General features: G+C 53.1%; 13 protein-coding genes across 52 annotated transcripts; 8 read left to right on the top strand and 5 right to left on the bottom strand.

Annotated features, from left to right (window-relative positions):
* Nucleotides 1-23,659: 23,659 nt before the first annotated feature.
* On the top strand, nucleotides 23,660-76,607 carry SMARCA4 (SWI/SNF related, matrix associated, actin dependent regulator of chromatin, subfamily a, member 4). 8 transcript variants are annotated; one of them, XM_019486179.2, is made up of 36 exons: nucleotides 23,660-23,823; nucleotides 30,263-30,358; nucleotides 35,569-35,818; nucleotides 36,356-36,488; nucleotides 37,336-37,734; nucleotides 38,593-38,691; nucleotides 39,432-39,690; nucleotides 40,264-40,390; nucleotides 41,165-41,338; nucleotides 42,269-42,442; nucleotides 42,596-42,763; nucleotides 43,854-43,904; nucleotides 44,819-44,949; nucleotides 46,633-46,690; nucleotides 47,439-47,560; nucleotides 49,654-49,804; nucleotides 51,058-51,221; nucleotides 53,778-53,844; nucleotides 54,752-54,862; nucleotides 57,312-57,554; nucleotides 58,245-58,358; nucleotides 59,827-59,934; nucleotides 61,355-61,441; nucleotides 62,324-62,370; nucleotides 62,569-62,735; nucleotides 64,600-64,763; nucleotides 66,261-66,488; nucleotides 66,716-66,814; nucleotides 67,087-67,164; nucleotides 69,260-69,487; nucleotides 70,672-70,925; nucleotides 72,115-72,220; nucleotides 74,520-74,621; nucleotides 74,985-75,117; nucleotides 75,751-75,890; nucleotides 76,110-76,607. In XM_019486179.2, the coding sequence occupies exons 3-36, from the start codon at nucleotides 35,597-35,599 to the stop codon at nucleotides 76,140-76,142; spliced, it is 4,941 nt and encodes a 1,646-aa protein (XP_019341724.1). In that variant the 5' UTR covers nucleotides 23,660-23,823; nucleotides 30,263-30,358; nucleotides 35,569-35,596; the 3' UTR covers nucleotides 76,143-76,607. The 8 variants fall into 8 exon arrangements, with proteins under 8 accessions (XP_019341724.1, XP_014461762.1, XP_014461761.1 ...); XM_014606276.3 differs by having other exon boundaries at nucleotides 72,112-72,220; nucleotides 74,985-75,063; XM_014606275.3 differs by having other exon boundaries at nucleotides 72,112-72,220.
* A 16,856-nt stretch (nucleotides 76,608-93,463) lies between these two features.
* LDLR (low density lipoprotein receptor) lies at nucleotides 93,464-114,922 on the top strand. Its single transcript, XM_006265569.4, has 18 exons — nucleotides 93,464-93,727; nucleotides 102,488-102,610; nucleotides 102,743-102,865; nucleotides 103,322-103,699; nucleotides 104,267-104,389; nucleotides 104,686-104,808; nucleotides 105,831-105,950; nucleotides 106,453-106,578; nucleotides 107,491-107,662; nucleotides 107,986-108,213; nucleotides 108,362-108,480; nucleotides 109,123-109,262; nucleotides 110,234-110,375; nucleotides 110,522-110,674; nucleotides 111,002-111,205; nucleotides 111,405-111,479; nucleotides 112,153-112,310; nucleotides 112,803-114,922. Exons 1-18 carry the CDS (start codon nucleotides 93,649-93,651, stop codon nucleotides 112,836-112,838), a joined length of 2,622 nt encoding a protein of 873 aa, XP_006265631.2. The 5' UTR covers nucleotides 93,464-93,648; the 3' UTR covers nucleotides 112,839-114,922.
* A 4,043-nt stretch (nucleotides 114,923-118,965) lies between these two features.
* Nucleotides 118,966-153,589, top strand: DOCK6 (dedicator of cytokinesis 6). Of its 15 annotated transcripts, none has more exons than XM_059732332.1 (49): nucleotides 118,966-119,099; nucleotides 123,031-123,121; nucleotides 123,977-124,152; nucleotides 124,872-124,940; nucleotides 125,527-125,641; nucleotides 126,388-126,600; nucleotides 127,805-127,890; nucleotides 128,189-128,255; nucleotides 128,654-128,803; nucleotides 129,028-129,108; nucleotides 129,673-129,829; nucleotides 130,171-130,286; nucleotides 130,655-130,748; nucleotides 131,103-131,265; nucleotides 131,749-131,866; nucleotides 132,034-132,104; nucleotides 132,870-133,008; nucleotides 133,572-133,673; nucleotides 134,124-134,210; nucleotides 134,498-134,711; nucleotides 135,000-135,149; nucleotides 135,599-135,744; nucleotides 136,121-136,225; nucleotides 136,575-136,670; nucleotides 137,296-137,436; nucleotides 138,010-138,123; nucleotides 138,582-138,743; nucleotides 139,607-139,746; nucleotides 140,007-140,176; nucleotides 141,022-141,176; nucleotides 141,875-142,057; nucleotides 142,683-142,809; nucleotides 143,045-143,129; nucleotides 143,304-143,400; nucleotides 143,823-143,957; nucleotides 144,451-144,603; nucleotides 145,055-145,213; nucleotides 145,902-146,002; nucleotides 146,351-146,543; nucleotides 148,147-148,290; nucleotides 148,677-148,808; nucleotides 149,267-149,281; nucleotides 150,132-150,257; nucleotides 150,498-150,587; nucleotides 150,939-151,175; nucleotides 151,471-151,614; nucleotides 151,771-151,877; nucleotides 152,425-152,573; nucleotides 153,292-153,589. In XM_059732332.1, the coding sequence occupies exons 1-49, from the start codon at nucleotides 119,056-119,058 to the stop codon at nucleotides 153,300-153,302; spliced, it is 6,120 nt and encodes a 2,039-aa protein (XP_059588315.1). In that variant the 5' UTR covers nucleotides 118,966-119,055; the 3' UTR covers nucleotides 153,303-153,589. The 15 variants fall into 15 exon arrangements, 13 of the variants coding, with proteins under 13 accessions (XP_059588315.1, XP_059588312.1, XP_059588311.1 ...); XM_059732329.1 differs by having other exon boundaries at nucleotides 129,673-129,841; XM_059732328.1 differs by having other exon boundaries at nucleotides 123,028-123,121; nucleotides 129,673-129,841.
* Nucleotides 153,590-154,664: 1,075 nt separating this feature from the next.
* KANK2 (KN motif and ankyrin repeat domains 2) lies at nucleotides 154,665-172,242 on the top strand. Of its 8 annotated transcripts, none has more exons than XM_019486184.2 (14): nucleotides 154,665-154,871; nucleotides 158,187-158,297; nucleotides 158,852-160,132; nucleotides 160,347-160,446; nucleotides 160,900-161,079; nucleotides 161,412-161,499; nucleotides 162,645-162,864; nucleotides 163,344-163,486; nucleotides 163,560-163,760; nucleotides 164,763-164,852; nucleotides 165,292-165,857; nucleotides 166,749-166,863; nucleotides 169,752-169,859; nucleotides 170,399-172,242. In XM_019486184.2, exons 2-11 carry the CDS (start codon nucleotides 158,261-158,263, stop codon nucleotides 165,355-165,357), a joined length of 2,406 nt encoding a protein of 801 aa, XP_019341729.1. In that variant the 5' UTR covers nucleotides 154,665-154,871; nucleotides 158,187-158,260; the 3' UTR covers nucleotides 165,358-165,857; nucleotides 166,749-166,863; nucleotides 169,752-169,859; nucleotides 170,399-172,242. The 8 variants fall into 8 exon arrangements, with proteins under 8 accessions (XP_019341729.1, XP_019341730.1, XP_019341731.1 ...); XM_019486185.2 differs by lacking the exon at nucleotides 154,665-154,871 and adding an exon at nucleotides 154,881-155,153; XM_019486186.2 differs by lacking the exon at nucleotides 154,665-154,871 and adding an exon at nucleotides 156,115-156,652.
* Nucleotides 172,243-178,978: 6,736 nt separating this feature from the next.
* On the top strand, nucleotides 178,979-183,078 carry TSPAN16 (tetraspanin 16). The gene is made up of 8 exons (XM_019486164.2): nucleotides 178,979-179,059; nucleotides 179,324-179,408; nucleotides 179,662-179,859; nucleotides 180,361-180,435; nucleotides 180,873-180,980; nucleotides 181,526-181,678; nucleotides 182,435-182,518; nucleotides 182,792-183,078. The coding sequence occupies exons 2-8, from the start codon at nucleotides 179,343-179,345 to the stop codon at nucleotides 182,837-182,839; spliced, it is 732 nt and encodes a 243-aa protein (XP_019341709.1). The 5' UTR covers nucleotides 178,979-179,059; nucleotides 179,324-179,342; the 3' UTR covers nucleotides 182,840-183,078.
* A 2,216-nt stretch (nucleotides 183,079-185,294) lies between these two features.
* Nucleotides 185,295-203,268, top strand: KHSRP (KH-type splicing regulatory protein). 2 transcript variants are annotated; one of them, XM_019486161.2, is made up of 20 exons: nucleotides 185,295-185,579; nucleotides 189,198-189,294; nucleotides 189,802-189,840; nucleotides 190,145-190,184; nucleotides 190,621-190,670; nucleotides 192,574-192,645; nucleotides 193,887-193,944; nucleotides 194,572-194,743; nucleotides 195,568-195,666; nucleotides 196,162-196,260; nucleotides 197,396-197,498; nucleotides 198,303-198,403; nucleotides 199,326-199,467; nucleotides 199,559-199,719; nucleotides 199,827-199,945; nucleotides 200,681-200,769; nucleotides 200,850-201,050; nucleotides 201,843-201,920; nucleotides 202,018-202,178; nucleotides 202,550-203,268. In XM_019486161.2, exons 1-20 carry the CDS (start codon nucleotides 185,388-185,390, stop codon nucleotides 202,556-202,558), a joined length of 2,082 nt encoding a protein of 693 aa, XP_019341706.2. In that variant the 5' UTR covers nucleotides 185,295-185,387; the 3' UTR covers nucleotides 202,559-203,268. The 2 variants fall into 2 exon arrangements, with proteins under 2 accessions (XP_019341706.2, XP_059588296.1); XM_059732313.1 differs by having other exon boundaries at nucleotides 185,296-185,579; nucleotides 201,813-201,920.
* On the bottom strand, nucleotides 202,894-206,960 carry LOC102563736 (adenylate kinase isoenzyme 1). 4 transcript variants are annotated; one of them, XM_059732324.1, is made up of 5 exons: nucleotides 206,249-206,960; nucleotides 205,533-205,732; nucleotides 205,174-205,287; nucleotides 204,844-205,038; nucleotides 203,308-204,453 (listed from the first exon to the last, which is right to left on the bottom strand). In XM_059732324.1, the coding sequence occupies exons 1-5, from the start codon at nucleotides 206,307-206,309 to the stop codon at nucleotides 204,385-204,387; spliced, it is 639 nt and encodes a 212-aa protein (XP_059588307.1). In that variant the 5' UTR covers nucleotides 206,310-206,960; the 3' UTR covers nucleotides 203,308-204,384. The 4 variants fall into 4 exon arrangements, with proteins under 4 accessions (XP_059588306.1, XP_059588304.1, XP_059588307.1 ...); XM_059732323.1 differs by having other exon boundaries at nucleotides 202,894-203,397; nucleotides 205,533-206,960; XM_059732321.1 differs by having other exon boundaries at nucleotides 202,894-203,397; nucleotides 204,844-205,287; nucleotides 205,533-206,960.
* Nucleotides 206,961-207,263: 303 nt separating this feature from the next.
* GTF2F1 (general transcription factor IIF subunit 1) lies at nucleotides 207,264-215,235 on the top strand. Of its 5 annotated transcripts, none has more exons than XM_059732318.1 (14): nucleotides 207,264-207,342; nucleotides 208,007-208,071; nucleotides 208,547-208,593; nucleotides 209,144-209,258; nucleotides 209,926-210,119; nucleotides 210,614-210,784; nucleotides 211,200-211,378; nucleotides 212,050-212,194; nucleotides 212,306-212,367; nucleotides 212,832-212,951; nucleotides 213,126-213,199; nucleotides 213,771-213,909; nucleotides 214,093-214,222; nucleotides 214,566-215,235. In XM_059732318.1, the coding sequence occupies exons 2-14, from the start codon at nucleotides 208,060-208,062 to the stop codon at nucleotides 214,768-214,770; spliced, it is 1,593 nt and encodes a 530-aa protein (XP_059588301.1). In that variant the 5' UTR covers nucleotides 207,264-207,342; nucleotides 208,007-208,059; the 3' UTR covers nucleotides 214,771-215,235. The 5 variants fall into 5 exon arrangements, with proteins under 5 accessions (XP_059588301.1, XP_006265629.2, XP_059588300.1 ...); XM_006265567.4 differs by having other exon boundaries at nucleotides 207,272-207,379; nucleotides 209,186-209,258; XM_059732317.1 differs by having other exon boundaries at nucleotides 207,272-207,379.
* Nucleotides 215,236-215,334: 99 nt separating this feature from the next.
* PSPN (persephin) lies at nucleotides 215,335-219,048 on the top strand. Its single transcript, XM_059732325.1, has 2 exons — nucleotides 215,335-218,742; nucleotides 218,941-219,048. Exons 1-2 carry the CDS (start codon nucleotides 218,308-218,310, stop codon nucleotides 219,013-219,015), a joined length of 510 nt encoding a protein of 169 aa, XP_059588308.1. The 5' UTR covers nucleotides 215,335-218,307; the 3' UTR covers nucleotides 219,016-219,048.
* A 390-nt stretch (nucleotides 219,049-219,438) lies between these two features.
* On the bottom strand, nucleotides 219,439-221,193 carry ALKBH7 (alkB homolog 7). The gene is made up of 4 exons (XM_006265608.4): nucleotides 220,925-221,193; nucleotides 220,178-220,351; nucleotides 219,893-220,017; nucleotides 219,439-219,759 (listed from the first exon to the last, which is right to left on the bottom strand). The coding sequence occupies exons 1-4, from the start codon at nucleotides 221,099-221,101 to the stop codon at nucleotides 219,633-219,635; spliced, it is 603 nt and encodes a 200-aa protein (XP_006265670.1). The 5' UTR covers nucleotides 221,102-221,193; the 3' UTR covers nucleotides 219,439-219,632.
* Nucleotides 221,194-222,314: 1,121 nt separating this feature from the next.
* LOC102573641 (afadin- and alpha-actinin-binding protein) lies at nucleotides 222,315-230,561 on the bottom strand. 4 transcript variants are annotated; one of them, XM_059732314.1, is made up of 13 exons: nucleotides 228,912-230,561; nucleotides 228,361-228,506; nucleotides 228,047-228,148; nucleotides 227,816-227,926; nucleotides 227,246-227,381; nucleotides 226,524-226,599; nucleotides 226,200-226,338; nucleotides 226,015-226,111; nucleotides 225,419-225,567; nucleotides 224,696-224,869; nucleotides 223,938-224,055; nucleotides 223,668-223,845; nucleotides 222,315-222,993 (listed from the first exon to the last, which is right to left on the bottom strand). In XM_059732314.1, the coding sequence occupies exons 1-13, from the start codon at nucleotides 228,958-228,960 to the stop codon at nucleotides 222,852-222,854; spliced, it is 1,617 nt and encodes a 538-aa protein (XP_059588297.1). In that variant the 5' UTR covers nucleotides 228,961-230,561; the 3' UTR covers nucleotides 222,315-222,851. The 4 variants fall into 4 exon arrangements, with proteins under 4 accessions (XP_059588297.1, XP_059588298.1, XP_019341736.1 ...); XM_059732315.1 differs by having other exon boundaries at nucleotides 228,382-228,506; XM_019486191.2 differs by having other exon boundaries at nucleotides 228,361-228,503.
* Nucleotides 230,562-230,647: 86 nt separating this feature from the next.
* CLPP (caseinolytic mitochondrial matrix peptidase proteolytic subunit) lies at nucleotides 230,648-236,508 on the bottom strand. The gene is made up of 8 exons (XM_019486194.2): nucleotides 236,438-236,508; nucleotides 235,954-236,037; nucleotides 235,663-235,734; nucleotides 235,430-235,468; nucleotides 235,228-235,324; nucleotides 233,337-233,524; nucleotides 231,757-231,862; nucleotides 230,648-231,108 (listed from the first exon to the last, which is right to left on the bottom strand). The coding sequence occupies exons 1-8, from the start codon at nucleotides 236,453-236,455 to the stop codon at nucleotides 230,939-230,941; spliced, it is 774 nt and encodes a 257-aa protein (XP_019341739.1). The 5' UTR covers nucleotides 236,456-236,508; the 3' UTR covers nucleotides 230,648-230,938.
* An 8,304-nt stretch (nucleotides 236,509-244,812) lies between these two features.
* MISP3 (MISP family member 3) lies at nucleotides 244,813-250,607 on the bottom strand. Its single transcript, XM_014600973.3, has 4 exons — nucleotides 250,507-250,607; nucleotides 247,430-249,757; nucleotides 246,200-246,282; nucleotides 244,813-245,510 (listed from the first exon to the last, which is right to left on the bottom strand). The coding sequence occupies exons 2-4, from the start codon at nucleotides 249,711-249,713 to the stop codon at nucleotides 245,418-245,420; spliced, it is 2,460 nt and encodes an 819-aa protein (XP_014456459.1). The 5' UTR covers nucleotides 249,714-249,757; nucleotides 250,507-250,607; the 3' UTR covers nucleotides 244,813-245,417.
* Nucleotides 250,608-251,326: the final 719 nt, after the last annotated feature.

Here is a 251,326-nt window from a genome sequence, read left to right as displayed (position 1 = left end):
TTCTGCAACAGAAAAACTGCTCCGTGATTTTTGTGTAAGAAAAATCAAGTGGAAGCTAAGAGCTGACCTCTTCCAAGGTTCTATCAAGGTGTGCCTTGAATTGAAGAAGGTTGAGAACCACTGGCTTAGAGGTGTTCCAGGGTAATGTCGCTCCATAGGGCTTCTGTCTCTTCTAGATGAGTTCAGATCCAGTGCTCAGAGGGGAGACTGGTAACAGGGACCCATGTGCTCTTGAAAATGGTACAGGTGGCATGTACAGGCACGCTCCTTTCTGAGCTGCTGCTGCTGCCCCCAGTGCCCAGCCCAGTTTTGGGGGGCAGGGCAGGTGAGTCATAAAGGGAAGCCTTTGCTTTTGGGTGGATAATCCGCTAGGGCCCACGTGACTTTTGCAGCTCTGTGATAGTTGGAATGAGGTGAAACCAAAGCCCCTGGTCACTGGGGAGTATTTGAGGCTCCAGGGCATCTGGGGCAACATCAGCCAAAACGTCTGTTTGGGGTGGAGGTGGCCCAAGCAGCATCACTTCCAAGGGGGCTGGTCTTGTTTGCCTTCTATCCTCTGCATAGAGCCTCAGCTGTATTGTAGCCCCCAACCCAAGTCTGAGCCTTCTGTCAGCTCCTCAGGGAACAGCAGAGGGTGCTAAAGAGCTAAGGAAAACTCCTTGGTACTGCTGCTCTCAGACAAAGGTGCAGAGATTCCCACTGCAGTTCTCCCTGAACCTGGAGGCAGCCCAGGGGCATGGACCTGCTATGACTTGGCGGGCAGTGCACAGTTCACAGGCATTTAGAGAAGCCCCTTATGGAGCTGCTAAGACTGAAAAAGGTGTCTCTTGCTAGCCCAGAGTACAACAGAAGTGGGTCGGGAAAGAAACAGGCACTTACCTCTTTTGGTGAAGGGGTGGCAGAGAAAGCAAAAGATAAACTGAGTTCCCCAAGACAGGATGGCTGTTCTGCACCTGAGCTGGAACAAGAAGGCAACATTCAGGAGCTGGTTGGGCTCTTAAAATATCCTGTTCTAATGATTTATTAACCTATTGAATAATTGATTGAGCAACTGCAGGAGCTGGGGTCTTAGAGGCATCTGCTGCCTAGGGATTTCTGTTTGATTCTCTTTGATTGTGATGGCTCAGCCTACGCTCCAGCTCTTTTAAAGATGAATGAGAGACACTGACAGTGGGGGGAGGGGTTGAGCCCATGCACACAGCTTGGTGTTCTGGGCTCTGTGAAGTGCCCTCTTCAGCCAACATAACAATGCAGTGGGGGTAGAAATGGCCCCTTGAGAACTCTGCTGTGCTGGGGCTTCCCCAGCTGGTACAAGAGCCCCATACCCAAGCCCAGAGGTAGGGGGTAAACCATAGGTGTGGTCTGTTGTCACTGTTCTCTGTTCCCCAGGAAGTAGAGTGAGAGTGAGCAGCTTTTGGACTGCCCTTGAGTTTGGGTGGGAGGGGGGGGCAAAGAGAGAGCTTCATGCTGCCTTCCTCCACCCACTTCTTGCTTCCCCAGCCAGGGGGCAGGGAGTCAAGACCTGGATCTACAATGCATGCAGCATGTGTGTGAGAGAGAGGATTAGGGCTCATCTGCCCAGAAAAGTTATTCCAATTCAAGTGGGCCATGAATTTAAAGCAGAAGAGCTTGTCTAGAAAAGACACAAATGGAATAGTAAAAGCAGAAGTGTTGCATGCATGACATACCTAGAGATAAATGCAGTGTGTGCATAGTGACAAAGCACAAGGTAAATATTACCCAGGAACTTTCCTTTCTGTCCTCTCAATCTCTGCATGGCATTCCAGCACTGGGACATCTTGACTTGCTGCTGCTGCTGCCGCCAGTTCACTAGTAAATCCATCTGCAGCTCTGGCTTGTGTAAAAAAGTGGGGGGAACAAACATTAGCACTGCAGTCCTGGTTTGCGCACACACTCAGTCCTTTCAGTACCAAAGTGCTTTCAAAAGGCCAAAATACTGCCTAGCCCTCAGCTTGGAGGTAACTGCCCATAAACAGAGAAGGGAAATTGGTGCTTTAGTAGCCAAGGGTTCCCATCTTGGTTTTTTTGCTGTTCTCATTTGGTTATGGCTCCTGGCTGCTTAATTTCATGCTGTTTGACTGGTTTCTCAAGCAGGCCTTTCACTTACTAGCTTCCCTTTCTACTTTGGGGAGCTTGGTTCCTTTATTAAAAACCTGGTTCTCTTTAGCAAAGTTGGACCTTACACAGCTTGTAATAGGCCTTGTTCTAGTCTCCCCAGTTTTCTGTCCTCTGGAGAAATGGAGGACCCAGGTGAGCAAAAGCAAGATAAATGACAAGTGTGTATAGTAGTCACATCAGGCTGTGGCCAGGGAAAAGATTGATTTGTGCACCCTCAGCCTTTTTTTTTTTTTTTTTTATTTAAAGGAGTCTGTCAGGTGCTCTGGAAATAGAGGTTCCCAGATAGAACAACAAAAAACAAAGCAAGGAGGGTGTTAAAATACTTCTAGTGTCTAAAGCCCCCAACATGTAAGGGAGGGAAGCATTTATTCATGAGTAGCTCTGAGGTCACACTTCAGGAGGGGGCTTCTAGGTATCACTGGCTTTGCAGATGCAGGTCCTGGTGTTAGTTGTGACCCAAATAACTTGCTGCGTAGCAGTACTATGTGACATGGGGACAAATCTGGCATGGTAGAGCACTCCATTATAAGCATTTCTAGTCTCATCCCCAGACTGGATAAACTCCATGCTCCTATTGGAGCCAAATTTGCATCCAATTCAGAATTGAGTCAGAGGCTTGAGCTCAGCCACAGTAATTTTGATCATGTCTTTCCATTGCGTGTTTTAGTAAGAGTTATAGGCCCATCTGTTTAAAAGTAAATTGATTTGTTAGGAATACGTTCACAGGTTTTTAAAATAGTTTTATGCAAGGCATGCAAATATGAAATGTCTCCTCAAACAGTTCTTGAATAATTAATTCAGGTTACATGATCAGATAGTGAATCCTACGCATACACCTATAACAGAGTTAGCAAAGAAACTCCTCTAAGCTTTGAAATCCCTTCCTTAAAGGGGTGATTCCTGCTAACAAAATCACATCCTCTGTGGATCCTTCCTTCCACTGTATCGACAGAGAAATGATCTGGAAAATTAAAACATTTTCAGCACAAAATAATGTGTGTGCGCTCTCTAAAATGTAAGGGGGGGGAGGGGGATTGTTAGAGTCCTTGGATTTAATCCTGATATTCTGAAAGGATGTGGGAGGTAATGGTTGAAGCAGCATTTCTCATTGCTTTTGGGTTAGCAGCCCCTTGCTTAAAGTAAAAAAAAATGTTCATGATCTCTCTGCATCTACTGAAAAAACATTAAAAACATATAGGCTTTGTGATAATGTGTGAGGGGGTGCATGTGTGCGTGGAGGTGGATATGGAACCTTTTGACCTTGGAAGGTGAGGGGGCAAGATTTTCTTTGCTTTGGAACATGATAAAATAGTCAGCCTTTCCTAAACATCTCAGGATAGTCTGTAAGGACCCACCTGCCCCAGGGGTCACTGTTGGCCTGGGAGAAACACCAGCATAGAGTGACAATATGAAACTCAGGACTGAGGAGCAGGATGGTTCACCTCCCATGTAAAGCTTTGTTAACTAGAAGCTTTTCTAAAGCATTACTTAATTATCAAGGACTGAGTAGAGGTGGAGAGGGTTTCCAGGCTGGGGATATAACCAGAATGGAAAGGTCTGGAGGTTTTTGGTTTGTTGTTTTTTGTTTGTTTTTTTTAATGAAAGGTCTTAATTTTCTCTTTATCTCCTTTCCCAAGCCTTCTAATAATTTTTTTCCCCTTCTGGCACGACTGTGACAAAGCAAAGAAAGGCCAGTGAGAGATGGACTTCAAAAGCCCCTGCTAAGAGGGAGCTTTTGACAAAGATGAAACTGCTTAGCGATGGAATCATTAAAGAGAGCAACTGTTGGAAACAAGCACAGCAGGGACTCAAGGGCACATGCTGCCTTCCAGGTGTGAGGTAGGATTTCCTGATCCCATTACTATGGGGAAAGCAGGAAGGCCTTTACTGCCACTGGCAGAGTTGCTGCTATGGGTTATGAGACTGAGATTTAGAAGGATCCACGTAGAAGGTCAGAAGCTGGAGGAGCATGAGCTGTCTGGTAAAATAGGATGAGTGGCAGGCTAGCAATTAGGACTCCTGGGTTCTGTGGCCCTGACTTTTTGGTGAGTCTTGCTGGCTGTGCTTCCTCATCCTCCCAACTCTGCCTGGATCCATCAGTCCCCTCTGGTTGTATGCTGTGCATGCTGTATTTGGGAGGGTGACTGCAGCCCAGGTAGATGCACCTCAGGTAGCATTAATCTGGCTTGGGTACTAATGGCTGCAAAGCTGTGACAGCCCTGGCTTCATCATAAGGTGTAAGAACCCCAAGAACTGTACTAAAATCTGAGATGAGGTGACTTCTCTACTGTTGGTATCTGAGCCAACCATATTACAGCTAGCTTGGTGCTGGGACAGGCAACATTCATGCTTCTGACTACAGTGTAAAAACAGCCCCAAAGGCTTTTGGGGCAAGGACCATCTCATTCTGTTTGCAGTATGTTGCCCATAACAGCGCCCTGGTTCATGGCTGGGGAAAGCCTAGAATCTAGATGCTACCGTAATTCACATAAGAATGTGCAGTAATGGAATTGTAGCCCACGCTGCCATGCCGCACCTAATACATAACTACAGTGCCCAGTACGCTGGGCTGTGACAGGCTCCCAGGCACTGCTGTAATACAAATGCTGCATAATAAATCCAGTTCCTCTCCCAGGACTGCAAACTACCCCCTTTCATGGGGTGAGTGCATTCCTGCCTCATCCCCTCATGGCTGCTTGAGGAACCGCATGAGCTGTCTGCTCTGACTGGAATGCAGATCTCTATAAATTTGTTTTAGGGCAGTTAATGTTTCACAGGGAACCTCTGTTTTTTTCCACCCCATCAGGGTGGGGATAAGAGTGAAAGAACTGTAGCAGTGTTTATACTTCTGAGGGCACCATCTGGGGCTGATTCTTCCTTCTTGTTCTTTATGCAATCGATCTGGTGCCACAGCTTGTGGTCTAATGGGGCATTTGGGACTCAGCTGATTAACCAGAATGACAAAGACCTGTTTGCATGGTGCTTTTAGAAAGCTCAAGCTCACAGTGTCTGGTGTACTGAAGAAGTAGCGTGGGAAAGGGAATGCAGAGGGTTATGCGGATGGGGGTGATTTGAGAATACTGTGGGTAAGGGTGGAGGCACAACAGCAGAGTTGGGGCCAGGGAAAGCACAGGACTGAGAATAGTGGGGAAGCAGGTAAAAGGAGGTTGTAAGATGGTGGACAGAAGCCTGGAATGGCTGGAAGAGGCAAGTTGAGATTGAGGGTGTCAGGCACACTGGGAGGAATTGTGGTGGGAGGCCTACAGGTCATGATTGAGGGGATCCGGCAGAGCTGGGGAGTCCTGGGTTGTGGTAGCAGAGGGCTGTTTGATGGTTATGGGCAGAGATGTGCTTCAGAGCCCAGGCCTGGGAGAGCAGAAAGTGCCACAGGTTGCCACGGAGATGTCTCTTTCCCCAGTAACATGCAGATGTTTAGCAGTCAAATACTTTTCACTGGAGGGCCAATTCCCTCATCAATCCAGTTATTAAGCCAAACTCCCATCACCCCTTTGATACTCAACTTCACAGAGTTTAAGGCCAGAAGGGACTGTGGGATCAGTTAATCTGACTTTCTATATAGCTCAGGCCATTCAACTTTAGCACCCGGTTCACTCTGTATTGAGGTTCTCAGCTGTTTTCTTTTGACAGTTGGGAGGACTCTGCGTTCCTCTGAGTACGGTACATTAATGCGCCATTGAAAAATAACTGCTCAGCCCGGATTTCTACCAGTCCTTCCTGGATTTCACATAACTAAAATGCTAGAGCTGCCACTCCTAAGAAGCAAAACTCAGTGAGGTGTAAAGGCTTAGGGAACAAATTTACGTGATTTTGTGCTGTGACAAAGCAGCAGTGAATTTATTCTTTACATTCTTGTAGCTTACAGGGCATATGGTAGAAACCACTGCCTCTCTGTCTTTAAACTCCAGTATGCTCCAATAAGATTCAATAGTATACAACTTATTTTTGAGTGGTTTGGACTGCTTGCCCTGTGGTAGGTAAGGGGTCACTGGATTTGCAACTGGGGGGACTGGCAGTTACCTTCCCTAAGACCTCTTCTCAGCTCTGGGAGGGATGAGTTGGCTCATGGGTGGAGAACAGGGCTGGGAAATCTGACTGCTGGGTTTTGCTCAAAGCTGTGGGATGGGAGTGACTACTGGTAACAGCAGGACTTGGGAGCTAGGACTGTTCCCAGCTTTCTCCTGTTTAGTTGCATGACCAGGGTATGTAACGTCCATTCAGAGCTCGGCTGAGCTAAACCCTGGAGAATACTGCTCCTTAGCAATGGTAGTGTTGTTTATTGAGTGGCTGCTTCACATTGCATGAGCAATCTCCTTGCTTGCAACTGGTGCAAATCCTAGTTGAATGGGGCCTAACGTACCTCAATCAACCCCCCGGATGAGGAGAAGCAACAGCCAGAACAGGCAATACTCAACATGGAAGGCAAATTGTGAACAAACCACATCTGAAATTGCCACTGAAGGATCACATGCCAGGCAACAGATGCATTAAGGTATTTGTTTCAGGACAATGAGTGGTTCTGACTTGTGGTTGTGACTAGGCTACTGTCACTTATCTGCAGGGCACAATCAGAGTCACGGCTGCTTTATGGCTTTGGCTTGATTTTTTTTTTTTTTGTAGATAATGCACCAACTCTGTGAGCGGAACTCAGTGGTTTTAGGTCACAGAGAGGTTTCTGCAACTCTGAGGTTTTGATTGGTGTGGCTTGACACTTCCTGGGATTTGCCTCAATTTCAGAGTATAAAGGAACCAAAAAAAACCTCATAAAATTCAGCTGAACCTCTTGTTTTACTTGGTTTGGATCATAACTCATTAATTGTCCCCATGTGTGGTCATCAAAGCTGAATGAAGTTTGGCCCTAAAAGGTCATGAAGTCAGTTACTTATCAAGTCCTGTTTCTTCACCTTTGGTGGCAATGTCCTGCTGTTCTCCTCAGCTGCTCCTGCTAAATTGATGACAACCTGCAAACTGTAAAATAAATAATGTTATTACATCTCTGGTGAGATCAGAAGCTCAAAGGTTATCATAGGAAAGTCAGGCTGGAAGGGACCTCATAAATTCTTCTAGTCGAGCCCTGTGCTTGAAGCAAGACAGTCCCTGACTAAACCATCCCAGCCAAGTGTCTGTCCAGCCTGCTCTTGAAAACTTGAAGGGATAGAGACTCCACCACAGCTCTGAGCCTGAGCAGCCTGCTCCAATGCTCAACCACCCAAAAATCAGAATGTTTCTCCTCAGTCTCCAACCTCAGCTTCCTCTATTGGAGCTTGAAGCCACTGCTCCCAGTCCTGTCTCCTGCAGCCACAAAGAATAGTGTATTTCTGTCTTCTCTATAATTGCCTTCCTTTCAGGTATTTGAGGACCGTGATCAAATCCCACCTCAGTCTTCTCTATAAAACAAAGGATTTATTTGCCCCTCTGCTTTCCCTGCTTAGAGGCACTCTGTCACGGTTTTACTGCCATAGTTGAGATTGCAAAAGACTTTCTGAAATCTGCTGTTTAGTGTATCCCTGATATGAACTGGCTCTTGCAATTTTAGCAAGAGGCTCATGACACATGGTGTGGCATGAGAATCTCTTCTTTTGTTTTCAAGTGAGCCCTCCTGGACATGGAGAGAAACGAGACTCAAGGACCCTGACAGCTCCAAATCAAGCCTTGAATGCCTGGTTTGTTTTACAGCCTCATGTCTTTTGCACAGCTCTCATGGCTTTCGTGACCCAACTCTCAGTTTCTGAGCACTTGAATTTGGTGGTGCTGATTTCCTTTGGTCATCCTCTAGGTTCCATTTTTAGTTTAGAAAAGGGGTGACACAGGATGAGTTGAGGGACCATCTTTTAACCCCTGGCACCATAGGGCAATAGCTCATACCAGGGGCTCCTAGGTGCAATATACAAAGCAACAGTGAGTTAATCATATTGCATGTGATTAGTACACATTACAGAAGGCTATAAGGAGCCTGCCATGCTCTCCATCAATTAACCATTTATTAAAACATCTATTATTTATGGGTTAACCCTTTATGAATTATTTAGCAGTGGAATCTTAATACAAAGCATGGGCCTAGATTTTCCACATAAACAATGGCTGTGTTTGCCATGGGGATGTTATATCTGACTACAAATGGGTGAGGAGATGCCCACAATGATAAGTCTGTTGGTGTGAAGAGAGTTTAAAGGCCACTAGATTTCTGGTAATGTTTAAAAGAATCTTTTTGAGTTTCAGGAAAAAGCTGTCCTGTAACTGTAGGTTCTAGAGCTTGGCCTATCTATGATTGGTGCATTGGATGCCTTGGTACCACCAGATGAGATGAGGGCCGGGTGATGGCATGGCTCTAGCACTGAACTGGAAGGTAAGAGATCTGGCTTTGATTCCCAAATCAGCCACAGGCTTTTGGGGGGAAGGAGACCTTGGGCAAGTCACTCAAACTCTTCACACCTCACTTTTTCCTTCTTGAACAATCAAGAGGATGCCTTTCTTTGCCTGTCAGCAGCAGTCCTCACTGTGTGTCTGATGGAGACCCCAATCTTGGGGCCTCTAGGTCTAGAGCTATTATTAATTGTACTTGGTATTGCTCCTGAGGGTCTGTTAAACTTGAAAGGGCATTTGGACAATGTACCGCTTTGTTCGTGAATGAAGTGTGATTAATGCAGAGAGTAGCCAGGGAATCTTCCTCCAAGGGAACTCGAAGCACTTTGCAGAGAGGAGTGAGCGTCCTCAACCCCCAAAGAGATGATGGGCCCTGTTTTAGGTCACCCAGAGGACTCAACAGTAGAGAGGTTTAATTGCAGTTTGGGGCTCACACTGCTGCCAGAGCTCAATGCCACTTTTTCAACAGGAGGTTTTCTGCTGCCAGAGTCGCACTGGCTCCCCTCAACAGCAATGCTGCATCTACATTAAAGTTTTGCTGGCCTGGCTATGGGGTGCGATCTTTCTATCCTGCTGGCTGCTGCAGCTATGCTAAGGGAAATCTGCAACGTAGATGAGCTCCAGGGAGTAGAGCTCAGCAGACATTATTGTTGGACAGCAGGTTACAAATGATGTAGATCCTCTTGACCTCCTTACTCTGACCACTAGGTACATGCATGTGTTGCTAATATAAAATTACTTACAGCAATTGCTACCTTTTTCAGCTTGTGTTACTATAATAAACCTTTGATTACAGAGCATCTTTCATAATGATGAATCATGGGCTGCTCTGGAGGTCTGATACATTGCAGACTTAAACATTAGCCAAGCAAAATGATGAAGTGACAGAATTATGTAATGTGGTTATAAAGCCAGCACATTTCAATGCAGCAGAGAAAATTACTTGAGCAGCAGGATCCAAAGAGAAGAGGGTTACAAAGAAACAGAGATGGGAGGCAGAGAACTAGAGGATTGTTCCTGCTAGAAAAAGTTGCAGAGAAGGTCTTTCTCATGCTTAGAGCTGACAGAGGAAGAAAAACCAGGTCTGCCAAGTAAATGCAAGAAGCAGAGAAGGGAACCAGGCACATAGGCTAGAGCAGCAGTGTGCTAACTGGGGCTGTAAGGCTAGAGGAAGCAGCCTGCAGTTAAGCTATGGATGACTTTTGCCCCCCTACCTTTCCCCTCAAAAGACCGATAAGGTAGCATGGTGGTCTGTGAGAAATGTTGATCAATATCATTGTTGACCCTAAAAGTTTAGGAATCATTGGGTTAGAGCAGAACTGTGTGTGATTATTCTCTCCAGGTGCTATCCCTGCTACCATTCCATACAGTATTATTCACCCCCCTGACTAGCAGCTTTGAAGGGTCTCTGACATAAGTTTGAAGCTGCAGTTGGCACAAGCCAAAGCAATCAAGGTACATTGTAGTGTTGTCAGCAGTGTGTTCCCCCCAAACCCTATCCCATTTTTTGTAAAGCCTAGAGGCCCCAATCCTGTGGTGTGCCTATGTGTGATGGACTCACATGGGATTAGGGGCTGCTTGCCATGAAGGTGTCTGAGGGACTTGTAGGAGTTAGATGGTGTTAATGACAATCCCATGTAATGGACCTAAAGGAAGATAAGGCATTCTTTTCAGCCTCTTCAGCACCATGTGCTTTGATCTTGTTCAGACTGAGGCCCCTTCTGTGCTGCTCTGCCATTGCAAAGGGTCAGTTCTTGACAACCATCAATCCTCTGGATCATGGTGTACATAGAAGAGGTCTGTGTGACCATCACGCCAAGACCTTCAGTCTATTTATATAGGGACAATGTGTACCTCCTCGTAGAGGGGAGGGGCTGAGCAGTGGAGGCATGGGATTGTTCAGGCCAAGGCAAGCCTGAAACCATTTTTATTTACTTGGCTTATCTCCTCACATTTTGCTTGTCTTCTCATGCCTCACCAGTGGGTCTGGTGGCACCCCAGGGTGCCCTAGCACCCTGGTTGAGAATCACTGCCTTAGACTAAGTGAGTGTCAGGCCCTACGCATCTATTGCTGTAACTATAAAATTGCCCATCAAGAATGACGGGTTCAGCCCCACTCCCCTCCCTGCCCCCCCCCCCACTTGGGTCCCAGCTCTGCTCTCCCCCTGCCCCCCATCATCGTTTGGGGTCCAGCTGCAAACCCCCCCAGTCATCACTTGGGGTCTGGATCCGCGCCTCCTGCCCTCTGCGTCCACCTGCCTCCCCTCCCCTCCCCTCCCTCCCTGCCAGCTGTTCTAGGGGGTGTCTGACGGCGGGGGGGCACTGCCAGCATGATCCCACCCTTTGCCCACAGGCAGGGGTAGTAGCCCTACTGCTTGAGGGAGGAGGCAGAGGTGGGCAGGGGGGAGGGAGCTGCCACGACATCAAGCAAGGAGGCATGGGGCAGCCCCGCTGCTCAGGCGGCCAAGACATGCTCCCCACCACCAAACTTCCACAGCAGTGGTGTAAACGAGCCTGTGCAGCCAATCGCCACCCACCCTCTCGATGGCGCACGCACAATTGACCAAAAGTGTTACAGACAGACAAAAGGTTTTATTATATTAGAGTTCTTCTTAGATGCATTACTTTGAAATAGACCAAACTCTATGCAAAGGTGCTTTCAAACTAAGATATACAAGAGAAATGGGAAACATTAAAGCACGAGAAATTAACCAACAAACAAACCCCTGGTATCATATTTTTCCTTTCCCTCCAGTTCCTATTGTCCCTAGGAGATGGCTCTCTCAGAAAGATAAAGGTGATTTTAATAGGGTCTAATGTTGCCATGGAGACAGCTGCTCCCATGGCTATTAACTGCAATCATGCCAGCCATTATCTTCATAAAAAGAGTGTGAAGAAATTAATTTATCAGACACACCCAGGGATTGCAGAGGCTTTTGGGGGGAAGAGGAAAGGAAGTCCATGTAATATTGTCTTACTTTAATGGATTGGTGGGTGCTTGAGGCAGCAAACATCTGGCAACTCAGGGTGAAAAGTCCCAAATAGGTATTTAAAGGGAGTCCTCCTCTATGTTGCTTTATTTGAACCTACCTCTGAAATCAATAGGAAAATGAAGCTCTTGAGCTGGTAGAAAACTGTTAGTAGGAAGTAATGCATCATGGAAATGATTCACACTTTTCTGATAGAAAAAGGAGGGGTGATATTTGCCTGGCAGCTGGGACAGGGTAACTAGAGTCTGGATACCTGGGTTCTGTTTCCAGTTTAGGGAGGGAACAACTGTCAAGACCTTCCTAAGTGCCTATTATATTTTGGTGTATCCACAGAATTTTTAACTTGTATGAGTACGTTAGTTAAGGGTATGATTTTTTTTTTAAACCACAAAATTAATGTTTTATCAAATGTCACACACAAGCAATCATGAAAAACAGCTAAGAAGTGTTGGCAAAATGCAGAGCCTGTTCATAAGTGGGTTGTATTTTAATTTTTCTGGTTTGCATATACTTTCTGTGGTATCAGTGCATGTTCTTTGAGAGCTACTGATGCATTTTATCAACTCAAAATAACTTAAAATGGATTGAAAAATTCCCAGTGTAAAAAAGCATGGGGGGAGGAGGGGAGTTAGGGAGTTTGAGCATAATTACCCAAACTTAAATTGGACTAGGGTGCTGGGGTTTCATTCCAGCAGCAGAAAGACGATGCTTCTGCTAGCACCATGTTGGGGGATGTAAGTTATATCCCTTTTCCCTGCTTGTTATTAGTCATCTGTTCAGATTGTATGCTCTTTGTGGCAGAGGCTGTCTGCTTTTTATATGGTACCTAGCACCACCAGGACCCATTCGTGGCTGGTCCACAGGCACTGCTGTAACAAGCACAAGTAATACTAATTCAGAGTAGAGTGTCACCCCTACCGAGTCACTTACAGCACAGTGTCCCTTATCGCTGATCTAGTGTGTCTCAGTCAGCACCAGCTTGAGGAGGAAAGCACCCCTGGCTGCATCAATGTAGTCTTTGAAGACTTCCTGACCATGTGCTGATGTATCCAGATCCTGGTAGTTTGCACAAGCTGTTGTGGATGCAGGTAAAAAGAAATTAAAGCCCTGGCTGGCAATGAGAGAGTGTCTGGGGAGGTAGGGCTGCAAGATTTGAGATCAACTGCATCATCCCACTAAGTTTTTAGATGCCACGCTCCTGTTGGCATTTGTTCCATGGGCAAGTGACAGAGCAGCTGTGGGCTTTTTCACCTTGCTGCTGCCGCCACAAAGTCTTCTCAAAGTAAACAGATCTGCTTGGGGGGTTGAGAGCTTGCCAGCAAAATTCAGCAGTGAGAAAAGTTGTTTGCACAGAGCTCAGCAACAGCCTCCCTCCAGTTGGTTCGGCCACGCTTCGCCACTCACCAATACTGCAGGGTCGCAGCCAACACCCGAGCTTGACAACTCCCGTAATGAAGCTTCACAGATGACAGGAGCTGGAGCACGTGCCCCCGGCTGCAGCTGCTGATGGATAACCAGAGAAACACTTCTCACTGAAACAATTGGTTTCTGTCTAGTTCTCAAAACGTAAATGCTTGCAGGGGGCTTTATATGCACAAGGGCAGCACACTGAACATGCAAGAAGTAGTATCCATGCAGCACAATGATAATCTGGCTTGCTCCATCCAGTAATTCCCTTTTACAAATGCCAAGAGCGTGTTTCCTCTCACCTTTGCCAGCACTGTGCCATCATCTTTGCTTTATTGGTATAATTCATGTTATAATGAGATTTTTATAATTATTTTATAATTAATTATTTGGGCCCTAACTACCACCTACACATTGGAATAGAGCCCTTGGCTACCTGCTCTTGTTGCCTTATCTGCAGTCTGGTACTAACAGCAGGTCGATGCAAGGAAACCACAAAATATAACCCCACCCCCACAATTGGCAGGTGGCTATCATTATCTTCACTGGAGGAAAATATGGTAAGTGGATCCTTGGCATGATTAATCAATGACCAGCCAAGGATAAACGTTATTAGTATGTACTAGGTCAGGAATTGTAACTAAGCTATACCAAAAGACTGGAAGCAGCTCCATGTTTGTCTCAGTCAATGGGATACACTTCCTTATGAACACCAGTTAAACATGGATCCTCACTGGCAGAAATCATCAAAAGCCTGAAGACTGGCTCAGGGTAAAACTTAATGAAAGATTGGTTCACTGAAAAATGCTGTTTTAGGCAGTTCATCTTCAGGGCTGAATTTTGGTGAATAGCTGTGCCCCAAAAATGGTAGTGGGTGGGGATTTGGAAAAGTCTAAATGTTTTGACTCTTCATTTCAAAGCAGTTTCTATTTTTTCCCTCCTGTGTTCTTAGGACAGACTGGTGGGAGAGAGGCAAGGAGATCATATTTAAATAGAAACATGCGCTGATCTGCCCACTTCTTCAGGAAATGAATAGGATAAGCCAACCCCTCCAAGCCATCTCCTAAAAATGTGTGGACTGGGGGGAGGGAGGGTTTGACTTAATAACATCACCAGGAAATACTAATTATAGCTGGATCAGGGTCTTATGCCAAAGAATTATAGTCCTCAGCATTCAATTTTCTACTTGGTTTAATAATTTCTCTCTCTCAGCAGATTATGAACCTTTTGAGAAATTATAGTGAAGAACTGAAGTAAAAGCAAAACCAAGATGCAAACAAGATAGTGGGATTTTTTTCCTGTTTCCCTTACAAGCTGTTAAAATGGGCAAGGGATGGTGGTGAACAAACTAGTTCCTCATACAGAGCTAAGGCCTGCATCCTCAAGGCATTCTGGCACCTAAAGCCCAGTGACTGGGGATTGAGTGCCTAAAAACCTGTGCAAATCTAGGCCGTTGTGACCAGCATTTTAAATTTGGATCCCCCGCTGTTTCTCAAACCATTATAATCGGAGAGGTGAGGGAAGATGTTTCTGTTGGTCTCATCTGATTTGGGAGAGTCTATGAAAAGAAGTATATAAATAATTGTGTGATTTACTGTAGAACAGACATGAACTAAAATTTCTGAGCACCCAAGTTATTGACACTGTTGACTCTATTTTTTTTATGTGATCAGATACCCAAGCCCAGATCCTTCTAGATACGTAGATGTTTAATACCCATTGGTGCTTAAACACCTCTGAATATCAGAGACCTGTGAGCCTGCAATATGAGGATAATCAAATTTAACCACCTCACAGGCAGCTGTGGGGAAGTTTGTAAGTTGTGAAGAGGAAAACCACTGATTCCTGAAGTGCCAGCAAAAATGTTTGCAATATTGGTTCTTTTCTTTTCATTATGAATTAAATCTTGGTTTTCCCAAAGGTTCATAATACCTCAGGCTTTCTTCTACAAACAATACTTTGTATTTGAGCATCAGAACAAAGAAGGATATGGTCACAACACATGGGGAAGTGACAGAACAAGACCGTGTAGTAAACGTGGGTGCCTAAACAGTTATCTTGACGGTTGGATTTGGATGTTTTATTAAAACACGCACTTTGTGCTGCACAGAGGAACCTTTTGCTTGTAAACCGAGGAAATTGTTTCATTTTTTTTCTCTCCTTACAAACAGCTGTGACCTCTCAGCTGACAGCAAAGTGGCTAGACACAGGATTCCTTCTTTTCCCACATGCTTTGCCCCAACTCATTCTACGTCCCTTCCTAAAACTTGTCTCGCCTGCATCCTGTTCTAGTGTCACTTTGCAGTCAAGTAAGGATCTCCCTTTTTGTTCCCCAGCTCCTCTATCCATGATATCATTAAACTCTAATGGCAAGTCTGTTAGCCTTTCTTTCTACTCCACCTGTGTTGGAAGTGTCTTTCAGCATAAGCAATTGCTGTCTACGCCAGTACAATATGCTGTGAACTCCTGAAGCTCTTACAGCAAGCATGTCTTTGATTTATTTCATCCTCTATATTATAGTCTTAAGTATCCAAGACTTAGTTGTTCGTCTGCCACCAGGAAGAAAGTGTGAACCCCAAACAGGCAAACAGAAAAACCCCAAATGTCTTAATTTTTTTCCAAGACTGTGATTTGGGGGTGACATTAATTCTGAATGTTTGGAGCTGGCAGTGCTGCTAAGCTGTATGTAGGACAAGTTGGCCACTTCTTTCCCAAAAGAGCATTTTAGTAATGTCTTGTTAACCCTACCAAACAGATTCTCTCAGTGACATTAGCAAATGAAATCCACCCTGTGTATAATTCCATTGACTTTACACCAGGGGCCACTTGGCCCCAGATGTTATAAACCCAAACCATTTCAATGGGCCATAGAGTTTGTGTTTTAAATTCTTCTTCAGAGGCCCCAGTGTGAGAGAGATTCTCTCTTCTCATTTGATTTAGCTCTCTATGTGCAGAACTATTGTCATGGAAATGGTATAAACACCACCCCCCGCCGCCTTTATTCCCAACAGAATTTGGAATTATTCATAAGAAATTGAGGTTTCCACTCTTTATGCCTTAAAGTTCTTTTTTTATCTTAGTAAATTCCTGTTCCTAACTTTGCACTGATGGGCTTAGCCCCAGGAGAGTGGGATAGGATTTACAAGTTCTCAAATGTATGGTCCTGTTTAAACCCAAATTCTGTAAGAATTGGCCTGCCATCCTGCATATCAAAGCACACTGCTGGCTCGCCTAAATTTGAAAACTTGGTATGTGCAGGCTTGGAAAGGCATCAGCAGTATTTTCCACAGCTATGGCTCATCCTGCTTGTTATGCTTTAGTAAGTTTCCATGGAACAGCTTGATGAACTCTATTCCAGAATCCTCCTTTTGACTGTTATTTTACTAAAATGGATTTGTATAGAATGGTTTGGATAAGAATGATCCTGCCTCAGGCAGGAGTTGGACTAGATGTGACCTCTGGAGGTCCCTTCCAGCCCTACTTCTCAATGATTCTGTGACTCCCTTCAAAACCTAGATAGTTTTGACTGCAATATACTGCACTTGATGTTTTTTGGGGAAAAATTTATCTTTCATTTTTGTAAGACTATTCTTCAAAGTCTCCAAACTCTCTCTCTCATCTAAGGCACTCACTTTTACCTTTGAAAGATCCTTTCGCAAAATTCTGCGTGCTTTTCAGTTATTATTGTGAGCCACAGACTCTCTGAATACTTCACTGGTCGAAAGTTTGCACATGAGGCCTTGGAGTGTCACAAGATGCTGGGAGCTGTATCCTCAAAGGTCATGGGCTGTTTCTAAAGTCAGTTTTCCTTCCTTTGAAACTTAGTTTTGTTCTTTATGCTGTAAATTAGCATTTTAAGAGAGACAAGAAACTTATCCTCACTCATCTATGGTTTGCTCTCATTTAATGGATCTCTATAAACATGTGGCTGATTTAAGAACATCCACTGTGCAACAAAGCTGGCCTAAATGTGCCTCTATCTCCCTGCCACCCCCACTCCTGCATCAGCATTTCTACTACAGACCTATTATTTATATTTCAGCGTGCCTAGAGATCCTAGCCAAAATCAGTGTCCCAGTCTATCCTGTCCTGAACAGCTTACAATCTAAACAGACAAAGGCCAGAGGAAAGGAAGTAATATTGTTTAAATGGAGATCGGCGAGACATATTAAATGACTTGTCCAAGACTGCATGGAAAGTCTGTGGCAGAGCCAAGAAATGAATTTAGATCCTACTCCCTCAACCACAAGTTTGTCCAGCTGCCCCAGTGCCAACCCCCTTGCTCCAGGCCTTTAGGACTTGGCTATGATAGCTCAGATTCTGGACTGAGTCTTTGCTAGTTGTACTCCCTTTTGTGTGTTCCAATAAACTAAAAAATGGTTTTGATTTTAATAAAAAAAAAAAACAGGCCAGAAAAATATTTGGCAAATCATCAATCCCTGATGTGTTCTTCTCTTTGGGCATTTAAAAAAAACAAACAAAATACAACGGAGATATTTAACTTTGAAATGTAGCAGCTGTGTGAGGCACAGGAACTATTTTTGAACACAATGTCATGAGGAGAGATTTTTATAGTACATTCCCTAGTCAGAACAATTGCAATCTGTCTGCTAAATAATAATGTTACTTAGCATGTACAGCATTTTCCCATCTTGCAAACATTAATTAATTAAATCTCCCCACCCCCGCCAGTATAAAAACAGGGATAATAAAAAAGAAAGATCAAGACCCAAGTCTTCAAAAGAGTCCACTAACATCAGGTACCTCTGCTGGTGGTACCTAACTCAATACACCAGAGGCTTGTTTTAATGAACATAGGAACTCCCAGACAGGCTTATACCTGAGGTCCATCTTGTATCCTGTCTGCAGCAGCAACAGCCAGATGCTTCTGAGGAAGACATATATGAATGTTGCTACTGACAGTCATAGGATACTGTACACCTTACATTTGGTCTCATCTTAATTGTCAACAGTGAAGCTACCTTAAACCTAGAATTTGGGGTATACAAAATTTCTAGCAGTAACACCTCTGGGTATTTCTATTGTGTGCGTCCAATCCCATTTTTGGAACACAATAAATTCTTGGCCTCACTGACTTCCTGTGGCAATAAATTCCATACCCTGGTTCCCTGTTGTGTAAGGAAGTGTTTACTTTTGCTGGCTTGCTACTTTTGAGTTAAATCAGTGCGAGCAACAAGCATTTCAGCAACTTTGAAAAGCAGACTAGTTTGAGGGGAACAACCCCAAAATGAGGCATATTTAAGTCAGACCCCAATCCTGCTATATTGCTTCCTCATTACAGTCATAGATAGATAGAGGGATCATGTAGTCTGATCTTCATAACACAGATTAATGCGCTTCATTTAGTTTCTACGTTAAGTCTACACCTTACTCTTAAGCTATGACATATTTAAAAAAGTCAGCCACTCTTGCTTTATGCTTCAGCAAGATAAAGAATATGCTGCATTTCTAGGAAAGCTGTTCAACTGCTTAATTACCCTCACCATTTAAAAACCTTCACCCAATCTGAATTTCTCTAACCAGCAAATTTCATTATGGCTTTTTCTGATAAAGAAGATGACCCCTATCTGATTGTGATCAAATCTTTTCCTAATCTTCCCTTGGCTATGTTCCACAGAGTACATCAGTACATCCAAGAATCTGCCATCATGAGAGATTTTCCATATCTTGGATTATTCTTGTAACTCTCTTCAGAACCTTTTCCAGTTTTTCAATGGTCTTCTTAAAGCATGGGCACCGGGTCTGGACATAGTATTCCATGGTCTTATGCCATATAAATAATTATTTTATATTTGCTTGCTTCTGCATCAAAGGATCATGTTCACCTTCTGTAGCTATAGCATTGCACTAGGAATTAAAATTCAACTGGCTATGTACCCTGAACCCTAACTTTTTTCCTGAGTCACTGTTTTCCAGGATATATTCTCCTGGAGTATAATTTTAACCTTTGTTCATTGTTCTTAAATGTATGACCTTGGCTGTGTTAAAATACTTAAGACTCAAATGGTCTAAGTTGGTTTGTGTAACTGACCAATCATTACTTATTATGCTTGTATCATCTCCAAATTTTCTATTTGCTTCTGAATGGGTGATAAAAGATACCAAATGTCATTTGGGTAAAGAAGAGATCCCTGCAGGACCCCACTTGAAATAGCCTTAACAGACAATGACTTCCCATTTACAATTATATTTTACAATCTTTCAGTTAAGTAGTTTTCGATCCATTTAAGTATAGTCTGATTTTTGTATACTACCAATTTTTTTAAAAGTCAGAATGTCATGCAGGACTAAGTCAAATGCCTTATGGAAGTCTAAGTAGATTATGTCAGCACAGTTACCTTTATCAACCGAACTTGTGATCTCATCAAAAACAATAATAGGTTTGACAAACCCTATTTTCCATATAACCAATGTTCACTGGCATTAATTATGCTGCCATCTTTTAATTCTGTATGGATTGCATAGTCTCAGCTTTTCTATGATTTTACCTGGAATCAGTGTCAGAATAAATGGCCTGTAATTTCCTGTGTCCAACCTATAACCCTTTTTAGAATATTTGTATTGTGTTAGTTTAGAATTAATAATGTTGTGGGGAAGGATAGCGCACACATTTGATAACAGAATTGAGGGCTCAGTAAATCCTAGAAAATACATTACTTCCTTGTAGAGGCAGGATCACAGTACAGGAGTTTATGAGGCCCTGTATTCCAGTATCATATGTGCTATATATGTATATATATGTGTGTGTATGTGTGTGTGTGTATATATATATATGGATTGTTGTGCTTGAGACGTATGGATTGTTGGGGGGGAGCTGTTATATAGTGCTAGGGTGTTTAGATCTATAAGAGAATGGTTTTTTGGTTATATAAAAACTGAATATTTATGTACCAAGAAACCATGTGAAAAACAGACCGAAAGAGTCACTATGACCAGAATAAAGACAGGAAGTTATGGATTACACACCTAGGGAACAAGCACAGCCCAGAAAATCAAATATTTAGTCCACCCACCAAAAACAAATCCTCAGTGAAATCACCCTGTCCCATTCACACACTACACCTTCCCTTTGCTTTCGATTAGAATGTGCCACTGGACAGCAGAAAGTAACTGAGACTCAGGACCATTTTTTTTTTTTTTTTGGTGTATCTTCAGCTCTCCCAACAAGTAGCAGTTTGGTCAGTGGAATTAGTGCCTCAGTTTACACACCTGTAAAATGGAGATTGCCAACCTAAGCATTTTGAAGATGTAAAGCTACATAAGGGCTTACTGTGATGTATTAATGCTGTTTTGCTCCTGTGAAAGGCGACTGTAATTTATATGCATTCAGACTACATAGTGGTCATGAAAGGCAAAGGAGGGGGAAAAATCAATAGGCAATAAACATGTTGGGCTGACTCTCCCTTCACATAAATTTCATACCAACAGCAGCTCTCTGGCACCAGCAACTAGCATTCTTAAAGACATCTGAGGAAATGCAAATCTTCCACCTCAAGAGTCAGCAGTTGATTTATGCTCATTTAATAAGGGTAGGATTTTCAGATTTTTCTATTTTTTTTTTAATCTGGAGCAAGCACTGATGTTCTCTTTGTAAAAAGAGGGGGGGGGGAACAATATTACGCGACAGCAGAATCAATAGTCTTCCTCACTGCAGTGAAAATTAATTTTTGAGGGGGAAAAAAAAAGAAGAGAATAAGGCATTCTGGGCATGTTTTTCTGTAAAGCTCAATTTATAACGTGCATGTTAATTGAAGCTTAATATCAGTGCTTCTCCAAGAATGAACTTGGTGAGGAAAGATTTGAATAACTCAATGCCAGCATGTCTGCAACCTCTTAAGCTTTTTCATGCTAGCTGAAATGATCAGGTTATTGGCTTCTGTCAGGCTCGGCTTTAAGGAAGACAACTTTTAAACTAATTGGCATAGAATAAATAATGTAATTTCATGTTTATATAGGCATTCTTTATATCTAGCGCCTGTCATTCAAGGAGGATTCCAGCAGGCGTTCAGATGGGAACACTACATCCACTGCAGAAACGTGGCCCCCTGTGGGATTGAAAGGAAAGCAGTTCCCGTTCTAATTATTCGGCTTTTCAGTGGTGCTGGGAACTTCTGAAAATGGATAGACAAATTGAACAGACACTTCCCAGGGAGGGTCTGGGAAAAATGCTTCCACTGGAAATGCTGGTGAGGGGTTTTTTTTAATGGAAATTACAGTACCATCTGGGTTCATTTTAGCTACAATACAAACTTGAGCTCATCTTAACCGTTCTTTGTATGTTTCTACAGGACAAATTGAAGGGGCCTGGCACAAGGGAGTTATAAGTCTGGCATATAACCACATTTCAAGCCCCTTGAGAGAGAGAGAGAGAAGGATGTAGAGAAAGGAAACAAAAAGAAGAAACCTCAGAAAACCAGAATCAGCAGCTGGTGAGAGACGTCCAGTTACATATGTCCCCTTCCCAAATAATTCTCCTTTACAATATTTTGTCTGATTTCTCCTTTTATACTGGCTTTTTTCCTTCTCTCAAGGCCTCCCTTTCTCGTCTGCCTAGTTAGATCACTGCAGTGTTTCTTCTTTAATTTTCTTTCTGTTCTCTCCTTTTTCCAGCTGGCTTACCCTAAACACAGCAATGGGATGTGAGTAGTAGGAAAAGATGCACATACTCATTCCAGGGACTGTATCTGATCAGGCCACTATCCAGAATTAGCCCATGAGCTGCAGCAAAGCTATGGTCTTAGCTGTGTCCTCCCCTGCTACAGTCTGCCCCCCCCATTTCCCAGTCCTTATGCCATGACTAGAAAGGGGTTCTATTTATCCCCTCCCCACCTGTTAACCATCCTTCTGAAGCATCCAAGAACTCCAGAACCAGATTACATTCCAGAAGCCTTTGCTGTGGAAAGAACTAAGTGTTTCCCTCCCATCCTTAAGCAAAAACCGAGCTGATTTCTAACCTAGGCACCAAATCTTCATGATTTAGAACTATTTTTATTAAGCCTTGAAGATGAGAGAAAATTAGGAAAGCAGATTAGAAAAAATATGAATTATTTCCAACTGAATCCCACCTCCCAAAGAACCCTGCTTTCTTTAGTTAGCTACAGGGATACTTTGTCCATTTGCTGCCTTCTGCATTGATCAGTTAGCAGATTCCAGTTGGTGTAGACTACAATACTATGGACTAGGCTGGGAATAAGAGACGTGTCAGTGACTGGTTTTTTTTCCTATTTGAAGGATAAATAAAGTAGAGCATGTGCGTCTAGAGCTTTGTGGGAGGAAAACTGTGGCTGTTTTTGGGTGGGATCCAAAAGGTTGCAGCTTGAAGTCAGGTGGTGACACTCCTGGGAAATACATTCACAAGCATGTGAGAACCTCAAGTAACTATTCCACATGTGCATACATCATCCTCCTGCCCTGAACCTTGTGGGCCTTGGCTGGAACCGGCAATGTGAGCTAATGCCTTTGGCAATCCCTGACCCTATCTGCTCTCACAAGTCAAACAGTGTCATGGTGAGTCAATGGAGTGCTTTTCCTGTTGAATCAATGCCCAAATGTGGTGCGAGGGGGTGTTGTCTTGCAGCAGAGATTATCTTTCAGCCAAGGCTGAAAACCCCCAACAAACTTAGAAGCTAGTCACCACACAGTGGCACTTCTTGTTAAGGGCTGGTTTATTAAGATGCCCTAACTTGCTCTGCCATTTCAATTAGGTGCAGAGCTGTGTCCCATCCTTCACTCTAATTTATGTAGCATTTTTCCACGCTGTTAAACAAGTGGTAGTTCTACCCAAAGGTGGAAGTTGTCCCTGGGTATCCCTTACCTGCCTCTCAGAAGAGCCAAGATGCTTAATTAGCACATGTTCATCAAGCCTTTTGGGAAGGCCAGGATTACCTAGGCACATCAGCACCATCCCCTTCGGGCTGCCAGGGCAATGTAGGGCAGCCCTGTCTCAAACAATGGGCTTTCTCCTGAGACTAGACCAAGCTGCAGCCTGGTGCCTCTCAGCCTGGGACCCCGCCTAGGTGAGAGGGTTGGCAGAGAAGCCGTTAGCCCTGGATGGCTGTGGGGTGTCAAGAGAATAAGCCCCCAGTCTCTGGCTCTCCAGCCCCCTCTTTCCTTTCCCCCTCATAGTACTCCCCTTTCACCCCTTCCTCTCCCTTCTTCCCACTCCGTTTTTCTCCCAGTCGCCCCTCCCCCACCCCTTTCTCCCTCAGCCACCAGCCCCTTCTCCAACACTCCCCTCCCCCTCCCCTTCGCCGCAGTGGCGCTAGCATTAAGCATGCGCGGCGACAGCAGTTTTTCCCTCCTCCCCCAGCGGAACAGGGGGGAAGGGCATTCGCTCCGCCCTAGAGGAGCGAGCCCGGCTCGAAGCCGGCCTGACACCGCCCCCCCCACCCCCATTGGCTGGAGCTGCATGGGGTCAGCGCGAAGCGGAAGGGAGCGAAGGGAGGTGGGAGAGAGTGGCAGCCCCCGCAGCGCACCCCGATTGGCCGCCGAGCCACGAGGGGGAGGGTCCGCTGCCCCCGATTGGTGGAGGTGCGGCGGGGGGCGAAAAAAAAGCTCGGTCAAAGGAGAGCGAAAATGTTGTCTTCGCCCTCCTGATTGGCTCGGTTCTCCCCCGCCCCCTGGGCGCACGCGACTGCTGCCGGCCGGCTGGCAAAGAGGCCCCTCCCATTAGCCGAGGCGGGGGCGCGCGCGCGCGGCGCTGGTCGAGGACGCGCTGCGGCGGGAGCGCGCGCAGAGGAGGGGGGAGGGGGAACGCGTGCGCGCGCGCCTCCCTCGCACACGGCGGCGGTGGCTCCTTTGTTCCCCCCCGGCACGAGCCCGCGCGCTGCCCCCGTTGCCCCGGCAGGGATGCACCGTGCGAGCGGCTCCTGCGGCGCCGGGCGCGGTAAGGCCCGTGGGCGGGGGGGCCGCGGCGGGGGGCGGGGGCCGCGGAGCCGGCCCCCCCCATGGAATGGGACCGGGCCAGGCACTGAGGGGGGCTACGGTGGCCCGGGCGGGTCAAGACACCTCGGCGCGCGCGACAGGAGCGGCCGGGACCATTGTTCGCCGGGCGGGGGGGGGGCATCGCCGCAGCGTCGCCTCACGCGGGCTCGGCCCCCGCCCCTCCTCCCTCGGGGCCCTATCCTCGCGGGCACGTGCCGCCTCGTCCCGGGAGGGGTCTCCTGCCCCCCATTGAGAGCTCAGACCCTGTCAGCATCTCTTCCCCTCCTTGTCACAGCCCGTGGGGGGGATCCCCGTGTCTGTGCAGCCCCCTTCCCCCCCTCCGTCCCCCCCCCGACTGCCCTGGTAGCATCAGTCCTTGTGCCCGCGTGGGGGGCTTCGTGGCTCCCCAGGCTCTATGGGGCTCAGGCCTCTTTTCCCTATTGGGGGTTCAGACTGTCCTGACCAGACAGAGGCATCTCTTTCCCCTTCACACTGTGTCGGGGTCTTCCTTCCCCCCGAGGGGATCCCCCCACACCCCTATCAGGGGGTTTTCTGGCCCCTCCCCAGGCATCCCAACTTCCTTGCAGGTGCCTGGCACTCTGCACCCCCCCCCCCCCAGCCCCTCCCTCCCTTCTGCACCATTGCTGCCCTGTCCCCTCCTGGGGGCTTTGCAACCTTTTCCCCCCTCCTTGCACTTACAGGGCTCAGTCTCCATCCTGCCACCACTGCATGATCCACTGTGGGATCCCCTCCCATGCACCTCATAGGGAGACTTTGCTTGCTTCTTCCTTGGCATTTCCATTTCCTTCTCCCCCCAGATCCCCTCTCTCTGCCCCCCCCAGTCCTTCTTCCCTAGCAGTATCTGCTCTTGGGGCCTTTGGTAACCCTCTCTGCCCTCGTAGGGCTCAGAGCCCTCCCTCCTTCATCAGCATCTCTGTCTTTCCCACCTCACACCCTATAGGGGCCCTCTCCCCCTCCATGCCTCACTGAATGATCTCCCTCCTCTTTCACCCCATGGGGGGCTCTGCTTGCCTCTCCCTTGGCATCTCCCATCTTCTTCCCTCCGCCCAGATCCCCTGGGTCTCTGCATACAGCACCCCAACACAGCTCCTCCCTGCTTCTGCCCCCCTCCCAGCAGCATCTGCCTCTGTCAATCTTGAAGACTTTGCTGTCTCCCTCCCCAGCCCTTGTGGGGCTCATTCCCCTTCCCCAGATCCCTCCCCACCATTGAGGGTTCAGACCACCCCACCTCGTCTAGCACCATCTCTCACCCTCTCATACCCTACAGGGTGGGGGAGTCTCTCCTCCCTCATACCCCATGGAGGGGCAGCTCAGCTCATCCCCTCCTTTTGGCATCCTCATCCCTTCCCCCCCCCCCAGCACACTGACCTGTGGCCCCCACTTATTAGTGGGATTCTTCTCCATCCTTCCCAGAATACCAGTGTGTTCCCCCTCAACAATATCTTCTTCATCCTTCCCCCAAGGGAGCTGCCCTTTTAAGATCCCCCCCCCCTTGAAGTACCTACCTTCTTCCTGCTCTTCAGCATCACCATCTGCCCCCCATCCCCTCCAAGGGAACTGCTCCTTTGTCAACATCTTTTCCCCATCCTAGGTGAGTGGGCTTTCCCATCAGCATCTCTACCCTCATCCCCTTCTGTCCTCCCCCAGCATAACAGAGGACCTTCCTGGGTTTAGCATCACCACCAGCCCTAGGGGGGTTCTGCCCCCATTCAGCCTTTCCCCATCTCATTTCTGGGAGACTACCCTGACAATGAGCACCTCCCCATAGTCATCACTTTCCCCCACCCAACCCTTGTGTTTGCACTGGTCCCTTACTCCTCCTGTTCCCTGGGGAATGGGTGACATGAGGGTCACCATTGAGGCCAGGCCCCTAACTCGCAGCCCTTTTTGCATTCAGTTTCTACCAGTAAAAATAATGCCAAAGCCTGCGGAAGAAACCCATGGGAGCCAAGTCAGTTCACCTCTGCTCTTGGAGGGACCAGGAACCCCTTCCTCCAAGCTGTTGCCCATTGCCCAGGCTTGCTATCTCGTGGGGGAGGGTGCTCCCCTACATGCACATATATGTGCACCCATGCACACACAGGCACACAAAGCCCATTCTCGTGTTGGGGGAGGGGGCTGAGAAGAACACCATTCACAGTAGCAGCTGCACAGACTAGGCACAGAAACACATGCGACCCCACACACAAAGCCCATTGTCACACAGTCATCCCCCCTTCCTCCCACCTCATCTGCATGAATTTGGGGCTGCAGGTTTACAGTGCATCTTCTCCCAGGGTTCAGTTAAAACAAAAAAACAAAAAACCCTCCCCCCCACTTTTAATGATATGCACAAAGCACATTTGAATGCAAATTAATTTCCTTCTTCAGCAGGACCAACTATTACAAATCAATTGACAATTGACAGGATGCTCCCTGTTCCCTGGTGCCCTGATATCAGGAGTGGATTTTAACTGTCTTCCCTTCATCTCCTGCTTCAGCGTGGGTTGCTCTTCCTTCTTGGTTAGGCTGCCACTAACAATGTAGTCTATTGTTTTAAAGCAGGGTCTTTGTTGTTGTTTGTGGCGCTTGTCTTTAACTGTCCTTGTAAATTAATTGAATAATATGCTTTTTTTTCAAGGCATATACCTCAGGACAGCTCATGGAAGGAGGTGCCTCTCAATTGAACATTTACAAAATGCCCTTGGCTTTCCAGATACTACAATTTTCTATGTAAAACTGTGGAAAATCTTGACCCAAATATTACAGTGTTAAAATCTTTGAGATCTCTGACTGCATGTAATAAATAATACCATGTTCTAAATCAGCGTTTCCCAACATTTTCCAACCCAAGGCACACTTGCAGTAATAAAAATTTTCTGCAGCACACCTGTTAAGGCATTCCCCATCCTCATATCTATTGTAGCTCATTGGCATGGCAAAATTCCGTGGCGCACCTGTTAACTTCTGACAGTACACTTTTGTGCTGCAGCACACTGGTTGGGAAACACTGTTCTAAATGTTAAGGCCAAATGTTTTCCTTTAATCCCTTCCTTGAGAGAGAAATTACTTGAAATGTCCAAATTGCTCTTTCATGAAAATGGTTTTGGTGCACTAATAGCAGCTCTCAGACTTTTTTTCTTGTTTTTCTTTAAAACACATCCTGATTTTCTGTGCCTCTGCTTCAGAGAAGAAGGAGAGTGACAGCATTAGACACGTGCTGGGAGTTTTTCTCCAGGTTTCTTACTTCTTTCTGATTGGCGGATCATTCATGTATCTTAGTGTGTTTTGAGTTTATCTTTGCTTTGGTCCCTCAGTGCAGTGGCAGATAAATGGTGTGCAGCTAACTCAGAGTGCTGGGACTGTGCTCTTCTAAGCTTCCTACCATTCAAATATGCAAAAGGGTTAGGCAAGTTTAACTGAGAGAATCTGTTAATTTTCTGTGTTAAAATAATTTATATTTTCCTCCTTCAAAGATCAGAATCTAAAGAGACGCAGAAGTGGGGATATAATTAAAGGATTTGTGCAGCTGTTTTTTAAAATTCATGAGTTGCATTAAGATCCTCTAAGAAATGAGTGGCTTTTAAGTTTCTGGTGGCATATTTGATTACCTTTCTATGCAGGTTGAGCTTTCAGATGTGGAATGTGCATATTGCAGCCTAGGAATTTTAAACCAGAGGTCACAGAAATCTCATCTGGGGTTGTACCTGTAGTGTTCGCAGTTGGGATTTTCAGAGGAGTCTTGGGAAGTCAGGCACCGAGATCCCTCACATGCCTTTAAAAATCCCACCCAACCTGTAATTCCGTGTGGCTATCAGCAAGAGGAAAATGCCTCTTTATTCCAGATTTTTAATACTCAAAATGGTTTTCAAGGCTTTTAAGCCCACCCAGGGCTCTTACTCTGGTGTGATGAGAATGTTCTCTGTCAAAGGCAATGCATGAATACAGCCCCCAGGCATGCAAACTGGAAAAGGGGCTTATCCAACAATGTGAATTTGCCAAGCTTCATTTATGAACAAAAGAGAGGCAGAATGTTTTGGACCAAACGTATTTTCCTTCCCAGTAGATGTTCCCAGTGATTCCTTCTGGCCTTATAACCTGTGAATCTAAAATGCACCAAAAACTTTGGAACGTGACAAATACCAATGTGCTAAAGGAATAAAACTGTAACGCATGTCTTTCCTGCTATTGAGGCTCACTAACAATTCACCACCACACAGCTATTATTTCATAACCATGTTTTGATTAAAATATGTACTTAGTGTGCTGAGAGAGAATTGAGATCCCTGCTGTTAAAATAGATACATTTGCCCCAGAATCACTGTTTTTAAATCTCACAGAGGCCATGAGTAGTCTAATTTGTTAGTTCACCTTTGGGATGTCCCTGTATCACTCAGGTGACTTTTAAGCCACTAAGTCACCAAGTACATTTTGTGCCACATTACATGGCAGCTGCAAACCCTCCTGGGCACCCAGATTCCCAATGAGTCTCCATTTTGGCATGAAATAACCTACCTAGGCATCTAGCTTTGTGCTACTGCACGTGCTCAGAAGCAATACAGGATGGGCACCCAAGTAGCTACTTCACCGTCTGGGAAAGGATGTGAACTCTGCAGGAGTCCCGAGACTTTTAGCCCGAGACAAACCACTTGCAGCAACTGTTTGAACAATGGGGTGGTGGCACCAGTCTTTGGCCCAAGAGCTTCGCATTGGCGCGTTTGCCTAGGAAGTGGGAGACCTGGATTGCAGGTCCCGCATAGTGTTGGGATAGGAACCCACACCCCTTGCCACTCAAAAGAGGACAGGTGCCTCCTCTTTGAGGAAATGGGTTCTGGTAGACATCCCCCCACTTTTAGCTCATTGGAGGTGCTGTAGGCGGGGTTGGGAATGGAGTGCTAGATGCCTCTAGTGGCAGATCCTGTTTCCCTGGGGACAGGGAATGGAGTCCTGGGCCAACCACATTCTGGGATGTGCAGCAGCAGTGGTCCTTAGACATCAAGTAGATGGCATAGGATGCATGCCTATATATTGAAAATGCATTAGCACAGGAGGCCTAGATGGTGGTCAGGACTCCATTGTCCTAGGGCCTGTCCAAGTGGTGGACTGCCTGTCACCCTTGAAGAAATCAATGTGCTGGGGAGGGGGTGGGGGCAGAAAATGGCCACACCTGTCAGATGGACTAAACAAGCACTGCTGTCCTGTGGACATATCACACATGGAATTTCATCAGCTGCTCTTCATTAACCCTTTTGTTATAAAAGGAATAAGCATCCCCGTTTCAGATTCAGACAAATCGTGGGTCATGTTAAGCTTTTGGGAGCCACTAGACTTTTTGGCAGACATGCTACAAACTACTGTAACCTAATGACCACTCTGAACCTCTTCCACTGCCTGGTCTGCTGTTTTGCTTTCTGCTCCCTCCTCAATCTCACGTGTACCACTGGTTGGCCGCCCCTGAGCTAAGGAAATACTTAATGCTGCACCAGGTGTGCAATTATTATTATCTTCACTAACAACGTGTCACTTTTTTTGCCTGTAGATTTCCGAGTGCTTTACAGGGGAGCCCAAGATTGTTTATCTCCATTTCACAGATGGGGAAACAGAGGCACAAGGAGGGAGTAATTTGCCCAAGGTCACCCAGCAGTACCAGAGCTGGGAATCAAATCCAGGCCTCCTGAATCCTAACGCACAGCCTAATCTATTAGGTCACCATACCTTCAGGCTGCCCTCCCTGAAGGGTTTCAGTTACCTTGACTTAATCTACAACTACCCTCTCTTAGGTTGGGATTATAGCAGGGGTATAAAAATAATCTTTCCCTAGTGGAGACGCAATCAAGAAGGACAAAAGGCAGCAGCTGGGTTTGGTTCTGTGTGGGCTGGTCCCATATGCATGTTGTGGAGCTGCCTAAGAGCTCCATGGTCCAGAACCCTCTTGTGTGTGTTGCTGTACAACTGCAGCCCAAAAAGATAGTTCCTTTCCCACATAGTTTATAGTCTGAGGGAGGTAGATACATCCAAATGAGGGGCATGGTGAGGCAGTATTATCTCTACTGCTGGAGGTTTGATATGAACACTAATTTATGCCAGAGAGTAAATAAGTGACAAAAGATCTCAAGATCCTGTATTTCTTTTAAGATTTTTTTTTTTTTTAAGCCTAGAAAGGCAAATGAGCCAAAGCCCATGAAGTGCAGCCACATTTGCAGAGGAATACCATGATCAGTGCTGTCATGAATACACCAGCATGTCTGGTGTCAACAGCCAGTACTTTTGTGGAGTAAAACATGACCATTCTCCCCATGTTGGTCTGAAAGAGGGAGACCCAGTTGTTCTGTGCCATGACATAGAATGTTTATTGGCTAGATCCAGTTGATGAGTGGTAATTGCCAATTTTCTTCCTACAGCACTGGATTAAAACTGGTAATCCTGAAACCTCAGTCGCCCCCTTCTCACCACACTGACACTGTGCTGTGAGCTAGTGGAGACCTCAATGTGCATAGGTAAGTTCTGGACTGGCAGGCCACTGACTAGTCCACCTTCGTTACAGTATTAGTCTGTCACAAGCTGTATGAGATCTTTTTTTAATATAATGGCTCATGGCATAGGGAAGTCAGTCTGGAAGTGACCAGACATCCTGAGATCATCTAATCCAGCCTCCTGCTCAAGGCAGGACTGTCCAACCTCTTCTTGAATGTTTCTAGGGATGAAGATTTCACCACTTTTCTAGGCAGCCTGTTTCAAAGCTCGACTACCCTCATAGTCAGAAAGTTCCTCCTCATCTCCAACCTACATTGCCTCTGCTTCAGCTTGAGGCCATTGCTCCTAGTTCTGTCCCCTACAGCCAGAGAGAAAACCACAGACTCTTTTGAAATATTGCTTAGCTGACATTAGGAAGTAGAGTATATTCATCTCCAACATTGAGAAATGTGTTGAAAGGGTATAGGTGGGTCAATAGATAACTTTTTGTATTGACACTTTCTCAGATCTAGGTGTCATTTGAGAAGAAGGTAGGTATAGAATCATCCAAGGCCCTTTTGAATTCTTTTGTTGGTTCCAAGAGCCTGTTTCCTTTCTAGTGAGAGACCACTTCAGACAACATCCAGGTTCCTCGAAGTGCAGTGTAAATTCATTTGAGTTTAGTCCTTGAGAGCGGTTGGAATCCTAGTGTCCTGCCCCTGACAGATAATATTTTCTGTTGCCAGCATGGGCATGAAATGCATAATTTGTAGCCAGACCAATGAAAAATCAGCTACTTCATAAATTTCTGTGACCAGCTGTAAGTTGCAGGTTTGTGGGTCATGCTGGGAATCTCCTGTGCTGAATAGGGTTCAGGTTTTATAGGCAAGTGTGTGATGTCCTCCACATTCTTGTCAAAGTAAGTTCTTCAGTTGTTCTTCATTTGGCCATTAGCTGTTGGAAGGCAGAGGCAGGGGAACAAATGGTAGCTTGAAAGGGAAGGGGAAAAAGAAAACGCTGGTGCATTGTCTTGCTAGAATTGTGAAGGCGGGAGAAAGGCAAAAAGCCGGTAGCCTGGATGCCTGTGCCCAAAAATCAGTCAGCAGATGAACGAAAACTGTGGGCTAGGGGCTGTACTTGCACTTCACTGTAACTTTACAGACTCAGTTAAGAATGCGTAGCAATGGACCCTAGTTATTTTAAAGATCAAGGGGTAGAGATACAGCTCTGAGCCTTGTCTGGAGCAGACACTGCAACTTGCCTTATCCCTTTAAATATAATTGCATGTGTGAAAGGAAGTGGCATTGCCAAATTAAAATATGCGTACAAACTCCCCGTGTGGTTAATGACAGGGTTCTTGAACGCTATAACACTCCTTCAAAGTTTAAGTGACATTGTGGAGGATTGTCTGATATTGTTCTTGTCCTGAATGAGGAAATGCTAATCAGTAAGGATCCAAATCCTGTTTAAAAAGGACTGTGGCATGCCTTTATGTTGTTTGGTAACTGATCCAGGAGTGGAATCCCTGACCAAAGACATCCTTAGAAGGGAGAAAAGTCCATAATACTCTTTAAGGCAGTGGTTCTAAACCCTTTAAGCCCCAACTTCTCTTCCTCCTCCCCCCCATGCGCGATCGCGGCAGCTTTTTAGCTTTCACTCATTTGACCGTGGAAAAACGTAGAGTAATTCTTCTGTTGCAAAGAGTTCAGAAAGGTCACAAGACATCAGAATGCTTTTCACATTATGAATTCCTATTTAAAATATCTAGATTTATCACGTGAATCATGTATAGGTGCTTGCACCATGCAGCACCCTTAAAACAAACCTCATAGCTCCCAAGAAAAATCTTACTAAGGAGAGAATCTGTAGTTGGTTCCTCTGAGTTCTGTACATTCATGTGTGAGGGCATTTCCAATCTCACTGAAACCCAGATTGCATGAGTAAGGGAATGGCCTGGACAGAGTAACTGTGTCTCATGCCTTCATCAGGAGATTGGCTCCCAGTGACTGAAGTGACTATAAATTGTGCTGCTGTTTAAATTACAGATCATGTTTGTGCTCAGATGCACATTTTTTAATTAGATTGATGGGGTGGAAGTTTCCAAAACCTGGAATCCACTTACCTTTCTATTATTTTTTCTGCATTTTATTAAATTGTTTAAGAATAAGAATTGCCAGACTGGATCCAAAATGATCTAGCCCAGTCTCTACTGTCCGATAATGTAGACAGCGGTATGCAGGTATTTCAGAGGGGGAGGGTAAAAATGCCAGAATACTGACAATTTGCCGCTCCTGCATGTTGGGTCTCACTGCTACATCCTGGTTACAGGCTGGCTTGTGAACCGTCAGGACTCACTGAGGTTGTTAACATCTCTTCCTAATTTTTCAGTATCAATTGCAGTCACTCTGGCTGTTCTTGCTAATCACAGAAATGTCCAATCTCTTCCTTTGACTCTTGCTGCTTTCTTAAAAGGATGGAGGGACAGAAAATACCATATTTTTTCGCATGCAACCAACCCTCCCCCCTCCACACACACACACACACCCCACTGCTGCCAAAAAAACTCCAGCTGCTGGAAATTTTAGTGCACATTATATGTGAGAAACATGGTAAAAAGAGTTTCTGGATATGATGGGCAAAAGTGAAAGTAAAAACTGCAAGGGACAGAACAAAGAGTAGGCTCAGCTCCCAGCTGCTGCTATCCAGTTACTTACTACAAGGAAAGATTTTTTTTTTCCTTTCCTTTTACCTTTGAAAAACAAGGTTTATACTATACTCCATATAGGCCCAGGTGTGTTGTATATGAGAAAATATAGTAATAAAGAAAGGTTCGCTACTGGATTATTATCTCACAGTGTTATAATGTTGTCTAGTCCTGAAAAATTGGAGAGGTTGGTTATGGAAGCAGTGGCAGCAGCATCCCAACTTCCTGCCAGTCTGCTGATTCTAAGAGACAAACTTGCCTGGCATCTTTCTCTCCTCAAGAGTTAGACTCCTCAAGGCTTCTCAAATATTTAACCCTGAGAGGTAATAAAAAATAGAAAATATCTGGATTCTTTTCATGAGAGAGTTTTAGGCATAAATTCCAATCAGTTCCTTTCTAGCTTCCTTTAAACCCTGAGATACTTTCCCCTTTGTGATATATTAGAAAACAGTTTTGCATTTGGTTCCTTCAGCTCCCACTTCTGGTACCTTTTTTGCTCTCACAGCTGCAATATGTGTCAGAGCATGAAATCCAGAAATGGATTTGGGTTCCCGTGTGACAGGCGGTTGTAAACATTTACCTGCTCTGATGTAGCTTGACAGTTTTAGAGAGCACATTCTGGCTGAGTTGCATAATTTTTTTTCCCTAGACTCCTTGTTCTGAGAATTTCTGTAACTTTAGAATTGGTAATACCGCATCCCTATTTTTTTGCCACCTGAAGTTTAGTTTATATTACCTGCCTCACGGGCAACTGAATCTTTTCTTGCATAATCTATTAGACACTAATTTGATTCAGACAGTGAATAGGGATTTTATGTCTGGTGAAAGCTTTGGTGTAGTTACTTCTATGAGTGAAAATGCAGCTATGTTACAGATTTTTGTCTCCGTTTACTCATTCTGAGACCGGGGGCAAGGAAGTATGATCAAAACTGAATATAATAAATGTTCTTTTCTTCTTGGCTTATTTTACCTGGGCATTGTGTTCCCTTTCACCATCTGGAATCTTCAAAAATACGGATGTTCAAATCTCTTGCCACGTTGGAAATGAAAGGAATCTCGATTGCTGCAGCCCTGCAGCTTGTATCTTAGCTTTAATTTGGTGGAAACATGCAGATGAATAATTAGAAATTTTTATTCCAAAGTGCATTTCCAAACAACTGTTTCCATCGACATTTGCAGACTTTCATGTACGAATGGGCTGCATTCGTTATTTAAACAGCATCTCGTCAGTGGAGTTTGATGCAGCAAAATCTATTGCATCCATTTCTTTAAAAAACAAACAAACACCCAACATTTAAATGGAAAGGCAAATCAAACCTGAAATAGCAGGTCAGCCAACTGGGTTGTTTTTAGTTTTGTTCCTGCTGTCAAGTCATCATTGCAGGCTGTAGTTTGCTACCACGAGAATGCTGTTTTGCTGTAAACACTATCTATACTAGCCAGGCCCACTCACACAACACTCTTCCCTTGGTTTGGTCACTCTGAACCACTGTCTGGTGGACTGATCCTCATATTTTCATGGTTTGGGTTTGACTGGGCGTGAAGTTGTCTTGTACTGTTGAAGCTAGAGGTCATTTTTTTTAGTATGCATTAGTGATTTAACATTTTACAACTACCAGCCAGTGCTAAAGGCATGTATGTGTATAGTCAGAGAAGATTAAAGGGCTACAGAAGGCTGTTTGCTATAATTATACTGAACTGATGTTGTTCTGGACTGGCCATCAGTCCCAGTTTCTCATTTGAAATAAGTAATCTAGAAATACAGAAGAGGTGTGGAACTTGCCTACACACAGGAATTGAAAATGAGTTTTAAAACAATAAACAATAATGAGTTTTAAATAGTAGACCTGATTAAGTTAGCCCAATACAAAATATCACTGTAAAAAATCCTTTCCTCTTTTAAAAAACCTTCATACACCTGCTTAGGTGCTCTTGTCAGTTAAAAAAAAAAAAAAAATGTAGTCCTTTTTGGTTTAAATTATTGGCCCTCTACAGTTACTGGTACAAGAGAAGCTAACATAAGCCCAGTTTAAAACTGTCAGCATCTGCACAGTGAATTGTACCAGTTTAACAAACTTGATGTAAAATCTACACTTTCAGGTGAACTCCTATAGCTTTGCATAAGGATGGCCTGCTTGTCATAGTTTTATCCATATAATATAGAGAGCAGATAAGCCCCTCAAATAGATCTCCTTGGAGAAGGCATGGCAGTTACGTAAGCTGAGATGTGTAGAAGCAGCCTGGACCAGGTGCTGGAGAACAGGCTATAGGGAACCAGTGGCTTTCTGAAGTTCCCAGTGTGCCTTTTTATCCTGGTACCATGTACAAAGTGTTCCTACCAAGTCCATATTCTGGTGCATGGAGTTAGTTCCCCTTTTCCCCTACTGCCTAATGTTCTGTCTGGTTCTGTCTTTTGACAACCCAATGTTTTCAAGGACTTGGTAGGGTCTAGTCGATTCTGGTACGTTTGCCTCCCCACCACCTCTCCAGCCATCCTGTGGCAACATGGCTGTCTTAAGAGATCCCTGACCACAGATTCTCTTGCACTAGGACCTTCCTTTGAGTAGCTCCATTGAAGATGTCTACTCCAGATCCTCCAATGGGAGGGACGCCTCGCCCTGGCCCTTCTCCTGGGCCTGGGCCATCACCTGGTGCAATGTTAGGCCCCAGTCCTGGACCTTCACCTGGCTCTGCACATAGTATGATGGGACCGAGCCCTGGACCCCCTTCTGCAGGACACCCTATGCCACCTCAGGGCCCTGGGGGCTATGCTCAGGACAACATGCATCAGATGCACAAGGTAAGAGGTGGTACTGGCGTGTGGTAGGGATGTGGGGGGTTGTAACCGCTGGGGTGCGGTTTGAATGTGTAACTTCCAAACTATTGAGGAATTGATCTTGGAACTTGGAAGACTGATGGGTCTAGTATTGGCGAGAGCTATCCAAAATGGGCTACCTGGGTGTTCACAACATGGCCCCTGAGACCTTGTATGTACTTATTGATGCCTCCAGAAGATTTTGTAGCCTGCAGGGGAATTCCAGCTTCTGTCCTACCTAGTTAACGTGGGTTTCAACTAAATCGTGCATGTGTGAGAAGTGAGAAATCCTTTAATATTTCTCTTTTGTGGTGATTTTTTCTGCCCCATTGCATGCCAGCTGTTTAGGCCATATCCACATATGGCAGATGATTAATGTCCCCAGAACACTGCTAACCTAAATCAAGACTGCCCCACACCACACTCCATCACCATTGGCTCTCTTGCTGAGACTAGCTCAGCAGTTTCTTTGATGGTGGTTGCTTTTAAATAAGTTTTAGATCACTGCTCTTTCTCTTTCAGCCAATGGATTCCATGCATGAGAAGGGGCTGTCGGACGATCCTCGTTACAGCCAAATGAAGGGGATGGGAATGAGGCCTGGTGGACACGCAGGAATGGGCCCTCCTCCAAGCCCAATGGATCAGCACTCCCAAGGTCTCTTGGTGGGGAGAGCAGAGGGTTTGGGAGGCTGTTGTGGGACCTTTCAGAACACGAGTCAACCGTGCAGTTCCTTTTATTGATTATTGCTTCCCCTGGGATGCTGCATTAGCTCAATGAGGTGCAGAATCTGGCTACAAGCTGCAAACTTCTGTGAAAGGCCACCTGTTCCTCTGTACAGTGTAGCACTGGGAACAGATGTCACACAGAATGGTGCCATTCTGGGCTCCTGGCACACAATTCCAGATAGGAAGCTGACTTATATCAGTGCAACCACTGAGTATCCTTAGAATCATAGAGAAGTCAGGCTGGAAGGGACCTCCAGAGGCTATCTTGTCCAACCTCATGCCTGAGACAGGATCTCCTGTGCTGCTGCTTCCTGTGCCAGGATCTCCCTCCTTCATCTCCTGTGCCTCCTTCATGGTAGTCAGGTCAAGGGACTCTAGGGCAGGGTGGTTTTGTGGCCAGGAAGGCTTCCAATCTAATATAGTTGCAAAAAACAATTCTACAAGGAGGACATAGATGGAAAAGGCAGCACTGGAGGCACCTTGGAGCCATTTGTAGCCACCAACACACCTGTGTCTCTATCTGGGCAGACTCTGATGTCCATTCAGGATAAAAAAAATCCCTTAACAGTGTTTTTGTTGTGTTTTAAGTCCTTGATTCTAGACCTGTCCTGGTGCACTCCTAGAAATGTGACCTGCACTAAATGCTTTTTTTATTTTTTCCCTGGAGTCTTTTTTAAAACAACTCTCCTGTCTAGGTTACAGGGAGCAGACAGCATGCTCTGGCATTGCTGGAAGTGTATGCTGTGCTCTTGCCTAGCTGCCTGTCTCCTTTCCAGGTTACCCTTCTCCCCTGGGTGGTTCGGAGCACGCGTCGAGCCCAGTCCCAGCGAACGGTCCATCCTCTGGCCCACAGATGTCCTCCGGTCCTGGAGGAGTCCCATTGGATGGTACTGACCCACAAGCATTAGGGCAACAAAATCGGGGCCCAACCCCTTTTAACCAGAACCAGCTGCACCAGTTAAGAGCTCAGATTATGGCCTACAAGATGCTGGCTAGAGGACAGCCCCTACCCGATCACCTCCAAATGGCAGTGCAGGGAAAAAGACCAATGCCTGGAATGCAGCAGCAAATGCCGACACTACCTCCACCCTCTGTATCTGGGACAGGACCAGTGCAAGGACCAGGACCTGGGCCTGGACCCGGACCAACACCTCCCAACTATAACAGACCTCATGGTAAGCATTGGCATGCTTGTTCCTTTGCCTGGATTCCAGGAAGGCTCTATAAACTTGTCCCACAGAGGTAGTGATGGGTCACACCTTTTCTCTGTTGTCATGATGCCTTCTTTTTGGCCAGGAGGGTCCAACCTATGGGACAAGTGCCACAATTTGCATGGACAGCCTCCAGGTGTGGCTTGTAGCGGATCTGGGAAGGGGCAGGCAACACAATGGCAGATAGGTAAGGGAGCAGAGTGTAGAGCATCAGATCAGGCAGAGGTCACAGGGCAGGGAGCAGAACAATAGATGGGGCTCAGGGAACAGAAAGCAGAGCAGCAAATCAAGCAGGAGAAGGGCATTGGAGTGGAAATTGGGGAGGATGGAGGGCTAATTTGCAGCACTGAGGTTGGCCCACATTGTGTTATGCCACAGTAACATATTGCCCTGTGTAACATCTATTCAGTCCCCAGCCTGTGTCTTCACCAACTCTTTTAGGGCTCTTCCTCATCCTCTCTTCATTGTTCCATATTCTCTGCTCTGTCAGACCTTCTTTGACAAACCCTTTCAGTCCAGCCCTTGCACATGCTTTTCTCTGCCACCTTTGCAGCCTGTCTCTTTCCTTCCCCTCAATCTGTGCTGCTGTTACCCCCTCTCTGTCTTGTTTATGCATATTTTAGCTTGCCTGAACCAGAATTGTGTGTTCATCAGGGAAGGGACCTTGTCAGTGGACATGGGCACACAGGCTGAGCACTCAATAGCTACAAAGATTGGAAGGAGCCTCACTTGGGTTCCTGTAATCAGCGTGCAAGGAATGGGCTAGCGTGTTACTCTGTACATGGTCTTACAGCTGCTGTCCCCTCTCTGTCCCTTCCGCAGGTATAGGAGGGCCTAACATGCCCCCTCCTGGACCCTCAGGAGTGCCCCCGGGAATGCCTGGGCAACCGCCTGGTGGGCCCCCAAAGCCCTGGCCTGAAGGTAAGACTGGCCTGGAGCCAGAAAGCAGTGCAGGTCCCTGGTGCTATTTAGGCTCCTAACCTCCCATTGACATTGGTGCCTTAGTTGGGCATCTCATTCCCTTTCGTATCCTGCTCTCGCTGTTCCCACTGGTTCACCTCCCCTCCTCATGGCGTGCAGTAGGGTATCATCACATGAGCTTTGACAGATCTCAGTAGACCTCACGCTTAGCTTGTGCATCACTGCCAGGTGGGGAGCTTCACCAGGTATGGCAGTCTTCCGGCTTCCAAAGAGCCTCAGAATTGCCTCATGGCTTTATTACCTCCTACTGGCCTCCCCTGCAGACAGGCCAGGGCTTGAAAGAGGCTTTGCAGGTTGGCCTCTGGTGCCTTTGAGGGGATTAGAAATACATAGATTCTGAATGATCTTTCCAAAGTGCCAGCCTCAGAACTTTAGCAAGGCTGCCTTTGGGTTCTCCAGGTCCAAATAATCAGTTGAAGTTAGGCAGTGAAACATGTCCAGACACCCATAAGCTTTGAAGCCAGCTGAGGCTTCAGGTGCCCAGTTCTTCTTGCTCATCTTAACAGTAGCACCCTCTCACCTGCTCTGTCCCCCATTAAAGAACCTCCAGCCCATCCTTTTGATATAAGCTCCTTGCTGAAGAGCAGTCCTAGCAGCTTGCCCACCTTGAAATTCTGACCAGTCTTAAGGGAAGAAAAAGAAACATGCCCCAGTATTGTTCTGCTTTGGTTTTCACACAGGACCAATGGCAAATGCTGCAGCCCCCACTAGCACACCTCAGAAACTGATTCCTCCTCAACCAACCGGCCGTCCCTCACCAGCACCCCCAGCAGTACCTCCGGCAGCATCTCCTGTCATGCCTCCCCAGACTCAGTCCCCCGGGCAGCCGGCCCAACCTGCCCCCATGGTACAGCTACATCAGAAGCAGAACCGGATCACTCCCATCCAGAAACCTAGAGGACTCGACCCCGTGGAAATCTTACAGGAGCGAGAGTACAGGTAACAGCTCTGGCTTCTGTCTGGGACATGGGATGCTGATGTGAAAGGGACTGGCTGTGTTTCCTCTTTCATTCTCTTGTCGGTGCCTCCTTTGTCAGGAATACTGTGGTTTCCCCTGCATTTTAGTCTGGTTTCAAGTAAACATGTTTTTCCCTCTTTATAGTCCCAGTTGACTTGTGCTGTGCAGACCCTCTTAGGGAACTGGACATAAATTGTTTCCCTTGCCTGTCAGTACAGCTCCAGAAACCTTCTGTTTTGCTGTGCTGACATTCGTCTGCATGTCTCTTCAGGGGCTGACACCTGCCCAACACTGCATTAGCAAGTGTCTCTTTCATGCCAGAGAAGAGAGCTGCTGGTATATCATTTTATTAAACCATGTCTAAAACATCGTTTTAGAAACAGATGTACAGCACTGCCACATGTCCCCATAATAGTTGAGATCCAGTGCTTTAAGGACCTGATAGAGCACAGGTGTATTTGAGACCCTCTTTTCAGCTGAAGAGGAAAGGGGCACATACATAGCAAACTCAGTCTTGTCTTCATCTGCCATGAATTTCTGTGTGATCTCTGCAGATTGCAGGCTCGGATTGCTCACAGGATCCAAGAATTGGAAAACCTTCCTGGGTCCCTGGCTGGTGACCTGAGAACCAAAGCTACCATTGAACTTAAAGCACTAAGGCTGCTCAACTTCCAGAGACAGGTAGGTGGTGACATTCCAGCAGCTGGTTTTGCCCAGTGTCCGATTCAGAAGAAGAAATCAGCCAAATATGGTGGGTTTTTCTAATCTCATGCGAATGCTGGATGTACAGAACCAGGTTAATCGGAGGCCTTGTGTCTGTGCGTGGCTGGAAATTAACCAACGACTGGCAGGGACACCCTGGCCCTGCCTCATGGTATCTGCTTATCGCCTGAGAAGGAGGAATGGTAGCTTGCTTTAATATTGGTCTGAGAACATGGGCCCATCCCCATTTTCTGCTCATCTAATCTAAAATGGCATGAGGCAAAGACGCCTGATGAGAGGGGCTGTTGTCCTAGTTGGTCTAGGGGTGCAATGGGATGCCAGGCTGGGAGAACCATAGTTCTGCTGTGTTGTGGCAGCCTCTTATGATTCATTATTCTGAGATCTGACAGCTGACTTCTGCTTTTTCTCCCTCTGAGGGTGCAATTGGCCTGTATGCATAGATAAGTGTTTCAGGGTCAGTCATCATGCTGAGTCCCACTTAAACTCCAGAAGGCTGAAGTGAAGTGGCAGGAAAGGGATTTTAATAGTGAACATTGCTTTGAGTGGCCATGAGAGAGCGTTTATGGAGTCACCACTTATTTCTGTGCATGTTTTAGACTTGACATTCTTGCCTTGGCCATCTCCAGAAGCATGGTTGCTCCTTTAATAGTGCAGAGATGGTATAATATTGGGCATCACTTTGGCCCAACAGAATTGTGCCCACAGCTAAAATGCAGTGACTTTCTCCCCAAGCTGCGTCAGGAAGTGGTGGTGTGCATGAGGCGGGACACTGCTTTGGAAACTGCCCTCAATGCCAAGGCCTACAAGCGCAGCAAGCGACAGTCGCTGCGGGAGGCGCGCATCACGGAGAAACTGGAGAAGCAGCAGAAGATCGAGCAGGAGCGGAAACGCAGGCAAAAGCACCAGGCAAGTTATACTGTTCCAGAGACCAGGACATTGGGGTTGAGATTTGTAAGGGCCATAACTTGCTCCTGCATGGAGAGCTGAAATGCAGACACCATCAAATTGTGGGTTCTTTCTGAGGTATTAAAATTAAATGTTCTCTCATGTAAAGTATGGTAATGGAAAATAAGAGTTTTCTGTGTTCAGTGTGAAGGTGAATTAATCCTTGAACCAAATGGTTCAAGGCAGGGAAAGGTGATACTGTATTACTGTGAATTACCATACTTGCTCATATACAATATACTGTTTCCCCCCCCCCTCCCCTCCCCAGTATCAGCCCCCCAGAATTGGGGTGTATGTATTGAGCAGGGAAACTGTTTCTGCCTGGGATAGAAGCACCCTGCTTTGAATTCTGCTTTGCAGTGCATCAGTTGTGGCATTACAAGTTGGGCAGCTGAGGCAGTCATTTGACTTCATGGCTCATTGTTCTTCACTCTGTAGGGGTTAACAATTCTCTCTCCTTTTTAATGGTCTTCATGTTCTACTAATGAAGCTAACTCTTTTGGGGGGCAGTTTTGCTGTCTGCTTGCTGGTTCTGGTCTCTGTCCTCCTGTTTTTCAGGCCTGGAGACTCTTTAGCTCTTTTCAACATCATTGATCCACCAACATCATTGATCCATCCAGTGTTTAGCAGCAGCTAGGGTTTCAGTTTTAGTTTAACAGGAAAAGGGAAGCGAGTGAGCTGAAGATTAGCTTCTGTCCCTGCTCTATACAGGCATACATCTGGAAATCTTTTTCTTTATTTTCATTGTTCTGCTTTTCAGAAACAAGGTGTGTATTATATCTTGGGGTATGTTGTATGTGAGAATATACTGTAGTTCAGCGCTGATCAATAGGGTGCCCATTTCCAGTATCCTGACATCTCTGTTCATTTGCTCTCCCTTTGTCCCTTCAGGAATACCTCAACAGCATTCTCCAGCATGCAAAGGATTTCAAAGAATACCACCGCTCTGTCACAGGCAAGATTCAGAAACTTACCAAGGCCGTGGCTACTTACCATGCCAACACAGAGCGTGAGCAGAAGAAAGAGAATGAGAGGATTGAGAAGGAGAGAATGCGCCGCCTCATGGTGAGGTTTCCCACAGGGTAGATGGGATGTTATACACTTGAGTGATGTCAACTGTCTTCAGCCTGCCTGGGAGCATGAGCTGGCTTGTTCTAGATGATCTTTCAGCAGCAAGGAAGACCTCTCTTTTTCTCTCCTCTCTCTCTTGCTATCTAGGCTGAAGATGAGGAAGGGTACCGCAAGCTGATTGACCAGAAGAAGGACAAGCGCCTGGCCTACCTGCTTCAACAGACAGACGAGTACGTAGCAAACCTGACGGAACTGGTACGTCAACACAAGGCTGCGCAGGTTGCCAAGGAGAAAAAAAAGAAAAAGAAAAAGAAGGTGAGTTTAGGAGGATGCAAAGGAGGATGGCACAGGCAGGGCATGAACCTGAGCAGGCCATGAGCTTGGAAATCTCAGAATTCTTTCCATGGTCTTGTCTCATTTCATTTTTATTTCTACCTTCACAGCTCAGGCCTCTACTGAGCAAACTGTCACTCACACTAATACTAAATGGATGAACTAAGATAAGATAAGCCAGCCTATTTCCCCTCTAATCCAATGCCAAGCTTGGCTTGGGAACTCCAGAAATGGATGCTGAATGCATCATCAGAACCTGTGGTCTCCCCACGTGCTCTACCCTATTTGGGGTTACATCTCAAAAAACAGTATCTTGCATTTTTCTTCTGTTAGGTTTTTCAGCCTAAGGCAGATCTCTTGGGTTATTGCTTTACTTACAAACTGCAATGCAGTTTTCTTACATAGTAACATAGCAAAAGAAACCCAAAACAGCCCTATGTTGTCGCTGCTTGTAACTAGTGGAAATTTGCTAGTGAATATTTACTGTACATGCTCTAAATCACAAACCGTTTTGGTGCAAGTCACCGGGTCATACAGCTTTTTCGGGAAACTCCTCCTAAATTGTCACAGATTAGACTAAAACTGGTAAAACCAAACAGAGTTCAGTTTCTTTCTTTGTTACAATGGAACAAAACCAAGCTCTGGTTTGGGAATACAAGATTGAGTTGGCACAGTGAGAAACAGGTGAGAAATATCTTTTTCAGACAGCAGGATTTCTATTCCAGGAGATTTTAAATGCCATTCTGTTGCTCTCTTAGCGCTATGAGGCATAGAATTCACTAGCAAGAGCTGGCTTTGCATGCTGTGGTAATGGGTAAATCTGTGGGGGAAACCGCCTGTATAGGAGGCAGCAATAAAACCATAATTCCTGGTCGAATACTTTTGTGGCTATGCTAAGCCAGAACTTCATTTACAAATCTGTTGCAGCCTCAACAGTTTCTGTCCTCCTAGCCCTATCATCTTTTGAGCTTATTTGCCTAAAAAGCCCTATGCTAGAGTAACATTGATCATGGCTTTAGTTTCTGTTTCCTTCAGTGTTGAGTTGCTAACCATGGTCTTCTCTCTCTTTCAGAAGGCAGAGAATGCAGAGGGACAAACGCCGGCAATTGGACCAGATGGGGAAGTAAGTACAAAGATCTTTTTCATGTTATGCCAAGTAGGATAGAAAACACTTGTTCACTGCTGCCAAAGGGAAAACAGCAATATGCTCTAATGAAGTGCACAGGGCAGCCAGTTCCATAGAAACTGGATGTGGAGAAAATCTCTGTCTCAACGATTTCCCCCAGTAAAAATGGAGATGTTGGGCTCTGCAAAACTTCTCATTCCAGGAGAGAATCCAACTGGACCCATAGGGTCCAGTCTTGCCTGAGAAAGGATGGTCCAGTGATTGGGACAGTAGCCCAAAAAGTGGGAGACCAGGGTTCTATTCCTTGCTCTGACATGGGCTTCCTATATGACCCTCAGCAAGCTCCTTAGCCCCTCGGCGTCCATGAAGTGGGAGTGATAGAGCCTCCTTGTATACGTGAGTGACGTGGACAAATACAGCAAAGAAAGATATTTGGCCACCACAGAGATGGGGGTCATATAATTGCCAGCCTTAAAAGTAGCTCTTCGTGTACAAAACTAGCCTGGGGATCTCAGCGTGGTAATCCATGGTCTCAGTTACAAACGTGCTGACAACTTTGCAGAGATGTTTACAACAAGGGAAATACTGAGTGGGAAATGAATTTGTGAGAGATGCTAGGTGTATTTCAGATGAAGCACTTCTGTTTGTGCACTCTTGTGCCAGCTGGTGCTTCCTTTGGTCTAGGCGCTTGGTAAAGACATTGGCTTCCTGTTTCTTGCGGTGGTCTTTTAGAAACAAAACCTTTGACCTGCCCCATCGGTCTGGCTGTGGCCACCATTTGGTGAACCTCTTACATAGCAGTTTCCCCATTTTTTTTATTTTTTATTTTTTTACTTCAGTCACACTCAGTTGATGAGGAGTTTGGGGGTGGAAGATTCCCAAATGCCTCATAAATATTTTTGCTTTCTCAGCCTCTGGATGAAACCAGCCAGATGAGTGACCTCCCTGTTAAAGTGATCCACGTTGAAAGCGGGAAGATCCTTACTGGCACAGATGCTCCAAAGGCTGGACAACTGGATGCATGGTTAGAGATGAATCCAGGGTAAGCCAGATCCCAGCTGGTCTCCCAGTATAATTCCAGAAGGCAGATGGACTAGCGTTTGATCTAGTACACTCTATAGCTTTGCTTCTGCAGCCTGTCCCAGGGGTTGGAAATCATCGCCATTCAAGAGCTGGGTCATGGAACGGATTCATCTTGTGCAGGGTGTCTGTCTTGGGGTTCATGGCAAGATTGTGGTCTATGCTCAGCTCTAAACCAGTGCTCAAAAAAGCTCTCATAGCCCAGAGCACTGACAAGGTCCTGGTCTAAAACCTTGTGAATGACAAGAGGTGGCCCAAAGACACTTCTGAAAGCCAAGATTCTGCTGATCTCAGTATAGAGCATGAGCTGCCAAACAATGATTCTGTTTCAATGTGTTGAGGGGGGGACATATCCTGTATGAGAACATGCCAGGTGATCTGCTGTAACTGCTTAGTCTCTCTGCTCATTTTGTGCAGTAAATGAAGCTAAACCGCGGTAACTTAACCCTGTTGTATTTAGGGCCAAGCTGCCCTGGTTTAACTTGCACTTACCATGGGATAAGAGCAGACGGATGAAATAGTTACCTCAGCTGAACCATGGTAAATCCTTTTCTTTACAACTGTATTGGTATCCCTGTTCATTTGTCTGTCTAGGCCCTAACAGACAGCTACTAAAATAACATGGTGGTAATATTGTAGTGGAAGTGTAGCCACAATGATCCAGGGGCATACACGAGAAGTAAGATTTGTCCGGTAATGTGAAGGGTGGCCATAAGAATTTGCGGGAAATCTGGCATGGGGAGGGGAGGTTAAGGTGCCAGTGTATGTGTGCGGGAATGCACGCACACATGCCCCTGGCCTCTACACATGTCTACACATGCATACACACGTAACCCTGACCCTGTGACTCCCAGGAGAAGGGCTGGGCAGGCCATTGTGCGCATGCACACACACGCATATGCACGCACACATGCACACAGCCTCAACCACACAGCTCCATGCGTGCACCCCAACCCTACTTCACAAACAACTCTGCTCTCAGCGCGGTGGGGTCAACACCAGGAACCAGTGGCTGGGCTCCCTGGAGAAAATTGAAGTAAAAGTCCCAGATTAGTGCAAACCCCCCTGTACATGCCCAGCTCCTGACTCAGGAACCACACATAGAGGCCAATTTGTGCCAATCTGGACTCTTGCTTTTATTTTCTCCTACAGCCAGGATGCTGAGGCAGCCTCCAAAATCTAGGACTGACCCTGGCCAATCCACTGTGCACTCACACACATACACGTGCACACACACATTTTATTGGACTGTGTAGCTGTGGGGGAAAGAAGTTAACTAAGTTTTTAGGCCCCTGAGGAAAGGCAGTTTGTGCCTGAGAACTTGTCAAGCTTTTCTTCTAGTCGTACATGGTCCAATGAAACTTGAGTAAACAAACCTTGGTTCTCACAAAATAGTAGAAACCCTGTTGCAGAGGTGTTTGAGACATCCATGTATACATGATCCCAAATACCAGGCATTCATCCAAGTGCTCATCCAGCAACTTGAGAGCAGAAGGAAGAAGAGGTGATTTGTATTATAAAAATAGTACTAAAAATATAATTATGGTTCTGCATTCAAAGCTTCTAGAACCCAAGTTAATCTGTTTGTATGTAGAGCTGTCAAGAGCTGAACTGATACTTAATACTAATATTTATGTTCAATTAGATATGAAGTAGCTCCAAGATCTGACAGTGAAGAAAGTGGGTCAGAGGAGGAGGAGGAGGTAAGAGGAAATGCTTTGAATCACTCTTATCCTTTTGTATTTTATGATATCACGGGGAGACTGGGAAACACCTTTCCCCCACCCATGTTTGTGTCCACTAAGCAGGTTAGATTGGTTACAATCACCGAGTGGAAGGTCCTGATTTAATTGATTGATTTTTAATTAACTTCCATTTGCATTCCATCCATCTTTTTTTTTTTTTTTTTTTTTTTTTTTTTTTTTAAAGAAAGCAACATTCTCGGTTGATACATAACCCAATGGTTCTCAGCCTTTTTACGCTCAAGGTGCTCCTCAATAGGCTTGAGGCACCCCTCAGAAAATGCCAGCTCCTAGGTTTTTTTTTCACTGCAGAAAATACTAGAGCAATTCACCTATTGCAAAGAACTCAGAAAAGACCACAACAGGACAGAATGTTTTTAACATGATGGATTCCTATTGGAATCTCCTGGGATCTTGTAGATTACGTTTGCATACCTAATAGTGCTAACATTGCCCATATCACCCGTAACAGGATCTCAAGGCAACCCAGGGTGCCATTGCATCTTGGTTGAGAATCACTGATATATAACCATTGAAAAATGGAGACTTATAGCTACAGAGAGCCCTTCTGCTAGATTCAGTACATCTCCAGTAAGTGTCTTAGACTTGATCTGCTCCAGGTTACTGGGAACATGCAGGTAACTCTTCTAGTGTAAAGAGGAGCAAACAGCTGATTATTCAGTACAGCGTGGCCTTTCCTTTCTGGCAGGAGGAAGAAGAGGAGCAACCGCAGCCTGCTCAGCCTGCCTTGCCTGTGGTAGAGGAGAAAAAGAAGATCCCAGATCCAGACAGCGACGACGTCTCAGAAGTGGATGCCAGGCACATTATCGAGTAAGCCCTATGCAGTCCCTCTGGCTGGCAGTTGTTACATCTCCTGATACCCTTTTCACTTTACCCTTTTGGGGGAGGGAGAAAAAGCCCAGAGTGGCTGCAGGTGGAATTCTCGTGTTCCAGATGGCTTTGTGGGAGGCATTATTGACATGCCCTAATAGCTAGCAAGAGGAGGCTTGTGTAGTGCTCTCTCTGAGTCCAGTTAAAGCAAATATTATTCTGTTCAGCTTCTGTCACCTGACTGTCAAGTGACACTGTCATATTTCACCATGTGTGGAGGTGTCTGGGAGGGCACTTCCAGTAGCATGCAACTTTCACCAGTGTCCACCTCAAACAAAACATTTTGAGCTGTGATTCTTCTCTTGGTCTGTACCCAGAGCTGAAGGTTGAGATGTGCCTCTAAATCTAAGCTGTTTTGAACAGCTCATTCTATTATTATTATTATTATTCTCATGATGGATTATGCATGTAAATCCTTCAACAAACATTGAAAATGTCTGCTCAGTTTTTCTGCAACTGATGAGAAATCAATATTTTATATCGGAACAAGGGAATGACACAAGTATTGAACACCAAGAGAATGATTTGAGTGATGGTGATGGTTGTTGTTATGCTTGAACAGATGAGTTTGAATTGAAAACTCCCAGTTTCATGTACCATTCTCTTCGCTGAGAAATGCTCTTTGTTACACTAGGAGAAGGAAGAACAGGTGTATATGAAAATAGCATAATGAAAAAGGGTTGCAAACATCAGTCCCCATTTGGATTCGAACCACAAACCTCTTGTTTCATAAGCCTGAGTTCCTGCAGCTTGAGCTAAAGGGAAATGTAGGTGTCAAGTACTTAAGTAGCAAGCTATTGTGTTTGCTGGGTGCCAGTCTGTACAGAGATGCAATCTTCGGCATTAAGTTGGTGTATTACCACAGCATAAAGTACATGCTTTTCTATAGGAACGTAGTACACTGTGTGCTGTTCTATCGAAGTAACCATGGAAATGGAGATTATCCTATCAATATGAATGCACCTACCTGAGCTATTTTAAACTAAGGAAATTCACTGGAGAGGGAAAAACAAATTGAATGTGGTATTGACTATTTTACATCACTAAAAGTCAGAGAATGCCAAGTTCAGGTTCTGTCTTTGGGTAACGTGTGTTTCCATGGGGAAAAGTTATGACTGCGTGTGGAAATGGCAGAGTATTTCAAAGCAAGTTCACATTATGCTCCTGCACAAAACATGGCTTGAATGTCTGATTCTCCTGCATGCAAAAGCTGAACTTTAATGCTGAAGTAGTTTAGTTTCCTTTTAATATTGATAAGACCTTGGATATGCCTTGGTCACACATCTTCCCTGTCTTTCCTTTGCTCTTAGACAAGCTAGAAAAGGCACATACACCTCTGGAACAATTCTAGTCAGGCAGTAGCGATACCAGCTCTCTTTCCAGATCTTCCCAGGGGAGCACTGCATTTTGCTTTTTCAGTGCAGCTTCCCAGTTTCCTTTGTGAAACCCAGAAAATGCATCTGGGCCTTAAATTGCACGTACGGAATTTCCTCAGGTGATCAGTTTAAGCATTGTGAGATCAGTAATTTCTGGTGCACCAATGGAACAGAATTGCCATCAATTCAGAAGAATACTCATTTAAATCTTCCTTTTAATTGTATTGGAAGTGACTTGCAGGAGAAACTAGTGTGGTTTAAATATAACTGCACTGATACATGCCCTGTGCATATAATCTTTTTAAGAAAAATAAAAAAAGAAAGCTAACAAAAAACAGATACTGCTGGATGTAGAGGCAGTAACAGCTTTTGCTACGAACTGGCAAGTTCCTTGCAGTCTCAAAAGCAAATGGCCATTTGGGCAGGATAGGATCTCAGATACTGGGAGGGCAAGGTTTATTAGTTTCCAAAGCATTGAGCATGTGGGTACTTACTTTCTACTCCCTGGTCCTTGCAAGAGATGAGAAATGAAAGCAGTCTTTCAGTGTTGATGCAACTCGCTGGATCCTAGGGGCCAAAAGGCAGCTTGGGGGCCCTGGAGTGCAGCTTCTTAGAGAAGTAAAAAGGATTTTTCTCCTCACGTCTTTCCTTTCATAGGAATGCAAAGCAAGATGTTGACGATGAATATGGGGTCTCTCAGGCACTGGCGAGGGGATTGCAGTCTTACTATGCTGTGGCCCACGCAGTCACCGAACGGGTGGACAAGCAGTCCACGCTTATGGTCAACGGTGTACTCAAACAGTACCAGGTGAGAAACCAAGGCAGGAATCTCATTGATTATGGGTGGTTGAATGGAGATGGCCAGTGGTGCTGTGTGTGTGCACGCACACACGCACGGGACTCAACACACCAGCTCTGCCTGTTGGGCATTGCCAGGTACCTAGAGGGGATGTTGGACAGGACAGATGTGTGCAGAAAGGCACAGCTTGAATGGGGGGGGGGGGGGTGTTCTCTCATTATTCCCTTTGCTGCACACTTTAATTGTGAGCTGTTAGTTGGATGGAGCTTGTGTAGAACCACGTGGTGACTTTGTTAAGCAGCCTGAGAGTGTCCAAAACCAGAAAGCACAAGCTGGCTTCTGTTATGTGCCAAGTGCATGCAGAGCTTCACTGAGATCATAAGACTTGCCAGGCTTGGGTCAGACCACAGGCTGGTCCACACGGTTTTGCCCTCCTCAGTGCTGGCTCTGTTAGCCTGCCCAGCTTTTTCTTTTTGCTTAAGGATTTCAGCTGCCTCTGTGAGCTGGCTTAATCTGCTCCCCTTAGAGGAAGGAGGTCGGTATTTCCTGTTTGAAACGTGCTGAACTGAATTAATTCCAAGAGCCTCTTAAAGAAAAATCACGGGATAATAAGGTTAACAAGCAAGTTTTAAACACGTGCGTGGATTCTCTAAATAGCACAATGCAAATCCCTGTTGGGGCTCAAGGCAGCAGCCAGCTGCACAATGTTTGAACACAGCAAAACACAAAGCAGGCAAGGTCTTAGGGGAAACAGGTGGGAACTAACAGAAGTGATGTCCCTCATTTATAATATGGTGTCACGCTGACCAATGCAGTTCCAGGAACCTTGGTCATATCTAATACCTTTCCCGCCATGGAAAGCGGAGGATTTTCTCGTTAGCATATGCCACTAGCCAGCAAGATGTTAAAATCCTACGTGTGCTGAAGAGACCAAAACCACTATGTTCTCAGACAGGGGCATTCCTTGTAAAATAACAGATGAGCCAGACACTAACTTAAAACACATAGCTTGGAAGGGAACTCTGAGATGCACATGGTCCAGATGGGAATGGGATGGATCGATGCCAAATGACCTGTTTGAGATAATTGCCTCTCAAACAAGAGCCTTAATAATAACATACTAGTCATTCATTTTGAATGTTTGCCAGAGTGAATGACTACAGCTTGTTAATGAATCCTGGGGAGCAGGGTCTAGGGCCTGTGTTTCACAGGGTGTAATTTGCATTCTGCAAATCCCACTCCCTTCTTCTCTCCCTGTTCAGATCAAAGGTTTGGAGTGGCTCGTGTCCCTGTACAACAACAACCTGAATGGCATCCTGGCTGACGAAATGGGTCTGGGCAAGACGATTCAGACCATCGCTTTAATTACATACCTCATGGAACACAAACGGATCAATGGACCCTTCCTCATTATAGTACCTCTCTCGTAAGTGCAGCACCCAGATTCTCCCAGCAGTATTGGGAGGTTGGACAGAAGTCTGTAGTAACCACGGGGCTGATCCCATCTATGCCAGGAAAGGAAGCAAGATGTAGTGTTTAGACCAAGGGGGCTGGGACTTGCAGATTCAGGCAACAACAAGGGGAATCTGTTGATTTCACAGTTCATTATCATTTACCTGATTCCTGCTAAACTTAACTCCACAGGTGTTAATGACCTTCTCCTATTTTAATGGTCTTTGTGCACCAGTTAAGCTATCCCTTCTGTAATTCCCCTTTCTTGATAGCTGATCCTGGTTACCTAGTTCCTATTTCAGAGCCTTACAGACTCATTCCAAAAAAATTATATTTGTTTTTGCATCAATCTTAAACTGAGGAATCCAGCCCTAGGCCCCTAGCGTGTTAATAAAGCTTCTAGTTTCTTTTTACCTGGAGAAAAATGTGTTGTGTTGTATGAAGCAATCAGGGCTCACCAAGATGTTTGCAAAAAAATGTCTTTAATTGCAAGCTTTCAAGCACAAATACCCTTCATCATAAGGTATTGGAGAAAAGATTATAAAAGTTCTGCTGGGTGGAAATGAAAGTTCATATTTCATGGGATTTCACAAAGGAGTCAATAGATGTAATACTCCTGGACAGGCAGTTCTTAGCTGGTAAGGTATCTCTCAGCTCTCTTATGAGGCTCTGTGATGATGCAAATTGCCTTGAACAAAGGCAGGAGCAGTATCTTGGGTTTCAGGTGGTCAAAGTTGCTTCCTCCTAGGGAAATTACAAAGATTTCATTAAAAAAATTAGCTAAAATTTGATATCTTCCATGTGTCAGATACTCAGGTTGTATCCCTATTGATTTAGAGGAAAAAGCAATCAGGGTTAATGGTCGAAGTGATATCTTTTATTAGACCAACACGATTTTTGAAAAAAAAAATTATTTAATTGCAAGCTTTTGGGCACAAACACCTTTCATCAGGCATCATTGTGTTGTATGGGATGGTGCACCTCACTATTGTACATCCCCCTTTTCAAAATCCTAGATTCTCCCTTGTTCCTGACCCTCCCATGGGTTCACTCTCTGACCCTGCTGCTTTGCCTTAGTTTACTCATCTGTCATGCTGTTGACCTGACAGCAGTGTTGGGGGGAGCTTTTGTAAAGTGCCTCAATGTCTTTTAGTTAAAAGGGGCCATAGAAATAGAAGCATTGAGGCTGCTGTGGAAATGATGTATTTAAAAAAAGGAGAATGGTGCAGGCCACTTTCTGTGCCTCTGTCATAGACCCATAGTTCATAACTTCTTAGTCAAGCATTATCTGTGTGGACATGATGATGCTTCTGCAGCTTTCTCTGCACATCCGTATGAATCTGCGTCAAGAATATGACATTTCTGTCACAGATTCGTTAGGGGCAGTTTGGAAAGTGAATAAATAGCTGACAAACTGGAAGTCAAGCAATTGGATTTCTTGCACCCTGTAGCAATGGGAGGTTGAGCAGACACCAGTTTGTAGCTGCAATCCTCTTGCCTTTATCTATTATACCTCATGTACCTTTCCTGATCAAATAGACTATCAGTCACACCCATAGCCAGGTAGGTCCCATTCGTGGGGTCACTGGTCTGAAAAGGGGTAGTTCTCTTGAGAGGCCATCCACACAGGTTCCCCTCCGGGTGCCCATGTTCTTCATGCAGACAAGATCCCACAGGAGGTGTTGGCAGTGTCTGGGGTTGTTCTTGTGCCTTGAGGCCCTTCTGCCTGGTGCCCCAAGCACAGTGGGTAGAGCAGATCCACAGCCCCTCAATTCCTGCTTTACAGCTGTGACAACATGACATCTTGCTCTCTAAGTGACTGACTCATCATTGTTGACTTCCGTGATTCTTCATCAGGGTGTTGTAGCACTCTGGGGTGCCATGAGATCCTTTTACGGATGCCACATAATACTAACACCTTTAGATGAGCCACGGCCTACAAATAATCCACAAGATAAACCACATGAGGTTTCAAACAGGAATCCAGAGCATCATAAATATTTCTACCCTGTCACAGGTTTTCAGAGTTCTTTGCAACAGAAGAATTGGTCTAAGGATTTATTTTTCTGTAGTCAAAACAGTGAAAGCGAAGAGCTGAGATTTTTTTTAAGGAAGTGCCTTAAGTTAAAGGTTGAGAACTACTGGTCTAGAGCATGCTTCTGTGTTCAGGATAGCTACAGGGTAGTTCTATCTTATTTCACACTCGCTGGCCTAGTAGAACAACTTAAGCCTCCCCTACCAAGGACAAAACATGGTAGAAGTCTTCAAGTTTTAGGATCTAGCCTTTTGCTTTCTGCTTTGTGCCCCCCAGCCCTGTCCAGCATGTGGGTGTGGTGCACCAAGTAGCAGCTTTGTGAAGTAGGAATGGTGATCTGGGCATGAAGCGTGGTTTCTCATTAAGGATTTTAGCATTTTTAAAGCAACAGGAGCTGCTTTGTTGGTGTATTAGTTCTTTTTCTGGGGCAGCCGCAGAATGTTTGGACTCTTCATTAGGCTGGATCAGGTTTGACTGAACTCTTTTGTCTCCTAGAACTCTGTCAAATTGGGCGTACGAATTTGATAAATGGGCTCCTTCGGTGGTGAAGGTCTCATACAAGGCAAGTGTTGGGGACCAGCCCCACCCTTATCTCTTGTTCTTGTGTATTTCCTTGTGGGCTAGTAGAACAAACCCAGATAGACACATAGTGTTCCCATTACCAAAAACAGTACAGCTGCTCTTTGGCTGTTTTACCATCATTTGATAAGAATCCTTTAACAGGAGAAAACCTACACCTGCCTGTACAAATGCCCCAGCTGCATTGCTTTTTCTAAATAAGAATGTAAGAATTGCCATTTTCTGGGTTAGATCCTAGGTCTGTCTTGCCTAGTCTCCTGTTTCACACAGTGGCAAAGAGCAGATGCTGAAAAGGAGAGTGAACTGAGTATGACCAGGGTTTTTTTTTCCCGGCACTGTTCCTCTCTCCCACTTGCAGCCTCCAGCATTTAAGGTCCAGGAAGTTCTAATTTGGGGGCCATGCCCTTCGCTGCCGTAGTCAATAGCTACTGATGTCCCTTCCTCCAAGAATGTATCCAGTCCCTTTTTGAATATAGCTAAAAACTCCGCTTCCACCACATCTGGTGGCAACGAGTTTCACACTTTTTAATGACACTGGGTGAAAAAGAACTGTTTTGTGTTAGCTTTAACCTTATGACCTACTAGTTTCATTTTGTGACCCCTTTATTCTAAATCCCTGTTCATTTTATCTCCACTGTTTAGTATTCTGTAAAGCCCGATCATGTGGGGGGGGGGGTCCCAAGCATCTCTTCTCCAAACTGAACAGGCCTGGCCTCAGTCTCTCCTCCTATGGAAGTCCCCCCGTATTATTAATCATCCTTGCTGCCCATCTCTGTACCTTCCATAGCTGGAATGATGGTTGCATTGTTGCTAATTGCTAGCCCTGTCTCTGGTGCAAGTTAGAGCTTGAATTGATACAGGTTTTTTCTCCCCACCCTGTTCTTTACCAGGGCTCTCCCGCAGCAAGACGAGCATTTGTACCTCAGCTTCGAAGCGGAAAATTTAACGTCTTGCTCACTACGTACGAATACATCATCAAAGATAAGCACATTCTTGCCAAGGTGAGACCTCCCTGCCAAGTGGGTTAATAAAAGCTTTCTCTTAAGTCTCATTCATATTGCCGTGGAGTGATGCTCCAGGCTAGATGCTGTAACAGATGTGGCTGTGCCATACCCAAAAGAACTTGCAATGGTCCAGCTATAAAAAGAGCTAAGCAGCTATAAAGTTAGTGCTTGAAAATGCATAACAACCTTATAACTGGTTTCCATCCAGCTTTAATTTGAATATGTGGAAGGCCTGAGGAGGGATTTCTCTGTATTGGCAAGGAAAAAGAGTCCTATGTTTTAGGCTTCATCTATGCACAGAAAGTTGAACTGTTTTTAAATCTGTCTCAGCTTCATCTGGATGCTCTGAAATGGTTTTAGCTGTTGCCCAAACCAACAAAGGTGGTGCAGCTTAACTTGGTAATTTACTGGTGCAAGGTTTTAAGCAAGGGTTAAACTAGTTTAAATGCATTTGCATGAGTAGGGTTGTACTGGTTTTAACTATTTCAGTGTAAACATGCATTTTTTCCGCACCTAAAGATCCCAGAAGTGAAGTTTTACCTTTTTACTTATGGAGAGCAACTGACATGTTTGGTTGTGGTCAGGGCATTAAGGAGCTACTAATGATGCTATTTCAGGGTCTGTGTGTGATGCTGCAGTGATGGAATGGTGTAGAAATAACTAAACAGATCATGATATGGTTATTTTTCAGCATTACTGCCCTTCCGTTCCCTCCTCCCTCCATTTGCTGTCTCAGGTCTATGAGAAAGCAGGGTACATTTGCACCTTATAGACTAATTAAAGTAGATATATAACACTAGCTTTTGTGAGCTAAGGCTTGTGGCGGGCCAGTAGGGGGCGCTTCTGCGCTGAGCCACCTGACTCACTGTACCTGACCAAAAGCCAACACTTCGGGTGTCTTCCTCTGAGGTGCCTCCGTCCAGCTTGGGGTAACCACCACCACCACCCAGGCCTGGGTCTTTGTTAGGGCTCTGTGCAGCCCAGGGTACACTGACCCTGTAGACCTTGGGGGTGGTTACCCCACCATGGTACTTTGGGATGCTTCCTTAGCTTGAAGCATTCACAAGTAGCCTCCTGTGCTGGAGAAAAGTAAAAAGCCACACCCACCTTAGCCAGCCAAGCAAAAGGCAAAAGACTTGCCTCACCCCTCTCAAGCACACACACAGTGAGGCGTGCTATAACAGATAGTTTTATTGATCAGAGAGGGAGAGAGTGAGGAAGGAATACAAAACAACAGAAAATTGATAGAAAACCCACTTGAGCAAATCTCGATGAGCTTGTTGGTGCTTTGGTACACATCTAGTTCACTGACTCTTAAGTTACTGGCTAAATTTCAGGTAAGCTACTTAGGTGTTCATCCAGAGACCAATAGAGCTTGGGAGGCTGATTGCTTGTTTCAGTGTCCCAAAATGTCTGACCTCTCCTAAAAAGGGCTTGACCCTCTCTAAAACTTTTGTGACCTCGTCGCTACATCCCAACCAGAAACAGGGGCTATGTGATGCAGACCAATCCTCAGGTAGAGAGACCCAGATCACCAGGCTGTTCAGTGGAAAAAACAAAATAAGGGAAGAGCGAGCTCCCCCCTCCCTCAGGAATGTCTCCTGCCCAGGTCACGGGTCAGGTAGATGTCCAGGTGAACTTAAATCATGCAGCTAGAGTAAACAAGTTGGGGGGGCAGGGCAGGGGGGAACTGGGCTGAGGCTGTCTTAGACCAGGAGACACAGAGAAAGAGGATATTTTTTTCACAAGGCTCACTTCATGAGATGCTGCAAAAAGACATGAAGAAAGCAGAGTTTAAGAACGAGAGAGAAGTCCGAATACAGAAGAGAAGGGATTATATATTAATTATGTGCATTATATATATTGCATGTATTAAGTATATTGCATATATTATATGCATGAGGAGGCAAGCACTGTAATATATAAATTAATTTTTTAAATTGGGTGCCACTCAATTCACAAAAGTTCTGGAGGGGGCCTCAAGGCCAGTGTGGGGTGTGTAGAATCCTTAAAAGATTGAGAACCACTGCAGTAGACTGCTTTCTAAGTTTGCATTAGAAGCATTTGATCTTTCTGCAGCAGCTTTCCCCATGCCTTTGCTATCTGAAACCAACCAGTTTCAGGACACTACCTGCTTATGATGGTGTGTTTTTTGTAGTTTTTGGCTAGTATATTAATTTTCAGTCAAAAATAAGTATACTGTTTGTTTATATGATTAAAAAGATAGAATCTCTGCTTTCTCACCTGCTTGGTTCTATGAGCTAAAGGTAGAAGGTTTCCTGGATGGGAGCACTCTCCCAGCAGCCACTCAAGGGAGGTTTGATTAGGTTTCTGCAATCCCAGTCTGTTCTGAACCACCTCTTACAATGGGCACAGTTGTGTTGAAGGTACTGTAAAACAGTACAGCCTTCCCTGACCCACACGTTCTCTTCCCCTATCTTTTCAGATCCGTTGGAAATACATGATTGTGGATGAAGGCCACAGAATGAAGAACCACCACTGTAAGCTAACCCAGGTCCTGAACACACACTACGTGGCACCCCGGCGCTTGCTCCTCACCGGAACTCCACTGCAAAATAAGCTGCCAGAGCTGTGGGCTCTGCTCAATTTCCTGCTTCCCACCATCTTCAAGAGCTGCAGCACATTTGAGCAGTGGTTTAATGCTCCCTTTGCCATGACGGGAGAAAAGGTACATGTGGAACCAGCAGTGTAACAGGCATTTGGGTTGAGATGGCTTTCACTGCTTTTATGGTAGCAGGTCGGGGTGGGGGGGGGACAGGTGGTTTTGTGTATAATTAATCTCCTCTGAAGTGCAGTTGTAGCTGAGTAGGCTCAAAAATCTTGCCTTGCCTGCTAGTTAAGCACGGAGCACTGGCTTTTTAAAGAGTTGAACTTCTGGAGTTGGATAATCCCAGACAAAGTGGGTTTTATCCATACAACATAAAACACAGCATGGCAATCAATGCACAGTGAAAATATCCATCCCTTAGATCTGATGACATCAAATTGAGGCTTGATTTTAGTTGTTACCAAAGTGGATTCTCAAGGCATGCAGGGATTACGGGTTCTAGTCATTCAAAACAGCACCCTGGAAACTCAGTGACTGGGGCTACAGATAATGAGTGATCAAACAGCCAAAGGAAAGATAAGAGTGTTGGAACATTAACATTTTCAGTACAGAAATCCCAGATGAAGATCACTGCGCCAGAGTTTGCAATTTTAAGACCCACACAGCTAATTAGAGTGGCTGTCATCTGTACCTTTTATGGAAAGAATCTGTATTGACCTCCTTTCTTAGGCATTTTAGAGCTTTTAATGAGGGATGTAGAGGGCAAAGACACTCCAGTCATTGCAACTCTTTATTTATTTCCTGGGTTAGGTGGATTTGAACGAAGAAGAAACCATCCTGATTATCCGTCGCTTACACAAAGTGCTGCGTCCCTTCCTGCTGAGAAGGCTGAAGAAGGAAGTAGAAGCACAGCTGCCAGAGAAGGTAAAGTTAGGGAGGGGGATTCTGCCCTATTCCATTTACCAATTGATCCACACACACTTGTCCTGCTTCCTGGATGCTTAAGTCAGGCACAAGACACTGGGCTCAGGTCAGGGGTGATGGGATGTTTCACCAGCCAGTGCTAGGTAGAAGATCTGAGTAACCAGAGCTGGGAGGCACAAATGCAGCCATCAGACCAGGCTGCTTCTTCCCTTCTTTCCTCTTGCTAATTTTGCTTAGGCCCCTAGGCACATGTTATATATATTACACACTTCAATAGTGAATTGTGCAATAAATTTAGCCTAGCCACACAGGTAAAGTAATTATCACATCATAAAAACATCCACACGGCTATTAAAAAGCCAACCAGCTACAAAGTCAATGCTTGAAAATGTGTAACAACTGTCCAGCTTTAATTTGAATGTGTAGCAGGGCCCAGAGTTTTCTAATGGGCTCAGAGGGGCCCATTAGGGCAGAAACAGGAGCTGAAAAGCCACTGGCCAGGGTGTTACTGAAGCACTTTCAGCTTCTGCAGGGGAAGATCTTCAGGCTTTAAAATTAGTGCATCTGTGCCATGCTTAAATAACGTTCAATGACCTACCCATTTACAGCGTTTTAGACTACATCATTATTGCCAGAGTTTTTAGAAAGTTGTGACATAGGGAATCTGGAAGGCCCCATGACTTGACCTGTTTAAAACACAATCTGAGGCATCCCTAGAAAATGTACTTCAGGCAGCTGTTTTGCTCCTGGACCTCAAAAGCAGCTGTGCTTGTGATCCAGATGGTCTCTTCCTGCATGTAGTTATCGTGTGAGGTTGCCTGCTGCTTCTCTCAGCAGGTGGGAGCTGATTCTGTGCTACCCCACTGGAGGCTTCTGCTGAGTAGTTTTCTTTCCATTCCATTGTTGGGAAGTAGTTTCTGCCTCCCCTGCAGAAGCTGAAAGTGCTTCAGTAACACTCTGGCCAGTGGCTTTTCAGCTCCTGTTTCTGCCCTAATGGGCCCCTCTGAGCCCATTAGAAAACTCTGGGCCCTGCTACACATTCAGATTAAAGCTGGACAGTTGTTACACATTTTCAAGCATTGACTTTGTAGCTGGTTGGCTTTTTAATAGCTGTGTGGATGTTTTTATGTTGTGATAATTACTTTACCTGTGTGGCTAGGCTAAATTTATTGCACAATTCACTATTGAAGTGTGTAATATATATAACATGTGCCTAGGGGCCTAAGCAAAATTAGCAAGAGGAAAGAAGGGAAGGAGCAGCCTGGTCTGATGGCTGCATTTGTGCCTCCCAGCCCTGGTTAAACAGCATCTTGGGGTACTCTGTCCAATATGGGAAGCAAGCCCCAAGTGAGCACACTGCCAAAGAGGGAGGGGCCAAGAGGCAGTAGTGGGCGACACTCAGAGAAGTGCAGGACAGAGCTGCAGGCTGTCGCTGGGTGTGAAAGGAACCTCTCCCCGGTCTTCACAGGTGGAGTACGTGATCAAGTGCGACATGTCGGCGCTGCAGCGGGTCCTGTATAGACACATGCAGGCCAAAGGAGTGCTGCTCACAGATGGGTCGGAGAAGGATAAAAAGGTTTGGCAACCAGGCTTTTTGCTTTACCTACAACCCAGCTGGGATCCCTTAACCCACTGGATTTCTCCCTTCCACTCCCCATTCTGTTCCACCAGTCACGTTGCTGTTACTTCCATCAATACCTTTAGGAAAACACTTTCAAGAAGCAAAGTGTCCAACTCCCCCTGGCTTTCTTGAAGCATAGTGGGCTTCAATACACTTTGAGCTTTGGACAAGCCTCAGTTCAGTGCTGATTCCCTGGATGTTTAACACCTCAGCAGGGAATAGACACAGGAGCTGCGGTAGCTGTTTTTCTGAATGGAGCCCCAGTAATGGACTAGAGTGGCCACCTTAGGTGGGCTCTGTTACCTTTGTAAAAGAGTAGTAAAAGCACTGGAACAGGTTACCTAGAGAGGTGGTGGAGTCTCCATCTTTGGAGGTTTTTAAATCCCAGCTTGACAGAGCCCTGGCTGAGATGATCTAGTTGAAGCTGGTCCTGCTTTGAGCGGAGGGTTCAACTAGATGACTTCCTGAGGTCCTTTCCAACCTTAATTTTCTATGATTCTATCATCCTGCCTGATGGGTGACACAGATGAAAGACGCGTTGTCCAGGTAGAAAGTCCTGCTGTGGGCAGCTGTTTTTGCAGTGAGATGGGGCAAGTCAGATTTGCCTAGACTAGAGTCCTAGAATCATAGGAAATTAGGGTTGGAAAGTTGGGAGGGATCTTAGAAGGTCATTGAGTCGAACCCCCTGCTACAGAAGCATCCCCAATTAGATCATCCCAGCCAAGGCTTTGTCTACCCGCGTCTTAAAAACCTCCAAGGATGGAGAGTCCACCACCTTTCTGGGTAGCCTGTTCCAGTGCTTTCGCTACTTTTTTCATGAGAAAAAGTTTTTCCTAATGTATAACCTAAACTTCCCTTGCTGCATCTTGAGACCAAGGTGTGGAGGCTGGTTGCAGGTCCTCTCTAAGGCTGCAGCTCTGGTGCTTGATAAGTGTAGTTTTCACATATGAGTTTACAGTACATACCATAGCAGCCATTCCAGAACAGTGTGTTTTAAACACAGAGGTGTCTCCAAAAGGAAATACAGTCAACAAACCCATTCAGCCTCTGAGCAACCCCAGGCTGCTTCTTAAATGTATCTGTCCGCTTTCACCTACGTTTGTTTTTAGCATTTGCAAGGTCCATAAGGTGCTGAGACAAAGGGGAGCTAGGTCCAAGGTGATCTTTCATAGAGAAATGAGGCTGGAAGGGACCTCCAGAGGTCACATCTAGTCCAACCCCTGCCTGAGTCAGGATCATCCCTATCCAAATCATCGTATACAATCCATAATCTAATCGCTTTGTAAAACTACTGTCCACGCTGACAACAGTACAAGATATAACGTTTCACAGCTGTAGCTTCCATTTGATCACACTGTTCACTTTATTCCCACAGGGCAAAGGCGGTACAAAAACACTGATGAACACAATCATGCAGCTGAGGAAGATCTGCAACCATCCATACATGTTTCAGCACATAGAGGTAAAGTGTGGCAAGGGGGCGTTTGTTGTGCTGGTGACCAGAGGGTCTGTACAAGCTTGTCACATCCCCCAGTAAATTTACCATCTGGTTTAAGATGGGGTGCCAGTGAGACAAAGACAGTGGCATTAGGCAATCATAGCTGTGTAGACCAATTGCGTTTTCAATGCCACATGGACACAGGTTGGAAAGGTCCCATGTAGGGCTATGTGGAGTTTCCCCTCTTACTCATTTGGAAATCTTTCCCCCTGACATCCAGAAATCTTCTGGGATCTGTTCCAACATGGCAGTGATCAGTGAAGTCCCCTTACCCACAAACATTCCACTGGGGAACAAACATTCCAGTTTGCTCCAGTGTCTTCTCATCTTGTGATACAAGGCTTTTTGCAATCTTGATATTCCTAGGAGTCCTTTCCCACTATTTACATCACAGTTGGGTGTCTCATGCAGAACATTTTTGCTGTTGCTAATTACTCTACTGGACCTGAGGGTCAGTTTTCTATCAGGCCAGTTCTGGGAGTGTGTTGGATATACATTATAATCTGCCTGGCAACTGACTCCCCAGCCCAGCCCAGCCCAGCCCCTGGCTTGTTTACTTTTCATTCCATCCAGGAAGAGCACGCAGCAACTGCTGAAACTTCCTTAGCCTGACGAAGGGTTTTTGAACCCGAAAGCTTGCTTAATAACTATTCTCCAACTATTTGGGCTGGTCTTATAAAAGATATCAGATTCACCCAAGAAACCTTGTCTGCCTATGTCCTTAGACCAACACGGCTACAACCTAAACCCCTACAACCTAAACCCTTGGATATACTGGACACCTGTGTTTGATTGGAAGAGTTCAGTGCAATCAGTGTGATGGTGCTTCTGTTTTTTTGATTGCAGGAATCCTTCTCGGAGCATTTAGGCTTTACTGGAGGTATAGTGCAGGGGTAAGTGACTACTTCAGAGTTTTCCAGGGGTGGTCCTTGTAGCTCATTAAGTATGGCCTGGTTTATTGGGGAAGACTGAAATGAATTGGGTCAGTGCCACTGCAGTGAGCATTGGCAGATCTCATGTCATGCTAGGGTCATGCTGAGTTGTTTGGCTCATTCCCACCTGTTCCTATTCCTCCCTCTTCTGTGACCCAGACTAGATCTGTACCGAGCCTCTGGCAAATTTGAGCTCCTAGATCGAATTCTTCCCAAACTACGAGCCACCAACCACAAGGTGCTGCTGTTTTGTCAAATGACGTCCCTCATGACCATCATGGAAGATTACTTTGCTTACCGTGGCTTCAAATACCTCAGGTTGGATGGTGAGTTTCTGTCCTCTTTGCTTTTGAAGGTTCTGGAAGATTTAAAGCCCACATTTGTAAAGTGAGCAGTCAATGGAGGAGAGCAGAAAGGTTGATTTGATGCACCTGCATACTATTAACTCACAGTTGAAATATGCACAGTTGTCCAAGCAACCGTTTTCCAAACAATGTCCTGAGTGAAACTAAAACCACTAACGTATGAGATGATAAAAATCACTGATATGTTTTTTAAAAAGCACTTTTATTAGTATATGCTTTAAAAAAAAAAATCAACTGCTGCACAATTTGAAATGAGGCTGCGAACATCCAGACTCAAATTCAGCATTATTTATTTGAATGAAAAAGAATATCAGCAGTTCCCTGCTAAAGTCTCATAGAAAGGCAAGTCACCAAACTTGGGAAAGTCACCAGTTAAGCTTTCGGAACCAGAAATTACCACAGCCATTTATTGATAGGTGCAGCTGCTTCTGCAGGTACACGGAGAGAATGTCCTTTCTTTTGGTTTATTCAGTTCAGCAACTTGTTTGCTCCAAGCTCAGACTTGAGGAGAAGTTAGAAGCTTGTTTTCCCCTTCCAGTCTAGGGATTGAAGCCAGACATGAGGATCCAGGTAATGGGTTCTTGGCAGGAAACTGCTAGTTTTAAAATCTTTGGCGAGGAAAGCAATAAGCCTAATGCCTGGTCTGATCCAGTCTTTGGGAGTTACAGGGGGAGTTTGCAGTGCTGGTTTGAGGCAACTGCCTGGCAAGAGTCACCCCCAGGTCAGTCTGTTGGCACCAAACCCCTTGTGTTGGCTGTCTAAATTGCAACCACTTTGAACAGAATGATACATACCACTGCCAGTGCCTCGTACAGAGGCGTGAATCTTGCTGGAAGTGCCTTGCTCTACAGTAGCTGGTACCACATAGAAGAGAGAACTGGGAGTCGTTGTGGACAGTTCTTTAAAAATATCAGCTCAGTGCTCAGCTTACATCAAAAGGCAAGCAAAATGTTAGGGATTATTAAGAAGGGAATTGTGAACAAAACTGAAAGTATCATGGTGCCATTTGATAAATTTATGGTACATCCACACCTTGAAGACTGTGCCCAATTCTGGTCCCCACACCTCAGAGAGGATATAGAAGAACTAGAGAAAGTCCAGAGAAGGGCAGCAAGGACGATCAGTGGTATGGAGGGGTTTCCCTCTGAGGAATGACTAACAAGGCAAGGCCTATTCAGTTTGGAAAAGAGATGCTTGAGGGGAGACATGAGAATTGTTTACAAAATACTTAATGGAACAGAGAAAGTTGGTAGGGATTTACTATTGACTGTCTTTTACCAGACAAGAACTGTTGGGGGGGTCACACAATGAAATTAGTAGGTAGTAAGTTTAAAATGAACACAAGGCAGTTCTTTCTCACCCAGCATGTAATTAAAGTGTGGAACTCGTTGCCACCAGATGTAGTGAAAGCTGAGAGTTTAGCCAGATTCACAAAGGGATTGGATGCATTCTTGGAGGAAGGGGCATCAGTAGCTACTGAGGGAGTGAAAGGCACAGCCTCTGAATTGGAACTTCCTAAACCCTAAATGTTGGAGGCTGCAAGTGGGAGAGGAACAGGGGGAGAAACCCTGTTCAGACCCAGTTCACTCTCCTTTTCAGCATCTGCTCTGCTGCTGTGCTGCAGAAGACGGGGCAACATGAACTTAAGGTTTGACCCAGAAAATGGCTGTTCTTATGTTCTTGTGATATGTCTCAGCATTGGCTCACCTGCCAGCCCTGTCTAGAGGCAGGGTGGTTTGCACTCTCTGGACTGGGAGAGGAACTGCCCATCACCATGCTGGTATCCTTCCTCACTCACCTGCAGTCCCTCTCTCTCTGCCCACAGGAACCACTAAAGCGGAAGACAGGGGCATGCTGCTGAAGACCTTCAACGAGCCAGGCTCAGAGTATTTCATTTTCCTTCTGAGCACCCGGGCAGGCGGGCTGGGCCTGAATCTCCAGTCTGCTGATACTGTGATTATTTTTGATAGTGACTGGAACCCACACCAGGTAACATACAGGGCAGGCTACTGGGGATGCTGGGACATGGGGAGGGCGGATGCTGGCCCCCTGCTCCTCATGAAAGTATTTATGTACCTCTCGTGGGCCTGATGAACCATGTGCCCACCACACTCCCCACTTAGCTTACTTATGTGGGCACCATGCCCAGCTGCATGAAGGTGCATGCTCACTGCTTCCCTGCCACACGTTCACAGCAGCCGTTTAGTCCTTAACTCCTGTTCCTTGCTGCAGCCTCTGCTTTGAGAGAAGAGTCTGCTCTGTAACCTAGTACCGGGATCCAGGTGCTCCCTGTCAGCCTTGACTCTGACAGATGGGGCAGGCTGGCATACTCACGAGAGCCTCTTGTGGCTTCTGTATAATGATCATGGCTAACAAGGCTCATTAGCATAGTTATTAATTATCTCTGTTAGCTGCTGAGGTTAGAGATCCCATCCTCTCCTGACACCACAAGCTGCACAAAGGCATTGAAATTTGCTGACATTCCTCTTACGCTGTATGTGGACATTCAGAAGCACTAGTAAGAAGCCTGAACTCACCTCTAACAGTGGCCAGCCTGAAAGGAGTGTATCTCCAGAAATATATTGGGCCAGTATGCTGGCATCTGCACTGGCTCCCAGCAGCTTTCTAGGCATGATTCAAGGTGCTGGTTTTGACCTATAAGGCCCTATAAGGACTGAGCTCTCTATGCCTATGACGTGCCTTCTCCTTTATGCCACCTTGATCTCTCATCAGCTGAGAGCAACCTCCTACAACCATCATAAAATCATAGAGACACTGGGCTGGAAGGGACCTCCAGAGATCATCTAGTCCAACCTTCTGCCTGAGGCAGCCATCTATACACCAAGCTCGTTTGGCAAAAGCACGTGGGAGGTCATTCTCTGCAGTCAGTCCTCTGCTGTGGAACTCCTTCCCCCTGTGGCCATCCAAGGCCCCGAGCCTAGACGTCTACTGGAAGACTTTATTTGGACAGGCACTTAGTAAGCCAGCTGAAATTAGGATCTTCTTTGGGGAATTCTTGTTGTAGACCTATATATTTTACCTAATAGTTCATGTACCTTTTATATTTTGACTTCTCTTGCAAACTGTCCTGAGCTTTTGGGGGGAGAAAGGATGGCACATAACTTGAATAAATAAGAGCCAAAATAATATATCCTCTGTACCATGAAAGGGAAAGATGCACATGCAGCCATAGCATGGGCTGCAGTCTTCAGGGGCTGTCTGACCTTGATCACTGCCCCCCTAGTACAGCCCTCTAGTTGGGATTCAGTCCCTATCCTCCAAGGACTCAGTAGCCTGGTATATGTAATCTCCAAGCACTGAGCAGTCAGTGAACCAACAGCCCTGGGTTCATGAAGTTCCCCTGTGGCTATAGCATGATCCTGGGGAGTCATGGAGTTCCTGGCAGCAGATTGGGTGCTCCTGTCCCATGGTTTTCTCAGAGGGTTCCACATTGGTTCTGTGCCAACCCTGCGCTTCCTGCCTCAGGACCTCCAGGCTCAGGACCGTGCCCACCGCATTGGGCAGCAGAACGAAGTGCGTGTGCTCCGCCTCTGCACCGTCAACAGCGTGGAGGAGAAGATCCTAGCAGCAGCCAAGTACAAGCTGAATGTCGACCAGAAAGTCATCCAGGCTGGCATGTTTGACCAGAAATCCTCCAGCCACGAGCGCCGGGCTTTCCTGCAGGCCATCCTGGAGCATGAGGAGCAGGATGAGGTAAGGGGCAGCATCCCAGGGCCTCCTTCCCAGCTACTGCAAAGCATGACTTGCGGCCTCGTGCAACTGGAATTTGTTGCTCTGTTGCTCTTTCCTGGCGCTCCGCGGGCGCGGGAGCTGGCAGGAAACCGCATGAAACCGTGTTTCTATTTTGAAGTGAATATTAGTGTCGGTGAAAAGTGCCGGATTGACAGCCCTGGAGACTGAAGTCCTCTATTTATCCACAGAACAGATACAGCGCGGGCAGCGGCAGTGGCAGTGCAAGCTTCCCTCACACTGCCTCCACCCTGTGCCTGAACGCTGAGTTGGAGGAACCACCTGTAAAGGTGAGAGGGGTTGTTCAGTCTCCACGCCCATTCAATCCTCGGCCTCGCTCCGGAGACCACCAGCCACGCTGCCAGCTCCGCTGGTGGTCTGTTTTTTTTTTGGCAATGCGGACACTGTCCGCTAGAAACTGGACTGAGACCACCACAACTCATCTCACACGGGCAACCGCACAGGCGTCGGCCGCTCACCGGGTGCGGTGTTCAGCTCCGAGTGTACAAACCGCCCACGCATCTCCCCTCGCCACTAAATTGGGGGCTTTCGAATCTTGCAGGAAGAAGATGAGGTTCCTGATGATGAAACAGTCAACCAGATGATTGCCCGCCACGAAGAGGAATTCGACCTTTTCATGGTGAGCGGCGTGGGGGGGGCATATCACAACCTCTGCTGGGTGACACATGGAATGGGGCTTCTGAGGGGCCAGCTCAATGTGCTGGAGCTAAAGTGGGCTTGATTCAAGTACTGTCACAAAGAAGCAACATGGCCTGGTGCTTTGACTAGAGCAATGATTCTTAACCAAAGTGCTAGGACAGCTTGGGTTCCTTTGAGATCCTTCCATTAGAGGCTGCAAGTGAGAGAGGAATGGCTGGGGGGGGAGAAACTTAGGTCAGACCCAAGTTACTCTCCCTCTTAGCGTCTGCTTTCTGCCACTGTGCAACACAGGAGACCGAGCTAAGAGGACCTAGGGTCTGACCCAATAAATGGCAATTATATTCTTGTGCTGGGCAGTGTTAGCAGTGTTAGATGTGCAAACATGATGCGCAAGGTGAAATGCAGGCATCTCAAATAGGAATCCACAGGATTAAAAACATTCTGACCTGTTCTGGTCCTTTTGAACTCTTTGCAACAGAAAAGCTGCTCAATTATCTTTCTGCACTCAAAAACTGAGTGAAAACTAAGAGTTGGCTTTTTTTTGTGCAAGCTCCTTTAGTCTAATAACATTGAGAACCATTGAAGTACAGGCTCATAAGTGTGGGCTCCTGGCTTCTAGCTTGGGAAGGGAATTGGGTTCATTGGTTTGAGCTGGGAACAGGCAGCTGGGACTCTTAGGTTCTGTTTCCAGTTCTGGTGAGGGAGTAGGGACCAGTGGTTAGGGAAAGGAGAGGAGTCAGTGCTCAGCATTGTTCCAGACTCCAGGATGAGGTTGGGGTCAGGAATTTGGAGCAGGCTCCACCTTCCCTGTGCCTGTGCCCTGAGCCAGCTCTTTCTGTGTCCTTGTTATTCAAGCTCTCAGGAGCTATGTCCACAGAGCAGGACTCCATGGTGCTGCGTGCTGGGCTCCAGGCTGTTCTGTTCCCTCATTTTCAAGGCTTCTTTTAGCAGAAAGCCTTGGCAGTAGCAACCACTAAGCAGTTTCAGGGCTGCTGATCCTACACCGATGCTCCTTAAATACACTGCAGCCTTTACTTAGCAAACTATGTTTGCAGTAAGTTCAGTTAAATGCAAACACCAGGTGAGCATTCAGCCTGTTTACAGTCCCAAGACCATGCTCCAAACCAGAACGCACTGTAAAATGGATCTGCTCATTGTTTCACAAGAGATCCTCCTGGAACGATATGCCCTCAGCAATGCCCGGGCACCAGCGCCTCTCCAGGTCTGGCTTTATCTCTCTGCATTTCTAGTGCACCCACCTTAAGATGCCAGACTGTCTTGAAGAGATGAACATGTAGGTAGGGCCTTGTCACATGCTCAAAGCTGGATAAAAAACAATTATAAAGATGTTACCCATTTTCAAGAACTAACTCTGTAGCTGGTTGGCTCTTTTTATAGCTGGATGGACATTTTTATGGCATGATGATTACTTTGCACATGTGGCTGGAAATTTATTGCACAACTCACCAGTAAATTGCGTGATAATTACTTTGCACATGTGGCCAGTCAAAATGTATTGCGCTATTCACCAGTGAATTGTGTAATGTATGTAATGTGGCAGAAGCCATAGATAAAAGGGAGATGGGTTTGAGAACGTGGAGATCCAATAGGAACACTCTGGACAATTCTTTGTAGGATGCATTCCTGCTGGTCACAAAGCCCATGGGCTCCATAAAACCCCCACCATGGTGTGTGTGTGTCTTTGTGTGTGTCTTTGTGTGTGTGTGTCCGCTACAATGGTTGCCAAGGGCCTCATAAGTTAGGGCTCCAGCTGATGTAGGTCACAAGGGACCATCTCCCTTTCGAGGCTGCATCTCTTGCTCTGCAGTGTTCCCTTTCCTTGGGCAGCTGCTGGATGACTGGGCTTTTCCAACAGCTCCCGACCCAAGCGCAGCCTCATCCTGGTCTGTCTTGGTCTTGTCTCTGGTGGTCTCATAGGCCCTGGTGTCTCTGTTGTCCGGCCTCAGATGTAGAGCTGGTGTGAAAGGGAAGCCACAGCTCCAAATATGGGTTTTAGGGAAGCGAACTTAGACCCTTTCCAGCAGCTCCACCCTGATGCTTCCCTCTGGCCATAGCGCATGGACCTGGACCGCAGGCGGGAGGAGGCGCGGAACCCCAAGCGGAAGCCGCGTCTGATGGAGGAGGACGAGCTGCCATCATGGATCATCAAGGATGATGCGGAGGTGGAGCGCCTAACTTGCGAGGAGGAGGAGGAGAAGATGTTCGGACGCGGCTCACGCCACCGGAAAGAGGTGGACTACAGCGACTCGCTGACTGAGAAGCAGTGGCTCAAGGTATACATGGTACAGCATCGTTCTTCAAACCTACACTTTGCCTATTGGGGACTGGGGCTGTGGGTGGGAGCAGGGGGGAACGGTGTGGTTCTTAGCAGCTCCAGTCAAATACCAATGCAGGGTTTTCAGCACAACAACTCTCCTACCAATCACAAACAGCAGCCAGTTCTTTTGCAGTCCCATTTGAGACAGGTGTAACATGGTTCCCCCAGGGGAGGCAAGGAGCAGGGACTGGGAGATGTCACATCACCCCATCTTCACGCTCCAGAGGCTTTTAATAATTTAAATCGTGCCACCAGAAAGTGCTACACAACCAGTTGCTACCTGTCTTTGCTCAGGGGCACCTGCTGTGCTGCTGAGCTCATGTGCTCTGAGCCTGTACCTGGTGCCCTCTGCCAAAAGGCAGATTTGTAACCAGCAGCCACGGGGAGGGAGGGGGCTGCTTCAGCTAAAGAGTTCATTATTTCCAGGTGGGTGCTTTGAGAGGCTTTAACTGTCAGAGCCTGTCCAGCCAGATTCCTCCCTGCAGGAAGAGAGAGTGGATTCCTGCTTCAGAGGCGTTCTGCTTCTGCCATTCATCTTTAAAAGGCCTTTGAGGTCACCCCAAAATCCCCTGGACACCTGGCATCTCCCAGCTTGATGTATCCGTGCAGGGCATTGAGGAGCCAGTCTGATCAGCTGGACATCCTCAGCAGAAAGCAGGTCCCCTCCGTGGCACTCTGCTTTTGACAGGAAAAACCCCAGCCCTTCTCCACATTCCTTGAGACGAGCAAATTTGCCGAGCTGAGGTAGAGTCCATAAGACTCTCCAGGAACAGGAAGCTGTTTTGGTCCTGTTGCTGAACAGCAATGTCGTTATAAAGAGATCTGTCACTCTTTGCCCTGGGTTTGCAAGCAGTTGTCGTCATTTGTTGGAGGGGGCTCTAGCAAGATGGCTGGGTTGGAGCAGGATGTAGATGACAGTCTCCTGGTCTGTAACAGAGCAGGAGCTGACTCCTCAGTGTGGGTGGGGGGTGTCACATAGTAATCCAAGGGCAATTTGAGCAGATGTGGTCCCCACTGTCCAGTCCATAAGGCAGCTAATCAAACTTCATGGCAGTGGCTCACACTTGGCTTTTCCTAGTAAAATCCCACGCCTTTGCCCCTGTGCCCGGCACCCTTGGTATTAGCTGTCCCCTGTCCTTCCTCGGCCAGGCAATTGAGGAAGGCACCCTGGAGGAAATCGAGGAAGAGGTGCGTCAGAAGAAGTCCTCCCGCAAACGCAAGCGGGACACAGATGTCGGCTCAGCCACACCAACTACCAGCACTCGCAGCCGGGACAAGGATGACGACAGCAAGAAACAGAAGAAGCGTGGACGGCCCCCTGCTGAGAAACTCTCCCCCAACCCACCCAACCTCACCAAGAAGATGAAGAAGATTGTGGATGCTGTGATCAAATACAAGGACAGGTAAGGGACCTGCAGCAGATGCTCGCCTCAGCTAGTTCAGGAGAAGGAGCACGGTCTGAGCACAGAATTGGGAGCTAGGGGCACCCAAGAGCTCCTGCCTGGATATAGGTGCTCTGGAGATTAAGGCCACATGATTCCTTTTGCTTTGGTTTCTCCATGTATAAAATGGGAGTTGGTTTCACTTGACTTACTGAGAGTAAGTGGGTGAGGCACTGAGAATCCAGAGCTGAGGTTTCTGCATCTCCCAGTGGCTGTTAAAAATGAAGGGTGAGTTGCCTTCGGGCTGTCCCAGCCCTGTCATCTTGCTGCCCCTTAAAACCAGCAGCAATTGCATCTAGCAGGTTCAACGAAGAGAGGCAGCTGGGCCAGGACACATGCTGTAAGTTCTAAGAAGTCTAACTAACTGCCTCACCTGTGGCGACTGCTTCCTTCCCATTGCACCTTGGGCTGATTTCCTTGGTTTCCCTAGGGTTGGAGTACCCTCTTTGTGCCTGTTAACACGTGGCATGCCATCAGCAGCCTCCATTCCAGCCCTGACAGTTGTCCTCTCCTGTGGCATTCTCCATGCATCATGTGACTTCTCCCCCTGCAGCTGTCCAGTTGTGGCTCCTTTGCCTGGCACTGCTGGGCACTGCTGTGGCTCCTTCCTTCTGAGCGGATTTGCAATTTGGGCCTCCACAACACAGGAATGAAACTCAAGTGCGTGGCCCATGTGGAGCAGTTCCAGAGGCTAAAGCCATCTCCCACTGGGGAGTAGGATGTTGCTTTCAGCCTGCTGCTGCACAAGCAGCCTGTCTGCCCTCTTCTTCTTATTCATTGAGACAGCCTGGAAATGGACTGTGGGTGGAGGGGGAGGGAGTGTCTTGGCTCTGTTCAAAAAGAGTCTTAACTGCAGCTACTGGCAGCAGCCTTGGAGGAGATCCCAGATTGTAGAGGGCCGAACTGGCTTCCACTTTGCTGGGAAGCTCTGGGGTGCAACCAGTCACATCATAGCTCAGTAGTATGGGAAACACCAAGGTTTTTCTCTGTCCCATTCCAGGCAGAGCCTTGACCTGGTATGACCATGGGCTCACAAACCCCTGACTCAGTTGTAGCTCATCACTTTGCCACCCAGGGGCTGCCCTCTCAGGAAGGGAGAGAAAAGACAGAACTTGGTCACTGATCTTGTGTTTCCCTTGTTTTGCAGTAGTAGTGGACGCCAGCTCAGCGAAGTTTTCATCCAGCTACCTTCCCGCAAGGAGCTGCCCGAGTACTATGAGCTCATCCGCAAGCCTGTGGATTTCAAGAAGATCAAGGTAACAGCACCCTGTTCCTTCCCTACCCACAGGAGATAATCTGGTAGTGACCTCACTTCCCTGCCAGGACCACACCTAACACAGGATTAATGATGAGCGTGGTTACAAGCTTGGTCTCTCCTGAACACTTCTGCCTACATGCTCTCCTCTCCTGCAGCTCTTACCATTGCTTTCCTGCCATCCTAACTACAGCCTTCTTAAACTCCACCTTCAAGCAGTTTGAGTTCTTTGGCCTGCTGCCTTGTCTAGAAACTCTTCCCAGAGCTTTTGCCATGCTAATAGCTCCATGGAGCTATTATATGTCCATTTGATCTTGTATTACTAGTTCTTTTTCCCTCCTGGTTATGACCTCCATGGGCGTCAGTATAGAGCTGAATCATGTCCCGTCTCAGCCTTAATTTTGTCAGTTTTGCCATTCAGAAAGCTGTTCAGTTTTGTCCTAACCCTAGTCACTGGTCTCCACTCTTCTCAATGCCTTGGGCAGTGGTACTGATGCTTTCTTGTGTCTGCTGGAGATATCTTGCTTAATGCACCCTAGAATCATCTCAGCCTTTGTAAAACTACATCTCACTGATGGCTTGTGGTGCATTCACAATCAACGAGATACCCTGTTCTTTTCCTCTGCTCTGTGAGAATCATGTACACGGTTCTGCTCCCCACATCTCCAGAACAATGTAGAGAAGGGCAACCAAAATGATCAGGGGCCTGCAGCAGTTGCCGGACCAGGACAGACTAAAAAGGCCAGGACTCTTCAGTTTGGAAAGGAGAAGGCTGAGGAGGGATAGGATAAAGGTTTATAAAGTCATGAAGGGCATGGACCAAGTCAGTCAGGAACTGTTGTCTAACAAGTCCCAGGATACTAGAAAGAGGAGGCACCAGCTGAAATGAGCAGGAGACAGGCTTAAAACTAACAAGAAAAAGGACTGCTTTACACAATGCATTCTAAACATGTGGAACTAATTGCTGCAGGAGGTGGTGAAGGCAGAGAGCAGAGCCAGGTTCAACAAGGGACTGGATAAATTCATGGCTGATAGATCTAGTAATGGCTATTGAACAGAATGGTTAGAGGTGTTTCCTCTGGTATCTCTAATGCAACAAATGATGGATGCCAAGGAAGGGTATTGAATAGGGGATAGATCATTAGAGATATCCAGTTCCATGCTGTCCCTCTATAGTATACACTTCTGCCATTGTTGGAGACAGGATAGATGGAACATTTTCACCCAGTGTGGCCCTTATGTGGTCCCCAGTTCCTAGCACCTGTATAAGTCCCCAGGCACATGACTTTGTGCTATTAAATTCTGGCTTGTTTCTGCTGCACTGCTCCACAATGGTCCAATCCATCCTGGACAGTGATCCAGTCTCCTTGGGACTGACTCATCCTCCCTACTTGACCTCATCCACAGATTTCTGGAGTGCGTGCTTGGGTCGCTAATGAGAACGTTCAAAGGCAGGTCCCAAGAACAAGGAATGCTGTCAGTGGCCTCTCTCCATCCCAACGCCTTTCCTTTCTGCGGGACATGCTGTCTCCTTGTTCACTGTAAAGTTCTAGCATCAGTCACCCCATCTTCCTCCCACTGGAGGGTGACTTCCTGCGAGGCACAATATCGTATTCTTTGCTTTAGTTTAGATGGATTATGTCCTTCATATTGTTCTGATCAAAGAAATTGGCCATCCTTTCCCAGATGGATATTGGGTTGGTCTGATAAACTCTGCCTTGGATAAAACCATACTCCATCTTATCCCATTTCCCCATTTGTCTCCATCTCTTTGACTGTTCTTTACCTCAAGGTCTGTACAAGGTCCCCACACAGCACTGAGGTCATGCCAGTCTCCTCCATATCATGGGCAAATGTGCACAGGAGAAGAGACTTCCCTCATGGTCTCTGCTAACCAGAGCTGGTGGCTCCAAGCAGCTGTTTCTTGGTTCTGTAAGATGCTGCTATCAGGCTGGGCACTACATTTGGGTTTGGCATCTCCCTGACAGCCGCCATCTCCTCACAGGAAGCGCAGACCTAGGGACAATGTGGGTAGGTCTCCATGGCTGCCCTGCATCATGGAGCAGTGGGGTCTCTCTGAGCTGGTGGGGAGTGGGCTTGGGATCATTGACTGTCCCAGGCAGCCTGAGGGCAGAGGCACATACAGCTAGCAAGTGAGCAGCCCAGAAACAGGTATGGGTGGAGCATCAGGGACAGCAGCACCCACAGAGCCAAGGGGTGGGACAGGGAGGCTCTGTATCTGGCCAATGAGTCATTGCTGACCATGTCCCATGTGAACCTGACCTCACCCCTCTCTGCAGGAACGCATCCGCAACCACAAGTACCGCAGCCTGAATGATCTGGAGAAGGATGTCATGCTACTGTGTCAGAACGCACAAACCTTCAATCTTGAAGGGTCTCTGGTAAGGCCCCACCCCATCCTGGTGCCTGACACATGGTGTGGGGTCCCCTCCCTCGCCCAATGACAAGGGACAGTGACTGAATCCGAACTCACTGGACTACACACCCCTTGAGACATTGCTAGTATCTTATTAGAACCCTCGAGCAAGTCGGACTCTAGAGGTTGCCCATTATGCACTAACGAAGGATTAAAGCAGTACTGTATCTAATTAAGGCAGGATTATTCCAAAGTACGAGACTCAACTCCCACTGTCTTCTAGAAGGTGTTGGGGTTGGGAGGAGCGCCATGGCTTGTGCACTGACTGGCACATGGAGCCAAGGGTTCCCTTCCCAGAAGTGACCTGCCCTGTCCTGCCCTCCCACAGATCTACGAGGACTCCATAGTGCTGCAATCCGTCTTCACCAGTGTGCGGCAGAAAATAGAGAAAGAGGAAGACAGTGAAGGTGAGGACAGTGAGGAGGAGGAGGAAGGAGAAGAGGAAGGATCTGAATCAGAGTGTGAGTACTCTTTTGCTGCCGCCTCTGCTAAGCAAGGAGCATGCGTGTCCATGTGGGAGTGCCCCTGCCTCGCTCTGCTCGCTGGAGAACCCTCTGCAAGGGTAGCAACCAGGTAGAGAAGGGACCACATGACCAGGGACCCACCACTCCCCTCCCCTCCTCCAGTGCAGGGGCAGCATGTTCAGGGGAAGGTCACACTGCCTCTGTGTTCTCTGTTCAGGGGACAGGGAGCAGATGCCAGGCTCTAGGGTGGCCTGAGCAGAAAACTAGGAGGTGATAACAGGGCAGATGGGGAATGCTTCTCTCCTCCCTGTTGCTTTTGAGTCCCCAGCTCCTCGGGCAGCTAAGTTCAAGGACAGCATGAGCCGTACTGGTGGGGGGCAGTGAGGTGGTTGTGGTGCAGGTGCCTGTGGGTCTTGCAAGGCATGGGGTGCCTGCGGGGAGCTGTAGCAAAAGACGCCAAGTTCGCACAGAGGTGGGATGCATCCACTGCATGTTCCTGTTAACAGGGAAGGGATGACATAGCAGAAGCACCGTGGTCACATGGCGATGCTGCCTCAGAAGGGCACCAGGCCCAGACCCAAGCACACATTCAGTCTCGCTATTACTGTGTCTCCTCATTCCTCTCTGTAGCTCGATCTGTCAAGGTGAAGATCAAACTGGGGCGGAAGGAGAAGGCACAGGACCGGTTGAAGGGGCGCAGGCGTACAAGTCGTGGCTCCCGGGCCAAGCCAGTGGTCAGCGATGACGACAGCGAGGAGGAGCAGGAGGAGGTAATGGCAGAGCTTCACCCTGCAGTTGCAGGCGAGTCGGGACAGGCACCTGGATGCCTGTGTGCCATGGTGTATAAACAGCAGGCAGGGCAGGCACGTGGCTCCCTGAGCTGCTGATCCGTCTCCAAAGCCTCAAATTCCTCCCTGGGGAAACATGCATTGTTTGGAAGGCAGCAACTCTGCTTCCAACCCCCCTCAGCATTTCCTCTTGCTTTCCAGGATCGCTCAGGAAGTGGCACCGAGGAAGATTAAGTGGCATTCCATGCCCCAGACGAGCGCTGACTGTTCCAAAGTGGAGATGCTGTATTCCCTTAGCTCTAACGGGTAGCGACACACGTAGTTCCAGACTCAAGTAAAACTGTATAAAAACTCTTCCATATTTATACTGCAGAGAGGATGTAGGACTGTTTGTGTCTTGCCTTGTCCTGGCATCGGTAGCGTTTGTAACAGCATTAACTGTTTAAAAGAATTATGAATTGGGGAACACTTGATATCTATTTTTTTTTCTTTCTATGGCAGTACTGTTTCAGTCGCAGTATCGAATCACTGTAGTTTTAAACCGTGGATGCATGTGCGTAGCAGTCCACTCCTAGTACTGTATTTTATGAAGCAGGTCCAATCGCCCGCTGCCCGCCAGTTGACGGGAGGGTGGCCGTGGTGACTGTGTGTGTCAATGTCACTGGATTTCAAACAGTAATAAATTAAACAAAAAATGGCTTTGAGGGGTTTTTTTTCTTTCTGACTGGGTGGGGGTGGGGGGTTTCACCTCTGCTCAGTTCATTTGACACCTTGAAGCAGCCCCATATTCCCTTGCCCACCCCCACATAGCATGGTCTATCTGCAGGTGGGTCCCTGCCTTGCTAAGCCAGACCCACCCCACTTTTGGTTCCTGGCAGCAGAAAAGGGGGGCACCAAGCAGCATCATGGTAGTTCTACCCAGGGTTCACACTAGACCTGAGCTATTTCAGCAGTGCTGAGGCCAGCTTTTACAGTATTTTTTGTGCCTCTGCTCCAGGGCACCAAAGTAACACCCGCCTGTCTGCTTAGCATGCGGAGTCAGGCAGACAGCTGGAAGCACAGTGTATCCAGATGGTTGTCAGACTCCAGTGTTTTTCCCAGCCCTGGAGCAAGTTCCTCAGGTGGTGCACATGGAACCAGTTTCTACTTGGTTCCCCCTGGGGGGCACTTTGTCTGCAGCCCTGAAGACAAGCAAATTATTTAATCAAATGGAAGCTGGGGTTGTGGAGCACTGTGACAGAGCTGCCTCAGACTGAGCAGTGTCCAGCAACTGAGTCTCGGCACCCAAAGGAAAGGATAGGAGTTGCCCAGTGGGTGAAGGCAGCTAATGTTTGCGGCCAACCGCGGGCTGCAGGTATCTCCTGTCTTTTCAGCAAGATCCACAAGGTGGGGGTGTTGTTGCATCCAGCTGCTGGGATGCCGGCTGGTAGTACAGTCTCAAGCTGCATCTCGGGGTGTCACTGCTGTTGAAGGGTTACAAATACAAGTTGCTTGCTGGAGCTCATCTGTGAGCAGCATGGAGCAGTCTGAGCCAAGAGGGGAAATACCTCCTCTTCTCTGCTGTGCAACTAAGTGTTAGACTCCATGGACACAGAGCGTCTTCTTTGCTCTCCCCACTGGCCTTCTCTGGGCTTGGTGGAGATCCCATAATCAGCAATAAAATTATTTGAACTTTTGTGTCACCAATGGAAATCGAGGAGCCAGCAGCTAGGCCCAGGAGAGAGGCACGGTTGCATACAACCCTTGCCATAATGTTGGGTCTTTGTCTGGTCTGTGCAGTATCCTGCTCCCAGAATATGTGAATTGCACGTGCACAGATAAAGCCTCAAGGAAACAGGAGTTTCCTCTTGAAGCCATGGCCTCTGCAGAGCCAGCCCATTCTGTGACCAGTGAGCATGGCCAAAGAAATCTGGTAACAAATGCTTCATTCCATCCATCCTCACAGGTACCAGCTGACTTAGCCCGCTCTCTTGCCCATTCATGGACCATGTGGCAGAGGCCACGACAGAGCCTGTGTCTCAGGCAGCAGTGTTCACCAGGGCCCAGTGGGCACAGACACTGTTCCCTCGCTTAAGGCACGCTGACATCATCTGCCCACGTAAGCTGAATCTGGGAAGCTGGCTTGCCTCACCCCCGCCCCCGACCCGCACAGTGGAGACTGACTTCCTCTGTACTACTTGTCATTTCCTTTTCCCTTTCTCTGCAGGGTACGGCATGTCCCAGCAGCAACACAGTCCTGTGTTGTGTTCCAGTTGGGGGAGGTGGGAAGGAGGGCAATACAACCCTCCTTTTCCTAAGGTGGGGGTTCTAATGCACTGGGTTTTCCAAAGCAGCAACAACCCAAGCAGAAGGGCAGGAAGTGGGGATGAGTGGCAGGCAAGAGAGGTAGTAATAAGCAGGGGGTATTCCCTGACACGGCCTTGAGCAGCTTGCCCCACCTGAAAGCATGTTGGTGCTGAGGGCAGCTGGGAAAGTAAAGCCCAATAGCTGTTCCCAGGCAACTACTCGTGCTGCTCCTCCAGGACAGGGCTTAACAGGCAGTGCTTGGAACAGGATGAGGCAGGAAGCGTGTGCACACATGTGATGTTTGCCTGGCTCAGTTATTGAGCACATCTCTTCCCAAGCAACCCAGCATGTGGTCGAGCCTCAAGCTGTGCTCGCAGTAACTCTGCACTCGTTCCAAGCTTTTCCAGCTCTGCTGGAGCCACCAGGGGTGTTTAGCTGGGGAAGGTCAGGCAGGGAAAATTGGACCCTGCTGAATGGCAACTGCTCTTCGCATCCTTCCCCTGAACCATATATGAAGGAAGCTGGGACATGCTCCCTCTGATAGGAGGCTCTTTCACAGGTGGAGACAGGGTGAAGGTACAACAGGGCATAGTCCTAGTATAGCCCATGTGCCACCCAGACAGCTTTAAGACCCTGGGTTCAAGCCATAGGGTGCCATGGCTAGGGCAAGCAGCCTGGCTTCTAGCAACATCACACACTTCATGACTGGGCCTTATTGGCAAAGAATATTTCTTCACACACCCACAGCACTGCATGCAAACAGCCCTCCCTGAAGGGGGTGTGGGCACAGAAAGAGTCAGGGCCTGACTTGGCCAGGAGATGCCTCTGTGTGGTCAGCTTTGCCAACCATGGTCTTAGAATCATAGAAAGTTAGGGATGGAAAGGACCTCAGGAGGTCATCTAGTCCACCCCCTGCTCAAGCAGGACCAGCCCCAACTAGATCATCCCAGACAAAGCTTTGTCTAGCCAGGTTTTGAAAACCCCCAAGGATGGAGCTTCCACCACCTCTCTGGGTAACCTGTCTCAGTGTTTTACTACCCTCCTAGTATGAAAATTCTTCCTAATATCTAACCTAAACTTCCCTTGCTGCAACTTGAGACCATTGCTCCTTGTTCTGTCATCTGTCACCGCTGAGAACAGTCCAGCTCCATCCCCTTTTGAACCCCCCTTCGGGTAGCTGAAGGCTGCTATTAAGTCTCCTCTCAGTCTCCTCTTCTCTAGACTAAACAAGCCCAGTTCCCTCAGTCTTTCCTCATAAGTCATGTTTCCCAGCACCCTCACCATTTTTGTCAGCCTCCACTGGACTCTCCAATTTCCCCACCTCTTTTTTTGTAGCAGGGGGCCCAAAACTGAACACAGTACTCCCAGTACTTTCAGCTTGGTGTCATCTGAAAGCTTGCTGAGGGTGCTCTCTATACCATCTTCCAGGTCATTGATGAAGACATTGAACAAAACCAGCCCAGGACTGACCCCATGGGCACTCCACTTGATACCAGCTGCCAACTACACATCAAGCCATTGATTACTACCCTCTGAGCCCGATGCTTCAGCCAGTTTTCTATCCACCTTACAGTCCATTCATCCAGCCCGTACTTCCTTATTTTGCTGTGAGAATGCTGTGGGAGACTGTATCAACAGCCTTGCTAAATTCAAGTTACACCACATCCACTGGTCTGCCCACATCCACAGAATCAATCATCACAAAAGGCAATCAGTTTGGTCAGGCATGACTTGCTGTTGGTGAATCCATGCTGACTGCTCCTAATCACTTTAATCTCCTTCAAGTACTTAGAAATAGATTCCTTGAGGATCTGCTCCATAATTTTTCCAGAGACTGAGGTGAGGCTGACTGGTCTGTAGTTCCCTGGATCCTTCATTTTCCCTTTTTTAAATATGGGCATTTGCCCTTTTCCAATCATCTGGTACCTCTCCTGATGGCCATGAGTTTTCAAAGATAATGGCCAATGCTCTGCAATCACATTGGCCAACTCCCTCAGCACCCTCAGGTGCATCCCATCCAGCCCTATGGACCTGTACACGTCCAGCTTTTCTAAGTAGTCCCTAGCCTGTTCTTTCACCACTGAGGACTGCTCACCTCCTCCCCAAACTGTGCTGCCCGGTGCACTAATCTGGGACCTGACCTTGCCTGTGAAGACGGAGGTGAAAAAAGCATTGAGCACTTCAGCCTCTTCCTCATCCTCTGTCACAGGGTTGCCTCCCCCATTCAGTAAAGGACTCACACTTTCCCTGATCCTCCTCTTGCTACCAACATACTTGTAGAAACCCTTCTTGTTACCCTTCACATCCCTTGCTAGCTGCAACTCCAGTTGCACTTTGGCCTTCCTGATTTCATCCATGCATGTCCAAGCAATGCTCTTATATTCTTCCCTAGTTATTTCTTCAAGTTTCCACTTCTTATAAGCTGCCTTTTTGCAATTTAGTTTACTGAAGAGTTCCCTGCTAATCCAAGCTGGTTTTCTGCCATACTTGCTAGTTTTCCTGGGCATCAGGATGGTTTGTTCCTGCACTCTCAGTAAGGCTTCTTTAAAGTACAGCCAGCTCTCCTGGACTCCTCTTCCCTTGTCTGGCTTCCCAGGGGATCCTGTCCATGAGTTCCCTGAGCAAGGTGAAGTCTGCTTTTTGAAGTCCAGGGTCCTTACTCTGGTGTTCTCCATCCTTCCGTTCCTCGGGATCCTGAACTCAGTCATCTTGTGGTCACTGCTGCCCAAGTTGCCATCCACTACTACATTCCCCACCAATTCTTCCGTGTGAGCAGCAGGTCAAAAAGAGTACAGCCCCTAGTTGGCTGCTCCAGCACTTGCTCCAAGAAGTTGTCCCCAACACTCCAAATACTTCCTGGATTGCCTGCGCACTGCTGTATTGCCCTCCCAGCAGATGTCAGGACCAGCACTGTCTTGTCCATGGTAGGGATGCCGGGGCTGTTGCTGTGCACAAAGACTCTGGCTTATTTCACATTGACTTCCTTTGTGTGATGCTTTGCATCATTGCAACTGTCTTCCTGGGGACAGTTGGGGCAATCTGTTTGTCTCCAAACTGACAGCTCTTCTCCGCCCCAACCAGCTCAGCAGCACTGTGTGCAGGATGTGATGGAGAAGGCACCAAAGCAGAAGCTGGACTGAACTGCTGTTCCCAGCACCAGATCTGCAGTGTCCACAGGTCCTGCTGTTTTGCTGGGATGAAGACACCCAGTGCTGCACCCCATGCCCTCAGGGCTCCATCCATCAAGAACATCTCTGAGCCTGGGAGAATACCCTGCAGCAAGCAAATCTCATCAGGCCAGGCACCATACTACATGCTGCCCCTCTCTCACAGTAAGAGTTGGGGATGCCAAGTGTATCCCCAGTCTGTGCAGATGTCAGCCTGTGGGGTTTCTGCCTGGGCTGGCTGTATACAGGCAGCTTTCCCTGTATCCAGTCTCGCTGTCCCTCCCAGAGCAGAGCAGCCAGCAAAGTCTCCTGCCCCATCCATCCTGCACTGGCTGCAGAGAGAGAGGATCCCCTCAGGGCTATAAGTGGCTGCAGTGGCGATGCATAATGGGTGCACAGGGGTGCATGTACACCCCGAGAGCGCTGGTGCACCGCCTGATGGCCGCTCTTGCCACTTAGCCAATGGGCAGCGGGGACAGATGGGAATGCCAGTGCCCACCCTGCAAGTGCCGGCTGATTGCTGCACTTGCTGCAGCCGCTTCCGGGAGTGGCTGCAGTGACCAGCCAGCGCTTGCTCCCAGAAGCAGCTGCAGCGAGCACAGTGATTAGCTGCAGTGATCAGCTGTCAAGGGATTGCCCTAGGAGGACACCCCCCCCCCAGGATCCCCAGTAGGGGATACCCCCCAGTCAGTGGGATCAGCTGTGGGCTCCCCCCTCCCCCGCACCCCCCCCCCCGGTCAGTGGGACTGGTTGCAGGGGGGGCATGTGCCCATGACTAAGGCAGCACCAGTCGCCCATGAGTGGCTGGGACACCTCTTAGCAGCCTTCTGCTTAGGGGGCTTATGGCCACTTTTGTTTGCATGCAGTCCTGCCTCTGAGCTGAGCCAAACGCAGGCCAGGACCTGGCGCAATGCACCTGCTCCAGCACTGGGAGATGCACCATGTTCATGGGGTGTGTGGAGTGAAGGTTTGGACAGGGAGACACCAAGGCAAGAGTCCCAAGAACAAATTCTGGCCCTGAGCTCCATTTCTCTTGAAGAACAAGTTACTAAAAGGGGCTACCACTACCCATCCTGGCAGCAACTACATCTCAGCCTAGGAGATTTGCCAAAGCAAGTGTCCAGCTCTGGCTACCTCTCCCTGGGAGTCTGCCTGGCAGCTTGCCCCTGGGATTCCGCTCATGCTCCACATACTTCTCCCATCCTGTCCCTCTTCCCTGGGAGTGGCTCAGCCAACCAGAGAAGCAGCGGGGAGGAGCCATGGAGTGGTCTGATTTTCCTCTCACGTAGTAGACCACACTCATCAGCCCATGGGCGTGTCTCTCTGAGAGGCCTCCGGGGTTACTCGATGCAGGGAGCTGGTTGGGGCTGAGTCCTAGTGTTATGGTATGGCTCTGTACCATCGCCCATTTTTTTAATTAAAGTCACCAGCTAATTAATTGATACTTTTTGTATGTTTGCTAGTGTTGTAAGAGGGTGGCTTTGCATGCTAGTGTCACTCATGGGCTTGCTTAACCAGGAGAAATCCAACTTGGAAATTCTGGGCTTGCTTCAGGGGACTTTGGAGGAGGTTCCTGGGCACTGTCCAGCAAGGGGCAAACTCCCCTGCCCCAGGCATGATTAGGGGGGTGCTGCTGGCAGGTCCCGGAGTAAAGGATGCACTTGTTCTCTAGTCTGTTTCCCAGCTTGCTGAATCCACCATGAAAGGGATTTTTGGGGCAACTGGTGTTTCTCAGTGACTCTTCCAACAGCTGAACTTTGAACTCTAAGAGCTGGTGTATCCCATGCTCCAGCACAGACAGGCATAGATCCCCCACTCCATCCCTCCCTGCTAGCTACGGGGTGGTCCAAGGGCCAGATCACAGCAGGCACGTTATTGAATAGAACAGAGCAGGAAAAAGTGGCTAAGTGATTTGCCTATGGTCACACAGGGAGTCCATGACAGAGCAGACCTGAGCTGAGCCCAGGTCTATGTTTTTTGGAGAGGTGGGTGAGGAGTTGATTCATTTCTGCAGCTCTTGGCTGGATGTGACAGTCTTTTACTGGCCTCCAGCTTCTCTTCTCACCACTGTCATCCATCCTCTGAGACTAACAAAGGGGCAGTAAGTGATTGATGCTCTCAGCTCTGAGCCTAGAGTTGCACAGACCGCTCTCCTCAAACAGCCAGAAAGAGCCTTGTGCCAAATGGTGCACCAGGGTTCTCTGGTGATACTGACCCAAGACTATGCCCTTGGAGCTGGGAGCCAGGCTTGTTTCCACATTGCTTTCATGTGACTCTTGCCATTCATGCTGTTTACTCAGGCAAAAGTGTATAAAGGCAGAGGAAATGTTGTACTCTGTATCAGTGAGGCTGTAGCTTCCAGGCAGCAAAGGGGCGGGGGGAAGAAAGGAAAGAGATTCCCTGGAAGGAAGTCCTGAATACAACTGAGCTGAGCTAACCCACAGCGCTGAGAGGAGGATAAGGGGGAAAGGAGGCTGAGGGCCAGAGGCAGGATGTGACTGTTCCAGGAGTGGACGAGTAGCCAGGAGTAGTAGTACAATGGTTACAGCAAGGAGAAGACATCTGGATTCCTGGCTTCTCTTCCAAGCTCTCGGGGATAGTATTTTTTGCAGGAGTTACAACAGGGAGGAGAAACCAGGACTCCTGGGTTCTAGGATGGTGGACATAGAGACTGGGAGTCATGGTGTATTGTGCTGATGGCAAGAGACAGCCACTTGCCTTCTCTGTTTCTGTGCAGGTTACCTGTCTTTGTAGGGGGTCCAGTCTTTGTAAGGCTCCAGTGTCAGTGGCTGAGATTATTCTCTCCTCTGTGGCTCTGGTCTGAGTTGGTCAGGCAGTTGGTGCCTGTGCAGAGCTGGAGGGAGCCCAACTATGGGAAGCAAAGAGCTCAATCAGAGTCACGACAGACTCCCAGGCTTGCACCCACTTGGTAATTAAGCAGCTCTGAATGAATGGGAACCCCTAAACTCTGGCCTCCCTTTTGTTCTGGGCCATGACCATGTCACCCACACACTCTTGCCATCCAGCCCCCACCCTGCCACAGCCCAAGGCTGCTGTGTACGTAGCAGGACTTTCTGTCCTAATCAAGGCTCCTGCGACGCGAGTCTAATGGTTTCATACGGGGGGAGCAGGCACTTCCCAAGGCTCCTGGCAAAGGAGAACCAAGTCCAGGTCTTGCAGCTGCCTGCCCTGTGCTGGCACTGCTCAGCCCAGGGTGCCAAACCCCTCCTGGCAGTCCCCAGGACCTCCTCTATTGGGGATCCCCATGTCAGGAGAGGATGCCCTGCACTCACCCCAAGAACAGACATCTCTTCTTCTGAGCCCAGGCAAATAAAGGGGAAAGCACCAGGGTGGAGATGGGTACCCAGGATGCTTGGCTAGTTCAACTGGACCCAGGCGGTTTTTGTCTATCCTTTCTCTGCTCTGCCCCTCAGAATGACCCTCTGCCTCCCAGGGTGTTAACAAGGCCCCCATCCAGAAGGGCCATTTTCATGGGAAGGTACTTTATGTTGTAGCTAGAGCCTGACACCCCAAGTTCTGGTTCCAGCCCATGTAGGGAGGTGTCTTTGTGATTCAGTGAAGCCAGGACACCTGGGTTCTGTCTGAGCTCTGGGAAGGAAATAGGAACTCTGTTCAAAGAGCAGAGGGGGCCGGGGCCAGGATGCCTGGTTTCTATTCCCACCTTTAGGAGCTGCGTATCCTTGTGACACAACAAAGGCACTTAGTCATGACTCTCTTCTTGGTTCTACCCCAGCCCTATGCCCATGATCTAATAACTTCAGCTGTTTATAAAGCAGCAATGCTGCCCTGCCTTTATCAGAGGGTTAACTAGTCAGTGTAGGTAGGAGGATTAACTGATGTTTGATTGCATGGAACAAGGAGTCCTGTGATGGAAGGGGATAAGGAACAGGTAATCTCTTGTATTGGGAAAGGCAGCCAGAGGCAGGGGCCTTGGCCAGCTGTACTCATGTTTTGCTCCCTGGGATTATGTCAGTCCTCTACAAAATCAACAGCTGGGACCCTTGCATGAAGCTCATTCGTAGACAGAAGGGAGTAGTCACTGCGGAGCTGGGCATCTGGATCTGATTCTTCCCAGGATAGCCAGAAAGGAGAAAGAAATAGGGGTCCCTTTTGGGTACTCACAAGGGCAGGGTGAAGTAGGCATCATGGTGGAGCTAGTGTTGGTAGTGAGCTGCAGGTGAGCAAGTCAGCAGGAGTAGGCAGAAGATGACATCAGTTCATGCCGCACTGTGTTTTGTGTCACCTTCTCAACTGTGTCCCTGGGATGGTCCAGGCAAGAATGATCTTGCCTCAGGAAAGCCTTCGGCAACATGACTCTTCAGGGCCCTACCAGCCGTTTTCTAGGACTCTGTTGCAGCAAGAGAACTCCCTGAAGCCTAAAGACAAGGAACAGTAGGGAAAAGCAGGGATCCAAAGACTCAGATCTAACCCTGCCTCAGAGAGAACCTCTTCACTTTGGCACAAGTAATGAAAATGGTTAGGGCAACAAAAATGGTGAGGGGACTGGGGATCATGACTTATGAGGAGAGGCTGAAGGAACTGGGCTTATTTAGTCTGCAGAAGAGAAAACTGAGTGGAGATTTAATAGTAGCCTTCAACTACCAGAAGAGGGGGGTCAAAGAGAATGGAGCTAGACTGTTCTCAGTGGTGGCAGATGATAGAACAAGCAGCAATGGTCTCAAGTTGCAACAGTGGAAGTTCAGGTTAGATATTAGAAAAAAAACCTCTCTCACAAGGAGGGTAGTAAAACACTGGAACAGGCTGCTCAGAGAGGTTGTGGATTCTCCCTCTTTGGAGGTTTTTGAGCAGGAGTTGGACTAGATGACTTCCTGAGGTCCCTTCCAACCTTAACTTTCTATGATTCTAAGTAAAGCTGCTGTGGGGCAAGTCATGAGGGAAGGCACCTGGAGGTGAGGAAGGGAATGGTGAGATGGGAAGCGTTAATTAGACCTTGCTGGACCTGAGAGGACACACGAGGCCCAAACAAGTGCCAACCCCTTTCTTCAGTCACCAGGGCCCCCTCGCTCTGCTCTAGCACTTTCCAGCAGTACAGCTCCAAGCACTTTACAAACAGAGACCAAAGCAGTACTTCCAGATGGAGAAACTGAGGCACGGGGCAGGGAAGCAACTTTTCCAAGGCCAACAGTAGGACTGGGTCTAGACCCCAGGCACTCTGGATCCCAGTCCCACACTGTACCTGGAGTCTACACTGCACCCTCCTCTCTCCAACTCTTGTTTGTTGATCCAGGTGCAAGCAAAGGCCCATAGAAGAGGGCAGGAAAGCCGAGGACAGACAGATGCAGCAGCTGGTTTTGATGCCTCTGCAGACAATCAAAACCAGCTGCTGCAGCTGTCTGTCCTCGGCCTTTCTGCCCCCTTCTATGGGCCTTTGCTTGCACCTGGATCATTTTCTTCCATGGCCAACCCCAAGGAGAGACTCTCACCAGAAATATGAAGCAACATGCACAGGTTGCTTATGCCCTGAAGAGATGGCTGGGAACCTTTGGCTACTACTGCTGGGAAAGGCAGATTGAGTAAACTAATGTTTCTTGGATTTTCCAAAGCCCTGCAAAGGAGGGGAAAAAACCTGGAATTCAATGTTGTTAATTTCAAAATGTTCTGTTCTGGGGAAAGGGAACCTCTGTTATCTTCTTTCAAAGTTACATTTTGAGCATTGAACTGATATTTTGGGTTAGTGACAGCATCATTACCCCGTGCCCCCACGAAAATAATGTCAGAATCAGTACGGTGAGGTACAAGTGGAACAATGTTAAATGTCAACCCCAGACTATCCTGAAGCAACACTTGAAGGTGTTTGTCTGACTGTATTCTGACTCCCTGGAAATTTTTTTTAATATTTGGATTTAGTTTCAAAGCAGGTAGAGATGAATTTCAGAATGTCAGTGTTTTCGGTCAAGTCAAGACGTCAGGTTCTGATTGAATCTGTTTACATCACAGTCAGTGCCTGCCACTCCTGGGTTTAGATCCTGGGCAAAAACCACCTGAGAACTCAGCAATTCAGGCAGTTAGTTGTGCTCCCTGCCTCTCAGCTGATCTCTGAACCAGCTAGTTTGAAGCCAGCATGGGACTGTCCATGTTGTCCTGCAGTCAGAGCTGGTACTGCTTGTGTATGGCTGTGTCTTCATCCCCCTCCCCACAACCTGCTGCTGAGCTGAGAATGTGAAGTATCATCAGTGACAGAGATAGGGACTGGCAGAGGCATGTAAGGAGAGAAAGCAAGTGCAGCCTCCCAGACACCAATCTCAGCCTGGACTTAGTTGGCAGCAGCAGAGGATCTTGTGGACTTTATGCTGCAGCAGCCAGGGGCTGAAGTGTTATTTAAATGTAAATATGCCAATTAAGAGCCAGGCCTGTATTTGCTGTTTAGCTGTACTCTGAGCCCAAACAGAAGAGCCTGCGAGGTCACTATAGAACTTGGATGACATTCTCCCCTGGAGAGTACTGGGGATGGGAGAAGAAAAGCAAAAAATATTGAAGAAACTGTGGCCCCCCTCCATTCAGCCTGGCTGGGCCAGGATAGCTGTGCTGGGAAGCAGGGAACTCTGTGTACTTAGCTTCTGTTTAGCCTCTGCCACTTACTAAGTAGTTTATAATTTAAGCCAGGGGCAGGCAACCCCTGGCACAGGTGCCAGAGCAAGGCTTGAGAAGGCATTTTGCTTGGCATGTGTGCCACAGGATGGATGGCAGGGAAGGTGCCAGGGCTGTGCTCCCACAACAAGGATCAGGCCCCTCGTAGCTCCTCCACCATCTGCCCCTGGTGTGCCAACATCTTACAAGTCAAGGTTGCGGTTGTTTTTGGCTCTCTGCCCAAAAGCATCACCGACCCCTGGTTTAGGCTATGCTTGCACCAGCCAGTTTCTCAGGTAGATGAATCCTCTGTTTGTATCACTTTAATTGGAAGAGGTAACTTTTCAACAATCACATTACTAAAAGGTCATTGGGACAAATTATTACTAAATTAGATCCTTTGATGTGATATGAAATCAATCATTTTCCCCTTGAGATCAGCTTCATGGGTGCTTCTGTATGCCCTTCCCCCCACCACACACATCCATACACATGGGCTCAGTACCCATGCTGGACTTGGTATGCCTTTCCTGATGTCCCCTAGCTCATGTACTTGGGAATATCAAAAATATGCTAGGTTAGAAATATGCACCAAAAATCACATCTGCTATATCTTTGCTCTTGCCTGGTTCATGGCCGGCTGTATATGTGGCCAGGAGGCAGCTAGTTCTATTCATGTTTGCATAAATAGTGTGAGCAGATGACCCAAAACTTCATCCTTGAACATGGAGGTGATGAGATTTTGGCCAGACTGTTTGCAGTGACGCACGCTGCAGCTGGAGATGTCAAGGCCTGGTGACACCTGTATTGCTTGTACTGCCTTGCCTCCCCTTCATGTAAACAGAGTGACCCTTCATTCTGAACATAGAAGCTTGAGTTTTCCAGTGCAAAATGGAGCATCCCTGTAGCATATGTGAAACAATCAGTTAGCTCAGTTTCTGGATGTGGATAAACCTTTTGTGGTCAGAATGTAGCCAATTGTGCTGAGAAGACACAGGGCATAGCAGGGACTTTGTCTCTCTCCTGTCTCTGGGTTATCTCAGCAGAGCCCAGAGGATCTACTCACTGCAGGGGTTTTCAAACTTTTTGGGTCAGGGTACCCCCAGTGGCTGGATGCAGAGCAGTGTACCCCCTGCAGCTGGACTCAGAGTGGGCAGGGGGTACGTATGTGTGTGGGTGTTGTGTGGCCAAAAGCAAAGCAGAGGGAGCCACCACATCAAGTTTCCTATGTCCCCTGTGTCTGGCCAGGCAGGCAGTGCCTGCACCGCAAAGCAGGATCATATGTGGCGGCACTCCATCCCCACCCGCCTGCACATATACCCTAAGACCTTCTCGCATACTCCTTGTTGACAACCCCATATCTACTGTAATGCTTAGAAAATAAGTCTTAAACCCAGTGCCATAGAAATTAAGTTTGGCACCCAGGGCAAAGCATGCAGTGGCAACCCATCCTCACCTCACACACAGATTCAGGGGGCACATGCCCGCCCATGCTTGCCCAGGAGTTCATACAGCAGCAGGAGGCGCCCTTCCCCCATCCCCATGCCCCCCCCCAAACAAGCAGCTCGTGGCTCCGTCCCATGCCCCTCCCTGGCTGGGCAGCACCTATTGGCTCCCCTTTGCTTTGGCGCCTGGGGTGGTTGCCCCACTTGCGTCCCCTTCCACCTTGCTATGGCACTGCTTAAACCTGCTGGAAAATCTGCTATTACTTGAGGAAAAGCTGATCCAAAAGGAGGGGGAGAAAGAGTAAGTGGAGAATCACAGGGTTGAAAGGGATTCAAGGGTTATCTGGTCCAAACTCCTGCACAAACATGAGTGCTAGTCTACCATTACTCTAGACACCTAGAACCATAGAAAAGTAGGGCTGGAAGAGACCTCCAGAGGTCATCTAGTCCAGTGCTTCTCAACCTTTTTTTTTGTACCAGGACTCATTTGTAAACATTGACAGCCAGTCCCGACCCAGTGGCTCTCCCTTCCAACCTGCTGCCCCCATGTCTCAGCCCCTCAGTATGCTGGGCAGGGGGTGAATGTGTGGGCTGGGCTAGGTATACGGGGAACACAGGAGTGGTGGGGCAAGCATCCCCTCTCAGGCTGGAACTCTGTTAGCCTGCAAGGAAAAGCTGTGGTTTCCCATGCTTTTCTCTTTTAAAGAAGAATCCATCTTTAAAGTTTGTTCACAATCCTTTCATATATTCTTGAGACCCAACTTTGGGTCGCAACCCATGGGTTGAGAAACGCTGGTCTAGTCCACTGATCCCAGCTCCGGGGGACCAGTTCTCTCCATCAGTCTGGGTTAGTGGGTTTGGGTGAAAGGGCAGTCCTGGGATCAAGGCTAAACACCTTTATAAGCCAAGCCTGTAAACTATGTTTTGCCTACAGGTCTGATTAAGCACAATGAATGCAATAATGGCCCTTACTGAGGTTTGCCAAACTCTTTTGAGTGCACCTGTGGAAAGGCATGCAGTGAGGGATACCATCGGGAACTGTTGCAATGCCTATTTGCCTTTCTCACGGTTGTTGTGGCAGTATGAATCCATGGACAAGATCTACCATGTTTCTAAAGAAGTCTCTGTACTGCCATGGATGCCACTCTTAATACTTTTTTAAAAGATTTTTTTTTCCAGGAGGTTTGTCCCCCACCAGAAGCCAGCCAGCTGGCAATCTTTGTCAAAGACAAGTCTAAACTCTGACCAGATGAGAAGTTGCTGTAACAATCACAGATTGTGAAGCACTGAAATCAGTTTGCAGTTACAGCTGCATAAACCATGGCAGTGCCAAATGAGTATCACTTTCATCAGCATGGGAAGTTTTGCTAAGTCATTAGAAGATGGTGAGAATTAATTCTGCTAAGTGCAAAGAAGGACTGGCCTTGCTAACCAGCTTTCTTCCAAGCGAAATGAAAACAGCAATCATGAGTAACATAGCTGGAGATCTGTGCGAGGTGCTACTCAAGGCAGTCAGTTCTGGGGTGAAACCAGTTCAGAATGATGCTACATTGGCCAAAGAGCATCTCTGGGTGCAAACACATGAAGTTGCTGGTCTGTTGGTTGGCTGTACATAAGGTAGGAGCAGGCTCCTTAATAGCATAGCAAGGCCAGGACAGGAAGTTGCAGCAAGAGAACTATTGCAGCTGCCTGCCCCTGTGTACACAGATAGGCTTGTTCTCTAGAAATGTCTAATTCCTCTGATCATTTTCTCCTCTAGCAGAAACCACCTCACAAGACTACCTAATACTAGCTAGCTGCTCCGGCCACTGCTGTCACTGAGAACAGCATACACATTTAAAGGAAAGTTGTGTGGAGTCAGCATTAACCTGCAGGACATGAACAAACCATGCTGTCAAGATGCTCATCATATGCACAATACTCTGGTACAGTAAAGTTATCCAGAATGAGGGCTCTATACTCAACCACGTGTTATTTGTCCAACTGATCCTTGTAGACAAATAGCAAATCAGGTCTGCACCTCTAATTTCCCACCCACTTGCTCATCCAATTTCTTCTCCTTCCCAGAGCTTTGTTGTCAAAGGGGGGAAGTCTTCTTCTCTGCAGAGGTAGGTATATAAGCAGAGCTCCCCAGTGGTGATGCAGAACATGCAACATAAAGAGTCTTTCTGCCAATGAAGAGTGCTAGGGCAGGAGTGTTAGGATCCAGCCCGTGGAGTGCTGGCATCTGGTCCCAGGTGCTGCCCTTGCATCTGGGTTGACCCACATGTCACTGGACTGGTCCCAAATGCAGGACCCAGGATGAGTGCTAGCCTGGACTGGCTGGTACGGGTGCTGTGTGCAACCTAGTCCAGGATCAGTTGTGGAAAGGGGAGCCCATATGTGGTGCGAGTCCCAGACCAGGCACTAGACCCACCATGGGGGTGGGGAGGAGGAAGGGGAGTCTGTGTGGCTGTGTCTTCCTCCCCCTCAGTCCTCACAACATTACAACCACCTCAGGATAAGACAAGGAACAAGCAAATAGTTTCCTTTAACTAAAACCAACTTTCCTGAGTTTGCTCTGAGCTGGTGGGGTCTCCATCTTAAAGATCTTGTGATGAGTTTCTCTGTCACCCAGAAGTTACTGCTACTTGAATTAGGAAGATCTTTGCCTCCAATTTATCCTTCAGCTCTTTATCTTTAAGCCAAAACTGCAGAGGAAGGGGACACATCCTTGTTGTACCATGGGAAAGAAAAAAAATCACCTGACTGTGCATTTCTCTTAGATACATTTGCAATTTCTGTTTCATTCATGTACTTTATGTTTGAATCTTTTACCCCTCAGACTTTGTGGGGTAGAGGGGAAGAGAAGAGAATTGTGGTCAGAAAAACCTGTTTCTGGGCTGCTTTACAAGCATTTCACCTTCCTTGGTTTTTTCCTTCCCTTCCCAGGCTCACTTTATCTCAGCCTGCCCCCCTTAAAAAAGCAAGCTACAAGACACTTCTCTGGCTTCTGGAAGTATCCCTGACTACAACATTAAAAACTTTATAATAAGTCCAGGCAGACTGTGATGTTGGGAGGATCCTTTGAAGCAAAGGTGAAATGAGAAGGGAGCAGCAAATGGAATGCCAACCCCCAAGATAACAGCCTGAACCTCTGCTTCACAGAGGCAGGCTAACAGCTCAGAAAAAAGTGGGCACTTGTCCCTGTAAACCGATCGGATGGGCCTTTTACAGGCATTTGCTTACGCCCCTTTTCACATAAGCCAAATTCCACTCATTTTAGTGCAGGGTTTGGTGGTATACACAGGTGGGTGTGAGCAGAGACAGGACCAGTTGTTTCTTTAAGGCCACATAAAAACTCTCTGCAGAAGACAGGCATTAAAGGCAATGTGTCCAGGCATTGAATTTTTATCAGAATAGTCTTTATTTCAGTGTGAGCAAGAAAATTGTTTAGCTTTGCTTCATGCTGTTGGAAGAGACTACTGGGAACTAAGAGAATGCAATATAATTTGGCTTGTTTCTTGGGCTCCTCCAAGTGCACCAAGATGCTTATTTGGGCTATCAGCTAGCATGAACTTATTCTCAATTGTTAACAGCCTTACCCTACTGGAGCATTCATCTTGACTGGTGATCCCTTTATTAATCAATACATATACCCACTGCCCTGCATTTCACTAACTCCTTTCACCTGCAGAAACCAAAGCACTTGACTAGCCTTAATAAGAGGCAAACGCCGAAAATTAGCTTAACTGTTGTAGTTAAGGGAAGTCCCTGAAAAGAAATCTACCTATCTGCTTTTGCAGACAATCTTTACGGGACATTTAAGCGATTAACAAAGTTCCTGCTCGTAAACACTCACATAAAGGGGAAAATGTGGTTAAACATCCTGGATTGATGTGGAGATCTTCCCCGGGCTCTGTACACTCTTGCGAGTAGTAACAAAGACATTGCGAAAGCCCAAGAAGCACGCAGGGTTAACTTGCCTATGTCACATCATGCGTTCAAAAGCCCCGCCCTATTCTATGATGTCGAAAGGTTTGAAAATCACCCCACTTTAAGCCACTCCCCTAAGCAGCACATTGAAATTCTGCAAATTACTCTAGCCTCACATGCATTTGCAATCAGACAGTGTCCAGCTTTACAAGGGTCCCCTGATTTTTTTTTTTAAAGCACATAAAGGACAAGCTGGCGTAGATCTGCCAGCCAAGCCAACAAGTAAAGGGGGGGAAAAAAGAAAGAACGAACTACAGAATGAGACGAGTGCGTTGTACAGAGTCTTTGCTAGGGCTGGTGCTGCTTGTAGCTCTCAAGCACATTACTGCCAGTTCAGGTAAGTTGTTTTATTTTTCTCCCCATGTTACCAGAATAATGAAAGAGAAATATTAGACTGAAGTATAACCAACTGAATGCAGATTTAAAGCCACAGCATCCATTGCTTATGGTTGCAAGTGGAATGATGTAAATGCTGTAAAGTCAGGAAACTTAAAATGCGTAGGCGACTTAAGACCTCTAGTTCAGGCTCCTTTTTATGTCTATCAAAACTAGTAAATGCTTATAAGAAATGGTGTAATTGGAGATAGTAAGTGCTTGCGTGCAGGGTTGCGGTTCTCGTGCTATTTTCTCCCACAGGAACCACGTGGAAGCTTTGCTATCAGCGCTCGGCGCGTCTGTCACAGGACGGCGCCTGCTCTGCTGCTGCGTCCTGGGGGCTGGTGGGGAGCAGTTCGGGGAGGGTCGATGAGGAGGTCTTGGGAAATGGATGTTGTTTTGTTTTTTAAGAAGAATATATTTCGGACACTTTCATGAGCCCGTAAGCAAACACGGTCATGGAAACAGATTTCCCCAATATTTGTAACAGTATTGAGTGCAATGTGACTGGGGAAGAGTCCTTTCCCTCCCTGTTTCGAGGGGTGTTGGGTAATAAAAGCAATGGATGCGATCTAGGAGTGGCTTATTGTAAAATAACTTACCATGTGAATCATTTCTTTCCTGATGGGGTGCGACAGGGAGGGCTGGACACCTCCCTTCTTCCCTCCCTCGGGAGGGGAGCTCCGTCTGCTTGGCTGATGGGACACGCTTCCTAGCTTGCCCTTCATACAGCCCTGTGCGGCTGTATAATGATACCTTTTATACATATATATTACTAACGCCAGTGGGCTGGAGGGCTCCTCTCCCCGGGGCGCTGTGTGCGGGTCTGTCTTCACACTGATAACCCGCTCCTAGCAGACACGTGGCGCAGGTGGGAGCTCCCAGGACTTGTCTCGGTGCCCCGGGGACGTCTCTCTCGAGCGCTTTGAACTCAGCGACGACGCGGGTTCGCTCCTGACTCGTCCCGGTCCGCGAGGAAGACCCCAGCCTGAGCCGCGGCTCTGCCGGCGGCCGGCCGAGGCGCCCCCTCCCCAACCTGGTGCGAGTGATGAGCGACTCATTCATCGCTCCCCTTTCACGTTCAGGGAGATGTCCGCGGGCTTTCCAAGGGGATCTGCCCACTCTGGCCCCGGCCCAAAGGGCGGTGGGGAACAAGCGTGACCCAGCCGAGCTGAAACTAGACCTGTTTTCCCCGTCATGAATTGGGGGAAACCTCCAGCACGTCCCCGAAAGAAGCCCAACGGGCAGGGGGAGACCTGAACGGGAACCCGGCTCGCACCCCAAAGACAGGCTTTCCAGGGCGGGGCCACCACACCTAGACGCCTCGCCCAGGAGGAGCTTTATTCGGGGGAGGCAGCGGGGCCAGGGCCGAACTGGGGGCCGCCACCCGCAGCTGAGGGGCGGAGCCACCGCGCGATGGGCGGGAAAGGAGAGGGGCTTTGTCTCCCCGCGGCAGAGCCAATGGGCGTCCGCGCGGGCCGGCCTCTCCCCTCTTGCCACCCCCCATTGGCTGCCGCGGCAACTGGCCACCCCGCTAGGCCCTCTTTCGGCAGCCAATGGGAGCCGGCTGCACCGCGCTGGGGCTGAGGTGTGGCCGCGGCCCTGCCCGTCCTGTCCCGGCGGTGCACAGGTTCCCCTCGGCGGGGCGGGGCTGGGCTTGAGGCTGCCGCGTAATGTTCCTCCCCTCCACCCCGTAGGGATTGCTGCATGTGTCAGACCCTCTTATCACCACTTCCCGCACAGTGTCGGCGTCCATCTCGCCCGACATCACGTCCCCGCTGCAGGGTCGAGTTGCACCTTCCAGACTAACCAGAGTAGACACAGACTTGCTTTGGGCAGGCTTTAATCTACCGGCCTCCTCCTCGGGTTCGGATGAACAATGATCTCCATCTCTAAAGAGTTCCTCGCAGGTCAGGTCACCGTCTCTGGCATCCCCTTGGCAGATGTTCCTCGGTGCTTGTATGAAGCCACCCCTGAGTCCCAGTGGTACCCGTATCCTGCCTGCCAGCTGCCCTCATGGCTCGTCCCCCTCCAGAACATCCAGGAACTGCGCCAGTTTCTTGCCCACTGTCTGTGTCCACGATTTCCACCCCCTCTGTAACTTCCTTAGGTCTCCAGCCATAATTTCCCCCTCCAGTGTTGGCATCCGTGGCCTTGTCCACGTGTCCACTTGAGTAGTGTCCTCACCCTCCCCTCAGACTCTGCTTTCTCCCTCTCAAGTCCCAGTAAAGCACATGGTGGCCTCTGCTCAGAGGAGCTGTGGCGTCCTCTCCCCCAAATCTCACAACACGTTCATGGCAAGAGCACCCCAGGACATGGGATTTGATCTCCTTATGCTGCCTCTTGATGCTAATATTTGAAATGCTGAAAGATGTTTGTTTATTTTAAGTGGCCAGGCCCTTTTTTTTGGACTGAACTGGAAGGAGTGAGAACTAGCCTTTACCCAGGATTAGGCCCTGTATATGTAGCCTTTCGATTGTATACTTAAAATCACAACCAAACACAAACTGGCCTCAAGACCAAGGTCCAGGGCCAGTAGTAACAAGTTCATAGACCTTTCTCGGGTAACCCACAGTGCATGTCTGGAATAGTCTGTTTTGAGATGCCGGGTTCAGAGAAATAGTCTGACAAAGTTGCAGTGACACAATGTCAGGACTTGTGAGCAAAGCTAAACCTTGCTCATGGCTATGAAGCATTCCTTGGTGGCAATTTTTTTTCTGTGTAACTTCTACAGCTTAATTTTTTTTTTATTAGCAAGGAGACAGATCCTTGGTTACCCTGTGTCTTGTGTAATCCTTCACACTAGTACAAGCTGTTAATCATTGTGTCCAGGTTAAGTTTTGCACCTGACTAACTACGGGAGGATAGATGCCCTAAAGCACTTCTCTGTAACTCAGATTCCTGTTCAGGACAGTAAGGGCTGCAGGGAACAGGACTGTATTTCATACAGCTGATCTTTAGTCAAAGTTCAGTGTGCTTACGCTGCCATCTTTCTGATCTTCCCTCCCCTTTGAAAACAAATTCCTGGTATTACAAAGAGGAGGTGAGAAAAATAGCGAAGGGTAATACAGTTTTTTGGTTGATGCAGAAGTCCAACTGTTTGTGTCAATATTTATTCGGGCAACTTTAAAAGTACTGTAATCGATAAAGCGGCTCCTATCAGGAATGTGCAATTCCACCAGCATTTGCTTTGATAATTTTTAAGAGGCATTACACAAATGGAAAGATCTAATCTAAATTATGGACTGACAGCTTGCAAAATTTTGAATAAATAATTCTTGAGTTAACAGCATCAGTAAAATCCTGTAATTTGTTTCAGTGGCTTTGAAATGCATGCTCTACCTTTTTAAACACTCCTTTGAGACACTCTCCCATTCATTCAGAGTATACTTGATTTTTTAGGATTGCTGTTGCATGGGGACTTTTTTTTAGTTTTGTAAAGGGAGGGTTCACTAGATGCTGCATTTCAGAGTCAAGTAAAGTTGCTTTTGTCCTGAAACTGAATGATGCAGTTTCTGAATTTGTTGCCAGGTATTGTTGCTTTGTTTCAAAGTGAGACAGGTTAATTCATGAGGAAGTGAGTCAACATAACCTTAGCTACCATTAGTTTACAGCAGTGTTTTGTGTGAGGTGGAGAGACTTTATTACTCAGAGTAGGTGTTTGTTCACTGAGGGAAGTTTTTTCAGGAACACTACGAGTTAAGTCATTTCTCACTTAAAAAAAAAAACTCGACTCCTAACTTGGTGGTTTCTACATGAGGTGAGATCTGGATTGGCTGTTTTGGCTTCTACACATGCTCCTTGCACCAAACTGAAAAAGGAGTCACTTTTATATGCCTAAATATCATCGGAGATCTGTTCACAAAGATGGAGGTGCATGTTTGATGAAATTTTAAAAAATACCTAAGTGAATTAGGTGCCTAAAGGTCTCCTTTTTCCAGACTAATGGCCAGATTTTGAGAGTAACTAAAATCAGGGCTTAGTTTGTTCTTTGCCTTTGACCTTATGATCTCTGGGCTAATTCCCTAAAGTGAATTTTCCTTGTTCATGCTAACTGCTATTGCTCTTCCGAAGCGCAACTTTGTGACACAATATTTTAGCCCCCCACCCACTTGTTTCTTTGCAGCTTTGTGTATTTTCAACTGCTTCCTCCTGAATCCAAATGGAAGCCTGCTGCGTCTTAATTGCTTGCTTTCTGGCAGGGCCCAAAGCAAAATGCCACTAATGATTATACTTGGGTTTGGATGGAGTACAGGTTCCAGAATGAATGTTTCACTCATCCATCTTTGTCAAGTGACTGATGGTCTCTGCCACAGCAGAGAAACTCAGGACTGAAGTGTGCCAGGTTTAAAGGGCTCTGCAACTGATTTTTTTTTTGCCGGAGCTTCTAGGAACGTGAACATCTTCCAGGCATTTTGCTAGCTATGCAAAGAGTCCTTGAGCCTGTCTGGACAAAACCTGAAATGGAAAGAGTGGCTGCAAACATCTATAAATGGATGGTACAGTCACTGGAAAAGGATTCTGTAGCAGAACACAGTGTTTTGGGTGTGGGATAGAAATCTGTTAGTGCACTGATGCTTTATATGAGATTCTAACTGGATATAAAAAAAAAATAAATCTGTCTGTATATCTACTATTGCAGCAAATGAAACCTCCAAATTTTAAGTAGCTGAAGCAAAAAAACATTTAAATGGTTGGCAATTTGACTGTCCAGCTCCTGTTTTATATAATGAGTAAGTAGGTGATAAAAGGAAGAGCCAACTAGCTGGCAGTACATGTTTTCTTTGACTGACGGTAAAAACAAATATTAAAAAAAAAAAAGTAATCTGACCTTTTGAAAGGAAGGTAGTGCGTATTTAAAACAAATGTAATCTTCCTATATGTTGTCAGCTTTTGAAATAGGCATAATTGCTACCAGTGTCCATTCAGTTGTTAAAACCAACATAATTCTCTGTAGACCCAACATTTCAATCAAGTGAAAGTGGTCTAGTGGGATGACTAAAGTTGTCTTCACAAAGTAGTTCTTGAGAATATTGCCTTCCACCCCACATTACATTCTGCTTACAATCCTCACTGATGTAGGTAGTCCTCAAATCCTGATGTAGGTGCATGTTTTCCACCTAGGTAGAAAAACATGCACTGCTCATATGTTTCAGTGGGGCACCAAGTATACACAGCCATATCATTAAGGCCAAGACTTCCACTGCAGAAAGGATCCACAGATCTGCAATCCTTTTTCTCTAGTCTTTAATGGGAAGCCTAACTACAAGTGCTCCAAGAAAGCTGAGTATTGCCAAATGTGAACTTAAAGAGAAAAGGGGATTCTGCCATAATTGCACAAAAAGTGAGATTTAGCACTGGACAGTAAAACTAAGGTGGGGCAAAGGAGGATATCCTTGTTGTTCTAAGGATCCCATTGCTATAGCTAAATCTCCTGATGTGGCCTCTTGTTTGCACAGACTTTGGGCCAGCAAACAATACTCTTATTGCTGCCTTTTTTGTAAGGCGGTAACAGTATCCAGGCCCACCCATCAGGAGCTATTTTCTGAAGATTAATAGCTGGGCTGGGCTTCAAGCCTGGTGGTGTGATTCTGACTCCTCCTCACACCATGTCTATGACAGTGACAAATGTGTGAGGTGCACGCCTCCTGATCTCAAGTGTGGTGTGCATAAGGCGTGGCCTTGAGTCAGCTGGAACATAGCGGTTACTCCTGCTTTGCAAAAGGAAAAGCAGCTGACAGGGAAGCAGAGCTTGGCCTCTCATGTGGTGCTCTGTGGGAGGGCTGGGATATCCTTTAGGCTCTGAAGGGTGTCTGGAAGTTTACCTGATGTGTCATGAGCCGCTCCCTTGGCTATTCCATACCAGATGGGGATATGACTAGTAAAAGTAGTCCCTGACTGAGCTATTCTTCCTCTGCTCTGAATGTCACAGTGAAGTGTAACCCTCTTCTTGTAATGGGGAAATCCCTGTAATTTGAAACTATTGCCTCATCCTTAAGTGCTCAAAGACAACAGCGCACACCAACTGCAGAGACTTTCTGAGCCTGACCAAGGGTTTTTTAAACCCAAAGCTTGCTATAAATTTTTTTCCCAACTATGTAAGTTGGTCTAATAAAATATATTATATTCACCCAAAGAACCTTGTCTGCCAAAGATAATAGCTTGGTTTTAAAAATCATGGTTTTTCTTTTTCTTTTTTCCCCTATCATTTTGATGAAGAAGTCTGGAACTTTGTGGAAGGATTTTTCCCTTGGGAGCCAGAGGGTTAAAAAATATTTTTAAAAAAAAGTTTTAAGCTGAAATGTATTTAAATCAGGTGACTTGAGAGCTGAGCCTTGACAAAGGCCTTCCAGCAGAACGGAGCTCATGATAAAATAGCAGAGGTTGGCAGAACTACAATGCTCTGCTTACAGTGATCATACTCATTTCCTAGCAGAGCCCTTCCATAGCCAGATCTGACACCAGTAAAAAGACCTTCCTTTTGATCTTGGTGGGCTCCTGAACTTCTGCCTCTGATCTCTTGCCATGATTAACCTTCCTAGCCTGTCTGTGCTCTCTGTCCTCTCTGCTCAGCTGTACTTGCTCCTTGTAACTCCCGTCTTCTCCCACCTCATTGTTCCCACTTGAAAATGACAAACCATTACCCCCTTCCTGAAACCCACTCCAGCTGTGATATGCAGATGGTCACAAGTTAAGCCAGAATTTTTCTGGACCCATGTGAAATGCAACTTGTGCTGTATGACAGTGATAGCAAAAAAACTGCAACAATGGAGCAAAAATCCCCCGGTTTTTTTTTTTGTTTTGTTTTTTTTTTAGAGCAGACTACGTTCTTTTGCTTCCCTCTTGCTGTGAACACTTAAACCCATTGGATCCTCTTTCTGTCATTCTGAAGTTCCTCCTTCCTTCCCCAGACTTATGGCATCAGTGAGCACATCCAAGTATCCTGTCTGGTTGCTGGGATTCAGAATGGAGACTCCATTATAGTGGGGATGCCCACTTACTAAACAGAGGAAATAGAGGCTACTAAATCATTATAGGCTCTTAGGAGATGGTCCAAAGCTCACTTGGTGATGTTGCTAAAAAGATTCCCACTTAGTAGTTTTGGATCTGACTTGTAATATTTGTTGTCTCTCTTGGGCAACTACTTGTTTGCTAGGGCAAGTTACAAAGCAAGACCCCCTCACCCATTCCCCCAGCCACCCCCACCTGTCTTTTAGATGCACGTGGCCAGTATTGAATGTTCGCCACAAACACCTTGGCTGTCTCACTGTAATGAGGGAGGGGGTAGGTATCTTGTAAGAATCCACTTGCCTCTGGCAAACCCAGCCATTCAACTTCCCCAATGCAAAACATCAGTGCTAGTCTCCCAGTCAGGTTTCCTAAATGACTGGCATGGTGCTGTGATAATTGGATTACTGTGGTCAGCATGCCTTCCATTAAGCTGGGCTTTTTCCTTCCTCCTGCTTCCCCTGTCAGGCTGGCATAGGAAAAGAAGCCTGCTGCTCCTGCTGTGGCTGCTAAGCTGCTTAAGTTGGGTCCCTTCCTTGTAATAAGTTGGGGAAGACTGGGAAGAGTGGTTTCTGGAGTGCTCATATAGATGAAGCACTCCAGAGGCTATGATTGTTGACTACATAGATATAATTCGGTTAGCTTTAAACTGACCAGCTAGGGGCTGGTGTAGCCACAGCAGTCAAGCTTGGTGTGGGGTGTAAAACCACCCTCAAACTGGGTATGCTGAGCTGCACTCTAACCAGGAGTATTTTATATAAGTCCCTGAGCTAAGAAGCTCACAGTCAGTTTGGAACACTAAGTACAGCTCTTTGTGGTGGCTGGCTGCTTGGGTGCCTCTGAATTCACTGCTTAGATGATGCAAGACTCAATTGGCTCAGTATTGCTGTGCTGGGTGCTTAGAGCCTTGGAGATGCATTGCCTTAATAATTTAAATCAAAACGACTGAATACTCTTATGGGAGTGCTGTCAGTGTTCCATGGAGAGATACCCCACTTATACTGTACTTAGAGAAACAAACTTCTCCCTGCTTTTAGCTGAGGCTTCAACATTTTAGCTCTCCCCTCCCCATAACCTTTTACTGAAAATTATTGAAGGGGAAACTCCAGAATGTCTTTCAGCAAGTACCAGAAAGGAAGGTTGTCTTGTGGTCAACTTCTGCTTGAAAATTGTTGTTTTTTTAGAATGTATTTGGTGAATGCATGTCTCTTTCCTCTGAATGGCAAGCAGAGGCACAATCTTGTGCTTATCCAGATCCTTATACCCATGGTAGTTCAGGTGATGTGAGGATAACCACCTGGATATAATAATTTGAAGATACCTATGCTTATTCTCCTTGCCAACAAACTGGGTTTGGGCCACATCCATGCACTTTCTGGTGAACTGTGCCAATCAGTCCAAATGAAATCCATTTTCTTAGAGCAAGAGAAGTCCTGATTTTACAGAAGCTTGGAAAAGAATTATCCCAAATTTTCCTGCTGCTGTAGAAGAGCAAACATTCTGTGGTTTAATTTAGAATTTCACTAAGATGATGTTGGCTTAGTGGGTCTAGTCCACCTCTGCCCATGCAGCTTTGTTCCCTGCTATCTGTCTTGTGGCATGTGGCTTGATTCAACTAAACCTCAGCCTTGGATTTGCTTTTCCAAGGGAGCCCACTTCTTCCCACGTACATGGCCAACACTGATCTTTTTGCTTCTTGTCCCCGATCTTGTAGAAATGGACAAATGCGGCAAGAACGAGTTCCAGTGTGGGGACGGAAAGTGCATTGCTTACAAGTGGGTGTGCGATGGGCGTTCCGAGTGCCACGATCATTCAGACGAGTCTCTTGAAACTTGCCGTAAGTAGTGTCCCCTGATGTTCCCCTTAGTCCCAAAGAAGCTGTTGTAAATCAGCCTCTCGGGCCCCTGCCAGCAGGACCTATTAAAGGAGGGTTGTTGGGTTTTTTTTCCCTCTTCATTGTTTCCTCCAGAATCTGTATCATGCAAGCCAGGGGAATTCAGTTGTGGAGGTCGCATCAATCGATGCATCCCTATGTCTTGGAAGTGTGACTCCCAGGAGGACTGTCAGAATGGTGCTGACGAGCTGGACTGCCGTAAGTTGCTGTACTGTTTTTGCTTTGGGTTTCTGGCTCCAGCAGGTGTCGGGGGCCAAGGGCTGAAGCCAGGATTAACTGGCATGACCTTAATGCAGAGCTTGAAATGATGGGGAGCTTGGTCTGAGCAGAGACCCTGGCTCTCATCCACATTCCCTCCTAGAGGTGGAGCAGTGGTTTCATCTTGGAGGAAATTGGAATTAGAATCTGGGAGTGAGTTGGGTGTAATGCCCCTGGAAGTGGGGTGTGGACAGTCAGGACTCCTGGGTCCCACTTGGAGTTCTTTGTGCCTTCCCACCTGGGAAATAGGGCTGCTAGTCTTGCCTCAGGTCTTCCAGGAGATGCACAGCTGTGCCTGTCGAGTCCTTCTGAGCCCTGTGAAGCAGAAGGGGCAAAGTGCCTTTCTCTAGACCAAGCCTGAGTAGCTGATCCACCTTTGCCTTGGCTTCCCTTCAGCCCCAAAGACCTGCGCTGTCAACCAGTTCCAGTGCCGGAATGGGAAGTGCGTCTCCTTGGATTTTGTCTGTGATGAAGAGCATGACTGCGAGGATGGGAGTGATGAGGCTGATTGCCCCACCCCAACCTGCAATCCTGAGATGTTCCGCTGCAACAGCTCCCTGTGCATCCCCAAGCTGTGGGCTTGTGATGATGACCCTGATTGCCCTGATGGCTCTGACGAGTGGCCCCAGTACTGTGGACAGCGGGCAACGACAAAGGCAGTTGACACGTGCTTCCCATTGGCATTTCGCTGTGGGAGCGGGGAGTGCATCCACATGCGGTGGCAATGTGACGGCAGCTTTGACTGCAGGGACAAGTCGGATGAGGCCAACTGTGGTATGTTCAACCCCTCCCTCTCTCCCTTCCCTGTAACACTAAGGAAGACAGGTTGGCTGGTGTCTGTACTACTCGATGGCTGGCCAGTGGCTTGGATGAAGTGAGCAGATGGCTTAAGCAATGCTCAGAGGCCTGGAAAAACTAGAGCTGGATTGAAAACCTATCTATCCCAGAAGGCTCTGTCGTGAAATTGTTCTAAGCCCATGATCCATCTGGAGCATGGTGGGGGCAGCTGGCCTCACCACTGCCTCTGCTGTATTTGGGTAGAGGGGTGGAATGAGAGTTAGTGGATCTGATACTAAATTCAACCCCCCTGTTAAAACCAGATGAGACCTGCCCTTGGGGGTTGCATAGGCTTCTACTTTTTAGTCCCATAGGCAAACGAGCAACATGGTATTTTGTTTCAACCCTAGCCACCAAAAAATCTTAGGGAATAAGCTGGGAAGGAATCTACACTGGCTTTGCCTGCATAGTGAGAAATATTTCCTTGTCCTTATGGAACCAGGGGAATTAAGCCAGCCTGGTTGCTGTCACTGAGCATCTCTGCCCTCCTCTCCATCTCCCTAGCTAAGCCCACATGTCGCCCAGATGAATTTCAGTGCAACGACGGGACTTGTATCCATGGGAGCCGCCAGTGTGATAAGGAGTATGACTGCAAGGACTTGAGTGACGAAGTCGGCTGTGACAATGGTGAGGACTTAATGCAGGCACCATGGGCATAGACTAGAACCTGCCACATTCTGGAGCTTTACAAAGCCAGGGTTGGCTTGTAGTGAGCTCATCCAAGCAGCTAAATGTCCAGTGGCTGAAGGAGAGGGTGTGGGGAGCACACTGTTTTGGGATAAATGGTTCCAGTTTTGGGCTCTCCAGACCTCTCTCTCAAGCCCTGGAGGCATGGTGCACTCTTCCAGGGGAGGCTGAATAGTGAGAAGTAATAGGCCAGGGTGCTGAGAAGCCCATTGTGATGCTCAGTCATTCTCTTGCAGTGACATTCTGCAAAGGTGTGAACATGTTCAAGTGCCACTCTGGGGAGTGCATCTCTATGGACAAAGTATGTGACAGGCAGAGGGACTGCAGGGATTGGTCTGATGAGCCCATCAAGGAGTGTGGTAAGAGCTTGTTCTGTTTTGCCTTGCACAAAAAGGGGTGGGGGTGGGGGGGGCACAGAGAGCTTCATGCATCTGAAACAGTTAGGTGGATCACAGAAGCAGAGCTGGATGGGACCTCCAGAGGTCACCTAATCCAACCCCCTGCCCGAGGTAGAACCATACCTATTCAAACCATCCAATACAACGCATAATCTAAACTCTTTTTGTAAGACTATTGTCGCCCCTGGTGCAGTACCAGACATCACTACTGAACCTGCCACAGGTGAAGCAAGGGAACCATGGTAGCCAATGTCCTGCTTTATATAAAAGGCTGTTAATATATGCTCAAGAGAGACCCCTGGTAGAGGCTGTGCCCCTGCTACAGAGAGAGGCAGAACCTCTTTCCCCCTCCCCCCATGCCAATCTGACCAGGGGATAAAATTCCTTCCTGACCCCAAATATGGTAGTCAGTCTGACTGAGTGGAGTGTCCAGACCTTCCAGTGAGGAACCTCCGGCTTTGGTCCTAGCTGAAGCATTGGCACAGCCCAGTCGCCATCCCCAGCCTGGGCTGCAGCCAACACCAACACCTCCCTGGGGGAGGCTTAAAAACACCCTGACACACAGAAAAAAGAGGGGGCAGAGGCAACCAGCAAAGCCCAGAAGCATAGGAAATCTTCATGCAGGTCTCTTCCTCTGTCTGGACTTCACAGAGAAACCCAGCTGGCTTTGTTCAGTGTCTTAGTGCTAGGGCTTGGAAACTGTCCTTGGCTAGCTCACATTGGCCACAAGTCAACCTCTCTGTCACAATACAGGTATCCACCCTAGGTGAGAACATCTGCCTCGTTGTTCTGAGAAGGAGCAGCAATTATTTCACAAAGTGGCTAAAGACCAGTGTTACAGAAACAGGTGGATGTGGCTGTATAGAAGTGTGTAGGGAGCATTGGGACATTAGTGACAGAAAGCAAGTTGAGTGTGCTGATGCTGGTCATGTTATCATCGTGGCAAAGCATTTGGCTTATGCTCTCCATGGTCTCCTCTCCAGATATGAACGAATGCCTGGACAGCAAAGGTGACTGCTCCCATATATGCAAAGACCTCAAGATTGGGTACGAGTGTTTGTGTCCCGATGGTTTCCAGCTGGTCGATGGGAAAAAGTGTGAAGGTAGATGCCTTACCTCAGCCTCCCTTGAATCACTGCATGGTTTAAAACCCACTTCCACCTTGGTGTCTTGTGCTGTGGTCAGCGTTTTCATTGCTCTCCATTTTTACCATGGTGGAGTTCCCTGACTTCCCTATTAACAGCATTAGTATTTCAGTGCTGTGCTTGCAGTTCAGAGAGTTTCTGCCCAGCAGTGAAGATTGGTGTTCTCTGTTCAGAGCCCCTTGCATGTCACCTTTCCTGACTACTACCACATCCAGCATGAAGTGTAGGCCACTGGCTGATGTGAATGGCAAGCAGCTTGCAAGTTGCTAGCTCTCCTTGTTGAGTACAGTTTGAGTACCCGTCACATCAGATATCCTATTAATGAACATGATCTTTGGCACCAGCCATATGTGGCTGCTCTTAGGCATGTTGAAGTCTTTTCCTATGTAAAAACTGTGCTGGGATACTGTGTCTTCCATGTTGCCTAGTGGGTTTTTAATATCTTCCTCTTGGGCTGTAGATATTGACGAATGTCTGGACCCCGACACCTGCAGCCAGCTCTGTGTGAACCTGGAAGGAAGCTACAAGTGTGAATGTGATGAAGGATACCAGATGGACCCTTCTACTAAGACCTGCAAAGCAGTAGGTAAGTTGGAAACTCCCAGGGCTTGTGGTCACTCCTCTTTTTGGAGGCAAAAGTCAGTAGGTAGTAAGCAGTCAATGTTACAGCTAAATGCTGTGTATCCTTGGACATCTGAGATTCTCCTCTTCCTAGTGATAAACCCAGCCTATTCCAGCATTGAGTTATCCCAGTATATGCCATTGAAACTAGTCACAGAACTATTCATAACTGCTTGTGGGTAACCCCAGGTCTGAAGTTCAGTAGCCTTGTTTAAGGCAACTGTCCAGATGAACTACCTACAGGATGAGGTGGTGATTCACATTGAATGAAAGGGCAGGACGTTTGCTTAAGGCAAACCATTGTCATTCATTAATGAGAATCCAGCCTAGAAGATCTTAATTGCATGGCAGTGCCTGACAGACCTTATCTGTGGGAGGGAGGGGGGCCAGGGGAAGGTGGTTATAGCCATTCTTTGATTAGCTTTGTTGTCATAACTGGATCTTGGTGTCAGACATTTCCTGTTGCAGAACTCCAGCTCAGGCTTGCAGCCCTTCATTACAAATGGAGCTTGGTGTATTTTACTTTCTGTGACTGGATCAGAGATCTACCTTGGCTTCTAGATTGAGGCAGATCTTTTGCAGAAGTCAGAATTATGCTGACTTAATCCAACTGAGGATCTAGTGCAGGAACTGTGTTGGTGAATTACACCTTTATAATACAGTAGAAGGGCTTGGGTCTGGGCATGAATTGGTCTCAAATCCAAAGCCATTAAACTTGGGGTCAGCTTGAATTTGGATTGCAATTCTCGTTCCACAAATCAAGACCTGTCTGTATGAGGGCTCTGGCTCCAGGCGGAGGCTTGCATGGATTAGAGTGGGGGGCAGGATGCCAAAAAGAAACGTACCTGACTAATAGCCCCTCTTGTCCTCCCACTAGGTACCATCGCCTATCTCTTCTTCACTAACCGCAGGGAAGTGCGGAAGATGACTTTGGACCGCAGTGAATACACACATCTGTTGTCCAACTTGAAACACATTGTGGCCTTGGACATGGAAATCACCAGGAATATGCTCTACTGGTCTGATATGTACCACAAGAAAATCTTCAGGTAGACTTGGCTTTACCAGGGGTCCTGAGCTAGCTTGGCATGGGTACTAGGCTATTGGTATCTGCTGCAGCATACATAGAATGAGTCTTCAGGGCTGCCAGTCAGGTGCCATTATCAACACTGAAACTGAGCCAGATTCTCAGGTACACACTGGTAAAACTCCATTGTGTGGAATCTCACTGAGACCAGACAAGTGCCTGGCTCAGTGAATCTCTTTGCCTACAGTAATGTTGCTTGTGTGTCCTGAAAGTTGAGCTCCTCCTTCAGGGTGCTTACAGCTGGCTCACAGCTGCATGATAACCAATCACTGCTTTCCCACCCAGTGCCCAGATGGACAAAGCTGACAACAGCACCAACCACACCACTGTGATCAGTACAGGCATCCAAGCCCCAGATGGACTTGCAGTTGACTGGATCCATAAGAACATCTACTGGACAGACTCTGAGCTGGGGACTGTCTCTGTAGCCAATACATTGGGCTCCAAGAGAAGAACCCTCATCAAGGAGCAGGGCGCAAAACCACGTGCCATTGTGGTCGACCCAGTTCATGGGTATGTGTCTCTAAAGTTGTATCACGGCAGCAGAAGGGCTTTTAGGGTGGAAGGGAGATGGACCTGTTGAGGCTGAAGGGCTTTGGGCAAGTGCATGCTAGCTGGCTCGCTTACTTACCCTTATGTCCCTCTCTTTTTCTCCTGGTAGCTTCATGTACTGGACTGACTGGGGGAAGTCTCCTAAAATCGCAAAGAGTGGCCTGAATGGTGTGGACAACTTCCCTTTGGTGAAAGAAGGCATTGAGTGGCCTAATGGAATAACCCTGGGTAAATCCAGATGAGTGAGTGTGTGTCTGTCCCCCTGCTGCCCTGCATAGTTAGAGCCAAAATTCAGATGCAGGAGTGATTAGAGAAGATTTGGCACAGCCCCTTGGGACTGTTGCTGAGACAAGAGAATTGGCCTGTGGTCTGTTTAGCCTTCCAAAGCAAACCACATCCATGTAGTTTCCCTGCCTGGCCTGCCTATAGATTACGAACCCCGAGATTCAGAGAACAAGTGATGATTTGCAGTCGAGGCAGGTGTATATAACAAAGGATGATCTTGGCTAAAGACTTTCAAAACAAGAAGCTGAAAGCCAAATCCTTCTCAAGTGAGAGTTAATTGGGAGCTTTTATATATCAGGCTCCTTATCTCAAGTGCTCTCTATCTTGGGTGGCAATTTCTCTCCTAGACAATAGCACAGGAAGAGATTATAGATTAGAAACAGTGGCCTGTTTCAGTGGGATCTTTTTGAACTCTTGGGCACTGGACTTGAAACATTTCAGACCTGCATACAAGTAATTGTGGTGCCTTCTGTAGCACCAGATATTTTTGGATGCTAGGATCCCCAATCAGCCTGTTGACTTTGCTGCAAAACCTCTGCTCTCAGCTCCTCTATAGCCTTCACTTTTGCCCCCTCTCTGCTTCAGATCTCATACATCAGCGCCTCTATTGGGTGGACTCCAAGTTTCACTCCATCTCCAGCATCGATGTAAATGGTGGGAACAGGAAGATCATCCTTGAGGATAAGAAAAATGTAGTTCACCCTTTTGCTGTCACAGTCTTTGAGGTGAGCACTGCTAGTAAATGGTTATCTGAGGACTGACCTGCTAAAATCCTCCCAGGAGTTGACTTAGTGGTTTGTGCCTGGGCTGTTTGTTGACAGCAACTGTAGCAATGTTGAGTGACTCTTCCTCATGGGCAGTAGAGCCCCTTGGTCTGCATCTATATAAGAATTGCCATTTACTAGGTCAGACCCTAGATCTACTTTGCCCAGTCTTCTTTGGCAGCAGAGAGTGGATGCTGAAAGGGAGAGTAAACTGGGTCTGACTAGGGTTTTTGTCCACTGTTGGCTCACTTGCCTCCAGCATTTAAGGTCTAGGACATTCTGATTCAGAGGCCATGCCCCTCAATCCTGTGCTCAATAGCTACTGATGCCTCTCTTCTCCAGTAATTTGTCCAATCCCTTTTGTGAATCTGGCTGAACTCTCAGCTTCCACCACATCTAATGGCAATGAGTTCTACACGTTAATTACGTGCTGGATGAAAAAACTTCCTTTGTGGTTAAGCTTACTACCTGCTAGTTTCATGTTGTGTCCCTCTAGCTCTTGTATGGTGAGAGATGATAAATAATAAATCCCTATCAACTTTCTCTTCACCATTTAGTATTTTGTAAACACTTCTTTTTTTCCCCTTCAAACATTTATTTTCTAAACTGATCAGGCCTTATTAGTCCCTCATGGATCAGGCCTCATGGAAGTCCCTCCATACTACTCATCTGTGTTTCCCTTCTTTTGGACCTTCTCTAGTTCTTCTATATCCTTATTGAGGTGTGGGGACCAGGCTGACAGGATAGATATGTTTGGTGTCTCCTCATGGGGTTGGGGGAGAAGAAGCTTTGCTAGAGAAGGGGAATGGGCTGCTCTGTGCTCTGCACCTATATAGCAGCTGGGCTTTTGCTCTTGTCTCCTTGAGAACAGTTGCTCACTCCCTAGTGGATGTTGTCTGCATAGGCTAACAGACCAGTTTAACTTTCTTCAGGATAAGGTTTTCTGGTCGGACATCATGAACGAAGCCATCTTCAGTGCCAACCGCTTGACTGGAGCTGATATCACAGTTGTGGCCGAGGGCTTGTTTTCCCCTGACGATATTGTCCTGTACCATAACCTGAAGCAGCCAGCAGGTATGATGTGAACTCTCCTCCTTTGTGAATGAGATGTCCTATAGGGATATCATCACTCTTCCTTCTTGATGACCTGCTTCCTCCCACACCAGCCCTTGCCTACTTAGTCACTGCTGGTGCTCATGTCTCTGCTTTTGTCCTCCCAGGGGAGAACTGGTGTGAGAAGAATGGCCTCTCCAATGGCGGCTGTGAATACCTGTGCCTACCTGCCCCACAGATCACTGCCCACTCACCCAAGTATACATGTGCCTGCCCAGATGGCATGCCCCTGGCTGCTGACATGAGGAGCTGTACCCAAGGTACTAGACTCAACAAACTAAAGGCCAGAGCTGTGTAGGAATTCTCCCTTGTGTGTGTGGCTGGATGGAATATTTTGTTCAGTGCACAGTTGGATTGGACAGGGAAGGCGTTGAATAGCAGTGTAAGAGTTGGGAATCTTGGTTTCTCTTTAGTCCTGGGAGAGGTGTGGGAGGCTGGGAACCAGGACTCCTGGGTTCTGTTCTCACCAGCAGTCTCACTGACTGTCAGCTTGGATAAGCTATTATTGCTTTTGCCCAGTGAAATGGGGGTGACCATACTGTTAGCATAAGGCAGAAGGGTCTGAACCTCTTGTCCATTTCTCCCAGGTCCTGCTGCTGCTAGCGCCTTGCCCAGCACCACAGCTGGGAGACCTGCTGTAAGGGCCACGCCTCTGACCCGGCTGCTAACCACAACCAACACACCAAAACTGACCACAAGACAATCTCCAGCCACCACTGGGCAGCAGAACAAGCATACTGGGGACTTCCTTGGCCTTACCACACCAGAGATGGTCACCCTGTCCCAGCAAGGTGAGAGAGCTTCTTCCTTCATCACAGGAAAAGTGGAACAGGATTACTCAGAAGGTGGCTCTATAGCAAGATATTAAAACATGGTCTAGTGCCTATGGCAAGGGAGCCCAGGATGCTTGGGTTCTTCTAGCAGTTGCATACCCCTGCCCACATCAGGTGTCTGACAGCTGCTAATATGCTTCTTCCCTTCTCTCCCCAGTGCAAAACGGTATTGCTGCAGAGACCAACCAGGAGAAGAGTGGCCCCACTGCACTCTCTGTTGTCCTGCCTCTGGGTATGTCTCCCCCCACCCCTGCCAGTCATGAAACACTGGCAGTCCAGAGCTCCCCCATTCTCCAAAAGCTGAAATGGTGGGAGGGAACCTTGGGTTGGTTTGTTGGGGAGTGAGGGCTCTAGTTTATGGTCTAATTCAACGATTTTTTTTCAACCTTGGACTCAGCACACCCTGGGTAGACTTGAGGCATCCCTGAAAAATGCCAGTCTTGGCTTTCTTTTTATTCTACAGAAAAAATAATATATCAGTTCTATTGCAAAGAACTCAGAAAGACCACAGCTATATATTTCTATTTGAAATCTATGGCTTTATCTTGTGAATCATGTTTGCACGCCTAATGGTACTAACACCATGTGGTACCCCGCAGCACTCTTGAAAGGATCTTGGTTCACCCCAGGGTGTTTGTGACACCCTGGTTGAGACTCTCACTGGTCTAATCTAAGTTGCTTGGTCTCTCCTGGCCTTGTCTGTCATGTCAATGATGCTCTCAATCTTCTGCATTTATCCCTGGGTTGGGACATGGCTTTGGAGTCCACGGAGGACATCAAACTAGCTGTTGTTAAATGGGGCTTCCCTATGGAGTCAGTGCAGACTGCCAGCAACTTGTGGGAAGTGGAAGGGAAGTTGTGTGTGAGCTGCCCAAATTAACATTGTACCTTCCCTCCTCCCCCAGTGCTCATTAGCTTGGTTGCCTTCGCTGCTTTCTTGGTGTGGAAGAACTGGCGTCTCAAGAACACCAACAGCATTAACTTTGACAACCCGGTCTATCAAAAGACGACAGAGGATGAGATTCACATCTGTCGGAGCCAGGATGGCTACACATACCCCTCGGTGAGACAGCTTAGTGTCTGCCTGTGGTTCATGGAGCCGTAGGATTGGGTTCTTCCTAGGCGGCTGCTACACAGGGTTTGCCATTCCCTCCTGCAATGCAAAATGATGCAGATGATGAGGGAGGGGGGAATGCCTGGGTTGTATGAAGGGCCATGGGGGTGGGGTGCCTAGGCCCAGAACAGGCTCCCAGAGACATTTGGTTGTGCTCTTCTTTTGGAGAAGTTGTATCTCTTCTGAGTCCTGGTATAACTAGGAGCTCCTTACTTGGGCTCTAAGCCTAGCTCCTGGGCATATCTACCCCCTGCTCTACAGCATCTACCCCAACTGTCTCATAGTACCTGTTTTCCCAATAGCTGAGGAGGATTTCCCTTCATCCTGAAAGGATCCCTCTGTAGTCAGAGGCTTGTGTCTGGTTCTCCTCTGTCCCATGCTGCTTAGGACTCTGCAAAATGGTGACATACCAGTGGTAACATAAACTTATTTCCTCAACAGAGACAGATGATAAGCTTGGAAGATGATGCTGCATGAACAGTCTCCAGGATGTGCCTCTAGTCAGACGTTGCTGCTCACTTTAACGGGAGAAGAAACACCCAAATTATTCCCCCCTGTTTTACCCCTTCTTTATCAGCTGTCCAGCCCATGCACAGTGCCACACTGCTACCTGAGCAACTTGATGGGGTCCCTCTGCTTTGACAGAAAACCAGCCCTCCAGTCAGCTGGGAACTGAATGTGCATGAGGTTTGACTGTCTTGGGGGTCCTTTCTATGTTTCATATTTAACACTGGACGCAGCTGATTCTCCCCACCTCCCGCCCTCTCCCTACATCCCCAACAATGTGCCTGCTACTTCTCTTCCGTTGATATCAGGGAAAGGGAGAACAACTTACATGTGAAGGAGAAACACAAATTAGGAGAGGAAAGTGAAAGAAGATAACGCCCTTCTCTGGATGTAAGGCTGGGAGTCTCCAGTACTGGACTGGGACTGTAGTTTTGTGGTGGGGGTAGATGAGGAGTCTTTTTGCATGTGTCATTCACTATAGGACTAACCAATGGGGTGGCAGGCTGAGATGTGGCCTGGATCTTCTAACCACCAAATCTCTGCTGCCATAACGCCGATCTTCAGTATCTGCCTGTCTCCTGGAGGGTGGGGCGTGCACGTGCATAGTTGGAACCACCTCTCTCCCAACCGGGTTTAAGAGCCCAGAATTGTCCTCCCCAGTTACAATAATGGAGAAGCACAACTGTCATGGTTCTGCCAGGATTGGTGAAGCAGGACAGGGCTTGTGCCAAATCAACTGGGAGCATGCAGCTGTCGCCAGCACCTTCGCTTTTGCCAGCAACGATCACCTTGTTCAACTGTTTATAACGTCTAGCTGTGTGCTTCTCCCCCCCCCCCCCCCCCCCCATTCCCTGCCTTGCACTTTTTTGGTTCCATTCAGGGTTTGTATATTTTTGTATATTTTTATACCTATGTGTGGTTTTGGGGTTTGTTTGTTTGTTTTGCACTGTCTGTCTTTCCCCTCCTCTTCCTTTTGCAATATGGTATGTGACAGCTTGGGGAAATGTGGGGCAGGGGAGAAAAATCCAAGCCAATGAGTTCAGACAGATGTTGCTGCATCTGCTCAGTGTTTAAACCTTTGTACTGTAAGTCCAGGCTCCCTAACCACATGGCTGGGGAGACTAAAGAGGAAGGATTGTGCTGGCCAGGAAACCAGGGAATTTAAGCCATTATAACCAGATTTATTATTATCTTTACTTGTATAACAGTTTACAGTTGCCAGGAGCCATTGCACTTTGAATCTCAGTAACATCCTGGGGTGGCTGTTTTTTTCCCCCTCTTCTCCCCCTCAGAGTCCTTCCAGTTTTTTTTGGTCTGGATACTTGCATGGCCTTACTTCCCATTGTCCTGTGCAGAACTGCTATGCCATTCAACATGTGTTCTGCACCCTGCCAAGAGACAGAACAAGTAACAAAACCTGTACCTTTCCCCGCCCCCACCCAAAAGCTTTTGTGAAGGGCAGACTCCTACTGCATGTGCTCCAAACAGTTCTGCCTTCTTGCCACTGCTGTGGAGGGTGCTCCTGTCTTAAGTACAGGGACTGCCTGCCTTGATGTCTGTAAATCATGTGACTCAGACGTGCGCAATTAGGGCATCCCGTTTCTTTTTGCCTTAGAGTCAGGTCCTTCTTCCTTAAGAGTTCTGATGCAGTAACTAGGATTTCTTCTGTATCTAGTCCATTATGATAATGGGAGGAACCCAGTGTAATGTTAGGAGATCTAAAGGTTTAAGAAGCTAACAACAGGCAACTGTGTGACCTTGGCTTAGCACTCCTTCCTTTGGACAGGCAAGAAACCATGCTACAAACAGACAAAAAAAACTCAAACCTTTTAGCATGAAGCTGTGAACAAGTCGCCTTCTTTCTCTTTTTGAATGGTGTAAATAGGTGTACAGTTTATAAATATTATTATATATAATAATAATAATAATAATAATATTTTCCTTGGCACAAAAAGTGGCGCTTTTGTGTGTGTATTTCTTTGTAATTTTTTTGGTTGGAACTGTTTCTACTTGTAAAAAATGAGAGAAAAATACATGACTTATTTATTTCTCCATTCATGGTTACTGAGTTAATTTCATCCCATTTTCATGGTATCTTCTTTTAATTCCTTTCTACTACCCCTCATTAATGTAGAAAGAGATGTTTGCACAACTGAACATGCTCAGTGCTACAACCAATGAATCTGGGTGGTGGTGGGGAAGGGGATGCAACCTGCAGGTCAAGATGGCATAAAGATTAGCATCAGACCTTTATCAGTCCATCTCAAACTTCATAACCTGTGATCTGATTTAAACTTTGTCTGGGTGAAAATTACTAAATTCCTGTGTCCACATTTCTATGAAGATTAAAATCTTCATTAGCCAGCTGAGTATCTTAAGTTGCATTGACTCCTTGTCAAAGCAACTTCCGACTGAAATGACAAAAGAACAGGCACGTGCCTTCTTGAACGGGTCTATCTTTGTTTGTTTGTTTTTTCACGAGAACCCTTAGAGCAAGTTTTCTAGGGGGTCTTGCATTGGTTACTGGCCTGGTGCGTGCTCGTCTATAAACTGCCTGGCACGTATACTAATATGCATTAATTGGCAGCATGGATTCTACCTTTACCAACACAGTTCACATGCTCCAGAGTAAACATCTGGTTCCAAAGCCCAAATATGACTTGCTTTTCTTAAAAGAAAAATGTGTGTGGTAATGCTAACACGTATTGCCTTTCCCTGGCATTTACCCTGCATTAAAGGGTTTTGCTATTGCTTACAGAATTAATCACTTAGATTCTCTTTTTTTATATATGCAAGGCATTATTTCCTTTCCTGCTGATATCAGGAGCTGTTGTTCAGTATTGATTGTGGCCAGAAATGAATGGGAATGTGCTGCAGATTTAATTTCCCTCCCTTCTCCATTCATTATAACCAAACCTAATCTTTTTTTGAGCTTCTTTCAACGATTAAAAAGCAACAACCGAAGTCTCAGCAAACAAAAGAAGCACAAGAGTGGATGTTCTCACTGTTGCGAGCTGCTCGGACTTTATTTAGAAACAAAGCAATGCGTGAAGGGGAGAAAAAATCCTCTGTGAACTCTTCTGTCTGAATGTCAAAACTCTCTTTTCTCTCTCTCTTTTAATATATAAAATGGCTGCAAACCTGTACCAAAAAAGGACTGTGTTATATAGCTTCTGTGGTATCAGTTTGGGATGGATTGTAAATATCAGCCTTAAATCAAAGCATTGCTAATCTTAATGTGAATAAATCCTTATGAAGTAAAAAGAATGTACTTTTGGAAGTGAACAAAAGCCAAAGACAGTGTCCTTATAGCCACAATAAGAAACTCTCCCATGGCTGTATGGAGACCTGGGCAAGTGTTTGGATTGTCCCTTCAAAGCACTGGACAAAGTTCTTGTTTGTACAGAGGTAGAGGCTGGTCCAAAGGCCTGTTGCTGCCTCTTGGATCAGACCCCTGGGGAAAACACTGTTTGGGGGGGGACACACCTCCTTTTCTCTAGGAGATCCCTCCATAAAACTCTGCTTTTCCCATCATGTCTTTTGTCCCTCTTTTCCAACAGTTGGTGCCTTAGCAATCCAAAGCTGGGATCGCAGCTCTCCCCCCAAACAAAGAGCCTGTTTAGCTTCTTTGCTACCAATGTAATGTATGCTCTTGCACACAGGTGCTGTCTTCCAGCTGTTGGAAAGAAGGGAAGAAACTTGGTGCTGCTTTAAAAAGTCCAAATCACCCTGCTAAAAAGGGACAAGGGGCCTGATCCTTGGGATTTTTTGAGTGCTAACTCCCCTGATCCTATTTCAGTGGCACAAGGTGCCCCAGGACCCAGCTCTTCTGCTTTTGTTCACCTCTTCTTGCCTCAACTCTGACTTGATGGTAGAACTTGTTTCTACAGAAGCCTTTTCTTTATGGTGCTAAATGGATCTTTTTTCTTCCTCTGCCTTGCCTCTGACATCCGTCACTTTTTATATGGGTGGGATCAAGTTTCTCTTTTATCTTGGTGTCCAAGTCAAAATGTCAGAGAGGGAAATTCTACCTCTGTTGCCAAACTATGACAAGCTGAGAGCAAAGGGAGCAAGTGCTAGCTCTGTTCTGTCCTTTCTTTACTAAACTGGCTCCCGATTTATTTTTTTCCTCACCCCAAAATCATAGTTCTGTCTGTGTTCTAGGGAGAGTTCCAAAAATTCCCACCAACTTGCACCTGCTCTGCAGTACTAGCCACGTTGGCTGCCTCAGTATAGCCGGGTCTTCTGCCTGCTAGTTGCTTCTCTGGTAGCTCCTCTCAGATCCTTTGAAGTGCCAACAGACACCAAGTCACCAGTACTTGGCAGTCCTAGCTCCCGTGAGCCACTGCCACTCAGGCAGAAGTACCTCTCATCAGTATGATCAGGACATGCTGGGACCTAGTACATCTGGATTGTCCTGGTCCATTGAAAATACAGAGATTTTATTTTTCCTTTTTCTACCATTACTTTGCTTTCAGTAGACTATTTCCTCTGCTTAATGAACCAAACCGAGCCCCTAATAGCCTGAGTTTAGTACCCCCAATAAAAACTGGAGGCTGAGCTAAAGGAGGAACTTGCTTGCCACCCTTTCCCTGGCCCCTTGCTTGCCCTTTGGTTTTAATAAATTTTGAAATGCCCTAAAATAATAGCATGTTTCTGTCCTTTGCTGGGTTTTGGGCTGGCCGGGGAGGGAAGGGATGATGCCCCAGAGAGGAGGCTGGTTCTCTACTTCACTGGGGAAGGACATTCAGGCGATCTCAAACCATGAGGACTCATTTGCAGGGTGACCAGGGATTCTAGGGGCCCTTTGGCCCAGGGGTTTCAAAGCAGCCTGTGAGCATAGGGTAGGGGGCAAGGAGGTGGTGGAAGAGACCAGGGGCATGGGTAACCTACAAGGCTGAGACCTTCCCTGTAGCGGATGGGGGGGAGCTTCCTATTAGCAGGCAGGGGGTGCCCCCTGGTGGTGTGGCCTGGGCCTAGCTGTGCCAGCCACAGCTTCTCCCATGGGTCCTATGCCCTATTATGCACATGCATGCTGGCTGCCATAGTTTTGGGAAGGGGGTCACTGGCACAGCATAGGGGCATCTACTGATCAGCTGTGAGGGTGGGGTCTGAGGCTTTGATTTTGCCCCCCAAAGGCAGTGGCTTTGAGCAGATTCAGTCTGATCTTCCCCTCCATCCCTATTCTGACCCCATGGCCTCCCCCCTTCCCTTACAGGCAGCCAGGGCAGTGGGGTGGTCCTGATCCTTGCCTTTGTGGGGTCTGATTCTGATGCAGCTGGGGCTGGGCTAGGGAGGGGGTGGGGTGGGTAGAGGTGTAGGAGGCCAGTGCCAGGCTGAGCTTGGTTCTGCCAGCCTGCCTCTGCACTGCTTTGTCTGCCTGGAGATATGGGAGGAGGGGAGCAGCCTCTCTCCCCCCCCATGGGATGATGCAGCTGCAGGGAGTGGCCCTGTCACACCAGGGGCTGCTGCTCACCCCCCGGCTGGGATCAGGGGTACTCAGTAACCCCTTAGCCTACCAGGCCCCTCCACGCCACCCACCCCTTGTCCCCCAGCTCTATGGCCACCTCCCCACCTGTCCCCATGGTCCCACGCATGTGCATGGCTCCATACACACATGGAGGCATACCCACACGTGTGCAGGTGAAGGCACCTCTCTCTAGCATGTATAGGGCAGGGGCCCTTCTCTGTAGGGACCAGGGGTATGGGGCAGGGGCCTCTTTGTATAGGGGAAGGCTGTGTAGGAGAGGGGTCCTTCTCTACAGAGGACTGGCTATATAGGGCACGCTCTCCTCTATATAGGGGCAGACTATACAGAGCAGGATCCCCTCTCCATGGGTGGGGGGGCAGGGGCTGTACAGGGCAGGTGTCCCTCTCTATAGGGGTGGACTATATAGGGCAGGGCCCCCCCTCTATGGTATGGATTATATAGGGCAGGGTCCCTCTGTACAGGGGCAGGCTGTATAGGGCGAGGACCCCTCTACTGGGGCGGGGGCTGCTTACATAGGGCCCCTGTCCCTACTGGGCTAACCCATGGGGCGGGGGCGGGGCGCTGGCAGGGGTGGGGGCGGGGCCGGGACCCGGAAGGTGCCGCCCCCCCTGCCAGACCCGCCCCGCCGTCCTCCGCTGTGCCTGGGCCAGACCGCACGGGCCCCGGATCGGGACCGGGACCGGGACCGGCCCGGCTATGGCGGCCCCAGAGCGTCGCGCCTTCGCCCAGCGCATCAACAGGTGAGACGGGGCTGGGCCGGACCGGGACCCGGCAACCCCCGAGCGCGGGGACCCGGCACCGACTCCCGGACCCGGCACGTTCCTCCCCCCCAAGATCTGGATCCGGCACCGGGCCCCCGTGAGCCCCCCCGCCGCCCGAGCATCGGACCGGGACCGGGTCTCGAACCCGGCACCCAGCACATGCCGGACCCGGGATCCCGGAGCCCGCCTCCCACAGCCTGAGCATGGGACTGAGCCGGGCCCGGGTCTCGAACCCCACCCCCGCACTCGCCATTTCCCTCCTGCCCCCCTCGCATCGAGACCCGGGGTTATCGCCTCCCCCCAGGACTTGGACCCGGTACTAACATCCCCCCATTGAGCCCCTGGACCCAGCCCCCCCACCCCCCCAATCTAGAGCTGGTACCAGAGCCCTGGACCCCCCCCAATCATGGGGGCCTAGTACTGCCCCACTTTCCTGAGTCCCTAGACTCAGTCCTGTCCCCCTGCCCCAAGCCTCTTGGATCCAGACCTGGTACCTGGGCCCCCAGATTCTCCATCCTCCATCTCCTCCAAGCGTTTGGACCCAGTACCAGCCCTGTGGTGCCCAGCACCAGCCCTGAACCCAGGTGCCTGGGCTGCCCCCCCCAGAGCCTCAGGCACTGTCTGCATCACCCCTAGATCCCACATCTCCTCTGCATAGAGCTGGGGGGCATCTGTGCTTTGTTTCTCCACCCCTGTGGACCCCCACTGCTGCATGTGTGTGGGTGTGTACAGGTGTGCCAGGGGTTTTGCCCCATTGCCTGGCAGGAGCATGCAGCTGGTCCCTTCAGTGCCCCCCTCACACACACTTGTGCACAGCCTTGCACGCCAGCTTCCCAGGCTGGGATGGGGGGTGCTGGGTATTGTCCAGACCCCCCAAGCTGGGATCGGGGGGCACCCTGTGCTGTCCAGATCCTCCCAGGCTGGGATTGGGAGGGGGGCACTGACAACTGTCTGGGCCCACCCTCCCAGGCTGGGATCAGAAGGGCTCCTTGCTCCCTACCCCCTTTCCACCCCTGCGGCCATTTCCCTCCCTCCGGAGGTCCTGGCTCCTTCCTGGTCGTAGGGCTGGCGTGTTTCCGTCCATTGTTGCTGAGAGCTGTTGTTCCTGCCCGCTCTGGCTGGAAGACCATCCCGCCGCCCCGCCTCCTCCCTGGAGCCTGGATTGGACCCAGGAGTCCTGGCTCTGGCCTTCCCCTCCCCACATCTTCCACTCTAACCATTAAATCTATCTCTCCCTATTGGTTTGCTGCTGGTATAATTGGAGTGTGGGGGCACATGTATGCACATGTGTGCGCTTGTACGCATGCACATGCATGTGTATGCACTTGCATGCAGGTGGACACTTGCATGCACACGCACATGTAGATGCACACATGCAAGTGCATCTGCATGTCTGTAGGCACTCATGCACACATGCATACCTGCACATATGCACATGCGTTTGTGCATACATGCACGTGCTTGCATTTAAGCAGCCGTTGGCAGACATTGGACCGTGTGTGTTCCGGGGGGGGAGGAGGGGGGAGAGCTGGGGCTGTGGGGCTCAGGGGAAAAGAGGAAAACCTTCTGGCCTGGCACATGTAACACTCACAGATCACACATGTGCTTAGTCTCTGCCCTGGCAGGGCTGCGGGAGCAGGTAGGACTGCATGGCCTCAGCATGGCTCTGTGGAAGTGCCGGGGTCCAGGGCTCCTCTGTCAACACCAACCCTTCCCCTTTCTTCCTGCCTCTGTGTTTTCCCCTGCCTCAGTTTCCCCAGCTGGACCCTACCTCAGTTGGGTGAGCCCTGAGTCTCGAGCCTGAAATTGAGCCTGAACTCCTGGGTTCAGTGCCCATCCCTCCCTGTCCATTCACCACGCTTCCCCTTATACCCATGGTGAAACTGAGGGGCAGCATGGGCTTCCATGCAGGAATTGGCAGGGGGGCATCTGGAGACGGCTTCTGCCCCTTAGAGGCCTCATTTCCCCATCCCCCCTCCTAATCCCCCCCTCCCCCAGGGTCTCAGCTGCCACATCCTGTCCTGATGGCACCTGCCTCTCCTCCCCCCCGGGCTGTACATGGCATATGAGACAGACAGCTTGAGGTGGGAAGGGTGGAAGGGGAGTGAGGGAGGGACTTGGTGGGGGCAGTGGGGCCATTAATCCCCTCCCCCTGCATCCCAGACATCTGCTTCCCCTTGAGCTCCTGCCTCCCCCAGCCTGTCCAGGCCTCCAGCCCATTGCCATTTGCCTTCCCATTGCCATTTGCCAGCCCATTGCCTTCCCATTGCCTTTGATGGTGGGGAGAGAGCAAGTCTCCCTGTTTTACTAGGAGGGGTAAACTGAGGCAGGGGGAATCTCCTCAAGTGTCTGGCAGATGCCCCTGGTGCCCCCAGTCTGGTTCCTGGGGGGTGGGTCAGGGGTGGAATTCTATGGGCAGCCTTAATTGCCTTGGCATGGGGGGGCAGGTCCTGAGGTTGGGGAGTGTGGAGTGGGGGCTCAGAGGGTGGGGGGTCATGGCCTGCTGGACCTGCCCCCCCAGTCACCCAGGGAATGCCCCCCAGATGCAGGGAATGTTCCCTCCATGTGCCCCAGATCGCACCTGCCTCCAGCAAAGCTGCCCCCACTTTTCCTTGGCTGGGGCGGGGTGTGGCAAAGGGTTGTTGCTCCTCTGATGAGCTAGGTAGGATTGGGCTGGAATCGAGCAGGGATGGGAGATCCAAGAGAGGACGCAGCTGTAGAGGGAAAACCGGGGGCAGGGTGAGTCTCTGCACTTCCCAGTATTGCCAGTAGCCTGCTGGCTGTGCTCCCACCAGATCCAAGGGCTCCCAGGCCAGATATTTCCCAGGAAGATGGAAAGTTGTGGGAAGGGGGCATGAGCTCACCCTTGCCTTGCCCCAGGGCAGCACAGAGGGCTGCGGTTGGGGGGGGCACAGCAACTGGTTGCTCTCCCTAGAGCTGGGCTGACAGCAAGGAGGGGTCTGGGGTCAGCACCTCTGGTTCTGGCTGCCTCCCCAGTCCCTTGTCCCCTGAGACCAGGGCTGGGAGTTAGGGTAGACCCCAGGAATCCGGCCTCCCAGCCCTCCCCTGCTCTCAGCCTCCAGCTCCCACTCCTCCCAGCATGGGGAGGGAACCCCAGGTGCTCCCTGCTGCCAACCCCCAGTCCCTTCCCAGAGCTGGGAGAGAACCCTGGCCTCTGAGCTCCCAGCTGGCTGTAGGAGGTGGTGCCTCCTGGTGCCTGGAGCCTGTGCTGGGGGAGTGGGGGTGGGGCGGGGCTAGATGGGCTCCTTCCTGACTTTTCCAGGGACCCAAGAGGCCAGGCAGCTAGCGAGGTCTCAGAACACCTACCTGGGTGCTCTTGCCAGTCCATGTGATTGAAGCTGTGCCAGGCGCTGCACGGGGAGCTGGACCCAACTGGCAAAGCACCCTGTCCCCAGGCCTGCAGGGCTGCCAGAGAACCCAGGAGTCTGGGCTCACAGATTAGTGTCTGTATTCACAGCCAATGTCTCTGGGTGCCGTGGAGAAGAGGGGATCTGCCAAGCCCTGGGATGCATGGGTTCTTTCCCTGCCCTGTCCTGGGGGTAGGATCTGGAACCCAGGATGCTTGGGTTTTCTCCCTGCTCTCTTGGGGGGTGAAAGCTGGAAGCCAGGACTCCTGGGCTCTCTCCCTGCCCTGTTGTGGCAGCAGGGGGGGGAGGGGGGGGCACGTTGGTGAGAGTGGAAGCCAGGACTCCTGGGACCTCTCCTCAGCTGTCCCATTGGGCAAATCTGTCCTGTGCCTCAGTTTCCCTGGCTGTCATTGCCCTTCCTTGTGCACAGCCCTGGGGTTATCAGAGGGAAGGGGGGACATTTGCCCATGTCTGCAGGGCCTTGGGCCTCCCCCAAGTCCCAGAGTTTCCCACCCCCACTAATGTCAGATTCTGCTCAGCAGGATGGTGGCCTCCGAGGTACGGAAGCAGATGTCGCGGGAGCATGGGAGCTCCCCCCAGCTCTCAGAGCGTCGCAGTGGCTCCCACCAGACCGTGAGTGACCCCTCCTCCCCTTCCCCTTGCAGAGAGAACCCAGGAGTCTCCCCCTCCCTCCCTGATCTGGCCCTGGAGGGGGTGGGAACCTGGCTGGGCTCCCACGGCCTCAGCTTCCCCTTCCTGTGGGTTGTGGTTCCCGCCCTCGCCTCAACCACAGCTGCTGGGATTTCCTGTAGCCCAGGGGGAGGGATGTGGCTGGGGGGGCATAGAACCCAGGCATCTGGGCTCTCAGCCCTGCCCCCCCCAGCCAAGGTGGAACCCAGGCATCTAGGCCCCCAGCCCACCCCTCTAATCACTAGACCCCACTGCCCCCCGCCCACCCCAGCCAGGATGTCCTGGCTCCCAACTCCCCTCTGCTTGAATCAGCAGACTCCACTCCAGGGAAGGAACCCAAGTGTCCGCGCTCCCGTTCCCCATGCCCCCCAACTCTGATCATTAGGCCCTGCTCCCCTCCCAGAGTCAGGGAGGAACCTAGGCCTCCAGGCTTCTAGTCCCTTGCTGTAGCCACCACTCCCTTCTCTTTCAAAGCCACAATGAAACCCAGGTGTCCTGGCTCACTAGCCCCCGCCTCGCTCTTACCACTAGACCCCACTGCCCTCCATAGCTGGGGCTGGATGGAAGAGTCTGCCCTCCCCACCCCACAACAGATAGACTCCAGGAGCTCTAGCTCCCAGCTCCCTTTTGCCCCACACAAGACAGAAATCAAGAGTCCGGGTGCCCCCTTGACTCCCTCCTGCATCTAACCTGGGCTCAGACTCTGCCCAGGCCCTGTGAGTGCCCTGATGCGGGGTTTGGGTGGGGGTGGGTGCTATGAACTTCCTAAGGACAGTGCCTTGTTGCCCCCTGCCCCAGGTGCCGCTGGCAGAGGTGGTGGAGCCACTGGATGTGGAGGAGTTCCTGGCCGCCCACCCCCCTGAAGCTGAGTCAGGGCCCCTGCGTGACCTGGCTGACTTCCCACCTGATGACCTCGAGGTCATACAGGAGCCACGGGAGCTCCGCACATTGGAGCCAGGGGTCCCTGAGGAGGGGTAAGTGCTGCAGAGAGGAAGTGGGGGGGGCAGCTGCCCCACTGTACACATACCGAGGTGCTACATACCCCCCTCTTAGTGAGTAAACTGAGGCGTGGTGGTGCAGCTGGACCCTGAGGTGCAGAGCAGGGCTGTGTTGGAGCTCATGAATGCCTGGCTTTCCATGCTACCAGGGCAGGGCTGGGGAGAGGACCTACATGTCCAGGCTCCAGCCCTGGGCACCTTCCAGCCTCAAGAGACTTGTAGGAGGTCAGGGGTCACCTGCCCCCCCCCCCCCCCCCCCCCGAGGACCAAGGCTTCTGGGCTCTGGGGGGTAAGGGGTCACCTGCCCCCTGTCCCAAGAGGATCCAGGCTCTGAGAATTCAGAAGTGAAGGAGACACCTGCCCCCGCCATGGAGCACCCAGGTGTCTGGGCTCTAGCCTGGGCACCTTTCAGCCTTAAGGGGCTTCTGAGAGGCCAAAGGTTAAGGGGCCACCTGCCCCAGCCAATGAGAACCCAGACATCCAGGAATGGGACCCAGGTATTCAGGCTCAAGCCCCAGGCACCATCCAGTGTCAAGGGACCTTTGAGAAGTCAAAGGTCAAGGGTCACCTGCTCCCACTGAGGAGAACCCAGGTGTCCAGGCTCCATCCCTGGGTATTGTTCAGCCTCAAGGAACCTCTAGGAGGTCATAGGTTAGGGATCAGGTGTTACCTAACCCCAACGTCTTCTCCCCAAGGATGCTGGACATGCGAACACAGGATGCAGTGAAGACCTACACTGAGGACTGGCTGGTTGTACGCCGGAGGTCAGTGCCTGGTGGGAGTGGGGAAGGGGATTGTGTCCCTCTCATGGTGGGGGGCAGATCTGGCTCTTGGGGCCTCTTGGTCCCTGACCACCCTCCTGGGTGCTGGGAGGTAGGATGAAGAGGAGCCAGGACTCCTGGGTTCACCCACACCTCTGGAGGCCATTGAGGTATAGTGGTGAGAGTGGGGGTTGACCAATGAGCTGGGGTGGAGTGGGGCATAGGTGGGAGAGCTGGGCTGAGCAACAGGGAATGAGAGGTGGGGTGTCTATCCCCTCATCCATTCACCACCACTCCCCCACAAAACTGAGGAGCAGTGTGAGCAGTTCTGGGTCTGCTCTGTAGATGGATGGAGCTCCCCCCCCCCCAGCCTCCTGTCCCATAAAGGTGGGGGAGGGGTTGGTTCTGTATGGGGAGGGAATGATGATGTCAGACAGGTGACAGTTCCTCAGTTTCCCCAGACACTTCCCTGCCTTATGGAGAAGTCTCTATGTGCCTGTGAGGGGCTGAGCCCATCCTTTCCACCTGCCCTGTGCCACCACCCAACTCGATGACCTAGCTCCTTCTGCCCCCCACCCCTTCCTCCCAGGTACCAGGGCTTGAGCACGGCTTACACTCCCATCACCCCGCAGCGGCAGCGAGAGCGGCAGCAGGGCCTGCCCCGGCAGGTCTTTGAGACAGATGAGCCAGAGGTGGAGGATGTGGTGAGTCCCCCAGGGGGTGAGAGGGGCAGTGGGGTCTAATGGTGAGAACAGGGGTTGTGGCAGTGGGCCAGGGCACCTGGGTTCCAATCTTGGCTCTGGAAGGGGAGTGGGTTATAGTGGCTAGAGTGAGGAGCTGGAAGGATGGATACCTGGGTTCCACTAGGCTGTGGGAGGGTGGGAGCAGGGGGGTCTGGTGTTTCAAGTTGGGTGGGGTGGGTAGGAGCCTGAATGCCCTGGTCCCTCCCTGGCTAGGGGAGGTGGGGTTTTACCTGAGGTATCATCACCTGAAGCTCTGGGAAAAACTTCTTCACAGGGTGTCCAGACTGTGGAATAAACTCTCCAGAGGTGGTTCAATCACCTACCCTGGAAGTCTTCAAGAGGAGACTGGTCAGTCACCTCGCTAGAGTTACCTGTCCCCAGTTGTCTTTCCTGCCTAGTGCAGGGGGGCTGGACCCAATAATCTTGTGAGGTCCCTTCTAGCTCTTTACAATCTATGAATCTGAAAACAGTGTGGTCTAGGGGTTAGAGCAGGGAGGGCCTGAGAGCCCAGGCACTGGGTTCCAACTCCAGCCCTGGGCAGGGAGGGCAGGGGGATGGGGAATCAGGGCTGGAGATGGCAGGGCAGGGTGCTGTTGGGCACAGGGTTGGGGGTAGACAGAGGGGCTAGGGAGCTGCAGGGGTAGAGGGGTGACTGGGGGGCAGGTCCAGCAGGCCATGACCCCACTTCTTATCCCATCCCCTACCAGGAGGAGCGGCGGCGCAGCTCAGGCTCGTTGGATGAGACGCCACGTGGCAGCTGGGCGTCTAGTATCTTCGACCTGAGGAACTCAATGCCTGATGCACCGCTGCCCGGCCTGCTGGAGCGCACAGCCCCCGAGGAGGCTGACCTGCGCAATGCTGCCCTGCGCAGGGAGGGCCGCCACCCTGAGATCTTGGCCCTCTTTCCTGCCCCTGATGAGGTGTGCCTGCCCCAGCCCTCTCTTGGATGTATTAGGGTAGTGCCTGTCATTTGCCTGAGGGAGCCAGTCCTTCTATTGGGTGCATTACAGTAGCCCCATCTGCTGCTGCTCTGCTATTGGGTGCATTATGCTAGCCCCTACCTGCCCCATGGGAGCCAGCAGCTGATGCTCCTCTATTTGGTACAGTGTGATAATCCCCTACATATCCCTGTTCCATGGGAGCCAGCAGCCACTGCCCTTCTACTGGGTGTGTTTATAGTAATCTCCTACTTATTCCTGCCCTTTTATTGGGACCATTATGGTTCCTAGATTCCCATGGGACTGGGGGACCAGCCGCTACTGCTACCTTTCTCTTAGAGGTATTTCCATATTTCATAAACATAGATTTCATAGACATTAGGGCTGGAAGGGACTTCAGAAGATCATCGAGTCCAGCCCCCTGCCCAAAGGGCAGGAAGTCAGCTGGGGTCATAGGATCCCAGCAAGATAAGCATCCAGTTTGCTCTTGAAGGTGTTCAATGTAGGCGCTTGAACCACTTCTGCTGGCAGGCTGTTCCAGACCTTGGGGGCTCGGACAGTAAAGAAATTCTTCCTTATGTCCAGCCTGAAACCGTCTTGCAGTAGTTTATGACCATTCGACCTAGTCATCATCCCTTGGGGCGCTTTGGTGAACAAACGTTCCCCCAGATACTGGTCGTCATCCCTGATAAACTTATAGGTGGCCATCAGATCACCCCTGAGCCTGCGCTTTTCCAGTAGGTTATAGTGGCTAGAGTGAGGAGCTGGAAGGATGGATACCTGGGCTCCACTAGGCTGTGGGAGGGCGGGAGCAGGGGGGTCTGGTGTTTCAAGTTGGGGGGGGGGGGGGTGGAAGCCAACAGCACTGCCCTTTTATTGGGTATGATGTGGTAGCCTCTGCCTGCCCTATGCCCCATGGGAGCCAGCTGCTGCTGCCCCTCTATTCAGTGTTTTATGGTAGCCCCTACCCCAACCCCTGCTGCCGCCCTTCTTTAAGTGTATGACACCTTTCTATTAGGTGTATTATGGTAGCACCTCTCCTAGTCCCATTGCTTGGTGTCCCCACCAGATTACAGGCAACATTGGACCCCCACCTCACAAACTAAGGGACAGAAGGATATGGGAGGGGTGAAGCCAGGGTTGGAACCCATGTGTCCTGATTTCCCCCCACACCTCCCCACCCTAGGATGAGGCAGTGGAGCGCCGCAGCCCCCCAGAAATGCCCCGGGAGCACTTCGGGCAGCGCATCCTGGTCAAGTGTCTGTCCCTTAAGTGAGTCCAGCCCTGGACCCTGTGGGGGAAGGGGGTGGGGTGTTTCCTTCCCCAGGGCATGGAGCCAAGGGCACCCCCACACCCCTTCCCCTCCCAGTGCCAGCCAGGGGACTCGGGAGTCCTGGTTCCAAGCCCCTCCTGCAACCCAGAGACTCAAACCCCCTGGAGTTGTGGATTGGACCCAGGTGTCTGGGCGCTCAGTCCACGAAGACCAAAGGGGCTGGGGATGGGGGACTTGGGGCAGGGGCAGGAGGAGGGGATCCTTTCAGCCCCACGGCCTGTCTGTCTGTCCATCCAGATTTGAGATTGAATTCGAGCCCATCTTCGGGTCTCTTGCCCTTTATGACATCAAGGAGAAGAAGAAGGTACCAGGGCTCTACAGACTGGGCTTGGGGTGGGGCCTCAGGGCTGGAGGTGTGTCCTAGGCTGTATGGACTAGACCAGAGGTGGGGGCTTTAGGTTGGGATGTGTCCTGGGGCATATGGACCAAACTACAGGGTGGGGTCTCTGGCCAGGGGACATGTATGGGGTTATATGGACCAGGCCGGAGGGCAGGGCCTCTGGGCTGGGGGTATGTATATGGATTTAGCATAAGGGATATGTCCTGGGCTATATGGACCAGGTCAGGAGGCAGGGTCTCAGGGCTGGTGGCACGTGTGGGGCTATACAGACCTCAGGGTTGGGGGTATATATGGGGCTGTACAGACCAGGCCAAGGGCAGGTGTGGGCCTGGGCTGCATTGACTGAGTCACATGATCTCTAGATTTCAGAGAACTTCTACTTTGACCTGAACTCAGAAGCAGTGAAGGGGCTACTGCGGGGCCACAGTGCCCCCCCAGCCATCTCTAGCCTGGCCCGTGCTGCCATCTTCTCCATCAGCCACCCCTCCCCTGATATCTTCCTTGTCATCAGGGTCAGTGAGGCAGGAGGCACTCGCTTCCCTCCCAGAGCAAGGAGAGAGCCCAGGTGTCTGGGCTCCTATCTCCCCTGCTCTAACCCACCTCACCCCACTGACCCAGGTGTCCGGGCTTCCAGCCCCCACTGCTCTAACCTCCCCAGTCCCCACTCCCCTGCCAGGGCTGGGGGAGAACCCAGATGTCTGGGCTGCCCCCCATGTTCTAACCTGTCTTCTCCCAGCTAGAGAAGGTGCTGCAACAGGGGGACATCGGGGAGTGCTGCGAGCCCTACATGGTGCTGCGGGAGGCAGATGGTGTCAAGGTAGGTGTTAGTCCAGTTCTGCCCCCCTGCCCTCCCCCAGCACCCTTCCCCCTCACGACAGGAAGAGAACCCAAGCATCTGGGCTCCCAACCTCCCCTGCTCTAATCCACCAGAACCCCACTCCCCTCGTAGAGCTGGGAGAGACCCCAGGCGCTCAGGTTTCCAGGCGTTGCCTGTCCAAACATCCTAGAACCCTGTTCTCTTCCATGGGTGGGACAAAACCCAGGCATCTGTGTTCCCAGCACCCCCCCCTGCTCTAACCCCCTAGTCCCCATTCTCCTCCCAGGGCAAGGATAGAACCCAGGCATCCGGGCCCCCACCCTGCTTTAAAACCCCAGCCCCTGCACTCCTAGAACTAGGGAAAGAACCCAGGTGTCTGAGCTCCCTGCTCCAACCTCCCAGCCCTCCTCAAGATAGAACCCAGGTGTCTGGGCTCCCCACCCCACCCCCTGCAGTGAGGCTGGAGCCATAGTTATCTCCCTACCCCTCCATATTGTGAGGGGCCCTTACTGGGAGCTGGGGGGTCCTGGGCCCTACTGACCACCCTCTGTCCCCCCCGCTCAGAACAAGGAGAAGCTGGAGCGGCTGCGGACGGCGGCAGAGCAGTTCTGCAGCCGCCTGGGCCGGTACCGCATGCCCTTTGCATGGACAGCTGTACACCTGCGCAATGTCCTCAGCAGCGCCAGTGCTCCCGAGCGTGACCCCCTGGACCCTGATACTGGTGTGTGGGCAGGTGGGTAGGGTGGGGAGTGTTGGAGCTCCCATGATAAGCAGGGCCATGCCCATGCAGGTTGTGGATGGGAGACCAAGTAACAGGGGGACCTTGGATGGAGGTGCTGACTGGGGTGAGTGAATGTTGTGCTTGCAAAGCTAAGCAGGGTCAGGCTGCATAGGGCCTGGGTGGGAGACTCTTGAGGGCCAGACTTTGGGGGAGTCCTTGGATGGGGGTACTAAGTATGGTGGGCAGGGTTGAGCATGTACAGGACACAGATGGGAGGCCAAGGGGGAAGGGGCCTGGCCCCTGCCCTGGGGCTTAAGTCTTGGGCTTGGTTCCCCGGGCAGATCGTAAGGGCACCTGGAAGCGGCGGACACTGGATCGCCTGAGCGTGGGGGATGAGGCCTGTGGCTTTGGCAACTTCCGCCCGGCTACACTCACGATCACCAACTTCTTTAAGCAGGTCGGGGGTGGGTGGCAGGGCCAGGATTTTGTGGGAGTGGCACAGCATGGCCTGGGGTCAAGGTCCCTGCTTGGTTGTAGCCAGACTTGCATGGGGTGGGGCTTCAGCTTGATTGACAGGCAGAAGATTTGCCTGGCTGCACTATGTAGAGGTATAGCTGTGGGTGGGGTGGGGCTAAGTCCCTGTGGAGGCGGGGCTTGTGGCAGGTGATGCTGTTGCAGAAAGGGCTCCTCTTCCTGGTGGGGGTTGAGCGCCTGGGGCTGCCTGGGAGGCAGGGCTCTTCAGGAAGCACATGCTTCAAGGGGATGGGCAGGGCTTGCAGTGGGCAGGGCCTTGCTGTGAGGCCTCCCCCACAACTGTCTCTACAGGAGGGTGACCGCCTAAGCGATGAGGACCTGTACAAGTTTCTGGCTGACATGCGGCGTCCATCATCTCTGCTGCGGCGGCTCCGTCCCATCACAGGTGCTGGGAGGGGCAGGGACCCATGGGGGCAATGGGAAGGAGGGGAGGGGAGAAGGGGCCCTGCAGGGGGCATGAGGGATCATCATGGTCTTGACCAAAGGGCTGTAAAGTAGGCATAAGGCCCTGCCCTGGGGCTGCTAAACCCAGAGCACTCCTCAGGCTGCCCTAACCACCTTATATAAGGGTCTTGTATAAGGCTGGGGGTGGGAGGTGCATGGGACATACTTCCAGGAGTATGCATGGCTTTGGTCGTCTCCCTGACCCCCAGCCTCCAAATCCTTGTGCCTCTGGCTTCCTATCAGCCCTTGGGGCCACCCTGATACTCACCCCCTCACCCCGTTTCTGCTCCCCCAGCTCTGCTGAAGATTGACATCTCTCCGGCACCCGAGAGCCCCCACTACTGCCTGTCACCGGAACTGCTGCATGTGCAGCCCTACCCTGACCCCCGTGTGCGGCCCACCAAGGAGATCCTGGAGTTCCCTGCCCGTGAGGTCTTTGCCCCCTACACCATGTACAGGTATTAGGGGTGGGGGTGTAGGGGAGTAGTGGGGAATGGTGCTGTCTGCTGCAGGCTGGTGGAAGCTGCAGCTGCTCCTGGATTTTTTTTGTGGGGGGGAACTGAGGGATAGAAATAGGAAGCCTCCCCCCCATGCACACACACTGCAGAGCCTTTTATAAGGGAAGGGGGTATGGACACCAGCCTTCTGGATGCTGCACCTCGCCCAGAGCTGGTCATGGAAGCCAGATGTCAAGCCCCGCCATCCTCCCTAACACATAGATGCACCTTCCTTATACACACTGATTTTCCCCCCTCCCATGCTGGGGGTAGAACCCAGGAGTCTGGTTCCACAGCTGGGTCTGGGACCCCAGAGTCCAGGCCCCCTGCTTCCTTGATACACTTTTCTAGCACTCACTGATTTCCCACCTCCTGTGCCAGGGGTGGAACCCAGGAGTCCAGGCCCACTTCTCCCCGTTAACCCATCACTGTCTTGTCCTGCAGGAACTTGCTCTTCATCTACCCCCAGAGCCTGAACTTCAGCTCGCGCCAGGGCTCCATGCGCAACATTGCCATCAAGGTGCAGCTCATGGCTGGTGAGGACCCCAGCCAGGCCCTGCCAGTGAGTGCCCCCTGTCTGTCCCCTGGAACAGGGGTGGACCCAGCAGTCTGGATAATCTCCCCCCAGCCATGGAACAGAATTAGTAACCCATGCTTCCTGGCCTCTGCGTCCATCCAGTGCCAACCTGTGCCTGTCTCTCTGTCTGTCCCTCTTCTCTGCTACTCCAGGTGATTTTTGGGAAGTCAAGCTCCAGTGAGTTTACACAGGAGGCCTACACAGCTGTGGTCTATCACAACAAGTGGGTGTCCAGGCCAGGGAAGGGGATATGGAGGGCAGGCATAAGGGTGGGCAGAGCCCTGATTGGAGTAGGTGAATATGGCAATCTGCTTTTGTGGGAAATTATGGCTGGAGGAGGAGGGCAGGGACCTGCTGGGTGGGAACCTTGGAGGATATTTTGGTGACTATGGTCATTAATGGGGGGTGGGGGGCAAGCTAGGATATGGGGTGGGGGTCTTCTGGAGAATGTGGTATTTGTGTGGGGGGGGGGGAGGGGGGTTCTGGCTGGAGGTGCAGCAGTTATTGCCGGATGGAAACCCAGGTGAATCACATAGTCATTTGTGTTGGGGGTGGGTGCCAAACTGGGATTGATGGTTGAGATAATTTGGTCAAGGTAATTTAGTGGGGAGGGAGGGCATGAAACCAGGTTTGGCAGTAGAAGTATTCTGGTAAATACAGTAGTGTGTGTGTTTGGGAGTGTGCCAAACTGGGATTGGCAGTGGGGATATTCTGGTGAATATGGTAATGTGCCCTGGAAGCAGGGTGGATTGCTGGGTGAGAACCTGGGTAAATATGGTAATTTGTGCAGGGAGGGGATGTGCCAGGCTGGGATTTGAAGTTAGAGCTATTTCAGTGAATGTGGTAAATTGGGATGGGGGAGGTGCTGAGGCAGGATTGGAGGGTGGGGCTATTGTAGTGAATATGATAATAGGGGGAGGGCTGGCAAGGGGGCTCAGCCAAGGTTGGGGGGTCAAGGCTGTTCCCAGTACCCCTGTCCACTCCACAGGTGCCCGCAATTCTATGAGGAGGTGAAGGTGATGCTGCCGCCGGCACTGGGCGACAGCCACCATCTTCTCTTCTCCTTCCACCATGTGGCCTGCCAGCCCCGCCCCCACACCCTGCCTGACGCCCCCGTTGGCTACACGGTAGGCCCAGACCCTACCCCCACACCCCACCCAGGGCACCCACTGGCTACATGGAAGAGGCCCCCTTAGTCCTGATGTGCCTGTTGACTGCATGACAGGCTCTACCCTGGCTCCAGGCCATGCCCCACACCCTGCCCAGTGCGCCCATCAATTACACAGTAGGCCCTGCCCCCCTAGTCCAGGCCCCACCCCCTGTTAATCCTGCTCCCACACCCCACCTGATGTCCCCATTGGCTCTACTTTAAGCTCTGCCCCTTGCCCCAGACTCTACCCCAGGCCCCACCCAATACCAACAGGCCCTGCCCTCTACCAGCTCCACCCCCAGTCCAGGCCCTGCCCCCTGCCAGTCCTACCCTTATTTGGGCCACACTGCTGGCTGCACCCCTTGCCCTCCCAGCCCCCAGCATCCCCTATGGGGTGCCCCTAAATCTAGAGTCCTACCTGGGGTTTCTGCCCCCTGGAGACGTCCTTCCCCTCCCTTCCCTTCCCCTCTCACCCCAGGGGCTGTGGAAGGGTTCTGGCACTGCCCCCCCACTCCCCATTTTGTGTCCTGTCTCTTGCAGTGGGTGCCTCTGATGCAGCATGGGCAGCTGCGCACGGGACCCCTGTGCCTGCCTGTCTCTGTGGACAAGCCTCCCCCCAGCTACTCTGTCCTCACCCCTGACGTGAGTGCGGGCACCAGGAAGGGCGGGCGGGGTGCCAGGGGCTTCCTGAGCTGGGGGGGAGTTGTCTGTCTGTCCCCCACTCAGCTGGGGAAACTGAGTCAGGGGCCGGAGGGGGGGAATCCTAGATGTTGGGCAGGGGCTGGGGGGTGGGTCCCACAGGGGAGTGTGTGTGGAGGGGCAGGGGAATCTTCATAGGGAAGGGTCTGTGGGGTGCAGGGGGGAATCTTGGCAGGGGGCACAGGGGTCCTGGGGAGGGCAAGAGGGAATCTGGAGTGGTTCTGGTGGAGCAGGGCAGGGATCTTGGGGGTGCCCTAGAGGGTCTGGGGGGGTTGAGGGAGGGGCCTGGGGCATTTTGCAGGGGGTGGTGGGGGTGTCAGGGAGATCCTGGGCAGTAAGGGGGATGTTGGGGGTGGTCCTGACCCCCCAGCTGTGGCTGTGATGTGGCACCAGGTGCAGCTGCCTGGCATGAAGTGGGTGGACAACCACAAGGGCGTGTTCCATATGGAGCTGCGGGCCGTCTCCTCTGTGCACACACAGGTAAGAGGGCAGGGGTGGGGGGGTGCATGTGTGTGTATGTCCATCTGTGTGAGCAAGCACAGGTGCAGTCATCTGCATGCATGTGTGGGCATTTGTATGCCTGTGTACACATCTGTGGGTGTGTCTGCATGCGTGTGTCTGGCTGCACCCATTTCTCTCCAGCCCTGGGCCCTTCCCTGCCTTGGGGGCCAGGACACCTGGATTCCCAGCCTGTTCTGTGCCCCCAAGGGACACCCATGAGGGGCTCCCCCAGCCCTGACTGACCCCCCCCTCCTTCCCCCTGGCAGGACCCAGCACTGGAGCGGTTCCTGGCACTGGGGAGGGCGTTGGAGGTGGGGCCATGTGGTGGGCGGGGGGCAGCGGTGCTGGAGGCAGAGCTGCGGGCCAGTCTGGGGGGGTTGCGGGGGGCCCAGCCCCAGCCCCTCGTTGCCTTCAGCCACCAGCTGCTTGATCGGCTCCTGCGCCTCCTCACCCGTCCTCCTCTTATCAACGGCCAGACCGGTGAGCACCCAAATCCTGGGAAGGGGTAGGGGGGTGGAACAGAGGAGTGCTGGGAGCCTGGATGCTTGGGTTCTGTCCCAGCTCTGTGGTGAGAGGGGCTGGGAGCCTGGATGCCTGGGTTTTCTTCTGCTGGGTAGCCAAGCAGTGCCAGCCCCTCCCCTGACCTTGCTATCAGAGCCCCCCACCCAACTCCACCCCCGGAACAGGGCACTGCCACCATTTCCCAGGTGGGAAGACTGAGGCACAGGAGAGAGAACCCTGGTGCTCTTAACCCTGCATTGCCTGCAGTGAATGTGGGCCGGGCAGCCTTCGAGACCCTGGCCGTCTTGGCCAACCAGATTGACCGCAGCTTGGAGGGCAGCCGGGACACCCACGGCCGCTGCCCCGTGCTGGCTGCCTATGTGCACTTTGCCTTCCGCCTGCCCGGGACAGAACGCGGTGAGCTCCAGGGGGTGCTGGAAGCCCGGATGCCTGGATTCTGTCCCAGTGTTGGGGGGGACTGGGGTTTGGTGGGCTAGAGCCAGGGGGAGCTGGATGCCCAGACACCTGGATTCTCTCCTAATTCGGGGAGGGAGGTCTAATGGGTTAGAGCAGGGAGCATTTGGGACCCTGGATACCTGGGTTCTCTCTAACTGGTGGAGCAGGGGTGCTGGGAGCCTGGATACTTGGGTTCTCTCTGAGTTCTGAGAGGGGAGTGGGGTATAATGGGTTAGAGCAGGGTGAGGCTGGGAGCCTGGATGCCTCCCCCATCTCTGGGAGGGAAGCTGGAGCCCTCTGGGTAGTTAATGCAGGGTGTGGGGGGGGGCAGGGTTCCTCGGGGCTTCTGGGCTCTCTCCTCCCCCAGCCTTCCTGGACACCCCCAGGGTCTGATCCTTCCCTCGCTGCAGAGGCCAACGCCCCGGACCAAGACCCCCTCCATCCCCCCACTGGCCTCCCCCTATCCCGTGCCAAGAGCATCAGCTGTAGCAACCCCGACCTGGCCAGCAACCCCTGCTGCCCCGACGAGGAGGTACAGCACATCCTGGGCACCAAGGTATGGTTGGGGGTGGGGGGGGGCAGCCTGGGCTTTGACTTGGCTCATGATGAGTGGTGGGGAGGAGGGTCTTCCCTCACCCAGCTTGGGGCTTTGGGGGGGCTTGAGTCCTGCCCCCCCAGCTTTGAGCACTGGGGGGCTCTGGGCAAGGGTCAAGGGGGAGGCTGGGGTCCTGTCTTCCCAAAGCTCAGGGCTCTGAGGGCTCTAGGTTGGTGTCTGGTGGGGGCTCTGGATGGAGTCTTGGGGGTGGGGGCTTGGGTGGTGAGGGGCTCTGCACTGGAGCCTGGGGCAGTGGGAGACTTCAGGCTGGGCTCGGGGGTGGGGTCCATGCTCCAGCCTGCTCCACCCCGCACTGAGCTCCCCCTTTATCCCCCAGGGCATCGACCGCTCACACTCATGGGTCAACGCTGCCTACGCCCCTGGGGGCACCAAGGCTGTGCTCCGTCGCCCCCCACCCCCTGCTGGCCCCGACCCCAAGCAGGTGCCCCCAGCCCTGATCCTACCCACCTCAGGCTTGATCCTGCCCCTTCCTCTTGGTTCTCTCCCTGTCTCCGGGCTGGTTCAGCAGCAGATCCCAGGGAGGGAGGAGGCAGGGACCGTGTTCTCTGTCTCTGTCTTCTGCTTCTCACAAGGGGTTAATTGGGGGGGGTGTTAATGGAGGGTCACCTCTACCCCCTGTCCTTGGGACCCAAGGAGTTTAGGCAAGGGGAGGGGTCTCTCCTTATTAACCCTGTGGCTGCTGCAACCGAGGCTGCCCCCCCACTCCTCAGTGACCCCTTTGCCCCCTGGTGACCCCCATGCCTTCATGGTGCCCCCCCGTGCCTATCCAGCTGGTGCATGAGGAGCTGGCGCTGCAGTGGGTGGTGAGTGCGAGCGTCGTGCGAGAGGCTGCCCTATGCCAGGCCTGGTTCTTTTTCCAGCTCATGGTATGTGGAGACCCCCTGGCAGCCCTTTTTCCACCTCCCCCCCCATGCCCCTAGTGCCCCTCCAGGCTCCCCTTGCTCCAGCCACCTGCCCCAGCCCCCCCTAGGGTCCCCTGGCTCCTTGTAGTGCCCCCTGCCCCAGGTCCTTCCCAGCCCATTAATTCCTTCCTTGCTATACCAGCCCATTACTGGGGCAATGTGGTAGGGGAAGAATGTGATCTCCTCCTGTCTTGTCAGGGTGGGGGGGGCCTCATCTCTCATCCCCCAACTAGGGGAGGAGGGTTCTGATCCTGCAGGGGATCCCAGTTCCATGGGTTGGGGGAGGCACAGATCTTGCAGGGAGAGGGCTAGCTCCTGCAATTGGAAGGAGTGGGGGCCTGATCCTGTGCAAGGGGAGCGGGTAGAAGGCTCTGATACAGCAGAGAGCCCTGATCCTGAAGAGGGCTCAGATCCTGTGGGCAACCGGGGTCCCCAGTCCTGTTGGGGAGGGGGCCTGATTCTGTGACGGGGTGAGTATGAGCCTGAATCTGCAGGGAAGGAGGGCTCCAATTCTGTGGGGGGCAGGGGCCTGATTCTGCAGAATGGAAGGTCCTGTTCCATCACAGACCCAGCTTCTCTTCCCCCCAAGACCAAGAGCCTAGCACTGCACCTGTACCGAGCTGGGCGGCTGGAGGCTCCGCGGCGCCTGCGCCTGCCCCAGCGCTTTGCTGATGATGTGGCTGCCCTGGTTTGTGCCCTCAGCACCGAGGTTGCTGCCCGCTGCCACCAGGTCCGTCTCTTCCGCGCCCCACCCATCTGTATGTCTGGTGTGTCTGTTCTTTGCCTCCTGCTTATCCTTTCCCCCCAGCTTAGTGTCTCTCCTCTGGGACTCTCTGTCCTTGGCTATGGGTCTGGTCTAGGCCTACATGTCTGTCTTTCTGCCCATCCCTGCCTCCATTAACTCCTTCCTACCCTCCCCACACTCTCAGGGTTCCAGAAGTTCCTCTGCTCCCCGCTCCTGCTACCAACCTCTGTCTGTCCTGGCCCACATGTCTGCCTGCCCCTTCCTCTTGCAGTCTTCCACCCCACCCCCCATTACCCTTCCTGCCCAATGCTTGGAGCAGCTTCAGGAGCCCCTTTCATCTATCTGTGCTCTTCCCAGGCCCACTGGTATGCCCATGTCTGTACCTACGTACCTATCCCCCCCCCCAATTAACCCATTCCTTCCTTATTGGGTCCCTCCCCTTCCATCCATCTATCTGTGCCCATGCGTTTCTTCCCCTCCATTAACTCTTCCTGCCCTGTGCTTGGGTCACAGCCCCCCACAACAGCTCACCGTCCCCTTTTCTGCCTGCCCTCCCAGGACATGGAGCTGGTGGAGCGCCTCAACACCAGCCTGGGCTTCTTCCTGGCTGACCTGCTGTCACTCATGGACCGTGGCTTTGTGCTGGGCCTTGTCCGTGCCTACTATAAACAGGTCCCGTGGGGGGGCAGCAGGGGACCAGAAAGGGAGTAGAAGGTCTGCAGAGCTGGGGGGGGCAACAGGAGTCATGGGGCTGTGGAGGGGCGCTGGGGCTGGGATTAAGGCTGGGGGGGAGATCCAGCCATGCGGCTGCACGAAACCCTATGGAGAGGGGAGGAGTTTGTAGCACAGGGGGGAGTCCTGATGGGAGAGCAGGGGGGCCTGATAGAGGAAAGGGAAGTCTGTGGGGCTGGGGAGCCTATAAGGGACCCAGGTGGGGGCCTGATGGGGGCAGGGGAGGGGGGGAGTCTATGGGATCCTATAGTGGAGCAGGGGTGTCTGGTGAGCATCTGTTGGGGCTGGAAAGGCCAAGCTGAGGCCTAAAGGGCTGGGGGAGTCAGTTCTGCCCAGCTGTGGGAGGTAGGGGGGCAAGGCAGTGACCTGCACCCCTCCCCCCCCGCATCTCCCGGCAGGTGGGGGCGCGGCTGGCAACTGCCCCGAATCCGTCGGTGCTGCTGGGGCTGCGGCTGGATCTGCTGCGCATCGTCTCCAGCCACGAGCACTACGTCCCCCTCAACCTGCCCCTGGGCAGCCTCTCGCCCCCTGCCTCGCCCTCACCCTCTGTCTCCTCCCAGGTAGGCCCTGCCCATGGCTCCTCCTACCCACCAGAGCCCAGCCCAGTTCACCACACCTGCCCTCAAGACATCCCCCCCACAGCCTCCCCCCCACATGCTACAGATGCCTACCACAAGCTCTGTTCCCTTGTGGCCCACATGCTTCATACCACCTGCCAGGCCCCACCCACAAGCCATGCCCACTGCAGCCCCTCCCATGTGCTACAGAGCCATGCCCACCACAGCCCCTTGCACGTGCCACTGAACCATGCCCAACCTGGCCACATGCACCAGGTTCTTCCCCCTTGTAGCCCCTGTCCTCTGAATTAGGTTCCAGGCCCTGCCTACCCTCACCCATGTCACCCCTACGCACCCTTGCCATGTGCTCTGGGCTCCACCCACTTCTTGCCTGTGTGCTCTGGGCTACCTGGTAGGCTCTGCCAATCCTCACCTGTATAAGGCATGCCCATCCAGCCCCACCCAAATGCCATGGAGCCATACCCCTGTGTCCTCCAGGCTCCACACCATCCATAAACCACACCTGCTATAGCCCCTCCCACTTGCCATGGAGCCACTCCTGCCCTAGCCATGTGCTCCAGGCTCCACCCACCCCACTCACAAAGCCTGCCCATGTGTCATGAAGCCCGGCTCACCTGACCATACTCTAGACTTCACCCCTTCACAGCCTGTGCTTTAGGCCACATGCCAGGCTCTGCCTACCCCACAAGCCATGTCCATGCCACCAAGCTACACCCCCTCTGGCATCTATACCCCCTCTGCCATGTGCTCCATGTAGCTCCACCTACATTGACCCCCATGCCATGCCTGGCCCCCTTCCGTGTCCACATCACACCATGCCAGTTCATGGTCCCACTCTTGCCCAGGGCTCGGCCTTTTCCAGTCAGGCACCGGAGCAGCGCTGGGCCCACATGCTGGAGTTGTCAGGGCCCTTCCGACGGCAGCACTTCCTGGTGGGGCTGCTGCTGTCCGAGCTGGCTCTGATCCTGGAAGCCGATGGGGACGAGTAAGTGGGGGAGAGACTGGGGATGCCTGGGTTCTTAGTGTGGGGGAGGAGTGTGGTACAGAGCCTGAATACCTGGATTCTCTCCACAGCTCTGGGAGGGGAGTGAAGGCTGGTGGCTTGGAACAGGTGGCTTGGAGACACCTGTGTTCTCTGGAAAGGCAGTGGGCCTGGGGGGTTCATGGGGAGCTGGGAGCCTGGACACCTGGGTTCTCTACCCAAGCTCTGAGAGCAGCTCTGACCCCCACCCTATGCTCCACCAGTGCCTTGGCCCTGCAGAAGAAGGCTATAGGGGCCCTGCACAACCTGCTGTGCAGCCATGAAGCTGACCCTCGCTTGGCTACGCCTGCTGCCTGTGCCCTTGTGGCCCGTCTCTACCTGCCACTCATCACCATCGTCATGGATGTGCTGCCTCAGCTGCATGATTTCAGTGGTGAGCCCTGCCCTGCCCTGCCCATAGCCTCTGGGGAACCAATGCATCCAGGCTTCTGCTGCTGCTCCCTGTTCTCACCACTTGATCTGACCACAGGGAAGAACCCAGGTGTCCTGGTCTCCAGAGCCAACTCCCTTAAACTGACCAAGTGAGACCAGCAGGCAATGGGAGAGTCCCTGTTCCCCTGAGCACTACTGCGAGTAACAAGGAATAACAGCCATAAGTTGATGGAGAGTAGATTCAGGCTAGATATCAGGAGGCGCTACTTCACAGGGCAGCTAGGATCTGGAACCAACTTCCAAGGGAAGTGCTTGCTCCTATCCTGGGGGTCTTTAAAAGGAGGCTAGATAGACATCTTGCCAGGGTCGTACGACCCCAGCATTCTTTCCTGCCTATGGCAGGGGGTCGGACTTGATGATCTGCTCAGGTCCCTTCCAACCCTTCCAACTATGAAACTGAGGACCCAGGCATCTGGGCTTCCAGCCCCCTCTGCTTTAACCCTGCCCCACCCTGCCCCTTCCCCCTGGGAGCTGAGAGAGAACATAGGTGTCCAGGTTCCCAGCCTCCCCTACTCTAACCCCCCAGACCCCACTTCTCTACCTGTGCTGGGCTAGAACCCAGGTGTCCTGGCTGTTGCCTCCCTGCTCCCACTCTCACCACTAAACATGATTGCCCTCCCACATGGCAGGGAAGAACCCACTCATCTTGGTTTCCTGCCATCTCTGCTGTATCCTAGCTCCCCTCCCAAACCAGGGCAGGGAAAAGAACCCAGGTATCCTGGGCTCCAGAGCTGGGATAGAGCCCAGGTGTCTGGGTTTAATGACACTCCTCTCCTGCCTCTGCAGAGACTCACAGCCCACGTGGGCGCCTGGTCCCGTCCACGCTGGGGGATGACGGTGATGGAGATGGCAGCACCATCAGCCCTTCAGTGGCGATGGCCATTGCAGGGTCGCCCTTGCCACCTGTGCCCTGCCCTTGCCCCTCCCCGGGGCCGGCAGTTGTGAGTAGCCATGGGGTGGGTTGGAAGGAGGGCCTCTTTCCTGGGACTCTGCCCCCTTCGGGCCTGGGCACAGAACCCAGCTGTCTGGGCTCCTGCTTTGATCTCCTGCACTCCACACCCTTCCAGAGCTAGGAGAGAACCCAGGCATCTGGCCCCCATCCCTTTTCACCTCAGAGTAGCGATGAAACCCAGGCGTCCGAGCTGTTTAGACCCCCAGGGCCAGGGCCAGAACCCAGGCATCTGGGTTCCCAGCCCACTTCTCCTTCAGCATCAGCCCCCTTCCCCTTCCAGAACTGGGACAGAACCCAGGAGTCCAGGCTTCTCATCCCATTAGATGCCCACTCCCATCCTGGACCTGGGAGGCCCTCTCCTACTCCAACCCCTCAGTCCCTCCCCCCTCCCTGGACTGAGAAAATCCAGGCATCCCAGCTACGCTTTCTCACTACACACTCACTCCCTTTCAAGGCTGGAGATACAACCCAGTTGTCCAGGCTCCCAACTCCCCCTCTCACTCAATGCCCACTCCCCTCCTAGAGCTGGGAGAAGAACCCAGGCACCAACTGCCCCAACCCTAGTTGTCCCTCCCAGAGCCCCCCATGCCCCCATCCAGGTGCCAGGCAGGGGCAGAACAAAGCAGAGCTGCCCCCGCCGCCCCCCCCCCCCAACTGTGCCCTGACCCCCTGCCCTGGTATCTGCAGGGGGGGCGGGCGAGTGGGGGGCTAGCACCAGAGGCGACACGGGAGCTGCTGGGCTGCCTGCTGTGGGTGCTGAAGGGTGCAGACCCTGACGTCCTGCGGGGCTGGCTCACTGACCTGCCCCCTGCCCGCCTGGCCCGGCTGCTCGACCTGTTGCGGCTCTGCACTGCTGCCTTCTGCTACAAGGTGCGGGGGTTGCGGGGGAGGAGAGAAGGGGTGGCAAAGGAGGGGTGTAGGGGGGCCTGGGACAGAGCTGGATCGTGTGTTGGCATGTGCATGCATGTTCGTGTGTTGGCACATGAGTGTTGCCATTTTGCATGCATGTTGCATGTGTGCATGTGTTGTCTGCATGTTGCGCGTGTTAACACGCATGTATTGGCAGACACGCATGTTGATGTATGCTTGTCTGCATGTGTGCGCGGCCTCTGTAAATACATGGGCATAAAGGTGTGTGTGTGTTGGCATGTGCAGGCATGTCTATACATGTGTGTACGGGTTTGTGTTCACATGAGCATGCATGTCTGGGTAGGTAGGATGCACAGGTTATGTCTACACGGGTTTACAGGTATATGTACGTGCATGTGTATCTGCATCTTTCTGTGTGCATATGTATAACCTCTAGGAGGGCTGCACGTAAGTGTGGGTAATTGTGTTCCTGTCTGCATGCACAGCTGTGTGTGTCTGCATGCATGTCACTCTGTGTGACTAAGGGGGGCTGCAGGTGGGGGTGAGGGGGGCTGGAGGGGTACACGTGTATGTGCTCACTTGTGTGTGCATGTGGGCAGTATATGCACATGTTTCCTGTGTGTAGGGCCGTCCAGGTGGAGAGCGCGGGCACCGCTTGCCCCTAGCCCAGTCACTGGACATGCGGGCACGGCTGGAGGAGGCCATCCTGGGCACTGTGGGTGCCCGCCGGGACATGGTGCGCCGCAGCCGTGGTGAGAGCCCCCGCAACCTGCCTCAGCTTCAGCCCCCAGTCCCAACTTCCCCATATCAACTCCCCCTGCCCCCCCCACCTATACCCACAGCCCTGGCTTCAGGCCCCTGCCCCCCCAAACCTGCTTTAGCATCATCCCCAACTCCTCCCATCCTGCGGACTGCCCCACCCCCCAGGCTGGGAACATGGCTGGGCTTCTGGGCCAGTCCCCCCACCCCATAACACTGTCCCTCCAGAGCGCAGCCCCTTGGGGCCACATGAGAACGTGCGATGGAGGAAGAGCCTGACACACTGGAGACCTAGCACCGAGAGGCCTGATAAGTACGTGGGAAGGGGTTGCTGGGTGTGCAGGGGACACTGGGGCGGGGGTATAAGGCTATGCCCATAAGGGATGATGGCCCCTGGGGGGCGCAGAGCCAGGCTGAGGGGGTCCTGGGCTGAGGGGACTAGGTCTTGTGCTGGGGCAGGGTCTCATATCACCCTCCCCACCCCCAGGACCAAGGAGGAGGTGGAGCAGGAGGTGCTGGTCGAGGGGAACCTGGTGACTGAGGCCAACCTGATAGTGCTGGACACGCTGGAGATTATCGCCCAGGTGCTGGGAACAGGCCCCTAAATCGGGAGAGAACGCAGGTGTTTGGGCTCCTAGATGCTCCTGCTCTAACCCTCAAGGACTCTACTTCCCTTCACCCAGAGAACCCAGGTGTCCGGGCTCCAAGCCCCCCTGCTCTGACCCCTTCCCCCCCCCTTTCCCTGTCCAGAGAATTTAGGTGTCTGGGCTCAAATCCCACAGGATCCCCTGCTGTAATCCCAGAGACCCCCTCCCCAAGTGAGGACAGAACCCAGGTCTCCAGGCTCTCAGCCTGCCCCGCTTGCTGTCACTCCCCAGCCCCTACTTGCCCTCAGAGAACCCAAGTGTCCAGGCTCCTAGTGCCCCCTGCTCAAAGCTCCATGCCTCAGAGCTGGGGAGAGAAGCCAGGCATCTGGGATTCACCTGCTCTGACCCTGTGCCCACAGACACTGCCACTGGCCGAGGCCCGGGACAGCCTGCTGGGGGTGCTGCTGCGGGTGCTGCTGCACAGCATGGCCTGTGCACCCGGTGCCGTCTACCTGCAGCACAGCCTGGCCACCCAGCGTGCCCTGGTGGCCAAGGTGAGACCTCTCCCCACCTGGCTGCAGGTTCAAGCCCTGTGCCTGGCATCTCATGGATCTTGGGTGGGTGGGTGGGTGGGGTGGGGCCTGTGGGGAGGCCAGGTCTGCACCCAGAGTGTGGAGAGAACCCAGGTGTCCAGGCTGGCACCTGACCCTGCTCCCTTCCCAGAGCTGAGGAAAAAACCCAGGTGTCTGGGAGAGAACCCAGACGTTAAGCCCCTTCCCCTTCTGCCACTGACCTTCCTGAGCTGGAGAGAACCTGCGTGGCCACCCCACTCCCAAGGCTGGGGAGAGAACCCAGGCATCCAGGATCTATCCCCATCCCCCCTGCTCTAATCGTGCCACCCCCTACCCCTCCAGCTGGAGAGAACCCAGGTGTCTGAGCTCCCAGCTCCCCCTGCTGTAAGTCCCCAGCCCCACTTGCCTCCCAGCGTTGTGGGGAGAACCCAGGCATCCAGGGGCCAATCTCACCCTGTCTCTCTGTTGTGGGCAGTTCCCAGAGCTGCTGTTTGAGGAGGATGCGGAGCTGGGAGCTGAGCTTTGCCTGCGGCTGCTGCGGCTGTGTGGGAGCCATGTGGCTACAATCCGGGCCCACGCCAGTGCCTCACTCTACCTGCTCATGCGCCAGGGCTACGAGACTGCCCATGTGAGTGCCTGGGACCCCCTGTGTTCAACCTGGTGACCCCTCAACTGAGGGAGTCCCCCCATGCCCTGGGGATCTATCCCCTACCCTGGAGACCCTCTAATGTCCTTCCTGAGGGACTGTCCTTCCTGTGGGGACCCCCTTCTGCTATGCGGACCCTCTGTGCCCTGGAGACCCCCTCCCCACACCCAGGGAGCCCACTTTGCTCTGGAGACCCTTACAGTGTCTTGGGGTTGACCATGTCCTGGGGACTCTGCCCTTCACTTTGGGAACCTCCATGATTCCCTTCTGCTGCCATGCATCTGCTTTTGGGGGGGAGCACAGCTGCTGAAAGGGGGCAGTCTGCCCTGTCCTGTGCAAAGCAGCATGGGGGGGGGACTCATATATGCAGAGGGGGAGGGCTGGGATGGGGCACAGGGGTAACATTCTCCTCCTCCTCCCCCCCCCACCCCAGAGCTTTGCACGAGTGAAGCTGCAGGTGACGCTGTCGCTGTCTACGCTGGTGGGGACGTCGCGGAGTCTCAGTGAGGAGCATCTGCGACGCTCACTGCGCACACTGCTCACCTACGCTCATGATGACCCCGAGCTGCACCACAGCCCCTTCCCAGAGCAGGTAGCTGGGCAGGGGCATGGTGAGCCCTGCCCCTAGCGGGAGGACCCTATGGAAGCCCTGCCCTGGGAATGAGAGAAGTGTCAGGGAGCCCCATGCCCAGGTGGGAGGTGGCTTGGGGAGCCCTACCCCCTTGTGGGAGGGGCCACAGGGAGCTCTGCCCTCTGGTGGGAGGGGTCTTGAGAAGCTCCCAGCTGGGAATCTCTAGAATCACTACCGCCTAGGGGGAGGAGCCTCTGGGAGCCCCATGCTAGGGTGAGTGGAGTCTCGGGGAGCTTGTGGGGGGCCCTGGTAGAAAGAGCCTCAGAGAGCCTTGTCCTGTGACTGGGAAGACACAGGGAGAGCCCCATCTGCTGGTGGGAGGGGTCTCTGGGAGCCCAACCCTTAGGGGGAGGAGCCTCAGGGAGCCCTACCTTCTAGGGGGTGGAGCTTCTGGGACTCCCTCCCCCCTCCCTGTGGTGGGAGGAACTTCTAGGAGCCCCACCCTTAGGGGAGGAGCCTTGGAGAACCCAAGGGAACCCTAAGGTGCCTTATAATGTACAGTGCCTGGCACTGGGGTGGGATATTTGACCAGGCTGCAGTGGGCTCTGGGGGGAACCATAATGTACCTAATGATGTACAGTGGGTGAGGTCTGGGGGAAGCAGGCAGCTAGGCCCCCTGTGACACTTACCAGCTCCCCTTTTCCCCCAGGTACAGGACCTGGTATTCAACCTGCACATGATCCTGACTGACACGGTGAAGATGAAGGAGCATCAGGAGGACCCCGAGATGCTGATTGACCTCATGTACCGGTAAGGACCCAGGCATCTGGGTACCCACAGCCCCTACTCCTGTCCCAGAGTGCACAGAGATCCCAGGCATCTGGGCTGCCAGCTCCCCTACTCCAAGACCTCAGCCCCCACTCCCCTTCCTAAGCTGAGAGAGAACCCAGGTGTCCAGGCTCCCAGCTCCAACCCTCTACCTGCAACCTGCTTCCAGAGCTGGGGAGAGAACCCAGACATCTGGGCTCCCAGCCCCCCTGTTCCAACCTCCAGCCCCCACTCCCCTCCCCAAGCTGGGGTGGAACTCGGGGGTCCAGGTCCCCAGCCTACCTGAAAAGGAACCCGGGTGTCCTGACCCTGCCTTCCCGCCCCCTCCAGCATTGCCAAGGGCTACCAGAACTCACCGGACCTGCGGCTGACATGGCTGCAAAGCATGGCGCAGACACACGCGGCCCGGGGGGGCCACGCTGAGTCTGCCCAGTGCCTGGTGCATGGTGCTGCCCTGGTGGCAGAGTACCTGAGCCTGCTGGAGGACCGGCGCCACCTGCCTGTTGGCTGCGTCTCCTTCCAGGTGAGCCCCTGAGCTGGGCAGGGGCAGGCAGTTATTTCTGGCAGAGGGCCACTTACTGAGTTTTGGCAAGGCATCAAGGGCGACATAGGCAGCCAGGGGCAGATAAGTTCAACATCTGTTCAACATCTTCATTAACGATGTGGACACTGGAGTCAGAAGCGGACTGGCCAAGTTCGCCGATGACACCAAACTTTGGGGCAAAGCATCCACGCCAGAAGACAGGCGGGTGATCCAGGCTGACCTGGACAGGCTCAGCAAGTGGGCGGATGAAAATCTGATGGTGTTCAATGCCGATAAATGCAAGGTTCTCCACCTTGGGAAGAAAAACCCGCAGCATCCTTATAGGCTCGGCAGTGCTATGTTGGCTAGCATTATGCAAGAAAGAGACTTGGGGGTCATCATTGACCACAAGATGAACATGAGCCTGCAATGCGATGCTGCGGCTAGTAAAGCGACCAAAACGCTGGCTTGCATCCATAGATGCTTCTCAAGCAAATCCCGGGACGTCATTCTCCCCCTGTACTCAGCCTTAGTGAGGCCGCAGCTGGAGTACTGCGTCCAGTTTTGGGCTCCACAATTCAAAAAGAATGTGGAGAAGCTTGAGAGAGTCCAGAGAAGAGCCCGCGCATGATCAGGGGTCAGGGAAGCAGACCCTACGATGACAGGCTGAGAGCCCTGGGGCTCTTTAGCCTGGAAAAGCGCAGGCTCAGGGGTGATCTGATGGCCACCTACAAGTTTATCAGGGGTGATCACCAGTATCTGGGGGAACGTTTGTTCACCAGAGCGCCCCAAGGGATGACGAGGACGAATGGTCACAAACTACTACAAGATCGTTTCAGGCTGGACATAAGGAAGAATTTCTTTACTGTCCAAGCCCCCAAGGTCTGGAACAGCCTGCCGCCGGAGGTTGTTCAAGCGCCTTCATTGAACACCTTCAAGATGAAACTGGATGCTTATCTTGCTGGGATCCTATGACCCCAGCTGACGTCCTGCCCTTTGGGCAGGGGGCTGGACTCGATGATCTTCCGAGGTCCCTTCCAGCCCTAATGTCTATGAAATCTATGAAGTATTAACTTTCTAAATTTTTAGGGGCCCCATGGGCCAGATAGAATGCCCTGGCAGGCCACATCCGGGCTAGGGAGAATCCAAGTGTCCTGGGATTGGGGAGTGGGTGGGACCCAGGTGTCCAGGGGCTGGGACTAGGGAGCTGGGTCGCAAGTGGGATCCAGGAACCTGGGGACCAGGGAAGATGGTGGGTCCCAGGTGTCTCAGGGCTGGGGAGGGGACAGGTCCCAGTTGTCCAAGTGCTGGAGGAGAGGCTGGGACCCAGGTGACTTGGGACCAGATAGGAAACAGGACTCGGGTAGGGGCAGGACCCAGGTGTCCAGGGCCCATGACTGAGGGTAGAACTCGGGCATCTGGGTGCTGGGAGCAGGGATGGAACCCAGGTGTCCTGGCTCGTGGCCCCTCTGCTGTCACCTGCTCCCCTCCCGGATCCGGGAGAGAACCACAGGTGTTTGGGCTCCCCGCTCCAGTCCTGAGTGCTGTGCCAGGGAGGGAACCCAGGTGTCTGGGCTGACCCCCCACCCCCTCCTGCCCCCAGAGCATCTCATCAAACGTGCTGGAGGAATCGGCCGTGGCCGACGACGTGGTGACACCGGGCGAGGAGGGCGTCTGCTCAGGGCAGCTCTTTACGGAACAGGGGTTGGTGGGTCTGCTCCAGCAGGCAGCCGATGCCTTCACTGCGGTGAGCAAGGACCCAGGAGCCCAGGGGGGAGGCAGGTGGGAGACAAGACCCAGGACTCAGGAGCCTGGTTGGGAATGAGACTTAGGAGTCTGGGATGGAACCCAGGAGTCCCGGGCCCTGAATTGGGGACAGGACCAAGGTGTCCTGGCTTACTGCCCCCTACCCTAGCCAATGTGGGGGTGGGGGTGAGGAAGGGAGATAGCATGGCTGAGGCCTTGCAATGCATTCTGGGAGCTTCATGCTTGTTGAGGTGGGGGTTTGGGTATGGAGCCAGCAATAAAGTGATGCCAGGAGGCAGAAGGGGCCTCAGGGAGTTCATGGCAGGGGGGAGGGGCAGAGACAGGTAAAATGGGACCCCCAATCCCCCCGGCCCCTCTTCCCTGCAGGCCGGGCTGTATGAGGCGGTGAACGAGGTCTACAAGCTGCTCATCCCCATCCACGAAGCAAACCGTGACCACACACGACTGGCGACACTGCATGGGCAGCTGCAGGATGCGTTTGCCCGCCTCGCCCAGCCGGTGAGCAGGGGTTGGATGCCTGGATTCACTCCTGGTGCTGGGGAGGGGAAGGAGGGGGATGTGGGTGCCTGGACTCCTGGGTTCCCTGGGAGGAGAGCTGGGGCTGGGAGGGGGGCTGAGAGCCCAGATGACTGGGCTCTCTTGAAGTTCTGGCAAATTTGGAGGGGGCAGGAGCAAGAACCTGGACACCTAGGTTCCCTGTCCAGGTTTGGGGAGGGAAGAGAGCATGGATTAGATGCCGAACACTTGGGTTCCATTTCCCATGTTGGGGAGGGGGCATGGGAATTGGAAGCTGGAGCTTGGACTCCTGGGTTCCAGCCTTTGCTCTGCTGCTAATTTGTCCAGATCCCCTCTCTGCCTGTGCCTTAGTTTCCCAAGGGGAGGGGTGTGCGCAGGGGTGTGTGGGGCGCATGCCAGCGACCATTAATGGTTTCTCTCTCCCTCTCGGCACCCGGCAGAGTTCTGGCTGGGAGGTAGGCCCGTTATTTCATGTATGCACACATCTGTGCGTGCGTGTTTTGTTTTGTTTTTTCCCCCCCTGCACCCGCGTGGTCCTCTCAAGCATAACCCAGGGGTGGGCCAGGAACCTCCCTGTTTAATCCCCTTGGGGTAATAGGGACTAGGAGGGGGGTTGGGTGGGCATGGGGTGCCTCTTGGTCTCTGCCCCACCTTCCCAAAGCATGGGAGGGGCCAGGACACCTGGGTTCTTTCACCTGCTGGGGGGAGTTGCGGGGGGGGGGCTCAAGCCATAGGGGATGGGACCCCAGACTGGAGAGGGGGGAGGGGGGGGCAGGCAGGCGCTGTTTGTGCCCATGGCTAACCCACCTCCCTTGTGGTTTCCCCCCTACCCCTCGCTTGTTGCTCTGGGCACCCCCTCCTGGCACCTGTATTTGGTGAGTTGCCTTGTGGGGAGGGGGCAGGATGGAGGGGGAGGTCATTAGCTAATGGAGGTTCTGGCTGCACTCCCTGGTAGGAGCTGCCAGAAGGCTTGGGGTGGCAGGGAGGTCCTGCTGCAGGGTGGGGGGTGCCAGGGGCAGGGCTCAGGCTATTCTGGGTCTGGTATAGTCAGAGCCCCACCCACATCACAACCCCACCCTTGAGGCTCGATCCCACCCCACAGCTTGTAGCCCCACCCCCTAGGCTCTGCCCTCAAGGCTCAGCCCCACCCTACAGCTCATGCCTCACCACCCCTGGCTCATAGCCCCATGTCCAGTTCATTTCCCCTCCCACCTAGCTTGTAGCTCCACCCCCAACTCCAAGCCCTCCCCCGGGCTTGGCTCTGCCCCTTGCTCATGCCCCGCTTTGCTCTCCAGGTGCCCCCAGCGGATGTTTGGCACCTACTTCCGCGTGGGCTTCTATGGCGGGCGCTTCGGGGACCTGGACGAGCAGGAGTTTGTCTACAAGGAACCATCGCTCACCAAGCTGCCCGAGATCGCCCACCGCCTCGAGGTGTGCCCGGCTCTACCACCGTCCCCAACCCCTCGGGTGCCAAGGCTCTGCCCACCTGCTACAGTCCTTCTCCCTGCTCTGCCCACACCTCCCGCTCCCCTGGGAGGTCCTCATGCTCTTCCCACCTCCTTGGGCTCCGCCCATCTCCCAGCTTCCCTAGGTGTCCCCCAGGCTCCCTAGTGGGGGGATGGGGAAGCTGGGCCATGACAGAGGGTGGGGTCTTACTACGCCTACCCCCAGGAGTTCTATGCCCAGCGCTTTGGGGATGATGTGGTTGAGATCATCAAGGACTCCAACCCCGTGGACAAAGCCAAGCTAGAGCCCAGCAAGGTAGGTGGGGAGGAAGTACCTGATCCTGGGGTGGGGGATAGGGGGCATGGGGAGGAGGTCTTGATCCTGGGGGCAGGGGATAGGTTGGGGGGAGGGGTCTGATTCTGGTGTGGGATGTGGGAGCCTGATCCTGTGGGGGTAGAAGGGGGACCTGGTCCTGGGGCAGGAGAGGGCAAGTGATCCAGGGGAGATGGCCCCGATCCTGGGCAGGGGAAGGGTGATCCTGAGCAGATGGCCCCAATCTTGGGCCAAGGTTCTGATCCTGGGGCAAGTTGTGTGGGTACATGGGGAGGGGGACCCTCAATGCCCCAGGCCCACCTGCCCCTCTTTTTCCCCCCCCCCGCCTCCCAGGCCTACATCCAAGTGACCTATGTGGAGCCATATCTGGAGGCCTATGAGCTACGGGAGCGTGTCACCGACTTCGAGCGCAGCTATGGGCTTCGTCGCTTCCTTTTCTGCACCCCCCTGACACCGGGTGGGCGGGCGCACGGCGAGCTCCACGAGCAGTTCAAGCGCAAGACGTTGCTCACCACGGCCCATGCCTTCCCCTACATCAAGACTCGCATCAACGTGGTCCACAAGGAGGAGGTGCCAGTGGGGGGGAGCCAGCATGAATGATGCTGCCCCTGGAGGCTGAGGGGGCACTGCAATCGCCCAGAGGCAGCAGTGGGTTCAGGGCGGTGGCAAGCGGCGAGCTCCCGCAGATGGCTGTGGTGGTGTCGATGGCAATGGGGGGGTAGCGAGCACCAACTAGCCGCAGGTGCTGCCAGCAGCATTGGCAGCACTCTCAGGGGGTGCATGCGCACCTGTGTGCACCCCCTACACATCATCAGTGGGTGCTGGGCTGGGGGACCTAGCCTGACCCCGTGCCTTCTTCCCCCAGATCATCCTGACCCCCATCGAGGTGGCCATCGAGGACATGCAGAAGAAGACACAGGAGCTGGCGTTCGCCACCCGCCAGGACCCGGCCGACCCCAAGATGCTGCAGATGGTGCTGCAGGGCTGTGTGGGCACCACCGTCAACCAGGTGCAGGGCTGGAGGCAGAAGGCTGCAAGTCAGGAGTGAATGGCACAGGGTGCAGAGCAGGGGGCTGCAGGTCAGGTGTGAGGGGTACCATCAGGGCACAGGACTTGCCCCCCCCCAGCCTTGACCCCTGACCTCCCCCTTCCCCTCCCCTCCCAGGGCCCGCTGGAGGTGGCCCAGGTGTTTTTGGCTGAGATCCCACAAGACCCCAAGCTCTACCGGCACCACAACAAGCTGCGTCTCTGCTTCAAGGACTTTACCAAGCGGTACCAGCCTGCCCCTGCCATGCATGTTTCCCCCATGTGTGTACAGACACCCCCCCCTCCCCGCACACAGACACACGTGCAGTATCCTTCCCCCACATGCCTGGCCCCCTACCTGTACAGAACCTGCTCACACATGCATCCCACACATGTGAACCCCACATGTGTGCAGAACCTCACACACATACGCATCCCACCTGTGTATGCAGAGCCCCTCCACTTGTATCTGTACATGTGCTTGCACATTCAGCATTATTCATTGGCTCCGCCCCCTTTTCATGCCCTGCCTCCAGCACTATGGCAGCCCAGGTCACACCCCACTGTGTGTTGGCTCTGCCCTCAATCACCACAGCTCCACCCATGCCTATGCCTTGCCCCTTGGCCCCACCCTTAGCACCACACCCCAGTGGTGCTCTGGCACTGCTACTTTCACCCCATCCTCTGCCCACTCCCTAAGCCCACATCCAGCCATGGTCTAGCTCTGCCCCCAATTGTCTAGGCCGTGCCCCCTTCTGAAGCCCCACTCCTCTAACCTGGCCCTGCCCTGCAGGTGTGAGGATGCCCTGCGGAAGAACAAGGCTCTGATTGGACCTGACCAGCGCGAGTATCACCGGGAGCTGGAGCGCAACTACCAGCGCCTGCGGGAGGCACTGCAGCCTCTACTTAACCGCCGTGCCCCTCCACTCCCACCTCCCACAGGTGGGTACATGGTGTCTGGGTCCCAGCACTCCCCAGTCTCACCCCCTGCCCTCCCAGAACTTGGGAATAGCACCCAGGCATCCAGGCTCCCAGTCATGCCCACTGAAACCCACTCCCATCCTGGGATGCAGGGAGAACCTTGGTGTCCGGGCTTCCAGAACACCCACCCTGACACACTGTCCTCCTAGGACTTGAGGATGGGACCCAGGCATTTGGGCTTCCCACCCTGCTGAATCAAATCCCCTGCCCTTCCAGTGCCTGAGGGTGGAACCCAGGCATCTGGGCTCCCAGAAGACCCTTCCCTGAACTGTGCCTGCCCCCCCCAGCTGCAGATAGAAGCCAGGCATCCTGGCTCCCAGCCCTACCTGCTGGAAGCCACTCCCCCTCCTGGAATGCAGTGAGAACCCAGGCGTCTGGCCCCCAGCCCCACTCCCATCCCTGCCCTTCCAGAGCTTGGGGATGGAACCCAGGCCTCCTGGCTCCCAGCCCTGTCCGCTGGCAGCTGCTCCCTGTTCCTGGGAGGCAGAGAGAACCCAGGCATCTGGGCTCCTAGCCCAGACCCTCAACCCAAGCTAGTCCATAGTGGGGTGGGGGGAAGCTTGGGGCTTGACTGGGACACCCCAGGGGCTGTGAAAAGGGGTCACTGTGAGGTGACTCCCTGTGGCACTAACCCAATGTTCCTCCCCCTCTTTCCCCCCCCCCCCCCCCCCCCTTCCAGTGATTCCATGACCCGCTTCAGGCCAAGGAAAGTGGATGATGAGAGGCACCTCAGAGCTGCAGCCTGGACCCCTGCCCTCCCCAGCACCTCCTGGGGGACCCCAACACTGGCTTGGGGGGAGGGGGAGCTGAGGACATCCCTACTAGTACCCACCAGCCTTGGGGGACCTGTGCTGCTGCCCTACCCCGCCAGGCTGTTTACCCCTCAAGCCCCATTTACCTCCCCAGCCCCATTCCCCCCCTCCCCCATTTTATTTATGAAACAATTTATAAAGAACCCCCCTTTGTATTCAGAGGCATCACTTTGTATGTGGGAGTGTATTTGGAGGGGTGATTCTGCAGCTGTAGGGGTAAATGTGGGTCCTGGGAAGGAGGAGGGGCAGTTCCCCCACCAGGAGCAAAGTTTCTTAAGCTGTGGAGGGAAGTTGCCCCCTCTGCTGGCTACAAATGACCTATTGGTCCTGGAGGGGAATGGGAGCAGGGGGAACCAGCTGCCAGCTTGGGGGGTTCTGGTCCAGGCTGGAGACAACCTCCACACCAACTACCCTGGGATTCTGAGAGCTAGAGCATCCCAGGAGCTCATAGACCAACCACACTCAGTCCTGGGGTGGGGGGTCCCCCTGGGGAGATGGTATCTAGTCCTCCAGTAACTCCCCTGAACTGGGAATCTGAGGGGTGCTATACTGCACCTAGTAATGTGCAGCACCTGTCTCTGGGATGGAGTATTAATTTAGGGCTACTGTAATGTTCCTGATAATGTGCAGCAGCAGTATAGGGTCGTGGACCAGGCTAGAGGGCTGCAAGGGGAACTATAATGTGCCTAATAATGTGCAGTGCCTGGCACGGATGCGATATTAGACTAGGCTGCAGTGGGCTCTGGGGTGAACCATAATGCACCAAATGCTGTGCAGCATCCAGCACTGGGATGGGGTTTTGGGAGTAATGCAGCTAATAATGGGCAGTACTGGCTTTGAGCCCTTAGCTGGCTGGGGGAGACTTAGAACTACTGTAATGTATTTAATAATGGGCAGTACCCAGCATTGCAATGGGGGTCCCTACACTAGAGTGGGAGGGGGCCGCCAGGAGGGGGAAGCTCCCAGCGGCTACCGTAATGCACCTAATATTATGCAGCACCCGGCACCGTGAAGGGGTTCCTAAAACTTGAAAGGGGGGAAACCCCCACCTAGGCTACCGTAATGCACCTAATACTCGAGCTGAATATGCGTAGCAGGCGGGCTGCGAAGGGAAGCCCTGACCTACCTGTCCCGCTGTGTGTGTGTTGTGGGGAGAGGAGGCCAGGATCCTGGTTGACTCAGAGCTGAGCTAAGCCTGTGCTTGACTAGCCGGGGAAGGGGTTTAGGTTTTGGAAGTGGGGGGGCGGGGTCCAGGATCGGGCACCTGCGGTGCTTGGTGCTGCAGTCACCCCCCACCGCCTCAAGCCCCGTGGCTCCTGCCAGTGGCGGGATCGGGCCCCGCTCCCCCCAACCCTGCCCGAGGGGGAGGGGGCGGGGCGGGGCTCGGGCTCCGGGAGGGTTCAGATCTGAGGCTCGGCCGGGAGCTGCGGAGGGAGCCGCTGAAAAGGTAGGATTCCGCCCCCGGGACAGCCACCCCCTCACAGATTCGGGCTTAAAGAGCCGGGGTTTGAGGACACTGATACACCCCCGAATCCCTGTCCGGCGAGGGGGTCTCTTCCAATCGGCCTCTCCCAGGATCGGGCCCCCTCTCCCCCGGAGCGAGGCCTCGTGGCTACTTCTCATCGACTCCGGTGTCTCCCGGGGGGGGGGCTAATCCCAGCCCCGCATGGAGCACCCCGAAACCCCTTGATGCTGCCTCTCGCCCCGTCTGTCCGCGTCTTGCCCCGAGGTAACTAGCTGGTGGTGGGGGCCGGGGCTGGAGGAGTCTATGAGCTGCCCCTGCTCCAGGATCTCGCCGTCCGCCTGCAGCCTGATGGAGGGGAGTCGGGGGCACCGCTGGCCAGATGTTTGTCATTAGCTGCCGCCTCTCGCTGCCCGCGGGGAGGGGGGAGGCGCTGGTGCGGGGCGGGGGTCGGAACAGCCTGACGGGCCCCGATTCCGGTCTGGGGGCCCCGCTGCTGAAAGCCCTTCTTGTCCTCCCAGCCCCGTCTGCAGCTGTCCCAGGCCACGAGCACACACGCTCAGCTGGTCCCGGGTCCGGGTCTGCCCCGGGTCTGGGTCTCCCCCAGGCAGGACCCCGACCCCCTCACACGGGCGGGGATGCAGCCACCTCTGGGGTGTATGCGGCAGCCAAGGAGGAGGCAGGTCAGGGGCCCTGAGATTCTGGGGGGCCGAGGAGGTAAAGCCCAGCGAGGCAGCATGAGCCAATTAGGCGGTGATTAGCCGTGAGCCCATTAGCGGGGTGCTCCTCCAGCCTGGGGCCGTCACGAGTTTGTAATGACCCGGGCCGGGGGCCACACGCGGCTCTAGGCGCGGCCGAGATGTGGGGCTGGGTCGTGATCCGCCCGGCGCAGCCCTGGGGGTGCTGAGGGTTACAGCCCACCCCCGGGCTGAGGTGCAACCGCTTCTTGGGGGCGCAAGGGAAGGGGTACAGCCCCCCAGTAGTGCGGGTGTAGCTGGCTCTGGGGTGGGGGCCAGAGGAGAGCAGAGCCACGGGCGGGGCAGCGGGGGGGACCAGGCTCCGGCTGCCGGCCCCACCCCGGAGCCAGCGCATCGTGGCCGTAACCCGAGCTGGGCCGGACCCGCCCGGGCGCAGCGGCTGGGCCCAGCTCGGCCTAATTGGTTCCATGTGGCTCCCAGCTTGGGGGGGGGGGGGGTTAAAGGGGCCGCGCTGCCCGGGGAAGGGGCCCCCGTAAGGGCTGGGAGAAAACCCAGGAGTCCGGCCTCTCAGCCCCCCCTGCTGTCATTCCTCAGCCCCCTCCAGAAAACCCAGGCGTCCGGGCTCCCTTCTGCTTTGACCCACTGGCTCCTGCTCCGCTGCCAGATCTGGGGAGGGAACTTAGGCGTCTGGGCCAGACCGAGGGCGGCTCCATGCCCGGCTCTGACCTGTTCCCCACCGCAGCTAATGCCATTAGCCCTGGATGCTTCCCAGTTGCGGATGCCGGATTAGCCGGGGCGGGGGATTAGCGGAGCCGCCCTGGGTTGGAGCGGGGGCCCGGACATCTGGGTTCTCTGGGGGGACGGGGAGCTCAGACAACTGGGTTTTTTCTCCGTCTTCTCCCTGTACGGCCCTTTCTCCCCCGCCCGGCCCCGTGCCTCAGTTTTCCCGGGAGCTTGGAGCCGGTTCCCTCGGGGCTGAGTGGGCAGCAGCTGGAGAAGTATGTGCCCCCCCCCGGTCAGGTCGGCTGGAGAGAGGCTGCGGGGCAGGCAGGAATGCATCGCGCCCGGGTGAGGGGGTGCGGGTCGGGAGTGAGGGGCACTGCACGCCCCTGTGCAGCCGCTTCTGGGGAGGGACGTAGCGGCCAGGTCGCGGGGGGGTGGCGATCCTGCCAGGCCTGGGCATCGATCGTGGCCGGGGGCGGGGCGGGGCGGGGCGGCGCTGGTAGGTCTGGACCCCGGATGCGGGACCCGAGCGCGGAGCGGCCTGGCCGGTGCCCCCGGGACATGGAAACTCGGCTGAGAGCCACCCACAGAGAACCCAGGCGTCTGGGCCTCGCTCCAGCGCCCCCGCCCCTCCCAGCTCTGCAGGGAACCCAGGCGTCCGGCCACCCTGCGCCCCGCCGCAGCCCTGACCGGGACCATCCCTGAGCCAGAGGTGCCCCAGCCCGGACTCCTGGGTTCTCTCCAGCGCTGGGAGGGGCGGGGGAATCTAGTGGCTTCCAGCTGCGGGGGGGGGTCAGGTCCGGACACCTGGGTTCTCTCCCGGGTCTGGGGCAGGGGAGCGGGCTCTCGTGTTTGGTCCCGATGCCTGGGTTCCTGCCTGGGTCTGGGGCTTTTCCCCGGCCGGGGTGAGCGCCGATGCTCTCATCACATGGCAGAGGGGGGCACTGGGCACCCTGAGCCAGATCGGGCTCAGGGAGCCAGATCGGGACCGGCCTGGGGGTCTGGCGGAGGGGGTGGCTCCGGTCCCCTTCCCCCGAGGCAGGAAGTTCTCACATCGCCGCCTGCAAAAGTGTTTATTTTTAGAGCAAATCCCAGCCTTATACGGGCTGCGGGTCGGGAGTGAGGGGCACTGTGGGGCTGGGGGGGGGGGCAGGGAGTGAGAGCACCGGGAGTGTGGGCAGGGAGCTGCGGGTGAGGGGACTGCAGGGCTGGGGGGGAGCTACTGGGTTTGTGCAGTGCCCAGCACTGGCATAAAGGACCCCCAGGCGCTACCGTAATGCACTTAATACACTATCCCAGAGACCTAGGGTTCCCCCTCACTCCCCCCTAATTCCCACGTCAGAGTTTCCAGTCCTGGCACTGCCTGGGCTGGGGCAGGGATGTGGCTGGGAGCCCCTGGCGCCAGTGCTGGAAAATCCCCACCAGGGCCTGGCAGGGCCAAAGGGGGACAGGGGCAATGACTCATGGGGGGGGGGGGGGGATTGGAGCCCCAGCTCCGCAGTGGGAAGCCCGGATGCCTGGGTTTCCCCAGCTCTGAGAGGGGAGTGGAGGCTGGGGAGACCAGATGCCTTGGGTCTCTGCAGACCATAGCATGTTCTAGGGAAGGGGTCAGCACCCCCAGCACAGGTATCAGAGTGTAGCACAAAGGCATTTTGCTTGGCATGTGCACCCTGGGGAAGGGGGCTAGGGCTGAGCTGCCAAAACAAGGATCAGGCCCCTCGCAGCTCCCCTGCTGTCTGCCCCTGGGGTGCCAGCATCTTACAAATGGAAGTTGTGGGTGTTTTTGGCACTGCCCAAAAATGTTGCCAAACCCTGCTCTAGGGGCTGCTATAGGGGCAGGAAAGAACTCCTAGCCCAGCCCCTTTCCCTCTCTCTGCAGACTCGGGGCCATATCTCCCCTCTACCCCCCCCCCCGGGTTCCAGTGACAAGGTGAGGATCGGCCCAGCACCACTATGGCCCAGGTGCTGCACATGGATGCTGGCTTCCCAGGTGGGCCTTGGCAGGACGCAGGGGTCCCAGCTTCAGTCTGCTCAAACCGCCCCCACCTCCCCTCTCCCACTCCCAGTCTCACTGCCTGTGCTGGGTGCCTGCATGCTGGGGGCAGGGAACCAGCTGCTCTACCCCAGAGGTGTCTGCATTACACACCCACTGGGCACCGTTGGTGGTGGGCTCAGTTGGATGCTTGAGTTCCCTCTAGCTCTGGGAGGGCAGTGGGGTCCAGTGGGTTGCAGCAGGGGGGACTGGGATCCGGGACACCTGATTTCTCCCACAGCTCTGGGAAGGCAATGAGGGTTGTTGGTTAGAGCAGGAAGGGATCCTGGCTGCCTGGGTTCTCTCTCAACTCTGTAAGGGCAGCAGGGCCTGGTGGGTCAGATCAGAAAGGAGACTGGGACCCTGGATGTCTGGTTTTTCTCCATTTCCTGAAGAGCTGTGGGGGTTTGGGTGTGGGGGCAGGACTCCAAGGCAGACTGTGCCTCAGTTTCCCCAAATTCCCAATCATCCTGGGGAAGGACAGACTCTCATCCCTCTCTCCACCCCAACAGGGAAGCCGGCACCCCCCTCCCCACCCTCCCGGGGGGGCCCAGCCCCAGCCCCTTCCCCACCCTACTCAGTGGAGACACCATATGGCTACCGTCTGGACCTCGACTTCCTCAAGTATGTAGATGACATTGAGAAGGGCCACACGCTGCGGCGCCTGCCTGTGCGCCGGCGCCCACGCTGCGCCTCAGCCTCCTGGTGGCCCTCTACCGAGTCTCTCTGCTCCACTGACAGTCGCCTCTCAGCCCTGTCCTACGGGCCCCGGGATGCCCGGGTCGAGAGCACCCTGCTGGGTGCCCGGCGCAAGCTGGAGGGGCAGGCGGGGCCCAGTGGGCTCCGGAACTCCCGCCTCTCCCTGGCTGGCTCTGGGCTGTCCACACCTGCAACGCCCACGCCTGGCCATCTCCAGCATGTCAGGGAGCAGATGGCAGGTGCTTTGCGCAAGCTGCGGCAGCTGGAGGAGCAGGTGAAGCTCATTCCAGTGCTCCAGGTGAAGGTGGCTGTGCTCCAGGAGGAGAAGAGGCAGCTCAGCACCCGGCTCCAGAGCCGCCGGGGTTTGGGGCAGCCTGTGGGGGGCACCGGGGAGCTCTACCTGGACCTACCTGAGGAGGAGATGGCAGCCAGAGGCACCCGGGAGCTGCGGTCTGTGGCTGTGGGCACAGAGGGGGGCACCAGCGGTCAGCGTAGTGTGGGTGTGGGTATGCCAGAGCCGGAGATGATGGAGCTGGGGGCTGGTGCTGGGGAGGGAGACACGGTGCGGGCACTGTCAGCACGGGTGGCTGTGCTGGAGAGGCAGCTACGGAAGGCTCTGGGGGAGCTGCAAGATGCCCGGCAGCAGCTGGGGAAGGGGGCAGGTGCCAGGGGGCAGGCAGTGGGGACTGAGGGACAGGTGCCAGGGGTAGGGGGGCAGGTGGAAGAAACCAGGGGAAAGGTGCTCGGGGTGGGAGAGCAGACACCAGGGCCTGGAGGGCAGAGGCTGGGGACACAGAGGCAGATGGCAGGGCCTGGGGGGCAGCTGCAGGGGGAACAGGGGCAGGTGGGGAGTGCTGGGGACCAGGCACAGGGTGCAGGGGAGCGGGCAGAGGTGGTCAGGGTGGTCCAGGTGCCACAGGGCCCCGAGATCGCAGCCAGTACAGCCGCTGGCCCAGCTGCTCAGCCCCAGCATGCCCGCGGCCTTGAGCCCCGTGATGGTCCTGACCTGCTGGAGATGGCACTGCCCCGTCTGGTGCTTGCCCCAGCCCACGGCCATGCCCATGGCGCCCACAAGATCAGCATCATTGAGACAGGTAGGGGCCAGGTGCCGGCTGGGAGTTGGTACCCCATGCCTGGGTTTCCTGCTGGGCTAGGAGGGGATTGTAGCCTCATACTCAGAGGGCTGGGATGCCAGGACACCTGAGTTTCCTGCAAGACTGGGAGGGGATTGTAGCTGGTGCTCAGAAAGCTGGGTGCCTAGGGGAACCTGGGCAGCCCCCACTCAGCCCCATTTCCTCCTTCCCCCAGGTGCAGCTCAAGCTGAGGCCCAACCCAGTGCCAGGGCTATAGGCGAGGACCCAGAGCCCCCAGGGGGGTCAAGCTACCACCTTGGGGGCATCAACGGCGGGTGAGAGCAGCCTGGAGGGGTGGGTCTTTCTGGGACAAATGGGTCAGAGCAGGGGGTTCTGGGAGGCTGGTCACTGGAGTTCTCTCCAGCTCTGGGAGAGGAGCAGGGTCTGGGGCTGGGGTGTTAGAGTAGTGGGGCTGGGAGCCTGGATGTCTGGGTTCTCTCCTCACTCTAGGAGGGGAGGTGGGGGGTCTCAGGGCTTGGGTGGGGAAATGGAGTTCTATCCTGGCTCCAGGAGGGCAGTAGGATTTAGAGGTTGGGGGAGCACTGGGAAGCCTGGATTCTCTTACAGCTGGGGAGTGGGACCTGAGGGGTTACAACTGGGGCATGAGAGGCTGGATGCCAAAGTTCTATCACTGCCCTGGGAGAGGATTGGGATCTGATACGGTGGAGAAAGGGGGGCTGGGAATACGGACACTTGGGTTTCCTCCTCACTCCCTGCTGCGGACCCAGGTACGAGTCGGCATCCTCGGACTCCAGCACAGCTGAGAACTCGGAGGCCGAGAGCACAGAGAGTGAGTACCACGAGGCCAGTGAGGGGCTCCCGGCAGGGGGGGCTGAGACCCCCAAGGCCACTGAGGAGGAAGCAGCAGCAGGGGCGGCACTCAGCACCACACAAGGCAGCAATGATGGGTAATGCACTGGGGCAGGGGGAGTGGGCTAGTGGTTAGAACCAGGGGGCTGGGAGCCAGGATGCCTGGGTTCTCTCCTGGCTCTGGGAGGAGAGTGAAGTCTTGAGGGGTCAAGGTCAGGCAGGGAGGTGGGGCTTAAACCTAGGATCGTGGATGCCTGGGTTTTATCTCCACTCTGGGAGGTGAATGGGGTCTCAGGGGGTGTTAGAGCCAGGACCTGGACACCTGGGTTCTTTCCTGGCTCTGGTGGGAGGAAGTGCTTGGCTGTGAGTTTGCCCAGGGTCTGGGCAGGGAAAACCCCTACTCTCCTTCCTCATCTCCCCATCTCTGCAGGCTGGGGCTTGGGCAGGAGCTGCTCTCAGCCTGCACCATCCTGAAGAGGTACCTGGAGACCCCTAATGCCTCCATGGATACCAAGACGGTAACCACAACCCTGGTGAGGGATGGGGGGAGGAAGGGGGTCATGAGAGACTTGAACCTGGGATCTGGGACCCCACAGAGCAGCACAGAGATAGCAGGAAGCTGCATGCAGCCCCATGGCCTTGGAGGAGCTCCTGCAGGAGCCTGGACTCCTGGATTCTGCTTAGGACAGGGGGAAGGGTCAGGGGAGCCCTCGGGGTTTGCCCTGTAGTTGCAGACATTCCCTGGCATCAGGCTGCTGACTTTCAGGTCTGTTAGTCTGGAGATCACTTAGAGTAAGCCTAGTCCCTGAGTATTAGGTGTATTATGGTAGTACCCAGGTTGTGGAGGGGCAGGGATAGGTGTTGTGCTGCCTGCAATTAGATACATTAGGGTAGTATCATGGAGGAAATGCCAGGTGCTGCTTAGACTCCAGCCAGGATTGGGGTCTTAAGTGCTGCACATGATTTAGTGTGTTATGGTAGCATGTCCCAGGCACTGCAGACCCTAGCTGGGAATGCCCCATGGGGCTTTGCGCTACACTCTTACTACAGGGGTGTAGGTTGTAGCCATGTTGGTCTAAGGACATAGGCAGACAAGTTTCTTTAGGTACATTAAGGGGGGGTTGGGAGTCAAGGGGGGCTGGCCGGCCTGGGGGGCAAGTGTTTAGGATTGAGGAGCAGAGGCAGGGCACAGCCATACCACTGCCCCTCCCCTCCCAATCATATGTCCCTCCCTACTCTCCTTTCCCCCCCCTCCCTCTTCCCCCTCACAGGTGCTCTTTTTTTATACTGGAAATATGGTAACCCTAACATTATGGTAGCCCCTAGTGGGGCTGTGGCCGGGGTGCCAGGTGCTGCACATTATTAGGTGTATTACAGTAGCTCATGCCAGGCACTGAACATATGCTACTGTAATGCACCTAGTAAGTGCTGCTCAGACCATGGTGCTTACAGGGCCCTGTGGTGCCAGGTGCTGCACATTGCTATCATAATGCATCTAATAAATGCCTGGCAGTGCACAGAGCTAGTTTGGGATGGGGCCCATGGTGCCAGGTGCTGGATATAACTACTGTAATTCCCCTAATAAGTGCCCAGTCTGCACAGACTTGGCAGGGATGTGGCACCACACTGATTTTTTTCCCCTCATGTTACGCTGTCTCCACAGAGGGACGCCTATGGGGTGGTGCAGCAGGACTGGCTGGGGCTGGCATGCGGACAGGCAGTTGAGGCCACAGCCGTGTCCCAGCGCCTGGACACCTACCGCGCCTTCTCACCTCGGGTCCTTGCCACTGCCCTCAACATGACTGATGGGCATGGGAACACAGCACTGCACCATGCTGTCTCCTGCTCCAACTTCCCCCTGGTGCGGCGTCTTCTTGACACTGGTACTGCCTAGATGCCTGGGTTCCACCCCTGTGCTGGGAGGGGGCTGTGGGCTGTGGGTTGAAGCAGGAGGGGCCAGGAACCCAGATGCCTGCATTCTCTCTGGATCTGGAAGGGGAGTGAGGTTGGCTGAGAGCCAGGGGTTTTGGAAGCTTGGATGCCTGGTTTCTATCCCCATACTGGGCAGGGAGTGGGGGCTGGGAAGTTACAGAAGGGGGCTGGGAGCCTGGACACCCAGGTTCTCTTCCCTGCTCTTGGAGGTGTGTGTGGTTTGGGGGTGCATTTACAGCTGGGAGACCAGATGCATGTGTTCCCATCCCTGCACTGGGAGGGGGCCTGGTGGGTCAGATCAGCAGGGACAGCAGCCAGGACTCCTGGCTTCTTTCCATGCTCTGGCCAGGGACATTGAACTGGGGTGGAAATGGGGCTGGTCTCAGGGTTCACCCCCTTTCCCCGCTTCCTTGACTGTCTGTTCCTCCAGGCCTTTGCGATGTGGATAAGCCAAACCAGGCTGGCTACACGGCGCTGATGCTGACGGCACTGGCAGCTGCCTGCCCTGATGCTGACCGTGCTACTGTCCTGCAGCTGCTCCGTGCCGGGAATGTGGATGCCCGTGCCACGCAGGTTGGGGCAGGGAAATAACCCCCGAGGGAGGCAGTGGCCAGGATCAGTGCCTGATTCCTGCCCCCCTTCCCAGGCGGGGCAGACGGCGCTGATGCTGGCTGTCAGCCACGGACGCCAGGATGTGGCCAGAGCGCTGCTGGCCTGTGGGGCCAACGTGAACCTGCAGGATGCTGATGGCTCCACAGCGCTGATGTGCGCGTGCGAACATGGCCATGCTGCCATCGCCCGCCTACTGCTGGCTGCCCCTGCCTGCCGCGTGGATCTGGCTGACAATGTAAGTAACCTGCCGTGGTGGGGTGGGGGGAATCTTCTCCCACGGGTCTCCCTGGGGGACTTGGGATGGGGGGAGGTTCTTTTGGAGTTCAGAGACAGAAGGCCCCCAGGATTTGCTCATAGGCCATGTTAATTTGCATGTGATGTTCATTGCATATGGACAGTTTATTTGCGTAATAGTGCCCCTGCTAGGGGGTGTTCTGTTGGCCTAGGCAATGCTTATTTGCATATAAGTGTAATTTGCATATATAATTTGCAGAATAATTTTCCAGTAGGAGTGGCTTTGCATAAGCAATGTTCATTTGCATATGTCACACATTGCATAGGTGTTGCTTATTTGCATGATGGCTGTCTTGCGAGGGGTAGTTTCATCCCCACCTGGGGCAGGTGCTGGGTTTGCATAGGTAATCCTCATTTGCATATGTAGGGTCTTTGCATGTTTCTCATTTGCATAATCATTTTCCAGCAGGGGTGACTTGGCCTAGGCATTGTTCATTTGCATATACAATTAATTTGCATATGTTTCCCTGCATAGGTGGGTCAGGTGCTGGGTTGACGTAGGCGATGCCTGTTTGCATATGTCCCTCATTTTCATACTAGTTCTCCAGCAGGGCTTATTTTTTGCATAGGTGATGTTCATTTGCATATATAGTATCTTTTGTACACATATGATTGTTTTCATGCTGGTTCCCCTGAAAGGAGTAGTTTTGTCCCCATCTGGGGCAGGTGCTAGATTTGCATAGGCAATTTATATTTGCATATGGGCCACTCTTTGGATAGGTCATGCTCATTTGCATCTTAGTTTCCCTCCAGGGGTGGTGGTGGCTTCCCCACCTGGGGCAGAGGCAGCTGCTGTGGGAAGGGGAGGGCAGGGGTGTCTGAGATGAAGGTATTAGGGGTCCTCTGGGGGAGGGGGGGCAGTAGGGGAGCCTGGGGCTGAGGATCCCTTGAGTCCCCACCCCCCCAGTCCCTACCATGGGCTCTGAACCAGCATTCCTCCCAGGACGGTAGCACTGCCCTGTCCATAGCGCAGGAGGCCGGACAGACGGACATTGTCAACATGATCGAAGCCTGCCTTGGTGCTGCTGCCCTGGTGAGTGACCCCTTTCCCACCTCTGAGGAACTTGGAACATGCACATGTATGTGTGCACACATGCATGCATGTGACATGGGTTGCACATGCATGCCCATGACAGACACGCTATACACACGATAGGTTTGCACAAGTGTGCACACTCACACAACAGGCTTACACATGGGTGCCTGTAACATGGGCATGCACACAACAGGCTTGCACACGCATCCTATGACATGGCATGCAAGCACATGTATGCTCACACAAGTGCACATGCTTGCCTCCTGCTTGGCACCAGAGAGACATTTTCTCTGCCTGTGCTGGCAGGGTAGAATCTGGGCCCCTGCCCTGCTTGGGAAAGTTGCCTGGCCCTAGGCCCCTGGGTTCAAATCCCACCCCCTGCCTCAGTTTCCCTTCTTGTGTTCTGGTCAAACTAACCCTGACCTCTCCTGCCTAGGGGAACCCCCTGCCAGTGACCACTGAGACGGCAGTCACCACAGAGGCTCCTGGAGATACCCAGTAGCAGCTGGACCCATCATCAGCACCCCCTCCCCACCCCCCCCATCCTCTGCTGAGGGCAATATGCCCACAGGCCATAGGCAGCTTCAGATCTAGACCCATATGGGGAGTGACCCCCTGCTCCCAGCCCCTGCAAAGGAGGGGCGGGGGCTGGGAAGACTTGAGGGGTTTCCCATCCCTGCAGCCCCCAGGGCTCTGTAAAACAAAGAGGGGTGACCCCCTAGCTCTCCGTCCATGCCCCCTAGCCCTGCTCACGCTGTGTCTCAGTTTTTCCTCTTTGAAAGGAGGATGACAACAGCCTTCCGTGCCTTGGGACCAGTTGTGGGGGGAGGTGTCCCCCTCACCCCTTTGGTACAATTCCCTCCCTGGCTCTGTAGTTGCGAGCTCACTGCTTCCCCCTGGCCCTCCTCCCCCCAAACCCACACATTGCCCTGTCTCCCCCTGCCCCGCCCCGCCTGCTGTCTATCTACTCGAGGAACCAGAGCAAGTACAGAATAAACCAAGGTATTGGAAACTGCATCAGTGGCTCTGCTCCTTTGGTTCTGCTGCTCCCAGAAACCTGGGTTTCCTTTCTGAGTCAGGGAGGTGGAACAGCTTGCTGCACTGTACCATGCCTCAGTTTCCCCTCTGGGTCTGCTTGGCTGTCTCTCACTGGGTGTCTATGCAGCTCTGGGCACTGTGGGGCCCTGGTGTGTAGAGGTTGGGTGGGGGGGTCGGCCGGTGTGGGATTTGGTCTGGTCTTGTCCTGTGGGGAGCATGTGAGTCAACCTCTGGCAACAGATGACACTGGCAGCAGCCCAGATATGGGAGTCCAGCCTTTAGAGTGGTCCTGAGACCCAGTCCCTATATATGGACCAAAGCTACAGCTCCTATAGCTGACTAAAGTCTCTGTAGCAGTCCTGAGACCTGGCCTCTATAATGAGACTAAAACCAAGTCCCTTTATAAAAGCTCTGAGACCCAACTCTTATAGTGGGGCAAAAACAGGTCCCTATAGAAGCCCTAGGACCTGGCCCCTATTTTAAGGCCAAAGCCAGGCCCCCTGTAGCAGCCCCAAGCTGCTCTCAAGCCCCAGTAAGAAGCCCTATGGGAAGAGGGGACATGGAGATCTCCCTTCCACCCTGGGAGGGTATCCTCTGCCCTGTCCCCAACCCGGTGCCTTCTAACTGCCACCCAGCACCTGTTAGAAACTGGGGCCATTGGCATCCATCCTCTCAGCCAGCACAGGACCCTCAACCATGAGGAGGAGGTAACAGGAATGTGAGATCTGTGGGGGGAGAGTGCAAGCCATATGCTGGGGGGCATGGAGTCATGACAGCTCATGGCAGAGAAACGGGTATGGGGATGTGCCTGGGTCCCAAGACCCTCCCTCACCACAATTGCCTGATGGTCCCCAGCCTCCCCCCCCGCTCATGTGTCCAACTCAGAAGCCAGCATACCCGGGCTGTGGCTCTGCAGGATGTCTATGCAGCCTTGAAGAACACCATGACCTGCTTCAGTGCCATGATCCTGGTGAGTGCAGGGGCTGGGAGTGGGGGAGCTAGTGGCCTTGCCAACTCCCTGGGATAGGCACATACATACAGTGCCTGGCAGGGAGAGAACAGGGAGGGGGTGAGAATGCACCTCCCCTCTGGGGCTTTGTGATGGGCTGGGCTCCCTCTCTGAAGGGGCAGAGAAACAGGGCTGCTGGGGCATATGGCTCATTAGAGAGACAGATGCTGGATTGTGAGATAGTGGAGAGCTCAGGTGACCCTGGTGATGAGCCCTCCCTCATCCCTGTCCCAAGGCTGCAGGCATCGCCTTGGTGCAGCTGGCTGTGTGGGTGAAGATGGGCAGCACACCTCCTTCATGCAGGTGCTGGGCACATCCTCCATCTACTTTGTCCAAAGCTGAGTCTGTGGCATCGCCACCAGCTGCCTCATTGTTCTGGGGCTGCTGGAGTGCCTATAAGGAGAACCGCTGCCTGGTCATGATAGTAAGAGTCCCATGGGGTGGGGTGGGTGCACCAGACCTTACGGCTGCCAGGGCTTCCAGCCTTGGGCCTTATGGCTACCTGGTCTGGCCTGGCCTGTCCTGCTGGTCCTTACGGTTGCCTGGGCTTTGAACTGGCTGGGCTGGGCTGGGCTGGGCTGGGCTGGGCTGGCCAGTCCCTACAGCTGCCTGGGGCCCTCAGCAGGCTTTAGACCCTGGCAGTCCAGGGCTCCTGGGACCCCCAGTACCATTGGTGACACACGAGGGAGCAGGGCTGGTTTGCACCCCCAACTTCTAGAGGGGTCTGCAGCTTCTTCTCTGTCCCCCTAGCTGGATCAAGAACACCTGGCTCCTACCCCATAAATCAGGGAAGCCAGATCCCTGCCACCCCTCTTTTCCACCCCCCCGCCGCCCCCAGCTTCTGCCAGTACTTTGCCATCGTGCTGGTCATCTTCATCATGGAGATCTCCATGGCCATTGCTATCTTCACCTTTATGCCACTCATGAGTACTGATGCTTGAGGAGACAGGGGATAGAGATAGGAGATGGGGGCAGCTGTAAGGCCTGGTGCACCCAGCCCACCCCACCCCATGGGACTCTTACTATCATGACCAGGCAGTGGTTCTCCTTATAGGCGCTGTAGCAGCCCCAGCACAATGAGGCCTGTAAGCCTCACCTCGGTGCTCGGGAAGATCTTGGAGAGAATCATCAAGGAGCACATCTGTGGGGGGCCGGCAGGGGAGATCATACTCGGGGGCAATCAACATGGGTTCATCAAAGGCAGGTCCTGCCTGACCAACCTGATTGCCTTTTATGACCAAGTAACTAAATCCTTGGATGATGGTGCTGCTGTGGATGTAGTCTTTCTAGGCTTTAAGAAGGCCTTTGACACTGTCTCTCACCCCATCCTCATCAATAAGTTAGGTAACTGTGGCATTGATGCCTGCACAGTTGGATGGGTAAAAAATTGGCTGATGGGGCACACCCAGAGAGTAGTGGTGGATGGGTTGTACTTAACCTGGCGAGATGTGAGCATTGGGGTACCCCAGGGCTCGGTCCTCGGGCTTGCACTGTTTAACATCTTCATCAGCAACTTGGACAAGGGGGTGAAAAGCACGCTGTCCAAGTTTGCTGATGACACTAAGATGTGGGGCGAGGTGGGCACACTTGAAGGGAGAGAGGCTGCAACTAGATTTAGACAGACTACAAAAGTGGGCAGACAAGAATAGGATGGGGTTCAGCGTAGACAAATGCAGGGTGCTGCACCTTGGGAGAAGGAATCCACAGCATACATACAGGCTGGGGAGTTCCCTTCTTGAAAGCACAGAGGCGGAAAGGGATCTTGGAGTCATTATTGACTCCAAGATGAACATGAGCTGCCAATGCCAGACCACAGCCAGCAAGGCCGGCCATACCTTGTCATACATCCAAAGGTGCATCTCAAGCCGGTCCAGAGAGGTGATACTCCCCCTCCATGTGACTTTGGTCAGGCCGCAGTTGAAGTACTGCATTCAGTACTGGGCACCGCACTTCAAATGGGATGTGGCCAGCCTGGAGAGGGTTCAGAGGAGGGCCACCTGCTTGGTGAGAGGGCAGCAGGACAGGCCCTATGAGGAGAGACTGAGGCTGAACAGGTTCAGGTCCTTCAGCAAGAGGAGGCTGAGGGGGGACCTGGTGGCTGCCTACAAGCTCATCAGGGGAGATCAACAGCAAATAGGTAGAGCCCTTTTCTCCCCAGCACCACCTGGGGTGATGAGGAACAATGGTAATAAGCTGATGGAGAATAGGTTTAGGTTAGAGATCAGAAGGCAATATTTTACAGTTAGGGTGGCCAAAATCTGGAACCAACTTCCCAGGGAAGTGGTCCTCACCCCTACCTTGGGCAAATTCAAGAAGAGGTTGGATGATCACCTGTCTGGGGTTTTGTGAACCCAGCATTCATTCCTGCCTGTGGCAGGGGGTCAGGCTAGATGATCTGTTCAGGTCCCTCCTGACCCTAGCTACTATGAAACTATGATAGGGACAGCACAGTGCCCCCCAGCCCTTGGTTGGGCTCACCCAGGAGTCAGGGGCATCACCGGAGAGCCCTGAAGGGCACAGACGACACCAGGATCCCCCCCCACCTCCCCCTTAGGTATCCCACCCTGTGTTGTCACAGCAGCAGGCAGTCACTGCCGGTGGGACCATGGCATATGCCATGACATGCAAGACGCATGTTCTGCCACACACAAACCCCTCCCTGTGCCCTACTGTTGCAAATCAAAGCTGGGGTCAAGGTGGCAGGCTATGGGGGCACCAGGGCTGTAGGCCACTGGAACTCCCAAGCCCTGTGTCTCTGTTGGCCTCAGTACAACACAGACCCGGCTGCCTTTGCTCAGAGGGGGGCTCCTGCTTGGCTTTCCTCACCCCCACCCCCCATCCCCTTGTAGGTCTGTTTGTTCATCTGTAATAAGGCTCTCAGGGCACTGAGGAAGAAATATGGCAGCTACAAGTACAACAACATCATGTCCTGCAGCTGGAACTCTTACATGCTGGGGGTTGGTACTTCTTAGCCGCCCCCCCCCCCCCCCATTTCCCTGAATCAGTCCCAAGATCGGGGTCCCAGTGTGCCTGGTGCTGCCCATTTCCAGGGCCACTTGCAACCAGCAATTAATGTGCTACTGCAGGGCACAGGGTTGTTCCCCTCTCTTTTCTACTACTTCCTTATGCCACCTTGGGCAAACCCCTTAGCTTCGTAAGATCTCTTGTGCCCCCTCCATGGCCCTGCCCTGCCCTGTGGGAAGTTGCTAGGAAGGGGATGAACTAAGTGGGTGAGGGACATTGTCTCCCAAGGGATGCAGCAGGGAGTGGATCTCTCCTGTGCCCAGAGAGTTCAGTCCCCCATCTCTTCCCTTCCTTCTACCCCCAACTCCCAGCTGGGTCCCTAGGTAGCAGGGCTCTGTCTCTCCCTACAGCTGGTTTCCTTGCTCAGGCCCTGCCCAGCCCCAGCCTCTGGTTTCTAGCCCCAGCCCCAGACCTGTTGTCAACCACCCTCCCTCCCACCTATCCTCCCCACCAACGCCCCAGCTCTTTTCAGCAAAACTGCCATGGTGTTCACAACCACATGGACTTCAAGCGCTCCAGAAATGCACAAACCTGACACCACTGGGGCTACTGCAAGGACCCTGGAGCCCCTACTGCAATGGGAGAGACACCAACAGCACCATCATCTACATGGAGGTAGCACCCAGCTCAGGGCAGGGGCAGGGATGCAGGATCCACCCTGATGGCCTCCCCAGGGTTCTGGCTTCTTGGGACATGGGATATCTGAGTGTCCACCCTGGCTCTTCTCCTCTCTGCTAGGTGGTCTGGGAAGTTATGGCTGCTTAGAATAGAGACTGAATCTCAGCTGTAGCTCCCTTGCCCTCCTTTATTCTGCTGACCTCAAGTTGCAACTCAAGCTACTGCTGCAACCTGGTCTCAATGGTTGGATCTAGGAGTTTGAAAAGAGCTGCAGGCAGTCTGCAGGGCTGTGTAATAGGAGAAGAGAGACCAGGAGCAGACAGCTGCATTGCCCTAAGTGAGGTTGGCTGGATGAGTGAAAGATCAAATATGTTAAGGAAGAGAGAGGGCCATTAACATCTGTGACATGAAAAACAATGAGCCATGAAGTCCACTGACCCTCAGCTGTTTGAATAGAAATGCAGCTGCTGCTGCTGTGTGGAGCAGGGATCAAAGCACAGAGGGCTTTTCTCCTGGGCAGAAAATCCGCTTCCATGTTTAAGATGTTCCCCAATTTGTGGGTGGGTGACAAAGGTACATGTGGCATATAAGTAAATACGGTACCATAAGCTCCAGCCCAGGCTCTGTGCCAAGGGGGAGATTCTGTCTCCTTGGAAAGGGAGGAGATGCAATTCCAGGGCTGAGGAGGGCTGTCCCTGCCCCCATCACCATCTTTCCATTATTTAAAAAAAAAAAATTTCCCTTTCAGGGCTGCTTCCCCAAGATGAAGACCTTTCTCTGGAGGAACACCTCCGTGATGGGGGCAGCCACCTTCATCACGACCCTGCTGGAAGCGAGTCCAGGCCCATCTCTGGGACTTTGCTGCTCTGTTTATGTGGAGTTTTATCCCCCTCCCAGCTGAGTTGGTGCCTGAGGCTCCTATCCTGGTCTCCCCATCTTAATTATGCTGCTGATTGGTACAGGGGCCTAATCATCCTCCTAGATGCAGACTCGGAGGTTTGAGTCCCATCCCTGTTATTTGTGCCCCCTCCTCTCGCAGGTGGTGGCTATGGTAGTCTCCCTGACACTCTGTGTAAGGGGCGAGCAATTATTTTGTGTGGAGGGCTGCTTACTGAGTTTTGGCAAGCCATCCAGGGCCGCATGACAGGCAGCCAGGGGCAGATAAGTATGAATTTTCTAAATTTTTTAGGAGCCCCGCGGGCTGGATAGAATGGCCTAGCAGGCTGCATCTGGCCCATGGGCCACATTTTGCCCACCCCTGCCTATGTGAAGCTTGAATGGCAATAGAAAAGCTCAAGCCACTGGTTCCTGCTGCACTGGGATTCATTGCACTGGAGGAGGAGAATGAAAGGCTGCTGTGTGCCCCACTCCCAGGTCCCTAAGACACCTCCATTCCCCTCGATCCTGCCCTATTGCTGTAGTCAGGGGAGTTTCTGCCTTCACCTGTTGAAGCAGCAGGATCTTGTGCTGGCCCAGTTGTCTCATTTCATCCTCAGGAAGTACAGAAAGCCCAGGGAATGGCAGAAATCTGGGGGGGTGGGGGCAGAGGTTGACGTTCAAGACTGTTTTACAGGCACTAAGCTTGACTGGATGTAGCAAGCCCTATCTTTGAAGCTTCCCTTATTCTCCACCCCACCCCTTTCTGCCCTCTGGGAAGATGATGCCATGTCAAAGAGATAATAAAAATATTGTGATGGATCCTTTGGCCTCCATTTGCTGTTGGGTTTTTGGCCTCCAGCAAGAGTTGCCTGGAGGGGCCACTGAGCCAGGGATGTAGGCTCTTGGTCAGAGTGGGGTTAAAAACAGGGGAAGGGTGAGAGGTGTTTGTGGCACAAGCTCCTTGGAGTTGGGGGGGCAGATCCTTGAAAGGAGGCAGCAGGGGCTGGGTGTAGGGGGTCCATGCCCCTTGGAAGTCAGGGGTGGAGCTTTCATGTCATAAATGCAGAGATACCCTGTTAACTAAGAAAAAGGTAGTCACAGTGGTGCTGAGAAGTTTTGCCCTGAAAGACTTCTTGAGAGCTTGGTACCTTGTTCAAACATTGTGGTATTAGTTTTGGCAAGCTGCACATTGGAAACACCTTCAGCTCTGTGCCCAGGCCTAGGTGAGAGCATTCAAGTTCTTCCATCATCTGTGTGAGTCCTTACCTGGCATTGCATGGGGGTGAAATGCAGTCGCCCTGACTATAGTCCCTAGCCCAGCAGGGGCCAACCTCTTTGGCAGGTATGCCATAAATGAAGCCCCATATCCTGCCTGATGGCCATTCCAATCCCCTTCCTGCTCTGCTTTCTGCTCGCTCCTGCACACCCACACTACCCATGCCACTTGTGATCTCCAGAAGGGTTTTCCTTTCAACAGTGGCCACTGTCCAATGCCCACCGCTTTTTTTTTTTTTTTTTTTCAGACTGCAGCAAAAATCAGGGGGTGATACAACTACAGTGGTGAACAACAACAGTCCAGACTTTGAGTTTGGGGTCAGAAGACACCACTGGAAAATGGAGGTACTGTCACCTGTTAATCCCAGGTGTGATATGCCACCAGCGGTGGGCACTATGGTAGTGGTGCCTTTCTGGGTGCAAAGGAATGATGCAAATTGTAACAGAGCCTGGGAGACTCTCTGCTCCTTTAAGAGAAGTAGCAGCCTAGCCAGGGAGCTCTGCAGGCTAGGCAGGGTGCAGCAGCTGCAGGCTGGGGGGGACAACAGGCAAATGAGACAATAAGCAGGCACCTGCAGCCAGCCCAGGCAGTCACCCGACTGGAAGGAGGCAGTGCCCTGGGAGCATATAAGCCTGGGGCTTGGGCTCCCAAGTCAGTCTAGTCCTGCTAGCTGCAGGGTTTGAAGCTAGGAGAGGTGCCCATGGACACTGCTCTAATTGTTTTGCTCTCTGTGGGAACACCAAGGCTCAGGGAGCTCACAAGGAGCCAGGTTGGGAGGTATGTCAGCCCAAGGGTAAAGAAAGATTTGCCCTCTGAAAGGGGCAAAATGCTGTTTGCACTGTTGTGATTTATTTTATAGGCTGGTGGCTTATGTTTATGTTACTGTTTATACTGGTGGTTTGGGTTGGGACTAGAAGGTGCAGTTACGGAGGTCCCATTAGTGCCTGTGGGGCACCTGATAATCTTGAGCCTTGCCAGAGGCAGGCTCAAGGCTCTAGTGACCCTTGAGCCCAGAATGGGCATAGTGCAAGGCAGCAGCCACACAGGGGCCAGGGGTCTGGTGCCAGAGGGCGGCACAGATGCATGGGGGCCAGAGACAGGAGCCAGGGGCCTGGTGACCAGAAAAGACAAGGGAGAGCTAATGACTCAGAGCCAGGTCTGATACAGTGTGCCTAGGCTAAAAGACCTAACAAGATTAAAGGGGCAGAGGCTGAGTAGGCCAAAGCCCCAGCAGAGGGAACAACCTTATAGTACCACCCATAAGGCATGGTGTGTGGTGTAGGGAAGGATTTGGAGCCACGCAATTAGCTCCTAAGGCAGGGGTGGGCAGTTATTTTGGGCAGAGGGCCCCATACTGAGTTTTGGCAGGCCATTGAGGGCTGCATGACAGGGAGCCTGGGGCAGATAAATATTAATTTTCTAAATTTTTTAGGGGCCCTACAGGCTGGATAGAATGGGCTAGCGGGCAGCATTTTGCCCACCCCCATCTTAAAGCTTTAGGTGCCTTGTGGGGCATAGTTGACTATAGAGGCCTAGTGAGGGGCCTGAGACTATAGAGGGCCAGTAGGGTGCTGGGGAACCCTAGCGAGGGGGTTCAGTCAGACAGGGGCCATGCAAAGGTCCTTGGGAAGCCTCCTTATTTATCATAATACCATCAAGGTGTGGCAGATGAGACCAGGAAGGTGCCTAGGAAGGTCCCTCTATGGTTAGGACACTGGTTAGGCCACAGCTGGCGTACTGTGTCCAGTTCTGGGCACTGCACTTCAGGAGGGATGTGGACAACATGGAAAGGATCCAGAGGAGGGCCACCCTCATGATCAGGGGACAGCAAGACAGGCCCTACGTGGAGAGGCTAAGGGACCTGCACCTGTTCAGCCTCCACAAGAGAAGGCTGAGAGGGGATCTAGTGGCTGTTTACAAACTAGTCAGGGGGGACCAGCAGGCATTGGGGGAGTCCCTGTTCCCCCGAGCACTCCCAGGAGTGACTAGAAATAACAGTCACAAGCTGGCAGAGGGTAGATTCAGGCTAGACATCAGGAGGCACTACTTCACTGTCAGGGCGGCTAGGATCTGGAACCAACTTTCAAGAGAAGTGGTGCTGGCTCCTACCTTGGGGGCCTTTAAGAGGAGGCTGGATGAACACCTGACCAGGGCCATTTGACCCCAGTACTCTTTCCTGCCCATGGCAGGGGGTCGGACTTGGTGATCTACTCAGGTCCCTTTTGACCCTACCAACTATGAAACTAGGAGCATAGCAGGGCATGGTTGTGGAGCCACCAGGGGGCATCATGGCCACCCCAGATTCCCATATGCTGCACAAATGGAAAGGTTTGTCTGAGGACTGCTGGCAGGTTTGGGGATAAAGGCCAGCTCCCAGGACTCCTAGCCTGAATTTTTAACTCTGGTGCTGGCAGGGACTCTAGTGCTTTCAGCACTCAACACCCAATCATTGTGTGTATCCCGAAGCACAGGGTAAAGACCATACGTGGCTGGGCCCATGCTAGAAACAGAAGGTAAAGCGGTGAGAGGCAGTGCTGTATGGAAACCTGATGAAATACCAAGGGAGCCTGTTAGCCCACCTTGATCAGTTCATGTCCTGCATCAGGAGTGCCCCATGGAAGTCCAGGAGCCTCCTGATGTACAGGCACGCAAACCTCAAGCTGGTAGACTATGTTAAAATGGTTTTGAGTGAACTCCAGTTCTACTACCAGAAATCGGTAGGAGACGATGGTGAGGATGCAGCCAAAGCACCCTGGCAGAGGGACACTTGGCACAGGATGTTTCAAGACCTCCCCCCCCCCGGATGGGGAATCAGACAGTGACAGCGAAGAGGACGTTGAAACAACCGGACTGGAAGATAATGATGAGGACAGCAACAGTGACCGCAGTAGCATGTTCTCCAGCGAAAGTGACAATGAATGAACTGAGTTTTTAACCCCATATTTGGGAACAGGACAAAGACACAACTGGGGTTTTAAGGGAAAGGATGATTTGTGGATAGGTATGCCATTCCACGGGTGCGAGTATTGTAATGGGTGCGCGGATTCCTATGGTGGGTTAAGAATGCAATGATCAGTGACTAGAAGGTGTGTATGTGTATATATAAGGTGTGTGTGTGTGTGTATATGTATCCTATATATTTTTACAAAAACAAAACAAAACCAAAAAAAAATTGCTTCTGTGGTTGTCAAGTGCCTGTTGTTTCCATGCCATAGGCTCATTTTGGTGAGAGGTCATAGCCAGATCCAGACCCTCGTACCCCTAGGATTGGTCCCTGGCTGATTTTTTTCCTGGAGGGCAGGGCTGTCTTTGAGCACTGGAGAGAGTTTGTGCTGCACCTAATGGATTCCTTTCTGCTTTAAACAGACCAGCCAGAGAGCAAGAAGCTGGCTGCCCAGACCGACTGTAAGTACAACTTCCCTTAAGAGGGGAAAGGAAGTAGAGTACTGTCTGAGGGGGTTACCTGGGGATAAAACCCCTAAGTAACTACCATTACTCACCTGGAGGGGTCATTTGGCAGCAAAACTGAGAGGCTGAGTAGGTTTTGTGCATAACAAGAGGAGGAAGGTGCAGGTTCTGAATGCAGATGTAGCTGATCTGTGATGGGCTGGGATCTTGTTTCTTTTCTGTGGAGTCTGACTGAGAAGCTAGCCATCCTCTAGCAGTGGGGCAGTAGCCTGCCTGCTGCTATGTGGATTCCTCGCCAAAATCCTGCCTTGTTTTCTTTCCAGCACTATCCATGCAGCTGGGACCGATCCATCCTCCTCCCAAGTAAACTTACTTCCATGCCGGACAGCCCAGCCATGAGGTGTGTGAGCTCTTGCCAAAGCCTCAAAATGTGATGGCTTTTAATGTGGGTGGTGGGTGGGGCAGCATATCACTGCCCTGTAATGTTCCTGGCTGTTTGGTTGGATGAGAAGCTGATACTTGGCTTTGGTATGCTGGTAGGGAGCCTGGTCATTGCTGGCATTTTTGTACCCTGCAGGCAGTGGAAATGCCTCCTGGTTTGGCCTCCAGTCTGGTTTTTGTGCTATCGGTGCCTTGATCTCTTAGCCCAGTTTGTCTTCCTTGGGTCCAACACATCTCCTCCCAGGACAAAGAAAGGCCTTGTGTGTTATCTGTGACCTGTGCTGGTCCATCCTGGGTCTTTTCTGTGACCCTCAGCTCCTGACATTAAACTGTCAGTCCCTTTCCTGTTGCAGGTCGACTGTGACTGAAGAGTACAGAGTGCCAGACACATGGTGGGACTTGGTGAATATTTGGTGGGGGTTTGCTCTGTAGCTGCAAGCATTCCCTGGTACCACACTGCTGAATTTCTGGCCTGTTGGGCTGGGGACCAATCCGCGTAAGCCCAGTCCCTGAGTATTAGGTGCGTTACATTAGCAGCCAGGTTGGGGTGGGACAGGGATAAGGACCCCAGGGTTCTGGGTGCTGCTTAGGATTGGATACATTACAGTAGCATCATGGAGGAAATGCCAGGTGCTGCTCAGGCCCCAGCCAAGATTGGGGCCTGAGGTGCTGCACATGATTCAGTGCATGATTATGGTAGTGCGTACCAGGCACTGCAGACCCTAGTTAGGAATGCCCCATGGAGCCAGGCACTGCACTCTTACTAGGTATGGTATGGTATGATAGCCCATAGTGGAGCTGTGGCTGGGATGCCAGGGTGCCAGGTGCGGCACATTATTAGCTGCATTATAGTAGCACATGCCAGGTGGTGCCCATTGCTACTGTAATGCACCTAGTAAGTGCCAAGGGTTGCACAGGGCCCAGCCAGGATGGGGCCCATGGACCCAGGCACTGGACATTGCTACTGTAATTCCCCTCTTAATGTGCCTAGCACTGCACTGCTCCCAGCTGGGATGTGCCCTGTGGTACTGTGCACTACACTGACTCCCCCATTCCACACTGTCTCCACAGAGGGCCGCCTATTGGGTGGTGCAACAGAACTGGCTGGGACTGGTGTGTGGGCAGGTGATTGAGGTCACAGCCGTGTCCCAGCACCTGGACACCTACCATGCCATCTCCTCAACGTGACTGATGGGCACGGGAACAGGAACAGGCCATCTCCCTCTCCAACTTCCCCCTGGAGCAGTGCCTCCTCACCACCAGTATGGCTTGGATGCCTGGATTCCATCCCTGTGCTGAGAGGGGGCGAGGGCTGGGGGGGTTGCAGCAGGGGGCTTGGGACCCAGATGTCTGGGTTCTATCCCTGCTCGGAGGGGGCTAAAGGAGGTGGGTCTGGGATCCTAAATGCCTGGGTTCTCTTCCTGCTCTGGGGGGGAGTGGGATCTGATGGGTTACAGTAGGGGAAGCCAGTTGCTTGTACTCCTGGGTTCTCTCCCTGCTCTTGGAACTGGATCAAATACAAAATAAACCAAGCTCCTGGAAACCATATTGCCAGCTCTGCTCCCGTGGTTCTGCCCCTCCTGGATGCCTGGGTTCCTTTCTTTGGGGTCGCAACTCCCTGCACCCCTCTGTATCTTGGTTTCCCCTCCTGGTCTGCTTGGTTGATCTCACTTGGTGTCTGTCCATCACCAGGCATCATGGAGGCATGGTGGGGGGAGGTTGGGTTGGGGGGAACGGGCCTGTGTGGGATTGGGTCTTGTCTTGTCCTGGTGGGAGCAAGTGGATCAACCTCCAACAACACATGACAAAGACAGTAGACCAGACATGGAGGCCCAGCTCCTATGATGGCCCTGGGATGCAGCCCCTCTATATGGGCCAGAGCTACAGCTCCTGCAGCTGGGTAGAGACCCTGTAACAGCCCTGAGAGCTAGCCCCTCTAGTGAAGCTAAAGCCACGGCCTTTATAAGAGCTCTGCAACTCAGCTCCTATAGCAGGACCAAAGCTAAGGTCCCTATAGAAGACCTAAGATCTGGCCCCTATACCAGGACCAAAGCCAAGAACTGTATAGCAGCTCTAAGACCTGGCCACTACAATGGGGCTGAAGCCCCAGCCATCTATAGCAACACTAGGACCCAAAGCCAGGGCCACTACAGCAACCCTAAGACACAGCCCCAAGAGCCAGGCTAAAGCTATGGTGTCTACAGCAGCCCTGAGAGCCAGCCCTTACATCAGGGCCAAAGCCCTGACCCCTGTAGCAGCCCTGAGACTTTGCTCCTAAAGCTGGGCCAGAGCCAGGCCCTCAATAGCAGCCCCAAGCTGCTTTCAGTAAAAGGCCCCACGGGGAGGGGGACGTGGGGATCTCCCCCTACCCCCGAGGGTGGATCCCCCACCCCATCCCCCGCCAGGGCCTTCCAACTGCCGCCCAGCAGCCGTTGGAACCCGGCCGGTAGCCTGCCCCCCCTGGCCAGCGCCGGACCCTCAACCCAGAGGAGGGGGCAACAAGAGTGGGCGGTGCGGGGGCTCTGTCATGGGAGGGGATCCCCTCGGGGGGGGGAGGAGCCACGTGTGGGGGGGCTCTGAGCCAGGTGGGGAGGGGGGCATGGAACCACAAGAGCTCACAGGAGGGAAACTGAGGCACGGAAACGTGCCTGGGTCCCAAACCCTCCCCCCCTGCCCTTCCCCAATTTTCCATTGGTGGCCAACCCCATGGCACAAAGACCCCACCCCTAGTCCCAGGGTCTGACACCCCCTCCGGGGCCCATTTGTCCACTCCAGAAGCCAGTGTGCCCAGGCCATGGCACTGGACGATGTCTACAAGGCCCTGAGGAGTGCCATGATTTGCTTCAATGCTGCCGTCATGGTGAGCACGGGAGCCAAGACTGTGGGAGCTAGTGGCCTTGCCATGTCCCTGGGTTAGGCACAGACATACGGTGCCCAGTAGGGAGAGAGCTGGGAGGGGGCAGAGGATACAGCCTTCTCTAGGCCCTTGCGACAGGCTGAGATCTGCCTCCGAGGGGGCAGAGACAGCTGCTTGGGCATGGGGCTCACTGGAGAGGCAGATACCAGATAGTTGGTAGTGGAGAGCTCCGGTGACCCCCAGTCTCTGTCCCGAGGCTGCGGGCATCACCCTGGTGGGGCTGGCTGTGTGGGTGAAGGTGGGCAGCACCTCCTTTGTGCGGGTGATGGGCTCCTCCTTCATCTACTTTGCCCACACCTGGGATTTCGGCATTGCTGCCGGCTGCCTCATCATCGTGCTTGGGCTGCTGGGCTGCTGGAGCGCCTACAAGGAAAACCGCTGCCTGCTCATGATGGTAAGAGCCCCGCAGGGTGGGCTGTATTGGCTGGGCTTTATAGTTGCCCAGGCTTTGAACCCAGGGCTTTACAACTGCCAGGGCTAGGGTAGCTGGGCCTTACAGCTGCCCAGGTTTTAAACACTGGGCCTTGTGGCTGCCTAGGCTGGACTGACTGGTCTTTATACTTTGGCCCTGGGCTTTGAATCCTGGTCCCTAGGTTGCTTGGGCTTCAAACTCTTATCCTTAAAGCTGCCAGGTCTGGGCTGACCAGTCCTTCCAGCTTCCTGGGAGCCTCGACTATAGTGCTTCCAGGGGCTTCTGGTGCCATCCCTGATGTACAAAGGAGCAGGGCAGGCTTTGCTGCACCCTGCCCTGCTGCAGGGGCCAGGACCAGGTGGCAGCAGCTCTTTGCCAGCCTCCTGTGTCCCACCAGCTGGGCCAGGGACACCTGGCTCCCCCTGCCATAGATCAGGGCAGCCAGATCCCTGCTCCTACTACTCTCTCTCCCCTCCCCCCCAGTATTTTGCCACCATGCTGCTCATCTTTGTCGCAGAGATCTCCGTGGTCATTGCTGTCTTAGCCTTCACGCCATTTGTGAGTACTGAGGCTCCAGGGGGCAGAGGGCAGAGACAACACAGTGCCCCCCAGCCCTTGGTCAGGTTCACCCAGGAACCAGGGGCATCACTAGAGTACCCTGAAGGGTACAGAGGGCACCAGGATTCCAGCTTGGGTATCCTACCCCATGTTGTTGCAGCGGCAGGAAATCCCTGCTAGTGGGACTGTGGCACGTGCCGTGACACGCAAGACACACATCCTGCCACACCTACACCGCTTCCCAGTGCTCATCACACATCTCCCTATTGCACATCAAAGTTGGGGTCAGGGTGGCAGGGTATGTGGGCACCGGGCCTGCAGGCTGCTAGATCCCCCAAACCCCATAGCTCTGTCAGCCTCAGTAAGACACAGATCCGACTGCCTTAGCTTGGAGTGGAGTTCCTGCCTGGCTCTCCTCACTCTCCAATCCCTCGTAGATCCGCTCATTTGTCCAGGACAAGGCTCTCCAGACGCTGAAGAAGAAATATGGTGGCTACAAGTATGACAACATTGTGTCCTATGGCTGGAACAGCTACATGCTGGGGGTCGGTACCTCTTTCCCCCATCCATAAATCAGCCCCAGGATCAGGGCCCCAGTGTGCCTAGTGCTGCCCATTTCCAGGGCCACTTGGTGTCAGTGGTTAATGTGCTACCACAGGGCACAGAGTTGCACCCCCCTCTCTTCTACTGCTTCCTTGTGCCACCCTGGGCAAACCCCTTAACTTTGTAAGGCCTTTTGTGTCTCTTCCATGACCCTGCCCTGCCCTGCCCTGTGGGAGGTGCTAGAAAAGGGCTGAACTAAGTGGGTGAGGGACGTTGTCCCCCAAGGGATGCAGCAGGGAGTGGATCTCTCTTGTGCCCAGACAGTTCAGTCCCCCATCTCTTCCGTTCCTTCTCCCCTGAACTCCCAGCTGGATCCCTAGGTAGCAGGGCATGTGCTCTATATCTCCCTAGATCTGTCTGCCTTGCTCAGTCCCTGCTCAGCCCCAGCCTCTGGTTTCTACCCCCAGCCCCAGACCTGTTGTCAACCACCTCCCCCCACTCCCCAGCCCCCACCTGTCCTCCCCACCAATGCCCCAGCTCTTTTCAGCAAAACTGCTGTGGTGTCCACAACTACACGGACTTCAAGGGCTCAGCCTTCCAGAAACATACCAACTTGACCTACCCCCGGAGCTGCTGCAAGGACCCCAAGAGCTTCGACTGCAATGGGACAGATATCAACAGCACCATCATCCACATGGAGGTAGCATCCAGCTCAGAACAGGAGCAGGGGCACAGAACCCACCCTGATGGCCTGTCCAGGGTCCTGGCCTCTTGGGACATGGGATATCTGAGTGTCCACCCTGGCTCTTCTTCCTCCTTCCCCCAGCTCAGTGGTCTGGGGAGATACGGTGTTTAAAATAGGGACTGCACCTCAGCTGCAGTTCACTTGCCATCCCTTATCGCTGAACTAAAGCTGAAACTCACACTGCTGCTACAACCTTGTTTCCATGAGTGGATCTAGGAGTTTTAAAAGAGCTACAGGCAGTCTGCAGGGCTGTGAAATAAGAGGAAAGAGACCAGGAGCAGACAGCAGCATTGCCTATGAGAAGTTGGCTTGATGAGTGAAACATGAAGCCTGCTAAGGAGGAGAGAGGGTCATTAAATACCTGGGGAGTGAAGAACAACAAGCCATGAAGTCCGTTAACGCCCCTCCCCATCCTTAGCTGCCTAAACAGAAATGCTGCTGCTGCTGTATGGAGCAGGAATAAAAGCAGGGGGGTTCTCTCCTGGGCAGCAAATGAGCTTCCTTGCTTAAGACACTCCCGCACAATTTTGGGGGTGGAGGGCTAATTTTGGGGTGCAAAGGTGTGTGTCAAGTGAATGTGGCCCCAAGCTTCAGCCCAGGCCCTGTGCCAAGGACAAGCTTCTGCCTCCCTGCAAGGGAGGAGCCTGTAATTCCAGGGTCAAGGAGGGCTGCCTCTGCCCCCATCACCCTCTTATTTTTTAAACCTTTCAGGGCTGTTTCCCCAAGATGATGACCTTCATTTGGAGGAAGACCTCCATGATGGGGGGAATTGCCATCATGACCACCCTACTAGAAGTAAGTTGAGGCCCATCCCTGGGACTCCGCTGCTCCATTGACATGAAGCTTTATCCCCCTTGCAGCCAAGTTGGTGCCTGGGACTCCTACCCTGGTCTCCCCACCCTAATTATGCTACTGATGGGCACAGACCTGCAGCCTAGAACTCCCTTCTGCAGCTTAGATCTGTCAGCATTCAGCATGATGTTAGATGCCAGCATAGAGGTATGGACATTTGGAGTCTCAGTCTTAGAGGCCTATCCCTGCTCTTTGTGTCCCCTTTGTTCCTCGCAGGTGGCAGCCATGGTGGTCTCCCTGACGCTCTATGTGAAGCTGGAGTAACAACAGAAAGGGTGATGCCCCTGGTTCCTGCTGCGCTGAGATTCACTGGGGAGTGGGAAGGAAATGCAAGGCTGCTGTGTTTCCCCCCCCCACAGCTCCCCAATCCACCTGTGTACCCCTTGATCCTGCGCCATTTCTGTTGTTGGGGTGGGTGCTTTAGCTGCCAACTGCCACAGCAGCAGGATCTTGCAGTGGTCCTGGTGCCTTGCCTCGTCCTCATGGAGCAGAGAAAACCCTAAGGGGGCTGGTGGGAGGGTGGGGGTTCGGGGTCAGGGGTTGACGGTGGAGACAGCTCTATAGACGCTAAGCTGGACTGGATGTAGGAAGTCCTGTCCTTGAAGCTGTCTTTATTCTCCATATCCCTCAACTCCCTCTTGACCTGCGTTCCCACCTTCCAGGAAGACAATGTGATGTCAAAGAGTTAATAAAAAACACTGTGATGGATCCCTCAGCCTTGGTTTGCTTTCAGGTTTTGGCCTCCAACAGGAGGTGCCTGGAGGAGGCTGAGCTGGGGATGTAAGCTTTTGGGCAGAGAAGGGTTAAAAGGGGAAGAAGGGCGAGACACAAGCCCCTTGGAGGGCTGGGGGGTCATATCCTTGAAAGGGGGCAGCTGGGGCTGGGTGTAGGAGGTCCATGCCCCTTGAGGGCCAGGGGTCACACTCCTTTTATGGAGAAGGGGCAACCGAGGGCTGGGAGTAGGAGGCAGCAGGTTAGGAGGGCAGGCTGGGAGAGGAGGAGGTGGCTAGGGGAGTCTACCCCATGCTGCCTGCACCTGGCCCTTGAGGCTGGGGGGGGAGGCGGAGGGGGGTGGTACCTGTCACCTAATGGCGGCTGATACCTGAAGCTGCCACTGAACTATGGGCAGAAACTTTCCGCCCATGTCTCCAGGGCTCCTGACAGGGACAAGAGGGTTACTCTATCCATTATGCAGCCCCTGTTGGATGTGGGATGGAGATTATGGCCCCTGGGGAAAAAGTGACCTCACGGGGCTAGTGTCATGCCCTCTTGGGGTCAGGGTCAACCCAGGGCTGGGAGTGTGTGTATGGGGGGAGGGGAGTCAGGGGGGGAAACCCCTTGGAGGTGTCGGGGTGTCACATACTTGCAGGGGATACAAGGCCCTGGTGGGGTGTGCCTCCTTGGAGGTCAGGGATCACATCTCTAAAGGTGGAGCAGCACACCACGGCTGAGTGTAAAGGTCACGCCCTGGGAAAAGTGACAAGCTTGAGGTCAGAGAGCAGAGGTCGTGCCCCCTGGAGCAGAGGGAAATGTCATGGCAGGTGGTGTGGAAGGATGAGGTGGAGGTTAAGGCCTTGGGGATGCGGGCAAAGGTCCTGATTGGTGATGAGTGGCAGAGGGCACAGGTCAGGAGTGGTAGAAGGAATGGGTAGGCAAAGTGCCCAGGCCAGAACCCTCTTAACAGACACAGGTAAAAGCTCATAGCACGTGCCAAACCTCGCAGGTCTAGCCGCTTCGCCCACCCCGAAGATCGCGGGCCTGAGCCCAAAGCTGATTGGCCAGTCCTGTCTGGCCAACGCGCCAATCACGCTCCCCTATCTGCCTCTCAAAGACCCGCCCTCTTCCTCTCCGAAAGGCCATTGGGGCTCACACACTAGTTCCTCTCGCTTACAGGCCCGTGCATCTGTTCATCACCTGAAGTCCCCCCCATCTCGTTTCCTTCCAATTAGCCCATGGGCTCTCTCAGCGGGCCATGGAAGGATGGGTGATTGGTCCACAGGTCCGTCGATCGAAGTGGGACTCGCCGGCCTCCGGCCTCCAATAAGGCATCGGATTTGGGCTACCCTACTTATGATTGGCTCAGAAGGCTAACGATCAACCTTACGCCCGCCCCCACCTCATCACCGGTTAAGGAGGCACGTCCAACAGCCTACACCTGGGATTGATTTATATCCATGTCAATCGCACTCAAGACCGGCCCACGTGTGCCGGCCTCCAATAGAGCAGCGGCGTGTGGAACTGCATCCATCTGATTGGTTGAAAGGGCTGTCCATCAAAATGAGCTCGTCCTCCCCATCCTCCAACGAGAGTTTAGGGTCGGGCATTCCCAGGCTCTGATTAGCTCCAAGAAATGTCACTCCATATTGAATCTAGCCCACCCCTCTATCCTTCTCCAATAGGAACGCAGAGACGAACTATCTCCATCTGCGGTTGGCTTAGTGGCATGCCAATCCACTAGGTCATTCACTGCTTGCTGGCCAATGGCAAAGCGAACGCTGGCACTCTCCCCCCTCTCATTGACTGATCCAGCTGTCACTCCCCCGCGACACCCACCTCCTCTCTCTTTAATAGGCCAGTCAGGGGTTGCCGCCGGCTTTCCTTCCCCAGGATTGGCTTCATGTCGCTGCCACTTAGACCGTCCGACGTGAGTGATTGGCTGCGGCCGGCGAAGGGGGGGAGGGGACTCTCGGTGGAGTCCCCGCCCCCCTCCCAGCGTGCTTTGCGGGCGTGTGTGGAGAGCTGGGCCTGGTTCCCGCGTTGAGCCCTCGCCGCCGCCGCCGCCGCCTCAGCGTCTGTCCCGGCCGCCGCCGCCATGTCGGACTATCCCCCGGCCGGGCCCCCTCCGTCCGCTGGGCCCCCCGGCGCCGGAGCGGGGGCCTCCGGAGCTGGGGGCCCCCCCCCGGGCGGAGCGGGCGGCGGGGGCGCGGGGGGGCCCGGCGCGGGGGGGCCGCCCGGCGGCATCCGCAAGGACGCCTTCGCCGACGCCGTGCAGCGGGCCCGGCAGGTGAGCGGGGGGCGGCTGGGGGAGGCAGTGGGGCTGGGGCCTCGTGTGGGAGGCGCTGCGCCGTGGGGCGTCCTGGGTAGGGCAGGTGGAGGGACGTGGAGTGGGAGGGAGGCCGTGGGGTCCTGAGGTGGGGGGCAGGTGGGAGCGTCGGGGGGGGCGGGGGAAGAGCTGCGGTTGGGGGGTGTGGGCAGGGAGCAGAGGGAGCAGTGTGCTGTGGTGTGGTGGGTCTTGGGGCAGCTGTGGGGGGCAGAGGCATCATGGTGGGGGTCTGGGGGGCAGTGCCTTGAGGTAGCGTCCCTTCCCCCCCCCCCCTTGTACTCCACACCTGGTGACCTGTATTGGGGGGGGCAGTATTTATTTTTCCAGAGGGTTTGTGAGGCTGCTCCTCTCCGGGGCAGCCATGTGTGTGGGGGAGGAACTTGGGCATCTGAGTGTTGTCCCTTGCTCCCCCGTGACTCTGCACCCTGTGGCAAAGCTGGCGTAGTTGGGGCTGGGGCTCCTCTGTCCTAGGTCAGCTTGCACTTGGTGTTGGTTTCCCAGTCCTTGAGCTGGAGAGGCCTGTGGGGACCATGCATGTCACTTCCTGGGGGCTGGGGCTTTGGTGTCTTTGCACCCCAGGCTTTGTAGGTTTCCTTGTGCCACCCTGGCCTTGCAAGGTTAGCAGGGGGTGGTGAAGTCCCTGAGCCCTCTCCCCATGGTACCTTTCCCTGGGTTGTGGTGAACCTGGGCCCCCTGACCTCACACACAATTTGGTTGCATGAGGACATCTGGGAAAGTTGGTTACCTGACATGCTGGGGAATGGGCTGGGATTTTCTGGGGAGCAAAGGCGCATCTCCAGCTGCTGGGTGAACTGTGGCTTGGATTCTTCAGGCAGTGGAGGTGTCAGCGGAAATGCTACCAATTCAGATGAATTCTTGCAAGGGATTTGTGTCCATGTGAAAATGCCCAGAGAGTGGCTTGGCACAGGGGCATTGGTCAGGGTAGCCACCTGGCCATGTTAGATGTTTCTCTAGTTTATGGGATGTTGGAAGTTGGTATGGATACAGGAGAAAAGGAGAGTGCTTATAATTTGGGACTAGGTTTTATGAAAATCTTCTAACTGTTTAACTGTGCCTTGCTGTGGTATAAACACTGGGGGGGGGGTCTAATGTGTCCTGTGGGGGGACTTTGACATAAAACTGGCATTACCTGAAGTTTGGGGAAATGGTGCTTATTTTTTTAGTGTCATGTGCTTTGTAGCTCTCCCCTGGCTAGAAATTACTATTGAGATTCATGCTAGGAGGTTCCCAATTAGAGGGTCTTCCATTCGTGGTCAAACCAGTTGCAGCACTGGGGGTCAGGGGGGATTTTTTACCTTGTAGTCAGATCGTCAGTGACTGGGGGGGAGGGTCATCTTTTTGGATTTCTTGAGTGATTTTAACAAATACTTGTAGTAGTAGGTGCTTGCATGTTCATCCCCTGGCTTTACCTGTGGCAGGTTGGAGGGGCGGGGTTTGGTGTCTTCGGGGAACATGCAGCAGAGTTGATTATGTAGTTTTAGGACTATGCTAGACAAGGATTTGTATGGGCTGGTTTGGATGGGGATCATCCTGCCTCAGACAGGGTGTTGGACCTAGGTGACCTCTGGGGATCCAGCCTTCCAGCTCTGCTTTTCTGTGATTCTGTGATGCATTGAAAGGAGAAGATTGCCTGAGGTAGACAACTCATGGTGGTGAACAAGCCAGGATATCAGAATCAAAACCTCTGCATGTGCAGTCTTAAGTTATAGTCAGGCTTACGTTTTTAATAAACCGAGGTGGTCACGAAATGGCTTTGGGGCTAACGCAAGGATGCAGAGCTCTTCCTTTCTGTGTGATTAGTTGAAATCCAGTAAGGCTTGGAAGTCCCAGAAAATCCTTACTGTTTCATGGGTGCCTGAGCCTCTTGATGAAATTAATTCCCAAAATTAACGTGAGGACAGGTTGATCCTTGAAACTTTTGCCGGGTCAGGGGCTTTGATATTCATTTATGAGGCTTTTGTACTAACTGAAGTCCTGGTAGAGATGCTTCCCTGCCAGTAAGGAAATGCTGGTCCCAGCTCTCTCAGTAAAAGGATGCTCCTGGGGAGATGCATTTTTATCAACAGAGCTGTATCTCAGCTCTCCTCACAAACCTCCCTCTCTGGCCCAAAGAAGGATCCTTTGCAGTCAGCTTTGGATGTCAGCACTTCAGGGCAGGGAGAGCCTCTAGTTCTGTGGAGCGTAGAGAACGGAGCTTGTTAAGTATTGAAAACCATAATTAATAGTAGTGCTGGCTGTTGCCCGAGGCAGGGTGAAGAAGCCTTGCTTGCCGTCTTATTTTGCTGTATTTGGCTGGCTTGGGTTGACAGCACTGGAGATAAGAGTTCTGCATCTTGCAATTGATGGAGGCTGTAAAAAGGACTTGTGCTGGCTGTGTTCTGGTCCGTGGCACCTGAGTATCGTGGCATCCTACTCCATCTCCAGCCACTTGCCAGCTCCCACCAGAGAGCAGAATCCTGAACTGAAGGCGGGTTGCAAAACAAGGAAGCTACCTTAAAAATAGCTCCCAAACAAAATCAGTGCAGCACTAAGGCTGTAAACTTTGCTAGGAAGTACAGGGTTTAAGGTTGCTCTGGGAACTTTTAATTCTACCCTGTTGAAGCTTAATTGTTCACATCAATTTAGCCAGTAATTGAAGTATTACAGATCTGTAGTCACCAGTTATTGTTAGCATATATACTCAAGTTGGACATTTACATCCATTGTGCTGTGTTCAGAGTAACAGTTGCTGCACTAGACTCTTAAATTAAAACCTGCAGCAAATGCTATTGTGCTGTTGTTTGTTGCATTTAATTTTAAAGAGAGTAGGGAAATCAGTGCCTTGGAGTCAGAGATGCTTCTGGATGAACAAATATATTGGTAGCTGTGGGATATTAGTATGTGCTTGGGCTTTTGAATGCAAAATCAGTGTGAGGAAGTCTGTGATGTGTGAGGGAATGGTCCTATGTTTATGGGAGACTTGTCCCCTCACAGCTGGGGTGAGAGACAGGAATTGGCCAGAAAGCACGAACTTTCAAAGCCAGAGAGAAAGCAGGTGAAATAGTGTAGCCTTCTACAGCAAGTATTGGGTGTGCTAACTTGGTTTGAACTGTGAAAATACTGCTGCTTCTCCTTTGGCATTGAGCAGAAATACAGGATGAGGAGTTCTTGTGCCATGGTTAACAGGGTATCTCTGCTCTTAAGAAAAAAGTCACAGTGGTGCTGAGAAGTTTTGCCTCAAAAGACTTCTTGAGAGCTTGGTACCTTGCTCAAACATTGTGGTATTAGTTTTGGCAAGTTGCATGCTGTAAACACCTTCATCTCTGTGCCCAGGCCTAGGCAAGGGCATTCAAGTTCTTCCATCACCTGTATGAGTTGTTACCTGGCATTGTGTGGAGGTGAAATGCGGTTGCCCAGGCTGCAGCCCCTAGCCCAGCAGGGGCCAACCTCTGAAAGCCATGGCTTTCTGTTCTGCTCCCTACCAAATGTCCACGCTGCCCACACTACTTGTGATCTCCGGAAGGGTTTTCCTTTCAACAGCAGTCACTGTCCAATGCCAACTACTTTCTTTTTTTTCAGATTGCAGCAAAAATCGGGGGAGATACAGCTACAACGGTGAACAACAACACTCCAGACTTTGGGTTTGGGGGTCAGAAGAGACAACTGGAAGATGGAGGTATGGTCACCTGTTAATTCGGGGCTTGATATGCCACCAGCGGTGGGCACTAGGGTAGTGGCACCTTTCTGGGTGTGAAGTGGGTCTTCCTGCTACACAGGTCATGTATTTGAGTAATGCAAATGGAAAGGCTTGCCTCGAGGGCACAGAGCTGCTGGCAGACTTGGGGATAAAGGCCAGCTCCCAGGACTCCTAGTCCCCATTTTTTACTCTGGCACTGGCCAGAACTGTAGTGCTTTCCTGATTGTTGCATGTATCCCAAGGCACAGAGTAAAGATGCATACATGGCTGGGACTGTGCTAGAGACACTTGCTTTTGTGTTTATCTAGAGCCTGTTATTTCCATGCCATATGGGCTTGCTTTGATGAAAGGTCATAGACAGATTCAGCCCCTTGTACCTGTAGCATTGGTCCCTGGCTGATTTTTTTTTCCTGGAGGGCAGGGCTGTCTTTGAGCACTGGAGAGAGTTTGTGCTGCACCTAATGGATTCCTTTCTGCTTTGAACAGACCAGCCGGAGAGCAAGAAGCTGGCTGCCCAGACGGACTGTAAGTATAACTTCCCTTAAGAGGGGAAAGGGAGAAGTAGAGTGCTGTCTGAGAGGGTTAGCAAAGGTGAGAGGCTAACTAGGCTTCGTGCATGGCAGGAGAAGGAAGGTGTAGGTTCTGAATGCAGAAGCTTGATCTGTGATGGGCTACCCTAGTGCTCTCTGCCTGATCTGTGATGGGCTGGGATCTTGTTTGCTTTCTGTGGAATCTGGCTGAGAAGCTAGCCATCCCCTAGCAGTGAGGCAGTAGCTTGCCTGCTGTTCTGTGGATTTCTCACCAAAATCCTGCCTTGTTTTCTTTCTAGCACTATCCACGCAGCTGGGACCGATCCATCCTCCTCCCAGGTAAACTTACCTCCATGCCCTGACAGCTGTGAGGTCTGTGAGATCTTGCCAAGCCCTGAGAACTTGATGTTTCTTAACTTTGAGCATCAGCCTCCCACTGTGGGTGCATGGGGCAGCATGTTGCTGCCCTGTAATGTGCCTGGCTGTTTGGTTGTATGGGAAACTGATACCTGGCTTTGGCATGCTAGTAGGGAACCTAGTCTTTTCTGGCATCTGTGTGCCTTGCAGGCAGTGGAAAGACCTCACACTTTGGCCTCCATTCTGGTGCCTTGATATCTTAGCACAATTTGTCTTCCAGGGCTTGGGCTCCAACATGTCTCCTCCCAGGCCAAAGAAAGACATTATACATGATATGTGACCCCAGCTGATCCATTCTCCGTCTTTTCTGTTACCCTCTGGCTTCTCACTTTAACCTGTTGTCCCTTTCCTGTTGCAGGTCGACTGTTACTGAAGAGTACAGAGTGCCTGATGGCATGGTGGGACTCAGTGAGTATCGGGTGGGGAGGAAGCATCCCATGGTTGTTTGCAAAAGTCTTTCAACTGCTGCCTGCCCTTGCTGATACCAGCCTGGCTCCTGCAAGCCAGGCCTCAAGCTTGCCTAGAAACCCTTGGTTCTCTGCTGTGTTGTTACAGATGCTCCAATGTCATAGATGTTAGGGTTGGAAGGGACCTCAGTAGGTCATTGGGCAGGAAAGAGCGCTGGGGTCAGACGACCCCAGCTAGGTGCTTGTCCAGTCTCCTATTGAAGACCCCCCAGAGTAGGGGAGAGTACCACCTTCCTTGGAAGCCCCTTCCAGACCTCGCTTGGAACCCCATTCTTTTGAATCCTTATCTTGATGCTCTGTCCAGAACTTGCCTGTGGGGTTATTTGTGAGGTGAGGGAGCTCTGGGATGCTTGGGCCCTGGCTCCCTGCATTTGGCAGCAGGGAATGCACTGTCACCATGATTCTTGGTGCTTCCCCTGGGACTTAGGCTAATGGGGAAGGCCTTATCCCTCTGGGTCGGGCCAGGTGAGCTCTGGAGGACTCCACATCCCCCTCCCAGGACTGACTTTGGCATTGTTCAAGCAAGCAGCCCCTCCCCACTCCACTCCTGCCCACCAGCAATGGCTGAAGGGAACACCAAATGAACCCTTCCCCACAAAAGGAGCAAGGGTGTGACTTGGTGGCCAGCAGAGGAGTGCTAAGGAGGGTTTTGGACCTTGCTGCTCACAGGATGGGAGCCCAGGGAAGCTTGATTTTATATAAAAAAAAAAAACACAGCTCCCATTGGTTGGCCTTTCAAGGCTCTCTGCAGCTCAGGGATACATCTAGGTTTGAGGCCACCACGCTCACCCAGAGAGCTGGTTCCTTTGAGATCCTGTGGGGAACCATATTTATCTGAATTGTTTTTCCTTTAAAATTTCCTTGGGGGAAGCAAGTGTTGGCTCCCTGCACACCCCTGCTCCATCTCTGCCACACCACAAACTCAAGCATCAGAGGGTCACTGCATTTAGAACCCAGCCAATGCTCTGAGCCAGGTTTCCTGTTCTGTTGTTTGTCTCTGCATCCCTGCCCATATGAGGAGGACGAGGCTCTCCTTGGAATGCTTTGAGTGGTACCGTATGAGCCCTGAAAGATAGTTCCAACCTTTTCAGCATCTGGACATCCCTCCACTACTGAATGTGGTGGCACCCCTCTACTGTGCTCAGCTGACCTTAGTGCTTTTCAACTGGGTGTTGCTGTAGCCAGTTAAAACTGCCTTGCACACCTGCTGACAATGAGACAGGGTGGGCTCCAGTACACATGCACTCCCCTGTCTCATTAGGCTTCTCTGCAGGTCTGTTTCTGCCCGGTGTCCCCCAGAAACATGGGTGCATGGGGCAGGTAGATTTTTCCAGTGTGCCTCTGGTTCCTTGGGGGGGGGGGGAGTGGGGGGCAGGCTGGGAAGGGCTATAGCTGGAGCCAGCTCTTGCATGTGCTTTAGGGCTATCGGAGAACTCTAATGCAGGGGAAGTGTGCCCCCCCCCCCCCCTCCCCCCCCCGCCAATGTGCCACAGTTATGCACACAGGATAGTTTTATCTGGCCACTGCCACCATGGTTCTGGCATCATGGTACCCCTGAAGAAATCCTGTGGCTTCCCTGGGGTGCTGTGGTAGTCAGCTGAAAATCATTACCCTAGAGCCTGCCATGCTGCCCCCCAGTATGTTCCCCTGAACCCCAGTTGCCCTCTAGCTTCTGGCTTCCCTATGGCTGTGGGTATTAGGTTGGTTTGTTGCAAGTATGGCTGCAAAGATCAAGCCATGTGGAGTGGTTTGCTTCGAGACCTGCCTGGTGCCACTGTTTCCTGTCCCTGCTGTGGGCCAGCATTGTCAGCTGTGCTGCTTGTTTCTTGCTTTTCTTTTTCCAGTCATTGGCAGAGGAGGAGAACAAATCAACAAAATCCAGCAGGACTCTGGCTGCAAAGTACAGATCTCGCCAGGTATGGGGCAGAACCTGCTGGGGCCAGGGGGTGGGAGGAAGCAGGACACTGATCCCATGGAGCCATAAGACCTGACATATCATGGGTTGCATCCTAGGTCTATTTTGCCCAGTCTCCTGTCATGTGATGGGAGAGAGTAGATGCTGACAGGGAGAGTGAACTGGGTCTGAACTGGGTTTTTGTCCACTATTGTTCTCACTTGCAACCTCCAGCGTTTAAGGTCTAGGAAGTTCCGATTCGGAGGCCGTGCCCCTCACTCCCATGCTTAAGAGCTACAGATGTCCCTTTTCTCCAAGAACATGTCCAGTCCCTTCTGTGAATCCGGCTAAATTCTCGGCTTCCACCACATTTGGTGGCAACAAGTTCCGCCCTTTAATGCTACGCTGGGTGAAAAAGAACTGCCTTCTGTTAGTTTTAAACTTACTCCCTGGTAGTTTCATGTTGTGACTCTTAGTTCTTGTATGGTGAGAGATGGTAAATAATAAATACCTATTGACTTGCTCTTTGCCAGACTCATCCTTGTACGTTCAGACCCTCCCCAGCCCTGTGGTTTGAGGCAGTTATTTTTAATAGCAGTGTAACTAACTTTTTTGGATAGTGGAGGGTCTCTAGTCAGGGGAGTTGCTGGCTGCCTGATATGCTGCAGGTCCTAAAGGTGCTAGTCTGAATCCAAATTTGCATGCCCCTGGCACTAAAACACTCCAGCTTGCTCCCAGCAATATCTTTGGTCAGCCCTGTCCAAACCATCCCATACAAATCCATCATCTAAACTCTTCATAATATTGTTAACCCTGATGCAACACCAGATATCACACCCAGACCTGCCACAGGGAAAGCAGGGTACTGTGGCAGCCAACATCCTGCTGCTGTAAAACATTGTCGATTTTATATGCTTGAGAGCCAAGGCGGAGGTCATGCCCCTGCTATAAAGGAAGGATGCTCTTTCTCCTCCACGCACCCGCCCCCCTGCCTCCTGCCATACCAGTCTGACCAGAGAGTAAAATTTCTTCCTGATCCCAAATCTGGTGACAGTTTGACTTTGACTGAAGAGGCAAGACCCTCTAGCCCTGACCATCTGGGGTTGAGCCCCAGCAGGAGCATTGGCACAGCCCATTTGCCATCCCCAGCCTGGGCTGCAGCCAATGCCCAGTGTCTCTGAGGAAGGCTTAAAAACACCCTGACACATGTAGCAAGATGGGAGCTGCGGTGACAGGCTTCTTTTACCGTGCTCTTCCCTGCAGACAGCGGTGGTCTGCCGGAGCGGAGCGTCTCCCTGACCGGGTCTCCAGAAGCTGTTCAGTAAGTACCATGCCAGGAGTCTGCTGGGGGCTTCTGCTGGCTGGCAGCTAAGCTCCATCATCCAAACTTTCTTTACCTACACTCTTTCCCCCTCCCTTGCTGGCAAACTGTTGCCTTCAGGTTTCTCCTGTTTGTCATTGCGAGTCTGCCATGGATGTATCTCCTTTGAGCACCCATCCCCATCTTGAGGGCCCTGTGGAGTTTGGATGGGAAGAGAGATGCTGAGAAGCATTAGTTATATTTATATCGTCCCCCTGTTCAAGCCATGATTCTCTGAGCAGGGAGGGTGGCAAGCCCAGGCAGAGACCCTTGCTGTTTATGGTGCATCCTTTGGTTTCTTGCCCCAAGCTGGGGCCAGGTTGTCACATGGCCCAAGTTTGACCCTAGAATAGAAAGCTCAAGCACCCAGCATGGGTGTGTAGTATCATGCCAAGCTCTGGCCAAGGGAATAGCAGCATCCAGTGGGATTTTATAAATATGGGCTTAGAGTTGCAGAAGGCAGCCAAGCCTACTCCCAGGGCCTATCAGGAGTGCCCTCAGCCTCATGGTACAGTAGGCCAAAGAATCCTATAGGCTGGCAGGTGGCCCCTTCCCTTCCCCATGGTGCTGCATTCTCTTCCCCCGCAGGAAGGCGAAGATGATGCTGGATGACATCGTGTCGCGGGGCCGTGGTGGGCCCCCGGGCCAGTTCCACGACAACGCCAATGGGCAGAACGGCACAGTGCAGGAGATTATGATCCCGGCTGGGAAGGCAGGGCTGGTTATTGGCAAGGGTGGGGAGACCATTAAGCAATTGCAGGTAATGGCTGGGACCTTGGGGTTTGGGGAATGGGGAGGTGCAGGTGGTCAGACAAGCTGCCATCCCCTTCTCCGTGCTGTTCTGCATCCAGTCAGCCCACTCGCACTGGTGCCTCTTCACCTGGATCACACATGGCTTGTGATTCCTTCCCAAATCCAGTGTTACTCCCACTAACCCTTGTGGCAGTCTGGGCCTGGATATGCCCTGATCTCAATGGATACAAGTATGGTGTGCCAGTAGCTTTCCCCAAGTACTCTGTGGATTCAGCTCCGACCATGTCTGCGCTGGAGATTTAATGTTGCTGTATTCCAGTAGACCTTTCCTTCCCTGTAATGGGCTGCACTGAGTTTCCCATTGCCTGGCTTTTCCTTGCTCACTTCTACACTCATGTGATCCATCTCTAGGCTCCCAAGTCCTGGCTAGGCTTGGGGAGCTGTGAGCCTGCATGGATGCCTCTACCTGGGGCAGGGCAGGAGGTGGCTGGGCTGAAATGAACTGGTGTTAGCTGAGGCCCTAAATTGGCTCAGGTTCAAACAGTTCTTCATCCCTAGAACCATGACTGGCTCCACAGATGTTCACCACTTGTAAGGGGCCAAAGCCTGTGAATAGGAGCTTGGGGTCTATCCTGGAGACTGGTTTAACAGGCAAGAGTTGAGTTCTTGAGCATCTCAATGGACTGTTGGGAAACAGCATCCTTGGTCCTGGCTCCTTGCCTTCGTCCAGGAGAAAGCCCTAGAGAGACCCTTTGGACTAGCTGAAGAAACAGGTCTGAAAGACACGGTAGCCACATCTCTGACCTCTTCCTGTCTCATCCCCTGACACAGGAAAGAGCTGGAGTAAAAATGATTCTGATTCAAGACGGTTCCCAGAACACCAACGTGGACAAACCCTTGAGGATAATTGGGGATCCTTACAAAGTGCAGGTAGGGGTCCAGTTCCCAGGGCTGGGGGTGGGGAGTGCACAGTCTCTCTTCAGATGCTGCACTGTGGTCCCATGTGCCCTTGGGGAGGGCTCATTGCTTGACAGGCAGGAAGGGCCCCTTCCCCCAGGATCTGGCTTCCTATTCTGAGCTGAGCCTTTCTGATTCTTCTGTCTTGGGCCTTGAATACAAAGCCTGGCAGGATAATTCTCCTGTGGGATGATGGGAACAGTGTAAAGCAAGCAGTGGGGTGGTTAGTCCTGGCCAGGCTATGTTGTGGGAGAGGGACAGTTCTGCTAGGAGCCATGTGTTCCTGCCCCCTCCTCTGCAGCTGGGGTTGTTCTGTGGCTACTTCAGCCCCTTTCTGCTCTGGTATCTGGCGATTCAACCCAGCTCACTAAGTGGTGGGGTGGGGGGAGGACATTCCATGTCTGACAGCTTTGTGGGGTCTGGATGGCAGTGAGTCTCCTTACTTACACTGTTGCCTCTTGCCTACAGCAAGCCTGTGAGATGGTGATGGACATCTTACGGGAGCGTGACCAGGGTGGCTTTGGTGACCGAAATGAATACGGTTCCAGGATTGGGGGAGGAATAGATGTAAGTAGCAGGGGAGCTGCTCTGGTCCAGGCAGCTCTTCCTCCTGGGCTTGTCATCAGAATTGCTGTTTCCTAGGTCCATCTTGCCCAGTCTCCTGTGTCACACAGCAGCAGAGAGTGAATGCTGAAAGGGAGAGTGAACTGGGTCTGACTAGAGTTTTTCCCACGCTTTGCTTCTCCCTTGCAGCCTCCAGCATATTTAAGGTCCAGGGCATTCTGATTCAAAGGCTGTGCCCCTCACTCCTGTGCTCAATAGTTACTGGAGCCCCTTTTCTCCAAAAAATGTGACTTTTTTTTTTTTTTAACCTGGCTAAACTCTGTTTCCACCACATCTAGTGGCAATGAGTTCCACCCTTTATTTACACAATGGGTGCATCTACACATGTGCTTTACAGTGGAGTTGACTACTTAGTTCTGTAGTAAAGCATCACTGTCTACATGTACACTTAGGGCACAGTAAATTAACTCTGCTGTAGGAGTACTGTCAGGGATGGTACTATCTTTTGTTGGAATAACTCAGTGAAACAAAACACACCTGTAGACAGTGATGGGCTGGTTAGGGTATGAGGATGCTAAAATGCAGGGGCTGCTTGCCACCTAGCTACACAGCTCTGTACTTTTGGCATACTCATGCCCCAGCCAGCCCCTTTGCTGCCACCCAGAGCCTGGGACTGATCCCTCCCAAGCCTGCTGCTGTCCTGGATGCATGTGTGCATGCTGTGCCTGAGAGTGGTTAACTCTGGTGCAAACCGTGCCAGAGTTTGTCACCCTAACTTCACATGTAGATGCACCCACTGTTTGGAAAGACTGCCTTGCGTTAAACTTAACATCCTACTAGTTTCATATAGTGACCCCTCGTTTTTGTCTGGTGAGAGCTAATGAATAATAAATCCCTATTGACTTTCTGTTCACCGTTTAGATTTTGTAAACCCTTCTCATGCCCCCCTCAAGCATCTGTTCTAAACAGAACATGCCTGGCCTAGTTAGTCTCTGCCCACATGAAGTCCCTCCATTGCACTCATCCTCCTTGTGGTGTCTGGGATACTGTTGTCAGGTTGGCCAGCAGAGGGCAGCAGTAGCTTGAAATTCAGGGCTGGTGTTGCCTGAAATGCAATTCATCTCCCTCTTGCCTGCAGGTTCCAGTGCCCAGACACTCTGTGGGTGTGGTTATTGGCCGCAGTGGGGAGATGATCAAGAAAATACAAAATGATGCTGGAGTTCGGATACAATTTAAGCAAGGTTGGGAGCCTGACTATATCCCCTCCCTGCCCTGGAAGAGATGCCTGCCCCTCCTATCCCTGTTGGCAGGGCTTTTGGGCCTGTTAGGACTTTTCTTCCACACCCAGTCCCTCTGACCAAAAAGTGGTGCCACCCTTGGTGCTTTAGGCTCCTTCCAAGGCATTCCTTGTGGCTGAACTGCTTGTGCAGGATTTTACTTTCTTAAAAAAGACCCCACCAAGGCAAACTCTTCTTTTTGGGGGGAGAAGAAGAGAGGCTGTAGGCAGGATCCGTCAGCTGTCCCATGACCTGTCTTTAGAGATGAGGAAAAGAATCCTCTCCTCCATTGAGGAGTGAGCAGGGTTCAGTGCACTGAGGCAGGACTGTGTCTAACAGACTGAGGCCTGGCTGCTGCTCCACCCTTCTCCCCCACCCTCTAGCTTCCCCTTCCTGCCCCTGCCCTAGGGTACAGTTTGCAGTGCCTGCTTAGCAGGTGGATCCCCCTGCATTAATGGACGGGGGGGAGAAGGGGGGGGGGAAGGGAGTTGCTTATTTCACACTAGGAGGAAAAGGGATAAGGCTGTTTCTGTGGGCAGTTGGGGTGGAATGGTTCATTGTGCCTCAGTCCTTCCCTTGCTGCTGCCCCAGCTTCCCCTGTGGGTGTAGACAGTGTCAGAGTACTGCATTAGGATCAGGGTGAGGAGGGGTGGGGGTTCAGGGATGGTTCTCCTTCCTGCCAGGGGGTGGAATGCCAGTGGGGCCAGGCACTTGCCCTGGTGTAAGGGTCTCCAGCTCCTTTCCACAGTGCTCTCCTACTCCTTGCAGATGACGGGACTGGACCTGAGAAGATTGCCCATATCATGGGTCCCCCAGACCGGTGTGAGCATGCTGCCCGCATCATCAATGATCTTCTCCAGAGTCTCCGGGTATGTGGCTGTGGGGAGGCTGTCTCCTGGGAAAGGGGTGTGGTGGGGAGCTTAGTGAACCTTCCCTCTTGGGTAGCATGGCAGAAAGGTGATTCAGGGAGACAGAAGCAAGGCTGGATTATCTCCATCTCTGCTTTCTGCAGGGGTTTTCCCCTTCCTTTGGCATCCCCTATAGGATGCGGAGGGACAGGCTGGGCTTGTGCCTGATCCTAGCCCCCTTTGGCCTTTCCTGTCCTCTGGAGGCCGTGCATACATGACAGGAGGTATGATCAGATCCCATCACACCTTATTGCCCTTGCAGAGGGAGCCTGAACCTAGGCTTCCCCTGTACTGACAAGAAGCAAGTTCCCACTATAGGGAGCCCCCTCAGCTGAGGTGCACCAGGCAGAAGTGTACCACATGGCTGCAGCTGGGAGATGAGCTGCTGCAATTTCCCAGCTGTGGAGGTCCATGTGACCCTGTCAATTTATAGATCCCAAGCTCAGGGGTGTACAGGTCAGCTGATGGGGCTCCCAGCCACAGGGGCCCCTGGCCTTATGTTCAGTTAATGGCATAAGAAGCAACTATGAAGTTATTACAGATTGTGGAGTAATTTTGTAGCTATTCCTTTTATCATGCCATTAATTGATTTGAACATGTTGCTTGGTGATCACTTAAGGCAAAACCTGTAAATCATGCCTTAAGTGTAGCATGTACATGGGGTCTGAGAAGCGGATGCAAGGGAGATCCCAGGGAGGACTATGAGGGCTTCAACTAGAGCTAGCCAGTCTAGGTTTTCTCCAGTGATACCAGTGTGACCCAGCAGCCCCTCTGCCCTGTGCCCAGGGCTGTACCAGTCAGTAAAGATGAGGGGGCCTTGGATGTGATGTCCTCTTCCCCTGGTGACTCCTTTCTGATGCCCTGTCTCCTGCTCATCTTGCAGAGCGGCCCACCAGGCCCCCCTGGCCCAGGGATGCCCCCTGGGGGCAGAGGACGAGGACGAGGGCAGGGCAACTGGGGCCCCCCAGGTGGGGAGATGACCTTCTCCATCCCAACGCACAAGTGTGGGCTGGTCATTGGCAGAGGTGAGTGACCTTGGCTGTTTCAGCAGCAAGTCCCTGGGGGTGCCCAGATATACAGACCCCATCACTGCCCCACTTCCTCTGTCTCTTCCAGGTGGGGAGAATGTCAAAGCCATAAACCAGCAGACGGGGGCATTTGTGGAGATCTCACGGCAGCTGCCTCCCAATGGTGACCCCAACTTCAAGCTGTTCATCATCCGAGGGTCCCCACAGCAGATTGATCACGCCAAGCAGCTCATCGAGGAGAAGATAGAGGTGGGTGCAGGCTTTTTAGAGGGACAGTTTGAGGGCTGGGAGCCCTGGGCTAACCTTGGGTCCAGTGCTGCTGCTGCTGCTCACGTATGGATGTCTCTTCTTCCCAGGGTCCTTTGTGCCCAGTTGGACCAGGACCAGGGCCTGGGGGGCCACCAGGACCTGCTGGCCCCATGGGGCCTTTCAACCCAGGACCGTTCAATCAGGGCCCTCCAGGAGCCCCTCCTCAGTAAGTGTTGGGTGTTCATGTCTGGGGAATGTGGGGGGAGGAAGAGTAGCAAAAGATGTCAGAACAGCGTGTGCTCATAGCCGTGGGCAATATAGGCTGCCTGGCTCCATGTCAGATGCAGGTAGGGGGTGGCATGAATGGTGTGAATAAGTTGTCAGTTTAAACCAAACACAGGGCAGGGGAGGGGGGGTGTTTCACCCAGTGTGGCATTAAAAGGTAGAACTCATTGCCACCTGATGTGGTGGAAACTGAGTTTAGCCAGATTCACAAAGAGATTGGATATTGTCCTTGGAGGAAAAGGGGCATCAGTAGCTATAGTGCACAGGAGTGAGGGGCATGGTCTCTGAATTGGAACGTCCTGGACCTTAAAAGTTGGAGTCTGCAAGTTGAAGGGGGTGGAGAGAAAACCATAGTCGGGCCCAGTTCACTTCCAGCATCCGCATCCTGGTGATGTGTGACACAGACGGGGAAGATGGACCTAGTGTGACCCGGGAGAGGCAGTTCTTGTCTTCTGATGTGCCAGCTGCCTCTGTGGGGCACCTGATTGGGGGTATGGGAGGGGTGCAGATCTGTGCCCAGGTGCCTCCTTTTTAGGAGAAACGGGGCATTTATGTCACAGTCAGGCTCTGTGGTGCCTTGAGGCCGGGGACTCCTCCCTCACTTCTGCCAGTCCTGGCCCATGCCAGGATGGTAACTCTCTGCCCTGTCTCTGTGTCTCTGTCTCTTGCCCTACAGCCCTGGCGGTCCTCCTCCTCACCAGTACCCACCCCAGGGCTGGGGGAACACCTACCCGCAGTGGCAGCCACCTGCACCTCATGACCCAAGTGAGTATCACCGATGTGGGTAGGGCAGAGTGGGACATCAGCTGTGCATCCCAGGGGCTACATGCTCTGCTTCTTTCCAGGCAAAGCAGCAGCGGCTGCAGCGGATCCCAATGCGGCCTGGGCAGCCTACTACTCGCACTATTACCAGCAGCCCCCGGGCCCCGTGCCTGGGCAGCCACCGGCGCCTGCAGCCCCGCCTGTGCAGGGAGAACCCCCACAGCCGCCCCCAACTGGCCAGTCAGACTACACTAAAGCCTGGGAGGAGTATTACAAAAAAATAGGTAGGTCCCCAGCTTGGGGGGGGGGCAGGGTGCATTTAAGGGTCTTCACTGTTCCTTGGTGCTGGTTTGATCCTTGCTCCTTGTCCAGTGATGCCCCCATGGTGTTGCCCCACAACCTTGGATGGGGGCACTGGTGGGCTGAGGGAGAGTGCTTGAGTTAAGAGATGCGGGTGGTTACTCTGCTTATGTAGATTTATTCAGCAGACAACGCACTGTTATACCTAGAACTGCACTAGTTGCCTTGCAAGCTAGTCTTGCTTCCTATTCTGGTGAGCAGACAATGCAGGGTAGTTTTAGTAGTCCAGTAGCCTTTTGTCCCCAAATGTTTGCCTTTCATTATTTGCATATTTATTATTTTTTTACCAGGACTACAGCTCCTGCTACTGGCTGTTCATAAGCTATTTTGTATAATTGAGTTTTTACTGTTGGGTGATCTTTTTTTTTTTTTTTTTTTTTTTAAGCACTGTCTGCTAAAATGGACCCAGATACTTTTTTTTTTTTATTCAACTTTTTTCCCTTTTTAAACACTTTTTTTCCCCCCCCCCAACTGTACCTGACAGTGATTCTACTTGAACAACAAGTGCAGCTGCTTTTGCTCAGCTTTCACTAGCTAATAGCTTTTTAGCAAGATTGGTGGCTGTCTCACCTTGTGGGAGGGGATCCCAGCAGTTCTTAGGGTTATGGGTGGGGGTTGGATGGGGGGTGGGGACATGTAGACCCAGTTGTCCTACTACTGCTCACCTTGCTTTCTGCGCGTGCCAGGCTCCCTGACACACGTGCCTTTGCCTGCAGGCCAACAGCCCCAGCAGCCGGGGGCACCCCCACAACAGGATTACACAAAAGCCTGGGAGGAATATTACAAGAAGCAAGGTAAGCATGGCTCCTCAGCCACCCACCCTCCATGACCTTCCCCAGCTGCCTGCAATGACTCACTCTCTCCTGTTCTCTCCCCCTTCTTCCCTCACAGCAGCTCAAGTGGCTACTGGAGGAGGTCCTGGAGCCCCACCCGGCCCCCAGCCGGACTACAGTGCGGCCTGGGCAGAGTACTACAGACAGCAAGCAGCCTACTACGGACAGACGCCAGGGGCCGCGGGCCCAGCCCCACCGCCCACACAGCAGGGACAGCAGGTGAGCATGGGCCCCAGGTCTCCTATGTGGGGTGGGGGTGACAGAGCTAGGTGGACCCTGGCCTGATTTCTTTTTTCAGGTGTCCGTGGGAGCTGGGGAAAACTGTCTCTGTGTTCTTGGCAGTTCCCAGGCTTGGGCATAGACTCCATTGCAGTGAGACTCTGGGCCTTTACCTGTAGCTTGAACTTCCCCCATCCAGGAGGATCACTAGAGCTGGGATCTCATTCCCTGTGGGGCCTGGCCACTCCGTTCCATGCCAGGCTACTTCAAGATGGGGCTGGGGGGGGTGTCTAGCTCCAGTTTTGCCCCTCTTTCTCAGGGACAGTCAGTGGCTGACTTTTTTTTTTTCTTTCTCTCCCTGCTCTTTCCAGGCCCAGTGAATCGAATGTGAACTCCCCCATCTGTGAAACCCCTTTTGTTTTCAGAAGAGATGCCACTGCAGCGGTGGTGATGGCAGGGGGTGGGGCGGGGTGGGGGGAAGCTGGCCAGAGCTGGGCACCGGTTGGGGGGTGGGGGTGGGGGCAAGACCACACCAGCTTTTTCCCCCCTCCACCCCCCCAGTCTCTTCACAAAATAAAACTTAAACCAGTCGAGCGTTTGCGCCCCTCCCCCCTGTTGAGCCCGCTGTAGACTGTAGCGAATTAACGGCGGTGTGCCCACCCCCCTTACCCCACTCCGGCCTGGCCCGGCCCCTGCGGGGTTAACATTTCCTGCCTTTTTGTTTTTGTTTTTTGTTTTAAAAAAAGAAAAAAAGAGGGAAAAAAAATAAAGTGTCCCCTGTCCCCCCTGGAGACTCGCACTGCTTTAGTTAGAGTCGAACATTCCTGATCCGGTGTCGGTGTCTCAGCTCCCCACCCCCAACTCCCTTCCTGGCTCGCTCCCTTCCCATCTCTCTGCTCCCAGGACTGGTCTGTTGTGTGGTTTTTTTTTCTTTTTCTTTTGGGTTCCCTCCCCCCTCCCCATCCCATCCTCCCTCCACCCCATCTGTTCCAGAGGAGACTGAAGCCGACCAGCCGGAACAATTGTGCGCTCGGTTTTTACTTTTTACCGCTTGTTTTTAACTTCACAAATAAACGAGAACAAAACCTCCCGTGGGCGCTGGGTGCCGTCCATCTGTCCTTCCAGCCCAGCTGGAGGCGCCTGGAGGTTGGGAACTTTTGCTGAGCCTGGAGTCACAAACTCGGAGCTGCCTGCAGGCCAGGCAGGTTGTTGCCTCTTTCTGTGATATGAAATGCTCTGTTTAATCCTCCACTACTAGCTGCCCTGGGGTTCTTGATTGTGTGGTTTGCCTGTTTGTAACATGTAGGCTGGCAGCCCTGTGGGGGAAGGGGGGCTGGAGCTGGGAATGAGAGGATGAGGGCAGAACTCCCACCCCTGCACCTGGCTTTGGGCTGCTTTCAGGGGGAGTTACTGAAGGGAACAGACTTGGTCCTGCCCTGTTAGTTTGTCAGTGCCCCACCTGGGAGAGTTTAGAGCAGCATTACCACTATACAGTTGGGATCTAGGTTGATCCCAGGTGGGCTCCTGGGGCCCTTTCCCTGCTGCTACCCCCCACCCTTGCTGTAAGCAGAGTGGCTTGGGGGGGACAGCTGTGTGCACCACAGGCCAGTACCCCCATCCTCCTCTGCCTGTTGGAGCTGAGAGCTAGTATCTGGCATTTGCTAGTGTCCCACCAGTGCAGGAGGAGCTTTTGGTCTTATGCCCCCTTCCCTGAGCTTGGGCAGGAGCCTGAGAGACCCTGTCTCTTAGGTGAAGCTGTCCCTTAATGCTTTTGCTGGGGGGGTGTACAGGGGTGACTTGGTGGTGGGATAGTGAGGAGCACTGTGTATCAGAGCCCCCACCCTTCTCTCCTGAGGTCTGTCCCCTGGAGCTATGCTGAGCTTGTGACTGGGTGTAAGGAGGGGATAAATCAGCTATTCTGGTGCTGCTTCCATCTGCTCCCCTTAGCCATGGAGCCTCATCCCTGGGCTGGATGCAAGAATCCTCCCAGGGCCTGTCCTCTGCTGAAGTGTGCAGGTAGCTGCCGGGGGAAGGCAGGGTCAGGGGAAACATGCAGCATGCAGTGCTCTGGTGCCCCTCCTGTCCCAGCAGTGGGCAGCTGCCTGCTCTCTGGTGTAGGCCCCTGAAGTTAAGACTGTCCATGGGCTGGTAGCAGCATCTTTATTGGAGGTGGTGGCTGGCACAGCTGTGGTGGCTGGGGCCTCTGCTACAGGAGGCTGTCGATGACGGAGCAGCACTTGGCAAAGATAGCATCTTCTGACTCCTCACCCATGATCTGCGGGCCCAGAAGGAGCCAGTACTCTGAGAGAGGCTCCTCCAACTGTGCCCTGGGCTGTGGGTGCTTGGCCCTAGGTCTCTACTCCTTAGCTGGGCATGGAGGGAGCTTTGGGCTTAGCATTGCAAGCCATGGCCTAGGGAGGAGTCTGAATGCTTGGCAAGCCACTGCTTGGGGCAGCCAGTGGTGAAGAAACAGCACAAGGGGCTGCTGTTATCTCAAGCCCAGCTCAGCTGTCAGCTCCCTGCCCCTTCAGCCCCAGACTTCCTTACCCCCCAGGCTCAGATGGAACAAGGGACCTGTGAAGCCTGGGGGACTCTGCCAGGAATTGGAGGGTGGTGGGGGGGAAAAGTGGGCATGTGTCTTCATGACCCCTCCAGCTGCACCTACATTGCGCAGCAGGTTGTTCTGGTGGTAATAGGCCACCACAGGCTCACACAGGGAGTAGTATGTCTCCAGGCGCTGGCGGATGATGGCTTCCTGGTCATCAGCTCGGTGCCCTGTCTGCCCCCGCAGCAGCAGGCGCTGGATCATGGTCTCGGTGGAGCAGTCAAAGGCAATCACCATGTTGGGGGGGCGTCGGGCCTGTAGCATAGCCAGGGCCCAGTCAGGGAGGGAGCCTGGGTCCTTGGCTTCTGTTGGTGGAGCATCCTGGGGCAAGGCCAGGGGGGCTGGTCTCAATCTCCTCCCCAGCCCTGCCCTGGGAGCCATCACACTCACGATAAACTCGAAGTCCTTGGCTTGGTTGATCTCCCGGGGGAAGCCATCAATCAGGAATCCTTTGGCTCCCTCGTTCTTCAGCATGTTGTCATTCAGCAGGTCGATGACAAATCCCTGGGGGGGTGGGGGGGTTAGCAACACCCCTCACTTTGAAGGGGGGCATCATCCCTATCCTACCCCTGGCTAAAATGCCTCTATAGAGGCATAGAGGATGTGCTTCCTCCTACTCATCCAAAGGATAGGTGCTTGAGCCCTGGCAAACTCTGGCTGTTAGGCTGGTACAGAGGGGAGCCAGGTGTCTGAGGCCTGCTCAGGGACTGGGGAACAGGGCAGGGGGAGAGGGGGGGTTGAACACTCACAGAGGGCACTAGAGCTCCCTTCAGCATGATGTCCCGAATCTGCTGGCCCTGGGTGGTAAGCTTGCAGGCCTCATCCCACAGCACACGGCCCATGCTGAGGTGGTGGAAGCCATACTTGGCAGCCAGGCGCTGGCACTGTGTTGCCTTGCCAGAGCCTGGCCCCCCGACCATGAAGACAATGATGGGAGCCTTCAGCTTCTCTGGGAGCAGGGAGAGACAGGGAGGGAGATCACAGGGCTCAGATTTGAACCCACTGGCTACCCCAGTGCTGGGAGCCTAGGACCAGGGCAGGCAGCTCCCTCCCCCCTCCCAGCCATCTGCTGAGAGCAATCCCTCCTAGCTCAACCACCAGCGTGCTCCAGGGATGCAGCTATGGGCCTGAAGCCCATCTCTGCTCTGGGCATCATTGCTGAAGGTGGCAGGTGATGGGTCGATCTGTGCCTAATCAACCCCTGCCCCTTTATCTAGAACCCCTTCTCTCCCTAACCTGGGATGGAACCCAGGCATCCTGGCTCATGGCTCCATCCTGACTCTAACCTATGAGACCCTCTGCTCCCTCCCCCCAGGCTGGAGACAGAACCCAGGTGTCCTGTTTTGCACCCCCATCCTGGGTATCAAATGCCCAGATTCCCATTTCTCATTGCTTCATCCTGCTCCCCTCAGAGTTGAGGCACAGAAGTCTGGTGTCCAGGTGCCCCCTCCCCCTGCCAGGTTACCCCTCAGCTCAGGTTTGAGAGGTGTGGCAGTCTTGGGGAGCCGGCTCTGACACAACCCCATCGCAGAGCCACCGAAGGGTCCCCCTCTGCCACGTAGCCGTTGCTGGGGTCCCCAAGGCACCCGCCTGGCCTGAGCTTCCTTCAGCTCTGTGGAAAACTAGCTCTAGCCATGTTTGCCCCAGCCCTGCTGCTGGCCCATAGGGGCTTTCTGATGTCATAAGGCACCTGGGGGGGAGGGGGGATAGCCTGGGCTGGGATTGACTGAGAAGGGGAAGTCTTGGTGGTGGAGAGCTGACTCTCATGGGTGCTGGTAACAAGGTGACCTTGAAAGGTGTGTGGTGGGGGTGGATTCAGGACACCAGGGGTCTTGTCCTTACCCAGGACAAGACCTGGGTCTGGGCATAGGACTGGCTTTGCTCTGCTTGGCTAGAAGGCAATGGGGAGAGGTGGAAGGGTTGTGGGTGTCAGGCCTGAGCTCAGGGTGGGGATGGGGGCATACTGGGGGTCCTTAGTGTGTGTGTGTGGGGGGGGGGGAGAGAATCAGCTGTATTTGAGCCAGGACACAGAGGCCAGGATCCATCTCCTGTCCCAAAGACCCCAGGAAATGAGCTCTCCCCCCCCCACCATCCCCTGGGCCCTGCCCTGAGGCCAAATATCCTAATTTCCAGGTCTGGGGGGGGGGTCCCCAAACCCTCCTGTGGACTTGTGTCCTGCTCCCCTCACCCCTACAGCTCCCCACCCACATTTCTCCCCTCCCCTAAGAACCCTTGAACCCCCCCTCCCTCGTCCTGAGACCTCCCCTCACCCTGGGGATCCCTCACTCCCCTCCCGGGGCCGTCCCCCACCCCAGGGCCCCCGCTCCCCCCTCTCTGAGGCCTCGGGGGGCTCGAATGCCCCCACTCTCCCGGGGAAGGCTGGGGAGACCCGCCCCACCCCACTATGACACTTCCGGCCCCCAGGACGCGAGGGCAGCACAGGCCCAGGCCGGTTCCCATAGCAATCCGCGCAGGCACACCCACTTCCGGCGCATGAAGTGGCGACTTCCGGTCTGTCTTTCCGCGGCGCCCGGCGGGTTCGAGTGGGGTCTGGGCTCGGTGAGCGGGGCCTACAGCGTGCATGCGCGGGGGAAAGGTGAGGGGGGGCAAAGGTCACGGGGAGGGTGCCGCGGGGGATAAATGGACAGAGCTTCCCTCAGGGGTTCATGGGGAGCAGGGGAGGGGTCTTGGGTCGGGGGTCACTGGGTGTGAGAGGGGCTGGGGTCAAAGGGCAGGGTTGGAGGTAGCATTTGGGGGCTGGGTGGGGCTGGTGCTCAAAGTCCGTGGGGTCAAAGGGCGCAGGAAGAGAGAGTAGGGGTGGTGGCCTGGAAGCGGGGGTCACTGGGGTAGTGGGGGAGAGCATAGGGGCATCTGGGATCTAGGTGGGGCTGAGGTCATAGGTCACTGGGGTTGAAGGGCATGGGGAGGGGTCACTGGGATTAGAGATGAGCACGGGAGCATCCGGGGTCTGGGTGAAGCCGGGTGATCCCTAGGGCTGGGGCCTGTTTGTCTATGGGGCGAAGGGATTTCCCTGTCACTACAGTAACAGCCCCCATGCCCTGCTCTAGCCCCTCCCCCCAACCTGGGAACCCAGGTGTCTGGGCTTCTAGCCCCTCCAGCTTGGCTCCCCGTGCTCATGTCACCCCCCCACCCCCAGCTCTGGGTGTCTGGCTCTGGTCCCCAGCGGTGGCAGCCTGAAATCATTGTTCTTGTCCTCTCTCAGTCCCTTTTCCAGGAGCTTAGTTGGACACGTGTGACCCCGTGTCAGCTGCAGCCATGACGTCCCTGGTGAGTTTGCATGTGTGTCCCCCTGAGACAGGAGCTGCAAGCCATCCAGGTCTCCCTGCCCCCTTGGCTAAGGCATATCTGGCTGACAGACTCAGGCTCTTGCTGCCCCTGGGCTGGAGAAAACGGTGCCCATCCACCCCTCACATGCAGCCTGGGACAGGGGAGTCCTGCTCACTGCAAGTGCTTATCAGCCTTGATACCCAGAATGAGAGGGCTGAGAAGCCCTGGCCCCAGCATCGCTGCCCTGTGTCCCTCTGGCTTGTCTCACAGCCGCTGTGGTGCCTTGGGGATGGAGCAGACCAGAAACCCATTTCCTGTGTTGAATTCAAGTCCTCTTTGTTTCTCTATATGCTGCACACATGTGGGTGTGAGCATGTGCATGGGTCTACATGTGCATGTGTGTATGCATGTCTGTGTCTGTAGTATTCCATGCACTAACTCTGGGATGAGCCCTTGCTCTCCACTCTCTCCACAGGGCACCAGCAGCCAATCAGTTACAGAGTATGTGGTCCGAGTGCCCAAGTAAGTCTCTAGGCACTGCCTTCTACCCCACTTTCCTGCCCTCCCCATGTTCGCACTGCTGTATCCATTGCCTGGAGCAGGGACAGGAAGTTGGGATGTTACCCAGTGCTGGGTGAGCACCAGGGCTCTGCCCATGTCTCGTGGCTTCTTGCTGGGAGCTCCAGGTGTGGACCACTGGGAACAGCCATGTTTCCTCTGTCTTTGGGCCAGGCTTGGCTGGGGGTGGGAGGTGGTGGTGAGGGGAGGGGCTGGCTATTGCCTCAGGGGACTTGGAGAGGGGAGCTTGAGTTTTCTCCCAGTTGCTTCTGGATTGAATCTCTGGACTGAAAGTCCAGGCTTGCTGGTGGGGCAACCACGGTCTCACTCCTGTCCCAGTACGGGACTCCCTTGCTTCAGGGTTCTGGGGAGACTGTGTCATGCCTGTGAGAGAGACAGGTGCCCCTGCTTCCTGGGCCATGCCCCCTGCATGACTGAGAGCCCCAGCCTGGCACCAGCTGCCCTGCTTGGCACTTTGCAGTGCCTTGCAGCTACCCTGGTGAACCCCCTTCAGCCACCTGCTGCTCATGGGGGATGATGGCCCCCTTCCTCGCAGGAACACGACGAAGAAGTACAACATCATGGCCTTCAATGCCGCCGACAAGGTCAACTTCACCAGCTGGCAACAGGTAGGGCCCCCACCTGCACCCCCATCCCTGCCAGGGCATCTCCCTGCCTCCTGCCATAGTGCCCAGAGACTCCTTCAGCCCCTTGCTGGCAGGCTTTGCCACAGCCATGCCCAGAGGCACATCCAGGGGGTCTGCAGTCAATGGACTCCCTCACTGCTGCCTGAATAGAAATGCTGCTGTCACTGCCAGGCAGTTGGCTTTTTAGGGGACCAGAAATCAAGCGGGGAGGCTGGGACAATTGCACCCCCCCCCCCCCCCCCCAAATCTGCCCCGCTATTTGCCCATGATGGAGCAAATTGTGATGCATTCCAATAAGGTGATTGTTTTTGCTTCTATCTCGAGCTGAATCATTGAGCCCTGAGCCCATTGCTTATTAGTAAAGCTTCTAGATTTCTTTTACCTGGGAAATACATGTGTTATGTTGCATGGGATGATATACCTCACCATGTGCACCTCCCTTCTCTCCATCCATGACTGTGATCCCCTGGGATCGCTTTGGATCTCAGCCCATAAAGCTGCCAGCATCCCCAACAGTCGTCCCCGTTGTGTCGTCGTCCCCCCCCCCCTCCGTCCCCATCTCTACCTAATCCCACTCTGGTTGAGGGTTGCCCGCAGGGCAGGGGGGGGGTGGGAGCAAAGCCATGACATCCTCTCCCTGCACCCCCAGGCCAAGATGGAGCGAGACCTGAGCAACAAGAAGATCTACCAGGAGGAGGAGTTGCCTGAGTCTGGGGCCGGGAGCGAGTTCAACCGGAAGCTGCGGGAGGAAGCACGGAGGAAGAAGTACGGCATCATCCTCAAGGAGTTCAAAGCCGAAGACCAGCCCTGGATCCTCAAAGTCAATGGCAAAGCTGGGCGCAAGTGAGCAGGGGTGGCTGGGGCTGGGCCAGGCTCCTGGGGGGAGGCTTATGGGGTTACAGGGGAGGGGGGTTGAGTATGGACACCTCCATGGCACAGGGGGAGGGCACAGGCTTCCCTGGGGCTGTGCAGCGAGTCAGTGGAAGGACCCAGGCATCTTGGCTCCCAGGATCCCCCCCCCCCCCGTCTGCTGTAATGACTGGCCTCGCTGCCTAGAGCCCTTGTGGCTTAGAACCCAGGCATCCTGGTTCTCAGGCTCTGCCATCAGATCCCCACACCTCTCCCAAGCAGGCAATGGAAACCAGGAGACCCAGCATCCAGTCTTACCTGGTCTAACCAGCAGGCTCCATTCCCCTGCTAGCTGGGACCAGAACCCAGGCATCCAGGGTCCCCCCCGCTATAACCATTGGATTCGCTGTCCTGGGGCTAGAACCTGGGTGACTGGACTGGCACTGCTTCCCTGGGATGCCCTGACACCCCTCCCCACCCACTGCCAGGTACAAGGGTGTGAAGAAAGGCGGTGTGACAGAGAATGCCTCCTACTACATCTTCACGCAGTGCCCAGATGGCGCCTTCGAGGCCTTTCCCGTGCACCATTGGTACAACTTCACCCCTGTGGCCAAGCACCGCACACTCACCGCCGAGGAGGCCGAGGAGGAGTGGGAGCGGTGAGCTGGGGAGGAACCCAGGAGTCCGAGGCCCTCTCCTTCCGCCTTGGTGCCCAACTGCCACTCCTGGGGAATCCAGGAGACCGGGCATCCAGTGTTCTAACCTCTTCCCCCTTCCAAAGCTGGGGAGAAAACACAGGTGTATGGGCTCCCAGCACCCCCCACTCCTACCCACCGACTCCTACTCCCCTTCCTAAGCTGAGGAGAGAACCGAGGAGTCTGGGCTCCCAGCCCTGCCTGCTCTCACCCCTTAGCCCCTGCTCCCGCCCTGGGCTGGGGATAGCACCCCCACCCCCAAGTACTAGGATGGAACCCAGGCGTCCTGGCTCCCCACCCTCCCTGTTTTAACTCCCTAGTTCCCCTCCCTCTCCTCCCAGAGCAGGGAGAGAACCCAGTGTTTGGGTTTCTCTCCTAGGCGGAACAAAGTCCTGAACCACTTCAGCATCATGCAGCAACGGCGCCTCAAGGACCAGGATGAGGATGAGGAGGAGAAGGAGAAGAAAACCAAGAAGAAGGGCAGTGAGCTGCGCATCCACGACTTGGAGGAGGACCTGGAGATGAGTTCGGACGAGAGCGAGCTCAGTGACCCTGACAGTGAGGCCCTGGCCCTACTCCCACTCCCTTGGATGGAGCCTCCCCTGATCCGGGGAGTCCTTCCTAGCATGCTCTGTGTTACCTCCATCCTTTTCAGCACGCTTGGCATTGCTGCTCACTTCCTTCCCAGGATGCCCTGTGTCACATGCCCAGCATTGGTCCCCCCATTTTTCCAGCATGTTGTGTTACACTGGTCTCCTTCGCAGCCTTCCCTGGGCCAGGCCCTGTCCTCCCCAGCATGCCCTGTCGTGCCCCATCCTTCTCAGCATGCCTTGTGTTCTGTTCTTATCTTTCCCAGCATGCTTGGCATTGGTCCCCAATCCTTCCCATGCTCTGGGTCCAGCTCCCCATACTTCCCAGCATGTTCAGTATCAGGAGCCCCTGTATAGTCAATTGAGCTGGATCCAAGGGGGGGGGGGGTCCCTGGGGCCTGGCTTGGCTCTGGCCCCCTCCCCACAAGTGGAATCCAGGAGTCATGGTCCCTGTCCACCTCCTCATCTGCTGAGCAGGCTGGGGCTGAGGCATGGGAGACCTGCCAACCTTGACTTTCCACCCCCCCCATCATGGGTATCCAGAGAACTCAGGAGTGCTGGCTTAGAGCCCAGCAAGGGACAGGTTCCAGCACTGGTGCCCAGCCTGACCCTGCCCCCACACTACTTCCCTGATGCCAGGTGAGAAGGCAGCCAAGCTGAAGAAGAAGCCGGCACCCACCAAGAAGAAGAAGAAAAAGAAGGGCTCGGATGACGAGGCCTTTGAGGACAGTGATGATGGCGACTTTGAGGGCCAAGAGGTCGACTACATGTCTGATGCCTCCAGGTCAGGCCCTGCCCCTTCCCCCACCCCCCCCAGGCCCTGGGACCCAGGGCCCTGGTGCTGTGCCCTGCTTTGGCGTGGGTGGCTCACAGCCTTGGTGCTTGTACCCTGCAGCAGCTCACTGGAGGAGGATGTGGGGAAGCCCAAGGTGACCAAGGAGGAGGATGTGCCCAAAGGTAGGGAGGCTCAGGGGGTCTGTGGAAGGAGGCAGTGGGATGGCAAGGGGGTTGGGAGGGGGAGACCCCCCCACACCCCACCCTTGAGGCCTCATTTGCTTTCAGTGGTGCTTGCTGCCACTGTCTCCCCCAAGGCTTTTGTGCACACCCCTGTACACGCATACATGTGCACATGGATGCAGGTGTTCACATGCACACTCAGCTAGTAGGTGTTCACATGCACCCACATGTAGGTGTGCCTGCATTGACATGCCTGCACATGCACAAGCATTTTTATGCTCATTTACACACAGACATGCCCACATGGATTTGGACACGCGCATGCTTGCATGCTCTCAGTTGACATGCTTGCGCACCTGCTTGCTTGTGCTTGCACACAGGCACACTCATTACAAATAGTCATGCAGATGCTTGCACACAGTTGCAACTGAGACCCCATCCCCCTCACTTTGTGCCCCCCGCAGGCATTGATGAGGCGAGTGAGAGCAGTGAGGAGAGCGAGGAGGAAAAGGCACCAGAGGAGAAAGAGGAGGAGGAGGAGGAGAAGAAGGCACCCACCCCGCAGGAGAAGAAGAAAAAGAAAGGTGGGAGGGGTGTGGGACAGGGGACACAGGGCATGCCTAGGGCAGGAGGGACTGGATCCAAGCTCTGCCCCCACCTCTGTCCCTCAGCTCCTTCCCCCACTCCATTCTCCTGGCACCACTGTGGGTGTGGGTGGGGGGTACCAGGGCTCACTGAGCTAGGTGCCTGCTTTGCAGACAGCAGTGATGAGTCAGAGACCTCGGAGGAGAGCGACATTGACAGTGAGACATCCTCTGCCCTCTTCATGGCTGTGAGTGCCCTGGGGGAGGGAAGGGCAGGGATGTAGAGGGTTCTTGCCCCATTCCTGGGGTGGGAGAGAAGGAAGTAGGTCCCTGGGCTTCCCAGCCAGGCATGCAGCTCTCCATCCTCTTCCTGCCCTGATTCCTTGTGCTGTCAGTGCCACGTGTGCATGTGCAAGGTTGCATGTGCAAAACGTGTATGAGCATGCACATGCAAGCATACATGTGAGCATGTGCCTGGGCAAGGATGCATGAGAGCATGTATGCATACATGTGCAAGTGTGCATGCATGTGGCTTCAAGCATGAGTGAAAACATGCGTGTGCAAGCATGTATGAGCCTGTGTGGGTGCAAATGTCTGTGCGCACATGCAGTTGCATGCATGAGTGTATGTGCACATGTATGTGCAAGTATGCATATACCCATGGAAGCATGCATATGCAAGCCTGTTATGCCCAGCTGCACCCCAGGGGTGGTCATCCTGCCTGGGGCCTGGTGGGGCTTCATGGAGGGGGGCGGGGCAGTGCACGGAGGATTGGGCTTCACCATGATGCTGAGACCACCACTCCTCCCCCCACCCCAGAAGAAGAAAACGCCCCCCAAGAAGGAGCGCAAGGGCTCGGCTAGTAGCTCCCGTGGCAACAGCCGCCCAGGGACGCCCACTGCAGATGCTGGAAGCACCTCCTCCACTCTGCGGGCTGCTGCCAACAAGCTGGAGCAGGGTACGGCTTGGGGGCTGGGGTGGGCAGCTATGGGGGTGGAAGTGGGGGACACGAGCCTGCCTGCAGGCCCTTAGCAACAGGACGGGTGGTGGGGGCTGGAACGTAGGGTGGGGGGCAGCTTAGGGTATCCTTCACCTGCCCCAGGTCCCTAACCTTTCTCCCCCCTACATGCTCCCGGCACAGGCAAGCGGCAGGCAGGCTCTGGGGACCTGCCAGCCGCTAAGCGGCTGAAGCTGGATGCTGGCGGCCCCCAGCCCACGTCGGGCAAGTCAACACCCCAGCCTCAGTCCGGCAAGTCTACGCCTAGTAGCGGGTAAGCCATCTCTGACCCCGGGCCTGGCTTGGTGTGAGTGGGGAGGGCGGAGAGTGTGGAAATGGGGGCAAGTAGGGGGTCAATTTTAGGGGTGGGAGTGGGGCTGGGGTTTGACTGGGGGTCCAGCCTAGGGGAAAGGAAGGTGGTTATGGGGGCAAGCAGGTGGGGCTGGCTGCCTCTAGGCCTGGTGAAAGGTGGGGTATGGGGCAAGGGAAGGCAGCTCCTTCCCCTCAGCTGGGTTCTTAGAGTCTTGCTGCCTAGGCAAAAGTTGGGGTGGGGTTGGGGGGTGTTTTACTCCTCCCACCCAGCTCACCTCCCCAGTCTCCTGCTTTGGTGCCCCTAGTGATGTGCAGCTGACGGAAGATGCGGTGCGGCGCTACCTGACACGTAAGCCCATGACCACCAAGGACCTGCTGAAGAAGTTCCAGACCAAGAAGACGGGACTAAGCAGTGAGCAGACGGTCAATGTCCTAGCCCAGATCCTCAAGCGCCTGAACCCTGAGCGCAAGATGATCAATGACAAGATGCACTTCTTCCTCAAGGAGTGACCACTGCCCCCCCCCGGTCCCTCCTGGCTTGTGCCCTCCTGGCCCTGCCACCTGTCTCCTATCCCCCAGCTCAGGGCAGACAGTGCCGGGGGGGGAGCAGGGAACTGGGCCTGGGCATGCTGTGCTGCCCCTTGCAGCATAGAGCAGAAATGGTTCTAGGGATACAGGGAGCCAAGCCAGGGGCTCTTTGCCCATGTGCTCAGTCCCCCCTGCACCCCCCCACATCACCCAGCTTGGGGTAGATACTGCCATGGACATGGGTACGTGGCAGGGGGGAGTAAGCAAAGCGCCCCCTCTGGTTCCCCAGACCACAGCCCCTTGCTCTTCTGGGGCTGGCTGCAATGGGGGTTTCCCCAGGCAGCATCTGTCCCTCAAGCCATGCCTGCTGCACTCCAGCCTGCTTGTGGGGAGCTCCAGGCTCATGGCTGCTTTTGTCATGGTATTGCAATAAAGTGGGAAGTAGGATCCCAGTGGTTTCTTGTTTGAGGCTGGCTGGGATGTAGTGGGGTGCTGCTGGTAATTGGGGTGAAATGGAGGGGGTGAACCCAGGAGTCCTGGCCCTTGGCCTCTCCCTAACCTCTTAGTATCATTCTCTGGCACTGCCAGGCTATAGACAGGACCCTGTCCTAGATGTTGGGGGGAGCAAGGTGGAGAGCTTCTGGTCAGTTGCTGTTGCACCCCAGAGGTAGCTACATTATTACCCAGGGGTCCTGTTCCCTATGGAAAAGCACTGGAATGGCAGGTGAAGAATCCTTGCCGGGTCTAACCAGGGGGAAGAGGAACCCAGGCCTTGCTGCGCCCCCCCCCGGCAACAGCCCAGCCCTGGACATTCTGCACATAGCTCCCGCGGCAGGGGCTTGGCGGGCACCTCCTGGGGCTAAATATAGCCTGTGGCCCACAGCCAAGAAGCACTGGCTTTGGCCTGCCCCTGGCAGGTAGGGCCAGAGTAGGGGGAAGGGGATGTCCTGGTCCGTCAGCCTCCTGCTGTGGGAGGCTGAGGATGTTCCCTTCCCTTACCACCCTGCCAGGCTCTTCCCAGCCAGGGTCAGGCCCTGCCAGAGCTACAAGTGGAAAGAATGAGTCCAATATAGCCCTGCACTGCCCCCTACCCAGCCCCTACCCTGCTGGGCCTGTTCCACATGTGTAGACCTGAGATATGAACCAGACGGCTGCTTCCCCCCCCGCAAGCAGCTGAGCCCCAGCCACTGCCCCACCCCACCCAGCATCCCTACCACATTGCATAATGGGAAATTCCCCAGTCCTGGACCAAAACAGCTTCCTCTGACTGGACCTTAAACCAGTTGGGGAAACAGAGGGGGTGGGGAAGGTGTTGAGGAGGGGAAGAGCAGTTGTGCCTCTGCAGACCCTGGAGGAATGTATGGCTCTGGATGAGCCCATACATATACACCTAGACACATGTACATACCACACCTCCATTAGACCAGGGGTGGGCAAAATGTGGCCCGCAGGCTGGATATGGTCTGCCAGGCCATTCTATCTGGCCTGCGGAGCCCCTAAAAAATGTAGAAAATGAACATTTATCTGCCCCTGGCTGCCTGTCATGCAGCCCTCAATGGCTTGCCAAAACTCAGTAAGTGGCCCTCCACCCAAAATAATTGCCCGCCCCTGCATTAGACAGAGACCAACGGACATTCACTTGCTCACTCGCTCTTCCTGTCTATATTATTATAGGTATGCCTAGCTGTATGCATAGGTCTGTTACCACCCCCTCCCCAACACAGACTTTATATACTTGTGTGCAGCTAGACAGATGTGTATGTATGTGCATACATGTACGTGCACACACCTTGTATGTGTGCGTATACAGACAACCCCCCCAATTATGTATACACATGCACAAATCCATGTACACACATATATGTGTATGTACATGCGTGCATGGTCGTGTGTATGTGTATACACATACCCTTTTCATTATCTATGTACACAACCACACACATGCACATGTGTGCCCACACATACATACGTGCAGGGGCCAGGGGCTAAACTTCAGGGACTAATGGGAGGCATCAGCACCGTTGTTTTTCAGGGGTGGTTGTGTGCATGTTTGAGGTGGGGCACTTACTCCATTCCCTGGGCCTAGCCAAAAATGTGTGTGAATGATCTTGGAGGGGGGGGGGTGGCAACAGGCAAGTCACTGCCAGGGGCATTACCCAGTGCCAGGCCTGGATTCACACCCCCCCTCCCTCTTCCCTCCCCCCAACACCTTTCCATCTGTCTGGCCAGCCAGACAACCCCCCTCCCCAGCTGCTTCCACCCACTCTGTATTGTGCCCCCCCCCCCCCTAATCAAGGCCAGGCCTTTCCACTCCTCCCTCAACAAGCCCCCCCTCCCCTCCCCCGGTTTAACCTGTTCGGGCAGGGGCCAGCTTAATCTGCCCTCTTAATCTGGGGGGTATTATGGCTGAGGCCAATGCGTGAGCCACCTCCTGCTCTTGCACCCATCTCTGGGATAGTGTTTGCCTCCCTCTATGGTCTGACTGCCCAGTAGCCCATAGATATAAAAATATTGGTTTCAGGGGGTGGGAATAATGCCAAGACCCATCATGCCCCCAAGGGCTGGTGGGAGAATCAGGCACTTTCCAGTTCCTGTTGCACCCACCTTTGACTGCAGTGAGGGATGTAAAGGGTTAACACCCTCCCACCAGCCAGGTTTAGTGCAGGGTAGGGAACCACCTCAAAATGGGTATAAATAAAGGGGGCCACTGTCCCAGCCCAGGCAGACGTGGGCAGGGAAGATGGAGGTGACTCGGCTCGTGTGTGGCCTGTGCCTGGTGCTACTGCTGCCAGCAGGGGCCCCGTGGCACCAGGGGCTGCTCATGCCTGGAAGCGATGCTGGAGACCTGTCTGGTAGGACCCTTGGTGAGACCCTGGGAGCTGGGGGACAGGTTGTGGGGGGACCAGAGCCATGGGGCTGAGACAAGCTGGGGGTCCTGGGAATGCAGGTTATGGGTGTCACCCAGGTCCTCAGTACCAGAGCTGGGCACAAGGTGCCCAGGATGCCACCCCCCCCCCCCCCCCCACACACACACACACACGGGGGAGGCAGGGCTATCCCCATCTGTGCTGCCACTGTTGGAGGCTGAGGAGAGGCTGACTCCCCTCAACCCACAGGTCCCCTTACCCCTCAGCACTGGTCAGACTGCTGTGTACTGGGGGGACTCTGAACCCCCACCACCACATGCCCCTCACCCCAACATCAGTCTGCCCAGAGCTACGCACTGGAGGGGAGGTTGTGGGGGGCATCTTTACCCCAACACTCCTTTCTGGCTCAAAGTGAGGCTCCCCCACTTTGGTACCCAGATCTGGCCCCTGCAGGGGCACTGTGTCAGGTATGGGGCACTTCTGGAGGGTGATGGGGAGTGTTCTGGGTTCCATTCTGCCCAATGCAGCTAGACTGCCTTGAATTGGGGGAGGGGGTCCTCTATGCCACAGGGCTGAGGGCATTCCAGAGGACATGTAGGGGGGTCTCTACTCAGTGCCAAGGGCACTCAGAGCACAGAGGGTACCTCAGAGCATGGTTGGGGGTGGGGGGGAGCTGGATCAAAGTCTATGCCTGGTCCTTGGCACAATCTCTGCCTCCCTCCCTTCTCCAGGGACCCCAGAGCCTGCAGCCCCCACCACACTGCCCTTGGTGGGCTCCCAGCAACGCCCCCGGCGGCGGGCACAGGCAGTGGTGCCCTGGGAGCATGAGTGCCAGCTGCGGAGCCTGGCACTGCGGGTCAAGGACCTGGGACTGGGCTACGCCTCAGAGGAGACGATGCTCTTCAAGTACTGCAGCGGGGGCTGTCCCAGCACCCGTTCCAATCATGACCTGGCCCTGGCCCGGCTCTCCTTGAAGGGCTGGGACCTGCCCACCCAGGGTGAAGGCAAACTTCCTGGGGGCCCCTGCTGCCGACCCACACGCTATGAGGATGCTGCCTTCCTGGATGATGGGCACCGCTGGCATGAGGTGCGCGAGCTCTCGGCTGCTGCCTGCGGCTGTGTGGGCTGAGTACCACCCCCCCCCAAGATAGGCAACCTTTTTCCCTAGCCTTCTCTTCCCCCCCACACCCCACTCCAAACCCACCAGCCCCATCCTGCTCTCTGCTCACTGGGGTTCTGCTGGGGACCCCTAAGTTATTGTATTTATTCCCTGTCCCCTACCTAGGTGATGGGGGATGAGGGAGATACCCCCACCTCCCAGCTCTGCGACCCCCTGCCTGAGCTCCTGGCTGCTCTGTGAAGCTGGGTGGGGGTAATAAACGTGTGAAGCTGAGTGCTAGGCCTGAGCCTGTTTGTGGGGAGAACAGCTGGGGGCAGGGGGCTCCAAAAGCATCCTATTCTCAGCCAATGTCCCCCCCCTGCCATCTCCATCCACACCCCAGAAACATAGGGCCCCAAATGAGACAGAGGGGAGGTATTAGGACCCCTGAGTCTTATAGCAGACAGTGACTCTCCTGGGAAAGATTTAACCCTTGACCCTGGTAGTTCCTAGGTTCATTTTTATTCCTGGAGCCAGCATTTTTACTCTGGTAGAAGCAGCGTGACTGTGTGCACTCGGTTTCTCCTAAGACAGCAGCAACTCTCAGGAGAAAATGAACAACTGTAAGCCCTCAAAGACAAGGGGTGGTTATATGTTGATAGGGGAAGACAGGAGACAAAGCCATTCCAACCTCCTGGCTTTAATCAGCTGGCGTGTGCAAACAAGGCAGCTGTACCCATCCGGCTAAATTAAGCCAGACTTTAATTGCAAGGAGGGGACAGGATCCCCTCCCCTCTCCTAGCCTGATGCAGCTGGGTGCATTTCCCCACCATCCTCTGTTGTGGCTTGGGATCTGGAGTGTCCTGTCCCCCACTAAGTTAGGGGGGCAGTGGCAGGCTTCTGCATATGAGGGAGATGCGCCGCTTCCGGGGCACCCTCTGCCCATTGAAGAAGGAGTCCTCATCCCGCAGGATTTGGTGGGTGAAGTTGTAGCGAGCTGGGCCCCTGGCAGGGTAGGAAAAAAGGGGGTCAGCTCCAGGGGCTTTCAGCTCCCCAGGCAGTGCTGCCCACTGGATAGAGGCCTGCAGGGGCCGGAAGACAGACTGGGAGCCTCCCCATGCCCACAGTGTCCTGGTACCTGAGAATGTAGAGGGAGCAGGGGGGCAGCAGCATGTCCAGCCAGTCCTCAGGGTTCTCCTCACTCACCAGGCGCATAACACTGGCTGACAGCAGGGAGAGCCCTGCAATGGTACAGCCACAGAACTGGCCACAGGGCAGGGAGGAGGGGGTGTCAGAGAGAGGCAGTGCTTGCCCCTGAGAGCCCCCACAATGTAACCAACTTGGGGTGGGGAAGGTGCTCTAGTAGCCCACAACAGCATGTGGATGGAGGCTACCCCCCTCTGAGGCCCCCCTGACCCCTCACCTTGACACTGTCGACATGGGGCTTGATATAGCCATTCTTGTCCAGGTCCAGCACGTGCACAGGCCCCAGGTGGGGAATATTGGGGGGTAAGGCAGCTGCCCGCACCCGCTCCAGGATCTGCTGGCACTCAGCGCTCCAGTGGGACTTCTCAGTCTCCCGGAAGCCATGGATAGCCTGCGGGGTAGACAGTGGGGGGCAAATCAGGGAGGTTAGGGAAGCTCTTCCCTTGGGATCCAGTCTCACTGCACCCCACATAACCCTAGGGCCAGGGATGGGCTCCTGCTGAACACCCAGCTCTGCTCCCCTACCAGACCCCACACCCACCAATTTCCCCACAGCAGTGATAACTGCACCCTGCCAGGCTAGCCCCAACCTTACAGAGGTTTTCTGCCCTGGCCCCAGCCCTCAACCACCATGGAAGGACCCTGCTGTCCCATGGATATCCCCCAGGTTCCCCCCAACCCACCCACTGCCTCCCTGGTGATTAACCATGGCAGCCTCCACCTCCCGGCTACCCCCCCCCCCCCAGTCACAGCCCCCCCATATGGCAAATCCTGGCTACCCCCAGCCCATGGGCCCGCCCCCGCAGCTCCCACGCGCAACCTGTATGAGCACCTCTGACTGCCACCCTCGCTACCCCCACCCCTAAGTCATTCCCCCGCCCCACGCGACTGCCCCAGCCCCACGTGACTGCCCTCAACCTGTCACGTGACTTTCCCCACGTGACTGTGCCCCAGCCCCGCTGACCCCGTCCCAGTGGTCAAACTGGTAGTGGCGGCGGCGTAGCTGCGGTTCGAGTTCCCGTGCCAGCGCCGCCTCCTCGGCCGGGCTCACGAAGTCAGGCCGCACCTCGGCCTGGCCCAGCAGCCGCAGCGCCACGCCCGGGCCCGCCGCCCGCCACAGTGTTGCTGCCGCGCAGGGCATAGCGGGAAGCGCGAGCAGGGAGGCCGCCTTGCGCGAGGCATTGTGGGGGACGCAGTACCGAAGGGTCTGGGCGCAGGACGAGAACGTTTGTTCGCAAAGGGGGGGGGGGTGGTCTCACCCCGCGCAGGGCATTGTGGGGGACGTAGTTCTTCAGCATCCAAACCTCCCACAGTGCCCTGCGGACACTGAGGTACTACCTCCCCCACTCTGCCCCGCGCGGGGCGAGAACCGTAATCCACACAATGCCCTGCGAACAAACGTTCTCGCCCCGCGCGGGGTAGGGTGGGGGAGGTTGGGGACCTAGGTTCCAGTAGAACATTGTGGGAAAGGAAGGGGAAGAGTTCCCCCCTCCAACGGGGTATTGTGGGTAATGTAGTGCCTGGGGCTGTGTGTGAAAGTTGGACAAGGGGCTCCTCTCGGGGTATTGTGAGAAGGGAGCGCAGGGGCAGCTCCAGGGCATACTGGGAAATAAGCAGAGGGGGGAAATGATAGCCTAGTGCAGTATGGGAAATTAGGACATAGGTCACCTTTCTCCTCAAACAACCCCCCAGCAGGGGATTCTGGGAAGGAAATGGCTAAGCTCAAAGCACTCTTACCCAGTGGCATCATGGGAAGAGTACCCCCCCAAAGCACTTACAGGTGCCCTACTCCCAGCTTAATTGGGGCCCACAAGGTAGGAGAAAGGCTGGAGGAAGCCCTACAAGGATGGGGGCAGGGGACACAGCTCCAGCCTGCAGAGAGCTGGGAGGAGCTGGTTACCCAGCCTGCAACCACCTACAGTGAGGACAAGGAGCTGGCTACTCACCAGCTCTCATAGCAGCACATCCTGTTTCAAGAATGTATCTCACCCCCACAAAACAGAGGACAGGGAGTGGAGGAAGGAGGAGGAAAAGAATACCAGCCTGTGGCCTGCTCTTCTTGGCAGAAGGAAGGACCTGCTACATCTGCAGATGCATCCATGCCCCAAGACTTGGACTGTTAAGTCACCTCCAGGACCCAATGAACGGCGGTAGAGACAGTCCTCAAATCAGTTGCCTAAGGGGGGAGAATAGGTAGTGGCCTGATGCATTGTGGAATATGTGGGTGTCATCTCCTCTGCCCCAAGAAGTGCTGGGCCAGATGGGCGAGACTGAGTTGGGGGAGCCAGACCAAAACTGCAATAGTCTGTTCTTTAGAAGTTCTCCTTGTTTATTACAAATCAATACAGAAAAAGTTAAAAAAAAAATCTTTTATTACAACCAACAAATGAAACAGCTCAGAGGCACTTGTCCACATCAGGCACACAGACAACCCTGAGTGCAAAGACCAAAGCCCTCCTTGCTCCGAGACCAGCTCTATATCCAAACCCCACATGCCAGCAGGGAGGAATCCCTCCCTGGCCTGCTTCTTATGGAGAAGAGGCCTGGAGATGGTTGGATTAAAAAACCAACAATACAGCCTTACGCTTAAACCCAGAGACAGCTAAAAGCTAGAAGGAATCAAGGCACCTTATGGAGATCACCCAGCTGAGCCCAGAAGAGGGGTCTTGGAAAAGGAAGCTGAGCTCCCAGGATCCAGTCAGGCTCCAGCTGGGTTGGAGAAACCAGGAGTGGCACGGCCGGGATGGATTAGACTTTCAGGGAGAAGGACAGCTTTTTCCCCAAAAAGATAGCACTTGGCAGCAGCTGGAGTCTGGCTGGTAGAAGACAGCCCCCCATGGGGGAAGCCGGTACCCCAGAGTCTGGTCCCTCCCAAAAATTACAGCCAGGGCCTAGAAGGAGGCCTCCAAGAAATGCCCCAGGAGGTCTGTGCTCACAGGCCACAAGTCCTCACTCTGCGTCTGGGAAGCTCTGTCCTGGTGGCCCCCCTTCCAGGCAGCATCCAGCAGTCTGGGCTGGGCAGGGGTGGCAGGGCTGCAGGATGAGAGACAGAGAGGGGGAGAGAGAAATTCAGAAGCAAAGCTCAGCCAGCAGAGTACTTAAACCCTCCCCTCTCCCAACACATAGCAGCGAAAAAAAGCATGGGGGGGAATTCTCCTCCAGTCCCATGCAGCAACCAGCAAAGCCCAGAAACCTGGGAAACACCAGTAGCAGAGCAGAGATGTTGCAGAGACATTGCTATCAGTGCCCATTCAGTGCCATTCAGCCTCTCCTTGAACCCCTCTAGTGATGGACAGTCCACAATTCCCCTTGCCATCTATTCTCCCTGTGAAGAAACTTTCCCTGACATCTGGTCTAAACCTCCTTGGATACAGCTTCAAGTCATTGTCCAGCCCTAGGCCCCCTCCTACTAGTCAGTCCTTCCCTTAGAGAAGAGCACATGCTGGAGATGGACACATCCACACAGAACCTGCTTTGCTCCCACACCCTCAACCTGAGCAACCAGGTGCTGTTCACAGCCAGAGCAACTTCCAGCACCCAACTACCCTCCTGCCTCCAAACTTCCCACCTCCTTCCCATGGCCTTGACTTCCCCCTGCTTGAATTTCTATCCCCCACCATCCAGCAACGGTTTGTCCCAGGCTCTTCCAGGCTCCCTCCTGGCCCATGAAGAGTCCCTGGTCCAACTTCAAAGACAGCAAACGCCACCTGTAATGCAGGATGAGACACTGCCCCCAGCACTGCTCTCCCAGGCAGGGGGTACTGGCAGGCTGGGGGTGAAGGAGCTGGCTTCGGAAGGGCATGGCAGAGGTCTCCGGCACCAGGAAGGGGGAGTAGCTGGGCTGGGGCCGCTTTTTGGCCTGGGGATGTGGCTCCTGGTCCAGGACTGAGAGGGCAGAGAAAGAGAAGTTAGGGCTTGAAATGCCTGAGGAGGTAGGGGTGTGGGTGTGACACAATCCAGCCAAGGGACTTGTTTACCCCAGGTGGTGCTGGGGGCTGACTCCTGTCGCTGGGGACCCCACAAGTCCAAGTTGGCCGCAGCGCTCAGGAACTGGTGTTTCAGCAGAAGAGCACGTTCTGCCTCAAATTGCTGCCTCTGAGGATACAGAGGAGAGGAGGGGGGTGAGAAGGTGAGAAGGCAGCCTTGAAGACCCCCAGCCAAAGGACCATGTAGCTAGGAGAGGAGCCTGGAAGGTTCCTTACAGCTCTCCCCCTTCATTGCTGACTCTAGGGGCCTTGGGAAACTGCCCCCCAACTTTCCCATCACCCAGGGCCTGCCTCTTCTCTCTGGCCCAACCCCCAAGGCCAATCCCCCACCAGCCCCTTTCTGCACCCCCAAGCTCCTTGCTGCCCCCACCTCCTTGGTTCTGCCTTCCAACCAGTCCCATCTTCACCCCCCACAAACTCCCACCACCTGGTTGTGGGCACCCCCAGGCCCTACCCCTCTAGGCTTGCACCCCCATCCCCCAAACCCCTCATTACCACCCCTAAGCCCCTGCCCCATGAGGAGGGCACATTCTGGCCTGTTATACTCAGCCATTCGCCCACCCCCCAGCAATTACTCAGTTGGCCTGTTATATACTCAGTTGTTTCCTGACTGCTGCACCCCAGAGCTGGCTGCCTCAGTCCTACCCAGACAGTGTTACACTCAGCTGTCTCCCAGCCCTGAGCTGGTTGCACCCTGGCCTTCAATACTTGGCTCTTCCTACAACCCAAGGACCTGGCTCCCCCTCCACCTCATGGCCCAGGCGGATGGCGGCCTCGGTGAAGCTTTGTCGCTCAGCCTCGAAGGCTTGTTGCTGCCGCTGAAACAGCATGCGCTCCTCCTGCAACCGCTGCTGCTCCTCCAGTACATAGCAGCCCTCCAGGCCTGGCGGCAGCTCTGTACCCACTCCCACCACCAGCTTCTCCTAGGAAGGACAGGGCATCATGGGGGTGCTGGAGGCACTGCCTCTGGCCCCCCTTTGGATCCTCTTATCTAGGCCCGCCGGGAGGGGGGGGGGGGAGCAATGCCATGGGAGGAGCAGTAATGGCACCCCCAGCCCCTTTGGGTCCCAGCATACTGGGAAGGGAGGGGGCAGGGAGCACTGGATGCATTGACACCTGGCCGCTAAGGATTCTGGGTAAGTCTATGTCTTCCCAAATGAGGGTGGCAGAGCCTGGCATCTGTCTTTCTCCCCTCCCCCCCAACCCAGGCAGGCTGAAGCAGGTGTGTCCCCCCCTCCTCTGCCACACCCCAGCATTCACATGGGTGACCCCTCCTCACAGCCACAAGGGTCAGGGCATGACCCCCCAGGCTGGGGCAGATTGGGGTTGAGGCAGGAGAGGTAGGTCCCCAGGCCTAGGGCCTTGATGCAGCTGCCTCTCAGGAAGAATGCAGCAGCAGCAGTATAGAATGGAGGCTCTGGGACAGTACCATAGGTGAAGGGGAGGGAGGGGAGGCCTGGGGGTCCACACACCTGCAGGCACTGCTGCTGCCAAGCGATGAGGCTGCGGCTCTCCTCGATCTCAGCTCGGAGCCTGGCAATCTCCTTGTCATGGTCGGTCACACTGATCACAGGCAACTCCCCATCTGCACCCCCCAGCCCTGGGGGAGCCCCGGCCACTGCTGGGGGTGAGGAAACAAGGGGGTCTGGTATCAAATGCCTAAGGAGGGGGACAGCTTTGGGACCCCTAAAGCTGTAGAAAGGGTGAAGACCCCTCCCCCCCCCCCGCTTCACAGCCCAGCAGGGATTTGTGGGGGGGTAGGTTGTATGTCCCTGATGCCCGAGTCCTGTGCCTTCTTCCTAGCGTGCTGTGGGGCAAGTTGCTGGCTGGAGGGGGCTGCTTAGGGACCCCTAAGGCTGGAGAGAGGATGAAGGGGACTCTCACTTTTTCAATCAACCAGGGTTGGGAGAAGGGAGGGGTTGTGTGTCCCAGATGCCGGGATTCATGCAGGCAGCCCAGGGCACATGGAGGCTGGAGGGGGAGAAAGAGCCCCCAGATGAAGGAGCCTGGCCTGGTTGAGGTGAGGGTGGGGGTAGGGGATGGGAGAAGGGTGGTGGGGTACACATACCCCAGCTCCCAAGTGCCTCAACCCGGGCTTTGAGGCAGCCCCACAGCTCCCAGATGACATCAGCCAGGTGGGTGCTGTCCAGCTTGGGATCCCCGTCCTGTAGACCGGGGGTTGGGGCATGAGTCTGGGAGGGGGCACAGGACCCCCCCTCCATCCCCACAGCTCCTCCTTTGGGCTTTGTTCACCTGGCCAGGTGGCAGGAGGCCTTGGAAATCATGCCCCAGCTGCTCCAGTGCCAGCTGTAGCTCAGCATTCTCCACTGCAAGCACTGCCATCTGTTTCTCCTGGGTGCCCAGCAGGGAGCGGTAGAGCTCCTCCTCCCGCCTGGGGGTGAGGGTAATGTAGGCGGGGGGTGGTTCCCCATTTTCTGAACCCACCCAGCCCCTTGTATCTGTTCCCCAAGACCCAGAGTCCCCACATCGCGCCCACCCCATCCTGCTGCCCACCACCTCAGCCCAGCCACAAGTGCTACCTCACCCCCAAGTCATGCCCCCCCGCTCCCCCCTTACTTCCCCAACGCCTTCCCAGTTTTCCAGGTGGCTCTCCGGCCATTGGCACGGCTCAACGGGTTGAGGATGTCCATGTCTAGGAAACAGGGTGGGGGAAGGGAGGGGGGAATTCAGAGCCAAGGCCGAGGGTCATGGCAGGTTGGAGCTAGAGCATCAATGCCAGCCCACCCCTTGTTCTAACCACCGGGACCTACTCTCCGACCTGAGCCAGAGAGAACCCAGGAGTCCTGGCTCATCCCCTACAGGCCCTCAGACTGGACAAGCCTTCCCGCAGTGGGAAGTATCCCCCCACCCCCCATGACCCCCATCAAGGGGACAAACAGAATAGATCAGGGTTGGTGGAGGGGGCTGGGGCAGCTTAGGGAAGGAAAGGGGGTCCCACGACCAGCGTCCTGATGTGGCTGCTTCAAGAGTGGGGAACTTCATAGCAAGATAGAATGCCGCCATTGGAGACTTTGGGACAGAAAGCAAGGCTACACTGTGGCCAGTTGGACATTTTGGGACAGGAAGGGGGGTCCTGCCATGGCCAGCCAGAGGCTTTGGGCCTAGATGTGGGGTCCTGCCACAGGCTACTGGACACTTTGGACAGGAAGTGGGATCCCACCACAGCCAACTAGAGACTTTGAGACAGGAAGTAGGGCCTTGACCCAGGCCAAGAAGTGGGGTCCCAGCACAGGTTGAGGACAGGAAGTGGCCCCCCTCACAGTGCAGCCCCCACTCACTGGTGCGCCGGTCCCGCTTGTCCATCATCACTTGGCCCAGCCTGTCCTTGAGCCGTCCAAGCTCCTGCTCCCGGCGCCGCAGCTCTTGGCCCTGATGGGCCCCGCGGGTCGCCAGGGTGCTGCGCAGCTGTTCCACCTGGGCACAGCATGCAAAACCCATCCCCAGCCTGTGGGTCTCCATGGGGAGGATGGCACCAGGGAGGACTCAGCTGGGAGATGCTGTGTGGGGCTGTACATGAGGGGCATTGGGAGGGCAGGGGAGGAGGAGTGGCCCAGGGTCAGGAAGGGTCAGGGGGGTCTAGGAGGCCAAGAGAGGGGGCCGAGTGGCCTGGAGAAGCAGAGGGTGCTGGAGTGTCTAGGGGGTTAAGAAGGAAGCCTGGGGGTGATCTGGAAGGGGGCAGAAAGAGTCTAGGTGGGTCTGAGAGGAGCAGAAGGGGCCAGAGGAGCCGGTGGGGAGGGGGAAAGGAAAGGAGAGGTGTCTAAGGAGGTTGAAGGGGTCAAGGGGGGCAGAAGGAGGTCTAGGGGGTCAGGAGGGGCTGGGGGGGGTCCAATGCCCCACATGGGTCTTACCTTGGCCTCTTGCACTCGCAGCTGCTCCTGCAGTTCCTTGTTGGCCTCTTGCAGCCGCTGCTCATGGCGCCGCACAACCCCCAGCTCCTGCGCGCAGGCGCACAGCTGTTCCTGGGGGGGCAATGCAGCAGAATGGGAGCTGGGGGGCAGTTAGGTCCCACCCAATGCCCCCTGCTGGCTCACTGGTACTAATGAGGGGACCCCCCCATTGTTAGTCCCCACCAGCCTCACCTTGAGCTGGGCCTGGCGCTCCCGCAGCTGGTCCAGCTCCTGGCTCCAGCACTGCCTTCTGGAGCTGCCAGCAGTGCTCAGGGAGGGCAGCCCCAGCTCCTCCTGCCATGGAAAGGAGTCATGAGGGGCAGACAGACCTGGCACCCCCACCTGCTCCAGACCTCCCTGGGGCAGCTGCCCCAGACCAGTTTGTCCCCCAACCTAATTGTCCCCTCAATATACCACCCCTGTTCCCTCACCACTGCAGCCATGGTTGGCTAGTGTCTGATTCCCCTCCCAGTGCACTGCCCCCCCGCCCCTCCCCCGCTTAACACCTTGGTGTCCAGGAGACATGCCTGGGCAAGAGGGCCGATGCCAGGCTCCACGTCACAGCTCCAGCATGAGCCCCTGGCCAGCGGCTCCAAGGAGTCATCTAGGATCTGAGGGCTGCCCCGCAGGGCCATTGAGACCCCAGATTCTGCTGGGGAATAGAGGTGAGAGTTGGGGCGGGGGGGGGGTAGACCCTTGCAAGAAACTGATGTCAGCCACAAGGCTGGGATGGGAACCCAGACATCTGGGAGCTTCCAGGGATTTGAGGGCCACAATGCTGCCCATGGCCTGAACTGAGCCCCTGACCCAAAGCCTCACTGGGCTGGGCAAGGGGCCTGGGGGGATGGGGGGGCAGACACCTAGGTTCTATCCAGCTCTGGTGGGTGGGAGGGGTGAGGAGTGAGAGCAGGCAGAGCTGGGAGCTGACAGCTGGGTTCTCTCCTAGATTTGGGAGGGGATCACGGGCTGAGGGATGAGAGCAGGTAGGACTGGAAGCCTAGATACCTGGGTTCTCTCCCAGCTCTGGGAGGGGCGGGGGGTAAGAGCAGATGGTTACCTGGTGACAGGTTGGTGCCCAGCATGTTGGGGCACCCCAGGTTCTCCATGGGTCCCCCCGTGGCCCAGACTAGACACTACAGAGAAGCAGGAAGATGCCCCAAGGAGCCCAGGTCAGACCCAGGCCAGTGCCCCAATCCAGAGACCCCTGCCCGCTACTTGCCTCTTGCACTTGGGCTCCTAGCCCCCCTCCCTGAGCAGGGAAAGAACCCAGGCATCTGGGCTCCCGCCCATACTCCACCCCCGCTCTAAATCCTCAGCCCCCATTCCTCTCCCAGAGCAGGGATAGAACCCAGGGGTCCCAGCTCCCTTCATTCTGACTAGCCCCCCACCCCCTCACTAGGAAGAGAGCTCAGGTATCCCAACCGCACCACCAAAGAAGCAAAGCTTTCACCCATGCCCTCATAGGACCCTTTATATATCCTCTCTGCCCAGCCCAGCACCTCTCCTATTGGCCCCCTCATCCCACTGCTAGCTTCCCACTGGTGGGGACTAACCAATAGTAAGGGGCAGCATTTGTGGGGACCAGAGCATGCTGGGAGTTGCAGTTCTCCAGGGCTGGTAGGAAGAAGCAGTAGCACCACATGGCTGGGGTGGGGTGTGCAGTTGTACATGGGGTGGGGAAGGGGTATATAGGGGACACTGATGGGGGAGCATAGGAGCAGCAAGGAGAATGTAAGGGTTTCTATTGGACTGGAGAGCAACAAGGTGTTTACATGTGTGGACATGCATGTACACCTTTGTGCTGTCGTGGGGAGAGGATAAGGGCAGATTTTGGACATGTGGGACATGTATGTAGTAGGCAGAGGTGGGGGGGAACATGGCTACACACAAAAGGGAGCGGGGCCTGCAGACAGGGCAGAGACTCCCCCCTCCCCCCATGGGGCAATTAGGATGGGTGGGGCAGCCAGTATAGTGTTAGTCCGGGCTGCTCAATAGCTGCTGTGCTCCAGCTACTCACAGCCCCAGAGTCACCCACACCAGCCCCTTCCCCCAGAGCTGGCCGTAGTGTCCCAGAACCAGGCTGGAAGCCTGGACACAGGTTCTTCAGCTCTGGGAGGTGAGTGGGAGCTTGGGGGTTAGAGTCAGGTGGGCTGGTAGCCCAGAAACTCGGGTTCTTTCCCAGCTCTGGGAGGGGGGTGGTGGAATCTGGACTGGGACTCTAGAGCCATCTCCTACGTTCCACAAGAGCCAGCAGCAGGGTCTTACAGCTAGCAGCTATGGTCCACCCAAGCCAGCTGCACCAGCCCCTTCTCCCAGAACCAGTTCCTGCGTGTTCCACCACACACTTGGCTCCACGTTCCACCCGAGAACCAGCTGCCTTAGCTCCTTCCCCCAGATGACCTCAAGCTGATTCTCAGCTGCCTCCTGCTAGCAATGTTAGCAAATGGGACTGGTTCTATGACCCCCCTAAGCAAGGTAGGAGGGCATGGCTAGGGTCCTGGGGACATTGGACTGCCCCAGGAGAAAGCTAGAGCCACCTCCAGGCTGCTCTAAGTATCCCCAAGGCCATGGAGATCCCTGCCCCCATGCCACCTGGCCCTTCATCTGAGCCAGAAGCCCTGCCCCACATGCCCAGCCAGGCAGCATCTCCAAGCCACCAGCTGCTCTGGCCTGGGTGGAGGTACCTAAGGGAGGGATCTGAACCTCAACAGCCAGGACACACAAAGACACCTGGAAAAACCCGACGTTCAGCCTTCCATGCCCGCCCCCCACCAAAAGAACCTATGGGCAGAGAAGAGGCCACAGGGGTTTAATTGACAACGAGACCCCCCAGATCCTGGGGCTGATAGAACAGGGCTTGGAGAGAAATGCAGTGGGGGCTGAGAGGTGCCAGGCCTCAGGTCAGGCAGAGCAGATGTTGGGAAGGTTCCACGAGTCCTGACACCCACAGAGGGGGTACCCGGGTGAGGGGGTCATCTGTCCAAGTCCTAGTGTTTTGTGAGGGAATTGGTGTCTTTGGGTGGAAGGTCCTGGATGCCCGCAGCAGCTGCAGCTCATGGGTGCCCAGTGCCTGCAGGAGGGGTTTCAGGGCTGGGCTGAGGTCACGGGGTCTGCTGGCAGGGGGGATGGTTCCTTCTGCACCAGCTCAGGCTCGTCCTCGCCAGCTTGGGGAGGGTGAACTAGCACCTTGTCCAAGATGCCAAACTCCTGCGCCTCTGTGGGGCTCATGTACCGGTCCCTCTCCATGGCCTCCTCTGCAGCAGGCAAGAACAGGGTGGTCAGATAATTATCCCCCTTCACAAAAACCTCACAGCTGGAAATGGAGGGGGGCTGGGGGCATGGACAGCTGATCTCCCAGGATCTTGCCTCTGACTGCAACCCACCAGGCATCAGAGGGCACATGGGTGTGTTCAGGGAGCCCCCTTGGCAGGGGGGAAGTGGGAGGATCAGGTCATAGATCCTTTAGCAGCAAAGTCTGGGTTAGCTCAGACTCCTGGGTGAATCTTGGGGCTCAGTGATGCAGTGCTGGCAGGGGGAGATGGTGGGAACCCAGGTGTCCTAACATAACCACTAGGTGCCTCCCCCTTTACCCCCATAAGCTCCTGCCACAACACAGACTCCTGTTCTAGGAGCTTCTCCTGGGGCCAGGGAAGAGACTTTAATCCCTACACCCCAAGGTGAGAGAGACATGTAGCCAGATTCTCCAGCTCTTGAGAGGTCCCCCCCAGGGCCCAAAGCAGATAGATGCACACTCTCTCCAAGGTAGCAAGTGCTATGACAGCACCTGGCTACTAGGTGGCAGGACACATGACATTGGCAACCCTATAATTTGCCTCTGAAGATCCCCACCCTTTCCCAAGCCCCATGGGGGGTGGATTTGGGGGGCTACTGGGGATACTCACCAATGATGTCCAGTGGCTGGTTGGTGTGCTTGGCATAGAGCCCATTGATCTGTTTCTTCAGCTTCAGGATCTCCTCAGCCTGGATGGCAATGTCTGTGGCCTGTCCCTGTGGTGGAAGGTGTGGTGGGGGGTGGGGTAGAACAGAAAACATGTGACCCCAGCCTGATACATCTCACCCACCAGGGGTTGCTCTTAGCCTCCTCCAAAACCAGTGGCACCCCCCACATCTCCACCTCAAAGCTAGGATGGAGCAGAGACCCCGGTCCCCGCCACTCACTGCACTGATGGACCAGAGCTCTCCCCAGGCCTGGCCACACCATGTATTTACGCCCCCAGTGGCTTCAAGTTGCAGGCAAGTTTGTTCAGATTGGATCTCAGGGGGAAACCTCTTCACTATCAGAGCTGTGGGGCAGGGAGACAGATGCCCAGGGCAGTGGAGGCATGGGGGTAGGAGTCTCCATCCTCAAGGAGGCATTAGTCAGAGATGATCTGGGCCTGGCTCTGTCCATGCTCTGCTCTGGGGATCTCACAGGCTTCTGGACTCTGCTGGTTGCCCTATGGGGCTAGGAAGGAATCTCTTTCCCCTTCTCCTGCTTCTACAGGTATCAGGATTTATTCCCCCCTTCCGAGAGGCATCTGGTGTTGGCGGCAGCCCAGGCTGGAGATAGTGACTGGGTTGTGCCAATGCTCCTGCTGGGACTTAACCCCAGAGGCTCCTGGCTAGAGGGCTTTGCCCCTTTGCCCAGGCTCAGACTGATCCCTGATTTTGAGTCAGGAAGGAATTTTTCCCTGCTCAGACTGGCACAGACAGCGGGGGGTGGGTTGTACATTTCTCCTTGGCCTGGGATCTCTGAAGTGTCTGTTAACAGTCTTATGCAGCACAGCACTAGCCACCATTGTCTCCCTGCTCTCCCTATGGCAGGTTCAGGTGTGTGTGATGTCTGGTATTGTGTCAGGGCTGATGGTGCAGTTTGAGGACTAGGTTGGATGACAAAGTGTCTGGAATGATTTAGACGGGGCTGATCTGCCTTGAGTAGGAGGTTGGACCCAATGTGACCCACCCCTGGGGTCCCTTCCAGTCTGACACTACTACAATTCCACCCTGGGGGTCACTCTGGGATAACCCAGGAGCAGACACATGGCACAACCCCAACCTGGGGTAACCCTATGAGCGCAATTATAGGGAAGCCAGTGCTGTGTGTCCTGCCATCTAGTTGGCAGGCACTGCCAAGCATTTGTTACCCTGGGGTAAGTGTGTGCCTGTCCTCTCCAAGTCCCAGGAGAAACTCAGAACTGATACAGGATAAGCCAGCTGCATTCCTCTATCAGTTCAGAGGTGTAGAGTTCAAAGGAGCCCAACCCCAGAAAGAGCCTGTGTTGTAGTGGTGGGGCTAACTGGGGGGGAGGGGAAAGTGGGTTGTGCTAAGACACCTAGTTCTTTCCCCCAGTGACACATTACTGAGCCCCCAAGACTTACCCAACAGGCAGCAGCTGGGCCCAACCCAAATTGTGATGCTAAATGATCTGGAGACACTCCCCAGCCCATCAACCCCGCTCCTTCCCCCCCACCTTGAACTCACCCGGGCACCCCCTGATGGCTGATGGATCATGATGCGTGAGTTGGGCAGCGAGTGGCGCATGCCCGGGGAGCCGGCTGCGAGCAGCAGGGAGCCCATACTGGCTGCTTGCCCCACACACCATGTACAGATGGGGTTGAGGATGTACTGCATCGTGTCATAGATGGCCAGGCCTGACGTCACCACCCCACCTGCCGGGGGGGAAGGACCAGGGGCAAGTCAGGGGGTGGCTCCTAAAGAGAACCTGCCATTACCTGGGTCAGAGCCTACGCCCATCTTGCCCAGTCTCCTGTATCACACAGCAGCAGAGAGCGGATGCTGAAAGGGAGAGTGAACTAGGTCTGACCCTGTTCTTCTCTGTTGCAGTCTCCAACATTTCAGGTCCAGGAAGCTCTGATTCAGAGGCCGTGTCCCTCATGCCGTGTTCAATAGCTACTGATCCCTGTTTCATAGATGTTAGGGTTGGAAGGGACCTCAATAGATCATCGAGTCCAACCCCCTGCATAGAATTTCCTCCAAGAACACGTCCAGTTCCTTTGTGAATCTTGCTGAACTCTCAGCTTCCACTGCATTGATGGCAACAAGTTCCACCCTTTCATGACACGCTGCATGAAGAACTGCCTTGTGTTCCTTTTAAACCAATGGCCTCCTTGTTCTATGCTATGACCCCTCAGTTTTATACAGTGAAAGATCATAAAACCCCCAAAACTTCACCTTTTAAATATTTTGGAAACCCTTCTCATGTCCCCCCTCCAGCATGTCTCTCAATGGGCCTGGCCTCATTAATCTCTTTTCCTATGGAAACTCCTCCATACCACTGATCACCCTTGCTGCCCTTCTCTGAACCTTCTCTAGTTCTTCTTTATCCTCCATGAGGCCCGGGGGCCAGAAGTGGGTGAAGGATTCAAGGTGAATTAAAGGGGCATCACTATACTTCCCCTTCTTAATGATCCCTTAATAATACAGTATAACCTTATACACCTGGGTATCAAAAATCTGGCACCTTTTAAAACTACACTCCATCAGGGAGTAGCGGGGCCTGGGCCTGGAGCAGCAGAGGAGGAAGCTTGCATGCAGCGGCTACCACTGGCATCCAACACCCTGCACTGTTGCTCTGCGTGCAACTGCTGCCGCTACTACCCCCACCCCCACCCCATCCGGGGACCAGCCGCCACTCTGCTTTCAAAATCTGGAATTTTCAATTTCCAGCAGGTGCTCGGTCCCAAGCATGCTGGATTAACGAGATTATACTGTACTGCAGCAGCAGGGGGTGCTGAGTTTGTGCCAGGGGACTCCAGCCTCAGTCTCTCCCAGTAGGGGGTGCCTGGGGCAGAAGTACTGATAGGAGGCAGGGGCAGCTGGATACTCCAGCCCCAGTCTTTCGCAGCAGAGGCTGCTGTAGGAACTGGGACAGGAATGCTGGCTAAGGAGAAGAGGGGTGGAAGACTCTTAGCTACTTCAGCCTCTACCAGCAGGAAGCACTGTGGGAACTGGGGCAGGAGCAATGGGGGAGGAGGGAAAGGAGGCAAGGGGGCAGCTCCAAGCTATTCCAGCTCTTGCCTTGGCCACCAGGGGGTGCTCTTGGGACCATGGCAGGGGACATCTATTGACTTTTCAGCTTGCAGTGGCGAGGGGGCCCCCAGATCTAACCCCTCAGCCCCCACTGCCCTCCCAGAGCTGAGAGAGAACCCAGGCATCCAGGCTCCCAGCCCTGCTGTAACCTCCAGCCCCCACTGCCCTCCCAGAGCTGGGAGAGAACCTGGGCATCCACATTTCTCTTCTCTCAATCACTCAAGAAGTTGGTGCAATAAGCATCTCCCATCCAGGATACCTGGGTTCGATTCTCAGATCAGGACAAGAGAGGGAAGAAAGGGCAAGAGCAGCTCCTGCTCACCGGGGCTGTTGATGTACATGTGGATGGGCTTCTTGTTGCTCTCCGACTGCAGAAACAGCAGCTGGGCAATGACCAGGCTGGCCACCCCATCGTCAATCTGCAAGTGAGGGGAACAGGTGGGTGACGTACACAACCAGCCACCCTCCTGCCCTGGAACCACCCTGGATCCCCCCCTCCCAGGCCTGGCTACATCCATGCCTACCTCTGATGTCAGGCTGGAGAGACCCGGGGATCTGGGAGCCTGTACAGGGGATGGGACATGCCAGCTCAGGAGAACACTGAGGCCCCATGGGCCCCCTGCCAAGTTGATCCAGTGCCCCAGAGGCTTGGGGACAGCTCCCATGGATCTGATTCTGGGCTGAACCAGGAGGCCTAGAGGGGTTCTGGTCTCATCCTCCAGGCCAGGACTGCTGGAGGGGTAGGGAGTGAACTCACCGGTCCCATGACACACACGATGCGCTCCCTCAGCAACCGGGAGTAGATGTCATAGGCCCTTTCGCCACGGCCCTGCAATGCACACGGGAAGCCTCAGCTGAGCCAGAGGGGAGGCCTCAGGCTGCCAGGTGTCCCCCCACCCAAAGGGCCAAGGGAGCAGCCCAGAACCCAGCTGCATCCTTTGGGCAGGGAGTGGGGGGGTGGGGAATTAGACAATGGAGAGTGAAAGAGCAAGGGGAGGTAAGGGGTGTCTGGGGGAGGCTGGAGGGAGATCCAGCCAGGGGCACTCACCGTCTGCTCCACCACAATGGGGATCAGTGGGATGTGGGCAGCAGGCGAGCGGTGCAAGCCCCGGGAACCCAGCCGTACAGCACGCTGGGGACAGGGGGCAGCAAGGGGAGGGCAGAGCCTCAATACCAAGAGCCCCCTCACCTCTCAACCCACCCAGCTCCCCCCAATCTTCCATGCCCCCAGGACCCCCCAGCCCCCTTTACCCCGGTGCCAGAGCACCCCCCTTAGCCCCAACTGCCCACAACCCTCCCCACCCCTAGAACCTTCCCAGTGCCCCAGCCCCTCCCCACGCCCACCCCAGGACCCCAGCCCCCCTCGCTACCAGTGTCTGCCCCCCCAACTCTCCACACCCCCAACCCCCCCACCAAAGCCCCCAGAAGCCCCCACTGTAGGGTCCCAGGGCCAAGGCCCCCTGCTCCCCCTTTTCGAGGACCCCACCCTGCAGTTCAGAGATCAGGGGTCACAAGTAAGCCCCCCCACTCACCGCAATCCCCTGCCACATGGCGCCACAACCCCACACCCACCCCCCCCGCCGAAAGACGTGACCCGGAAGCAGTATCTAGACACACCCCCGGCAAACGGACAGTCATGTAACCACGGGGAGACGCCAAGATGGGACTACAACTCCCAGCGGGCATTGCGGATGGGGCGGGGCTCGGCGCTGATAGGAGGAAAGGGAGGGTCACGGGTGGGGCGTGGCCGGGAGCTCCAAGTTCGGGTTCCTCCCCCTACGCTCGGCCTTGGGAGCTGTGAGGACGCCGGACGCCTGGGCTCTCGGCCTGCAGGGGGCGCCGCAGCCCTCTCTACCCACTGCCTGCCACGCCACTCCCCTCCCCGGGCGGGGAGAACCCAGGCGTCCGGGCTCCCGGTTCCCGCCTGCCCCTCGCTCCCCTGACCTTGACCTCCATTATAGCCTCTCTCCCCCGAGACACCTGCGTTTGCCGTGGGACTGACTCCCTGTGGTTACAGCAGGGTCCTGGGAGCCAAGACAGACACCTTCCCCAGCATACTGGCTCCGTGCCTCAGTTTCCCCGGGGGCTGCGGCTGCCCAGGCCCGCCTCTCTCTCAGCCGCCTCCCCCAAGGCCCCTGGCAAGCGGCTGCTGGTCCCAGCTGTGACCAGCCCCGGGCGTGGGGGGAGGGCACAGCAAGAGCCCGGATGCCTGGGTTGCGTCCCCAGCACTGGGGCGTATGGGGGCCCCAGCGCCTGGGTTCTCTCCCTGCTTGCGGAAGGGGATTGGGGTGTAGGGCTTATACTTCAGGGGTCTCCCATCTTCACCCAATCCTACTGCCCAGCCCCCACCCAGAGGGGGAGACAACCCAGGTGTTTGGGCTCCCAGCCTTCCCTCAAACCCACCAGCCTCCATGCTGCTCCCAGAGTTGGGGGAGAACCCAGGCATCTGGGTCCCCAGATCCCTCTACGCCATTCTACCCCCGAGTCCCGATTCTCCTCCCAGGTGGGCTCCCAGTTGGGCTCCCAGCTCCTCTCTCAATCACTCAGGAAGGCTGCAAGGATGCTCTTATCCAGGACACATGGGTTTGAGTCTCAGGTCAGGGAAGGTGGAGGGGAGAGTTAGTGAAATAAAGGAGAAGGTGTGGAGCTGGCAGCTCGGATGCCCGGGTTCTCTCCCTGCTCTGGACAGGGAGCGGGATTAGAGCAGGGGGGGCTGGGAGCTGGGACGCCTGGGTTCTCTCAGCTCCAGGAGGGGAGTGGAGTTTGGGGGGTGGGGTTAGGGCAGGAGGGGCTGGGAGCCCAGACCTCTGGGTTCTATCCCTAACTGAGCAGGGGGGCTTGGACCCCAGAAGCCTGGGCTCTTTCCCAACCCCAGGAGGGGTATGGGGTCTGTGGGTGTTAGAGTTGGGCAGGGGGGCAATTCAGATGCCTGGGTTCTCTTTGGCTCTGGGAAGTGAGTGAGGTCCAGCACCATCACACCCTGCATTCCTCCCCCTCCAACCCCCAGCATTCCCACGCTGATTAGCGCAAGTTCCCAGCCGCTTTTGTTGCGGCTTCTTTATCTCCGCAGCAAAAGCAACACAGAGCTTGGACTGGGCTTGGCCTCCCCCCTTGCACGAGGCCTTGCATGACCAGCCCTGGGTTACGCTCCATGTGAAGGGGTGGACACACTTGAGCCTGGCTCAGCACACTGGCTTCTGGCCCAGTCCCCCTCACCCACCTGTTGAGGCCACCTGTTGCACAAGGGCCTCACACATCCAGCCCTTGTGCGACATATGCTGGTGCCAGGGTTGACTCTCGTTTCCTTGGGAGCTCCCCTTTGCCTTCCATTCCCTGTGCAGCCCTAGCCTCATGTGGCTGTCCCGTACTTGCTGGACTTAGCATGTGGCTAGGGTGTCCATGGGGCAGGTGTCTGCAGGACTGGGGGACCACACATGGCCAGGTGTGTCAAGGGAGCTGTGCTGGGGCCAGAGGGACAAAGTGTGACCCTGTGTGACCCTACTTGCCTCCTTGCCTTGCCTCAGTTTCTATGGGCCAAGGCCAACCTGTAGCCCTAGGATGGCCGGGGAGGGGGGGTTGGGCTGGGCTCCCACACTGCCCACCCCCCAGTGCCAGACCTACAGGTTGGGTCTAGGCAGTGCCCCACCATGCTCCATCCCCTCTGTGACCCCCTTGCCCCTGGAGGTGGGGGCAATGGCAGGCAATCTGGGTCAGGGTTTGCCCATCTCCACCCCCTGAACTTACCACAAAAGGTAAAAGTCTCTTTTCTTACAGGTTAGGTTGGCTGACCTCCTGCGTTGGGCTTTAAACTAAGTATGACGGGGGGGCAGGAGATGGAGAGAGTGTAGAACCTACAAACTGCGAGACATGCAGCAGTACACCCAAGGTAAGTATCAAGGGGCCCTTTGGGCATCAGAAGGGAGGGGTGGGGCATCAAAGGCACCATTTGGAGGGCTCAAGTGCCTCCGTACTAATGCTAGGAGCAGGAGGAACAAGCAGGAAGAACTTGCATTTCTGCTTGCAGATAATAACTTTGATTTAGTGGGGCTAACGGAAACCTTGTGGGACCCTACCCATTACTGAGCGGTACATATTGAGGGCTACAGGTTGTACAGAAGGGACAGAATAGGGAGGAAAGGAGGTGTGGTTGCTCTCTATGTAAAGGAGCATTATACATCTACCCGAATCAAAATGGGATCAGAGGAGAAGAAAGTTGAGGCATTGTGGGTTAGGATACATGGAGGTCGTGGAGAAAGGGACTTGGTGGTGGGGGTCTGCTACAGACCACCACACCAAGAGGAAAAGCTAGACTTGGAATTCTTGAGGCAGGTCTCAGAAGCCTTACGGTCTAGGGATGTGGTTGTCATGGGGGACCTAAACTACCCTGACATCTACCCTGGAGGAAGGAGGACCCAGGAAACTATAGGCCAGTTAGTCTTACCTTGGTCCTGGGTAAGCTTTTTGAGAGAATTATCCTGGCACATGTCTGCGAGGGGCCAGCAGGGGAGATTATGCTTAGGGGTAACCAACACGGGTTCATTAGAGGCAGATCCTGTCAGACCAACCTAGTGGCCTTCTATGACCAGGTCACAAAATCCTTGGACGCAGGTGTCGCGATGGACATAGTCTTTCTGGACTTTAGGAAGGCCTTCAACACTGTGTCGTACCCCATTCTCGTTCAAAAACTAGGAGACTGTGGTGTCGATACCTACACAGTCAGATGGGTCACTAATTAGCTGGAGGGCCAGACCCAGAGAGTGGTGGTGGACGGGTCTTATTTGACCTGGAGGGATGTGGGCAGTGAGATTCCACAGGGCTCAGTCCTCAGGCCCGCACTGTTCAACATCTTCATCAGTGACTTGGACAAGGGGGTAAAAAGCACCCTGTTCAAATTTGCTGATGACACTAAGATGTGGGGGGATGTGGGCATGCTAGAAGGGAGGAATAGGCTGCAATCAGACCTGGACAGGTTACAGGGGTGGGCGGATGAGAACAGGATGGGTTTCAACACGGACAAGTGCAAGGTGCTGCACCTGGGGAGGAAAAACCAGCAGCATACCTACAGGTTGGGGAACTCCCTTCTTGTCAGAGCAGAGGCAGAAAAGGATCTTGGAGTCATTATTGATGCCAAAATGAACATGGGCTGACAGTGTAGGGACGCGGCCAGGAAGGCTAACTGTACTTTGTCGTGCATCCACAGATGCATCTCAAGCAGGTCCAAGGAGGTGATCCTCCCCCTCTATGTGACACTGGTCAGGCCGCAGTTGGAGTACTGTGTCCAGTTCTGGGCGCCGCACTTCAGGAGGGATGTGGACAACACAGAGAGGGTCCAGAGGAGGGCCACCCACATGATCAGGGGTCAGCAGGGCAGGACCTACGAGGAGAGGCTAAGGGACCTGCACCTGTTCAGCCTCCACAAGAGAAGGCTGAGGGGGGATCTAGTGGCTGTTTACAAACTAGTCAGGGGGGACCAGCAGGCATTGGGGGAGTCCCTGTTCCCCCAAGCACTCCCAGGAGTGACAAGAAATAACAGTCACAAGCTGACAGAGGGTAGATTCGGGCTAGATATTAGGAGGCACTACTTCACTGTCAAGGCGACTAGGATCTGGAACCAACTTCCAAGAGAAGTGGTGCTGGCTCCTACCTTGGGGGTCTTTAAAAGGAGGCTGGATGAACACCTTGCCAGGGTCATTTGACCCCAGTACTCTTTCCTGCCATGACAGGAGGTCAGACTTGATGATCTGCTCAGGTCTCTTCCGACCCTACCAACTATGAAACAGTCTGCTGGGAGTAGCAGTCATAGTTTCATAGTAGTTAGGGGTCAGAAGGGACTTAAACAGATCATCTAGTCTGACCCTCTGCCACTGGCCAGAGCACATGCTGGGATCACATGACCCCAGATAGGTGTTCATCCAACCTCTTTTTTAATTTACCCAAGATAGGAGCGAGGACCACTTCCCTAGGAAGTTGGTTCCAGATCCTAGCCACCCTAACAGTGAAATAGTGCCTCCTAATCTCTAACCTGAACCTATTCTCCAGCAGCTTCTGGCCATTGTTCCTCGTCACCCCAGGTGCTGCTGGGGGGAATAGGACCCTTCCTATTTGCTGCTGATCTCCCCTAATGAGTTTGTAAGCAGCCACCAAATCCCCCCTCAGCCTCTGTTTGCTGAGACTGAACAGGTTCAGGTCCCTCAGCCTCTCCTCATAGGGCCTGCCCTGTTGCCCTCCAACCAAGCGGGTGGCCCTCCTCTGAACCCTCTCAAGGCAGACCACATCCTTCTTAAAGTGCGGTGCCCAAAACTGGACACAGTACTCCAATTGAGGCCGGACCAATGTTGCGTAGAGGGGGAGTATCACCTCTCTGGACCAGCTTGAGATGCATCTTTGGATGCATGACAAGGTGTGGTTGGCTTTGCTGGCTGCGGTCTGGCATTGGCGGCTCATGTTCATCTTGGAGTCAATAATGACCGCCTTTCCACCCAGTTCTGTCCCTTCTATATAGTATGTATCCCTGAATGCCCACTGCCCAGTCATGGGTAGGATCCCATCAGGTTTCTGGTCAACCAAATCCAACCATTCATGTAGGTTCTTAACCTGCATGCAGGACCTTAATCTAACGTAGGAGGTATATGGTCCCGCTAGGAGAAATGCCTTACTGGACTTGGTGTTAGCTACGGGGGAGGACCTCATAGGGGAGCTGCAGATCCGTGGTCACCTTGCGGACAGTGACCACCAATCAGTCGAATTTACCATACGGCGTAGGGCGGATAAGATAACTAGTAGCATGGAAGTGCTTGACTTTAGGAAGGCTAACTTCAGTGTGCTTAGAAGTCTAGTCAATGATCACTGCAGAAGACTATTGGCGAGATGGGAGTCCAGGAAGGGTGGTTGTTTCTAAAGGAAGCGATCCTTCAGGCACAGAGGGAGACTATCCCAGTACGAGGGAAAAGGGGGAAAGGAGCCAAAAAATGTCCTTGGCTAAACAGGGAAATTCAGGGGAGCCTAAGGGCAAAAAAGAAGACATATAGGCAGTGGAAGCACGGGGAAGCTACCAAGTAGGAATGTACCTACTTGACCCACACTTGCAGGGAGGCAGTTAGAAAGGCCAAAGAAACTACAGAGCTGAGGCTAGCAACACAAGTTAAAGACAACAAAAAGTCTTTTTTTAGGTATGTAGGGAGTAAAAGGAAGGCGCAGGGCAGCATAGGAGCCCTACTGAACAAGGAGCAATTAGCGACAGAGAGTGGGGACAAGGCTGAGCTATTCAGTGAGTATTTTGCCTCAGTGTTCAATGAACAGGGCTCAAGGTAAGTCTCCTAATGGGTTCTTAGATGAGCATCAGAGGGACACCAGCCTACCAACTATTGATGCTGACTTGGTGCAGAGTCACTTGGATGGACTGGATGTATTCAAGTCAGCAGGCCTGGATGAGTTGCATCCGAGGGTACTGAAGGAATTGGCTGGTGTCATAGCAGAACCTCTGGCACAGCTGTCTGAGCGCTCGTGGCACTTGGGTCAGGTCCTGGAGGACTGGAAAAAAGCCAATGTAGTTCCTATTTTCAAGAAGGGGAGGAAGGAGGATCTAAGTAATTGTAGGCCAGTCAGTGTCACCTTCATCCTTGGAAAGGTCTTTGAAAAGATTATGAAGGATCATATTTTCATAGATTTCATAGACATTAGGGCTGGAAGGGACCTCGGAAGATCATCAAGTCCAGCCCCCTGCCCAAAGGGCAGGAAGTCAGCTGGGTTCATAGGATCCCAGCAAGATGAGTATCCAGTTTGCTCTTGAAGGTGTTCAATGTAGGCGCTTGAACCACCTCCGGTGGCAGGTTGTTCCAGACCTTGGGGGCTCGGACAGTAAAGAAATTCTTCCTTATGTCCAGCCTGAAACGGTCTTGTAGTAGTTTATGACCATTTGACCTAGTCGTCATCCCTTGGGGCACTCTGGTGAACAAACGTTCCCCCAGATACTGGTGGTCACCCCGATAAACTTATAGGTGGCCATCAGATCACCCCTGAGCCATTGCTTTTCCAGGCTATATATTTGTGGGAGTCCAGTGGGAAAAATAACGCAGAAGGGAAACTAGCATGGATTTGTAGCAGGTAGATGATGCCTGACCAATCTGGTTTCGTTTTATGACAGGGTCTCAAAATGCTTAGATACAGGAGTAAAGGTGGATGTCATTTTCTTGGACTTTAGCAAGGCCTTCAATACAGTATCTTATCCTATTCTCATAAATAAATTAAGAGGCTGTGATATAGATGTTTACACGATCCGGTGGGTGGCAAATTGGCTTAGCGGTCACACCCAGAGAGTGGTAGTAGACGGGTCGGTATCAATCTGGAAGGACGTGGGTAGTGGGGTCCCACAGCGTTTGGTCCTTGGACCTGTACTCTTCAATATCTTCATCAATGACTTGGATGTGGTTGTGAAGTGTACTCTGTCCAAGTTTGCCGATGATACTAAATTGTGGGGTGAAGCGCATGCTCCGGAGGGTAGTGAACAATTGCAGGCAGACCTGGACAGGTTAGAAAACTGGGCAGTACGCAATAGGATGCAGTACAACAAGGACAAGTACAGAGTGCTGCATCTAGGGTGCAAAAATATCCAGCACACCTACTGACTGGGAAGTGACCCTCTCAGCAGCACAGAAGCAGAAAGGGATCTCGGAGTCATAGCGGACTCCAAGATGAAAATGAGACGTCAGTGTGACAAAATCATCAGCAAAGCTAACTGCATTTTTATCATGTATCAGCAGATGCAGGACAACTAGCTCCAAGGAGGTGATACCTCCCCTCTATGTGGCATTGGTCAGACCACAGTTGGAGAACTGTGTCCAGTTTTGGGCACCGTACTTCAAGAAGGATGTTGATAGACTCAAGAGAGTCTAGAGGAGGGCCACTCATATGGTTAGGGGCTTACAGGACAAGCCCTATGAGGAGAGACTGAGGGACCTGGACATCTTCAGCCTCCACAAGAGAAGGCTGAGAGATGATCTTGTGGCCACCTACAAATTCATTAGGGGGACGCAGCAAGGGATCGGAGATGCTCTGTTCACCAGGGCTTCTCTTGACGTAACAAGGAACAATGGTCACAAACTGACAGCAGATTTAGTCTAGATATCAGGAAAAACTTCTTCATGGTAAAGATGGCCAAAATTTGGAATGGGCTTCCAAGGGAGGTGGTGTTCTCCCCTACTTTGGGGGTCTTTAAGAGAAGGCTGGATAGGCATCTGGCTGGGGTCATCTGACCCCAGCACTCTTTCCTGCCTAGACAGGAGGTTGGACTCGATGATCTGTTGAGGTCCCTTGCAACCCTAGCATCTCTGAAGCTGGCAGGGCTCAGGATGGGATCACAGGATCAGGCCCATCTTAGGCGGGGGTCTCTTGCTTTCCTCCCCTCTCACAAGCTACCCCAGATGCCCCATGTACCTGCTTCTGGTTGAGCCTGGTCTACTGGGGGGATCCAGCCCTGCCACCTCCCCCCTGGACCTCCTGGGGGGTGAGTGTGAGGCCTCCAGGGTCCCCCTCATTAGGTAATGAGCCCTTGGCACGTCCCCCCTGGGCAGGGGGCAATTGTCTCCCAGCACAGGGGAGCAGAGGCTACAACCCCCCCTTTTCAGGAGAGGGAAACTGAGGCTTGGAGCAAGCAGTTCCCCCTCCCTGGGTCTGGGGATGCCTGTCCTTGGTGGTGCCAGGGGGCAGTACCTGAACCCCCCACCCTCCCATCTTCTCCCTGGTTGCTCCAAGCCCCTCTGGTGTAGCTCAGAGCAGCCCCAAGCTGTTTTGCTGCCCTAGAGAAGACCCCCTTTTCTGGAGGGGGGGTCTATGGGCCCCCCCAATCCCAGCACAACAGCCCCAGCCCCCTCCTCCACCAGGCCTGTTCCAATCACCAGACTCAAACAAATTCTCGTTAATGAATGAATGATTATTATAGTTAATAGAACCAATATATCAGCATTACATGCGCCACAGCTTCATCCCCTCCTTCTTCCCTGCTCCGGATGGCTTCACCCCACTCCACAGACTCCATCAGGATGTGGCTGGCTCTGGGAAGAGGCCCAGCCATGGCTGGGGGGATCTCTATAGAACTGAGGTCTGGGTTAGTGGTTAGCAGCTGCCCACCCATGGTGCAGATGGGGAAACTGAGGCACCAAGCAGCAAAGGGGCCCAGGAAGCTATCAGCAGAGCTGAAAGCTGGGAGAGGTCTGGCACTGGCTCTAAATACTAGGCAAAAAAGCCCCTGATTTTTCCCCTCCTCCCCTGTGAGAACTGGAGTCCAGTGGTGGTAATCTGGAGTCACTTCAGATTTGTGGGCTCCGGGGAGGGCAGAGCCCAGCAGCTCATTGCCCAATCCGAAGGGCTTGTGCGGTTATGTGCTTTGGCATTTGGTCCAATTGAGAGAGGCCCTGCTCCCAGGACAGATGGTGGAAGCCATGGGATACCTGCAAAGGGGGTGGGGCCTGGAGCAGGTGGGAGGGGCCTGGAGGCTCCCCCCTTTAGCACCACCCCTCACTCCGGGCTCTCGGGGTTGCCAAGGGACCCTGACTCCCAGCGCTGGATTAAGGCATTTTTCTGGCGAAGACTCCGAGGGCTTCTGTTTGCCTGGAGGGAGGGGAGAAGGACATGGTGAGGTGTCAGATCTAGCAGGACACGCCTGTAGCCCACATGCGTGTACAGGGCTGCTGGGGCCCCATCAGCACTAGCATTGGGTGACTGCAGCTCCTGGAGCAGCTACTAAAGGAAGGAAAGGCCACACCCCCTGGAAAGCAGGTGACCTTGACATGTGTTAGCATGTTGCATGTGCCTACATGTTTGTCATTTGTGCCACCATGCAGGAGCTTGTGTGGGCAGGCTCAGCCATCTTAGCACATGTTAGCATGTATTCAATATAATGGGTACATGTGCTGGTGGGACTTACAAGGGGAGACAAGTGTTAGAGTCTGGTTGGGCATGTCTGTCCAGATTGCGCACATCTATGTCATTATCAGGTTCATATGTGTTGGAGCGTGTTTGGGCAAATGAGACCATGGATGTGTGTATTGTGTGTACACGTGCCTTACTCATGTGTGTTCATGTTCATGCACATGCAACACGTGTGCGTGCTATCCAGCATGGGAGAGCACACAGGGACAAGCTCACAGCTGTCATGCGTACACTTCCCAGGCATCCCAGCCTATGTGCTGGCCCACTACTGTGCTCCTGCGTGTCTCCCCCCAGAGTCATATATACCTGCACATGCATGTCTGACCCTGACACTGAGCAGTGAGCTGAGGAGGGGGGAAGGGCCGTACCTGGTCCAGTCCATTGAGCTGGAGGGGCTCAGCTGGGCTTGGCGGGGGCCAGGTCACGTCCAGCTTCCCACAGGACACTCTCTCTGCAGCGACAGGGGAAAAGAGGGTCATACGTTTCCAACCCATACCCCCTCCAGCCTGGGACCCAGATCCTGGTGCCCCTCAATCCCAGCCTGGGGGGTTGTACAGCACCCAGCACCCCCTTCCCCCATATCCCAACCTAGGGGGTCTGTACAGCACCCAGCGCCTCCCAATCCCAGCCTGAGGGAGTCTATACAGTACCTGGCATCCCCCTGATCCCAGCCTGGGGGGTCTGTATACCTGGGATATTACCCCCCTCCCCTCCCCCCTCAGTCAGGCTTTCTCTTTCGCTCTGGCCTGGCAAAGTCCAGGCCTTGGTGCCACACCCTGGGGACCTGCCCTGGGTACACATGGAAGGGGTATATACTGTGCCTGTGGCTCTCCTGTGCCTGGGAACCGGCTCCTGGGCGGGGCAGGGAACATGTAATCTTTGCACTGGGGCCCAGCCCAGGCCAAGATAGGAGGCACTGGCTCCAGCTGAGTCTGGGGTGGGGGTGGGAGGGTTGTATGGGAACAGAATTCCCCTGCACGAGTTGCCTGGACAGAGGGGGGACCTATAGAGAGAGACGTTTGGTGCAGCAACATGTACATGCATGTGTTCATGTGCTGAAAAGATGGAATGCTGCTGCACATGCCATACATGCAAGCACACACAATGCATGTGCCCCAGCAGCCCCCAGGGAGTCCTGGAAGGGTGAGGGCTATGTTCTCTCATTGGAGAGGGAAGGGGGAAACTGAAGCATGGGCATGGGAGGGGGTTAGGAACTTGCTCCAGGTACCTTGGGGTCAGAGCCAGAGGGAGAATCCAGGAGTCTGGCCTCCTTGGCTCAAGGTGCCAGGCCCCAGACAAAAACTACCCCCAGCCTGTTCCAGGAAATGAACCCAGGTGTCCAGGCTCTCCAGACTCCAGTGCTCTCTCCACCAGCTGACAACCCCCCGCCTCCCCCCTTCCAGAGAAAGAACCCAGAAGATCAGTCTCCCCAGCCTTCAGGGATCCCTCCACTGGACCCCCTTTCCTACCCACTTCAAGGAAGTAAACCCAGGTGGCCGGGCTCCCAGATCCACTCCCCTATCCCCTCAGACCCACATCAGCTCCCTTCCAGGGAGAGAAGCAAGGCATTTTGGCTCTTCAGCCCCCTCTGCCCTCACCTGCCTGCTGCGGTGGTGTCTCCTGGGCATCCTCGTGGCCCTCATCTTCATCCCTGGGTGTGGTGGTGCCATACAGCACCTGGCGCTGCCTCCGCAGCTCCTGCTCCCGCTCCCGGGCTTCCCGCACCTCCTGCTCCAGCAGTGATGGGGGGCTCCGGGGATGCAGCCGGGCAAAGGGGCCCCTAGGGGTCCCCGGGGGTCCCCCAGGCCTCAACAGGGTCCCTGGCTCCAGGATCACCATATTGGCTTTAGCACCTGGTCCCTGATTGGCAGTGAAGATCCCATCCTGTTGCCAGGACACCTGGTTGCCAGGGGAGATCTCCTCTGGTCCCCGGTTGCCAGGGGAGGTCCCCTCTGGTTGCCAGGTTGTCCGGGTGCTGGTGGAGACCCCCTCCGGTTGCCAGTGCACCTGGTTGCCAAGGAAGAGCCCCTCTGGTTCCCACGGGGATGCCTCAAAGAGCATCTTCTTCTGGAGCATCCCTGGGGCCGGGCCGGGGTCATAAGCCCCAAGCACAGTGCCCAGGCGGACCAGGGCCTGCTCCCGGCGCGCTTCTCGCTCAATCTCCCGCAGCATCTGGGCCCCAGCCCAGCGCCGCTCTGTGTCTGAGGGTCGCAACACCAGTGCCGGCTGGCTCAGCAAGGGCCGGATCCGAACCTCCACCAGCTCCTGGGCCCCTCGTGGGCTGGTCAGGCCCCGCTCCCGCCGCAGCACTTCCTCACGCTCCTGGAGCTGCCGGATCTCCCGCTCAATGGGCGTCTCAGGCTCCATTGATGTTGCCGCACTGGAGCTCACCGGGCTGGTGCTAGAGCCTGCTGGGCTGGCACTGGAGTTCTCCTGGCTGGCAGCCAGAGACTGGGCTATGGGAGCTGGCACGGGGCCTTCACGGGGGAGCAGGTGTGTGGCACTACCCGATTCTGGTTCCCTGGTGCTGGCTGGTTCTGGAGGGTCTGTGGGCTGGGGGGGCCTGGCTGGATCAGTGGTACCAGTCGGGTCTGAAGGGTTGGCAGTCTGGGGCGTCCCAGCCAGTTCTGGGGTGCTGGCTGGATCCGTGGCACCAGGTTCTGGTTCTTCGGTACCAACTGGTTCTGGGGCACTGGCTGGTTCTGGCACCCTGGTATCAGCTGGTTCAGGAAGATTAGAGAGCTGAGGGGTCTCAGCCAGGTCTGGCTCTTTGGTACCAACTGGTTCTGGGGCACCAACTGGATCCACGACACTGGATTCTGGCTCCCTGGTCCCAGCTGGTTCTGGGGGTCCAGAGAGATCAGTGGCACAGGGTTCTGCCTCTCTGGTCCTAGCTGGTTCTAGGGATCCAGTGGGATTTGGGGTCCCAGCTGGTTCTGGAGCGCTGGCTGGATCAGCAGCACCAGGTTCTGGCTCTCTAGTCCCGGCCGGCTCTGGGTGGCTGGAGGGATCAGCAGCACCGTCTGGTTCTAGTTCTCTGGTCCTGGCCGGTTTTGGCGGTCCAGAAGGGTCAGTGGCACCAAGTTCTGACTGTCTGGTCTCAGCTGGTGCTGGGGGTCCAGCTGGTTCTGGATCTCTGATCCCAGCTGGTTCTGGGCATCCAGAGGGATTATCAGTACCAGCTGATTCTGGTGCCTTGGTCCTGTCCGGTTCTGAGGCACTGGCTGGATCCACAGCACCAGGTTCTGGCCCTGTGGAATCGGCTGGTTCTGAATCTCTGGTCCCAGGTGGTTCTGGGGGTCCAATGAGATCCACAGCACCTGGTTCTGGCTCCCTGGTCCCAGCCGGTTCTAGGGCTGTGGCTGGATCTGCAGCACCTGGTTCTGGCTTCTTGGTCCCAGCCGGTTCTGGGTGTCCAGCTGGATTCACAGCTCCCGCTCCTGGCTCCCCAGTCCCATGGGGCTCTGGCTCTCTGGTGCCTCCCAGCTCTGTCACCTGTCTCTGGGACCCGGCACCAGCTGGGGTGCTCCGTGGGTCATAGGCTGTTGCTCCGCCTGGGCCCTCCCCTGGCCCCTCCTGCCTCAGGTGGGACGGCTCTGGAGACAGAGTTGCCACAGGAGAGCCTGGCGCGGGGGCAGCCTGCCCAGTGGTTGCTACCCCCTGCTGGCAGCTGGTGGCAAGGCCCTGGCCCGGAGCTTCTGGGGGAGCTGGATCCTCTCCATCTGCCTGCTCCCAGTTGCCCCTGGCCTTGGGGATCTCCCACAGTTCTGGGCAAGGGGCAGGGGGTTCGTGGCTGGCTGAGCCCAGGGACATCTCTTGGTAGGATCCCCCTGGCACAGGGGGTGAGGGCGGTGGTGGCAGGGTCATGCCTTCAGCTGCCATGGGAGGACTGGGCTGGGTCTCAGATGAGGCTGGAGGGGGTGAGCCTGAGAGGGAGAGAGGGGCTGGATAAGCATTTGGGGGTGCCCCACAGAGGGGAAGGGGCTGTGGGTTGGGAGTGAGGGGCACCAGCAAGGCTAGAGAGGGCAGGGGGTCCCATCTGTCTGTCTGTCCATGCCAGGTAGGGTGGGCTTGTCCAGGGCACCTGGAAGGAGTGGGGAGGCTGGGAGAGGCACTCCAGGAGAGAGGAAGAAAAGCAGGCGGACAAACAGTTGGAGACAGACTGACAAGTAGGTGGGTGGAAAGGTGGGCTGTAGACCAAGGCAGCAGGGAGGTAAGTAAGGAGGTAGCTAAGTGAAGGGGGAATAGAAGAAGGCAGATGTCCCTCCTCCACATCCCCCTGTGTCCCCCCCCCCCCAGCCCTTCTAGTGCCCCTCACTCCCAACCCACAACCCCTGCCCCCCCAGCCCTGCTGGTGACCCTCACTTCTGACCCACAGCCCCCCACTCCCCCCAGCCCTGCCCTTGCCCCTCATTCCTGACCTGCAGACCCCTGCCCCCCAAACCCTGATGGTGCCCCTCACTCCCAACCCAGAGCCCTCTTTGCTGGTGCCCCTCACTCCTGACCCGTGGCCACATCACCCCCAGCTCAACCAGTGCCCATCACTCCTGATCTAGAGTCCCCTTGCCTCCAGCCCTGCCTGTGCCCGGAACTCCTGACCTGCAGCTCCCTACCATCCCAGAGCCAAGCTCCCCCATTCCCAACCCCCAAGGTTAACCCCTTCGCTGCCACTCACCACTCTGCAGGTGCCTAGGATCACTGGCAGTGGGAAGGTGCCCGGACAGGGACCCACTGTCCCCGGCTTTATCCAGGCAGTGGAGCCCAGGTCCCGCCCTGTGCTAATCTCCTGGCACGCCCTCCACCTGCTCTGCCTCCAACCTCCCCCCCCCACACACAGAACTCCCCCTCCCACCCGAGTAGCATGGGATGGGGACAGGGGGCTGTGGGTCAGGAGCGAGGGGCACCAGGGTGGGGCAGGTGGCTGCCCATTAGTGGTGAGGGGCATTGGCAGGGCTGAAGCAGGGCAAGGGGCTGCGGGTGAGGAATGAGGGGCACCATCCAGGGAGGGAGGAATACTACTGACAGTGGCTGCCCCCCCATGAGCTCACCTGCCCTTGCCGATGTCAGGTCAGGAGCGGCCTGTTCTCAGCCTGGATCCTGAGGCCTGGGATTGAGAGGAGGAGGAGTGGCTCAGTTTCTCTACTTCCCTGGGGCTCAGACCAGGGTGGAGGCCACAATCCTATCCCCCAACACAGCTGTGGGGATCCAGGCGTCCTGCTTCAGCACAGGCCAGCTGCCCCCCCCCACTGGTAGTGACCTTGGCTCTGACTTTGGGCAGGTGCGTGTGACCAGGTGTGTGCGTGGGGGGTTACATCACCCCCTCCGGCTGTTTGCCCAGGCTCAGAGGACTCTCAAGGACTCGGATCAGGCCAATGCGGCTCAAAGGCTTTGCCCAGAGCCCGGGGGGGGGGGCCCTCCTGGGACTGCTTCTAGCCCCTGCCCAGGGCTGCAGCAGCCAGGATCTGGGCCCAAGGCCTGCAGGGGGCACAGGGCAT

This window comes from Alligator mississippiensis, chromosome 8, assembly GCF_030867095.1.
Source record: "Alligator mississippiensis isolate rAllMis1 chromosome 8, rAllMis1, whole genome shotgun sequence".
In the NCBI taxonomy this organism is placed as follows: domain Eukaryota; kingdom Metazoa; phylum Chordata; order Crocodylia; family Alligatoridae; genus Alligator; species Alligator mississippiensis.
The sequence above is the reverse complement of the archived record's forward strand: the minus strand, read 5'-3'. Positions and strand labels throughout refer to the sequence as shown.

Bases quoted from the DNA above. Each gene is read 5' to 3' on its own strand.
- ALKBH7 (XM_006265608.4), bottom strand. From the start codon at position 221,101: ATGCCCTGCGCGGCAGCAACACTGTGGCGGGCGGCGGGCCCGGGCGTG. The intron at 220,352-220,924 runs GTCAGCGGGGCT...TCTACCCCGCAG, and splicing joins AGTTTGACCACTGGGACGGG to GCTATCCATGGCTTCCGGGA. The intron at 220,018-220,177 runs GTGAGGGGTCAG...CCCTGTGGCCAG, and splicing joins CCCATGTCGACAGTGTCAAG to TTCTGTGGCTGTACCATTGC.
- GTF2F1 (XM_059732318.1), top strand. The intron at 208,594-209,143 runs GTAAGTCTCTAG...AACCCCCTTCAG, and splicing joins TATGTGGTCCGAGTGCCCAA to CCACCTGCTGCTCATGGGGG. The intron at 211,379-212,049 runs GTGAGGCCCTGG...CCCTGATGCCAG, and splicing joins CGAGCTCAGTGACCCTGACA to GTGAGAAGGCAGCCAAGCTG.
- LOC102563736 (XM_059732321.1), bottom strand. From the start codon at position 205,703: ATGGTCGGGGGGCCAGGCTCTGGCAAGGCAACACAGTGCCAGCGCCTG. The intron at 205,288-205,532 runs GTGAGTGTTCAA...CCACCCCCCCAG, and splicing joins AGGGAGCTCTAGTGCCCTCT to GGATTTGTCATCGACCTGCT. The intron at 203,398-204,843 runs GTAGGTGCAGCT...TTCATATCACAG, and splicing joins AGAACAACCTGCTGCGCAAT to AAAGAGGCAACAACCTGCCT.
- DOCK6 (XM_059732327.1), top strand. From the start codon at position 122,379: ATGGGCTCCTTCCTGACTTTTCCAGGGACCCAAGAGGCCAGGCAGCTA. The intron at 142,810-143,044 runs GTGAGAGCCCCC...CTGTCCCTCCAG, and splicing joins CATGGTGCGCCGCAGCCGTG to AGCGCAGCCCCTTGGGGCCA. The intron at 146,544-148,146 runs GTGAGCCCCTGA...TCCTGCCCCCAG, and splicing joins TTGGCTGCGTCTCCTTCCAG to AGCATCTCATCAAACGTGCT.
- SMARCA4 (XM_014606275.3), top strand. From the start codon at position 35,597: ATGTCTACTCCAGATCCTCCAATGGGAGGGACGCCTCGCCCTGGCCCT. The intron at 35,819-36,355 runs GTAAGAGGTGGT...TTTCTCTTTCAG, and splicing joins ACATGCATCAGATGCACAAG to CCAATGGATTCCATGCATGA. The intron at 46,691-47,438 runs GTAAGAGGAAAT...CCTTTCTGGCAG, and splicing joins GGTCAGAGGAGGAGGAGGAG to GAGGAAGAAGAGGAGCAACC.
- KHSRP (XM_059732313.1), top strand. From the start codon at position 185,388: ATGTCGGACTATCCCCCGGCCGGGCCCCCTCCGTCCGCTGGGCCCCCC. The intron at 194,744-195,567 runs GTAATGGCTGGG...CCCCTGACACAG, and splicing joins AGACCATTAAGCAATTGCAG to GAAAGAGCTGGAGTAAAAAT. The intron at 198,404-199,325 runs GTATGTGGCTGT...CTCATCTTGCAG, and splicing joins ATCTTCTCCAGAGTCTCCGG to AGCGGCCCACCAGGCCCCCC.
- KANK2 (XM_019486184.2), top strand. From the start codon at position 158,261: ATGGCCCAGGTGCTGCACATGGATGCTGGCTTCCCAG. The intron at 160,133-160,346 runs GTAGGGGCCAGG...TCCTTCCCCCAG, and splicing joins GATCAGCATCATTGAGACAG to GTGCAGCTCAAGCTGAGGCC. The intron at 163,761-164,762 runs GTAAGTAACCTG...CATTCCTCCCAG, and splicing joins GCGTGGATCTGGCTGACAAT to GACGGTAGCACTGCCCTGTC.
- LDLR (XM_006265569.4), top strand. From the start codon at position 93,649: ATGAGACGAGTGCGTTGTACAGAGTCTTTGCTAGGGCTGGTGCTGCTT. The intron at 102,611-102,742 runs GTAAGTAGTGTC...TGTTTCCTCCAG, and splicing joins CGAGTCTCTTGAAACTTGCC to AATCTGTATCATGCAAGCCA. The intron at 110,675-111,001 runs GTACTAGACTCA...CATTTCTCCCAG, and splicing joins CATGAGGAGCTGTACCCAAG to GTCCTGCTGCTGCTAGCGCC.
- MISP3 (XM_014600973.3), bottom strand. From the start codon at position 249,713: ATGGCAGCTGAAGGCATGACCCTGCCACCACCGCCCTCACCCCCTGTG. The intron at 246,283-247,429 runs GTGAGGGCAGAG...CTGTCGCTGCAG, and splicing joins GACACCACCGCAGCAGGCAG to AGAGAGTGTCCTGTGGGAAG. The intron at 245,511-246,199 runs GTACGGCCCTTC...CCCTCCCTCCAG, and splicing joins AGCTCAATGGACTGGACCAG to GCAAACAGAAGCCCTCGGAG.
- PSPN (XM_059732325.1), top strand. From the start codon at position 218,308: ATGGTTGGGGGTGGGGGGGAGCTGGATCAAAGTCTATGCCTGGTCCTT. The intron at 218,743-218,940 runs GTGCGCGAGCTC...TCCCCTACCTAG, and splicing joins ATGGGCACCGCTGGCATGAG to GTGATGGGGGATGAGGGAGA.
- TSPAN16 (XM_019486164.2), top strand. From the start codon at position 179,343: ATGGCACTGGACGATGTCTACAAGGCCCTGAGGAGTGCCATGATTTGC. The intron at 180,981-181,525 runs GTCGGTACCTCT...AGCTCTTTTCAG, and splicing joins GGAACAGCTACATGCTGGGG to CAAAACTGCTGTGGTGTCCA. The intron at 181,679-182,434 runs GTAGCATCCAGC...TAAACCTTTCAG, and splicing joins GCACCATCATCCACATGGAG to GGCTGTTTCCCCAAGATGAT.
- LOC102573641 (XM_059732314.1), bottom strand. From the start codon at position 228,960: ATGGAGAACCTGGGGTGCCCCAACATGCTGGGCACCAACCTGTCACCA. The intron at 226,600-227,245 runs GTGAGTGGGGGC...CCTGTTTCCTAG, and splicing joins CAAGCGGGACCGGCGCACCA to ACATGGACATCCTCAACCCG. The intron at 222,994-223,667 runs GTGGCGTTTGCT...CTCATCCTGCAG, and splicing joins TGTCTCATCCTGCATTACAG to CCCTGCCACCCCTGCCCAGC.
- CLPP (XM_019486194.2), bottom strand. The intron at 235,325-235,429 runs GTAGGCATGGAT...CCTCACTTGCAG, and splicing joins TCTCCAGCCTGACATCAGAG to ATTGACGATGGGGTGGCCAG. The intron at 233,525-235,227 runs GTGAGCAGGAGC...CCCCCCCGGCAG, and splicing joins CATGTACATCAACAGCCCCG to GTGGGGTGGTGACGTCAGGC.